The 274,742-nt window shown below is 46.2% G+C and overlaps 4 protein-coding genes and 3 non-coding genes across 7 annotated transcripts; 2 read left to right on the top strand and 5 right to left on the bottom strand.

Moving 5' to 3' along the window:
* Window positions 1–16,854: 16,854 nt before the first annotated feature.
* On the bottom strand, window positions 16,855–26,919 carry GRXCR2 (glutaredoxin and cysteine rich domain containing 2). The gene is made up of 3 exons (XM_038740654.1): window positions 26,539–26,919; window positions 21,734–21,961; window positions 16,855–17,037 (listed from the first exon to the last, which is right to left on the bottom strand). The coding sequence occupies exons 1-3, from the start codon at window positions 26,902–26,904 to the stop codon at window positions 16,855–16,857; spliced, it is 777 nt and encodes a 258-aa protein (XP_038596582.1). The 5' UTR covers window positions 26,905–26,919.
* Window positions 26,920–51,211: 24,292 nt separating this feature from the next.
* Window positions 51,212–51,349, bottom strand: LOC119920107. Its single transcript, XR_005447872.1, has one exon. It is a non-coding gene; the product is annotated as a small nucleolar RNA SNORA7 (small nucleolar RNA).
* Window positions 51,350–56,716: 5,367 nt separating this feature from the next.
* On the top strand, window positions 56,717–184,945 carry SH3RF2 (SH3 domain containing ring finger 2). Its single transcript, XM_038740708.1, has 11 exons — window positions 56,717–56,850; window positions 67,303–67,788; window positions 124,935–125,204; window positions 132,351–132,446; window positions 136,664–136,987; window positions 161,613–161,707; window positions 162,555–162,725; window positions 169,889–170,121; window positions 173,223–173,584; window positions 175,913–176,209; window positions 181,911–184,945. Exons 2-10 carry the CDS (start codon window positions 67,405–67,407, stop codon window positions 176,177–176,179), a joined length of 2,202 nt encoding a protein of 733 aa, XP_038596636.1. The 5' UTR covers window positions 56,717–56,850; window positions 67,303–67,404; the 3' UTR covers window positions 176,180–176,209; window positions 181,911–184,945.
* LOC119920499 lies at window positions 82,716–82,853 on the bottom strand. Its single transcript, XR_005448241.1, has one exon. It is a non-coding gene; the product is annotated as a small nucleolar RNA SNORA7 (small nucleolar RNA).
* On the top strand, window positions 85,340–85,477 carry LOC119920303. The gene has a single exon (XR_005448060.1). It is a non-coding gene; the product is annotated as a small nucleolar RNA SNORA7 (small nucleolar RNA).
* A 2,018-nt stretch (window positions 184,946–186,963) lies between the features above and the next one.
* On the bottom strand, window positions 186,964–193,767 carry PLAC8L1 (PLAC8 like 1). The gene is made up of 4 exons (XM_038740568.1): window positions 193,605–193,767; window positions 191,626–191,762; window positions 188,929–189,065; window positions 186,964–187,169 (listed from the first exon to the last, which is right to left on the bottom strand). The coding sequence occupies exons 1-4, from the start codon at window positions 193,733–193,735 to the stop codon at window positions 186,993–186,995; spliced, it is 582 nt and encodes a 193-aa protein (XP_038596496.1). The 5' UTR covers window positions 193,736–193,767; the 3' UTR covers window positions 186,964–186,992.
* A 5,377-nt stretch (window positions 193,768–199,144) lies between these two features.
* LARS1 (leucyl-tRNA synthetase 1) lies at window positions 199,145–274,143 on the bottom strand. The gene is made up of 32 exons (XM_038772969.1): window positions 274,064–274,143; window positions 261,854–261,972; window positions 258,411–258,507; window positions 256,551–256,631; window positions 255,539–255,676; window positions 253,010–253,171; window positions 252,100–252,212; window positions 249,846–249,909; window positions 246,164–246,231; window positions 240,950–241,175; window positions 239,877–239,964; window positions 239,418–239,494; window positions 238,829–238,882; window positions 237,731–237,871; window positions 236,001–236,078; window positions 233,976–234,061; window positions 233,558–233,623; window positions 233,377–233,459; window positions 232,851–232,989; window positions 232,172–232,384; window positions 228,514–228,571; window positions 225,423–225,486; window positions 224,204–224,387; window positions 222,538–222,628; window positions 220,089–220,229; window positions 217,912–218,052; window positions 217,621–217,731; window positions 213,214–213,324; window positions 208,532–208,636; window positions 206,909–207,004; window positions 204,469–204,601; window positions 199,145–199,517 (listed from the first exon to the last, which is right to left on the bottom strand). The coding sequence occupies exons 1-32, from the start codon at window positions 274,067–274,069 to the stop codon at window positions 199,312–199,314; spliced, it is 3,540 nt and encodes a 1,179-aa protein (XP_038628897.1). The 5' UTR covers window positions 274,070–274,143; the 3' UTR covers window positions 199,145–199,311.
* Between the last annotated feature and the right edge of the window lie 599 nt (window positions 274,144–274,742).

Here is a 274,742-nt window from a genome sequence, read left to right as displayed (position 1 = left end):
AGTGACGTCAGAGGGGGCGGAGAGTGACATAAGGGGGGCAAGGGGGCGGGGCAGGGGGGCGGAGAGTGGGGGAAGGGAGGGAAAGGGGGCCGGGGCAAGGAGTGGAGATGACGTAGGCGAGGAGGGGGCGGGGCAAGGGGCGGAGAGGGACGGAAGGGGAGAGCAGGGGACGGGGCAATGGCGAGCGTGACGTAAGCAGGGCAGGGGGCCAGGGGCGGGGCCAGGGGGCGGAGAGGGACGTGGGCGGGGCGAGGGGCGGGGCAATAGGCAGAGAGTGACGTAAGCGGGGCAGGGGGCGGGCGGCCCCAGTTGTGGCCCCTAGGTGTCGCCGACTTGGACTTCCCAAGCGCGTGGCACGGTGCCGTGCGCACCCTAAGCGCTCAATGAAAACGAATGAATGACGAATGAATGACGTAGGCGCGCCGGGGGCCGGACATGGCGGGGGGGGGGCGGGGGGAGGGGGCTGCCTCCCATTGACCCCGCCCCCCGCCGGGCGTCGGGCGGGAAGGGGGCCGCTTTTAAAAAAAAACTGTGGGCGATTGAAAACTTTATTGTTCCCCGAGCGAGGCGGACAGGCAGGCAGGCAGCCAGGCGGGCAGGAGGCCCTTTGGCCCCGCTGGGCCTCAGGCCTCGGGCCTGACAGGAAAACTTACAGGGAAAACCGGAACCGCCCCTAAATCTCGAAAAACCACACTTCATAACAATAATAGTGGTATTTCTGAGGCGCTTACTATGCGCCAAGCACTGTTCTAAGCGTACGAGGTGATCAGGTTGTCCCACGTGGAGCTCCCACTCTTAGACTCCATTTTCCAGATGAGGGAACTGAGGCCCAGAGAAGTGGGGTGACTTGCCCAAAGTCACGCAGCTGACAAGTGGCAGAGTCAGGATTAGTACCCATAATAATAATAATGGCATTTACTAAGTGCTTACTATGCACCACACACTGTTCTAAGCACTCGGGGATACAAGGTGATCACATTGTCCCATGTGGGGCTCACAGTCTTAGACTCCATTTTCCAGATGAGGGAACTGAGGCCCAGTGAAGTGAGGTGACTTGCCTAAAGTCACACAGCTGACAAGTGGCAGAGTCAGGATTAGAACTAATAATAATGATAATAATAATAATAATGGCATTTATTAAGCCCTTACTATGCGCCAAGCACTGTTCTAAGCACTCGGGAGGATACAAGGTGATCATGTTGTCCCACATGGGGCTCACAGTCTTAGACTCCATTTTCCAGATGAGGGAACTGAGGCACAGAGAAGTGAGGTGACTTGCCCAAAGTCACACAGCTGACAAGTGGCAGAGTCGGGATTAGAACCCGTAATAATGATAATGATGGCATTTATTACGCATTTACTATGCACCAAGCACTGTTCTAAGCACTCGGCGGGATACAAGGTGATCACGTTGTCCCACGTGGGGCTCACAGTCTTAGACTCCATTTTCCAGATGAGGGAACTGAGGCGCAGAGAAGTGAGGTGACTTGCCCAAAGTCACACAGCTGACAAGTGCCAGAGTCAGGATTAGAACCCGTAATAATAATAATAATAATAATGGCATTTACTAAGCACTTACTATGCACCAAGCACTGTTCTAAGCGCTCGGGGGGATACAAGGTGATCACATTGTCCCACGTGGGGCTCACAGTCTTAGACTCCATTTTCCAGATGAGGGAACTGAGGCCCAGAGAAGTGGGGTGACACTTGTACAAAGTCACACAGCTGACAAGTGGCAGAGTGAGGATTAGAACCCATAATAATAATAATAATAATAATAATAATGATGATAATGGCATTTACCAAGCGCTTACTATGCGCCCCGCACTGTTCTAAGCGCTCAGGGGGATACAAGGTGATCACGTTGTCCCACATGCGGCTCACAGTCTTAGACTCCATTTTCCAGATGGGGGAACTGAGGCCCAGAGAAGTGGGGTGACACTTGTCCAAAGTCACACAGCTGACAAGTGGCAGAGTCAGGATTAGAGCCCATAATAATAATGATAATGATGGCATTTATTAAGCGCTTACTATGCGCCAAGCACTGTTCTAAGCACTGGGGAGGATACAAGGTGATCACATTGTCCCACGTGGGGCTCACAGTCTTAGACTCCATTTTCCAGATGAGGGAACTGAGGCCCAGAGAAGTGGGGTGACTTGCCCAAAGTCACACAGCTGACAAGTGGCAGAGTCGGGATTGGAACCCATAATAATAATGATGATGATGATGGCATTTATTAAGCGCTTACTATGCGCCAAGCACTGTTCTAAGCACTGGGGAGGATTCAAGGTGATCACATTGTCCCACGTGGGGCTCACAGTCTTAGACTCCATTTTCCAGATGAGGGAACTGAGGCCCAGAGAAGTGGGGTGACATGCCCAAAGTCACACAGCTGACAAGTGGCAGAGTCAGGATTAGAACCCATAATCATAATAATGATGATGGCATTTATTAAGCGCTTACTATGCACCAAGCACTGTTCTAAGTGCTCGGGGGGTTACAAGGTGATCACATTGTCCCACATGGGGCTCACAGTCTTAGACTCCATTTTCCAGATGAGGGAACTGAGGCCCAGAGAAGTGGGGTGACACTTGTCCAAAGTCACACTGCTGACAAGTGGCAGAGTCAGGATTAGAACCCATAATAATAATAATAATGGCATTTACTAAGCGCTTACTATGCGCCACGCACTGTTCTAAGCACTCGGGGGGGATACAAGGTGATCAGGTTGTCCCACATGGGGCTCACAGTCTTAGACTCCATTTTCCAGATGAGGGAACTGAGGCCCAGAGAAGTGGGGTGACACTTGTCCAAAGTCACACAGCTGACAAGTGGCAGAGTCAGGATTAGAACCCATAATAATAATAATAATGGCATTTACTAAGCGCTTACTATGCACCACACACTGTTCTAAGCGCTCTGGGGGTTACAAGGTGATCACATCCCACATGGGGCTCACAATCTTAGACTCCATTTTCCAGATGAGGGAACTGAGGCCCAGAGAAGTGAGGTGACTTGCCCAAAGTCACACAGCTGACAAGTGGCAGAGTCAGGATTAGAACCCATAATAATAATAATAATAATTATTATAATTATAATAATAATTATTATTTTTATTATTATTATTATGGCATTTATTAAGCGCTTACTATGCACCAAGCACTGTTCTAAGCACTGGGGAGGATACAAGGTGATCACATTGTCCCACGTGGGGCTCACAGTCTTAGACTCCATTTTCCAGATGAGGGAACTGAGGCCCAGAGAAGTGAGGTGACTTGCCCAAAGTCACACAGCTGACAAGTGGCAGAGTCAGGATTAGAACTACTACTAATAATAATAATGGCATTTATTAAGCACTTACTACATGCCAAGCACTGTTCTAAATGCTGGGGAGGTTACGAGGTCATCAGGTTGTCCCACATGGGGCTCACAGTCTTCATCCCCATTTTACGGATCAGGGAACTGAGGCCCAGAAAAGTGAAGGGACTTGCCCAAAGTCACACAGCTGACAAGTGGACGAGTCAGGATTCGAACTCATGAACCCTGACTCCCAAGTCCGGGCTCTTGCCACTGAGCCACGGTGCTCACTTCTTCTCAGAAGTGAATAAAGGATGAATAAATGAAAAGTGAATAAATATTTATTTATTTATTTTACCTGTACATATCTATTCCATTTATTTTATTTTGTTAGTATGTTTGGTTTTGTTCTCTGTCTCCCCCTTTTAGACTGTGAGCCCACTGTTGGGTAGGGACTGTCTCTATATGTTGCCAACTTGTACTTCCCAAGCGCTTAGTACAGTGCTCTGCACACAGTAAGCGCTCAATAAATACGATCGATTGATTAAGGATGAACAAAGGGAGCAAATCAGGGTGACGCAGAAGGGAGTTGAAGGAGAGGGAAAGGGGGCTTAGTCAGAGAAGGCGTCTTGGAGGTGATGTGCCTTCAGTAAGGCTTTGAGTGGTGGGAAGAATAATTGTCAGATTTGAGGAGGTAAGACGTTCCAGGCCTGGTGACAGATTGGTGACAGGTTGAATATGTGGGTGGAAAGAGAGAGACGCTGTCACGGTAATGCCGCAATTATTATTGTTGTTACTATTGTTGTGGCTATTATCATTAGAGACTCAAGACTCAACAGTCCTTGGCCTTTAAATCTTACAATCTAAAGAGGCGGATCTCATGAGAGTACCGAGAGGCAAAGTTGGGATTGTAGCCCCGATTCTCTGCCACCCGCCCCGTGTCCTTTCCACTAGGCAGCACTGCTGCAGTAGTAACTTTCAATTTAGGAAGGTGTTTTCTTTTATCTTAGTGACCCCCTGCTCCCATTCCACGCCCAGGCTTCCTTCCCTTTCTTTGCCGCCCCTCATCTAGCCCTGGTGTGATCCCGACCCTCTGAGACTGACGAGGGTGGGCTGGTGGGTTTACTATCCTATTTATTTTGTTAATGATGTGCATTAAGCTTTTATTCTCTTTGTTCTGACAACTTGACATCTGTCCACATGTTTTGTTGTCCGTCTCCCCCTTCTAGACTGTGAGCCTGTTGTTGGGTGGGGACCGTCTCTTGATGTTGCCGACTTGTAGTTCCCAAGTGCTTAGTACAGTGCTCCGCACACGGTAAGCGCTCAGTAAATACGATTGAATGAATCATCGTCATCATCAATCGTATTTATTGAGCGCTTACTATGTGCAGAGCACTGTACTAAGCGCTTGGGAAGTACAAATTAATGAATGAATGAATGGGTGCCACAGGGGGAGTGGAGGAATAACTGACTGTGGGGTCGGTGGCTAGTTTGGAGTCAGGGAGGGAAGGGGCTTTAAGAGCAGGAAGGGTAAGAGAGGGTGTTGGGGAAGGATTATTTACCTCACGTGCTGCAAACGACATGAACGTCGCTTGCCCAAGAAATGCTTTCTTCCTGCCTGTTGTGGAAACTAACCCATCCACCACCAATCAATCAATCCATCAATCGTATTTATTGAGTGCTTACTGTGTGCAGAGCTCTGTACTAAGCGCTTGGGAAGTACAAGTTGGCACCACCACTTTGACGTTGGAGAAGCAGCGTGGCTCAGTGGAAAGAGCCCGGGCTTTGGAGTCAGAGGTCATGGGTTCAAATCCCGACTCCGCCAACTGTCAGCTGTGTGACTTCGGGCAAGTCACTTCACTCCTCTGGGCCTCAGTTACCTCATCTGTAAAATGGGGATTGAAGCTGTGAGCCCCTCCTGGGACAACCTGATCACCTTGGAACCTCCCCAGCGCTTAGAGCAGTGCTTTGCACATAGTAAGCGCTTAACAAATACCATCATTATTATTATTATTGTTGTTGGCAAGGGTCAGGATCACTGCAGGCATTTTCCCGGAAAGTTGAGCGCGATGGTCCGATTGAAAATAGTGGCATCGTGGATCGTCTAATAATATAATCACTGTGGTATCCATAAGGGCTTACTTTGCCCCAGGCACTGTAATAATAATAATAGCATTTATTAAGCGCTTACTATGTGCAAAGCACTGTACTAAGCGCTCGGGTAGATTCAAGATCATCTGCTGGGACACAGGGCTCACAGTCTTAGGAACGTCCTGACTATCAGCTTTAAGACTGATGAGCGATCCGTTCATCTTATATTTTGATTCGTAAAAGTCCACCTTCCATGAACAACAACTCCCCTCGGGGTGGACGAACAAAACTAAAAATGCTCACAAAAGCAGCAGCAGCCCCCGCGATAGCAATTAAAGGCATCCTTTTCTAAAAGTCATTATCATTACATGCTCCCCATTAGGGGAACGACCGATTGGGAAAAAAAAAATGCATTTTATGCTGGCCCTGAAGGTCAGCAGTTATTAAATGGCAGTTTGAGTCTACCAAATGCCCACCCTGTGGGTAATAATAAAGCTGGGGCATAGTGAATCACGGCCAGAGAAATATGAGTAAAATAAAGTGAGTTTGGAATTAGAAATATACATGCAATAAAGGGGGCTCTTGGATTTGCACACTTTATCTACTCCGCCCTCATCCCCAGGGCACTTATGTACCCCATTGTTGGGTAGGGACTGTCTCTATGTGTTGCCAATTTGTGCTTCCCAAGTGCTTAGTACAGTGCTCTGCACATAGTAAGTGCTCAATAAATGCGATTGATGATGATGATATATGAAATTTATTGATTTATGTTAATGTCTTCCTCCTTCTTTAAACTGAATCTTGTTGATGGCAAGGAACACGTCTACCCATTCTGCTGCATTGCTTTCTCCCAAGCACTTGTTACAGTGCTCTGCACACAGTGTGCACTCAATACTCTTCCACCCACTTGACCGGTCCATCTGGGCCGTCAAGGTGCGCGCGCTTATTCTATTTATTTTGTCAATGATGTGCGTCTAGCTTTATGTCAATTTATTCTGACGACTTGACACCCGTCCGCAAGTTTTGTTTCATCGTCTGCCTCCCCCTTCTAGACTGTGAGCCCGTTGTTGGGTAGGGACCGTCTCTAGATGTTGCCGACTTGTACTTCCCAAGCGCTTTGCACACAGTAAGCGCTCAATAAATATGACTGAGTGAATGAATGAATGAATGAATGAATAACCTGTCTCGGCCCGCAAAGTGTGCGGATGGCAGGCTGACTCTGGAGATGGTCCCCAATTTAGTTGCAAGAGGGAGAGAGGTAAAGAGGGAGAGAGGGCAAGGGAGAGGAAGATATATATCAGAAATCAACGAGCAACGTGGAGTAGGGGACCTGATCCTTCAGAGTCCTCCTCCCCTTCCAGAATCTGCTGAGTTCTTCCTCAACGACAATAATAATAATAATAATAATGTTGGCGTTTATTAAGTTTTCACTGTGCAAAGCACTGTTCTAAGCGCTGGGGAGGTTGCAAGATCAGGTTGTCCCACGGGGGGCTCACAGTCTTAATCCCCATTTTACAGAAGAGGTAACTGAGGCCCAGAGAGGTGAGGTGAGTTGCCCAAAGTCCCACAGCTGACAATCGGCAGAGCCGGGATTTGAACCCGTGACCCCTGACTCCAAAGCCCGTGCTCTTTCCACTGAGCCTACTGAGAGCTCACCTCCTCCAGAAGGCCTTCCCAGACTGAGTCCCTTCCTTCCTCTCCCCCTCCCCGCCGCCTTACCTCCTTCCCCACACCACCTGTATATATGTTTGTACGTATTTATTACTCCATTTTATTTGTACATATTTATTCTATTTATTTTATTTTGTTAATATGTTTTGTTTTGTTGTCTGTCTCCCCCTTCTAGACTGTAAGCCCGCTCTTGGGTAGGGACCGTCTCTTTATGATTTCAACTTGTACTTCCCAAGCGCTTAGTACAGTGCTCTGCACACAGTAAGCGCTCAATAAATACGATTGAATAGAAGCATTTATTAAGGGCTTCTGAACCAAGCATTGTGTTGTGCGCTTTTCTAGACCCAAAATAATCAGCGTGGACACAATCCCTGTCACTCAAGTCTTCTGGGGTGAGCATGCCTTTGACACCACTGATTTAGAGGGAAAAAGTATGTCCTGGAGTTGTTTTGGTGGAAGTGGTGATAGTTTGTACTGTACTACACACTCCGTAGCCTAACCTTCTGTGCCCAGTGAGAAGCAGCGTGGCTCAGTGGAAAGAGCACGGGGCTTGGGAGCCTGAGGTCATGGGTTCTAATTCCGACTCGGCCACTTGTCAGCTGTGACTTTAGGCGAGTCACTTAACTTCTCTGTGCCTTAAAATGGGGATTAAGAGTGTGAGCCTCAGGTGGGACAGGGACTGTGTCCAACCTGATTACCTCGTATCTACCCCGGCGCTTAGAACGGTGCTTGTCATATGGTAAGCGTTTAACAAATACCATTTTATTCTAGACTGTGAGCCCGTTGTTGGATAGGGATTGTCTCCATTTGTTGCCACATTGTACTTTCCAAGGACTTAATACAGTGCTCTGCACACAGTAAGTGCTCAATAAATACGTCTGAATGAATGAAACAGACACAAATATGATAAAAGTAGTAGTGGACAAATCACTTCACTTCTCTGGGCCTCAGCTACCTCATCTATAAAATGGGGATTAAGGCTGTGATCCCACGTGGGAGGTGGACTGTATTCAACCCGACTAGCTTGCATCTACCCCGGTGTTTAACACAGTTCCTGGCACATAATAAGTGCCTAACAAATATCATAAAAATCAAAAAGGAGTTGTATTCATTTATTGAGCTCCTACTAGATACAGCACATTAAAATCAACACAAACAGGGCAGGTCCCTGAGCCACAAGGAGTTTACGCTCTTACATAAAGAAGTATAAAGAAGCAGCGTGGCTCAGTGGAAAGAGCACGGGCTTTAGAGTCAGAGGTCGTGGGTTCAAATCTCAGCTCCACCACTTAGCTGTGTGACTTTGGGCAAGTCACTTCACTTCTCTGGGTCTCAGTTACCTCATCTGTAAAATGGGGATTAAAACTGTGAGCCCCCCGTGGGACAACCTGATCACCTCGTAACCTCCCCAGCACTTAGAACAGTACTTTGCACATAGTAAGTGCTTAAAACAGCCATTATTACTATTATTATTATTAAAATGTTTACAGAGAGTAGTCAGAAGAAATAATTGAATCGAAAATAGAATCAACGTGTACGCAAAAGAATTGAGGATTGGTGTGAATAGGTACATTAGTGCTAGAGGTGGCTGTCAGTCAGTATGACGGAGAGGGCTGGGAATCAATCTGGGAGAAGTTGAGATTTCAGGAAAGTTTTGAATATGGGGAAAGATATGGTCTGTCGGAGCTGGGGGAGGGAGGGAGTTCTAAGCCGGCGAAATACCCTGTGTGAGAAGATGGGGGAGAGTGAGTCGAGACTAAAGTACAATAATAATAATAAAAATAATTATATTTATCAAGTACTCACTATACACCAAACACTGGGATAGATACGAGGCCTTCCCAGACTGAGCCCCTTCCTTCCTCTCCCACTCGTCCCCCTCTCCATCCCCCTCATCTTCCCTCCTTCCCTTCCCCACAGCACCTGTATATATGTATATATGTTTGTACCTATTTATTACTCTATTTATTTATTTTACTTGTACATATCTATTCTATTTATTTTATTTTGTTATTACGTTTGGTTTTGTTCTCTGTCTCCCCCTTTTAGACTGGGAGCCCACATTTGGGTAGGGACCGTCTCTATGTGTTGCCAACTTGTACTTCCCAAGTGCTTAGTACAGTGCTCTGCACCCAGTAAGCACTCAATAAATATGATTGATTGATTGATTGATTGATTAGTACGGTGCTCTGCACATAGTAAGCGCTCAATAAATACAATTGATTGATTGATTGATTGATTGATTGATTGATTGATTGAGATAAGCAGATCAGACCCAATCCCCGTTCGGACAGGGGCTCACAGCCGAAGGGGGAGAGGGAACAGCTACTTAATCCCCATTTTACAGGTGAGGGAATGGAGGCACAGAGAAGATAAATGACTTGCCCGAGGTCACGCAGCATGCGGATGGCAAAGCCGGGATTAGAACCCAGGCTCCCGCTCTTTCCACTTGGACACCGCTTCTCGGTTAAAAGGTTAGCTTGAGAGAAAGGAAGAGAGCGAGTTAGGGAATAGAAGGGAGGAGAGAAAATAAGTAAGGCGCGGGAGGAGGTAATGGGGACCTTTAACACCAACAGTGAGGAATTTTTGCTGAACACAGAGAGGCCCAGGAAGTCAGGGGAAGGTTTTGAGGAGTGGAGAACATGTGGCAAGAGACATTTCAGGAAGATGATCCCTGAAACACTCGGTTGCCTGCGGTATCGACTGGAATGGGGGGAGAGTGTGGGTGGAAGGGAAAGGAACAGGGTGGTTGGAGGCCAGGAGACCAAGCGGTCTTTCTCTAGCTGACCGGAGCTTGTAACCCGGGGCCTGTGGCAGATCCAGGCGTTCACTCTCCTCCGTGACGGGCCGGAGGAGAGGGAGTCCCAAACAGCGGACCTGTCTTTGACCGGATGACACATTCTTAATAATAATAATAATAATAATGGCATTTATTAAGCGCTTACTATGTGCAAAGCACTGTTCTAAGCACTGGGGAGGTTCTTCCCCCTCCCGTGGGGAGGAAAGGTGAGAGGAAGGCGAAGATTACTGGTCAGTCGAGGACCTGAAGAAAAGAGGAAGACCCAGACCACGTGAGATTAGCTTCTCACTCATTCAATCGTATTTATTGAGCGCTTACTGTGTGCAGAACACTGTACTAAGCACTTGGGAAGTACAAGTTGGCAACACATAGAGACCATCAGTGGGCTCACAGCCGCCACTTGGGAAGAGCCAATCCATGACACCACCAATTCATCGAAAGTATTTATTGTGTATCCCTGGGTGCAGAGCATTGTACTAAGCACTTGGGAGAGATGAGGAGAGTTTGTAGGCATGCCCCTGGCCCTCAAGGAGCTTCCAGTCTAGCGGGTGGAAACAGCACTCCCTCCCATCGCAGAAATATTCAGTTCTCTAAATCCTCGCATAAGGAGCCTGGTCAAAAAGCCAAATGTGTTTTGTCTACAGTGTGGCTCAGTAGAAAGAGCCCGGGCTTTGGAGTCAGAGGTCATGGGTTCAAATCCCGGCTCCGCCAACTGTCAGCTGTGTGACTTTGGGCGAGTCACTTCACTTCTCTGGGCCTCAGTTACCTCTTCTGGAAAATGGGGATTAAAACTGTGAGCCCCCCGTGGGACAACCTGATCACCTTGTAACCTCCCCAGCGCTTAGAACAGTGCTTTGCACATAGTAAGCGCTTAACAAATATCATTATTATTATTATTATTATTATAAGTTACACTTTTTATTAAAAAAGGGGCACTAAAAAGTGAAACGATGGATTTTATTGACCATCCCAGCTTCTGTCAAGACTATAAATGTATCATATTTATTTTGTTTTTAATGGGATTTGTTATCATCATCATCAAATGCCATTGAGTCATTTCCTATGCTTAGCGATTTATGGGCATATTTTCTCCAGAACGTCCTGTCTTCTGTAGTGGTTCTGGTATGTATGTCTATAGAGTTTTCTCGGTAAAAAAATATAGAAATATAGAAGTGCTTCACCATTTCCTTCTTCTGCTTACTATATACGAAGCAGCACTTAAAACAGTGCTTGGCACATAGTAAGCGCTTAATAAATGCCATTATTATTATCCTAAGCACTGGGGTAGATACAAGCTAGTTAGCTTGGACTCTGTCCATGCCCTATATGGGGCTCGTAGTCTTAATCTCCATTTTACAGATGAGGTAACTGAGGCCCAGAGAAGTGAAGTGACTTACCCAAAGTCACACAGCAGAGTCCGGGCTTGGGAGTCAGAGGTCGTGTGTTCTAATCCCAGCTCTGCCACTAGCCAGCTGTGTGACTCTGGGCAAGTCTCTTCACTTCTCTGGGCCTCAGTTACCTCATCTGTAAAATGGGGATTAAGACTGTGAGCCCCAAGAGGGAGCCCGCTGTTGGGTAGGGACCGTCTCTATATATTGCCAACTTGTACTTCCCAAGCGCTTAGTACAGTGCTCTGCACACAGTAAGCGCTCAATAAACACGATTGAATGAATGAATGAATACCTCGTATCTTCCCCGGCGCTTAGAACAGTGCTTGGCACATAGTAAGCACTTAACAAATACCATTATTATTATTATTATTAAAATGAGGATTAAGACTGTGAGTCCCATGAGGGACAACCTGATTACCTTGTATCTACCCCAGTGCTTAGAACAGTGCTTGGCACATAGTAAGCACTTAACAAGTACCATTATTATCATTATTATTACTATTATTAAAATGGGGATTAAGACTGTGAGCCCCACGAGGGACAACCTGATTACCTTGTATCTACCCCAGCGCTTAGAACAGTGCTTAGCACATAGTAAGCACTTAACAAATACCATTATTATCATTATTATTATTATTATTAAAATGGGGATTAAGACTGTGAGCCCCACGAGGGACAACCTGATCACCTTGTATCTACCCCAGCGCTTAGAACAGTGCTTGGCACATAGTAAGCACTTAACAAATACCATTATTATTATTATTAAAATGGGGATTAAGACTGTGAGCCCCACGAGGGACAACCTGATTACCTTGTATCTACACCAGAGCTTAGGACAGTGCTTGGCACATAGTAAGCGCTTAACAAATGCCATCGTTATCATTAAGTGGCATTGTCAGGATTAGAACTCAGGTCCTCCTGATTCCCCAGGCTACTGCTCTACCCATTAGGCCACACTGCTTCTCATCTATTGGATCTCGTGTGTCAAAGATTTAGATTCTAGTCTGGGAATCGACTGCAAACAAGTGGTTAGGAACCGGAACTTGTCAGCATGGCTCAGTGGAAAGAGCCCGGGCTTGGGCGTCAGAGGTCATGGGTTCTAATCCCGGCTCTGCCGCTTGTCAGCTGTGTGACTTTGGGCAAGTCACTTCACTTCTCTGGGCCTCACTTACCTCATCAGGAAAATGGGGATGAAGACTGTGAGCCCCATGTGGGACAACCTGATTACCTTGTATCCCCCCAGCGCTTAGAGCAGTGCTTGGCACATAATAAGCACCCAACTAATGCCATCATCATTATTATTATTATTATTACTACAGTCAAAACACTTTGTCCTGAGTATATACCTATAATAGCACAAACCCCTACAATCACCGATTTCAGTTTTGAGTTCCATGGGTTAACTAAATCGTCTCTGAACACTACATCTTTCTAAATTATAGGCGTTCAAATATTTTTAAATGTGGTTATGTGGGAACTCATAGTGCCTTTAATTTCTTGACCAATAAACTCCATCTAAATGATCGGCATTTCACATGGTCTAAGATATTTCTTCACTGTTTCACAGGTTCTTCAACACTGTAATTGTATGCCATCATTATAACATTGACGTGATTCCATTCCCCTCTAACATAATTGCATGTATGTGCAGTCGTGATTATCCTGCTGAATTAGAAAATGAAGAACTGTAATAATGATGTTACAGAAACAACTTCTGTGATACCATTTGTGTGCGATTTACGTACAGTGCAGCGGCACTGACTATCTCAATTACACACTTATAGTTAGAGCAGCCATGGAAATAAATGGCAAACCTTGCCAACACAGCCTCAAAAGAAACGAAATGGAAAGAAAGATAATGAAACAGAGATCTCAGTAAAATACAGTCAGCAGGCCTAATGAGTGAATAAATATGCTTCCCTTTATCCTTCTATTTGAAGTCCTCATCTCCCTTCCCAAACAGACTCCATCTTCTAAATGTCCCATCGGAGCAGACAACATGACCATCCTCATCTCCTTTTTTTAATCGTTTAAAAAATTTGTTTAATTTAATTTGTTAAGCATTTACTACATACCAGGCATTGTACTAAGCGCTGGGGGTAAATAAAAGCTAATCAGGTTGGACACAAACCATGTTCCACGTGGGGCTCACAGTCTTAAATCCCCATTTTATAGATGAAGTAGCTGAGGCACAGGAAGTGACTTCCCCAAGGTCAACAGGAGATGAGTGTACATATTTACTATTCTATTTATTTTGTTAGTGATGTGCATCTAGCTTTATTTCTATTTGTTCTGATGACTTGACACCTGTCCACATGTTCTGTTTTGTGGTCTGTCTCCCCCTTCTAGACTGGGAGCCCGCTGTTGGATAGGGACTGTCTTGATGTGTTGCCAACCTGTACTTCCCAAGTGCTTAGTCCAGTGCTCTGCACACAGTAAGTGCTCAATAAATACAATTGATGATTGATGATGATGACAATAAGCGCTCAATAAATACGATTGAATAAATGAATGAATGAATGAACCCCGCCTGGTCCTTCTGACTCCGAGGCCTGGGCTCTATCCACTAGGCCATGCTGCTTTTTGTGCTTTTCCTTAAATACCATTGATTGATTGATTGATTGATTGAAGTTATAATGGGAGGATGGCTGAGAAGGAAGAGGAAAGGAGGAAAGTGGGACGGGATTGAGGAAACGGGAAGGTTGGAAGGGATTGAAAAAGAGGGGAGGGGTTTAGACTGTAAACTCATTGCAGCCAGAGAATGTGTCTGCTGACTCTGTTTTATTGTACTCTCCCATATCCTTATTGCAGTGCTGTGTACATAGTAAGAGCTCAACAAATACCACTGAATGATTGATTGGGTGAGAAAAAGAGAGAGGATAAGGTGGGAAAGTGGGAGAAAGAAAAGGGTGCAGTGCGTTTGGGGGAGGAAATCAAGCCCCCACAGACAATCTGAAAATGGGCCTGTCCTGCTCTGAAGTAATGCACTCTGCCGCCTTTAGAGTCTGTGTTTACGCTGCCTATATGGATATTACAAGCCCAACAGATGTAATAATCTAATGGCTGGGGAAAAAGCGGCCTCCTCTGTTTGCTTGCCTTATCTGTGAAACTCTTGTGTTCCCTGTTCCTAGTTGTAGCCCGCTAGGCATTCAGCATTTCTGCCTCTTCTACCTAATTAGAATTTCAATTTCACCAATAACAATTGGGGATACATTATAAGCACCGGGAGCCGCGTTCATCAAACGTTGGGCTTTCTGTTCCTTCGGCGCCGCATAATTTTCCGAAATAGCTCCCTCCCAGAAAACGGCTTCGGCCGGCTGCTACCTGAAGTGTGCGTCTATTTGTTCTCTACCGCAGGAGCAGAGCTGAGCTAAGTCAAATGAAATGCACATGTCACAGGGAGGAGGATCGGTTCCAAACGAGTTTCCAAACAGAGGGTGATCTGGAAATGGACGGGCCACTTAGACTCACGTGGAGTTTTCGCCAGTCTAGAGATGTCAGGGGAACATTTCCTTACCAGTCCAACAGAGGATTACAACCACAAGACCCCCTGCTAGTGAAAATAAACCAAGAGGAGGACTGTAAAAAAAAAAAATTCAACAAAGAATACGAGCCCTTCAGGGAATCCCTTGGAGAAGCAGTGAGGCCTAGGGCATGGGGCTGAGAGTCAGGAGAGCTAAATCCTCATCCCAGCGCTACTATTTGTCTGCAGCATGACCTTGGGCAAGTCACTGACCTTGTCTATTTATTTATTTATTTATTTATTTATTTATTTTATTTGTACATACCTATTCTATTTATTTTATTTTGTTAGTATGTTTGGTTTTGTTCTCTGTCTCCCCCTTTTAGACTGTGAGCCCACTGTTGGGTAGGGACTGTCTCTATATGTTGCCAATTTGTGCTTCCCAAGCATTTAGTACAGTGCTCTGCCCATAGTAAGCGCTCAATAAATACGATTGATCGATTGATTGATTGTCTGTGGCTCGGTTTCCTCATCTGGAAAGAGAGGAACAAAATACCTGTTCTCCCTCTTAGACTGGGAGCAGTTGAGTCTGATCTAATAATAATAACTGTGGTATTTGTTAAGCACTTACTATGTCCCAGGCTCTGTACTGAGTGCTGGGGTAGATACAGGCAAATCACACTGGGCTCACGGGCTTAATCCACATTTAATCCCCATTTTGCTATGTGGCAGATGGCAGAGCCGGGATGAAACCTCAGGTCCTTCTAATTCCCAGGCCCACGCTCTTTCCACTGGGCCACACTGCTTCTCTGATAGTACTGTATCTGCCCCAGCGCTTGGCACATAGTACGCACTCGACAAATATCACCGTTAATAGTAGTAGAAGTAGCAATAAGAACTACCATAATAATTGAGGTATTTATTAAGCACTTACTATGTGCCAGGCACTGTATGAATTTTGTTAATGATGTGCATCTAGCTTTACTTTTATTTATTCTGACGACTTGACAGATTTATTACTCTATTTTACTTGTACATAGTTACTATTCTATTTATTTTGTTAATGATGTGCATCTAGCTTTACTTCTATTTATTCTGATGACTTGACACCTGACCACATGTTTTGTTTTGTCTGTCTCCCCCTTCTAGACTGTGAGCCCGCTGTTGGGTAGGGACCGTCTCGATATGTTGCCAACTTGTACTTCCCAAGCACTTAGTACAGTGCTCTGCACACAGTAAGCGCTCAATAAATACAATCGATTGAATGAATGAAAGTGCTGGGGTAATAATAATAATAATAATGATGATGGTATTTATGTGCAAAGCACTGTTCTAAGCGCTGAGGAGGTTACAAGGTGATCAGGTTGCCCCACAGGGGGCTCACAGTCTTAATCTCCATTTTATAGATGAGGTAACTGAGGCACAGAGAAGTGAAGTGATGAGCTAATCAAACTGGACACAGTCCATGTCCCTCATGGGGCTCACAATCCTAATCTCCATTTTACAGGTGAGGTAACCGAGGCACAGAGGAGTTCAGTGACTTGCCCAAGGTCATACAGCAGAGAAGTGGCACAGCTGGGATTAGAAAACACATCCTTTTCACTCCCAGGCCCAACCACGCTCTAGCCACTGGGCAACACTGGTAGCAGTAGTACTAATATTAGTAGTAATGGTGTAATAATAAATAGGTGCTTAGTAATAGTACTAATATTAGTAGTAATGATGGTATCTGTTAAGTGCTTACTATGGGCCAAGCACTGTTCTAAGCCCTGGGGTAGATACAAGGTAATTAGGTTGTCCCACGTGGGGCTCACAGTCGTAATCCCCATTTTACAGATGAGGTCACTGTGGCCCAGAGAAGTGAAGTGACCAGCCCAAAGTCACACAGCTGACGAGCGGCGGGGCCGGGATTAGAACCCACCACCTCTGACTGCCAAGCCCGGGCTCTTTCCACTGAGCCACACCGCTTAGTAGTAATAACAGGAGGAGGAGGAGTCATTCTGTCTGCTAATTCCGTCGTATCGTATTATCCCAAGACGGTAGAACAGCGGTCTGCACGTCGTAAGCGCTCAATAAATATGATTGCTAGGAGAAGGAGGAGGATACCACCGCCATCAATAGCCAGCCTTGTTCGAGGTGCCGATTACTGGTTGCAGACCTGGCAAGGCTGAAGGCCTTCCTCATTGCACGCCGGGCAGCGCAGTGCTCGGTAGGACTCTTTGAAGCGGTTCGCCAACGTGGAGAACTTGCTTCCGTGGCACAAGGAGCAGGGCGCCCGGCCGGATCCTCGGCACCTGAAGCAGCTGTGCTGCGTGCCGTCCTCCCCCTGCAAACAAAAATCAGAACGGCTCGTCGCTCCACGGGAAAAGCGCTTAGTCCGCACCCATCGAAACGGCCCCTTCCAAAATTCCTAACAGAAAAACAGTTCCTTGTCCGAATACGTGCATCCCTTCTTATCTTTGAGACTAGGTCACCAGCGGCTTTGGGGACGGATAGCTCGGGTTGGTGGACTTCCCGAGCGCTTAGTATAGTGCACGGCCCTCAGGGGCACTCAGTAAATGCTACTGAGGATTCAGGAGAAGAATGTTACAGAATGGCTACGCTACTGAGTTCAACAGTTCTAGGATTCAGGAGAACTGCTCTATCAATCTACATGGAAAATTTTGCCTGCAAGGTGCATCGCTGGCAGAAATAATGAGGATGGTGGCATTTATTAAGCGCTTACTATGTGCAAAGCACCACTCTAAGCGCTGGGGAGGTTACAAGGTGATCAGGTTGTCCCCCGGGGGGCTCACGGTCTTAATCCCCAGTTTACAGATGAGGGAACTGAGGCCCAGAATAAGTGAAGTGACTTGCCCAAAGTCACACAGCTGACAATTGGCGGAGCCGGGATTTGAACCCATGACCTCTGACTCCAAAGCCCGGGCTCTTTCATTCGTTCATTCATTCATTCAATCGTATTTATTGAGCTCTTACTGTGTGCAGAGCACTGTACTAAGCGCTTGGGAAATACAAGTTGGCAACACATAGAGACGGTCCCTACCCAACAGCGGGCTCACAGTCTAGAAGGGGGAGACAGACAACAAAACAAAACATATTAACAAAATAAAATAAATAGAATAAATATGTAGAAATAAAATAAATAGAGTAATAATTACGTACAAACCCCCGCTGCTTCTCAGAAGTGGGATAGAACCCCCGTCCAGGACTCATTAATAGTAATAATGATAATGATAATAGTCTAGCGTGGCTCAATGGAAAGAGCACGTGCTGTAGAGTCAGAGGTTGTGGGTTCAAATCCCAGCTCCGCCACTTTCATTCATTCATTCAATCATATTTATTGAGTGCTTACTGTGTGCAGTGCACTGTACTAAGCGCTTGGGAAGTACAAGTTGGTAACATATAGAGACGGTCCCTACCCAACAGCGGGCTCACTTGTCAGCTGCGTGACTTTGGGCGAGTCACTTCACTTCTCTGTGCCTCAGTTCCCTCATCTGTTAAATGGGGATTAAGACTGTGAGCCCCCCGGGAGACAACCTGATCACCTTGTAACCTCCCCACCGCTTAGAACAGTGCTTTGCACATAGTAAGCGCTTAATAATGCCATTATCATTATTATTATTATTACTTGTGAAGCACTTACTCTGTGCCCAGCACTGTTCTAAGTGATGAGTTAGGTAAAGGTTAATCAGGTTGAACACAGTCCCTGTCCCACATGCGGCTCACAGCTTTAATCCCCATTTTACAGATGAAGTAACTAAGGCCCAGAGAAGTAAAGTGACTTGCCCAAGGTCACACAGCAGACATGTGGCGGAGCTGGGATTAAAACCTAGACCCTTCTCACTCCCAGGCCCGGGTTCTAGCCACTGTTCCCTGGCCCTTTCCCAGTGCTCAGCCATTGAGTTGTTATTTCAGTAGGAGGCACAGAAAATAGTATGTCCAGTTCCAATGCTATCTCATTGCAGGCAGGGAATATTTATTTATTCATTCAATCGTATTTATTGAGCGCTTACTGTGTGCATAGCACTGTATTAAGCGCTCAAGAAGTACAAGTTGGCAACGTATAGAGACGGCCCCCACCCAACAGCGGGCTCACAGTCTAGAAGGGGGAGACAGAGAACAAAACAAAACATATTACCAAAATAAAATAAATCGAATAGTAAATATGTACAAGTAAAATAAATAGAGTAATAAATCTGTACAAACATATATACAGGTGCCGTGGGGAGGGGAAGGAGGTAAGGCGGGGGGGATGGGGAGGGGAAGAGGGGGAGAGGAAGGAGGGGGCTCAGTCTGGGAAGGCCTCCTGGAGGAGGTGAGCTCCGTTGTATTGTACTCTCCCAGGTGTTTATAATAATAATAATGGCATTTATTAAGCGCTTACTATGTACAAAGCACTGTTCTAAGGGCTGGGGAGGTTACAAGGCAATCAGGCTGTCCCAAAGGAAGCTCACAGTATTAATCCCCATTTTACAGATGAGGGAACTGAGGCCCAGAGAAGTGAAGTAACTTACCCAAAGTCAAACAAATGACAAGTGGCGGAGCCACAGGGGGCTGTGCCAAGCACTGTTCTGAGCACTGGGGAAGATACAAGGTATTCATTCATTCATTCAATCGTGTTCATTGAGCGCTTACTGTGTGCAGAGCACTGTACTAAGCGCTTGGGCAGTACAAGTTGGCAACATATAGAGACGGTCCCTACCCAACAGCGGGCTCCCTCGTGGGGCTCACAGTCTTAATCCCCATTTTCCAGATGAGGAAACTGAGGCCCAGAGAAGTGAAGTGAAGCACTCAATAAATACCATTAATCATTCATTCATTCATTCAATCGTATTTATTGAGCGCTTACTGTGTGCAGAGCACTGTACTAATCAATGATTGATTGATTGATTGGGAAAAAAACAACACCCTGAAATTGGACCTAGTGGAGGTCAGAGTTAGGGCTGCCTTTCACAGGTTACATGAAGAGCTGGACTACAACATTTCTTCTCTTCCAATCAATCAATCAATTGATCAGTAGTATTTATTGAGTCCTCACTGTGTGCAGAGCACTGTACTAAGTGCTCAGGAGGGTACAATATAACACTATGACAGACACATTCCTTGCCCAAGATGAGCTCTTCCCTAAGAGAAAAAGATCAGATGTGTTCCAGTCAGTGGCACAGCTTTTGGGGTGGTGCCAAAATAGAGGATATAGGTTTGTCATCTCCACCTTCGATCTACACAATTTCAGACTACCAGAATTGGAATCAACCCATCGTATCTATCGAGCGCTTACAGCGTGCAGAACACTGTACTAAGCAATTGGGAGAGTGCAGTATAACAGGGTTGGTAGACATGTTCCCAGCCTAAAGTCTAGAGGGGGAGACAGACATAAATATAAATAGATAACTTAGGGAGTGTACCCAAGTGTTGTGGATTTATGAGTTGAGGAACTCTGGGGACAGAGAACGCTTTGGGAATTTCAGTAGCGTTAGAAGTGACCCATTTGGGGGAGGAATTGGTGAGTTTTTTGGGCATCCTTGGGCAACAGCAGGGAGACTGCAACAATGACCCCGACCATAATCAATATCATCATCAACTATACCGACTGAGCGTCTATTATGCGCCAGCCCTGCTGGGCACTGAGGGGGACTTGGAGAAGAGATGATCCGTCCCTGAAAAAAAGCTTTCATTCTCATGACTTGATCATGGATGAGAGGAACAGAGTTCTAATCCCGGGTCTGCCCCTTGTCTGCTGTGTGACCTCGGGCGAGTCACTTCACTTCTCTGGGCCTCCTTTCCCTCATCTGTAAAGTAGGGATTGAGACTGTGAGCCCCACGTGGGACTGTGAGCCCCTCGAAACTGCAAGCTCGCCCTTCTAGACTGTAAGCTCGTCGTGGGCAGGGAATGTGTCTGCTTATTGTTATACCGTACTCTGTGTGCTCCGCACACAGTAAGTGCTCAATAAACACAATTGAATGAATGAATGAATGAATGACTGTGTCCAATCTGATTATCTTGTTTCTACTCCAGCACTTAATACAGTGCCTGGCACCCACTAGACGGTTAACAAATACATTTTTTTTTTAAAAAAAGAGGTCCCAAATATAGAAAATGAGAAGAATTCAGGGAATCTGAGAAGCGAGGTGAGGTAAGAGGGGGCAAGATGATGGAGTGCTTTAAAGCCAATGGTGAGGAGTTTTTGTTTGATATTGAGGTAGATAATAATAATAATAATTATGACATTTATTAAGCTCTTACTATGTGCAAAGCACTGTTCTAAGCGCTGGGGAGGTTACAAGGTGATCAGGTTGTCCCCCGGGGGGCTCACAGTCTTAATCCCCATTTTACAGATGAGGGAACTGAGGCCCAGAGAAGTGAAGTGACTTGCCCAACGTCACACAGCTGACAAGTGGGGATTAGAACCCATGACCTCTGACTCCAAAGCCCATGCTCTTTCCAATGAGCCACACTGGAGTTAAAAAAAAGAGGTCCCAAATATAGAAAATGAGAAGAATTCAGGGAATCTGAGAAGCGAGGTGAGGTAAGAGGGGGCAAGATGATGGAGTGCTTTAAAGCCAATGGTGAGGAGTTTTTGTTTGACATCGAGGTAGATAATAATAATAATAATGATGGCATTTATTAAGCACTTACTATGTGCAAAGCACTGTTCTAAGCGCTGGGGAGGTTACAAGGTGATCAGGTTGTCCCACGGGGGGCTCACAGTCTTAATCCCCATTTTAAAGATGAGGGAACTGAGGCCCAGAGAAGTGAAGTGACTTGCCCAAAGTCACACAGCTGACAAGTGGGGATTAAAACCCACGACCTCTAACTCCAAAGCCCATGCTCTTTCCAATGCGCCACGCTGGAGTTTTTTGAGGAGCAGGGTGACATGTCCTGAATGCTTTTGTAGAAAAAATGATGCAGGCAGCAGAGTGAAGTGAGGACAGGAGACTGGGAGGTCAGCAAGGAGGCTGATGCAGTAATCCAGGTGGGATAGAGGGAAGAGCCAGCCCCATTTCCCCAGCGTAGGCCGTACCTGGATGTAATGGTTAAGGGAGGAGGGATTTTCCGTTTGGAGCAGGCACTTCTGGTTCTCCTCGCTGCATCCATCTGGCTTTCCCGGGCTCCTGTCTGACCAATCCTCAGCGTCCTCTCCCTTCTGCAGGATCTTTCTCATCAAGTCTCTCTTGCCCGTTGGAGCGCGGATGATTTTCAGGTTCTTCGTGTAGATGATGATCTTGCCGAAATCTAGAATGGCAGCGGGCTACCAAAAGAACAACATCAGTGCCCCAGCAGCACCAGACCACTGTCCGAGAAGGGAACAACAGAAGCAGCTTATTTGGCACGAGAAAATTGTAGAGCAGCAGAATTAAAAAAAAAAAACAGGTGGAGATATAGTAATAATAATAATAATGGTATTTGTTAAATGCTTACGATGCGCTAAACACTGTTGTAAGTGCTGGGGGGATACAAGGCAATCAGGTTGTCCCACGTGGGGCTCACAGTCTTAATCCCCATTTGACAGATGAGGGAACTGAGGCACAGAGAAGTTAAATGGCTTGCCCAAAGTCACACAGCTGACAATTGGCGGAGCCAAGATTTGAACCCATGACCTCTGACTCCAAAGCCTGTGCTCTTTCCACTGAGCCACACTACTTCTCTATTTCTTATTGCTCTATCAATTCATCAATCCATCGTATTTATTGAGCACTTACTGTGTGCAGAGCACTGTATTAAGCACTAGGAAGAGTACAATATAATAAAATGGGGGAGCACATTCCCTTCCCATGTCAAGCTTGACTCCCAAACTATGATCCTTTTTTCTACAGAGTCACAATTCCTTTTGAGAATCTTTTTTTATGGTATTTGTTAAGTACTGGGGTAGATACAAGGTAATTAGATTGGACACAGTCCCTGTCCCATACGGTGCTCACAGTCTTAATCCTCGTTTTACAGAAGAAGTAACTGAGGTACCGAGAAGTGACGCGACTTGCCCAAGGTCACACAGCAGACAAGTGGGAGAAGTGGGATTAGAATCCAGGTCCTCAGACTCCCAGGACCTTGTTCTTTCCAGTAGGTTATGCTGCTTCTCCTGTGACAGCAATCCAGGGAAAAGCAGTTGCTTTGGAAACAGGCACAAGTTTAAACTCTCCTTGCTTTTTGGCTCACAAAAGGTGGAATAACTTGTTTTCTCATTGCTGTCCTGACCAGAAAGGGGAGCAGGGGTAGTGGAGGAAAGATACTTCTGTTCTTTGGGGAACTGATACCTAATTTTGGAGCTAAAAGCTTGGATTTGGTCTTAGGGGATGTTTATCCAAGTGGAGTGAGTTCTTTGAATTTGTGCTGGCTCCAGAGATAATCCAGGGAGAGTGATAAATATGACATTAGTGAAATTCACTGGAACAGAACTCTGTTATGTTTGAAATTGTAATAAAGAAGCAGCGTGAATTAGTGGAAAGATCAAGAGGTTGGCAGTGAGGAGACCTGACTGTGCCACTCGCCTGCAGTGTGGCCTTAGCCAAGTCCCTTGACTTCTCTGGGCCTCAGTTTCAACCTCTGTAAAATGTAGACTCAGTGTGTGTCTACTCTCTCTCCCCTTTAGAATGTGAACCTCATGTGTGATGAAACTGTGAGTAATGTCCCCAGGGCTTGTCACGTAATACGTGTTTAACCAATGCTGTAGTTATTATTATCATTATTTTACTCCATAATATAAATGCCAATCTAAGAAAACCTTCCTTATTAGTAGTAGTAGTAGTGGTGAGGCATTTGTTAAGTGCTTACTAGGTGTCAGGACTGTTCAAAGCGCTGAGGTTGATACAAGCTAATCAGGTTGGACACAGCCCATGTCCCACACGGAGCTCACATCTAAATCCCCATTTTACACATGAGATAACTGACAGAGAAGTAAAATGACTTGTCTAAGGTCCCACAGCAGGCAAGTGGATCAGAACCCAGGTTCTTCTGACTCCCAGGCTCTATCTCCCTAGAATATATTGCTTCAATATTGCTCTTGGTCTTCTACGTTGCTCTTTGAAATAACCCATTTCAATTGTTCTTTTAAGTTGATTATTTAAAGAGCCTGTACATTAAAACCAGACTTTTTTAGGAAAGGGACTTCCGGATTCTATATCCCCTTGGAATGATTTTCATAGCTACCCTGAGCATGCCAAGAATAGTTACTGAAACCACAAAGGGGCTTTCTTAGTTTAGTTTCCACAAGCTCTTCTTGAGGGGTCTTGTAGTAGCTCTCTCTTCTTATCGTTTTATTTTTATAGTATTGTTTTTTTTATAGTATTCGTTAAGCACTTACACTGTTCCAGGCACTGCACTTAAGGGCTGGGGTAGATGGAAGCTAATCAGGTTGGACACAGTCTGTGTCCCAGGTGGGACTTACTGTCTTAATCCCCAAAATAAGACTGAGTGAATTGAACAGACGAGGTAACTGAGGCCCAGAGAAGTGAAATGACTTGAGCACTGCAGATAAGTGGCAAAGCCAGGATTAGAACCCAGGTCCTTCTGACTCCCAGGCAAGTTTTTTCTCCCAGTTGGATTCATCATTTTACAGTTTTAAGTGTGGCATCCGGACCTTGAGCTAACCTGTAGTATTTTTGAAGGTTCTGTTTCTCTGATGTTCTTTCCAGCTGGCAGTTAGTTTGAAAAAGGCAGTCTTTTGGGACAGCGGTAAAACGGAATAACCTCAGTCTATCCCTGGGCACCAAGCCAAGTGGAAAACATTAGATTTAATTTGTTGAACTAACAGATAGATGTTGAAATGCTGTTAAATATCATGACAAAAGTGATAATTATTGTAGTCTGTGTTAAGTGTTTACTACTTGTCAAGCAAATGATTCGGTGGTATTTATTGAGCACCCACTGTGTGCAAAGCACTGTACTAAGCTCTTGGAAGAGTACAGTCCAATAAAGAAGAAAATCAGATCAGACAGTCCCTGTCCCATAAGGGACACAGTGTACGAGGGAGGGAGAACAAGTATTTCACTTCCATTTTACACACTGCTTCATCCTAACATACGCCAAGGCGAGGAAAATTGTGGGATTTGGGTGCTCTTCTCGGCAGCTGGCATATCCCCTGGAGCCTGGAAAAATCCAATTATCCTTGGCAATGAGGGTAGGACTAGAGTGAATAATTGGACTTCTCGAATCATCCAAAATCTTTAACTTTAAAATTAGGGTCAACTTCCTTGCCAAATAAATTTTTCCCCAAGGGCAGCTAGCTGATACTAGAATGGTCTGACCCAGATTTCACTGACATTCTCCACTCCACCCAGCCTTTGATGGAGGTGCTATCTAGCTCAAAAGTCGGTGGGGGTTTTTGTTGTTGTTTTTAAGTGGTATTTGTTGAGTGCTTACTATGTGCCAGGCACCAATCTAAGCGCTCAAGCAGATATATGATAATCAGGTTCCAAATAGTCCCTGTCCTACATGGGGCTCACAGTCTTAATCCCCATTTTACAGATGAGGTAACCAAGACACAGAGAAGTTAAATGACTTGCCCAAAGTCACACAGCAGACAAGTGGTGCAGGTGAGCAGAAAAGTTGGATGAAAAGGAGTGGCAGCAGAGATCTGGATAATCCATAAATTGGATTATCCATTCCTGAGTCGTGAATGTAGAGTGGACTGAGTTGGGCATTATTAGCTGGGATAATGTGCTCAACCTCTTCTGTAATCCTCTAAAAGTAACCCTGCAGAGGACAAAACACACCTCCCAAACCCAAGGGAATCTGCCTGAACATGAACAGCAATATTTTTTTCCCCCTCGGTGGAAAGTGATGATCTACCTATGGGCTTTCAGTAGCTAGTCGAACAGCAGGTTAATATTTTTGTTCCCCTGCCAGATGTGGTTTGGGCTCAACTCATTCATCTTTTTTTTAAATCAATCGGTGGCATTTATTGAGCGCTTACTGTCTATACTAAGTGCTTGGGAGAGTACACTACAATAGAATTAGCAGTCAGGAACTGAATCTTCACTCAGTCTACATTTCTGATGTTTAGATAGCATTTGGAATAAGTAATGACCAGGAGCATTTTCAGAATGCCCATTTCTGGACAGTCAGCTCCAAGCGTGAGCCCTACGTGAGACACAAACTGCATCCACCCTGAACAGTCTGTATCTCCCCCAACTCTTAGTACAGTGACTGGCACATAGTAAGCACCTAACTGGCCCGGGAGTCGGAAGGACTTTGGTTCTAATCCCTGCTCCACCCTTTGTCCGCTGTGTGACCTTGGGTAAGTCACTTCACTTCTCTGTGCCTTAGTTACCACATCTGTAAAATAGTAATTGAAAGCTCATCGTGGGCAGGGAATGTGTCTGTTATATTGTACTCTCCCGAGCACTTAGTACAGTGCTCTGCACAAAGCAAGTGATCAATAAATATGATTGAATGAATGAATGAATAAATGACAGGGCCTGTGTCTAACCCGATTTGCTTGTATCCATCCCAGAACTTAGAACAGTACCAGGCACAAAGCAAGTGCTTAACAAATACCACAGTTATCATTATCATTATGAGAGGCAGCACAGGGGATAGCGCATGAACTTAGGAGTCGGAAGGTCAGGGGTTCTAATGCAGACCCCACCACTTGTCTGTTGTGTGACCCTGGGCAAGTCACTTCACTTCTCTGTGCCACAGTTACCTCATCTGTAAAATGGGGATGGAGACTGTGAGCCCCACATGGGACCGGGACTGTGTCCAACTCGATTTGTTTGTATCCATCCCCGGCGTTTATCGGAATACCTGGCACATAGTAAGCACTTAACAAATACCATTATTATTATTGTTGTTATTATTTTACAGTTCGGCTGCCCTCACTGTACTTACCCTGTGATCTCTAGCTGGGCAATCTCCGAGGTCGCTCGCCGGGAAATCGTGGAAGAGGGGATCGCGTCCCATCAGAGAATAAGAATCGCCTTCTCTGAACACGCTGATCCGCTGAGCCGTCAGTTTAGCGGACGAGTAAAGTCGGGGCTCGGGGACTGTTTCGGCCTCAGAAAAATCACCCGCCGGACCAAAGGACGGGCGGAGGCAGCAGCGGGGAGGCGAGTCGATGTGTGGGACATCCAGTTCCTGGCCATCTTCGAAGACTTGCTTCAGGACCCTGCCACTGGAAGAGGAGGAGATTTTGAATCTCACCTTCCGGGGCCTTGCCTCGCCCTTCTGGTTCAGTTGCTCCTCAAGAGGCTCCATCCGTTGAGAGTCTGGACTGTTGGATCCAGTGCGCACCTTAGCCGGTGAAACTCTGGGCTGACCTGGGGGGAAAGTCATTCCATCACCTCCCCCTTCTATGTATAATTCAGACTGAGGCTGGGATACTCTCGCGTTACAGTGAAACGGACACCCGTCCATTAAGCATTAATAGGCGGCCATGGAAAGGGCTATGGATACTGAGTCAAAGTGATGGAGACCAGATATTCTGGGCTTTCCTAAAGATGGGGCAGCTTCTATTCATGAGGAAAGGTTAACTCAGCATGGGAGGAAATCAACAGACTCATTAAACACAGCATTGATTCTATTCTGTTATGGTATTTGTGAAGTGCTTTCTGTGTGTGCAGCACTGTTCTAAGCGCTGGGATACCCGGCAGTTAATACTACTACTACTAATAATAATGATGGTATTTGTTAAGCGCTTACGATGTGCCGAGCACTGTTCTACGTGCTGGGATGGATACAAGGTGATCAGGTTGTCCCATGTGGAGCTCACAGTCTTAATTCCCATTTTATCAATGAGGTAACTGAGGCACAGAGAAGCTAAGTGACTTGCCCAAAGTCACACAGCTGACACATGGTGGAGGCAGGATTAGAACCCACGACCTCTGACTCCCAAGCCCAGGCTTTTTCCACTGAGCCATGCTGCTTCTGTTTGAACACAGTCTCCGTCCCACCCAAGGGCTCATAGTCTAGTTAGGAGAGGGAACAGGCAGAGAATCCCCATTTTGCAGCAAGGAAACTGAGGCACAGGGGAGTTAAGTGACTTGCCCAAGGTCACAGAACAAGCAGTTGGCAGAGCCAGGTTTAGAACCTGGAATTCCCACGCCCATGAACTCTCCATAAGGCCATGCTTGATTGAGCACTACCGTTAGCTAAACACTCTGTCTAGGCCCTTGGGGAGCTTAAAATGGCATAGTGGATAGCGTACAGGCCTGGGATTCAGAGGTCATGGATTCTAACCCCACCATCGCCATTTGTCTGCTATGTGATCTTGGGAAAGCCACTTCACATCTCTGGGCCTCAGTTCCCTCGTCTGTAAAATGGGGATTGAGCCTGTGAGCCCCGTGCAAGGCAGCGACTGTGTCCAGCCTGATTTGCTTGCATTCGCCCCAGTGCTTAGTACAGTACCTGGCACATAGTGGGCGCTTAACAGATACCATCATAATTATTATTCCACTGCTTAGAACAGTGCTTGGTACATAGTAGGCGTTTATGTATATATGTTTGGACATATTTATTACTCTATTCATTTATTTATTTTACTTGTACATATCTATTCTATTTCATTTTGTTAATATGTTTGGTTTTGTTCTCTGTCTCCCCCTTCTAGACTGTGAGCCCCCTGTTGGGTAGGGACTGTTTCTATATGTTGCCAACTTGTACTTCCCAAGCGCTTAGTACAGTGCTCTGCACACAGTAAGCACTCAATAAATCCGATTGATTGATTGACTGATTGATCATTATTATTATTCCAGTGCTTAGAACAGTGCTTGGTACACAGTAGGCGTTTAACAAATACCGTCATTATTATTCATTCATTCATTCAATCGTATTTATTGAGCGCTTACTGTGTGCAGAGCACTGTACTAAACACGGTATTATAAAAGCCAAGGAATGGACACACTACCAGCCTTCAAGGAGCTAACAATCTAGGCAGAAATAAAGGAAGGAGAGAATAGATCTAAATACTAGTCACAAGTGAATACATGTAAACAGACATGTATTGCACTTGGGTTTGCATCCTTTATTCACCCCTCCCTCAGTCCTGCACACTTATTTACATTTCCATAATTTGCAGAACATAAGGATTGACTCAAGACGGGAGAGGCCGAATCAATGGGAAATCCGTGCGGGTGCCACAGCCTGGCATAGCGGATAGAGAACGGACTTGGGAATCAGAAGGTCCATGGATTCTAATCCCAGCTCTGCCACTTATCGGCTGTGTGACCTTGGCCAAATCACTTCACTTCTCTCCGCCTCAGTGACCTCATCTGTAAAATGGGGATTGAGACTGTGAGCCCCATGTAGGAAAGGGACTGTGTCCAGCCCGATTTGCTTCTATCCACCCCAGCGCTTAGTACAGTGTCTGGCAAACAGTAAGCGCTTAAGCAATACCATCATAATTAGTATTATTAGAGCAGGGAGATGATGAGGACTTGATCCAGGGTGGTGGAAGAGGGAGTAGAGAGAAAGGGGCACAGCAGGAAATATTAAAGAGGAAGTTTCATCAGGATTTAGAGCCAGCCTATGAGGGATAAATGAGAGGGTGTGGTGGGAGTTGGGGGTGGGAGGGGAAATTAAAAGATAATGCTAAAGTTGGAGGCTTTAGGGGCAGGGAAGAGGGTAGTGATGCCACCAGTGATTATACTGTAATAATGATGGAATTCCCTCTCAGGGTCACACCTGGAGAGTTTCCAGTCTTGACTATGGGAGGGAGAGTCAAGCAGAGGCATATCCTAGCTTGGCTGCTGGCTAGCAAGTGGAAGGCAATTTGCTACAGGTCAAAACTCACCTGTGCTGGCAGCAGCGGCCCAGCTGGTCAAGGGTGTAGACTCAAGTTTACTGCATAGAAGGAGGCAATGGTAAACCAGGTCCATATTTTTGCCAAGAAAACTCTATGGATACACTGCCAGAACGATTGCAGATGGAGGGGGCGGGCGTTCTGCGAGAGATGTGTCCATGGCGTCGCTATGGGTTGAAGACAACGTGACAGCAAAAAATAAGATAATGATGGAATTTGTTAAGCCCTTACTATGTGCCGTGTACCATTCTAAACACCAGAGTAGACGCGAATAATCAGGCTACACACAGTACCGTTCCCTCACTGGGCTCAAACCTAACTGGTGGCAGAGAGGAGGGGGAAGAACAGGTACTGAATCCCCCTTTAGCAGGGAAGTTAAGTGACTTGTCCAAGGTCGCACCTTAGGCAAGCAGCAGAGCCGGGACTAGAACCCAGATTCTCTGCCTTTCAGGCCCCGAGGTCCTTCTACTAGGCCATGTTGCTTTCCTAAGACACGCTGGGAAAGTTAGCACGAAGAAAAGGGTTTGGTAGGGAAGAAGAGAAGTTCCACTTGGGGCCCTACTAAGTTTAAGGAAAGCAGGTTGAGCTGATAAAGATATCTCAAAGGAGGCGAAAAGGGGAGAGTGTATGGCAGGTGAGGGTAGGTCCATAGAAATATACAAAGCAAAGCAGACAGCCTAACTCCTGGGCCAAGGGGGGTTTTCAGGGGCCCAAGACCATTAGGTAAGTGGTCAAGTGGTTCACAGCTTTCCGCAAAGCTGGACTGTTTAAAGGGAATGCTTTAAGGAGGTTGGAAAGTTAATATCCCACCAAATGTGCCCTGTCCTTCCAATTACATGAGAAAGATTGCCCTTTTTCTTTCTGGAAAGCCAGAGGGCCACAGCTTCGGTATGCCCTGGATATTTGCCTTCCAATTTGCTAAAATCGTCATTAGAATCCATTAACCATGAACCCCAGCATCCCTTGTCCGCGACTTCCCTGATCTCAACGCTTTAGATTTTCATTTGGACTCTCATTTGTATATTCAATTATTTATTCTTCTATTTCACCCTGATCTAGCTCTACCCTGTTATGTCATCCAACACACATGATTTGTAAATAATTTTTGTCCGCCTTCTCCTCCATTACACTGTGTCCTTGAGGGCAGGGAACTTTTGTTTTGCTTCTGAAGTACTCTTCAAGTGAAGTGCTTTTGAAGTGCATAGTACAGCACTGGATACTCAGTAGGCACTCAATAAATAGCACCGATTGATAAGCAACACACTGTGGCTCAGTAGACAGAGCAACAGCCTGGGAGTCAGGAGGACCTGGGTTCGAGCCCTTCCTCCACTACATGTTTGCCGTGTGACCTTAGGCAAGGCATTTAACTTCTCTGTTCCTCAGTTCCCTCATCTGTAAAATGGGAATTAAAACTGTGAGCTTTATGTGGGACATGGGCTGTGTCCATTCTGATTAGCTTGTATCTACCCCGGCACTTAGTACAGTTCCTGGCACATAGTAAGTACTTAACAAATACCATTTGTTAAAAAAAAAAGGAGAAAGAAAGGCTCAAACTGACATGGGGCAAAGCACAACCACACAGTAAAAGACGATCCTCTTAAGTAGGTGAGGCTGATCAGATCTGGGTGTCCCACTCACACACCCATTAGTTATTGGCGGCATTCATTCATTCATTCAGTCATATTTATTGAGCGCTTACTGTGTGCAGAGCACTGTACTAAGCGCTTGGGAAGTACAAGTTGGCAACATCTAGAGGCGGTCCCTACCCAACAGTGGGCTCACAGTCTAGAATCATCATCATAATAATAATGATGGCATCTGGTAAGTACTTGCTATGTGCCAAGCATTGTTCTAAACACTGGGGTAGATATAAGGTAATCAGGTTGTCCCACATGGGGCTCACAGTCTTAATCCCCATTTTACAGATGAGGTAGCTGAGGCACAGAGAACTGAAATGACTTGCTCAAAGTCACACAGCTGATAAGTGGCAGAGCCGGGATTATTCATTCATTCATTCAATCGTATTTATTGAGCGCTTACTGTGTGCAGAGCACTGTACTAAGCACTTGGGAAGTACAAGTTGGTAGAACCCACGACCCATCGTCAAAGTTTATTTTCTTCAATTGGAATTTGTTAAGCGCTTCCTATGTGCCAGACACTGTACTAGTGTTGGAGAGGACCACGAGCTATACGGAAAGATGTGTCCCGTTCAATTCGCATTCCTAGCTCTTCTTCCTTCTCTTCCAGAAGGACATCTGTACCTTCCCCCATGTAGCTTGAAGATTCACCGGACCATCTCCGCGTTTCCATCGTGTGCCTGCCATTTCAGCCTTTGAAACTGGATGTCATTCCACTGCTTGTCTTCTTCTCCACCTGGAAGGAAAATGGGACTTTGAGAATCAGATGATCTCAGAAAATGGGTTCCCTTATGCTTATTAAAAAGACACCTTCATGGAAACTTGAAAAGGCCAACTCCGGGGACTGATTGTTGATGAATGACTAACAATTCATTTGGAGCCTGCGGGCTGACCGAGTTCGAGTCCCAGAGATGTTCCCTCAATTAATGTGGAGCTCCAATCGCCCACGAAGTTTAGTCCATTAACAAGTATCCACAAGAAATGGCTTTAATGGGTTCCTTTAAAAATCCTCGATGCGTTTTACACACATGAATGGGCAGGACGTGATTTTAATGACTGCTTTCTCCTCTTCTCCAAATACATGACTTCCATTAAATGAGATTTATGGGCTTCCAACCTAGATGGGAACTGAATTATGCTAAAAATGAACTCTGTAGGAGTTGTGTTAGGAAGTTATCATGGTTCCATGATAACTATTTGGTCATCTTTCTGGGCCCTATTGGTGTATACCTACTCATCTTATAAAGCAAGAGATGATTTCCTGCAAAATGACACACAGAGGAAAACACAGGCTGCAGTACTCATCATCAATGCTATTTCATCATCATCATGAATGGCATTTATCCTCCTCCTCATCATCAATGGTATTTACTGAGCACTTACTGTGTGCAGAGCACTGTACTAATCGCTTGGGAGAGTATAATACGACAGAGTTTGCAGACACGTTCCCAGTCTGCAACCAGCTTACAGTACCCACCCATACTGACGCTACAATAATGATAATAATTATGGTACTTGTTAAGTGCTTACAATGTGCCAAACACTGTCCTAAGAGCTGGGGGTAGATACAAGTTAATTAGGTTGGCCACAGTCCCTGTCCCCGATGGGGCTCACGGTCTTAGTCCCCATTTTACAGGTGAGGTAACTGAGGCCGAGAGCAGTGAAATGACTTGCCCAAGATCACAGAGCAGCCAAGCGGCAGAGCTGACGCTAGAACCCAGGTCCTTCTGAGTCCCAGTCCCCTGCTCTATCCACTGAACTACACCTACCAGTCATTTCACCCAGTGTGGCAACCTGTGTTTTCTGAATTGACTCACTTGGTCAGAAGGCCGCCTCTAGTTCCATCATCATCATCATCATCATCATCATCATCATCATCATCATAATAATAATAATAATAATATTTGTTAAGCGCTTACTATGCACCAGGCACTGTTCTAAGCACTGGGAGGATACAAGGTAATCAGGTTGCCCCAGGTGGGGTTCACAGTCTTAATCCCCATTTTCCAGATGAGGGAACTGAGGCACAGAGAAGTTAAGTGACTTGCTCAAAGCCATACAGCTGACAAGTGGTGGAGCCGGGATTAGAACCCATTACCTCCGACTCCCAATCCCGGGCTCTTCCCACTGAGCCATGCTTAATGAAATCCAGCATAATGGCAGAAGTGGGACCACTTTCAAAACCCAACTCGGGGTCCCAGTGTGTAGATCTGGATCCAGGTGCTTTACGGCTGAAATGGTTTGTCCATGTTCGTGCTTTCTACAAACCCCTTCAGAATTTATAGCCATTTAAATCACACTGCCCCATTGAGAAGCAGTGTGGCCTGGTGGATCCACCACTTGCCTGCCGTTTGACTTTGGGCCGGTCACTTAACTTCTCTGTGCCGAAGTTTCCTCATTCATTCACAATCGCATTTATTGAATGCTTACTGTGTGCAAAGCACTGCACTAAGTGCTTGGGAGAGGGCAATATAAAAATCAGCAGACTCATTCCCGGTCCACAATGCCTTCATCTGCTAAAATCGGAATTAAATAACTGTTCTCTGTTCTCTGTTAGCCCCTTCCTTCCTCTCCTTCCTCCTTCCTCCTCCTCCTCCTTCCTCCTTCCTCTTCCTTCCTCTCCCCCTCGTCCCCCTCTCCATCCCCCCATCTTACCTCCTTCCCTTCCCCACAGCACCTGTATATATGTATATATGGTTGCACATATTTATTACTCTATTTATTTATTTATTTATTTTACTTGTACATTTCTATCCTATTTATTTTATTTTGTTGGTATGTTTGGTTTTGTTCTCTGTCTCCCCCTTTTAGACTGTGAGCCCACTGTTGGGTAGGGACTGTCTCTATGTGTTGCCAATTTGTACTTCCCAAGCGCTTAGTACAGTGCTCTGCACATAGTAAGCGCTCAATAAATACGATTGATTGATTGATTGATTGATTGATTCTCTGTCTCCTGTAGTCTATGAGCCCTATGTGGGGCGGGAATTCTGTCCAACTTGTTTAACTTGTACTAAGTCCAGGGCTTTAGTGCAGTGTTTGACACATAGTAAGCTCTAAACAAATACTATAATTTATATATAATACTATATAATATCATTATTGCCACTGAAAATGTCTTTATATTTTGTGAAGATTTTACATCCCATGAGAATTTAAAATATTCAGCTCTGAGTCTAGCCTGATTCTATCCCTTTCCCATCCTCTACTGTTTCCCTGAGGGAAGATTGGCCAGAAGAAGGCTAGAAAAGATTGTATTGGCGAGAGGAAGCCACTCCACAGTGGTCTGCCCTATGTATGAAAAGAAATGAATTGTTCATCCCTGTCATAATCCAGAACCCATCCAGTTTCTCTCATACTCATTTCAGTGTAGAACTTGAACCCAGCCCCAGAAACTTCCAACATAAAAAGTAACCGAGAACTGGGCTAAGAGAGGTACAGAGGCAACAGCTGATTCAAAAGCAAAGGCAAATTCAGAATATTAAGAATGGTGCTTGCTACAATAAATGGTATCATAAATATATTCATAACTGCCCAGGTTTTCTATACACGTTATGTGATTTTGACTTTAATATACTTTGGTCTTTCTTAAGAGTGGAATTATTACATCAAACTCTCTGCTGCCATTTGCTGGACTTTATTTTTACATGTACTTTGGGATTTAGATACTTCGGTTATTGTTGTATCTTGAAGAGAAAAACATGCAATTATTGTGAAATGACTGCCCCGATTATCTTTACTCTAACCTGCTCTACCAATACATCAGCCCTAATCATGGAGAGGCTTATAAATAAAATATATAATTTCAAACTGTCCATATTCCACATTATGTTTGTGGAATATGGTCATGCTGTTGAGAATAGGAATTTTAAATCTGTATAAAATTCCTGTTCCAGTTTCAGATAGGAAAGTTGCAAGTAGATTATATATATGCAAATATATGTACATACATATACAATCTACTTCAAGCTTTCCTTTCTGAAACTGAGTATCAATCAATCCATCAATCATATGTATTGAGCATTTACTGTGTGCAGAGCACTGTGCTAAGTGCTTGGACGAGTACAATACAACAGAATTCATAGACATATTCCTTTCCCACAATGAGCTTACAGTCCAAAGGGGGAGACAGACATTAATATAAATAAATAATTTATAACATACAATTTATAGATGAGTATCTATAATTATCTTAGAGAAGCAGCGTGGCTCAGTGGAAAGAGCCCGGGCTTTGGAGTCAGAGGTCGTGGGTTCGAATCCCGGCTCCGCCACTTGTCAGTTGTGTGACTTTGGGCAAGTCACTTAACTTCTCTGGACCTCAGTTACCTCATCTGGAAAATGGGGATTAAGACTGTGAGCCCCCCGTGGGACAACCTGATCACCTTGTAACCTCCCCAGCGCTTAGAACAGTGCTTTGCACATAGTAAGTGCTTAATAAATGCTATCATCATTATTATTATTATTATCTCAGAATGTTATTAAGGTTACAGATTATTTGTAGCGAGGCTGTAGCCTGCTTCTACTACTGCTTCTAGTGTCTGCCTTGTAGGGATGCTCTGAAAATAAAATCACATCACTGATGCAAAAGCACCTTGGAAAAATTAAAGCATTACCCAAAAAGGCAGGAATTCCATTTATAAAGGAAGGGCTGGGTTGTTGTTTTTTTAACCTTGGGAAGCAAAACAGTTCATGAAATTCCCTTTAATGACCACAACATATCTAAATAACTGGACTGAGTGCTAGCATCTTTTCTCCTACAGTTTAACAACCAACTCTACTGGTGCAGGCCAAACTAAATTGTTGGAATGGAACTGAGTTGGACCAAGGCCAGTTACAGGTGGCTGGTTATGTCCAAGCGAGCACTCACAAGATACCCATCTGGGCACGGCTCCATGCTGGACGAGATAGAAATCAAGGTCAATAGAGTCGGCCCAGGCCTTCTGTGACCAGTCATCAGCTGGCTAAACCCAGATGATATTTCAGCTTGGTATGTGGACTTGTCCACACTTTTCCGCGGATGGCCACGGCAGGCTATTTTGCCTTGCAGTTGTTGATGGGATTATTTTTTTTCTCCTCACATTCCAGACTCCCGCAACTGTGATAAATGGAGGTAGTATTAACCCGAGGCAGTCCTCAAACGCATTTGTGAGATCGAAGCGAATAGGCTTCTCCGTGGTTAATCAGAATGGTTTGTTGTTTCCAAGATTCAAGCTCCTGCGAGCCCCGTGAGGGACAGGGAACATGACATATTCCCACCTCTGTATTTTCTCCCAGTCATCATTCAGTCATATTTATTAGTAATGATGATAATAATGATGATGGCATTTGTTAAGCGCTTATTATGTGCCAAGAACTGTTCTAAGCACTGGGGTAGATACAAGGTAATCAGGTTGTCCCACTTAAGACACTCTTAATACCCAATTTACAGATGAGGTAACTGAGGCCCAGAGAAGTGAAGGGACTCACCCAAAGTCACACATCTGATAAGTGGTGGAGCCGGGACTAGAACCCATGACTTCTGACTCCCAAGCCCGGGCTCTATCCACTAAGCCACGCTGCTTCCGTTTATTATTAGATTATTGCATTATAATTATTATATGATAATTACAATTTATTTTATTTATGTATTTATTGAGCTCTTACTGTGTGCACAGCACTGTAGTAAGTGCTTGGCAAAGTAAAGTAACAGTGTTCTGTTCTTAGTAAGCACTTAATAAACATCATTACTACTATTTTTCATCTCCAGGACAGAAAGGAGGGAGCGTGTCGACGATAGCTGAGTCAGAAAACCCCATCTGCTGCGTCCTAAACCCCATAGATTTCAAGCCACTGTCAGCAAAATAGAAAATGAAATTTCTTGTCAGGTATTCCTTGAAAACTCCCTAGCTGTATGCAAGGAGGAGCTGTGAGAAGCGTTTGTGGGAATGTGCTATGTGGACGGAATCTATTCAGTGAAACTTCGTTTGGGAACACAGGAACACAACTAATAGCATTCATTCATTCAATCATATATATTGAGTGTTTACTATGTGCAGAACACTGTACTAAGTACTTGGAAAGTACAATTCAGCAATAAAGAGAGACAATCCCTGCCCACACTCGGCTACCAGTCTAGAAAAGCCGAAAGAAACGGAGCCATCCTCTCTCTTTGTAGTGTCAGGAGGTGATATTTATGGGGTTTTTATAGTATTTGTTAAGCATTTACTATGTATCAAGCACTGTACTAAACTCTCAGGTGGACACCAGCTAATCAGATAGGACACAGTCCATGTCCTACTTGAGGCTCACGGTCATAATCCACATTTTACAGTTGAGGAAACTGAGGCACAGAGAAGTAAAGTGACTTGCCCAAGATCACACAGCAGACACGTGTTGGATCCGGGATTAGAACCCATATCCTTCTTACTCCCACATTCGTGTTCTATCCACTAGGCCCTGCTGCTTCTCAAAAGGAAATTACATTTATTGTTTGCATAGAGCTGTACTTACGGATGCAAATTCAGAGCTTATTTCTGTGGTTTTATCCATGAATGTGTTGAATTTGAATCGGGAAATACCATGGGATTGACTTCTCCAAAATCTCAAGGCAAAATTTATTTCTCAGTCACCTCCATGATGTCTACGTACTGCTTTTTCTTCAAACAGCTTTCCAATTTATCTGCTGCCTTCGAACTTCCGCCTATTGATCCAGTATTCACGCTTCTTTCATTTTTTTCCCCTTTCATTATCTCTCCCTTTCATTTAGAAGGTGAACCGATCAATAAGGTAAAGTTTTTCCCCTCCCAAAGACCGGTCGCTGAACTGTAAGGATTCGCAAAATCTTGATAGTTTTGCCCATTTTAACTCAAATTCGGTGTCATATGGCAGCTGGCCATTGTTGAGACTGATTCTGTCCATTTGAGTTCATTTTATCCCCAGCGTGCGGTGCCCGCATGCAGGATATCTGTCGAGTTTGTTTTAATAACGAGTTTCCGGAGGGAGAGTGCTTCCTGAGTTCGTCCCCTGAATAAATTGAAGTGGCACAAGTGAGTTGGAGGGGGGGAAAGCTCTAGAGATATTTCATCTTCTAGGGCTCCAAGGCAGGACAAGAATTGGCAACTAAAGGAATGTCAAGCCCTTTAATTGGGCCGAGAGGACACACGGGCAGGAGCTTCCCTAAGGGTTCTGGGAATCATCTGCCAAGGCAGAGCGCGGTCAGTCTGTCAGTCAGTCAGTCAATCGTATTTATTGAGCGCTTACTGTGTGCAGAGCACTGTACTAAGTGCAAGGGAAAGTACAATAAAACAATGAAACGGACACATTCCCTGCCCACAGTGAACTTACAGTCTAGAGAGAGAGAAAGACATTAATAGAAATAAATTACATCTACGGACTTAAGTGCTGTGGGGCTGGGAGGGGGGATGAATAAAAGGGGCAAGTCGGGGCAACGAAAAAGGTAGTTAATAATGACGGTATTTGTTAAGCGCTTACTATGTGCAAAGCACGGTTCTAAGCGCTTGGGGGGGATACAAGTTGATCAGGTTGTCCCACGTGGTGCTCACAGTCTTAATCCCCATTTTACAGATGAGGTAACTGAGGCACAGAGAAGTTAAGTGGCTTGCCCAAAGTCACATGGCTGACTAGTTAGCCACAACTACAGTCTCATCCCTTTCTCTAGCTTTCCCACTGCCTGGGAGGCTGGGAAGCTAGAGAGCTCCTCCCCCCGAAAGTCCTCCCAGCTGAATTCACAGCACCCTAGAATCACCCTAACGATTTCTCTCTCTTTTTTTTTAATGGTGTTTGTTAAGCTCTTTCTATGTGCCAGGCACCGTACTGACCACTGGGATAGATATAAGCTAATCGGGTTGGACACAGTCTGTGTCCCACGTGGGGCTAATAGTCTTAATCCCCACTTTGCAGATGAGGTAACCGAGGCACAGAGAAGTGACTTGCCCAAGGTCGCACAGCAAATGAGTGGAGGAGCCAGGATTAGAACTCAGGCCCTTCTGACTGTCAGGCCCATGCTCTATCCATGAGGCCACGCTGCTTCTCTCAGCACTTACTAATTCATACCTATCCTCTGCCCCTATTATGTTTGCACATTTACATGTTTATTCAATTATTTTTCCATTTATTTCATTACAAAATAGTTATTTATTTATTGCTTCCTGTTCTATTCAGTTTCTTTCTCTTGCTCCTGCTATTTTTTATTAATTTATGCCAATCTCCCTCATTACACTGTACCTTCCTTGAGGCCAGAAAATGCACATGTAGCTTCTGGGCCACTAATCCAAGTGCTTAGTACAGTGCTCTGCACTTAGGAGATGCTCAATAAATACCCCGAGCTCCACCGCTTCCCTGCTGTGGGACCTGGGAAACTCCCTTGGCCTTTCTGGGCTTCAACTTCCTCATCTGTAAAATAGGAATAAGAAAGACTGTGAGCCCCATGTAGGACAGGGACTGAATCTGATCTAAAAACCTCTAGACTGTAGGCTCATCGTGGGCAGGGAACACTCCTCTCCTGAGTACTTAATACAGTGCTCTGCACATAGTAAGTGCTCAAAAAATGCCATTGATTTACTGATTGATTGATTGTGTCTCTCCCAAGACTCAGCACAAAATAAGTGCTTAATAAAAGCCATAATAGTAATTATATTTATGTTACTATTATTATTATCATCATTGTCATTATTATTACTGGAATGCAGGCCTTTTGCCTTCTGGAAAGAGTCATTCCCAAGGGAGGTTTTCCTATTTATTTTATTGGTATTTGTTAAACACTTACTATATCAGTCAGTCAATCATATTTATTGAGCACTTACTGTGTGCACAGCACTGTACCTAGTCCTTGGGAAAGTACAATATAAAAATATAATAGACCCCCCCTCCCTGACAAAAAGAGTTCACTCTGTGCCAGACACTGTACTAAGCACTGGGGTAAATACAAGCTAATCAGGTTAGACACAGTTCAAGTCTCACGTGGGGTTCCCAGTCTTAATCCCCAGTTTACAGATGAGGTAACTGAAGCACAGAGAAGCTAAGTGATTTGTCCAAGGTCACACAGAAGATAAATGGCAGAGCTAGAATTAGAACCCAGGTCCTTTGGTTCCCAGGTCTGTGTTCTTTCCATCAGGCCACGTATTTCCCCTCAGTCCCTTAACTCTTCCTCTAAAATAAAGCTAACTAGTTTTAATAACCTTTTTTCCCTCCCCACCCCTCTTACTCTCTCTCTGTCTCTCTCTGTGTGACTTGGTCTCTGTCTGTCTGTCTGTCTGTCTGTCTTTCTCTCTCTCTCTCTATGTATATATATACAAGCACCATACTAAGTACTGGACTGTAATACATATATATATATATCTTTTTGTGTCTCCATCTCTCTCTCTTTCTCTCTCTGTCTCTCTCTCTTCCTCTCTCTCTCTCACAAACACACACACTCTCTCTTTCCACCTCAAACATGCTACCCTACCCCTGCTCTATCACCATCCTCCCAAGCCAATTCCCAGCATCTTCCACCTCCAATCTTCTGCATGACAGGTGGATCCAGATTCCTGCATCACCATTTTCATTATTATCATTACTGACATCACAATCTCCCAAGAATAACGTCCTGTAAAAGGCTCGGTGTTGGATGCTGCGGAGATAAAAGTTAAACCTGTCTAAAATGGTTGCCATGGGCATGAATACAGAGCCATGGAAGAGACCCTCAGTCAAAGAAGGGGATTAGAAGACTGGAAGGAGCTAGCGGATAGGTGGACGGGGATGATGATGATGAAGCACCCCAGCGGATGAGTCTCATTAGGAGATCAACTAATTAATCAATGGTATTTATTGAGTGCTTACTGTGTGCAGAGCACTGTACTAAGCATTTAGGAGAGTATGCATCAGCAGATGTGGTAGACATATTATCTCCCCATAATGAGTTTACAATCTAGAGTTTACATCACTCTCATTAGCAATCTGGTCTGAGTTACCTACCTACCTACCTATCACTGCATTTTACAGAGTGGGTGTCACTAAATTGTCTTCCACAGAAGAAAAAAAAGTTGCAAAACTGAAAGGCTCGGTTTTAGAATTTATGAGTCTCTGTGTGAATTCCAGAAGTTCACACTTAGTACAGGGGCCACTCATTCATTCATTCATTCATTCAATCTTATTTATCTACCGCTTACCATGTGCAGAGCACTGTACTAAGTACGTCGGAGAGCACAATGCAACAATAAACAGATACATTCTCTACCCACAACGAGCTTACAGTCTAGAGGGGAAAATAAAATGAAACCGAAGACATCACTATCATAGGAGAAGAGTAAAGAGTAGTGTGGCCACCCAGCAGAGGAACTTAGAACAGAATGAAAGGAGCTTGCTTTTGGCAAAGAGGATTGGGGGAGCCCCTGAAGGAGAGGGTTGGTGACTGATGTGTGAGGGAGTTGGGGAAAGCAAAGGGTTCCAAGGCCATCCTGTGGAAAAGTCTATCTTCAAAGAGTCTCGACCTTCCCAGAACACCTCTGCACATCAGTTCAACCATTTCACCCAAGAAGATAGTAAGGCTAAGGTCTTGTCAAAATCTACACCCCCTTTGCGAAAACCTCCCAACCCAAACCCTTGGCTCCCGAGGGTCTAGAAATGCAGTTGTGACCGGAAAACAACCACCACCCAGCAGGGTATGCAGGAAGATGAAGTTCTGGTGTTGAAAAGTCCAGTAAAAGGTAAAGAGAGTTTTACTGAGAAGCAACTGAGGAGCTACGGGAGGGCAGTTTGCGTAGAAGGAGGTCTGGGGAGGAAGATAGGGAATGATAGAAAAGGGAATGGGAGGGGGGCGGGGACACTGCTGCTGCAGTTTTTGTGCTTGGGCGTGCATGGAATACAGAGGGGGACTTGAAAAGAAGAATGACAGATCCACTCTTTGTGTGTCATTTAAGATGAGCAATAGAGATTCTCATATGCGCCCCCAAGACAAAGCTGTCATTAGATGGAGAATAATAAAAGTATTATTAACAGAAATGAGGCTCTGTGAAACCGCAACTTCAGTGGAAGGAGGAGGGAAGAAGTGGGGGTTTCTGAAATTCAGGGAGTGAGAGGTGAGGGGGTAGCCTGTTCATTCACAACTGCGGATGAGGCTCGGTATGTTTTTTCTACTACACTCTGGAGGGGCCAAAGGGCTCCTGATTGGCGGGTGACAGGGGCGTGAAGGGAAAGTACTCTCCATTTTGGCCAAGTGGAGATAAGCGCATGAAGGGACCTTGCAGTCTTGGTGAAATTATTTGAGAAACGAATTGATAGTAGGCTCTCCCTGCTGCTCATTTTAGAGGGAACCAGGAGAGGATCCCAGAATGCCTCAATAGGGGCCTGTAACAAGATGGCAGCCTAGGGGGAGAGCGGGAATAGCCGGGGAGCAGGAATGACGGTGGTTGACCTGTCGACACGACCCCGGAAGGGGAAAATGGTGAGTCGTTCCTCTCTGACCCCACCGGTGAGGGAGTCAGAGAGAAAGGATCCAGTCCTGGTGGAGAGAGGACCTCCAGGAGCTCCTTACTGTACCTCAATCCCTCCTATTTCACAGCCAACTTCTCACCTACATCCTGCCTCAGGCCTGGAATACCCTCCCTCTTCATATCCGACCCACAATCACTCTCCCCACCTTCAAATTCTTACTGAAGACACATCTCCCTCAGAAAGGCCATCCCTGACGAGGCCTTCATTTCCTCTTCTCACATTCCCTTCTGTATCACCCTTGCACTTAATAATAATAATAATAATAATAATATAATAATAGGATTTATTAAGCACTTACTGTGTGCAAAGCACTGTTCTAAGCACTGGGGAGGTTACAAGGTGATCAGGTTGTCCCACGGGGAGCTCACAGTCATAATCCCTATTTTACAGATGAGGTAACTGAGGCCCAGAGAAGTTAAGTGACTTGCCCAAAGTCACACAACTGACAAGTGGCGGAGCCGGGATTTGAACCCATGACCTCTGATTCCAAAGCCCGGGCTCTTTCCACTGAGCCACACTGCTTCTCTATTTGGATTTGCTCTATTCATTCACTCTTACCCCTCAGCCCCACAACACTTATATGCATATCCGTAATTTATTCATTTATTTATATTAATGTCTGTCTCCCCTTCTAGACTGCAAGCTTGACGTTGGCACCACAACACTTACGTACATACCTGTAATTTATCCATTTATTTATATTAATGTCCGTCTCCCCTTCTAGACTGCAAAATTATCATTGGCAGAGAATATGTCTACCTACTCTGTTATATTGTACTCTCTCAAATCTTTAGTACAGTGCTCTGAAGACAGAAAGTGCTCAATAAATATGATTGATGGATTAATTGATTCAATCATGACTGTGGAAAGCTCCTAGTCTGATCTGCTTGAATCCAAGGGAGATGTGGGACACGGGGCTATAAAATCAATAATTCTCGGGCAGATGGAGGGCTGGGGCTCAGCTTCCAGGTTATGAGAAGTAGTATGTCCAGTGGAAAAAGAATGGGCTGGGGAATCAGAGGACCTGGGTTCTTATCCGGGCTTTGCCATGGACCTGCTGTGTGACTTTGGGCACTTAACTTCTCTGTGCTTCAATCCTCTCATCTGCAAAATTGGGATCAATACCTGATCCCTCTCCTATTTTGGCTGTGAGCCCCATGTGGAACCTGATTATCTTGATTCTAGCCCAGCACTGAGTACAGTGCTTGGCACATAATGGTGTTTAACAAATATCATAATTTTGTTATTATTATTGTTATTAAGAATACTACCAGTAAAAATCATTGCAATATAGAACTTTCCACATGTACTCTCTGAACACTTTAGACCAACATGAGGTTTTAGTTGGAGGGTGCCCAAATTAATCTCGATGATTTACATTTGGAGGCACAATTACAGTCAACTGAAAAATCTCATAAATCCCACTGCTACTCTCCAAAGATCTCTACCAGGAAATTCTGGAACAACCCTGAAAGCAAAAATACCAGCCAAACGTTTCCTGACTTGCAATCATGAGCACTGAAGCTGGAGGGCTTTGAGCTCCTCACCCTGATGTCTTTGCATGTTGCCAAAGAGCAATTATTTCAGGATCTGAAAAATGTTCTCCTTGGACCGCGGTGCTTTCAGAAGGCCAGATGTTTCTGCTGGGGATGGCCCAATTTACCATTAGCCAGAGGCTCTCAAGGTTCACGCTGAAAAATAACTCAAAGATGTCTCTTGGTCGACACCTCTGAGGCTGATCTCACAACAAACCATTCCGTCTACACCTTTGAGGCCTAACTCACAACTATTCGGTCTTCGAGACCAATTTCACGCCCATTCACGCTCAATATCCCATTCCTGGGTGTTGACTGACTGATGTTTCTTCTCACAAAGAATCCCTTACTCGGGGCACTGAAATAGCCACCAAACAGCAGTGGACCTTCATCTCTCAGTAGTCCCGCTCCCCTCCTAGTTACTATCAATCCTGGTGAGGTGTGGCAGAGATTAATGATTCCACTCTGCAGCTTTTGTTCCCAAGGCTCCATTTTACTCCCACTTCCTCCCAAGAGGTCTTAGCGGCATAACCCCGGGCCCAGGACACTAAAATCATGTTTCTTGCCGCTCTGGAATCTTATTCCCTGCCCTAGTTGATGCAGTCAGCCCTCCCAAAAGGTTTCTGCTGGCATGAAACCTTTTTTTATGATGATATTTATTAAGCACTTCACTGTGGGGTAGATACAAGCTAATCAGTCCAGGTCCCGCAGGCGGCTCATAGTCTTAATCCCATTTGACAGATGAGGTAACTGAGGCACAGAAAGGGTCATGCAGCAGAGAAACGTGGTTTAGCGGAATGAGCACGGGAGTCAGAGGGCCTGGGTTCAAATCCCAGCTCCGCCACATGTCTGCTGTGTGACCCTGGGCAAGCCGCTTCACTTCTCTAGGAGAAGCAGCACGGCTCCGTGGAAAGAGCACGGGCTTTGGAGTCAGGGGTCATGGGTTCAAATCCCGGCTCCACCAATTGTCAGCTGTGTGACTTTGGGAAAGTCACTTAACTTCTCCAGGCCTCAGTTACCTCATCTGTAAAATGGGGATTAAGACTGTGAGCCCTCCTTGGGACAACCTGATCACCTTGTAACCTCCCCAGCGCTTAGAACAGTGCGTTGCACATAGTAAGCGTTTAATAAATGCCATCATTATTATTATTATTCTCTGTGCCTCAGTTCCCTCATCTGTAAAAGGGGGATCGAGACTGTTGCCAACTTGTATTTCCCAAGCGCTTAGTACAGTGCTCTGCACACAGTAAGCGCTCAATAAATACGATTGAATGAATGAATGAATGAAAGTGAGCCCCACGTGGAACAAGGACTGTGTCCAACCCAATTTGCTTGGATACCCTCTGGCGCTTAGCTCAGTGCCTGGCACATAGTAAGTGCTTAACAAATACCATAATTATTATTATTAGCTGGTACACGGCAGAGCAGGATTGGAATCCAGGTCCTTCTGAGTCCCAGGCCTGTGGTCTATCCACTAAGCTAAGCTGCTTCTCTCCTTTGCTGCTCCTCTTTGAAAGTCCACTCTTTCCGTCCATCACTGGTGATCAGGGAGGAAGCCTAATCCTCCCAGCCTCCGGAGTAACACTTGTTTATTTATCACTTACTGTGTGCAGAGGCTCTGTACTATGCGCTTGGGAGGCTAAAGTATAATGATAATTCATTCATTCAATCGTATTTATTGAGTGCTTACTATGTGCAGAGCACTGTACTAAATGCTTGGAAAGTACAACTCACCAACAGAGATGGTCCCTACCCAACAAAGGGCTCACAGAGAGCTTACTGTATGCACAGCACTGTACTAAGCGCTTGGAAAGTACAATTCGGCAACAGAGACAGTCCCTACCCAACAACGGGCTCCCAGTCGAAAAGAGTTCTAATCTTGACTCCCCTACATGTCTGCTGTGTGACCTTGGGCAAGTCACTTCGCTTCTCTAGGCCTCAGTTACCTCATCTAGAAAATGGGGATTAAGACTGTGAGCTCCGCTTGGGACAACCTGATAAACTTGTATCTCCCCAAGTGCTTAGAACAGTGCTTGGCACATAGTAAGCGTTTAACAAATACCATCATTATTATTATAATTAGAAGGGGGAGACAGACAGCAAAACAAAACAAGTAGATGGACATCAATAGCATCAAAATAGATAAATAGAATTATAGATCTATAAACAGTTATAGATATATACACAATAAATCTCACCACCGAGGGTGCAGCTTAGGACGGCTCATCCCGCGGGGCTTCCGGGCCGGGAAGAGGAAGCAGCGTGGCTTAGTGGAAAGAGCCCAGGCTTGGGAATCAGAGGTCATGGGTTCTAATCCCGGCTCCGCCACTTATCGGCTGTGTGACTTTGGGCAAGCCACTTCACTTCTCTGTGCCTCAGTTCCCTCATCTGTAAAATGGAGATGAAGACTGTGAGCCCCACCTGGGACAACCTGATGACCTTATATCTACCCCAGCGCTTAGAACAGTGCTTGGCACATAGTAAACACTTAACAAATACCATAATTTTTATTATTAAGAGAGAGCGGGAATAGCAGAAATCTCCTCTCTCACCCCATCCCCCTCAGCCACCCTGGGCCAGTCCTGCCCCATGTCGATTGGGATGCAACACCAGGAGGTAGGCCTCCGCATCAGACACATATAGTGGCACTCATTAAGCACTTGCTCTGTGCCAAACTTCCCAAGCAATTAGTACAGTGCTCTGCAGACAGTAAGCGCTCAATAAATACAATTGAATGAATGGATATAGGATAGTCAGATCAGATCTAGTCCCTGTCCCTCCCAGAGCTCACAGTTTAATGGCGAGGGAGACCACGCATTCCATCCCCATTTTAAAGGAAGTTGAGATGCAGCTTGCCCATAATAATAATAATGGCATTTATTAAGCGCTTACTATGTGCAAAGCACTGTTCTAAGCGCTGGGGAGGTTCCAAGGTGATCAGGTTGTCCCACAGGGGTTCACAGTCTTAATCCCCATTTTCCAGATGAGGGAACTGAGGCCCAGAGAAGTGAAGTGACTTGCCCAAAGTCACACAGCTGACAAGTGGCGGAGCCGGGATTTGAACCCATGACCTCTGACTCCAAAGCCCGGGCTCTTTCCACTGAGCCACGCTGCTTCTCGGCACACAGCGGGTGAATGGTAAAGCGGGGATTAGAACCCAAGTCTCTCAACTCCAAGGCCCACATCCTCTTTCCACTAGTCCACAAATCCTGCCTCTGCTTGTCTTTTTTCTCCTCAGAGGTGCTGTTTTGACCCACCATCTTGGGACCACTACCACCCACCCTGCCCCAGTGGTTCAGAGGCCAGGGTGGGATTGAGTGGGGGCCAGGGGCTGGAGGTTGGTCAGTCGGTTGATCATCATCATCAAATGTATTTATTGAGCGCTTACTATGTGCAGAGCACTGTACTAAGCGCTTGGGAAGTACAGTGCTTACTGTGTGCAGAGAACTGCACTGCGCTTGGGAGAGTACAGTATAACAATAAACGGACACAATCCCTGCCCGCAATGAGCTTTCAGACTAAAGAGAGCCTGACTGCCATTTCTGTGGGGCTGAGCACCAGGGCATTCATTCATTCATTCAGTCGCATTTATTGAGCGCTTACTGTGTGCGGATCACTGTACTAAGCGCTTGGGAAGTACAAGTTGGCAACATATAGAGACGGTCCCTACCCAACAGTGGGCTCACAGTCTAGAAGGGGGAGGCAGACAACAAAACATATTAACGAAATAAAATAAATAGAATAAACATGTACAAATAAAATAGAGTAATAACTACGTACGAACATATATACGGGTGCTGTGGGGAGGGGAAGGAGGTAAGGCGGGAGGGGGGGATCATCAGAGAAGCAGCGTGGCTCAGTGGAAAGAGCACGGGCTTTGGAGTCAGAGGTCATGTGTTCAAATCCCGACTCCGCCACATGTCTGCTGTGTGATCTTGGGCAAGTCACTTAACTTCTCTGGGCCTCAGTTACCCCATTTGTAAAATGGGGATTAAGACTGTGAGCCCCACGCGGGACAACCTGATCACCCTGTATCCTCCCCAGCGCTTAGAACAGTGCTTTGCACATAGTAAGCGCTTAATAAATGCCTATTATTGTTATTATTATTATTATTATCATCTGAGGCATCATCTGAGGGGGTGTAGAGACGGGACCTGCCGTGGAGTCTCAAACTCTGCTCTGAATTTCTGGTGCCGGGGTTAGGGTGCTGCCTTAATCTGCTTTCCCTCTTGTCCATCTCCCTGGATTACAGGGGAAATGTAGTTCCCCCAACTCCACCCATCCACCACCACCACCGTGGCCTAGTGAAAAGACCGCAGGCCGTGGAGTCAAGAGGAACTAGGTTCTAATTCCAGATCCACCACTCATCTGCTGTGTGACTTTGGGGCCCACTTGACGTCTCTGTGCCTCATTTCCCTCTTTGTAAAATGGGGATTAAAAATGGGGATTAGGACGAGGACACTTCCCTTCTAGACTGTGAGCCCACTGTTGGGTAGGGACTGTCTCTATATGTTGCCAACTTGGACTTCCCAAGCGCTTAGTACAGTGCTCTGCACACAGTAAGTGCACAATAAATACAATTGATTGATTGATTGATTGACTCTGTCCAATCTGGTTTGCTGGTCCATAGTGTGTGCTTAACAAATACCACAGTTATCATTAATATTATTCCCTCCGTCTTCTCCCCTCCCTCTTACTGAGCCCCGCTTCACCCGGCAACCAACTGGACCACCTCTTGGTGTTCTCTAACGAGGCAGCGGGCTCTCAGACCAGGAGACTCAGGTTCTGCCTGGAGAGGCGGCCAGCACCGCAGCATGGCGTGTGGTTGGAGCCCGGGCCTGGCAATCAGAAGGTCATGGGTTCTAATCCTGACTCTGCCACTTGTCCGCTAGGTGACCTTGGACAAGTCACTTCACTTCTCTGTGCCTCGGTTCCCTCAACGGCAAAGTGGGGATTGAGTCTGTGAGCCCCACGTGCGACAGGGACTATGTCTAGTTCAATTTGCTTGGATCCTCCCCAGCATTTAGTACAGTGCCTGGAACATAGTAAGCGCTTAACAAATACTATCACTATTATTATTATTAGTGGGCAATGGTGGGCAGAGACACCCTGCTGTGATAATTCATTCATACAATCATATTTATTGAGCGCTTACTGTGTGCGGAGCACTGTACTAAGCACTTGGGAAGTACAAGTTGGCAACATATAAATACGGTCCCTACCCAACAGCGGGCTCACAGTCTAGAAGGGGGAGCCAGACAACAAAACATATTAACAAAATAAAATAAATAGAATAAATATGTACAAGATAAATAGAGTAATGAATATGTACAAACATATATACAGGTGCTAGTATTCCAATCCAAAATGATATTCATTCATTCAATCGTATTTACTGAGCGCTTGCTGTGTTCAGAGCACTGTACTAAGCGCTTAGCACTGTACTAAGCACTTGACTTCTTGATCGTCAGGTAGTGGGAGAACAAGTCAAACCGAGCCATCACTTTTGTCCATCTGTCCACTGCTCCCGGACTCCAGCAGGGAAGGCTAATGATTCAGTGAGCGTGTCCTACTCCGCACTGGGATTTTTTAGAGCCTTCGCCAGAGGGGCTGGTGGGTTTGTTTGGGGGTGGGTGGGTAGGTGGATGGGTGGACGAGCTGCTGGCTTCGGAGCTGTAATTTGTCATTGTTGAGAACCGACAGCCGCTTTCTCTGCCGCCCAACTTCTAAAAATAGCTGACGTCCCAAAACTTCTGGGAGGAGAAGAGGAGCGGTGCATTTGTTCAACCATCACAAATATCAGCAGGTGTCTAATAGATTCCTAACTGATAGGGGGGCTGCTATAAAGTGGGCACAGGCTGGGGAATCAGAGGACCTGGGTCCCAATTATGCCTCAGACACCTGCTTGCCGTGCGACCTCGGGCAGGTCGCTGAACTTCTCTGGGACTCAGTTTCCTCATGATGCCTAAAACTGGAATTCAATACCTGTTGTCCCTCCTACTTAGACTGTGAGCCCCAGGGGCGGACAGGGGCCGTGACCTATCTAATGATCTCGTATCTACCCTAGCTCCTAGTGTTTGGCATTCATTCATTCAATCGTATTTAGTGAGCGCTTACTTTGTGCAGAGCACCGTACTAAGCGCTTGGGAAGTACAAGTTGGCAACACATAGAGACAGTCCGTACCCAACAGTGGGCTCACAGTCTAGAAGGGGGAGACAGAGAACAAAACAAAACAGATTAACAAAATAAAATAAATAGAATACGTACAAGTAAAATAGAGTAATAAATACATGCAAACATATATACATATATCCAGGTGCTGTGGGGAAGGGAAGGAGGCAAGGTGGGGGGGATGGAGAAGAGGAGGAGGGGGAGAGGAAGGAGGGGGCTCAGTCTGGGACTGAGTGAGCACTTAGTGAGCACTTAAATAGGTCTATGTATAGTTCTCACCTGTGTACTCTTTCCCAGTGCTCTGTACATTGCACAGGATTGTACTGAATCCCCATTTTACTGATGAGGAAATTGCGGCACAGAGAAGTTAAGTGGCTTACCCAAGGTCACACAGCAGGCAACTGGCAGAGCTGGCATTAGAACTCAGATCCTCTGACATCCGGGCCTGCGCTCTTTCCACTAGGCCATGCTGCTAAGTTCCTATGGGATAGTAAGGACACTCAGAAAGTTTCTTTGCAGAAATCTGCAAAACCTAGAGCGTGTCATTGGGAGGAACTTTAACCCCTTCTGTTGTTCCAGAACTGATCTGTCCCTATTCCAAGCCTCTAGAAATATGGACGCCACTTATCAGTTCCATGACTGGGCGGCCGGAGAGAGGTTGGATGTCTAAAATCAAAATACCAGACATAAGGAAGCAGCAAGGCCTACTGGAAAAGCGACAGGAATGGTAGTCTTATGCTGTCGAGTCATCTCCGACCCATAGCGACATTACGGACACACCTCTCCCAGATCACCCCGCTCTCCATCCGCAATCCTTCCGGTAGTGGATCTGTAGAGTTCTCTTGGTAAAAATACAGAAGTGGCTTACCTTTGCCTCCTTCTGCGCAGTAATCTAGAGCCTCCGCCCTCCACTCTCTCCCACGCTGCCGCTGCCCAGCACAGGGGAATTTTGACTTTTAGCAGATGGTCTTCCACTCGCTAGCCACTGCCCAAGCTAAGAATGGAATGGATAAGCCTCTGCTTGACTCTCCTTCCTGTAGTCAAGACTGATAAAGTACTGGAAACTCTCCAGGTGTGACTCTGAGATGGGGAGTCGAAAGAACCTGAGCTCTATCCTTATCTCCACAACTTGTCTGCTATGTGACCTAGAGAGAGCCACTTACCATCTCTGAATTTAGCTTCCTCATCTTGAAAATGGTAACTAAATACCTAGTCTCACTCCTTCTTAGACTGTGAGTCCCAAATTCATTCATTCATTCAATCGTATTTATTGAGCGCTTACTGTGTGCAGAGCACTGTACTAAGCGGTTGGGAAGTACAAGTTGGCAACATATAGAGACGGTCCCTACCCAACAACGGACTCACAGTCTAGAAGATGATGGCACTTGTTAAGCGCTTACTATGCGCGAAGCATGTTCTAAGCGCTGGGGGGATACAAGGTGATCAGGTTGTCCCACGTGGGGCTCACAGTCTTCATCCCCATTTTACAGATGAGGGAACTGAGGCTCAGAGAAGTGAAGTGACTTGCCCAAAGTCACACAGCTAAGTGGTGGAGCCAGGATTAGAACCCAAGACCTCTGACTCCCAAGCCTGGGCTCTTTCCATTGAGCCACTCTATGGGTCAGGGACTGCATAAGTATTATTACAAAGGCATCTGTTGCCTAATAAGAAGCTGACAGGGGACAATCTAACTGAAAATCCAACTGTCTCTTGTAAAACTGAGTGAATGGCCATATAACTCATCTGTAAAATGGAGATTAAGACTGAGCCCCACTTGGGACAACCTGATTACCTCGTATCTACCCTTAGCACTTAGAGAAGTGCTTGGTACATAGTAAGTGCTTGACAAATGCCATAATGATTATTATTATCATTACTCCATCACTTAACCCTCAATACTATCCCTTTTTTCTTTTTAATGGAAGCGCTTACTATGGCAATCAATTAATCATATTAATTGAGTGCTTACTGTGTACAGAGCACTGCAGTACAATTTACTAGAGTCAGCAGACATGTTCCCTGCCCCTAGAGAGCTTACTATGTGTCAAGCACTGGGGTAGATAGATAATCAAGTTGGACACAGTACCTCTCCCACACAGGGCTCATGGTCTAAATTGGAAGAAGGAGGATTTAATCCTCAGTTTACAGGTGAGGTAACTGAGGCACAGAAAAGTAAAGTGATATGCCCAAGGTCACTCAGCAGAAAAGTGGTGGAGCCAGGATTAGAACCCAGGTCCTCTGACCCCTAGGCCCATAAACTTTCCACTAGGCCATGCTGCTTCTCCCTGACACCCTGTGTCTACTTGCCAGTGGCCAGGTTTCACAGGTGAGTCAGTAAGGGGCATCCAGAGGGCCGGACTGGGGGAGAATTGTGAGAGAGTTGAGGGGTAAGGGGTGATTAGTGGAATAAACTGTGAGCTTATTGTGGGCAGGGATTGTTTCTCTTTATTTCTGTATTGTACTTTCCCAAGTGCTTAGTACAGTGCTCTGCACACAGTAATCGCTCAATAATGAATGATTACAAGACCCCATATAGGATAGATAATTAGGAAAGAATGTAAATTCTATATATTTTTCTCTTGAGGACCTTCCGAGGGGTGATTTTACGATGCTTATTTACAAGAACGGCTTCAAACACACTCTATGAGAACCAGGAACTCAACTACCAGCAGAAAGTAGGTCTAATAATGGTATGTGTTAAGCACTTCTTATGTGCCAAGCACTATACTAAGCACTGGGGTGGACACTGAGCCCCCTCCTTCCTTTCCCCCTCCTCCCCATCCCCCCAGCCTTACCTCCTTCACCTCCCCACAGCACCTGTATATAATAATAATAATAATAATAATAATAATAATATTGGTATTTGTTAAGCGCTTACTATGTGCAAAGCACTGTTCTAAGCGCTGGGGTAAATACAAGTTGATCAGGTTGTCCCACGTGAGGCTCACAGTCTTAATCCCCATTTTACAGATAGGGTAACTGAGGCACAGAGAAGTTAAGTGACTTGCCCAAAGTCACACAGCTGACAGTTGGCAGAGCCGGGGTTTGAACCCATGACCTCTGATTCCAAAGCCCGTGCTCTTTCCACTGAGCCACGCTGCTTCTCTTATATATATATATATACATATATATATATATACACATACATATGTATGTATATGTGTTTGAACATATTTATTACTCTATTTTGCTTGTACATATTTATTCTATATATTTTATTTTGTTAATATGTTTTGTTTTGTTGTCCATCTCCCCCTTCTAAACTGTGAGCCCGCTCTTGGGTAGGGACCGTCTCTGTATGTTGCCAACTTGTACTTCCCAAACACTTAGTACAGTGCTCTGCTCACAGTAAGTGCTCAATAAATACGATAGCATGAATGAATGAAAAAATAATTAGATTGGACGCAGTCCCTGCCCCACAGGGATTCGACAGCGTGAGTAGGAGGGAGAATAGGTTTTGAATCCCCATTTTAGAGACGAGGAACCTGAGGCCCAGAGAAGTGACTGAACCAAGGTGTCCCGCTGCGGACAAGCGGCGGAGCTGGGATTTGAACCCAGATCCTCTGATTCCCCAAACTGTACCCACTCTCCTGACTCCTAGCCATGAGGGTCCCTGGATGCCTGTGGAGGGAAACTGTCCCTCTGCAAAACTCGCTCCTCTTTTCCAGCTGCCCCTCTTTGGTCTCAGGGATTCCCCTCTTCTGCCAGCTCCTCTCTCCTTATAAGCGCAGAGGGGCAAGTTCAGACCAATTTGGGCTTGTCCGTTCTCTCTCCAGGAACTGGGTCCACACCTGTTTTTCCATTCCAGTGAAGCCAGTTGCCTGCTGGTAATGAGGCTGAGCTGGAATTGCCAGCTGGAGATGTAAGAATAATCATAATTACGGTACTTCTTAAGTCCTTACTGTGTGCCTGGCAATGTTCTAAGCACTGGGGTAGATACAAGCTCATCAGGTTGGACATAGTCCCTGTCCCAAGCTGAGCACACAGTCTTAATCCCTGTTTTTTTACAGATGAGGTAACTGAGGCACGGAGAAGTTAAGTGACTTGCCCAGGTCACACAGCAGATATGAGGTGGAGTCGGATTTAGAAGCCAGGCTCTATCCACTAAGCCATGCTGCTTCTCTAGCGGTTGTTAGATTGAACGTTAACTCCTGCACTCTAGGCCTGCAAACTGTTCCCAAAGCAGTGCACGCCCAAATACATACACACCCAACACAGAAACACACACACGCACACAAAACAAAGCAGGCTTTCTTGACAATGCTTCACCTCTTCACTGTATCCAGGCGCCTCAACCGCGGGTGCCTGACAGCTGGGAAAGAAGAGACAGGTTTTGTCCACCTTCATCTTTAAAACAGAAGCTTTTAAAAAACTATTGAGTTCCTGTTTATTTGACTTGAATGTATGCATTTTCCTCATTCCTATCAAATAGTCTTTGTTTTAAAAAGTGGTGTTGGTTAAGCGCTTAATAATAATAATTGTGCTATTTGTTAAGCGCTTACAATGAGCCAGGCACTGTTCTGAGCAAGATACAAGGTAATTGAGTTGGATGCAGTTCACATTTTAGGTTACCAGGACCCTAATACAGCGCTCTGCACACAGCAAAGGATCAATCAGTCAATCAAGCAGTCATTGATTTATTTATCCAGCATTTCCTGTGTGCAGAGCACTGTAATAATAATAATAATAATGGTATTTGTTAAGCTCTTACTATGTGCCAGGCACTCTGGTGTGGATACAAGCAAATCGGTTTGGACACAGTCCCTGTCTCTCGTTGGGTTCGCACTCTCAATCCCCATTTTACAGATGAGGTACCTGAGGCACAGAGAAGTGAAGTAACTCGCCCAAGATCACACAGCAGACAAGTAGCAGAGCCAGGACTCGAACCCATGACCTTCTGATTCCCATGCTGTGCTCTATCCACTATCCCGTGCTCCTTCAAGTACAGTCAGAGTTGTAGATGTAGTCTCTGTCCACAGGGAGTTTACAGTCTACAGGGGAGGTACAGATTAATGACAGATAATAACAATGACGCTTGAAAAGTGCATACTATGGGTTAAGCATTCTTCTAAGCACTGGGATAGATACAAGATCATCAGGCTGGACAGGCTGGACACTGACCCTGTCCCATCCGGAGCTCCCAGTCGAAATCCCAGATTTAACAGATGGGGTGACCGAGGTCCAGAGAAGCTAAATGACTTGCCCAAGGTCACACAGCAGACACGTGGTGGAGCTGGGATTAGAACCCAGGTCCTTCCCACTCCCAGGCCCACTGAGCCATGCTGCAGTCTAGTATTATTCTTTCATTCAGTCAGTCGCATTTATTGAGAGCTTACTGTGTACAGAGCACTGTACTCGGCGCTTGGGAGGTACAAGTTGGCAACATATAGAGACGGTCCCTACCCAACAATGGGCTCACAGTCTAGAATGAAGGTGTTTCCTGAGATGGGGTGAATATTAAAGTGTGTAAGTGCTCAATAATTAAGTGGGTAGGGACCTTCTCTATATGTTGCCTACTTGTACTTCCCAAGCGCTTAGTACAGTGCTCTGCACACAGTAAGTGCTCAATAAATACGAATGAATGAATGAATAATGATGATGATGATGATGATGAAGAGAATTATGACGATGATGACTTGTACTTCCCAAGCGCTTAGTACAGTGCTCTGCACACAGTAAGCGCTCAATAAATACGATTGAATGAATGAATGAATGTTGCTGACTGCAGCAGGCTTTCTTGAGGCTGGATCAGAATCCCAGCCCCTTCCCCTGGAGCCATCCCTGGTTCTGGGAAACTGAGGGAATACTCCAGTTGAGCTACCACTGCCTATACAGAATTTTCTTCCACTTCCACCTACATTCACAGCCCACTTCCTGGAAGTGCCTCTGAAATGCCAAATGCAGTTTTGTAGGAGGAAAAGGAGGACACAGCACAGAGCAAATAGCTTTCAAGATTCACTTTTAGAATTTTAGAAACAAACTGGCCAAGAAAAAGGCTTTGGAGAGATCTTACTTGTGACTTCGAAGGGATTCTCCATGTGCTGTTGAAATCCGATAGTAAGAGTTCATTGGTCACCTTGCCCTTGGACTCTAGGACTCTAGGCATTCTTCATCTTGTAAAGAGAATTTCTCCTGCTCCACTTCCTAATGACACTGTCTTTTGGTTGGAGAGCTTCCTAGGGATTTCACTCCTCACTCTCTCCCTCCCCGCCCCCTCTCCTCCCAGTTTCCCTGTTGGTTTGGATTTTGCTATGAAACTATTCCCGTTTGAGAGTAGGAGTAGACTCCTCAGTGAGCTCAGAGTCCGTTTCTAACCATCCAGTTTATTTGCAAATGTCCGCGCTAACCACATCACTTCAGACCGGAGTACCCTCTCCGCCTTTACCACGGCAAAGGTCACTGGCCGACCAAGTTAACCCTCTGCTGCTAAAGGGCTGGTCACCAGAAGCCAATGAAGCCCTGACGGAATAGACGATCTCAATGCCATTGATATTAGATGGCTTCAGCTCTGGAAGGCTGTCCAGTGGGGCATCAGGACGAGGAAGATACGGGAGCTGAGATGAACCTTGGTCTCTACTTAGACCACCTTGGGTATGTTTGGGGCTCCTGGGCCGGTCTCTGTGGACCATGAGTGAACTTTTAAAAAGCTTGGGGGAAGCGTTGGTCCTTGGGGAGGGACACCCCCAAATGTTGGGTGAAGGGGAAGGCTGGTCTTTCAGGAAGTAGGAAGTTTGGGGATTAGAAGAAGGGAAGGATGGGAATTGAGGACTGGTATTTACTGGGGACAAAGGTTGGGTGAGCACTATGTGGATGAGAGATACATTCCCATTCGTCCCCTCCCCTCCTGCCCATGGCAGCTCTTTTCCAATCCCCACTGGTTGCCAGAAGTGGCACTGGGGGTAGGTAGCAACTGTGGCCACAGCACGGATCCACCTGGGAAGGGCAACACATCATGGGCATGAACAGGGAAATTAGTAGCACTTGCAGAGATGAGGGACAGAAGTGTGGAGATCGCCCTTGGCCTAGTGGAAAGAGCACGGGCCTGGGCGTCAGAGGACCTGGGTTCTAATTCCGTCTCTGCCAGGTGTTTGCTGTTTAACCTTGGACAAGTCTCGTCGCTTCTCTGTGCCTCGGCTCTCCTCTTCTCCCTCCTACTTCAACCGTGAGGCCCATAAGGGCAGGAAATATGTCTGGCCTAATTAATTTGTATCTACCCTAGTACTAAGAACAGTTTTTGACATAGTGTAAGTGCTCAAAAACCATAAAAAAAAAGCATAAGTGGCACACCTGCCAGCCCTCTCCCCATCCCTCATTATTCCCTACCATTGGGGACCACTCATCCTCACACTGCCCAGGGGCAAGTGAGGCAAGATGGAATTACTGAATTGATAGCCAGGATCCTAAGATGACTTAAAGGGAGAGGAAGAGGAGGGAAGGAAGAGGCAGGTTTTGGATTGCACCAGAGTTGTCTTGGGGAATATTGTAAGTCAGTCACATTTTGAAATCCAGTAAGCACTCTGCAAATCCCATCGATTGACTGATGGGTTGAGTCACTGCTAATCCTCTGCCTTCTGCCAGTCAAGTCTCAGTTGCTGATGAATTCCCGATGAATTCAATCAATCACATTTATAGAACGCTTACCGTGTTCAGAGCACCGTCCTAAGAGCTTAGAAGAGTACAATACCACAGAGTTGGTAAACACGATCCCTGCACACAAAGAACTTACTAAGGAAATTCTCCTCCTCAAAAGTCACTGGCGGAAGGCACCATTAAATCTTAGTTTAGGGCAAGTCCATGTGAAAGCAAACAATTGGACTAAGCAATCGAGTAACTGCTGCTCCATAAATTTATCCAACAATGTGGAGTTGTAAAAGGCATCTCTTTCTCCTAAACGAATAAGGGAGTCAAGACCACATTTTTCCCAAGTCCCACCCCTGCAGAAATAGAGATCTATAGAGTGTTCAAGATGAGAGTGAGATGTATGTGTCAGCGGGACGACATGACCTAGTAGAAAGAGCCAGGACTCGGGTTTCTAGCCCTAGCTCGGCAGCTGGCCTGCTGTGCGACTTGGGGCAAGTCACTCAACCACTCTGTGGTTCGGTTTCCTCATCTGCAAAATGAGGAGGAAATACTTGCTCTCCTGCCTTCTTAGATGGTGTGCCCTATGTGAGACCCGGATGGTGTCTGGGACGGTGTCCCAGCACTTAGCACAATGTATGTGCTTTATAAATACAGTGCATTAAAATGTGACAATCTGTTAATCGTATTTACGGAGCAGTGGCTGTATTTGCTTAGGACAGTACAATATAACAATATAGCCGTCACGTTCCCTGCCCACAACAAGCTTACAGTCTAGAATGTGGTGTTTCCTCTCCCATCGCGTGCCCCCTTCCATGATGGAATTGGAGCAGAGGTGGGGGTGGGAGGAAGAGATTACACTTGTATCACCTTTGGTGAGATATTGGTGGGGGGGTGGCTGGAAAGGAGGTATTAGGTCACACTCTCGTCCCGTGCAGAAGAAAGGGAGGAGGCCGCTGAGGCATGGGATGGGAAGGGATGAAGGGGCCTTCTGCCAACAGTACAACCTCACCCTCCTTTGGGTTGAGTAAGCAACTGCCCAGCTGGATGGTGCTGATTTCTGCCCCTGGCAAAAAGATTTCTGGGCATGGATAAGTCCGTAAGGGTGCCCAGGACATCCCTGGACCTGCTGTGCCCAGGAAACCCACAGCAGGCATTAATAACCCCAAGAGCAGCTCCAAAAGGAGGGTTAATCAATCAATCAATGGTATTTATTGAACTCTAACTATATGCAGAGCACTGTACTAAGCGCTTAGGAGAGTACAATACAATAAGATTAACAGATATGTTCCCTGCCCATAGTGAGCTTACAGGTTGGAGGGGGAAACAGACATTAATGTGAATAAAGAAGTAATTTTAAATATATTATTTAAATGTATTTGCATAAGCGCTGTGGGGTTGGGGGTGGGTGAATATCAAAAGTCCAAAGGTCACATAGCCAAGTTCATAGACAACGCAAAAGGGACAGGGAGCCGGGGAAAAGAGGGCCTCATTGAGGAAGGCCTCTTGGAGGAGATGTGACCTTAACGTGAGAAGCAGCATGGCTTAGTGGAAAGAGCATGGGCTTGCGAGTCAGAGGACGTGGGTTCTAATTCCGCCTCGGCAATTTGTCTGCTGTGTGACCTTAGACAAGTCACTTAACTTCCTTGGGCCTCAGTTACCTCATCTGTAAAATGGGGATTAAGACTGTAAGCCCCACATGGGACGATCTGACAATCTTGTATCTACAGAAGCAGCAGGGCCCAGTGGAAAGAGCAGAGGCTTTGGGGTCTGAGGTCATGGGTTCAAATTCCGGCTCTGCTCTGACAGCTGTGTGACTTTGGGCAAGTCACTTCACTTCTCTGGGCCTCAGTTTTAGGGGAGCAGAGTGTGCAGGCTGGGCTACAGTAGGAGATCGGTGAGCTGATTGAGCATTTTAAAATCAATGATAAAGAATTTCTGTTTGATGCAGAGATGGATGGGCAGCCATTTGAGGTTCTTGAAGAGTGGGGAGACATGGACTGAATGTTTTTGTTGAAAAATGATCCGGTCAGAGGAGTGTAGTATGGACTGGAACGGGGAGAGACAGAAGGCAGAGAGGTCAGCGAGTAGGCTAATGCGGTAGTTAAGGAGGGATAGGATAAGTGCTTGGATCAGCATGGTAGCAGTTCGGAGGAAAGGAAAGGGCGGAATTTAGCAATATTGTAAAGGTAGAACCCACAGGATTTGGTGACAGTCCTGACAAGTTCTGACGAGTCTTTGAATTGGTAACACTGTCGGGAGGCGTTCAAAGCCCTTGGCTGAGCTCCTTCTCCATTACTGTCCAGCCAGACTCCTTTAGGGAGGAGGGGCAGGGATTCTCAGTCCTTTCCTAATGGTCACTGGTGGAGATGCCTGATTTCATCACCATCAATGGTATTTATTAAGCACTTAGCGCGTGCAGAGAGTGGAACTAAGATTTGCCCTGAATGCAGAGAGCAGGGCCTCCCGAAGGCCAGGATGTGCTCATGGGACCATCACTGTTCCTCTTCACCCTCCTGGTGGGCAGTTGGTCCAGGTCGAAAGGGAAAAATGCTCTCAGCCCAACTCCCCCCATCTCCCATTAAAATAACTTTGCAACACCCTGCTTTTTCAGGATGAACCACCCTGCAGTGGGGGTAGCTAAGGGGAAATTCCAAATTTCCACCATCTTCCTGCTTCCGGGATCAACTCATCTCTCCCCAGGGCCTGGGGTTATTTATGGCCACCCACCACACAGCCTTAGCTTCAGGTCCTGCTCTGCACAGATCCTGTATCTTCAGGGTCCTGCCTGGGTTTGTTCTGCTTCTGGGTTGGAGTCGGAGAGGAGGGATCCCTGATACGGAAGGGAGAGGAGGACGGCGTGATGATTGAAGGCAGTGGATGAAGCCTGGGGCTGGGCAAAGATGGGGTGTCTGGGAGGGAAGGGGATGAGCAGGAAAGGGAGAAGGAAAATAATAATAATGATGGCATTTGTTAAGTGCTTATGATGCATCAAGCACTGTTCTAATCACTAGCGTAGGTATGAGCTAATAATAACGATTATTATTATGGTACTTGTTAGGCACTTACTATGTTGTCAACTTGTACTTCCCAAGTGCTTAGTACAATGCTCTGCACCCAGTAAGCGCTCAATAAATACAATTGAATGAATGAATGAATGAATGAATATGTGCCAAGCACTGCTCTAAGCACTCTGGGGTGGATGCAAGTTAATCAGGTTGGACACAGTCCCTGTCCCATGTGGGGCTCACAGTCTTAATCCCCATTTTTCAGACAAGGTAATTGAGGCACAGAGAAGTGAAATGACTTGCCCAGGGTTACACAGCAGAACCGGAATTAGAACCCAGGTCCTTCTGACTGCCAGGCCATGCTTCTTCCCCAGTAGAAGGAGGAGAGGAAGGAACGGAGAAGTGGTAATGATAGAGTATAAGCTCCTTGAAAACAAGGATCATGTCTACCAACTATATTTTACGCTCCCAAGCACTTAGCTCTTGGAGGAAATGTGCTTTCAGTGAGGGTTTGAAGGTGGGGGAGAGCAACTGTCTATCAGATTTGAGGAGGGAGGGCCCCCCAGACCAGAGGCGGGACATGGGCGAGCGTTGGTGGAGAGATAGACGAGATCCATGTACAACGAAAAGCTTGTCATTAGAGGAGCAAAGTGTGCAGGCTGGAGAATAACGAGGTGAGGTGGGAGGGGTGAGGGTGATTGAGTTCTTTAAAGCCAATAATAATAATAATAATGGCATTTTATTAAGCACTTACTATGTGCAAAGCACTGTTCAAAGTGCTGGGGAGTTTACAAGGTGATCAGGTTGTCCCTCGGGGGGCTCACAGTCTTAATCCCCATTTTACAGATGAGGTAACTGAGGCATAAAGAAGTTAAGTGACTTGCCTAAAATCACACACCTGGCAATTGGCGGAGCCGGGGTTTGAACCCATGACCTCTGACTCCAAAGCCCAGGCTCTTTCCACTGAGCCATGCTGCTTCATGGCTCAGTGAAGCCCAAAGCCAGTGGTGAGGAGTTTCTGTTTGACGAGGAGGAAACCAAGGCTCTGCACGAAGTTAGCACTCAATAAATACCACTGACTGATTGATCAATACTAGTTGTTGTAGTAACAGCAGCAGTATTTATTGGGCACACACTGAGCACAATGGGCTGTACTATCCATTTGAGAAAGCGGAACAGGGACACTACATAGGTTTCCTGGGCCCACAAGGAATTTACATTCCAAGAGGGGAGACAGACACAGAAATATTTGTAAGTGATGATGATGATGATGGTATCTGTTAAGTTTTTTACTATGCATCAGTCGATTTCTAAGCGCTGGAGTAGTTACCGGTTGGACATAGTCCCTGTCCCACACGGGGCTCACAGTCTACGTAGGAGGGAGTAGGATTACTCCCCATTTTCCAGATGAGGAAATTGAAGCACAGGATCACCCATTTGTCTGCTGTGTGGCCATGGGTAAGTCGCTTCACTTCTCCGTGCCTCGGTTCCCTCATCTGGAAAATGGGGATTAAGACAGTGAACCCTATTGTGGGAAAGGGACTTTGTCCAGCCCGATTATCTTGCAATAATAATAATAATTATGGTTTTTGTTAAGCCTTTACTATGTACCAGGCACTGAATTAAACGCTGTGGTAGATACAAGCAAATCAGGTTGGACACAGTCCCTGTCCCACGTGGGGCTCACAGTCTCAATCCCAATTTTACGGATAAGGCAGCTGAGGCCCAGAGGAGTGAAGTGACTTGTCCAAGGTGACACAGCAGACAAGTGGCAGACCTGGGATTAGAACACATGACCTTCTGATTCCCACGCGGCAGAGCCGGGATTAGAACCCAGGTCCTCTGACTGCGAGGCCCAGGTTCTTTCCTCTTCTAGTCCAAGCTGCTCCCTTGGTGTCCAGAGGAGCCGCAGCAGCCAGAAAGATCAGCAAGGAGCCGGGGTCTGGTCTCAGAGGAACGTGCATCCAGGTGTTTTCCCTAAAGCCGGGACAAGCCAGGGACCCCGAGACGAACCCCTCCACCCAACGTACTCCCTTTACCACACAATCCACACAGCAACATCTTTAAGGGAACCAAGGGAGCCAGATGGAGAGACTCAGTCTCTCCTTTCAAAGCTCTGTCATTCAATCAGTCGATCAATCAATCGTATTTATTGAGCACTTACTGTGTGCAGAGCACTGTACTAAGTGCTGGGGAAGTACAAATTGGCAACATATAGAGACGGTCCCTACCCAACAGTGGGCTCACAGTCTAGAAGACTGTCCCTCCACACAAATAATTCAGAGCAGAATGACCAGAGGGATCCCGCTGATAGGGCTCTTCACCACCACCCCTGAGCCTTGGCAGAACTGATTGAATCAGTTGGGGTGGACATAATAATAATAACAACAACAACAACAATAATAATAATAATAATAATAATGGAATTTATTAAGCGCTTACTATGTGCAAAGTACTGTTCTAAACTCTGGGGAGATTACAAGGTGATCAGGTTGTCCCCCGGGGCCTCACAGTCTTAATCCCCATTTTTCAGATGAGGGAACTGAGGCCCAGAGAAGTTAAGTGACTTGCCCAAAGTCACACGGCTGACAATTGGTAGAGCTGGGATTTGAACCCATGACCTCTGACTCTGTCCAGTGAGCCACGCTGCTTCTCGGTGGAGACAGCAGCTTCTCATGCTCCTGCCCAAGGAGAAAGGAGGAGGTGGAAGAAGCAACCTGCAGTACCACCTTCTCCATTCCTTCTACCGTTCCTCCTCTTCTTCCTCCTCTCTGTTGCCCTATCCCTGTTAAAAGATGCCACTGAGGGAGCCCCCTCCCACCACCTTGGCCCAGAGTGAACGCCTAAGGAATCCAGGGGATGGAACAACATCCCAAATGTGACTGTCCCAACAATTTTGGTTCACCTACCCACCTTAGCCACCTTGACCTTTTCTCTTTCCCCTCCCCACTTTTCTCATGTTTATTTAATTTTTTTTGAATAGTATTTGTTTTGCACTTACTATGTGCCAAGAACTGTACTAAGCGCTGGGGTAGATACAGGCAAATCGTGTTGGGGTAGATACAAGCAAATCGGTTTGGACACAGTCCATGTCCCACATGGGGCTCACATGACTCAGTGGAAAGAGCCCGGGCTTTGGAGTCAGAGGTCATGGGTTCAAATCCCGGCTCCGCCAATTGTCAGCTGTGTGACTTCGGGCAAGTCACTTCACTTCTCTGGGCCTCAGTTACCTCAACTGTAAAATGGGGATTAAGACTGTGAGGCCTGCCTTGGGACAACCTGATCACCTTGTAACCTCCCCAGTGCTTAGAACAGTGCTTTGCATATAGTAAGTGCTTAATAAATGCTATCATTATTATTATAAGGTGACAGAGACAAAGAGAAGCAAAGTGACTCACCCAAGGTAACAAAGCAGGCAACTGGCAGGGCAGGGAGTAGAAGCCAGGTCCACCTGACCCCTGGGCCCATGATCTACCTACCAGGCCGCGCCGTGTCTGTGTGTGTGCACCTTCCCCTCCCTGTCTTTCCAGTTCTCTTTCTGGTGGTTCCCCCACTTCCCTTACACCCCTTTCCCTTTGGGCCCCGAGGAATCCGCTCATCCAACTCCCTCTCTGACAAGCTCATTATAACCGTCACGTCACAACCTGCCTAAGGCAGCCTCACGTCCTCAGGTGACGGCGTGCTTCTAATCACTTATTTAGTTCATCTGCTTATTGATCCTTCAAGACTGTGGAGGATGTCTAAGGCTCGGGTTCCAGCCCGTCACCCAGTGCTGACCTTAAATGCCCTTCAGGAAAGGGGAGAATCAACTCATTATTGTGGGGGTTAATAATGATTATCATATTCTGCTTTCAGAAAACATGACCCAAGCCTCCGAATGAATAGGATGAATGTGCTGTTTTGTTTACAGCATGGCTTCATGGACAGAGCATGGGCTTGGGAGCCACGAGACCTGGGTTCTAATCCCAGCCCCACCGCTTGCCCACCGTGTGACTTGTGAAGTTGCTTAACTTCTCTGTGCCTCAGTTTCCTCATCTATGCAATGGGGATTCATCATCAGTCGTATTTATTGCGCGCTTACTGTGAGCAGAGCACTGTACTAGGTGCTTGGGAAGTACAAATTGGCAACATAACAAATTGGCAACATAGTTCAATGCCTGTCCTCCCTCCTCCCTAGGCTCAATGTGGGGCAGGGACTTTGTGTGACCTGATTACCTTGTATTTATCTCCGCCATCAATTAATACAATGTTTTTCACCAAGTAAGTGCTTAACACATTCCCAAACTATTGGGCAAGTCACTTCACTTCTCTGTGCCTCAGTTACCTCATCTGTAAAATGGGGATTAAGACTGTGAGCCCCTGGGGGACAACCTGATCACCTTGTAACCTCCCCAGCTCTTAGAACAGTGTTTTGCACATAGTAAGCACTTAATAAATGCCATCATTATTGTTACTGAAAAGTTCATTATCTTCTCAAAGTTCCAAAAGAGAATCCAGTGCTCAACCTGATTTTCATCTAGTTGGGACCCAGATATTCTTCATTTACTCTTTGCCCCCCAATCTTGCGTCTCCCAGACTTCGTCCAACCGGACTAGCCTGTATCTACCCCCAGAGCTCAGAACAGGGCTTGAGGTATAATAGGTGCTTACTGAATACCATAGCACATGGAGAAACCCAGAGGTCACCTCTCTTTTAGAGAAGACACTGCCGACAGCAGAGACAACCCTTCCTCATCCGGCAACCTGCTGGAAAGCTGCAGTTTGGCAGCACAAGCGTTAACTGGGCAGAGCTAGTAAACTGATCCAGCTAAACCTGTCCCATACAGCAAGGCAGTTAAAGTTCTTCACAGGGCTGCAGTTTGAGAGAGGGAGAAAAGAAGGCAAGCTGTTATCTGCCGAGCAGCCCGGCTCTGGAAGGGCCTTGCTGAAGTCACAGGCACAAGGTCAGTGGTGTTTGCGAGAATGAACCAGCCCGACAGGGTTTCGGAAATCTTGGGGAAAGAGCCGGCTTCTGGGTTTAAGGACTGCCCCATTTTTCAGTGTCCCACAGCGAGGCATAGGTGACTAGGGCTGGACTGAACCTTGATGTTGCTGGTGGAGCCTTGAGCTACTCACCACCATAAAGGCTAGTTTTTTGGGTTTTTTTCTGGTATTTGTGAAGCGCTTGCTAAGTGCCAGACACATCTACTGAACACTGGAGTAGAGATAAGATAATCAGGTTGGACCCAGTCCATGTCCCACATGGCACGCACAGTCTTCAACCCCATTTTACAGTTGAGGAAACTGAGGCAGAGAGAAGTGAAGTGACTTGCCCAGGGTAACACAGCAGACTCGTGGTGGAGCTGGGATTAGAACCCAGGTTCTTCTCACTCCCAGGCCCGGGCTCTAACCACTTCTCCCCTTCTATATTGTAAGCTCATTGTGGGCTGGTAATGTGTCTGCTTATTGCTATGTTGTACTCACCCAAGCACTTAGTACAGTGCTTTGCACACAGTAAATGCTCAATAAATACAATTCACTGACTTACTAGTCCAAGCTGAGAAGGTCGAGAGGTGGTAGCGTGCCTTCCCCACATCGGGAGAGGGAGGAGTTCAAGTAATCTACCGATGTGTCTACCGACTCTATCGTGATTTCGTACTCTCACAAGAGCTTAGTACAGTGCTCTGCACACAGTAAGTGCTCAATAAATGTGATTGATCTATTGAGTGGTAGTCTGCCTTAGGATCAGGCTGGGACCGGCCTACACGGGCAAAACGCACACCTGTCTGCAGGGACCCGTGCTTGTCTTTGCAGGTCCCGGCTTGAATCCAGAATTCCTATCTGTTTCGGTTTCAATTAAAAACTGCTGTCAAAGTAGCTAAAGAGTCTGAGCTACACCGTCCCACTGTGACGGACAGAGCGTCCTGGAAGGCTGGACTCAGATCACCGTGGGTAAACGCACCAGGTCGGAGTCCAAAAGCCGGGGCCCCGAATCAGGGCCGGATTCCATCCGGAGACTAGCAGTGCTCCGTTTTGTAAGCGTCCTTGAGGCGGTCTCATCGTGACTCCAGACTTAGCACATAAAGAGAGAGAGGAACTAAACATGTCGGGAGTGGTAACGCCTTAAAGAAAAGAGACTGTCAAGTTATACTTTCACAAGCCGCGAGGCCCACAGCCCTCAGACCTCTGCTTTTCGGATTGACGCTGCAGGACTGAGAGGGAGCCGGATTCGATTCATAATCAGAGGCACCTAACTCGGGCTCCGAGGAATTCTGCGGCCCTCTGATTCCCGCTGCAGGCTGGAGACGGAACACGGTACCTGCTAGCTCTGAATCACAATGAGTCACTTGCAAGTTGGAAGCAGGAACAAAGTAGATGCTCGGAAATTGCCTTATGAGGCACCGGCTTGGCAATGTAGGTGGGATCCGTCTCAGAGCAGTCACATTTCTGCCTCTCTCTCTCTCTCTCCCTTCCGACAGGAAGGTTGCTCCGGGTGCGGAGCGCTGAAGAGCCGAGGGCTCCCGGGAGAAGTACCATGCGGGTCACCCCCGTCGGGCTCAAGGTTGGGGCACTGAAACGAAATGGATGATTTGGACCTGCTCTCTCTCCTGGAGTGCCCCGTGTGCTTGGAGAAGCTAGACGTCACCGCCAAAGTCCTGCCGTGCCAGCACACTTTCTGCCAGCCTTGCCTTCAGAGGATATTCAAAGCCCGGAAGGAGCTGAGGTGCCCGGAATGCCGGACCCTCGTCTTCTGCAGCATCGAGGAGCTCCCGGCCAACCTGCTCTTGGTCCGCCTGTTGGACGGGGTTCGGTCGGGACGGGGCACGGGACGGGTGGGCTCCTTCCGGAGGCCCAGGGCGCTGACCTCGCAGGACGGCGGCCGGAGAGGCGGAGCCGCTGACCCCAGGGCGGGACAGCCCAGCCCTTTCAGACTGGTCTCCAACTCCAGAGCCCACATGGAAGGGGTAAGAGCCGGCTTTTTGGGGGTTCCATCTCAATGCCGGTTGGCTGGTTAGTTGTTGGTAGCCCCGGCTGACAATAATAATAATGACGGCATTTGTTTAGCGCTTACTATGTGGCAAGCACTGTTCTAAGTGGTGGGGTAGATACAATAATAATAACAACAAAAATAATGGTACTTGTTAAGCACTTACTCCGTGCAGAGCACCGTTCTAAGCACTGGGGTAGTTACAAGTAAATCAGGTTGGACACAGTCCCTGTCCCTCATGGGGCTCACGTGCTTATCCCCATTTTACAGATGAGGTTGACTGAGGCACAGAGAAGCGAAGTGACTTGCCCAGGGTCACACAGCAGACATGTGGTGGAGCCGGGACTAGAACCCAGATCCTTCTGACTCCCAGGCTCTATCCACTAAGCCAAGCTGCTTCTCTACCAGTTAATCGGTTTGGACACTGTCACTGCCAAACGTGGGGCTCAAGGTCTTCATTCCCATTTTACAGACGAGGTCGCTGAGGCAAAGAGAAGTAAAGTGACTTGCCCAAGGCCTCACAGCAGACCAAGTGGTGGAGCCGGGATTAGAACCCAGGTCCTCCCAACTCCCAGGCCTGGGCTCTACCCAGTAGGCCGTGCTGCTTCTCTTCCCATTGCCAAAGTTCCCAGAGGGCAGGGATCACGCGTGCCCCTATTAACTCTATCGGACTTTCCCAAGCACTCAGTACAGTGCTCGGCATGCAGAAAGCGCTTAGCAAATACCATCGATTGGTTAACTGATACCATTCCGGCAATAAGGAATCACTGCCCCGGGCATAAACAATGATCGGTATTTCCCTCAGACATGGGAAAGTCTAACCCAGTTGTCTGTACTAGCTCTCCAAAAGTCTAATGTTATCGCACCCTCTGAGACCGGCTAGAAAATCTTCCTTGCTATGAGATATTCGGTCCTCCCTTGCCTTTCTGGCAGGATTAAGGGACTTTTTACTTCAGTGGATTGTGAAACAAACCCATAAACAGAGAAGCATCAAAATCAAACTACCCTCCCCCGTCCCTCCTCGGGAAAGTTTTGGGTTCGGGTTGAGCCCGGATTCGTCCTCATTCCCACTTCTAATCCTAGATACAGCTGAGCCAACGCTCTGCCAAAATCTCATTTATGCTCCCGAGCCGGCCGACCTGATCTAGATTGGGAGGGGAGAGACTACTGGAGGGGGTTGGCTGGTGATTTAATCAGACCTCGAGGATCAGGTGGAGCAGACGTGTATGCAAGCACAGCAGATATGCAAGCATTATGGGTTTACAAACTGCTCGCAGAAAAAAGGCGCCGCTTCATCTGCGTGGACAGTACACGTTGGTTATCTGTATCTCTGTACCCACATTTCAGTATAGGGATTCCTGCCTTCCCCACAAGCATTTGTGTTGACTCAATCAATCAATCAATGGCATTTGTCAAGTGCTTATTGTGTGTAGAGCACTGTACTAAGCACTTGACTCCCACTGTACCCCTGGGACAAATGACTCTCCGGGTCATTTTGAAAGGAGCTGGTCTTGGACAAAGATATGTCCCCTGATGGGACAACAGAATAGTCAGTGGCATTTATTGAACACTTACTATGTGCAGAACACTGTACTAAAGTGCCTGGGAGAATACAATAGAAGAACTGTGGATTTATCCATAACATAATATATAATTAAGATATTTATTTGTGCTTACTGGGGGTCAAACACTGCTAGGATAGTTGCAAGATAATCAGATCAGGCACAGTCTCTGTCCCACATTGGGTTCCCAATTTAAGAGAGCGGGTACCTGATTCCCATTTTACAGTTGAGGAAACTGAGGCTTAGAGAGGTTAAGCGACTTGCCCAAGGTCACCCAGAGAGCCAGTGGCAAAGTTCATTCATTCATTCAATCATATTTACTGAGCGCTTACTGTGTGCAGAGCACTGTAGTAAGCGCTTGGGAAATACAAGTCGCAACATATAGAGACGGTCCCTACCCAACAGTGGGCTCCCAGTCTAGAAGGGGGAGACAGAGAACAAAACAAAACATATTAACAAAATAAAATAAATAGAATAAATATGTACAAGTAAAATGAATAAATAGAGTAATAAGTTGGGACTAGAAGCTCCAATTTAAGAAGCAGCTTGGCCTGGTGGCTACATCATGGGCCTGAGAGTCAGGAGGACCTGGGTGCTAATCTCGGCTCCGCCACTTGTCTGCTGTGTGACCTTGGGCAAGTCAGTTGGCTTCTCTGTGCTTCAATTGCCTCATCTTTAAAATGGGGAGCCCCACGCATGCTAAACCTGATTAGCTTGTATCTACCCCAGCACCTAGAACAGTGCCTGGCACATAGTGAGCGCTTAACAAATACCATTAAAAAAAAAGGGCCAGGTCTCCTGACTCCAGTCCCCTGCTCTTTCTGGTGGACCCCGCTACCTTACTGATGACGAGGTCATCTCAGAAGTGCCCAAGGTGATGTGATACTCTCAGCTGGGTCCGACAGCAAGTCCGGAGAGTTTTACATGGTATCGAGAGGAAACATATTCATTCAGTCGCATTTATTGAGTGCTTACTGTGAGTAAAGCACTGTCCTAAGCTCTTGGGAGAGTACAATTCAACAATAAATGGATACATAAGTGTTATAGTAGAGCGGGCTGAGCACTGGGAGCAAACCAAAGGGAGTGAGTTTTCCAACAGCACGGTTCCTTCTGTCAGCAAGCTCGTGGCGAAAGAGCGAGGGTGGGGAAGTCTACCTTGACAAAGTCTTCATGCAAGGTACAGTCACTCCAGAATGCTCAAACTCATTATAATAATAATGATGGCATTTATTAAGCACTTACCATGTGCAAAGCACTGTTCTAAGTCCTGGGGAGGTTACAAGGTGATCAGGTTGTCCCACAGGGGGCTCACAGTCTTAATCCCCATTTTACAGATGAGGTAATTGAGGTACAGAGAAGTGAAGTGACTTGCCCAAAGTCACACAGCTGACAAGTGGCAGAGCCGGGACTTGAACCCATGACCCCTGACTCCAAAGCCCGGGATCTTTCCACTGAGCCATGCTGCTTCTCATTCACAACAATGTTCTTAGTAAGCACCAGCACATGGACTTGTAGAGAGGGCTTTCCCTCCAAAGAGCTGAAGTTGCTTTAATCTCCTCCTGTCTCTTCGCTTACCTTGAGGGGCCTGGAGCAGGGATGGGAATTGGGAAGAGGGGAGCAAGTCCAGGCGTGGCTTTGTGGGGGTTTGTGAGTAATAAGAATAATAATGGTAATTGTTAAATGCTTACTATGTGCCAGGCACTTTTCATTCATTCATTCATTCAATCGTATTTATTGAGTGCTTACTGTGTGCAGAGCACTGTACTAAACGCATGGGAAGTACAAGTTGGCAAGATATAGAGACGGTCCCTACCCAACAACAGGCTCACAGTCTAGAAGGGGGAGACAGACAACAAAACAAAACATGCGGACAAGTGTCAAGTCATCAGGATAGATAAAAGTAGAGCTAGATGCACATCATTGACAAAATAAATAGAATAGTAAATATGTACAAGTCAAATAGAGTAATAAATCTGTCCAAACATATATACAGGTGCTGTGGGGAGGGGAAGGAGGTAGGGCGGGGGAGAGGAAAGAGGGGGCTCAGTGTGGGAAGGCCTCCTGGAGGAGGTGAGCTCTCAGTGGGGCTTTGAAGGGAAGAAGTGAGCTAGCTTGACAGATGTGTAGAGGGAGGGCATTCCAGGCCACTGTTCTATGTGCTGGGGTAGGTATAAGATAATCAGGTCGGACACACAGTCTTAATCCCCATTTTACAGATGAAGGAACTGAGGCACAAAGAAGTGAAGCAACTTGCCCAAGATCACGGAGCAGACAAGTGACGGAGCTGAAACCCACGTCCTTTGGACTCCCAGTCCCGTACCTTATCCACTAGGCAACACTGCTTCTTTGTGAGGGTTCACACAGTCTAGACAGCGGCAAGACTTTCCTCCCATTCCTCCATCAGATCAATCAATCAATCAATCAGTGGTGTTTACTGAGCGCTTACTGTGTGTGTAGAGCACTGTACTAAGTGCTTGAGAGACTACAGTACAACAGAGTTGGCAGGCATGTTCCCTGCCCACAGCAAGCTTACAGTCTAGAGGTCAGGCAGGGGTTTTCCTCCTTCCTGGAAAAAAGGTGCTTTACCAGACCCAGGTTAGAGCTCCATCTCAACCCCAGCCTGGACTTGCCACCTTCCAAACCCCAGGAGACATCCCTGACAGCAAAAGATCAGGAATCAGGACAACTATGAGGCCTAGGGTGCCATTTATAATTTGTATCCTATCCCAGGGGAGTTCCTTTCTGGGGGATACCACCAGAGGGCTGGCAAAGTGATTTCAGGGCTTGGGAACGGGAATTGGGATGGGAATCAGGAAGAGGGGAGCAAGTCCTGAAGTGGTTTTGTGGGGGTTCCTGAGTAATAAGAATAATAATAATGGTAATTGTTAAATGTTCCTACCACTTATCTGCTGTGTGACCTTGAGCAAGTCATTTCACTTCTCTGGGCCTCAGTTACCTCATCTGCAAAATGGAGATCGAGACTGTGAGCCCCACATGGGACAGGGACCGTGTCCAACCCAATTTGCTTGTAGCCACCCCAGTGCTTATAACAGCTCCTGCCACATAGTAAGCATTTAATGAATATCATTATTAATATTATTACCAACTCTGTTCCATGGTACTCTCCCAAGCCCCTAGTACAGTGTTCTGCACACAGTAAGTGCTCAGTAAATACTATTGATTGATTCATTCATTGATTCATTCTCAGAGAAATGCATCCAGTGGCAGTGGGATCATCATTTTCCCTGAGCTCCCACCTTCCCTCTGGACAACCGATTGGACACAGGGAATCATGGTTTAGACTTCCGGCAACCCAGGGAATCCTTAGCTATTGTGTAAGATCCTCATTAGACCTTCATCTTCATGAGGGCAGAGACCATGGTGGTTGCTGATGATAACTGTGTTATGGATTAAGCGCTTACTAAGTACACTGGGGTAGAGGCGAGATAATCATGGGGGGCACAATCTCTGTCCTACTGGGGTTCACAGTCAAAGTAGGAGAGAGAACAGGCATTGAATCCCCATTCTACGGATGAGGAAACTGAGACCTAGAGAAGTTAAATGACTTGACCAAGATCACACAGAAAGGTGACTGGCAGAGCTGCGAGTAGAACCCAGGCCCTGCTCAGATCTTGCTTCTGTTACACTCTCCCAGGGGCCTGCACTATGCACTCAACAAGTACTCAATAAAATCCACCTATGGATTAGGGCCGCAATCCAGGGAGTCGAGATTCCCCAGCTCCAGTCCCGAGTGAAACTGAGCCGAGAAACTTCCACGTGTTTGTGTTTTCAATCCCCGAGAAGGGCAAAGGACTGGAATTTGTTTCACAGCATTTCTCCTCCTTGGATTCCCCACATTCCTCTTCGTTTCTCTCCCCGCCCCCTCTCCCTCACCTTCTACCTCTCAGTTTGGAGCAAGAACAAGCATGCTTCTGGCCCCGCGGCCGTCGTTCCTTTCCCACAGGACCCCCTTCCTTCCAAAAATTCCTACGGCAACGTGAGAAGCAGTGAGGCCTAGCAGAAAGAATGTGGGCCTGAGAGTCAGAGGACCTGGGTTCTAATTCCAGCTCCACCACTTACCTAACAATAATAATAGTAATTATGGCATTTGTTAAGCACTTACCATGTTCTAAGCGCTGGAGTAGATACAAGGTAATCAGGTTGGACACAGTCCATGTCCCACATGGGGCTCACCGTCTTGGTCTGCTCTATGACCATGGGCAAGTCACTTAATTTCTCTGGGCTTCAGTTTCCTCATCTGCAAAGTGGGGATTCGCTACCTGTTCTCACTCTTACTTAGACTGTGAGCCCCATGTGGGACCTGATTCATGTATTCAATCGTATTTATTGAGCGCTTACTGTGTGCAGAGCGCTGTATTAAGCGCTTGGGAAGTACAAGTCGGCAACACATAGAGACGGTCCCTACCCAACAACGGGCTCACAGTCTAGAAGGGGGAGACAGACAACAAAACATGTGGACAGGTGTCAAGTCATCAGAAAAAAATAGAATTAAAGCTAGACGCACACCATTAACAAAATAAACAGAATAGTAAATTTGTACAAGTAAAATAGAGTAATAAATCTGTACAAACATATATACAGGTGCTGTTGGGGGGGAAGGAGGTAGGGCGGGGGGGATGGGGAGGAGGAGAGGGAAAAGGGGGCTCAGTCTGGGAAGGCCTCTTGGAGGAGGTGAGCTCTCAGTAGGGCTTTGATGACCTTGGATCTACCCCAGAGCTTAGTACAGTTGTTGACACATAATAGGTGCTTAACAAATACCATTATTATTATCATTATTATTATTATTATTATTATTGTTGTTGTTGTTGTTGTTGTTGTTGTTGTTATTGTTAGTATAGTCTTAGTGCTTCTGGGAGACGGCAGTGTGTGGGTCACGCCAAAGATTGAGATTTTCCTGAAAATGGGCCAAAGCAATTCCAAGTCTCACTCCCGGTTCTACCACTGACTCTCTGAGAGACCGGAGAACCCAATCCCTCAACTCCTGTGCCTCAGTTTACCCAGCTATAAATGGGAGGAGATAATACTTGCCGCCTGCCTCCTTCCAGTACTAAACTTCACCACATACTTTGATTTCCTTAGAAGAAAGGTAACAAATAAATGCAAAGGGCTGTCATTACTATTATTTGGAGCTTGCCAGTCTGACCGGGGGCAAAACACTTCACTTCCCTGGGCCTCAATTTCCCAGTCTGTAAAATGGGGGAATAGACAACGCAAATAGAAAGGTGGTTGGAGACTTGGCTAATTCATGTTTGGGAAGCACTCCATGCCCTTAGATGAAAGGTGCCAGGAGGGCTATCATCACTGTGACTAGTATTATTTACCATTTATTGTTGCTGCCAGAGGCCTCTGGGCTTTCTACAAGCAAAGAGGAAGAATGGTCCTTGCAGGGGGATGCTAGGCACTGTGTTATTATCCCGTAGGATTCTGGGGTGAACTGAGAGAGAAAAATACACTCTAGGGGAGGAAATGCACCCCCTTAGGAAATGAAGCAGCTCTTCCAGGCACCATTTTCAATAACAGTAATAACAGTAATGATGGTATTTGTTAAGAACCGACCACGGGCAAGTACTGTGGAAAGGGCTGAGTTAGACACAAGATAATTAGGTGGAACAGTCCCTGGCCCACATGGGACTCACCATCTGGGGTAGAGAGAGAACCGGCATTTAATCTCAATTTTACAGATGAGGATACTGAGGTACAATGAGTTTAAGTGATTAGTCCCAATGTCCCATAGCAGGCAAGTGGCAGAGCCGGGATTAGAACCCACGTCTCCTGGTTCCCAGGCCTGTGCTCTTTCCACTGGGCCACGCTGCTTCTCCACAAACTCATCTCGACAAACACATGGGCTACAAACACACCTTCCAGGACACTGAATAACCACCCCGATCACTTCATGTTCATTCAATCGTATTGAATCGTATTCAATCACGTATCTTCCATAGGTGAGTAATTAAGACCAGGCAGCCGAATGATTGAAACTGGGGTGAACCCAGCCCCCCTCTCTGCTTTCCCTGCTTCCCCCACTTAGATTCCCCTGACAAGTCCACTTGGGCACTCCTCTCTCCCGTATCCCAAGCTAATTTTAGAATGCTGCTACCCTGTTGAGACATTCGCTGTGCCAACATCAACATGCAAAGCTAGAGGGCATGAGGCAGGTGGGAGAGGATCAGAGTGCCAACACGGATGAGATGATTCCTCCCACCCCCAAGGGAAGCACCTAGAATTTTAGACATAGAAAGCATTTTACTCACCTTGGTCTGCCATGAAATCAGGTCGATCAGTGCCTCACTATTGGCATCATCGGAAAGAGCCTGGGAAGCAGTGTGGGCTAGTGGATAGAGCATAGCTCCGAAAGTCAGAAGGACCTGGGTTCTAACACCAGTTCCACCACGTATCTGCGTGTGACAGACAGACATTTCCCTTCTCTGTGCTCAGTTACCTCATCTCTAAAGTGTGGATTAAGACTGTGAGTCCCGTGTGGGACAGGGACTGTGTCTAACATGATTAGCTTGTAACTACCCCAGCGCTTAGTACAGTGCCTGGCAGATAGTAAGCGCTTAACAAATGCCAGTTTTTGAAAAAGAGCAGGCCTCAGTCCCAAGCTGGCTGTCTCGTCAGGGTTAATGCTCATGGGCACACCTAATCGTTCCAGCCCAAGGTAGTGAAAAGCCATTGTGACACCACGTTCTCTTTCCCACAAGACCATTGTGTTAAACTCAGCTGGGATGAGACAGTGGCCAATATCCATAGGATACAGTCATCCTGCCAGGTTGACTGGTGGCATCAGAATCATTCCCACTGAACTGCTCCCCAGTGGTTCAGGTTTTCCAGATTGTGGTCTTCATTCTTCCCAGAGACATGGCTCAGGTGAAGGTATTTCTCAAGTCAGCAATCCAGCCTGAGAAGAAACATGCTGGAACGGATTCCCCTTCCTCCCTCTCTGATTTGCCTTGATGACTTCCTTGAATTGGCTTTAGGTTAGCTCGTCCCCTCCACACCCCCCAAGAAAATTCCTGTTTAACTCAGAGTCATCAACAGTTAGTAAGGGGCCTGTGGAAATTCTGGTTCCCGGTTGAGTCTTTGCCTTCAAATGATCCGTCAGCAGGATTCAGATTTGTGCTTCCTCACCCAAACGCCTGCTGACACAGGCCGCGGGGAGGACCGCCAGCCAAGCGTTATCTGCTTCTGAGAGAAAACTCATTAATTAACTTCACCTCCCTAAATGTCCTCTTTGGTGCACAGTAACAGCGAGGTTGACTGAGAGAGGTGCCATTTTTCAACTGATCTTCAGGAAGATTTCTTTCACCTCTCCTTTTCCCTTCCCTTCTGCCACATCCCGCTCCTGCCTTGAGTCCTTCCCAACGTCTGCGATCTGGAATCTTCCCCGCTCAGCACCGCACAGGCCAATCATTCCCTCCCTGATCTCAGCCAGAAACGCACCTGCTCCTCAGCCTCGAAGCCCCGCGTGCTTCTCACTGTGGGCAGAGCAGGCCGCGCCAACTGGCTGTGCAACTAAGGGAGGGGGAAGGGAATCGGGTCAGATGGTATGTCTGGGACTTATCGCTGGGCAGCCGCCCCAGGACGGCTCGGACCTTTCGCTCTGAGCTAAAATATCGCTCCCTGAAATAGCTCCATGAGATGGCCATTGGCGTGACGAAGGTTGTGTGGGGTCATACTAACCGGCACGTCCTCTGAGATGGGGAAGTGACGCAGGGGAAGAAGGCAGTGAGAAGCAGTGTGGCCTAGTGAAGAGGGCATGGGCTTGAGAGTCAGAAGGATCTGGGTTCTAATGAGAAGCAGCGTGACTCGGTGGAAAGAGCCCGGGCTTTGGAGTCAGAGGTCATGGGTTCAAATCCCGGCTCTGCCACTTAGCTGGGTGACTTTGGGCAAGTCACTTCACTTCCCTGTTACCTCACCTTTAAAATGGGGATTAAGACTGTGAGCCCCCCATGGGACAACCTGACCACCTTGTAACCTCCCCAGAGCTTAGAATGGTGCTTTGCACATAGTAAGCGCTTAATAAATGCCATTATTATTATTATTATTATTATGAATGCTGGCTCTGCCACTTGTCTGCTATGTGACCCAGGGCAAGTTGCTCACTGCACTTCACCTAGGTCTCAGGACCTCACTTGGAAAACGGAGATTAAGACTGAGAACCCCTTGTGGGGCGTGGACTGTGTCCAACCTGAATAGCTTGTACCTACCCCAGTGCTCAGTACAGTGCCTGGCACATAGTAAGTGCTTACCAAATGCCACAATTATTACAATTAATAATCATCATCATTTTGCCATCTGCTTGGCTGAAAGGTGGGGAGAGAGGGTGGTCAAGTTGCCTTGACCTTCTAAAAAAGAGGTAGAATTCAACATTTTCTACCATGAATAGTCCCAGCTCCACCTAGCTGTAAGCTCCTTGTGGGCAGAGAACGTGTCTAACAAGTATGCTATATTGTCCTCTCCCAAGCACTTAGTATGATGACGATGATGCTGATGGTATTTGTTAAGCGCTTACTATGTGCCAAGCACTGTTCTAAGCACTGGGGTAGATATAAGGTAAATAGGTTGCCCCACGTGGGGCTCACAGTCTCAATCCCCATTTTACAGATGAGGTAACTGAGGCACAGAGAAGTTACGTGACTTCCCCAAGGTCACACAGCAGTGATCTGCACACAGTAAGCACTCAATAAATGTCACTGACTGAGTGACCGATTGATCTGGCTGATGTGTTTCCAAAACCTCAAGGCTGCAACAATTTTCTCTGGTCTACCCTATTCGTACTGCCCCTACCTGTATACCTCAATTTCCTTCACCACCCCCCAGCCCAATTTTTATAATCCAACAGACAATTACCACTTCAAAGTCTTATTGAAGGCACATCTCCTCCAAGAAGCCTTCCCCAACTAAGTCCCACTTTTCCTCATCTCCCTCTCCTTCTGCATCGCCCTGACTTCCTCCCTTTGCTCTTCCCCTCTCCCAGCCCCACAGCACTTATGTACATATCTGTAAGTATATTTATTTGTATTGATGTCTGCCTCCCCCCTCTAGATTGTAAGCTAATGTGACTGTTTATTGTCATATTGTACTCTCCCAAGTGCTTAGTATAGTGCTCTGCACACAGTAAGTGCTCAATAAATACGATTGAATGAATGAATGAATCGATGCTGAGCCAGATTGTAAGCTCCTTGAGGTCAGGAAACCCGTGTCTTTCTTCTTTGTACTCTCCCCAAAGCTTAGGACAGGGCTTCCCTTTCAGTCAGTGCTCAGTAAATGCCACTGACTGATTAAATCCAAGCACTTCTGTGTCACAGACACTCTCAGCAGTTCCTCACAGACTCAGAGTGTGGTGAAAATAAATACAAAGAAGCAGAAGATATTAGGTTTCTCTAAGACTCACTGCCTTGGTCTCTGATTTACTTGAAGCTCTTGGGAACATCTTGGGAACGTAGGCCATTATTTATTTTCATGCTTTGGTAACAACCGCTATTATTAGGGCTATTATTAGTGTTGTTCTACAGGAGAGAAGTAGCATGGCTTAGTGGATAGACAATGAGCCTGGAAGTCAAAAGGACCTTGATTCTCTCACATTTGGGAACCTTAAACTCTCCCTTTCCTTTCCCTAATGCCTCTGTTTCTTTATCTAGTAAGAGGGTGTCCAAGGAACACAGTGAAATCACTGACAAGGAATCCAACTCAGTCACCATGTGGAGGATCAGAAGCAGCATGGCTTAGTGGAAAGAGCCCGGGCTTGGGAGTTGGAGGTCGTGGGTTCTAATCCCAGCTCTGCCACTTGTCAGCTGTGTGACCTTGGGCAAGTCACTTCACTTCTCTGGGCCTCAGTTACCTCATCTGTAAAATGGGGATTAAGACTGTGAGCCCCACGTGGGGCAACCCGATTACCTTGTATCTACCCCAGCTCTTAGAACAGTGCTTGGCACATAATAAGCACTTAACAAATACCAACCTTATCACACAGTAAGCACTCAATAAATATGATTGAATGAATGAATGAATGATTAACTCCACCAGACATGGCTTGCCTCCTGCACCCCAGAGGGTTACGGGGCTTGGAGGCCCGAGGTCTGTCATCACCAGAGTAGTGAGCCAATGCTCTTGCGTGTAGTTTTTCCATGGAAAGAGGGTGTCTGAGGGACCCAGTGATGGAGAATCAACTCCACCAGGGCTCAGGGCAGGTGTGAGAGGACACACACACACACAACACACACATGGCTTACCTCCTGCACCCCAGAAGAGTATAGGCCTTGGAGGCCTGAGGTGTGTCAACTTGGAGCAGTGTGCCTTAGTGAAAAGAGCACGGGCTTGGGAATCAGTGGTCATTGGTTCTAATCCCGGCTCCGCCACTTGACTGTTGTGTGACCTTGGGCAAGTCACTTAACTTCTCTGTGCCTCAGTTACCTCATCTGTAAAATGGGGATTAAGACTGTGAGCCCCACGTGAGGCAACCTGATTATACTGTGTCTACCCCAGTGCTTAGAACAGAGCCCACTGTTGGGTAGGGACCATCTCTATATGTTGCTAACTTGTACTTCCCAAGCCCTTAGTACAGTGCTCTGCACACAGTAAGCGCTCAATAAATACGATTGAATGAATGAATGAATGAATGCTTGGCACATAGTAAGTGCTTAACAAATGCCATCATTGTTATGTGGCTTTTCCATGGAAGAAAGGTTTTTCTGACAAGCCGATTCTTTCCATAAGCAAGGAGCTTCCCGAAGGAGGTGATGGGTTTGCTCGGCCTTCAGGATCCAGAGAGCATTTCCAACCCCCTTCGCCTCGAGTTTGACCAGGGCAGGGATTGGCCCGAGAGACGGGATGGAGAATGGTGCCCAGAAGGCCAGACAAGTCCGGGGACTTTGAGCATCGATTCTCCTTGCTCCATCTCTCCTCGGCTCCCTGTGGTCAGGGTTCAGGAGAGATCTGGTGGAGAAGGGGGTGTGGATGGGGTGGGAGAGAGTGTTTCCCCTATACCAGTGGAGCCCCTGAGGGGTATTGAGTTTGGGTCCAGGAACGGCTGGTAGTGTCATGGTTGGGGGTTGGCTGGGGTGTGCCAGGCTGGAAGCTGAGCAGAATTGACAACGCTCCCAATCACTCTCCACCTGTCCTGCCACCCCCGGCAGGGACTTTCCTGCAGCCTTGGAAGGGAACCCAAGAGAGTAGCTGAGCTGAGTTTCTACTCCCGGCTCTGCCACTTGCCTACTGTGTGACCTTGGACAAGTCACTTCACTTCTCTGATCTCAGTTACCTCACCTGTAAAAAGGGGATTAAGATTGTGAGCCCCATGTGGGATATGGACTGTGTCCAACCTGATTACTTTGCATCTACCCTGGCTCATAGTACAGTGCCTGGCATATAATAATAATAATAATGATAGTATTTATTTATTTATTTATTTAATGGCATTTGTTAGGCGCTTACTATGTGCAAAGCACTGTTCTAAGCGCTGGGAGGGGATACAAGGTGATGAGGTTGTCCCATGTCAGGCTCACAGTCTTAATCCCCATTTTACAGATGAGGGAACTGAAGCCCAGAGAAGTGAAGTGACTTGCCCAAAGCCACACAGCTGGCAATTGGCCGAGCTGGGATTTGAACCCATGACCTCTGACTCCAAAGCCCGGGCTCTTTCCACTGAGCCACGCTGCTTCTCTGGGATATAGTAAGCACTTAACAAATTCCATTAAAAAAAATTGAACTCGAGACTTGCACGCAGCTTCCTGCCAAATAATAATAATATTAAACCAGGACCTTGCTCTATCCTCTAGATCACAATGCTATCCATATGAGGTCACTGACAGAAAAATTCTAACCCTAGTAAATTGTAGTATTTGCTTAGCACTTACCATGTGCCAAGGACTGCAGTAATAGTTGGGGTAGACATAAGAAGAAGCAGCATGGTATAGTGGATAGGGCATGGGCCTGGAGTGAAAAGGCCCTGGGTTCTAATCCTGGCTCCGCCACAAATCTGCTGTGTGACCTTGGGTGAGTCACTTCACTTCTCTCTGCCTCAGTTCCCTCATCTGTAAAATAGAGATTGAGACCATGAGCCCCACGTGGGACAGGGACTGCATCCAACCCCATTTGTTTGTATTTGCCCCAGAGCTTAGTACAGTACTTGGTACATAGGAAGCGCTTAAAAAATATCATCATTATTATCATTATTATAAGATCATCGCATCAGATGCAGTCAGTACTAGGACCGGGATCTCTGACCCAAAGGCTTGGACCTCCCAGTCTTCCTGTCTCCCAGGCTCCACCAAGATCAACTACCGGGTTCACGGGCACAGTCCTGATGATGAAACCATTCTTCACAAACTTGTGAATCACGCCATTAAATAGCCAAGGCAGATAACGAGCACTACACTCAGCTAATCACAAAACCATCTAGGGGCAGAAATATCCCCGTAATGAGTCACTTTATTCCTCGGCATTTTGGTTGATGAGCGCGGCACTCTCCGAGGAGCAGATCGGGCTGAGGAAAAGGCATTCACCAATGGCTAACCCCAAGAATGCAGGAAATGTGGGTCCATTCATCGATAAAACACCTGCCTTAGTCCTCACCCAGGAATGTTTGTCTATAAGTGCTGGTTTGTAACTCAGCAAATTGAACCGAGGAAGACTGAATTCCAATATAAAGTTAACTTTTCTGACAAAAGTATCCGCTCACCAAATACTCATTGGTGCTCAGAACAGTGCTTGACACACAGTAAAAGCACTTAACAAATACCAGTAAGAAAAAGTACTAAAACAAATTTTCAAAGCCTCATCTTTAGCCCTCCTCTTGAAACGAAGGAAGTTCCTTAACTAACTTCTTAATTTGCAGCTGCCCAGCCCCAGATCCACCCTGGATCAGACCATCCAAAAGAGGAGAGGAGTAGGCATGAATTTTCTCTTCCCCTAAGAGCCCTGGAGATTCGACTAATGGATGTAACCACACAGGAGCATGTAATTGTGACCTAGTAATACTCCCATTCAATCAATTGATGGGTTTTTTATGGTACGTGCTAAGTGCTTACTATGTACTAGGCACTGATCTAAGGATCGGATCTTGTTTTGTGCTGTCGAGTCAACTCCAACCCGTAGCGATGCCATGGACACATCTCTCCCAAGCTCCATCTACAATCGTTCTGGTAGTGGATCCATAGAGTTTTCTTGGTAAAAATATGGAAGTGGTTTACCATTGTCTCCTTCTGCGCAGTAAACTCGAGTCTTCGCCCTTGACTCTTTCCAACGCTGCTGCTGCCCAACAAAGGGGAGTTTTAACTTGTAGCAGATTTCCTTCCATCATCAATCGTATTTATTGAGCGCTTACTGTGTGCAGAGCGCTTCCACTTGCTAGCCACTGTCCAAGCTAGGAATGGAATGGATATGCCTCTGCTTGACTCTCCCTCCCATAGCCGAGACTGGTAGAGGACTGGAAACTCTCCAGGTGCGACCCTGAGAGGGACAACGACTGGGTGGTTACAAGCTAATCAGGTTGGCCACAGTCCCTGTCCCTCATGGGCCTCACAGTCTTAATCCCCATTTTGCAGATGAGGTAACTGAGGCACCGAGAAGTTAAGTGACTCGCTCAGGATCACCCAGCAGACAAGTAGCGGAGCCAGGATTAGAACCCAGGTCCTTCTGACTCTGCTCTACCCACTAAGCCATGCTGCTTCTCATGAGCGCTCACTGTGTGCAGAGTACAGTATTAAGCACTAGGGAATGTGCAATACAAAAGAGGTGGAAAAGGCACTTCATTCATTCATTCATTCATTCATTCGTATTTATTGAGTGCTTACTGTGTGCAGAGCACTGTACTAAGCACTTGGGAAGTACAAGTTGGCAACTTATAGAGACGGTCCCTACCCAACGGCAGGCTCCCAGTCTAGAAGGGGGAGACAGACAACAAAACAAAACATATTAACGAAATAAAATTAATAGAATAGTAAGTATGTACAAGTAAAATAGAGGAATAAATCTGTACAAACATATATACAGGTGGTGTGGGGAGGGGAAGGAGGTAGGGCCGGGGGATGGAGAGGGGGAGAAGGGGGAGAGGAAGGAAGGGGCTCAGTGTGGGAAGGCCTCCTGGAGGAGGTGAGTTCTCAGTAGGGCTTTGAAGGGAGGAAGAGAGCTAGCTTGGCGGATGTGTGGAGGGAGGGCATTCCAGGCCAGGGGGAGGACGTGGGCTGGGGGTCGATGGCAGGACAGGTGAGAATGAGGCACGGTGAGGAGGTTAGCGGCGGCAGAGGAGCGGAGGGTGCAGGCTGGGCTGGAGAAGGAAAGAGGAGGTGAGGTAGGAGGGGGCGAGGTGATGGACAGCCTTGAAGCTGAGAGGGAGGAGCAATCCCTGTCCACAACAAGCTTACAGTCTACAGTCCCTAATGCGATCTGAGAAGTCTCACTAGCCATCCAGCTGGCCTTTCCAGGGAGAAAGTTGTGACCCCCCCCCCCTTCCCTTCCCTAGTTTTATCCCGAATCAATCAATCAATCAATGGTGCTTATTTATTGTTTGCAGAACTAAATCCTTGGGAAAGATACATTACCAGTCATACCATACTTCATGCTGCTGCCCGGATTATCTTTGTCCAGAAACGCTCTGGACATATTACTCCCCTCCTCAAAATCCTCCAATGGCTACCGATCAATCTGCGCATCAAGCAGAAACTCCTCACCCTGGGCTTCAAGGCTGTCCATCCCCTCGCCCCCTCCTACCTCACCTCCCTTCTCTCCTTCTACTGCCCAGCCCGCACCCTCCGCTCCTCCACCACTAATCTCCTCACTGTACCTCGCTCTCGCCTGTCCCGCCATCGACCCCCGGCCCACGTCATCCCCCGGGCCTGGAATGCCCTCCCTCTGCCCATCCGCCAAGCTAGCTCTCTTCCTCCCTTCAAGGCCCTGCTGAGAGCTCACCTCCTCCAGGAGGCCTTCCCAGACTGAGCCCCTTCTTTCCTCTCCCCCTCGTCCCCCTCTCCATCCCCCCATCTTACCTCCTTCCCTTCCCCACAGCACCTGTATATATGTATATATGGTTGTACATATTTATTACTCTATTTATTTATTTATTTATTTTACTTGTACATTTCTATCCTACTTATTTTATTTTGTTGGTATGTTTGGTTCTGTTCTCTGTCTCCCCCTTTTAGACTGTGAGCCCACTGTTGGGTAGGGACTGTCTCTATGTGATACCAATTTGTACTTCCCAAGTGCTTAGTACAGTGCTCTGCACATAGTAAGCGCTCAATAAATACGATTGATTGATTGATTGATACCGGTATTGATATTAGTTGATAAGATACTATGAGAAGCAGCATGGCCTAGTGACAAGAGCGTGGGCTTGGGATTCAGAGGATGTGGGTTCTAATCCCAGCTCCACCATTTCTCTGCTGTGTGACCTTGGACAAGTCACTTCTCTGTGCCTCAACTACCTCACCTGTAAAGTGGGGATTAAGACTGTGAGCCTCACTGTGGGACAGGGACTGTGCCTAACCTGATTACCTTGCATGTACCCCAGTGATTAGAACAGTGCTTGGCACATAGTAAGCACTTAAAAATACCATTATTATTATTATTATTATTATTATTCTAATTCCTAACTCATTTACATTGTACTCGTCCAAGCATTTAGAACAGTGCTCTGTACAGAGTAAGCATTCACCTCACCTTGTGAATCAATCCAACAATCAAATGTATTTACTGAACACGTACTGTGTGCAGAACACTGTACAGAGCGCTCGGGAGAGTACAATATAATAATACAACAGACACATTCCCTATGGGATAAATCAATAAATGCCATTGATTGATTGATACTATATAATAGAGTTAGTAGATGTGATCCTTTCCACGTGGAGCTTACGGTCTGTAGGAGGAGACAGACATTATAATGGATTAGAGTAAGGGGAAATAGTAGAGTATAATAAGAATATTTACTTAAGTACGGCTAATAATCCTCTCTCAGGGTCGCACCTGGAGAGTTTCCAGCACTCTACCAGTCTTAGCTATGGGAGGGAGAGTCAAGCAGAGGCATATCCATTCCATTCCTAGCTTGGGCAGTGGCTAGCGAGTGGAAGGAAATCTGCTACAAGTTAAAACTCCCCTGTGCTGGGCAGCAGCAGCATGGAAGAGAGTCAAGGGCAAAGACTCGAGTTTACTGCGCAGAAAGAGGCAGTGGTAAACCACTTCCGTATTTTTACCAAGAAAACTCTACGGATCCACTACCAGAATGATTGCAGTTGGAGAGCGGGGTGTTCTGGGACAGATGTGTCCAAGGTGTCGCTATGGGTCGGAAACCACTCGATGGCATAAGACAAGACAATTAATAATAATAAATGTGGTATTTGTTATGCACTTAATATGTGCCAAACACTGTTCTCAGTGCTGGGGTAGATACAAGCAAATCAGGGCCGACATCCTACACAGGGCTCACAGTCTTAATCCCCATTTTACAGATGAGGTAACTGAGGCACAGGGAAGTGAAGTTGGACTTGCCCAAGGTCCCAGAGCAGACATGTGGCAGAGCTGGCCCACGTCCTCTAACTCCCAGGCCTGTGCTCTTTCCACTAGGCCATGATGTTTCTGTGAGTACTGTGCGGCTGGGGGAAGTATCAAAGTGCACAAGGGATAAGCAGCCAAGCACGGAGTTGATACAGAGGGGAGGGTAAGGAAGGGGCTTTGTCTGGGAAGTCCTCTTGGAAGAGGTGTGATTTGGGGTGGGTTTTGAAGGTGGTGAGTGTGATGGCCCCCATAACTATCCTACATCCCTTGACCACTCCATCCCCTTCAGCCTCAGCCCCAAATAGTACACCATCAGCTAACCGTAATCAATTGCCAAGCGGCCTTGCGGCTGTGTCACCCTGCCCCACGTCCCTGGCACGGAGAGGGAGGCTCTTTTCTATTTCCCGACAAACACATCGCCCGAGCTCCTCCTCTCTGGGGGATGAATTGAGTTAGATTGTACTGAGTATTCAGGATAGATAAGATCCTCTCCTTGCCTGGGAGAAGTCCTGAAGAGACCAGTGCATGACTAACACTCCAGCTGGTGAGGGCAGGGAATTGGTCTGTTATACTGATATATTGTACTCTCTCCTAAGTGCTTAGCACAGTGCCCTGCATACGGTGAGCACTCAATAAATGTGACTGACTGACTGATCTGTTGTTGCTTACAGAGAAAGATCATCCCTGTAACACACGGATGGCTTAGTCAATTGCAACACCTGGCATTTTTGGCCTCCCGATCCTTCCTAAATCTTTTCATGCTAAATAATAATAATAATAATAATAATAATAATAGTGACAATATTTTACTATTTCTAATAATCATGTTAAACGGCCTTCTCCCTGTTCCCTAATTTGTAAGCCATTTATTCCCACCTGTTTTGCCTAGTACATTGTACGTACTTAAGGACAGGGACGGTGTCTCTTGTTCTGTTACATTTTCCCAAAGACTTAGTTCGGTGCATTGGCCTCCCAGTAGGTGCTCAAGAAATACAGTTGTTGCCCACCCTCAACCGCACAGCACTTATGTAGACATTGTTAAATTATATATTATCAATTGTTTATAATGTCTCTCTCCCTCACTAGACTGTAAGCTTTTTTAATGGTATTTGTCAAGCACTTACTATGTGGCAGGGACTATACTAAGCTCTGGGGTAAATGCAACCTAATTAGGTTGGACACAGTCCACGTCGAGCTTACAGTCTTAATCCCCATTTTTCAGATGAGATATCGGAGGCACTGAGAAGTCAAACGACTTGCCCAAGGTCACACAGCAGACAAGTGAGATATGTGGCAGAGCCAGGATCAGAACCCAGGTCTCTATGACTCCCGTGCCTATGATCTATCCACTGGGCCACACTGCTTCTAGTTGTGGGCAGGTAACATGACTGCCATATCTGTTGTATTCTCCCAAACTGATTTATTGATTGATTGACTGAAGCACAAGCCAGCCTCAAGGGAAATTCTACATTTGAAAGACCAAGAACTCATAACCCCTAACAGAGTAGTAAAGGCTAGAAATAGTAGATGCAACATTCATTTTGCACCACATTTTAATTACCCGAATTTCTGAACTGCAGAGGGTTTGGTATGTTAACTGACTGCTAATTAGCAACTTAATTACCGAAAACCCAAGAGCCGGATGCTGGAAAGACAGGATACGTTGAGGACCGAGCCGTGATTAGATGCGAAGTTAGAACAACACAACCCCCAGATGTGGTCGGCTGTCTGACGATGCTCTTATCTTTATGACATCAAACTTTTCAACCCCTTCTGCCTAGCCAGTTCAGGTCTCCTTAAAAAGGAGTGCAGACCTCCAAGACCATGTCCAAAACATCATCCCTCAGTGAGAACAGATGAGGAAAGTAAGAAATCTCTCAGCATCTGAGACATAGCTGAAACTGAGCTGACATCTGAGTTGAAAGTTAAGCCAAAATTGCTAGAAATGTTATTATTTAATTGGAAGTTCTTGTTTCCCCGAGTCTGGGCTCTACTAAACCTCCAGCATCCATGATGTAGGGAATAAAGACATTCCGAATAACCAGGACAATAAACAGGGACCTTAGGCAAGAGATGGGAGGATCAGTTTCTCTCGCCTATTTCTAAGGGGAGGAAACAAAGTGAAACGCGGCAGCCATCTCATCCTCCGGCTGGCCTGTCTGCCCCATCCCTCAGAGGTGGTAATACCTCGCGGCTAGTTGCTCCAGAGATTGGGGGGGATTAAGAGTGGGGAGAGGGAGGGAAAAGGGGACCCCTCGTTGCCGTCTAGTCTTCATTTGCAAGGGGAACGAGGCTGACGTGAAAAGAAAGCCCAAAGTCGCCTGCCTTCTTCTCATCTGGCTTCCCTGTTTTTATCCGATTAGGGGCGGAATTGCTCAACACCTAAAAGTATTTTAATTGGTTACCAAGGCGATGAGCCTGAATCAGGCAGTTAAGAGGCAGGAATAGAAGGCTGCAGAGTTACGCACAGGAGGCTTATTTACAGTGTGAACAAGCTCCAGGGTTGAGAGGCGGGAAGGCTGCAAAGCGAGGCCTGATGGACAGAACAAGAGTCTGGGAGCCAGGGGATCTGAGTTCTAGTCTTGGCTCCATCATTTGTCTGCTGCAGACCTTGGGCAACTTCTCTGTGCCTCAGTTGCCTCATTTGTAAAACGGGAATTACGACTGCGAGCCCCACGTGGGACACGGATTGTATCCAACCAGATTAGATGTATATACCCCAGTGCTTAGTACAGTGCCTGGCACACAATGAGTGCTTAACAGATAGTAGTAAAAAAACCCCTCCGTTTTGCTTCTTTTTATAAAGTGGGTTGTACCCCTCTCCAGAAGATTGTCATCCCCTCAAATTTCTCTTCCTCTTCCTCATTTCCAAGTATCAAATGAGTCAAATTTCCAAGGAAAAGTAAGAGAAGTCATCAAACTGCTCCTAAGAACAGTGGAGCAGAACTTTGGAGCTAACCGTCAATGGATTAATTCTGTAGTTTCCTGGATTAGCGGAGGGGCAGAGTGCAGGAGAGTAATCAGTATGAGATCCTTATACTCGATTGCTTCCCTACATGTAATTTATCTTAATGTCCAGCCCCCTCATTTGTCTACAAACTCCTCAAGGGCAGGGATTGTGCCTGCCAACACTATTGTACTCTCCAAAGTGCTTAATTCAGTGCTCAGCACCCAGTAAGCGCTCAATAAATACGAATGATGGGTTGATTGAAAGGCTGTCTCCAATTTTCCTTTCCCTTTTCTCCGGGCAAATCCAAAAAAAAAATCATCTGAAAGGGCTGGACCTGGACAGGAGAGACTGTGATTCATTGCCTCAATTTTAAGCTCTTCCTCTCTTCTCCTGCACAATCCTTTGGATTCCTTGGTCACAAAACGAAAGAATTTGCAATTACAAGGGTTTTCGTTTCCTGTTTTTCCTGCCCCAACTTAAACCGAGCCTGTAGTTTTGAAACACCCAGAGTGTTTGTCAGCCAAAACTTTGGTCTCATAGATCTTCCTCCTCCAAGACTAATGGAAGTCGGTGCGAGTCAGAACAGAAAATGTTCCTGCTTGGCTCCCTAGAGAAGATCCATCGCCTGCTGGAAACAGTTACGACCAATAAAGCAAGCAGCCGGAGGGCCTGCTATCTGGGCTGGACCCTGACCTCTCTGAGCCTCAGTATCCCCCTCTGAAAAATGAAAACAATATCACCTGCCTCCTCCCTACCGGCCGATGCTATAGAGGTTATGTGAGATCATTCAAATAGGAGGAACTTTCGAGCTCTAGAGGAAAGAAAAAGTATCACGACGCCCAAGTTATTTTTTCATTTTGGTCCTCTTTCGGCTGCCAAAGTTGACCGGCTCTCCTGACTCAGCGGGGAATAAATATCACCACCCTTCGTATAGTCAGAGTTGATGGAATTAGGCAGGGGCGGCTGCTGGGGTCATCACAGAATAGTTTCCTCTATCGGTGGTGGTCCCGGCAGCCCAGCCCAGTGGCTCTCTTAATGAGAAAAGGGCCATGGGGTGGGGAGGTGGGTTTAGGGTCCATGACTGCAGTCCAAGGGACCCCGTGTATTTCGGTCACAGAGATCTCTCGGACACACCCCTCCGCGGTTATTCGAAGCCCCCATTTGGCGGGACAAATCTATCATCGGTTCAAAAGAAGTTGCAGGAGTCATGAATTTCTCCCCAGCCCTGTTGAGATCTGACCCATTTACTGGTTCAGCCCAGGGGAATGTGTGCTCCTGTCATACATTCTGATGCAACTGAATTCTGGAGAACTGAAAAGATTTCAGCCGGGAATGTGCAGACCGGGAGTTTTTTTTCTACAGATCCCCTGGAGATTATAAACTCGCTGTGGGTGGGGAAATATGTCTACCAACACTACTCTCCCAAGCGCTCGGTACAGTGCTCTGCCCACTGTAAGCGCTCAATGAGAATGATTGATTGATTGATGAATTCATATAAGACCACATTCTCCTAAGGACCTTCTGATTGGCTCAGGAGCCTGTTTGATTGATAACTGCTGCCCAGAAGTGCAGAAAGTGGTTTGCTTCCTCCCTCAACTCCCCAATACCTGTGCTCCTTCCATCTCTAGGAACCCTAAAGGCTGTCTGAGACATGGTAGCAAAGCAAGGCTGGCAGCTGGAAGAAACCAAATTGTTCTCCACTTGTCAGGTGAATACGCTGACATAAGCCTTCTCAGGAAGGGCTGGGTCCTGAGAGAGGTTAGGGTGTTGTGCCTTAAGACGACAATCATCTTTTCTGCTCGGGGCAACTCCTGTTAGCTCTGCATTTAAAGTAAGGTGTGCCCCAGGCAGAGTCAAGAAGAAATGTTCCCCCAAAAACCCCTGTCCAGAAAACACTTCCAGATCCAGGCCTGATTTCCCTTTGCAACCAGGGGAGTTCCTCTGTGTCTAGCCCCTAAACACAAAGGAAATGTTTGCGTCAATCCAGACGTTCACACTATCAGTCAATCAGTGGTATTTACTGTGTGCAGAGCACTATATTAAGTGCTTGGGAAGGTACAGCACAGCCACACTGAGTTTACAGTCTAGAGGGAGGAGACAGCCCAGAATATGAATGAATAATTTATAAGATATAATTTATAGATACCTACCTAAGTGCTGTTGTGGGCAGGGACTGTGTCTGTTTATTGTTATATTGTACTTTTCCAAGCACTTGGTACGGTGCTGTGCACAGAGTTGAGAAGCAGCGTGGTTTAGTAGAAAGAGCACGGGCTTGGGAGTCAGAGGTCTTGGGTTCTAATCCTGGCTCTGCCACTTGTCTGCTGTGTGACCTTGGGCAAGTCACTTAACTTCTTTGTGCCTCACCTCATCTGTAAAATGGGGATTAAAAGTGTGAGCCCCACGTAGGACAACCTGATTACCCTGTAACTACCCCAGTGCTTAGAACAGTGCTTGGCACATAGTAATTGCTTAACAAATATCATCATTATTAGTAGTAGTAGTATGTGCTCAATAAAAGTGGCTCAGTGACAACAACCTGGGTTTGGGAGTCAGGGGTCATGGGTTCTAATCCCGACTCTGCCACTTGTCTGCTGTGTGACCTTGGGCAAGTCATTTCACTTCTCTGTGCCTCAGTTCCCTCATCTGGAAAATGAGGATTAAGACTGTGAGCCCCATATGGGACAACCAGAATATCTACCCTAGTGCTTAGAACAGTGCTTGACACATAGTAAGTGCTTAACAAATATCACCATTATAAAATACAATCGAATGAATAAATTAATGAAGTTGAGGGTAGGGGGAACATCAGATGCAGAAAAGTCACAGATCCAAGTGCACAGACAACGCCGAAGGGAGAGGGAGCCGGGGAAAAGAGGGTTTCATCAGGGAAGACCTCTTGGAGGAGATGTCATCTTAATGGCCTGTCATTTGAATTGAAGGCATGTATTCCTTCCCTGTGCGTTAAACAAGAATCAGCTTCAGTCTGTGTCCCCTTCCAGCCTTTCTAGAAAACATGACACAGAGACATGGAAACATTTCAGCTCCACGCATCCCCATGTTGTACTTTCCAAGCACTTACGGTAGCGCACTGCACACCGTAAACACTCAGTAAATGCAACTGAATGAATGAATAGCTTGTCTGACTGTGTATGTGTACATTGACCCAAGGTCTAGAGTTGCCACACCTCTAAGTAATCTCATTTTGAACCAATTCCCTGTTCTGAGCCTCCAGATACAATGGATGCCTCTAACACCCCGCCCCATCAGGAATACGGTGGCAGCAAGAGCAGACAAGCTTGTTTGGCTTTCCCTTGTCCAGGAAAGTACATTCCACACTCTGTGATGCCTGCTAGGAAAGCAATAACCCCGGCTCCCCTGCCCACCCGCAATGACCCATGGCCCCACAGGATAAAAAAGCTCCATACTGTAACTAGAAGATAAATTGTGTCGTTCCGCCGTTCACCTTGCCCTAACACTCGGGCAGCATTCTGCTCGACAGACATCTGGAATTCTGAGATAGGAAGCCCACAGGCGTCGAAAATATAAACAGCCATCAGCACTTAAGAAAATATTAGCAGGGTTACTGAAGAGGGCTAAGGCAGAACAATCTGGCAGGCTAAGAACCGGGAAAAAGAATTTTCAGTATCAGTGACAACCGGGAAGCAAAATTAAAACAACATTACTCCTAGACCTTACAGGCAAAGCCGTGGAATGGCAAGCCACAGTAAACAAAGGCCAGGCCACCGTTGGAAGTTTGATGTGAGTATTAAACTGGTGTTCAGGCTAACACTGACCCATTCATTCATTCAATCAATCAAATCAGCGCTTAGAACAGTGCTTTGCACATAGTAAGCGCTTAACAAATACCAGCATTATTATTATTATTATCAATCAATCGTATTTATTGAGTGCTTACTGCATGCAGAGCACTGTAGTAAGCACTTGGGAGAGTACACTATAACAATAAACAGACCCGTTCCCTGCCCACAACGAGCTGATTTCTACTCTCCTACAGCTATCACAACTCCAGGCATGGGTCCCTTGTGGTTCCCTCAAATGGTTTGTCAAATTTAGTAGACGGGTTTCCTCCTTTACCATCATCATCATCATCATCATCATCATCATCATCATCATCATCATCACCGTCATCATCAACAGCAGCACTTATTGGGCCCCTGCTGTTTGCAGAACACTATGCTAACAAGCAGGAGCATACACACACACACACACAACAGAAATAAAAGACACAGTCCCTGCTCCCGAGGAGTGTCTTAAACACAATGCAATTCCTCCAGGGAGAGCATTTGGGCACCCATTTTTGATGTTCACTCAGGGACTAGTTCCGGGACATCTACAGTTACCATCGACGATCATTTCTAAAATCCACTCTTTCCCCAGGTGAAATGCTCATTGCTCATTCAAGGACTAGTTCCAGGACATTTACAGAGAAATTATCTTCGATGATCATTTCTAAAAACCACTTTTCCCCAGGTGGAAATGCTCCATTTTTCCTTGTTTGAAAAATGACATCATTATGCTTTGTCTTCGTTACTGCCAAGACAAATGAATCTGAGCCCAAGGGAGGGGGACTCATGAATAAAAATCATCCTTACCATTCCTCATCTTCTTATTCTCTCCCAACACTGTGACACTCTCTCCTTCTCATTCATGCATTCATTCAATCGTATCTATTGCATGTTTACTAGGTGCAGAGCACTGCACTAAGTGCTTGGAAAGTGCAATGCGACAATGAACGGTGACCTCCCTGCCCACAAAAATCTCTTGGTTGTGGAGATGGAGGTGATTTCTGAGGCAGAGTCATGGTAATTGGAGGCAGGAGTCGGGACTTAATGACCTTGTGGGGCTGCCTTCCGGTCAGTGGTTAAGATGAAATTTCCGGGATGTGTTCTTCCCTCTTGAATATGCCTACTTCCTTACTGAGAGACTGCGTTATCTTGAACCACAAGCTAATCAGGTTTGTGGTTTAAAGCAAGCCATGTTGAAGGGAAGGAGTTCTATCAGGTATATTTTTACACTCCAACCATCCACAATCCCCTGGGGAGATTCAATTGGCTTTCATAAAGAGAGTAACAATGGTAAAACAACTCACTGCTGGGACTCTGAGAGAGTAATTACATGAAGTGGCAATCTCACTTTTGATGGTTTTGTTAGCCGTGACAAGGCTGGAGTTATCTACTCTGTGAAAAAAGAGGAAAACAACAAAAGTGGATGTGTTTTTCAACCATTTTTCCTTCCTTGGAAATGTATTTTCCCCATTTCTCAGACTGACTGTATTGGGAGAATTACACAGAGAGCTGTGAATCTGATCAACTGGTACAGTTAGTCACAAACTCACAATGTGCCAAACACTGAGCTAAGTGCTGGGATAGATACAAGATAATCAGATCTGACAGGGTCCTTGTCCCACAGCAGGTACACATTCTGAGAAGGAGAGTATCTTTCAAGCAATCAGTGGCATTTATTGAGCGCTTACTATGTGCAGAGTACTGTTCAAAGCACTTGGGAGAGTAAACTACTGCGGAATTAGCTCCCTTGGGAGCAGGGTCTATGGTCTATGTAAAATGCATACTGTAGGTATTGATTTTGTTATTTCTGGGAAGAAGTTCTTTAGGCTGGGAGTTTTCCTACTTATGTGAGTTCTATAGAATAATAATTCATCTAGGAGTTCCTTGACTGTCACCACACATCTCGGCCCATCTTTGTTTAGGGCAGGCAATGTAGCCAAACTTGAAATGGGCCTCGTTGGCTTTTTTTTTCTTCATTCAGAGTGGAATGATGCTGTGGAATTCACTATCCAAAAGGCAGTGTTTCTCAGCCAGGAGCCTGCTGGGCCAGATTAAATGGTTGTATCAACAGGGTGTAAACTCAATCAATCGATTTAACAGTCAATCGTTTTTATTGAGTGCTTACTGTATGCAGAGCCCTGTACTAAACTCTTGGAAGAGTACAGTACAAGAGAGCCGGCAGACCCATTCCCTGCCCACAGTGAGCTTACAGTTTAGAGGGAATTGAAGTCTTCCCAATCCTCTAACAGGCTGCTATTCAAAGATCAAATGTGCCCACACAAAAGCCTAGCCCACTAACTTTAAGCACCCTGGAATCAGGACGTAGAATATGAGAGCTCAGATCAGCCCTAAATCCTGGCTCAGCCAAAGCTAAATGTCATGCCTGGGCTGCCACTGATCCAGTCCGAAACTCAGACTTTCCCACCCTCCTGATACCATGGCTTGTGTTTGCACTTTTCTTGTTTGTTTGTTGTAAGTGGTATTTGTTTTGCTATTCCTCAAGCTGTTCTCAACGCAGATCGGACACAGCCCCTGTCCCACATGGGGCCTCACAGTCTGAGGGAAGGAGAATAGATATTTAATCCTCATTTTACAGATGAGGAATCTGAGGAACAGAGAAGTTAAGTGACTTGCTCAAAGTCAGGCAGAAAGCAACTGGCAGATCAGGATTAGAACCCAGTTCCTCTCTCTCCCAAGCCCGTGATCTTTCCACTAGACCATGCTGCTTCTTTCTGTTTTTCTGCTCTGTGAGGGCCTGTTAATTCCTCCAATTCAATGTTCTTTTTCCCTCCCCATCCTTTCCTCTCTCTGCAAAGTAGTAGCAGCCTCAGCAGCCAAAGTAGCAGCAGCATTAGCAGCAGCAGTTTTGGTAGTAGTAATAGTATGCATTGAGTGGAAGGTACAAAATTAAAAAGTGACACATTTCTTGTCCACAGTAGCTTACATTCTGTCAGAGAGACAAACATAAAACTTCCCACAACTAGAGGGGTCAAAATAAATAATTGAACGTGCAGTTGAATAAATTTATCTACAAGAGCGCTAAGAATGGGTATGAATGAGGACTTGGGCTCTAATATTGGCACCCACTTGCTTGCTGTGTGACCTTGGGCAAGTCACTTCACTTTTGGATTTCAGGATTATGATTTAAAACAAAGGCACGGGAGCCTGTTGGAATAGTGAGAGAATGATGGATATACTCTGCATACTGGTCCACGAGATCCTGGGATAGACACCATATATATTTTCAGAAAATGAGCAGAGAGGCGACCACTTATGATCATCATCAATAAAGGGGAAATTCCACATGTCGATTCCCTTAACAAAGCTAAATGCTGCTGTGTCTTGAGCTGCTTTAAGGTTGTGAAATTCCCCGGTCCCCCACAAGCAATAACCAGGAGAAACACAAGCTACTCAAGGATTTTCCCTGGGCCCAGCCTCCTCCGTATCAATCAATCCTATTTATTGAGTGCTAACTGTGTGCAGAACACTATACTAAGCACTTGGAAGAGTACAATATAAAAGAAGAAGGGACAAATTCCCTGCCCACAAAAAGCTTAACAGTCTGAAGGGGACATTAATGTATTACATTAAGACATTAATGTAAATAAATAAATTATGAAGATATACGTCAGTGCTCTGGGTCTGAGGGGGGGGATGACTAAAGGGAGCAAGTCAGGGTGATGCAGAAGGGAGTGGAAAAAAAGGAAAAGAGGGCTTAGTAAGGGAAGCTCTCTTGAAGGAGATGTGCCTTCAATAAGGCTTTGAAGCAGGGGGAGAGTAATTGTTGGATATGAAGACGAGGGTGTTCCAGGTCAGAGGCAAGATGTGGGCGAGAGGTTAGTGGCAAGATAGATGAGATTGAGGTCCAGTGAGTAGGTTGGCATTAGAAGAGAAAAGTATGTGGGCTGGGTTGTAGTAGGAGAGTAGTAAGGTGAGGTAAGAGGAGCAAGGTGATTGAGTGCCTTAAAGCTGATTTTAAGGAGTTTCCGTTTGATGTGGAGGTGGGTGAACAACCACTGGAGGTTTTTGAGGAGTGGGGAAACATGGCCTGAACATTTTAGTAGAAAAATGATCCTGGCAGCAGAGTGAAATATGGACTGGAGTGGGGAGAGACGTGGTCTTAGTATGTTTTGGAGACCAGAGGTCCATTCCTTTCCATTTTTTGACAAGACAATGTCACTGTCACTGCTGTTTGCATTGGCGCTTAGTACAGTACTCTGCACACAGTAAGTGCTCAATAAATACGACTGAATGAATTGGCCTTCTGGGCTTTCGCTCTTTGCAGGGTGGTTCAAGCTCAACAGCTTCAAGTCCGATGCTGTGCTCAGCTCTGATCTGCTCTGTCAGGCCCTGAGAGGAGAGGCAGTGTGGTCTAGTGGAAAGAACACAGACCTGGAAGTTAGAGGACCTGGTTTCTAACCCCGGCTCATCCACTTGCTTGCTGGGTGGCCTTGAACAAGTCAGTTAACTTTTCTGGGCCTCAGTTTCCTCAACTGCAAAATGAGTATTTAATATCTGTTCTCCTTCCTTCTTAGACTGTGAACCCCATGTGGGACAGGGGCTGCGTCTGATCTGATTGATAAGTATTTACCCCAATGCTTGGAACAGTGCTTGGCAGGTAGTAAGTGATAAACAAATACTACTTAAAAAAATAAAGGAAAAGGTTGCCTGGCTGCCTGAGCAAAATGGAAACAAGCCTCTCGAAACTCCAGTGATCTAATATCATGAGAGCAAACTTCACTAGAATAGGTGTTGTGGAGCCTGTGGTAAGCTGCAGTTGCAGTGAACGTTTGTCAGCTTTTTTCTACTTATCTCCCCCATTAGACTGTGGACTCTCTGAGGACAAATTCAATTCTACATTCCAAGCAACTAATACAGTGCTCTGTATGGAGCAAGTGCTCTGTAAACACTGTTTTTGATGATGATAGTGATGTAACTGGGTTAGAGTTTTGACTCTTCTGATCACAGCTGGGAACCAGGTTAGAGGGCCTGTTTGGGAACGTGGAGAATGATCAAGGTCGGCATCATTTCCTATTGGGTTTAGCCACTGTACTGAGCACCTGTTATATGCGGAACACTATACTGAAGGCCTATTGTATCCAGACCACAATACCGAACACCTACTATGTAAAGAGAGCAAAATTGAGAACCTCTAGTATGGAGAACACCATACTGAATCCCACTGTGTGAAGTCCTGAACTGAGTGTTGACAACATTCAGTGTTTATTATATACTATTTCCTGAGTGCTTACTGTTTAAAAACGATTGAAGCAGCATGGCCTAGTGGATAGAATATGGTCCCGGGAGGTCGGAAGGATGTGAGTTACAACCCTGATTCCGCCACTTTTTTATGGTATTTGTTAAGTGCTTACTATGTGCCAGGCGCTGTATTAAGCACTGAGGTAGATATAAGCCAGCCAGTTTGGACACAGTCCCTGCCCCACATGCGGCTCACAGTCTTAATCCCCATTTACAGATGAGATAAGTGAGGCACAGAGAAGTTAAGTGACTTGCCCAGGGTCAGAGACACATGGCAGAGCCGGGATTAGAACCCAGGTCCTTTTCACTCCCAGGTCTGTGCTCTATCCACTAAACAACGCTACTGCCACTGGGGAGAGACTCCTGAGTTTATAGTCACCCAGTGCCCACCAGTACCAGAAATAGGTGTTGTAACAGAAATGCCAAAAACCAGGCTCTTCTATCCCTCAGAAAAAGTGAGAAACCCTCGGGGTCTCCCCAGGTCCATAAAAGAAAAGGAAAAAAAAAAGAGAGAGGAGGATAGGAAGTTTTATTGTCCCATAAAAAATTACTGTGGCTTCTCCAAGTCCGTTTCTCAAAAGGCACAAGAGTCTTTTCAAACCCAGCATGTCTATTTCTTTTATGTTTTCAATCTGTAGTAAAAAGGCCAGGAGGTGCTGGGCAGAAGTGTCTGAGTGGGGAACTGGGAGCTATAGCTGCAGAAACTGGCCCAGGCTAGGGGGTGGAGATTATCCCTAATATTGTTCACACTGGAGCAGGAGTGACACCTTAAGGAATGAGAGAGAGAGAGAAAATCAATGACCTAATGATTCTGTTCCTGTTTCCCAAGGAGGTTCGGTCTCATCTAGTAAAGTGTGTGATGTGTGATGGAGTTTTCATGCCTTACACACCTCTAAACGTTACAAAAAAGGAAACAATTCACACAGACTTTAAAGAAGCAATAGTTGAGCGCTACTTAGTCTGATGATCATATTCTGCTGGGGCATTATGCATGTCATATGGAAAGCATGAATATCTGGGTCTCTTGTTTCTCCCATTTTTATAGTACTTGTTTAGTACCTCGAATTGGGCTTTCCCATTTCCAATGCAGTCTAGAAAAGTGAAACATGAGGTAAGAGAGATGATTTGAAAAGGGATATGAGTCAAATATGCAAAACAAAGAGACTGATAGAGGTGTATTTCCCAACAGATGCAAATGTGCTTTTAAATGATTTGGAAATCAACGGGTAGGAGTGTTTACCTACAGGTTTGGGGGACAGTGCCTTTTTAGACTCAACAATCTGTCCTTTCCTGCTCAACACTGCTGAAGAGTGAAGCCCAGTGCCGGGCACTCTCTGACTGTCCCAACCTAATGGCGAAGGAGTTGAGCTGAGGTCCTTACTGTTAGGGAGGATGATTGGGCACCTGTCATTTCAGCACCAGTCTGGCTACCAGACACAAGGGGAAGGAAACTGAATAGCTGACTGCCAAATGTGGGCCCCAAAGGCCACCAAAATAGAGGTCAACTTCGATGTCTCATCTGGAGCAGCGCAGAACTGCCACTTGTCTGCTGTGTGGCCTCGAGCAAGTCACTTAAATTCTCTGTGCCTCAGTTCCCTCATCTGTAAAACGCCAATTGCGACTGGGACGGGGAATGAGTCCAACCCGATTAGGTTGTATCTTCTCCATCACTTAGTACAGTGCCTGGCACGTAGTAAGTGCTTAACAAATGCCATTTAAAAAAAAAAGCAGTGGATGAGGGCCAGAGGAATTGGTACACTGAAAATAGTGCAAGTGTTTAGCTTACTGTTAAGCAACTTACTGTTGCCCAGCACAACAGGAAGGGAACAAGAAAAGGGAAGGAATGTCTGAAAGAGAAGATGCTCTTCAAAAACCTTAACGTATTCCATGTTTCAGAGGGTTTCAATGCTGCCGTACAGTAGAGATCAATCAATCAATCATTTGAATTATTGAGTGCTTACCACTTGCAGAACACTGTATTTAGCACTTGGGAGAGATAACAGAGTTGGTAGACAGGTTCCCTGCCCACAGGAAGCTAACAATCTAGAAGGGGAGACAAGACGTTAAAATAAATTACAGATACATACATAAGTGCTGTGGGTTTGAAGGTGAGATGAATTAAAGGCACAAATTCAAGTGCAAGAAGAACACAGAAGGAAGTCGGAGTAGGGACACTGTATTTAGCACTTGGGAGAGATAAAAGAGTTGGCAGACAGATTCCCTGCTCACAGGAAGCTTACACTCTAGAAGGGGAGACGTTAAAATAAATTACAGATATATACATAAGTGCTGTGGCTTTGAAGGTGAGATGAATAAAAGGTACAAATTCAAGTGCAAGAGGAACACAGAAGCAAGAGGGAGTGGGGGAAATGAAGGCTTAATGAGGGAAAGCCTCTAGGAGGAAATGTGATTTTAATAAGGTTTTGAAGGTGAGGAGTCTGGTGGTCTGTTGGATATGAAGTGGATTGGAGTTCCAGCTCAGAGACAGGATGTGGGTGAGGGACTGGTGACAAGATAGACCAGATCAAGGTTCACTGATTGTTTTTTTTTGTTTTTTGGGGTTTTTTTTTGTTTTTTAATGGCATTTATTAAGAGCTTACTATGTGCAAAGCATTGTTCTAATCACTGGGGAGGTTACAAGATAATCAGGTTGTCCCACGGGGTGAGGGGGGAGTGTTCATAGTCTTAATCCCCATTTTACAGATGAGGTAACTGAGGCCCAGAGAAGTTAAGTGACTTGCCCAAAGCCACGCAGCTGACAATTGGCAGAGCCAGTGTTTGAACCCATGACCTCTGACTCCAAAGCCCAGGCTCTTTCCACTGATCCACACTGTTGGGTTGACATAGGAGAGTGAAGTGTGTGTCCTGGGTTGTAGAGGAAATCAGAGAGGTCAGATAGGAGGGGACAAGGTGATTTAGTACTTTAAAATCAATGGTAAGGAGTGTCTGTTTGTTGCAGAGGTGGATGACTGGAGCTTTTTCAGGAGTGGGGAAACACGGACTGAATGTTTTTCTTAGAAAAATGACCCAGGCAGCAGAGTGAAGTATGGCCTGCAGTTAGAAAAGACAGGAAGGCAAAGAGATCAGCAAGGACATTGATGTGATAGTTACCACAGGGTAGGATAAGTGCTTGGATCAGCATAGTAGCAGTTTGGACGGAGAGGAAAGGGTGGATTTTAGCAATGCTTTGAAGGTGGAACTGACAGGATTTGTGAATTCAACGAGAGAGATGAGTCGAGAATGCCGAGGTTAAAGACTCGTGAGACAGGTTAGCTGATGGTGCTGTCTAGAGGGATGGGAAAATCATGGGGAGGACAGGGTTTGGGTGGGAAAATGAGGAGTTCTGCTTCGGTCATGTTAACTTTAAGCTGTCAGCAGGGCAACCAAGTAGACATCCAACAGAGGACCAAAGATGCTTTTTGGGCAAGGAAGAAGACAGTGAAGTGAACAAGGGCTTAATTGGTCAGTTCTGAGGAAGCCACTAACTGTCCAACATCAATCAATAAATGGTATTTATTGAGTGCTTACTGTGTGCAGAGCACTGTGCTAAGCTCTTGGGGGAGAACAATATAGCAGAGTTTTTAGACACATTCCCTGCTCACAACAAGTTTACAGTGTAGAGGAGGAGACAAATATTAATATAAATAAATCAATCACAAATATGGATATAAGTGTTGTGGGGTTGAAGGAAGGGTGAATAAAGGGTGCAAATCCAAGTTCAAGTATTAAGCCCTTGAACCTAATAATGATAATAATAATAATGGCATTTGTTAAGTGCTTACTATGTGCAAAGCACTGTTCTGAGTGCTGGGGAGATACAAGGTGATCAGGTTGTCCCACTTGGGGATCACGGTCTTAATCCCCATTTTACAGAAGAGATAACTGAGGCTCAGAGAAGTTAAGTGACTTGACCAAGGTCACACGGCAGACATGTGGTGAAGGCAGCATTAGAACCCATAACCTCTGAGTCTCAAGCCCGTGCTCTTGTCATTGAGCCACGCTGCTTCCCTAACTTACAAACTCAGTGTGCCAGAAAGAACAATAACATCACTATAAAAAGTTCCAAGCAATCAGAGATACTGTTTTTTAGTGACTACTGCGTGGAAAGCACTACGCTAAACCCTTGGTGTGTATGACAGATGCAATCCCCGCCTTCAAGCGACTGTACACTCCGGTTCTGGTTGACTCCCACTAGAATCATTCAGAACCAGACGGATCAAATGCTGACAGACAAGAAAAGAATCTTTGCTGATGCCGCTACAAAACGCAAGAGCATTATTTGCCCAGAATCCAATCACCCCGTCTTAAGTTCGCAGTTAAAATCATCATTGCTGGAACAATTGGATCTCTGAAGAACTCAGAAGCCCACGTGGAAGGGCCAATTTAGCCAAGAAATGTTTGCTAAGGAAACAGACGTGTGCTCTGAATCTCTAATACAACCCTGACATCGGAGCAGATGACGGTTATGATGTATTCCTTGCACAGATCTCCTCATCAGCAAGTAAGGCAAACTTGAAAGAAAGAAATAAAGGGTCATGGAAGAGATGCTCAAAATCTTGGCGTGATTTTTCTTCATGGTCTGAAGAAAAAACAAGGAATCAGGCGCTCTGCAAAACCATTCAGGAGGTGATTGAAAAATACCGAGATTGATTCTGAAAAGGTTGGCACGTTAGCAACAGGAAAGAAGGGGAGTTGGAAAAACATCAAAGGAGCAACAGAATCAAAACAGAATGTCCCGGCTGCACCGAAGCAAACGGAGAAAACAATTAATGGGGTCACGGTGGAAGAGGTACGAATGTAATTCTACAGCGGCTCCTGCTCACCCAAAGTCACAGTTTTTCACATTCAGCCAAGAGGGAAACTGGAACCGATCCCAGAAGTCACTTGGGAAGGGGTTGGATGCACCTTTCGACTCCTCCGCTGGGTTCTCAGCGAACAGATGGGTGGGAATGTAAGTCAACAACACTACCGAAGAAAAGACAAGGTTGTAACTCGAAGAGCAGGGGAGCGGCACATATGCCGGAGCATGTTCCACACAGAGCTATCAGGGGAGCATTCAAGTGTGAAAAATTCGTTGCAGGCTGCATATAGAGAGAAACAGAGAAGCTGCTTCTTATATATTGAGAAGCAGCATGGCTCAGTGGAAAGAGCCCGGGCTTTGGAGTCAGAGGTTATGGGTTCAAATCCCGGCTCTGCCAACTGTCAGCTGTGTGACTTTGGGCAAGTCACTTAACATCTCTGGGCCTGAGTTACCTCATCTGCAAAATGGGGATTAAGACTGTGAGCCCCCCATGGGACAACCTGACCACCTTGTAACCTCCCCAGTGCATAGATCAATGCTTTGCACATAGTAAGCGCTTATTATAAATGCCATTATCCTCCCCCTTCTAGACTGTGAGCCCGTTGTTGGATAGGGACCATCTCTATATGTTGCTAACTTGTACTTCCCAAACGCTTAGTACAGTGCTCTGTACACAGTAAGTGCTCAATAAATATGATTGAATGAATGAAAGAGAGAAGATGGTTGGTTGGATTGATGTAACTCAAGGTGGGGACCAGAGATGGGGACCGCTCGCTTGCCTGGCAAGTGAACCGGAAAAGACACGTGCTAGACAGGTCCGGTGACCCTTCTTTTAGGATAAACACTGGTGCAGTGCGCTGAGGTAGATTAAACTCCTGTGGCATCAAAGAGTGTCGGTGGAGGTAGGGAAGAGGAGTGAGGAGAGGGATTCATTCATTCAATCATATCTATTGAATGCTTACAGTGTGCAGAGCACTGTACTAAGTGCTTGGGAAAGTACAATACAACAATAAATAATGACATTCCCTGTCATAAAGAGCTCACAGTTTGGAGTGGGGGATACATACATGAATACAAATAAACAAAATGAAACATTGAGACAAACTAATCCTCCAGTTTCCATGGGATTTTCTCATAGCCTACTAGTTTTCCCTTTTAGTTCACTGTGGGCAGGGAGTGTGTCTGTTTATTGTTGTACTGTACTCTCCCAAGTGCTTAGTACAGTGCTTTGCACCCAGTAAATGCTCAGTAAATATGACTGAATCGAATTGAACTGTGCAAGCCACTATCACTACAATCAATTCCACCTCCCAGGTACTTAGTCCTGAGATGGGACTCCCATCCTTTGTTGTGGCTTCAGAACTCTGACCGCACCTGGGATTCCGGAATCATTGACAAGGTCGCCTCTCTATAACCCACCCCTCCCTGCCCATCCGGGACTTGCCAACCCTCTGCAGGGGCAAACATGGGCCTGGTCCCGCTTCTCCCAGCTCATTCACCATGTCTCGGCTCTATTTCGGGACTTTTATCCTTTCCTTTCGGGTGCTGGAACCTGATTTCCCAACACCCTCTCAACAGGAGAGCTCGAAACCCAGTATTCAGAATCCAGCTCCCAGAAACCAATATCGGGCCTATGAGTCAGAAGGACCTGGGTTCTAATCCCAGATCTGCTATATTCATTCAACCGTATTTACTTACTGTGTATGTCTGCTGCGTGACGTCGGGCAAGTCACTTAACTTCTCTGGGCCTCGGTTACCTCAACTGTAAAATGGGGATTAAAAGCGTGAGTCCCATGGGCGACAGGGACTGTGTCCATCCTGATAACCTTGTATCTACTCCAGTGCTTAAAGCAGTGCTTGGCACATAGTAAGTTCCAACAAGCATGAAATTTTTACTCATTACTATTAATTATTAATTACTGTTACTATTAAATATCACACACGGAGACTCCTTGGGGGGCGTGGAAGTTTTCTGTTACTTGAGTGGGCAGCTGCAAACAGCAGTGTTGTTGCTACTGTTTCTGCTATTACCGCTCCAGTCGCCTCTCTAATGATTCAGAGCCGAGTTGGAGGATTCTTTTGGAAAATCGGGCTTCTCCTCCAACAGTTGCCACGTCGGCCAAGCCCAGCCTCCGAAGTTGCGAGCCCTGGCACCGTGACTTCAATTTTAGGACAATCTGCTTCTTGGCCGGGAAACTCTGCCCTCCTGGAGCACAGAGGTCAGATAGAGTTTCCAACCCACAGATCCTCATGTTGACAGCTAAATAGGTCCAAGTTTCAGTCAGCAGACATGTACTGCAAGCCAGCTGTGGGCGCCGAACCAGACACTGTGGGAATTTTAAAGGAAGGAGATGGAGTCATCCTTGCGCTAAACCTCAGCAGGCCTAAAGTCACCATCATTCATTCATTCATTCAATCGTATTTTTTGAGGGCTTACTGTGTGCAGAGCACTGTACTAAGCGCTTGGGAAGTACAAGTCGGCAACCTATAGAGACGGTCCCTACCCAACAACGGGCTCACAGTCTAGAAGGGGGAGACAGACAGTAAAACAAAACATGTGGACAGGTGTCAAGTCATCAAAATAAAGAGAAAGAAAGCTAGATGCACATCGTTAACAAAATAAATAGAATAGTAAGTATGTACAAGTAAAATAAATAGAGTAATAAATCTGTTCAAACATATACAGGTGCTGTGGGGAGGGGAAGGAGGTAGGGCGGGGAGGATGGGGAGGAGGAGAGGAAAAAGGGGGCTCAGTCTGGAAAGGCCTCCTGGAGGAGGTGAGCTCTCGGTAGGGCTTTAAAGGGAGGAAGAGAGCGAGCTTGGTGGATGTGCGGAGGGAGGGCATTCCAGGACATGGGGAGGACTTGGGCCGGGGGTCGACGGCGGAACAGGCGAGAACGAGGTACAGTGAGGAGGTTAGCGGCAGAGGAGCAGAGGGTGCGGGATACAACACTAAGGGGAGTCTACTACTGTGAGCAGCCCCAGCGGGCATAGGGGCACTGTCTCAAGAGGAAAACAGGGGAGACTGACCATCCATACATGATAGAAAAATTAAAAGCAGAAGAAAGGAGAGGGAGAGACAAGGATTGGCTCACACGGGCTTGGTTAGTCTCCATGAAAACACTTAGTTGACTGAGCCGATTCATTTCCCACAACCGTCCACAGATGTATCAATCAATTAATCAATGGAATTTATCGAGTGCTTACTATGTGTAGGACACTGAACTAAATGTTTAGGAGAGTACACTGCAAGAGAATTAGTGGACGGGTTCCCTGTCTGTGACGAGCTTACAGTCTAATGATTTCCAACATTAATGTGAATAAATTGATGAGAAGCAGCATGGCTTAGTGGATAGAGCACGGGGCTGGGAGTCAGAAGGACCCGGGTTCTAATCCCAGCTCTGCCACGTGTCTGCTGTATGACCTTGGGCAAATCACTTCACTTCTCTGGGCCTCAGTTCCCATATGGTACAGTGGAAATTTAGACTGCGAGCCCCATGTGGGACAAGGACTGGGTCCGACCTGTTTAACTTGTATCTACCCTAGTACTTAGGACAGTGCTTGGCACATAGTAAGCTCTTAACAAGTATCATTAATAATAATGGCATTTATTAAGCGCTTACTATGTGCAAAGCACTGTTCTAAGCACTGGGGAGGTTACAAGGTGATCAGGTTGTTCCTTGGGGGGCTCACAGTCTTCATCCCCATTTTACAGATGAGGTAACTGAGGCCCGGAGAAGTGAAGTGACTTGCCCCAAGTCACATAGCTGACAATTGGCAGAGCTCGCATTTGAACCCATGACCTCTGACTCCAAAGCCTGAGCTCTTTCCATTGAGCCACGCTGCTTTTACCTATCCCAACACTTACTACTTTGCTTGGCAAATAGTAAATGCTTAACACATGCCAAAATTATTATTATTAGGGAGGATTACAGTTTAGAGGAACACCTTGTGGAGAGGGAACATATCCAGCAACTCTGTAGTATTGTACTCTCCCAAGAGCTTAGTACAGTGCTCTGCACACAGGATGCTTTCAATAAATAACATTGATTGATTGATTGAATGCATTTACATTTAGCACCTCTAGCGCTTGAATATCAGGGCTGGTTGAACTTAATGGTTATACCATGAGGTGGCTTAATCTGGGGATACTGAATCATTATCTGTCATGAGGTGATTATAACCTGGGGTAAAGTATCAAAACAATAACTGCTGTATACCCAGGTTATATGAATTTTGAGATAGCTGTTACCTGGGTGTTGCCTTGCACACAGATGGCACTCCGCAGTTGCCACTGATTGATTAGGGGCCCTGGAACCGAAAACTATTGACCTCAATAAAAGGAGGAAGACCAGATGGGTGAAATGGAAGGACGGAAATCATTTACAACAAGATGAATAACAAACGATGGCCCCAGATGTCGATCAGCAGAAGCCAGGAATTTGTAATCTCATCTAACTGACATTCTGGGCTGGGATCTAAATTAGCCAAGCCCAAATTAAAAGTGGAACAAGCAGAAGATATTTATCCGTGAACCGCCGCTGAACCCAGAAACCCATCCTAAAGGAATATGGGGAGAGGGTGGGGAGGGCTCTGATGTCCCACGGGCTCAACGTGATAACCTGAGGCTTTCAAAATGCCCCGGGGGAGAGAGAACTGCAGACTAAAAATAGCCCATTTTCCCGGGGCGAAAGCTTGGAAGAAATCAGGTCATGGGTCCAGACAAAATTCACTAAGCTCTGACTTCTCTGCTCACTCCTTCTGTGAGGAAAGCTTGGAAGAAATCAGGTCATGGGTCCAGACAAAATTCACTAAACTCCGACTTCTCTGCTCACTCCTTCTGTGAGGCTCTCCTGGAAATCTGTGATGTTGGGCACTATTAGCTTGTCTTCTCTTAGCCTTCTCTTAGCCAAGATATGGGGAATGGTGGGAAGGGGTCCGGGTGGCCAGGAAAATATTGGGTGAAACTGGTGTTGGTAGCCCGGGGATATTCTAGGAGAAAATGAAACACGTACTGGAGCCATCGACTCTCCCACACACTCAGCTCTTCCCATCCTATGGAACCTCGCTTCTCTCCCACGACAGCCCAGTCCAAACACTTCTCTCCTCTAACACCAACATACTTTCTGCACCTTGATCCCATCTCCCTCTCCATCAACCCCTTGGCTCATGTCCTCCCTCCTGCATGGAATTCCCTCCCCCTTCATAGTGAGCAGCTACCGCTCTTCCCAGCTTCAAAGCCCTACTAAAATCACATCTCCTCCATTAGGCTTTCCTTGACTTGCCTCTCAACTCCCTACATTATTCTTCTTCCCTTCTGCGTCACCTATGCACTTGGGTCCATCTCTGCTTGGCACTTTGATACACACCCCACCCCCGCATCCCTTATGTGTCATCCCTATATCCTTATATGTTGCTTCTTCCTCTCCTGGAAATTAATTTTAACATATCTCCCTCACTAGACTGTAAGGCCTGCCTATCAACTCTACTGAATTATACTCTCCCCAGTACTTAGTTCAGTGCATACAGTAAGTACTTAATAAATACCATTGAGTTGAGCCTAGACCTGGGAAACTCAGGAGTCAGGAGGATCAGATTCTAATCCCCGCTCTGCCACTACTAGCACTTAACCTCTCTGGGCCTCGGTTTACCCATCTGCAAAATTGGAATAAAGATACCTGTTCTCACTATCTCTTACTGATAGTGAGCTCCATGTGAAAAAGGAACCGTCTCCCATCTGATTACTTGGAATCTGCCCCAGTGCTCAGTGCAGCCTTTGACACCCTGTAAGAGATTGATAAATACCATAATCAATCAATCAATTAATCAAGTAGTTATTGAGTACTTACTATGTGCAGAGCACTGTACTGAGCATTTGGGAGAGGTCAGTACAACAGAATTACCAGACATGTTCCCTGCCCACGAGTTTACAGCCCTAGAGGGCCGTAGACTGTCTTCTATTGTATTATTCTATTCTATTACATAATAATAATAATAATAATAATAATAACAATAATATATACATTATAATAATATAATAATAATTCTATTGTATTGTTTATACAACAATAACAACAATAATCATTACAAATATAGCTTGATAGAGTTTTACTATAAGCCTACTTATTTATTCAATTGATCATCTATTTTCAAGCAATGGACTGTAGAATATTGCGTGGAAGTGGATAGAGGAGGTCTGGGAGTCGGAAGGACCTGGGTTCTAATCCTGCCTCCTCCACTTGTCTAGTGTGTGACCTTGGGAAAGTCCCTTCACTTCTCCAGGCCTCAGTTCCCTCATCCATAAAAGGGGGACTACAACTGAGAGCCTCATGTAGGACAAGGACCGTGTCCAACCTGTTTTGCTTGTATAATAATAATTATTATTATGGCATTTATTAATCGCTTACTGTGTGCAAAGCACTGTTGTCTCCCACCCCAGAGCTTAGAACAGTGCTTGGCACATAGTAAGTGCTTAACAAATGCCATGATATTAATGGCACAGTTGGAGTGTCGCCATCCGCCTCGCCCCCCTCTCCATCCCCCCCGATCTTACCTCCTTCCCTTCCCCACAGCACCTGTATATATGTATATATGTTTGTACATATTTGTTACTCTATTTATTTATTTATTTTACTTGTATATATCTATTCTATTTATTTTATTTTGTTAGTATGTTTGGTTTTGTTCTCTGTCTCCCCCTTTTAGACTGTGAGCCCACTGTTGGGTAGGGATCGTCTCTATATGTTGCCAACTTGTACTTCCCAAGTGCTTAGTACAGTGCTCTGCACACAGTAAGCGCTCAATAAATACGATTGATGATGCTGATGCTGATGATCCGCCAGCCAGAAAGAGATCATTTGAACTGTTTTCCTCTTTCAGTTGCTTCCCGTTTGGTGCTGTGGGAGGCTCAGGCTTGTGGAATGGGAGCCAGGGCTGAACAGAGGCCAATGACAGGAAAAATCTCCCCCTGACAGGCCAGAATGTCGATTTTTCTGTGTTTGGACTAGAATGCTGCTGGCCAATTAGGGAACTTTCTTCCAGCCGGATGCATCTGCCTGGGTGCCACATTGTCAGAAGGACAAGCAAGTGGGTTTGCCCTCAGAGGGCTGAGTATCACAGAGGGAGTTTTCCTTAACGTGAGGTCTCTTCCTGGTGTTCTAGGAGAGCCCGGTATACTGAGAATTCGTTCTCAGTTTCAGGGCTAGTCCTGATGCCTACTGGATAGAGCAGGGGCCTGGAAGTCTTTTGAAGGTTATGGATTCTAATCCCAGCTCCGACTTGTCTGCTATGTGGCCTTGGGTAAGTCACTTTGCTTCTCTGGGCCTCAGTTGCCTCATCTGTAAAATGGGGATTAAGACTGTGAACCCTATGTGGGATGGGGACTGCGTCCAACCCAATTTGCTTGTATCCATCCCAGCACTTAGTACAGTGCCTGACACATAGTAAGCACTTAACAAATTCCATATTTATTTGTGGAGGAGGATCTTACAATCTAGTGACCCTTGACCCTCAGTTTCATGAGTCTCTGAACAAAATGTTCCAATAACTGATCATCAAAAACCTTTATCAAAATCATCAAAAAAGCTGTTACCTTTAATCTCCTCCGCTACTGGCTTTTACAGGCTGCTAGAAGGTTGCCAATTTGGTCCTCAGTTTCGTGGATGCTCGAGAATTTCCTAGGATAGCTTCTTTTTCCCCTCTGGGTCCAGAACCCACCCTCTTGGCACCCAGTAGCCTCCCCTTCTTCTGGGCCAGATGACAGTCCATCTGACCAAGACTCACAAAAGTGAGTCTTCACTTTTGGCAGTAGCATGGCTGAGTGCCTAGAGCACAGGCCTGCGAGCCAGAAGGACCTGAGTTCTAATTCCAGCTCCACCACTTCTCTGCTGTGTGACCTGGGGCTAGTCGCTTCACTTCTCTGGGCCTCAGTTCCCTTATCTGTAAAATGGGGATTAAAATTGGGAGCTCCATGTGGGACAGGGACTGTGTCCAACCTGATGATCTTCTATCTACCCCAGCGATTACAATAGTGCCTGGCACATAGTAAGTGCTTAACAAACACCACAATTATTATTATTATTATAATCTTACTCAACAGGGATATATCTGGAACTTGGAAAAGATATCAACTTCAGACCCACTTGGATCCACTTGAAGGGGTTTCAGAAATTCATACCACATATCCATGCCTCTTCCCATCTCCTCCCAGAATTTTTTTGGCCTTAGCCAGACTACAGCCCAGTGTTCAAAATTTCCCCATCTCCTTATCAGGAAGGGATTGCCAGTTTGTCCAGCTTAAATCGTTATCCTAAAATCAACCCCAAGGTGTTTAAAAAGACAAAACATAGTAGAGAAAACGAGTCTGAGAGTCAAGAGACCCAGGCTTGAGTTCCAGCTCTGTCACAGGCCTGATGAATGACTAGGGCATGGCACTTCCCAGAGACTCAGTTTCCTCATCTTTAAAATGGAGATAAGATATCTGTTCTCCCTATGTCTTTGATTGTGACCCCTGTATGGAACCAAGACTGTAACTCATCTAATTATCTTGCCTATATCGCATGCTTAACACAACACTGGGCACTAGCTCTTAATAAATTTCATACTAACAATCAAGTCAACTCTCCATTACCTGCGGACCGATGGATATCATGAAGCAGGAGGGAGAACTACTATTTGATTGCCATTTTAAAAATCAGGAAAACTGAGGCACAGAGAAGTTATTACTGACTTGCCCAAGGTCACACAAGTGACAGAGTTAGGACACCTAAACCTGTGGTCTTTCCCCTAGGCCATGTTGAACTCTTATCATGTGGAAAGCACTATACTAAATGTTGGAAAAAATCACAAATGAGAATTAGACATGGTCCCTGGCTCTCAAGGGACTCACCAACTAATAATTGAAAAGATTTAATGATAAATTCCCTGAGGGCAGGGAACTTGTGTCTTGCTTCTGTTGTATCCATTCAGCTGCTTAGTACACTCAGTCGGAACTCAGTAGAATCCATTGATCGTTTGATCATTCATTCAATCGTACTTATTGAGGGCTTACTGTGTGCAGAGCACTGTACTAAACTCTTGGAACGATACAAACATAAATAAATTCCCTGCCCTCGATGAGCTTGCTGTCTAGAGGAACAGCGTGGACTGGTGGCAAGAGCCCGGGCTTGGGAATCAGAGGTTGTGGATTCTAATCCCGGTTCCGTCACTCGTCTGCTGCGTGACCAAGGGCAAGTCACTTCACTTCTCTAGGCTTCAGTTCCCTCATCTATAAAATGGGGATTATGACTGTGTCCACTTTGGTTAGCTTGTACCTACCCCAGTGCTTAACACAGTGCCTGGGACAGAGTAAGTCTTTAACAATAACCATTAAAAAAAATAAAAGAAGAAAAGCAGCTCTTTGCTCTATCAGCCCAGACCTCCCCCTTTCTTCCTTTGCTTGATTGGCCTCTTGGATGGTGCACAGACTAGGTGCAAGGGAAAGGAAACGATCTTCATGAGATCCATTCTTAGAGTCAGGCTGTGATGGGAAATGGGGATAAGATATCTGTTAAGATGCATTCATTTTGTGTTTTCTCCCCACCCCCGCAAGCGAACATTTAGGAGACATGGCGTGTTTTTATATAATTTCTCTAAAATCAGGATGGGCTTTTTTTTTTTTTACAGTTTCTCTAGAATCAGGATGGATGCGCTTTTTATAGTTTCTCTAAAAACAGGATGGGTGTGTTTTTTATGGTTTCTCTAGAAACAGGATGGGTGTGTTTTTTATAGTTTCTCTAGGAACATGCTAGGTGTGTGGTTTTATAGTTTCTCTAGAAACTGGGTGGGTGTGGATCTCTGTAGACAGGTCATTCCCAACTAAAAAGCTTTTAATTATAATAATAATTGTGGCAGATACTATGTTTACTATGTGCCAAGCACTGTTCTAAATGCTGGAATAGAAACAGTTCAAACAGATCAGGCCCTGTCCCTGTCTCACGGTGCTCATAGACTTAGGGGAGAGGGAACAGCTATTTAAACTCCATTTAACAGATGAAGAAACTGAGTCACAGAAAAGTCACGGAGCAGACAAACGGTGGAGCTGAGATTAGAACCCAGGTCCCTTGACTCTCAGGCCTGTGCTCTTTCCTCTTGGTCACGTTACCTCCCTAAAAATATAAATCAGGAGCTAGATTAGGGAACAAAGGTAGGTAGCTGAAGGTATATTGATTTTGGAAGAAGCATTGGCACCAAGTGCTACTTCCTTTAGGCACCAAATTCATCAAAGCTCCTCTGAAGAGAGAGGCCCAACGTAGAGTCATATTTCATCTTTCTTGGGCTTGGCAGCTAGAAACAAGGCTGGTTTGTGAATTAGCCATCTCCTTTCAGAGAATCTGGAGATTACTGCTTCAGATTTCATTCATTCATTCATTCAGTTGTATTTATTAAGTGCTTGCTGGGTGCAGAACACTGTGCTGAGCGCTTGGGAGAGCACAATACAACAGTAAATAGATACATTCCCTGCCCACAAGTTTACAGTCAAGGGTGGGGAGGCAGACATCAGTGCAAATAAATGAATTACAGAGTTGAGTAGGAAGGGCAGAGAACTCTACCAACTCTACTGTATTGGACTCTCCCAGGCTCCTAGGACTTGGCACAAAGTAGGTGCTCAGTGAATATTATTGGGTCTAGGCAACTGGATGGAGAATAGTAGCACAAAGCAGTGTGGCTCAGTGGAAAGAGCACGGGCTTTGGAGTCAGAGGTCATGGGTTCAAATCCCAGCTCTGCCAATTGTCAGCTGTGTGACTTTGGGCAAGTCACTTAACTTCTCTGGGCCTCGGTTACTTCATCTGTAAAATGGAGATTAAGATGGCGAGCCCCTTGTGGGACAACCTGATCACCTTGTAACCTCCCCAGTGCTTAGAACAGTGCTTTGCATATAGTAAGCGCTTAATAAATGCTATTATTATTATTATTATTATTATTATTACTATTTAATGAGCACTTACTGTGTGCAAAGCACTGTACTTAGTGCTTCGGAGAGTACAACAATAAACAGACATTCCCTGCTCACAGGGAGCTTACAGTCTAGGGGTTGTGGGGAGACAGGCATTAAGGTAATAAGTAAGTTACAGATATGTACATAAGTGCTATGGGGCCAGGAGGGGAGAAAAACAAAGGGAGAGAATAAAGGGAGCAAGTCAGGGTGACACAGAAGGGAGTGGGAGAAGGGGAAAGAGGGGCTTTAGTCAGGGAAGGCCTCCTGGAGGAAGTGTACCTTCAATAAGCCTTTGAACGGAGGTGGAGAGAGTAATTGTCTGTCAGATTTGAGGAGCGAGGTCGTTCCAAGCCATAGTCAGGATATGGGTGAGGGGTCAGTGGTGAGATAGGTGAGAGTTAGCATTAGAGGAGTGGAGTGTGCCAGCTGGGTTGTTGTAGGAGAGTAGTGAGGTGCAGTGAGAGAGGGCAAGGTGGCAGAGTGCTTTAAAGCCAACAGTGAGGAGTTTTTGTTTGATGTGGTGGTTGGGTGAGCAACCACTCGAGTTAATACAGTGCCTGGGACAGAGTAAGTGTTTAACAGTAACAGTAACAGTAACAGTAACAGTAATGAAAAGAATTAAAAGAAGAAAAGTGAAGAGACATGTCCTGAACGTTTTTGAAGAAAAATGATCCGACAGAGCAGAATGAATTATGGACCGAAGTGGGGAAGAACAGGAGGCAGGGAGGTCTGTAATGTATTTATTCATATTAATGTCTTTCTCCCCCTCTAGACTGTAAGCTCTTTGTGGGGAGGGAATATGTCTGTTAGATTGTTATATTGCATTCCCCCAAGCCCTTAGTACAGCGCTCTGCACACACTGAGTGCTCAATAAATGTGACTGACTGACTATTCATTCATTCAATCTCATTCATTCGTTCATTCAATCATATTTATTGAGCGCTTACTGTGTGCAGAGCACTATACTAAGCACTTGGGAAGTACAAGTTGGCAACACATAGAGACGGTCCCTACCCAACGACGGGCTCACAGTCTAGAAGGGGGTGGGGGGGCTATTAAATGCTCATTGTGTGTAAAGTACTGTAGGAAGCCCTGGGAGAGAATATGCAGGTGAAAATTAAATATGATCCCTGTCCCTCGGGGAGCTCACAATTTAAGAAGTGAGAAAGAGAGACTTGCAAGGACCTCAGGTGCTTTGAGCAGTCTGTTTGGTGAATCTCACACAGGTTTTCTCCAGACCCAAGGAAACTGTTGCTTCTCTGGCCCAGGAAAATGAAACGGATTAGCCAGCTTTGGGGGCCTTTATAGTCTTCTCAAAGCAGCAGCTCCCTGGTAGGTGGGTGCCTCAGAGAGAGGGTGCCTAGCTTAATTATTTGTAGGAATGTTTCAAACTTTCATTTGAAAAAAAAAGGATGGACAAGTTCAAACAAAGAATGAATCAAGGATTGAGAATCTTGGCTTCTTCGCCAGCTGTTTGACAAACACTTCCTGTTCACCTCCTCAGACTTAACTTTCTCCACTGCAGGGGGAGAGGAAAGATCAGACTTCTTGAACGTTAAAGGCTCCAATGACTCCAAGTGAAGTTTGTGTGGGGGTGGGCAGTAACACACACACACAAACCCTCTTAAATCAACCTGTGGTATTTATTGAGTGCTTATGCTGTGCAGAGCACTGTACTAAGCACTTGGGAGAGTACAATATTACAGAGCTGGTAGACACGATCCCTGCCCACATTGAATTTCCTGTCTAGTGGGTGGGAGTAACACCCTACCCCAATCACCTCTCCTCCCTCACACAAAACACACACATCCTCAAAGTGACACTAACTCACACACAACATACACAGCTTTAAAGTCGATGGGCAGTAAAACCCCTACCCACTCGCCTCATACCACAGCTCAGGTCCTCTGATGCCCAGGGCTGTGCTCTTTCCACTGGACCTTGCTGCCTCTTTGGATGTAAGTGGGAGCACTAACACACACACAGAGCATACATAACCTTAAAGTGGGTGGGCAGTAACACTCCCACCCACCCCCGACACACCGCAACACCTACACAACATACCCTGTAAGTGGATGGGCAGAAACACCCTCTCCCACCATGCACGTACTATACAAACGTATAATGTTTTTGAAGAAGAATGATCCGGGCAGCAGAATGAATTATGGACCCGAGTGGGGAGAGGCAGGAGGCAGGGAGGTCTGTAATGTATTTATTCATATTAATGTCTTTCTCCCCCTCTAGACTGTAAGCTCTTTGTGGGGAGGGAATATGCCTGTTAGACTGTTATATTGTACTCCCCCAAGCACTTAGTACAGCGCTCTGCACACATTGAGTGCTCAATAAATAAGCGCTTGGTACAGTGCAAGCGCTTAGTACAGTGCTCTGCACACAGTAAGTGCTCAATAAATGCGATTGATTGACTGACTGACTATTCATTCATTCATTCAATCGCATTTATTCATTCATTCATTCAATTGTATTTATTGAGCACTTACTGTGTGCAGAGCGCTGTACTAAGTGCTTGGAGGAGGACAGTATAACAGTCTAACAGACATATTCCCTCCCCACAAAGAGCTTATGGTCTAGAGGGGGAGAAAGACATTAATATGAATAAATACATTACAGACCTCCGTGCCTCCAGTCTCTCCCCATTCCGGTCCATAATTCATTCTGCTGCCCAGATCATTTTTCTTCAAAAACGTTCAGGACATGTCTCTTCACTTTTCTTCTTTTAATTTTTTTCACGGTTATTGTTAAATATTTACTCTGTCCCAGGTACTGTATTAACTCCAGTGGTTGCTCATCCACCACCACATCAAACAAAAACTCCTCACCATTGGCATATACAAAACCTTAAAGTGTGTGGGTAAGAACACACACCAAACACACATCAATCAATCAAATGGGTATGCAGTAACATCCCTGCATCACCCAAAGACAGACAGATCCTTTAAGTCACATATTTAGTGAGATTAGCCTTTTATAAGGTAAGATGTTCTATTTTATCAATCCAGTAATATAACTCTGCCCCTTTTAGCTCGTAAAAATAATAAGAGCTAGGATACTTGTTAAACACTTACTGTGGGCCAAGTAACTTTCTTACCCTTGGATAGATACAAGTCAATCATGTTGGACACAGTCCCTGCCCCTCATTGGGCTCACTCTCTTAATCCCTGTTTTACAGATGAGGTAACTGAGGCCCAGAGAAGTGAAGCTCAAGGTCACACAGCAGACGTGTGGCAGAGTTGGGATTAGAATAATAATAATAATAATGGTATTTGTTAAGCACTTACTATGTGCCAAGCACTAAGCACTGGGGGGGGGATACAAGGTGATCAGGTTGTCCCACGTGGGGCTCAAAGTCTTCATCCCCATTTTACAGGTGAGGGAACTGAGGCACAGGGAAGTTAAGTGACTTGCCCAGAGTCACCCAGCAGATAAGTGGCAGAGCCAGGATTAGAACCCATGACCTCTGACTCCCAAGCCCGTGATCTTTCCATTGAGCCATGCTGCTTCACCATGATGGCATTCAAGATATCCATTTCCCATTCATCTGTAGAAAGGGGTAGTGAAACTCATACGGCGCCAGGTGGAATGGAATGAATATCATTACACCACATCTCATGGCGGCCCTTCTGAATCCATGGGAACCTTTCCCATAAATCCCACACGTGTGTGTTCCCTCCCAAATCTCAAATCCTTCCCCAGCAATGGGGCTCAGAGACTCAGCAGCAACAGAAGCAGTGTGATCTTAGTGGATAGAGTACGGGCCTGAGGTCAGAAGGGCTTGGGTTCTAATTCTGGCTCCGCCACTTGTCGGCTGTGTGACTGTGGCCAAGTCCCTTCACGTCTCTATGCCTCAGTTTCCTCAGCCGTACAATGGGGATCAAGACTGTGAGCCCCCCGTGGGACACAGACTGTATCCCATCTGACTAGCTTGTATCTATTCCAGTGCTTAGTACGATGTCCGGCACATAGTAAGGACTTAATAAATACCACAGTTATAAACTGAGACGGAGAGAAGCTGGACATTGAAAATAAAAGTTCAGCACATAAAGTTGTCTGGTGCCATGAGTGTGGAAAACTGGGCCTGCTGGTATAAAAACAGTGCATTGCACATAGTAAGTGCTTAATAAATGTCATTATTATTATTATTATTAAGACCAGACAAATAGCCACTCTACTTCCCTCCCTTAAGAGTTTAGAGCTATCCCAGCCTGTATGAGAACTGCGATCTAGACATTCAATTCCCTTTCCCCAGAGCAGAGTCCTGCTGAAATCCTGTCTCAGCTTTTAGAGTTCCCACGCCCCACCTTGAAGGATACACATGTACCCATTTCTCCAGCGTAAAATCCCCCATGAAGGGAAACCGGAGCTGCAGTTTCTGCCACATGCCTACATACATGCTCGCAGGGGATCAAGTGGGTTTCTTTGACAGCAGAAAATGTTGGGCTTCAATGGCTCACGTTATCAGAGCAGCCTTTACTCACTATGCTCTTGCTAAGGCACATATTGAAAGCCTGAAGGCTTTTGGAACTAAGTTTATTTGGAAACAGGCCTCCCAAGCAAGACAGCTCTTTCTGCCACTTCTTCCTGGGTGCTTGACCACTGTCTCTGTCCCATCAAGCAGGTTCTGCTCCACATATGCCCTTCCTCTGTGCCCACCGCTCCTCAGAAAGCAGCAACGGGACGGGAAGAAACAGGGTGAGACAGGGCTCAATCAATCCATCCATCAACAACTCATATTTAATAATAATTATGGTATTTGTTAAGTGCTTACTATGTGCCAAGCACTATTCTAAGTGCTGGGGTAGATACAAGTTAAGCGGGTTGGACACAGTCCCTGTCCCACATGAGGCTCACACTCTAAATCCCCATTTTACTGATGAGACATCTGAGGCCCAAAGAAATGAAGGGACTTTCCCAAGGTCACACAGCTGACATGTGGCGGAGCCAGGATTAGAACCCACGTCCATCTGATTCTCAGGCCCGTGCTCTATCCACTAAGCCACGCTGCTTCAAAGCACTTTACTAAGCGCTTGGGAGAGTACGATGCAACAGAGTTGGTAGACACCGTCCCTGCCCATAGTTAGCTTACCGTCTAGAGGGGGAGACAGACAATAATATAAATAAATCAATAACGGTTATGTACTTAAGTGTTGTGGGGCTCAGAGAGGGGTGAATAAAGGGGACAAATCCAAGTGCAAGGGTGAGGACAAAGGGACTGGGAGAAGAGGAATGAGGATTTTGACGGGGAAGGACTCTTGGAAGAGATGTGCCTTCAATAAAGGCTTTGAAGGTGGGGAGAGTGATCATCTGCCAGATAGGAAAAGGGAGGGCATTCCAGGCCAGAGGCTGGATGTGTGCAAGGGGTTGGCGGTGAGATTGACGAGATAGAGGTCCAGTGAGTAGGTCGGCATTAGAGAAGAAAAGGACACGGGCTGGATTGTAAGAGGAGACACCATCTTCAGAAGGAGCGGGAGAGCCATCCCATTTCGTGGGGGAAAGCAGAGGAAGTGGAGCCATTTCAGCCTCTCATTTTCCCGCTCAGGGGCAAGGTTTTGGCCCCGTTTCCATTGGAGAAGCAGCGTGGCTTAGTGGAAAGAGCACGGGCTTTGGATTCAGAGGTCATGGGTTCAAATTCCGCTCTGCCACTTGTCAGCTGTGCGACAACTTCTCTGCGCCTCAGTTACCTCATCCGTAAAATGGGGATTAAGACCGTGAGCCCCCCGTGGGACAACCTGAGCACCTTGTAATCTCCCCAGCACTTAGAACAGTGCTTTGCACATAGTAAGCGCTTAATAAATGCTATCATTATTATTATTTCCAAAGCCCTCCATTTGGAGGGAACTTCTCATTCCCTAGTCTCCTCACCTAGTGGGACGCTCACCATGGCAGCTGGAAAAATCCTAGCAGAGCTGAGCTGCTCCACTGAGGGGTAGCTCCCTCTAAAAGGGAGAGATCTTTCCTTCCCACAGTATTCTTCCCCACCCACACACCACCTGCTAATCACCAAATATACCTGCCGCCCACCCAGCTCCCTTTGAAATGAGCAGCGAGAGGAGGGGCTTCATTCCCATGGGGCCTTGTTACCGCTCTGTCTTACATTTCCAGCTCCTGGTTTCTGTGTCCGTGCTGGGAGCCCATCTGAGAGGTTATGCTGACTTGATTAAGAGATGAGAGCATCTGGAAGCAGCCCTGGGAGAAAGAGGAAAGAGATGGAAGAGGGGAGAGAGCAGTTAGGCTGCTGGGAAACAGCCATTTTTCTCCCTGCGTTCCTTGGCCACTCCCAGAGGAGATCTTCAGATAGTGATAATGATAACAATGATGATAATAAAAATGATTGTGGTATTTGTTAAGTGCTTTCTACTTGTCAAGCACTGGTCTAAGCACTGAGGTAGATACAAGATAATTGGGTCAGATACAGTCCCTGTCCCACGTGAGGCTCACAGTCTTAATCCCCATTTTACAGATGAGGTAACTGAGAAGTTAAGTGACTGAGACTAACCCAGACTGAACCCCCTACTTCCTCTCCCCCTCATTCCCCTCCCCACAGCACCTGTATATACGTTTGTACAGATTTATTACTCTATTTATTTTACTTATACATATTTACTATTCTATTTATTTTATTTTGTTACTATGTTTTGTTTTGTTGTCTGTCTCCCCCTTCTAGACTGTGAGCCCGCTGTTGGTCAGGGACCGTCTCTATATGTTGCCAACTTGTCCTTCCCAAGCGCTCAGTACAGTGCTCTGCACACAGTAAGCGCTCAGTAAATACGAATGAATGAATGAATGAATGAAGTGATTTGTCCAAGAAGGAGGGAGAAGAGGTATTGAGTTCCCATTTTACTGTTGAGGAAACTGAGGCCCAGAGAAGTGAAGTGACTTGCCCAAGGTCAAACAGCAGGCAAATGGTGGAGTCAGGATTAGAACTCAGGTCCCCCTGACTCCCAGAGCTGTGCTCTATCCACTAGGCCATACTGCTTCACCTAGAAGCACAAAGAAATGGTAGCAGGATGGAGGTTGACTACTCGGAATCCACACATCTTTGACTGACTGAATAGACGGGCTCTTCCATCTCCCACACATTTCAAAATAATGAATCAAATGCTCCTAATGAAGTGCTGATTATGTATCAAGCACTGTTCTAAAATTGGGGGTAGGTATAATACAACCAGAATAGACAGAGGCCCTGTGTGACATGAGGCTCACTGCCTAAGGAGGGGGGTGAACAGGTATTTAAATCCTCATTGTACAGAATGAAAAAACGGAGGCAAGATCACTCAGCAGGCAAGTGGCAGAGTCGAGATTAAGCGCTTCCTATGTGCAAAGCACTGTTAAGCGCTGGCGAGATTACAAGGTGATCAGGTTGTCCCACGAGGGGCTCACGGTCTTAAGCCCCATTTTACAGATGAGGTCACTGAGGCCCAGAGAAGTGAAGTGACTTGTCCAAAATCATACAGCTGACAAGTGGCGGAGCCAGGATTTGAACCCATGACCTCTGACTCCCAAGCCCGGGCTCTTTCCACTGAGCCACGCTGTTTGTTTCTCTCTTGGATTTGAAGCAATGTCCCACTTTTCTTTCCAAGACTGCCCAGAGAACAGATTCTAAAAGCCGCTATTCGTGAAGGACGTCGGGAAGGCAATTTGGGAAGAGAGCATCTGTATCGCCCACCAATCATGGCCGGGGAAAATGGTTAAAAACAACCCTCTGGGGAAAATGTGATTTAGGGCTTAGAACCACATTCCCAGGAGAGAACAGTTTGGAGCTGGAGTGGAATCAGCCATCTGAAACTCCTCAGCTCCTGACTTGGATGTGAACGGGATTTTTGAATTGAATAATTCATGCTAATATGTTTCTCAGCCAGGAGTGCAAGCCGCCTGCCCTCTAGAAACATTTCTGTTGCAAAGCTTAGTGCAAAACAAAGTTTGAAATGAAAATACATGTTTGGCCGCTTCAGTTTTGCAAGAGACTTTATCTTCAGCCTGAGGGGGGTAAAGAAAACGTTCCTGCTGGGATAAATATAGGACTTTGAGTAATCAGGGAGGGGCTACCAGAAATTAAGATAAAACAGATGAAAAAGACTTTCACACTAAAAATAGTTTCAGTAATTGGTTTCACGTGGCCGTGTCTGGGGGAGGAGGGGAGGAGGAGGCAGCTGGAACTCTACATGTCTCCACTATTCTCTCTCTCCCTCGGGGGATGAGAACATTCAGGCGTTTTCAAGACTCCTGGGTGTTTTGTGGGATTGAAGCTGGGGCATTCAGAAATGACTGCAGCCAGAGTCATTTCTCCAGTGATGTCCACTCCCTGGGGACTGTGGGGGGTCAGGGCCCATTCCAGAGGTGAGGATGGTGGATATGATCCACTTTAAGGGGGCGAGAGGGGTAGCATCCACTCCAAGAGGGTGATGTGGATTATCTCCAGGGGTTCCAGCTGTTAGAAGAAGCTGAGGTTCCTGCCCTCAACTTTTTTTTTGTTATTTTGAGTGGGTTGTTGGGTTTTTTTTGTATTTGTCAAGTGTTTACTGTGTGCCAAGCACTGTACTAACAGTTGGAGTAGATACAGTCTACTTTAGTCAAAGCTCGACTGAGAGCTCACCTCCTCCAGAAGGCCTTCACAGACTGAGCCTGTTTTTTCCTCTCCTCCTCCCCTCCCCATCACCCCCCGGCCCTAGCTCCTTCCCCTCCCCACAGCACTTGTATATATTTGTATATATTTTTACTGTATTTATTTTACTTGTACGTATTTACTACTCTATTTTATTAATAATGTGCTTATAGCTATAATTCTATTTATTCTGACGGTTTTGACACCTGTCTCATGTTTTGTTTTATTTTGTTGTCTGTCTACCCCTTCTAGACTGTGAGCCCATAGTTGGGTAGGGACCGTCTCTATATGTTGCCCACTTGTACTTCCCAAGCGCTTAGTACAGTGCTCAATAAGCACGATTGAATGAATGAATGAATGAATGAATACAGTCCTTGATCCCCAGTTTACAGAAGAGGAAACTGAGACACAGAGAAGTGAAGTGACTGGCCCAAGATCACAAAGCAGACAAGTGGCAGAGCCGAATTTGTTGGGCCCAACTCCTAACATCCCCCTTCCCAGGCCTCCGCTGAAACCCGATTGAAGACTGACAGAGTGGGGTTTCCTAACGCTCATCTCTCTTCCTCCTTTCCTCTCTCATCATCATCATCAATCGTATTTATTAAGCGCTTACTGTGTGCAGAGCACTGTACTAAGCGCTTGGGAAGTACAAGAAGTAAAATGAATAGAGTAATAAATATGTACAAACATATATACATATATACAGGTGATTACATTTAAAAAGAAGAATGGTTTGAAAAGAAGAAAGAAGAAAGGAAGAATGATTACATTTAAAATTACTCTCAAAATGAAGTGGTCTCCTGGGGAAGGGTTTTTGGGCAAGGATCTCGGCAGGTGCGGGAGGGTTTTTCTGAGCTTTAGGGGGGTGCCAGCCGAGCGCTTTGATTAGGCTGGACCGAGGTTCAGAGGCCCACAGAGCTGGAGGTATTGAAGGCCCATCTTTTCAGCTCTCAGGCTCTGCACAAAGGCCAGTGGGAACAGAGCCTTTCCGACCACTGAGTCACAGGCGAAGCCACCCCAGAGTCTGCTCTGGTGCTTGAGGGTAGGAGGATGGGCTTTCATGAAAACTCTCCCTTCTCACCCCCTGATAAGCTCTGGAGGGACAAGGGAGAGGGGTGGGGAGAAATAGAGAGAGGAGGGAGGAAGGGATTCGTTCATTCATCCACTCATTCAATTGCATTTGTGGAGCACTTACTGTGTGCAAAGCACTGAACTAAGTGTTTGGGAGAGTACAATATAACAATAAACAGACACATTCCCTGCCCACAGAGAGTTTACAGTCTAGAGGAAGAGAAGGAGAGAGGGGAAGGGAGAGGGAGAGAGGGATGAAGGAATGATAATAACAATAATTATGATATCTGTTAAGTGCTTACTATGTGCCAGGTACTGTACTAAGAGCTGAAGTAAATCCAAGTTTATCAGGCTGGACACATCCCTGTTCCACATGCGGCTCACAGTCTTAATCCCCATTTTACAGATGAGGGAACTGACTCAAAGAATAATAAATACCAAATCGTGAACCCTATGTGGGACAAGGACCGTGCTTGACCTGCTTATCTTGGATCTATCCCAACACTTAGTTCAGTGTTTAGCACTTAGTAAGTTCTTTAAAAAAATTGTAGTTATCATTACTGCCACTAATTGATCAATCTCTATTTTTCAAGTGGACTACGGGAATGGATCATGCCTTCCACCTCTGATCTCCCAAGCCCTTAATTGCATTTGATCAACCAATCAATCAATCAGTGGTATTTACAAGTTAAGTTGGACGCGGTCCCTGTCCTGCATGGGGGCTCACAGTCTCAAGTGAGAGGGACAACAGGTATTGAATCCCCATTTTACAGTTGAGGAAACTGAGGAACAGAAAGTTAAGTGACTCTCCCAAGGTCACACAGCAAACAATAGGCAGAGCAATCGGCCGAGCGGGGATTAGTACCCAGGTTCTCTGACTCCTACGCCCATGCTCTCTCTCCACTAGGCCTCAACTCCGACCCCTCACTCAGCCCTCACTCATTATTATTATTCCTAGATCTTCAAAGCTGCATGGCTTGGGTTCTTGTCAAGGCTCTGCCACATGTCTGCTGTGTGACTTTGGGCAAATCGCTTCACTTCTCTGGGCCTCAGTTACCTCATCTGTAAAATGGGAATTGAGACTGTGAGCCCCATGTGAGAAGAAGAGAAGCAGCTTGGCTCAGTGGAAAGCGCACGGGTTTTGAAGTCAGAGTTTGGGTTCAAATCCCAGCTCCGCCAACTACCAACTGTGTGACTTTGGGCAAGTCACTTAGCTTCTCTGTGCCTCAGTTCCCTCATCTGGAAAATGGGGATTAAGACTGTGAGCCCCACATGGGACAACCTGATCACCTTGTATCCTCCCCAGCGCTTAGAACAGTGCTTTGCACATAGTAAGTGCTTAACAAATGCCGTCATTATTATTGCATGAGACAAGGACTGTGTCCAACCTGATTAACTCATATCTACCCCAATGCTTTGAACAGTGCTTGGCACATAGTAAGTGCTTAATAAGTACCAGCATTATTACTATTATTTCAAAGGACATCAGCTATGCTCCCGCTCCCCGCTCCCCATCTGAGCCTCAAACAGGCCCCAGACCAACGAGGTGTCGATGTGACCCCCTTTCAGGTGCCCCGTGCCAAAGCTCTCTGCAACTATCGAGGGCAGCACCCCAGTGACCTGCGGTTCAACAAGGGCGACATCATCATCCTGAGACGGCAACTGGACGAGAATTGGTACGAAGGCGAGGTCAACGGGACCGGGGGGACTTTTCCAGCCAGCTCCGTCCAGATCATCAAGCAACTGCCCCAGCCTCCCCCTCTCTGCCGAGCGCTTTACAACTTCGATCTGAGGGAGCGGGGCAAAGCCGAGAGTGAGGGCTGCCTGACGTTTCTCAAGGTAAGACCTGTCTCCCCATCCCCCCTCCCTACCTCCTTCCCCTCCCCACAGCACCTGTATACATGTTTGTACAGATTTACTACTCTATTTATTTAACTTGTACATATTTACTATTCTATTTATTTTGTCAGTGATATGCATCTAGCTTTACTTCTATTTATTCTGACAACTTGACACCTGACCACATGTTTTGCTTTATTGTGTCTCCCCCTTCTAGACTGTAAGCCCGTTGTTGGGTAGGGACCGTCTCTATATGTTGCCAACTTGTACTTCCCAAGCACTTAGTACAGTGCTCTGCACACAGTAAGCGCTTAATAAATACGATTGAATGAATGAATGAATGCTAGGACTGTGCTTGCTCTACTCACTCCATCTGGCCCTTCCAGACCATAAGCGCTCTGTGGACACAGAACGTGTCCACCAACTCTGTTATACTATCCCAAGAGCTTACTATAGTGCTCTGCACAAAGCAAGCACTCAATAAATACAATTGATTGATCTATTAATTGATTCGCTAGGTTAGCCAGTTAGAGGCTTGAGGGGAAAAAAGTCTGGGCCTAAGGAGAAGTCACTGGGCTTTTTTTTATGGTATTTGTTAAGCACTTACTATGTGAAAAGCACTGTTCTAAGCGCTGGAGGCCCGTCACACTGATTCTACCCAGGTTGGCAACAGGGTTTGACCTTTTTCACAGATTCTGCCCTCGGCCAACTGGGCCAAGCAAGGTTCCTTTCCAAATCAATCTCTTCTGAACTTGGCCTTCTCTGCAGGGAAGCACACTTGGGAGGGCGGTTGGGTGGTAGGGGTGGGAACTGTTTGAAGAGTTTTTTTCTTCAAATTCCAAAGTCAATTCCTGGGAGTTTTCCCATGGAACTGCCACCGCCCATGAAGAATCCGTCTGGCGAAACTTTGAGAATCAACTCTAAATTTTAAACAACTATGCCTTCCCCCCGGCCCCATGATTGGCACCAATCAGGGAAAAAAGAGGGCATGTTCTGCCCCCAAAGTGACAATCTATCATGGCCTGGCCTGAAATATCTGGCTCATTTAGGCCAATAGAACTTTCTGGGCCTCAGTTATTTGGATCATTTGTAGGAGAAAATCTAAACACAGCTTCACTCCCCCGCACCCTATCCCTGTGATTTAGGTATTATTATTGTCAAACGACATCGAGTCGTTTCCAATTCATGGATCTATTTTCTCCAGAACATACTGTCTTCTGCTATAATCTGTAACCTTTCTAACTGTTCTTCTGTTATCGCAGTTAGGGATTCTACCCATCTAGCTGCTAGTCTGTTTAGGTGACAGGTAGGGGTGGATTAATATCATTCCCATTTCACAGAGGCAAAAACTGATACCCAGAGAAATTAAGTGATTTGTTCAAGGCCATCCAGAGTCCAAAGCCACCCAGAGTACCACTTGTATTGAAGTGCACATTGTCTCCACCCCTGATTTGCCACTTGGACCCTGTGGTCAAATATAATAATAATAATAACAATGGTATTTATTAAGTGCTTACTATGTGCCAAGGACTGTTCTAAGCCCTGAGGTAGATACAGGGGTAATCAGGTTGTCCCACATGGGGCTCACAGTTTTAATCCCCATTTTACAGATGAGGTAACTGAGGCACAGAGAAGTTAAGTGACTTGTCAAAGGTCACACAGCAGGCAAGTGTGAGCCTATTGTTGGGTAGGGACCGACTCTATATGTTGTCAACTTGTACTTCCCAAGCACTTAGTACAGTGCTCTGCATACAGTAAGCGCTCAATAAATACGATTGAATGAATGAATGAATGAATGAATGAATGAAAGTGGCAGAGGCGGAATTAGAACCCACATCCTCTGACTTCCAAGCCCGCACGCTTTCCACTAAGCCACGCAAGACACTCCCACAATACCTGGCAGTTTGCTATCCAAACTCAGCTCCGTTGAGACAGTTCAGGCTGGTGTTTATTATCCCTTAAGGGAAATGTTTGTGGGGAGAGATGTAAACTTTTCCTTTGAACAGCAGATCTGCTGAGGTGGGACATCTTGCCAAAAAGCCGGTCTCTTCAGGCGCAGGAATCATTGAGGAAAAATCCCCATGTGTTGTTTTTTTGTTGAGTTTTTTTTTTCCCTGGAGGCATCCCGCCCAGACCTCTAGGGCATAAATTGTTTGAAAAGGGGCCAGAAAAGAAGCAGAGAGCAGGGCTTCAGTTTAACTCGGGGGTGTCCCAGTTGGAGAGCCAAAGACATCATCTGGACAGAGTTCAAAATCAAGGCATCCAGGGGCAGCCTCCCATTCTAACTGAGGGATGAGCTCTGCAGCCTGATGCTTCTCCTCGCTGCATCTGGTGCTGTTTGCTACCGCAACATCCGTGGCCCCATCCCTCTCCAAAGGAGAATTTTAGATCCCCAGGAATAATACTAGAGCCTCTGTCGGCAAACAGGTTTTTATTCCTCAAAGCCCCTCCTGGGTTTCAGGCCATCTGGTTTTGTTTTCTTTCTGGCTTTGTTGTCTTTGTTATTCAGCTTACTCATTCTACAGAGCGGGTTTGCTTGAGAAGAGGAGGGCTGTTTTCTTCATGGCCCACATAGGAAGCAATATGAGGCCTGGTGGGGAGACATTGGGCCTGGGATCCGGGAGACCTGGGTTCTGCCACTTGTCTGCTGTGTGATCGTGGACAAGTCACTTCACTTCTCTGTGCCTCAGTTCCCTCATCTGCAAAATGGGGATTCTTTTGTTTTTAATGGTATTTGTTAAGCAGTTACGACATGCTAAGCATTGTTTCTCAGCCCTGAGGTAGATACAAGGTAATCAGGTTGGATCCAGTCTATTTCCCACTTGGGGCTCACAATTGTAATTCCCATTTTAGAGATGAGGTAGTTGAGGCACAGAGAAGTGAAGTGACTTAGCCAAGATGATCCAGCAGACGAGTGGTGGAACCGGGATTAATCCTCTGACTTCCGGGCTGGTGCTCTGTCCATTAGACCACGCTGCTTCTCAGAGTCACTGAACTTTACACTGAAGTCCTGTTTACCCTGAGCCTTCCAGCTCCTTAATAATAATAATAATAATAATAATAATAATAATGGCATTTATTAAGCACTTACTATGTGCAAAGCACTGTTCTAAGTGTTGGGGAGGTTACAAGGTGATCAGGTTGTCCCACAGAGGGCTGACAGTTTTAATCCCCATTTTACAGATGAGGTAACTGAGGCACAGAGAAGTTAAGTGTGACTTGCCCAAAATCACACAGTTGACAATTGGCAGAGCTGGGATTCAAACCCCTGACCTCTGACGCCAAAGCCCATGCTCTTTCCACTGAGCCGTGCTCCTTCTAAATCTCCTTTCTACCCATCTTATCCAGTCCAAAAAAAGAGAGCAAGTAAGGTGACACAGAAGGGACCTGAAGAAAAGGATAAGAGGGCTTAGTCAGAAAAAGCCTCTTGGAGGAGATATGCCTTCGAATAGACTTTGAAGTGGGGGAGAATAATTGTCTTTTGGATATGAGGAGGGAGGGCGTTCCAGGCTAGAGGAAAGATGTGGGATAGAGGGCGAGAAAGATGAGATAAAGGTACAGTGAGAAGGTTAGCATTAGAGGACCTCAGTGTGTCTACCAACTCTGTTATTTTGTACTTTCCCAAGGGCTCTGGACAGTGCTCTGCACACAGTAAGTGCTCAATAAATGCCATTGATTGATTGATTGATCAAAAGTAGGGTGACTAGCAATCTCCCTCAGAAAAACTGGCCCCTGGGATGCACTCGACTTCACCCACAATAGCCCGGAGCACACAGCAGAGTGAGAAGTTGCCATTCTAGACTGTGAGCCCCCTTCTAGACTGTGAGCCCGTTGTTGGGTAGGGATTGTCTCTATCTGTTGCCGAATTGTACTTTCCAAGCACTTAGCACAGTGCTCCGCACACAGTAAGTGCTCAATAAATAAAATTGAATTAATGAATATGGATGCCATTTTGTAGAAGTTCACCCAATTCCTCCGCCAGACTCCAGGGTACCCTGCCCTCCTCCAGTTGCTCCAGAGTCATCACATTCCCCTCCCAATTCCCTCTGAATACAGCCATCACGTCTGGACAACCAAATACGGTGGGAGGAGCCACGGTGGTGAGAGATTTAAAACAGGACATAGAGTCACACAGGGCAGGAGACAGGCTAGTTAAAAGTCGATTGCCAGGTATAAAAAGGATCAACAGCCACCCAAACAGCCAAGTCCCCCTTCCCCTTCCCCTTGATTCTCCCGCTCTCCCCCTGCAGACAAAATGAGAATGAGGTTAAAAGGGCCTTTCTGTCTCTTGCAAGAAACATATTTCGTGCATCGTCATCCATGATTTAAGTAGTGCAAGGAGATGCTTCAACAAAGTGAGAATGAGGCTAAAATGGCCTTTCTGTCTCTTGCAAGAAACATATTTCGTGCATCATCATCCATGATTTAAGTAGTGTAAGGAGATGCTTCAGCTTAAAATGTCTCGAGCTATGAAGACCGGTACTTAAAACATTTCTATATCTGCACCTTGTTTCAGCTTTCCAACACGTCGGTTCCAGTTTCACAACACTAATAATAATAACTGTGGTATTTGTTAAGCGCTTACTGTGTGCCAAGCACTGGGATAGATACAAGCTCGTCAGGTCCCACGTGGGGCTCACAGTCTGTGAAGGAGGGCTTCCACTGACACTAACTCCAGGGACAGGGCAGAGAGGGATGAGCAGGAGCTGCAGGGAATGAGAAAATAACTTGTAAGATCAAGATAATAATAATGATGGTATTTGTTAAGCGCTTACTATGTGCCGAGCACTGTTCTAAACACTGTCACTGTTCTAAGATAGAGGGAGAAAAGGGGAGGAAAGTTAAAGGAGGGTTGGGATGGGGACTGATAGGGTGCAGAGTGGCAGAGGTTGGGCCAGGGTCAGACTCAATGTAAATATGCTAATTATATTACTATATATCTAATGATATACATTGCTATAAGACATCTCTAATTGACTCAGTACACAATTCTGGGAAATCTGTCTAAAAATAAGGAATCCGACCTACGTTGAGGAATCTATCCCCAATTCATCGGAACTAACTTATTCCACTGAACAAATCGGTTCCAAGTTGCAACATTTGGATTTCAGACATGGTTCACAGGAACCCACCGAGGCCTACGTCCAAAGGCTGCCTACATTTTAAGCATGCTAAAAGGCTTTTCCCCAGGCCCAATGCATGGATTTTCCCATACATCCAGGAGCAGAAATTCTATCCCAGAATGCAGAATATTCCACTGGCTAAATTTAGGCTTTAGTGCATTTATTCTCCAAACTTTCAAATTCATTCGGAGAAATCAAAACTTGAGTTATTTCCCCCAGGTTTTTGTACTTTTTTTTTTTTGCAGAGTGTTTTGAGTAGATCAAATAAAAGAGTATTAAACACTCATAATAGCTCACTGGAGCTTAGTGCCTCAGACTGTGAGTTTCGTTTGGAAGAGGATTTTTATTCCAACGTCAATAGAAACTAATTTTGCCCCTGAGTTTTTGAGACACTTCAAATCTTATAGCATCAGTGTACTTCACACTATGAGATATGGGTTTACATGACTTTCCTGGCATTTGAGTAGCAATCTAAGGGCGTCTCCGCTGAGGCATCTAAAATGGGTCATTTTGTGGTTGAATTGCAAAAGTTACAGTTATTTTCAAGATGAAGGGTCACTGAGAAGGAGATAACCATCTTTCAAAATATTCAATCCCTTCCTACATACACTGGGCCTTATTTGGGAAGCATCATCAGCATGGCTTCTTGCACAGAGCTCTGGTCTAGGAGTCAAAAGGACCTGGGTTCTCATCCTTGCTCAGCCATTTTTCTGCTGTGTGACCTTGGGCAAGTCACTTGTTTTCTCTGTGCCTCAGTTCCCTCATCTGGAAAATAATAATAATAATGATGGTATTTGTTAAGCGCTTACTACGTGCAAAGCACTGTTCTAAGCGCTGGGGAGGTTACAAGTTGATCAGGTTGTCCCACGGAGGGCTCACAGTCTTAACCCCCATTTTACAGATGAGGGAACTGAGACACAGAAGTTAAGTCACACAGCTGACAAGAGGTGGAGCCGGGATTTGAACCCATGACCTCTGACTCCAAAGCCTGTGCTCTTTCCACTGAGCCATGCTGCTTCTCTTAAGGACGCTGCTGAGGAAAATGAGGATTAAGACTGTAAGCCCTAAAAGGGACAGGGACTACCCCCAACCCAATTACTTTATATCTACCCCAAAGCTTAGTTCAGTGCCTGGCACATAGTAAGTGCTTAAAAAATACTATTATTATTATTATCTTTATTGTCATTATTATTATCATTACCACATGTGCCAGGGATGGTAATAAGCCCTTGGGTAGAGACATGATTATCAGCTTGGACACAGTCCCTGTCCCAACAGGGCTCACAGTCTAAGTAGGAGGGAGTAGGATTTAATCCTCATTTTACAGATGAGGGAACAGAGGCACATAGAGGTGAAGTGACTTGCCTAAGGTCACACAGCAGACAAGTGGCAGAGTCAGGATTAGAACTCAGGTCCTTGGCTTGCAGGCCCGTGGTATTTCAAGTATATGGGTGTATTAGGGGTATTTCAGGTATCACAGTTATACCGGGGGTACTTCAGATATACAGGGATATTGGGGATATTTCAGATATACAGATGACCTGGAGGTATTTGCAGTATATAGGTAGACTGGGGAGGATATTTCTTAAATATGAAGTTCATTCTCAACGATTTCCCTGTGGAGAAAGTTTCTTCTCTGGAACTTTCTGTGAAGGGCAGCTTTTCCCCAGGAATAAGCTGTGAATTTAGAAGGGGACCGCAGGAAGCCGGATGTGTCCTTCCCCCTTCCTCTCCCCTCCCTGTTCTTATCTGCCCACCACGGGCAGGAAGGTCAGTGGGCTGTGCCAGAGCCAACCTACTCCCTGGGTGCTGATTTGCTGGAAGTTCCAACCAAACCAGGCCGTCAGGCAGGATCAATCAATCTATCAATCAATCAGTGGCATATATTGAGTGCTTATGGGGCGCAGAGCACTGTACTAAGTGCTCAGGAAAATACAATGCAGCAGAGTTGGTCGGTGTGATGTCTGCCCACAAGGAGCTTCCAGTCGACAGGATTCCGACAGCAACCCCGTCTCTCTTTCAGGATGATATCATCACGGTGATCAGTCGAGTTGATGAGAACTGGGCCGAGGGCAAGCTCGGGGATAAAGTGGGCATCTTCCCCATCCTGTTTGTGGAGGTGAGTGCCAGCCCCAGTGCAGCAGATTGCTGGACTGCCAGCCAAGGCCCCCGGACCTCCTTCCTCCGGAGGAGATGGAGCTTTGAGAGTCTCTGCTTGTTGTGGGATGAATTGGAGGCAGGGTATGATGGGTAGCTATTCGCTCCCTGGAGTATTGGACTGGTCTCAATCAACTAATCAATTAATTGTATCTATTGACTGCTTACTATGTGCAGAGCACTGTACTAAGCACTTGGGAAGAGTACAGTACAATAGAATTAGCAGACACGTTCCCCGCCCCTAGCAAGCTGTTACTCTTCTGTGGGTATCTTGTCTTTCTTTTTTTTTATAATGGAATTTGTTAAGCACTTACTATGTACCAGGCACTGTACTAAGCTCTGGGGTAGATACAAGCAAATCAGGTTGGACTCAGTCCCTGTCCCATATGGGACTCACAGTCTAAATCCCCATTTTACAGAGGAGGTGACTGAGGCACAGAGAACCGAAGTGACTTACCCAAGGTCATACAGCAGACAAGTGGCCGAGCCAAGATTAGAACCCAGGTCCTGCTGATTCCCAGGCCCGTGCTTCATCCATCAGCCAAGCCACCTCTGGTAGCCATATATGCAGCTCCAGCTTGAAGGGGAGTGTTCCAAGAGTGAAATGTCAGTTTTCATTAGGGTATGAGCAGAGAAAAAATACCCACCTCCTCATCATCAATAGTATTTATTGAGCGCTATGTGCAGAGCACTGTACTAAGCGCTTGGGAGAGGACAATACAACAGAGTTGGTAAACACGTTCCCTGCCCACTCTCAGGTTCCTTACAGTGTCATCGCTTTATGCTGAATGCACACGCAGCATTCTGAATGACACTATTATGTTACATTGCATGCAAACACAATGTTCTGCATGACATCATTATGTTATACAGCATGCGTAAGCAGTATAAAATCATGAAACCATGTGGAGATCTGTTTGGCCTCTCAAACAAAGTGTTTTTCCAGTACACCCCTGTCTCATCCTATTCGCTTCAGGTAATAATAGTATTAACTGTGGTATTTGTTAAGGGTTATTGGAGTATATGCAACACTCTCAGATCTGACACAATCCCTGTCCCACATAGAGCTCATCAACTAAGAGGAAAAGGGGAACAGGCATTTAATCCTCATTTTACCAGTGGGGAAACTAACTCACAGAGAAGTGAAATGACTTATTTAAGGTCACACAGCAGGCAAGTCATGGAGCCCGCATTAGAACCCAATCCTAATCCTATTTGACTCCCAATCCTGTGCTCTTTCTACTAAGTTACACAGTTTCCAAAGTCACTGGGTTCCCATCCCAGGTCCCTGTTTACCTGGAAGCCACTTTCGACAAGTGTGTGCTTTTCTATTATTAAGTGCTGCCCCAACTGATAATATTAATAATAATTGTGGTATTTGTTAAGCACTTACTAAGTGTCAAGCACAGGGGAAGATACAAGATAAGCAGATACCACGAGTGGCTCACAGTCTGAGTAGGAAGGAGAGCAGATATTGGCTCCCCATTTTGCAGATTAGGGAATGGAGGAACAGAGACTTTAAGTGACTTCCCTGAGGTTACACAGCAAAGTGGCCAAGTCTGAATTAGAACCCAGATCCTCTGACCCCCCAGGCCCTGGCTCTTTCCACTAGGCCACACTGCTTCTCTAATGGGGCCTTGGAGTTAACTGCCCCACTTGCTTACTGTTTGAAACCTGTCCTGATCTCTACCCCTAAGTAGACATACCCAGGACACTGATTATGACAGATATTTAAGGTGTCACACATAATGCTGATTTCATTGATGTCGACCGTTTTGCTCGCCCTTGGAAATCAAAAGGATGCCCAAGATTTCTGCAGAAATTGGAAGAGTGACACTAGATGTCACCCCTTTACCAGCCCCCTGAACTTTCTCACCTGGGGGTTTCCTGGGTTGGTATCATTTTGGACATTTCCATACCCCACGCTTTCTAGTGCATCAACAATTAAAAGAACACTAAAATAAAAACAACCCTCATTTGTTCTCATAAATGACAAGATAGATTCACTGTTAATTTTGTAGTTGCTTCATCGTGAGACTAATTAAAAAATTACTAAAAACTAAAATGTTCTAAATTAAGACTTCAATTTGATTCCAGTCATTATTGAGCTAAAACGAGAATGTGCTTGAAAACCATAAATATACTTTGAAATACCCAGGCCATGTCAAGTAATTAAAACTAGCTATTTATTTTCTGAGCTGGTGAACTGTCTTTTGAGAAATATGATTATGGTATTTATTAAGCACTTGCTATGGGACAGGCACTTTGGAGAAGCACTAGACACAAGATAATCAGAGTGGATGGAGTCCCCTGTTCCAATCAATTTATCAATCAATGGTATTTATTGAGCTCTTACTGTGTACAGAGCACTGTACTAAGTGCTTGGGAGACTACAATACAACAGAGATGGTAGACACACTCCCTGCCCACATGTGTCTTGCAATCAGAGAACGGGGAAAACCAGGGATCTCATTCCCATTTTACAGAGAGGATAAATGCCTTGTCCAAGAGCCAAGCTAGGATTAGAAGACGTCTCTCCTGCCTCCCAGTCTTACGCTTTTTCTCCTAAACCAGAGAAGCAGCGTGGCTTAGTGGAAAAAGCAAGGGCTTGGGAGTCAGAGGGCGTGGGTTCTAATCCCGGCTCCGCCACTTGTCAGCTGTGTGACTTTGGGCAAGTCACTTCACTTCTCTGTGCCTCAGTGACATCACCTGTAAAATGGGGATTAAGACCGTGAGCCCCACATGGGACAACCTGGTTACCTTGTATCTCCCCCAGGGCTTAGAACCGTGCTTTGCACATTGAAAGCGCTTAGCAAATACCATCATTAGTATTATTACTAAACCACTCTGCCCTTTTTAGAAAAAAAATTGCAATTTGATTTTTTTGTACTTGACCTGGGTAGAAGCTGAGAAGACAAATACATGAGTTTATGCACCTCCCTGCCCGCTCTATCAGGAAGTTATGGGCAGGAGCCAACGAGGAGTTGATTCTGAAGCAGTATGGCATAGTGGATAGAGCACGGACCTCTGAGTCAGAAGGTCATGGATTCTAATCCCCGGTCCTCCACTTGTCTGCCAGGTGGCCTTGGGCAAATCATTTCACTTCTCTATGCCTCAGTTACCTCATTTGTATAATGGGGATTGAGACTTTGAGCCCCTCGTGGGGCAGGGACTGTGTCCAGCCCTATTTGCTTGTATCCGCCCTGGTGCTAAGTACAGCACAAAAGCAAAAACCACAATTATCATTATCATTATTGTTGCCGTTCAGTCCACGAGTGAGCAAAAACCTCCAGATTTCCTATCCTCTTAAAACCCTGTTCATTCATTTAGGATTCATGTTATGTGCCCTGGCTCTGACGTGGCATCTAGCATTAAAGACAGATGTAGGCACCGCCCTCAGAAACCGAAGGAACTGGCCAGGCTGAACCCCTGGTCTGGACAGAATCCTAACAACGGAGGATTTACTAAAACCACACCTCTTCTCTAACCTTTGGCTGAAAGCACCCGGTGACACTGGCCCTTAAGAAAATGGCCAGGTCTGCATGGGACAAATCAAGCATTAGGAAGAAAACTTATATGGGGATCAGTGGCCCAAAGGCTATCCTAATTGCTAGCCAATGTTCAGGGGTTGTGATGTGGGAACTTTATGTTACAATTCAGAGTGAAAAGATGGAAAAGCATCAGACTGTGGCTGTGGAAGGAAGGTTTTGTTTTCTATGTGATTCTATCCTAAGAGCCCTTCAGGGCCGAGGTCTTTCACGCCTTCTTAGAATGCGCTGTCATGTGTGACACTGTGACTCCTATGGTTTTCTGGTTATCTACCCCAGAGCTTGGTGCATAGTAAGGGCTTAAGAAATGCCATGATTACTGTCATTATTATTTTCACTCAGAGAACCACAATCTGCCCTCGGTCGTTCTAGGTAGCGATGGAAGGTAAGTAAAATCACGTTCCCAGGGTTTTGTGGGGAAAAGGTCATAATCCAGATTCCAGGAGAAATGTGGATGGGTTAATAATGTGTTTACTTCAGGTAGTTCCCCAAAGCTGAACTTTCTTGCCCGTGCCAATTGGGGAGAAGCACAAAAACCAGATCAACTGAGCTAACTCTGGTGGGGGGGCCTCCCTTTATTTCCTCGGAGGCAAATAAGAGAGAAACTTCTCACAGGATTCTCTTTTCCCAGCCAAACTTTACTGCAAGACACCTGCTGGAGAAAGGCAAAAGCCCCCAAGCTTTCCACACAAAGAGCATGTCCCTACGGCATTCTTCTCCCAGAGCCAAAGTCGTGGAATCGCCAACTTTCTGTGGCATTGTGGAGCCAAGGAGGAAGAGCCCCAGGCAATTCTCCATCACCACAGCCTTAAACACCCTCAACAGGATGGTCCATTCGCCCCCGGGACGCCACTCTGTGGAAATCAGTTCGCCTGTGCTCATCAGTTCCAGTAACCCATCTGTGACAGCCCAAAATGGAGACAGGGTGGACTTCACAAATAGTCTTCCGGGTCAGGTAAGGACATTTCTCCGCCCTTGAACTCTGCTTTGGAGATGTTTTGCACAGTGCCCCAGATGTTGCTTGTCGCTGTTTAATATCGGTCGTGTGCCCCCCTCCACCCTCAAGGTGCCAGCCCCTTGCCTTCAAAATAGTTCAGTCTGCGGCCACAGGGCATCTACCACACTCACAGGATAACCATGGTTTCTTTGTGTAATTGGCTGGAGCTCTTTGGTTTGGATTTGTGCTTCCAATTCTGTCCTTTTCCAATCTGTCAGACTCAGCAGGAATATCTCGGGAGAAGAGAATGCTAGATGGAGGTTCGGGAGAGAAGCAGTGTGGGCTAGTGGAAAGAACATGAGTCTGGAAGTTAGAGGACCTGTGTTCCAATCTCAGATCTGCCTCTTGCCTTCTGTGTGACCATAGACAAGTCAATTCACTTCTCTGTGCCTCAGTTTCCTCATTTTTAAAATGGGGATTCAATTCTTGTTCTCCCTCCAACTTGGGCTCTGAGCTCCATGTGGGGCAGGGACTGCGTCCACCTGATTATCTTGTAGCTAGCCCAGCTCTTACAACAGTGCTTGGCACACAGTAAGTTTGGTCTTATGCTGTCGAGTTGTCATCAACCCATAGCGACGCCATGGACACATCTCTCTCAGAACGCCCCACCTCCATCTCCAATTATTCTGGTAGTGGGTCCAAAGAGTTTTATTGGTAAAAATACAGAAGTGGCTTACCATTGCCTCCATCCACACAGTAAACCTGAGTCGCCCTTGACTCTCTCCCATTCCGCTGCTGCCCAGCAAAGGGGAGTTTTGACTTGTAGCAGATTGCCGGAAGATTCACTAGCCACTGCCCAAGCTAGGAATGGAAATGCCTCCGCTTGACTCTCCCTCCCGTAGTCGAGACTGGTAGAGTACTGGAAACTCTCCAGGTGCGACCCTGAGGGGGGACATAGTAAGTACCTAAAAAAAATCATTATTACGATCAATCAACGGTATTTATTGAGTGCTTGCTATGTGCAGAGCACTGTACTAAGCACTTGGGAGAGTACACTATAGCAGAGTTAGCAGATATGTTCCCTGCCCACAATGAGTTATTACTGTCATTATTATTATTATAATTATTATCTCTCCCTTATTCACAATCAGGGAAGGCTCCCTGCAGGAGACAGACTCCCTGAAGGAGGGGAAGGAGAGGGTTAAAGAGAGAAGATGGAGCAGGATAAAATTACAGATATACTGGGTAGAAAGCCAAGACTGGTTTTCTCCCCTGGAAAGAGGGAGCAGGAGGGGAGACAGGAGAAAGTGATCCTGATGGTAGGTATATGCAGGACCCTTGCAGAAATCAATCAATCAAGCATATTTATTGAGCGCTTACTGTATGCAGAGCGCCATACTAAGCGTTCGAGAGTCTACAGAGAAGCAGCATGGCTCAGTGGAAAGAGCCCGAGATTGGGAGTCAGAGGTCATGGGTTCTAATCCCAGCTCCGCCACTTATCGGCTGTGTGACTTTGGGCAAGTCACTTAACTTCTCTATGCCTCAGTTACCTCATCTGTAAAATAGGGATTAAGATTGTGAGCCCAATGTGGGACAATCTGATCACCTTGTATGCCCCCAGTGCTTAGAACAGTGCTTTGCACATAGTAAGCGCTTAACAAATACCATCATTATTTTTATCATTACAATATAACAATGTAACAGAGTCAGTAGATGTATTCCCAGCCCACAACAAATTTACATCTAGAGGGGGAAATGAATTATGGATATGTTCGTAAGTGAGGGGCTGAGGGAGGGGTGAATAAAAGGAAGCAAATCCAAGTGTAAGGGTAATGTAGAAGGGAGTGGAAGAAGAGGAAATGAGGACTTAGGGAAGGCCTCTTGGAGGAGATGTGCCTTCGGTAAAGCCTTGAAGGTGAGGAGAGTGATCATCCGTTGGCTATGAAAACATGAAGAAAACAAGAGCAGTCCTGCCGCTGTGGCTGAAGCTGAGCTAGGGCAGAGGGTTTGGCTCAAAAGGTGCTTTGGAGGAAGTAAAGAGCAGAGCCTGCCGCAGAGTCATTAGTGGATTGTGTGCTGGGTACACTGCACTAGGAAGCACATTTTTAGCAGTGCAGGTAGAGACTTGAAAGACCAGAGCTTGGTGGGGACTGGTTTTTTAAGAAGTAATAAATCCTGTTTTTAAACATGAATCTGTATCTTGGGATTAGGCAGCTTAATTGAGCTCTTAATCCTTTTTTAACAAGTCAAGGAGGAGGAGAAAGTTAAAAGTCCCTTTAAGATCTGAATGCTGTGAAACTGGGGGGAATACACATGCAGGCACACACATACATGCCCACATAGGCACACATTCTCACGCATACCACGCACACACACACAAACACACACACACACACACGTGCGTACACACTTGATCTGCATAGGCACACATAATTATAATGATGGTATTTGTTAAGCGCTTACTGTGTGCAAAGCACTGTTCTAAGCACTGGGGAGTTTGCAAGGTTATCAGGTTGTCCCCCCGGGGGGCTCACGGTTTCAATCCCCATTTTCCAGATGAGGTAACTGAGGCCCAGAGAAGTTAAGTGACTTGCCCAAAGTCACACAGCTGACAGTTGGCAGAGCCGGGATTTGAACCCATGACCTCTGACTCTTTCCACTGAGCCACGCTGCTTCTCCACATCCACATCCACATTTCTCTCTTTCTCTCTTTCTCTTTCCCCTGCACCCATTGTGAAATTGAAAGTTCTTCCACTTGAGTCACAGGAGGGAGTCGTGGTGAGTCATTCAGTCAGGGAGAAACATGCCCGATGAAGCCTTAGATGAAACTTTTTTCATTAGGGCGACTCGAGAAAAAAAAAGACTAATCCCACTCTTAGAAGTAGCAGTCGTAGTAGTAGCAGCATTAATAGTAGCAGTACTAGTAGCAGTAGTGATAGTAGTAACTGTAATAATAATAATAATAATGATGGTATTTGTTAAGCGTTTACTATGTGCCAAGCACTGTTCTAAGTGCTGACGTTGTTCTAGTAATAGTACCCCTCCCTCAGCCCCACAGAACTTATGTGCAGCACTGTAATATATTTATTTATATTAATGTCTGTCTCCTCTAGACTATAAGCTAATTGCTGACAGGAAGCATGTTTACTATCCCAGTACAGTGCTTGGCACAGAGTTAATGCTCAATAAATACCACTGATTGATTGACTGATAGTTATAGTAGTTAGCAATGGTATTTACTGAAAGTCTGCTGAGCAGACTGTACTAAACATTTGAGAAAGTACAACACATTCCCCATCCATGAGAAGCTTATGTTTTAAACTTTGGCAGAAATTCCCTAGTGCTTTAAAGTAGAGCTTTAGTTTCCAAAGAATTTCCCCGAGGCAAAGAAAGAGCCTCTTCCCTGTTAGACTTCAAAATCCTGCTTTCTAAGGGTTTGTTTCATCTCTGAGAATTTTGCCAGATTGGGAAACTGCTGGATTCAGAGTTTACCAAAGCCCACCAGTGCATCACCTGATTGAAAGAATTCCCACCCGGAGGAAGTCACCCCCTTAATGTGGAAACTTGGGGTCCCCACCCTCTACGTCGTGAATTGAGTCTTACAAATGTGCGCCTGACTGGTGGCGGAACATGTTTCCCATCTTTCCACACCAGTGATTGTAGTGAAATGCCATTTGTAATAAACACTTATGTGGGCCAGTGCATTGTGCTAAGCTCTGGGTTGAAAAAAAAGTAACTTTCCATTCATTCATTCAATCACATTTATTGAATGCTTGCTGTGTGCAGAGCACTATACTAAGCACTTGGAAGAGTACAATACAACAATAAATAGGCACATTCCCTTCCCACAACGAGCTTACATTCTGTTGGGGGGGGGGAGGGGGGAGACATTCAGTCACGCATTCATTCAATCATATTTATTAAGCGCTTACTAAGTGCAGAGTACTATACTACGCGCTTGAAAAGTACAATTCGGCAATAAAGAGAGACAATCCCTGCCCACACCGGGTTTACAGTCTAGAAGGGGGGACAGCAATACAAATAAATACATTACTTGTGGATATTGTCATAAGTGCTGTGGGGCTAGGAGGGGGTGGGGGAAGAGCAAAGGGAGAAAGTTGTTTGTTAATGGCATTTATTGAGCGCTTACTATGTGCAAAGCACTGTTCTAAGTGCTGGGGAGGTTACAAGGTGATGAGGTTGTCCCACGGGGGGCTCACAGTCTTAATCCCCATTTTACAGATGAGGTAACTGAGGCACGGAGAAGTGAAGTGACTTGCCCAAAGTCACCCAGCTGACAATTGGCGGAGCCGGGATTTGAACCCATGACCTCTGACTCCAAAGCCCGGGCTCTTTTCACTGAGCCACGCTGCTTCTCTAAAGTCCGGGCCATGCAGAAGGGAGTGAGAGATGAGGAAATGGGGAACATATTTCTAGGAGGCCTTCTTGGAGGAGATGTGCCTTCAGTAAGGCTTTGAAGGGGGGAGAGTAATTTTCTGTTGGATTTGAGGAGGGAGGTTATTCCAGGACAGAGGCAGGATGTACACCAGGGGTTGGTGGCTAGATAGGTGAGATGGAGGCCCAGTGAGAAGGTTAGCACTAGAGGAGCGAAGTACGTGGGTTGGGTTATAGAATGAGTTAGAATGAGAGAAGCGATGTGATATAGGAGGAGGCAGGGTGGTGGAGGACTTTAAAGCCAATAATGAAGAGTTTTAGTCTGATGCAGAGGTGGGTGGGCAACCACTGGAGTTTTTTGAGGAGAGGGGCTAACGTGACCTGAACGTTTCTGTAGAAAAATGATCCGGGCAGCAGATTGAACTATGGACTGGAGCGGGGAGAGACAGGAGGCTAGGAGATCAGCAAGGAGGCTGATGCAGTAATCCAGGAGGGGTAGAATGAGTGACTGTATTAATGCGGTAGCAGTTTGGACGGAGAGGAAAGGGTGGATTTTAACTATGTTGTGAAGGTGGGACCGATAGGATTTAGTGACCGACTGAATATGTGGGTTGAATGACAGAGAGGAGTCAAGGATAAGGACAAGGTTACGGGCTTGTGAGACAGGAAGAATGGTGGTGCCATCTACAGTGATGGAAAAGTCAGGAGGAGGACAGGGTTTGGGTGGAAAGATAAGGAGTTCTGTTTTGGACATGTTAAATTTGAGACATCGGGAGAACATCCAACTAGAGATGTCTTGAAGGCAGGAGGAAACGTGAGACTGGGGAGAGGGAGAGAGATCAGGACTAGAGACGTAGATTTGGGTATCATCCCCATAGAGGTGGTAATTGAAGCCACAAGAGCGAATGAGTTCTCCCAGGGCATGGGTGTAGATGGAGAACAGAAGGGGACCCAGAACTGAACCTTGCAGGACCCCCACAGTTAGGGGGTGGGAGGCAGAGGAGGAGCCTGCAAAGGAGACTGAGAATGAATGGCCAGAGAGATGAGGAGAACCAGGAGAGGACAGAGTCAGTGAAGCCAAGGCTGGGTAACGTTTCCAGGAGGAGGGGGCGGTTTACAGTGTCGAAGACAGCTTCTACAGTGAGAAGTTGAGGAGGTTGCCATCCCTGTTCCACGTGGGGCTCACGATCTAAGAGCTCGAGAGAGCAAACAACTTAACACTCCTATTAGTGGATGAGGAACCCGAGTCACAGAGAGGTTAAGTGACTTGCCGCACCGCAGGCCAGCGGTAGAGCTGGAACTAGAGCCGATTCCTCCTGGTACAATGCAGACTGCCAGGCTAAGAGCCTGACTGCCATCATCAGAGAAGCAGCATGGTCTAGTGGTTAGAGCATTAGCTGGGAGTCAGAAGGACCTCGGTTTTAGCCCCAACTCCACCTGTAGTCTGCTGGGTGATCCTGGGCAAGTCACTTCCCTTCTTTGTGCCTCAGTTAACTCATCCATAAAATGGGGATTAAGACTGGGAGCGCTTTGAGGGAAAGTGATTGTGTCCAACCCGATTATCTCGTATCAACCCCACCACTTATAACAGTGCCTGGCACATAGTAAGCACTTAACAGATACCACAATTATTATTATTATTATTAGGAAAATCTGCATTTCATTCATTCATTTATTCAATCGCATTTATTGAGTGCTTACTGTGTGCAGAGCACTGTACTAAGCGCTTGGAAAGTACAATTCAGCAATAAAAAGGGACAAATCCCTGCCCATGCCAGCCTTACAGTCTAGAAGCCAGCATCTCTGGAGATTACAGCCTAGCAGTGAGGGGGGTAGGTTAGGTCGGTCCAGAGGCCTTTTGGCAAGAAGGACCAGGTATTTCCCAGGATACCACGTCCATTACTGCCAACGCTTCCCCAGTAGGAAGCTCAGAACAACTTTAAATACAATTGATTGAATGAATGAAGATGGGGATTAAAACTGTGAGCCCCCCGGGGGACAACCTGATCACCTTGTAAACTCCCCAGCGCTTAGAACAGTGCTTTGCACATAGTAAGCACTTAACAAATACCATTATAAATAATACTATTATTTAGTATGAGCTGACAGGAGCCAAGTCCTGGCCAAGCCGAGCCCACGGAGTGATGACCCGACCAGGCCAGGCTTGTTCTGGCATATGTCATGGATAGAGTGGCCCATGGCGACACAAAGTAGCAGCCACTGGCAAAAACCTACATGCTTACATTGGCTTAGTTGGGTGGTAATAATCATAGTAATGATTAGTAACAATAATTATTATGTACTTGTTCAGCGCTTAGTGTGTGCCGAGCACTGTTCTGAGCACTGGGGTAGATACATGGTAATCAAATCGGACATAATCCCAGTCCCCCACAGGGCTCACACTCCTACCCCCATTTTCCAGATGAGATAACTGAGGCCCAGAGAAGTGAAGTGACTTGCCCAAGGTCACGCAGAAGACATGTGGAGGAGCCGGGATTAGAATCCAGGTCTTTCTGATTCCCAGGCCTATGTTCTGTCACCAAGCCATGCTGCTTCTTTCTTAGATCTCCTCATTCCTAAAGACCATCAGTCCTTGGGAGACCATGGCCCAGCCAGCCCAAGGATTCAGGCCAGAGGAGGCAGCGTGTGAGTTTCTCTCTTGGGCATCCATCATCCTTGTGGGGGATGAACCCATTGAAACCCTTGACTATCCCTTTCCCATCCTGAATTTTCCCTCTGGTGACCCATCATGGACTGCTCACGTCTACATAAAGGAAAACCAACTCAGGCATTATCAGGGATGACGGGAAGTGCACATCCTCGATCTAATATTCATTCATTCAATCGTATTTATTGAGCGCTTACTGTTTGCAGAGCACTGTACTAAGCGCATATAGCTCGGTTCTCATCCTCAGTTTTCCGCCCCAGCACCTAAACTGCTGTCCTCCAACAGAGTCACTCCTATCAGTCAGAGCGCTTACCTCATCTCTTGAACAACAAACTGGAAAGACAACTTGCAATAATATTGGTGCTTGTTAAACACTTACTGTGTGCCAAGCACCGAAGTGGAAACAGTATAATTGGATCAAACACAGTCCCCACCCCTTGGTTTAAGAGGGAGAAAGAGAATGATATTTTAATCCCCATTTTACAGAAGAGGAAACAAAGTGGGTAAGTGGCTTGCCCAAGGTCGCACAGCGGGTAGTGGCGGAGCCAGGATTAGAACACAGGTCTCCACCCAGGTCCATACTCTTTCCACTAAGTCATGCCGCTTCCCTAGATACTCATGTATCTCTCTCCCTCTGGAGGGGGTCATTCATTCATTCTTTCATTCATTCAATTGTATTTATTGAGCACTTACTGTGTGCAGACCACTGTACTAAGTGCTTGGGAAGTACAAGTTGGCAACATATAGAGACGGTCCCTAACCAACTGTGGGCTCACAGTCTAGAAGGGGGAGACAGAGAACAACACAAAACATATTAATAAAATAAATAGAATAAACATGTACAAATAAAATAAATAAATAAATAAATAGAGTAATAAATACGTACAAACATTTATACATATATACAGGTGCTGTGGGGAGGGGAAGGAGGTAAGGCGGAGGGGATGGGGAGGGGGAGAAGGGGGAGAGGAAGGAGGGGGCTCAGTGCGGGAAGGCCTCCTGAAGGAGGTGAGCTCTCAGTAGGGCCTTGAGGGAGGAAGAGAGCTAGCTTGGCGAATGTGGGGAGGGAGGGAATTCCAGGCCAGGGGGATGACGTGGGCCGGGGGTCGACGGCGGGACAGTGGAGAACGAGGCACGGTGAGGACATTAGCGGCAGAGGAGCGGAGGGTGCGGGCTGGGCTGGAGAAGGAGAGAAGGGAGGTGAGGTAGGAGGGGGTGAGGTGATGGACAGCCTTGAAGTCAAGGGTGAGGAGTTTTTGCCTGATGGGTCCCTTTTTCACGGAATTTGTTAAGCACTTACTAAATGCCAGGCACTCTACTAAAGCACTGGGGTAGATACAATTTAATTAGGCTAGACACAGTCCCTGTCCCACATGGGGCTCACAGTCTTAATCCCCATTTTCAGATGAGGTAACTAAGCACGGGGAAGTTAAGTGACTTGCTCCAGTTCCCACAGCAGACCGGCGGAGGATCAGGGATTAGAACTCAGGTCCTTCTGACTCCCTCCCTTTGACTACACATGGAAGGAGACTTCTGTAAGCGTTACCCTGCTGGACTCTATCCCTACCCGGGGCAACCACTGGGACCCTTGGCCAACGACATGTGCCACCCCTGAACACACAAATCCATTCCAGAATAATCTCTACAAACCCGAGTACACAAAATAGGCAAGCAAGGACGCCAGAAGATCCCTGCACAATGAGAAGCAACGTGGTTCAGTGGAAAGAGCTCGGGCTTTGGAGTCAGAGGTCATGGGTTCGAATCCCGGCTCCGCCTCATGTCTGCCGTGTGACCTTGGGCAAGTCATTTAACTTCTCTGAGCCTTGGTTACCTCATTTTGTAAAATGGGGATGAAGACTGTGAGCCCCCTGTGGGACAACCTGAGCATCTTGTAATCTTCCCCAGCGCTTATAACAGTGCTTTGCACATAGTAAGCGCTTAATAAGTGCCATTATTATTATTATTATTACCTGAAACCGTACCCCTTCAGAGGTCACACACTTACAGTTACCGGCCTATGTATTCCCATGCGTTTACACGTGCCCGCCTCTGGCGTGCCAGGGAAAGGGGGCTCCAGGAGGACTTCAGGCATTCCCTTTATGCCAGGGTAAGAGCTTGCCCCTTAGAGGTCTGGGGAAACAAAAGAAATAATTTTATGATGGAAAGGGTTAATGAGAAAAGTTTGCAGAACCTCTTTCCCTGAAGAACAAGCATTGCGGCCTAGTGGCTAGCGCCTGGGCCTGGGAGCCAAAGGCCCTGGGTTCTAATCCCAGCTCTGCCGCTTGCCTGCTGTATGACCTTGGGCAAGTCACTTCACTTCTCTGTGCCCCTGTTACCTCACCTGTTGAACGAGGATTAAGACCGTGAGCTCCATGTGAGATACGGGCTGGGTCCAATCTGATTAGCTTGCTTCAACCCCAGCACTTGGTACATCGCCTGGCACAGAGTAAGTGCTTAAAGAATACCATTATCATTATTATTTTTAGTAGTAGTAGCAGTAGCCCCTCTCAGGGTCGCACCTGGAGAATTTCCAGTATTCTAAAAGTCTCAACTATGGGAGGGAGAGTAGAGCAGAGGCCTACCCATTCCATTCCTAGCTTGGGCAATGGCTAGTGAGTGGAATGCAATCTACTACAATAAATACCATCATTATTATTATTACTACAAGTCAAAACTCCTCTGTGCTGGGCAGCAGCAGCAGCATGGGAGAGAGTCAAGAGCCAAGACTCAGGTTTACTGTGTGGAAGAAGTAAGCGCTCAATAAATACGATTAAATGAATGAATGAAAGAAGGCAATGGTAAACTACTTCTGTATTTTTAATAATAATAATAAATAATAATGGCATTTATTAAGCGCTTACTATGTGCAAAGCACTGTTCTAAGCGCTGGGGAGATTACAAGGTGATCAGGTTGTCCCACGGGGGCTCACAGTCTTAATCCCCATTTTACAAATGAGGTAACAGGCCCAGAGAAGTTAATGACGATGATGATGATAGTATTTGTTAAGCGCTTACTATGTGCCAAGCACTGTTCTAAGCACTGGGGTAGATACAAGGTTAAGAGGTTGTCCCACATGGGGCTCACAGTCTTAAACCCCATTTTACAGATGAGGGAACTCAGGCACAGAGAAGCTAAGTGACTTGCCCAAGGTCACACAGCAGACAAGTGGCTGAGCTGGGATTAGAACCCATGACCTCTGACTCGCAAGCTCGAGCTCTTTCCACTAAGCCAAACTGCTTCTCTAAAAAGTCACATAACTGTGAATTGTCAATTGTCACACAGCTGACAATTGGCAGAGCCAGGATTTGAACCCATGACCTCTGACTCCAAAGCCCGGGCTCTTTCCACTGAGCCATGCTGCTAAACTCTATGGATACACTACCAGAACGACTGCAGATGGAAGTGGGGCGTTCTGGGAGAGATGTGTTCATGTCGTCATTATGGGTCAGAGATGATTCGACAGCGTAAAACAAAGACAAGTAGTAGTAGTAGTAATAGTAGTAGTAGTAGTAGTAGTAGTAGTAGTAGTAGTAGTAGTAGTAGTAGTAGTTGTTGTTGTTGTTGTTGTTGTTGTTGTTGTTGTTGTTGTTGTTGTTTCTAGTATTCTCCCCTGAGGACTTAGGATGCAGATGAGAAGACAGACATCAGTATGAATCAACCAACCAATTAATAGTATTTATTGAGCACTTACTGTGTGCAGAGCACTGAACTAAGCTAAGAGAGCACAATACAACAGAATTAATAGACCCATTCCCTGCCCATAACAAGCTTTTCACTCTGCAAAACACTAAGCTGGAGGCTAGCACATTTCGGTCTGAGAGACTGCCATCCCAGCTCACCCACTTAGCTTGCTGTGTGGCCTTGGGTAAGACAGTTAACCTCTCTGGGCTTTAGTTTTCCTCGTGTGAAAGATGGGGATAATAATATTTACCCAACAAGGGTTATCGTGTATATTAATTAGCTAATATTCATAACGCACTTTGAAGATAGTACAGAATGTGTTGTCATTAATTATATTGTCATTACTTTGAATCATTAAGCTTTCGGACTCCATCATGACCCAGCTCTGCCGTTATTATGCTTTTAATCATCAACATAATAGATCTGGTGGCGGCCCCTCAGGTGGGTTGAACTCTGAATCTAGCTGGCTGGCATTGCCAGTAGAAGAACCGGACTTTAATCAGAGAAGGAGCATGGCCTAGTGGAAAGAGCACAGGCCTGGAATTCAGAAGGACCTGGGTTCTAATCCCAGCTCCGCCACTTGTCTCCCGTGTGACCTTAAGCAAGTCACTTCACTTCTCTGTGCGTCAGTTCCCTGATCTGTAAAATGGGGATTAAGACTGGGAGCCCATGTGGGACAGGGACTGTGTCCAATGTGACTAGCTTATATCTACCCCAGCAGTGTCTGGCATAGAGTAAACACTTAAGAGATACCTTAGAGAAGCAGTGTGGCTTAGTGGAAAGATCACGGGCTTTGGAGTCAGAGGTCATGGGTTCGAATCCCGGCTCCGCCACATGTCTGCTGTGTGACCGTGGGCAAGCCACTTCACTTCTCTGAGCCTCAGTTATCTCATCTGTAAAATGGGGATTAAGATTGTGAGCCCCATGAGGGACAACCTGATCACCCCAGTGCTTAGAACAGTGCTTTGCACACAGTAAGCGCTTAACAAATACTATCATCATCAGCATCATCGTCATTAACTTCTCTGGGCCTGTTACCTCATCTGTAAAATGGGGATTAAGACTGTGAGCCCCCCGTGGGACAACCTGATCACCTTGTAATCTCCCCAGCGCTTAGAACAGTGCTTTGCACATAGTAAGCACTGAGCAAATGCCATTATTATTATTATTATTATTTTTAAAAAACCAAGGTATCCTCACAAAAGCTCAGTCTTCAGCAGAGCTTAGGCTCTCAGGTGTACGTGGGCAGAGCTGGGAGTTCCCCACGGAATCCCACGCTGAATTTAGCCCCGAGATAGGACCGAGTGGTGAACCCGGCTCGAACGCATGGTTCCAGACATAAACATCCAGCCTGGTACGACCCCTCAGGCCTGGTTTTTCAAGTCAGGAAGACCTCGTTCAGTTGACGGGGAGGAATAAACCAGGGAATGCGGGTGCTAGGCCAGATGTTACAGGAAATGAACCACGTGAACCTCTCTGTGCATGGGGAGGGTTCCAGCTGATTCATTTTTATTACTCTTGGGTAGACACCAGAAAGCCCATCAGGGGCAATTGCCAGAGCTTCTGCCATCAAGGTTGATGCGGCTTCCGGACAGGCCCAGGTTGGGTAGCTTCTATAACCTTTCTTCAGGGGTGGAAAGAAGGCTCAGAGAGGAGGACCAGACTAGGTGATGCAGAGCAGGCATGGGGCTCGGGGAGAGCTTGGACTTAGAAGGGTTAGGGATGGAAGGAAGAGAGGGAGGAAAGTTGAGAGAATTGACACTGAAGAAGGGAGGAAGAAATGGAAAGAGGGAGGGAGGAAAGGAACAAAGGAGGGAGATGATGAGTGGGCCCTAGAATTCATTCATTCATTCAATCGTATTAATTGAAAGCTTACCATGTGCAGAGCACTGTACAAAGCACTTGGGAGAGTACATTATAACAAGAAACAGACACATTCTCTGCCCACAGTCAGTTTAATAATAAAAATAATAATGGTATTTGTTTACACTGAAGAGGGGGAGACAGACATTAATATAAATATATGACAGATAAGTGCTGTGGGGCTTGGAGGGAGGGTGAATGAAAGGAGCAAGTCACAGTGAGGGTGAAAAAGAGGAAAGGAGGACTTAGTCAGAGAAGGCCTCTTGGAGGAGATGTGCCTTCAATAAGTCTTTGAAGGGAGGGAGAGCAATTGTCTGTGAAACAGCGTGGCTCAATGGACAGAGCACGGGCTTTGGCGTCAAGAGGTCATGGGTTGGAATCCCGGCTCTGCCATTTGTCAGCTGTGTGACTTTGGGCAAGTCACTTAACTTCTCTGTGCCTCAGTTCCCTCATCTGTAAAATGGGGATGAAGACTGTGAGCCCGCTGTGGGACAACCTGATCACCTTGTAACCTCCCCAGTGCTTAGAACAGTGCTTTGCACATAGTAAGCGCTTAATAAATGCCATCATTATCTGAGGAGGGAAGGTGTTCCAGGCCAGAGGCAGGACATGGGCAGGGGGTCAGCGCTGGAATAGACAAGATTGAGGCACAGTGAGATGGTTGGCATTAGAATCAATTTTGGGGTGAGAGCAGAGGGGAAAACTCTCCTTGAGTCCACTATAAAGGTCCCCACTTGTAATCCTGACTAGGGCTTCATAAAGAAGTCAGAGTTCTCTCCCTCAGGCCTCAGTCAGTCAATCAATCAATCAATCCATCAATCGTGTTTATTGAGCGCTTCTTAAGTACTAAGCGCTTGGGAAGTACAAGTTGGCAACATATAGAGACAGTCCCTACCCAACAGTGGGCTCACAGTCAATCAATCAAACAATCAATGGTACCTATTGAGCTCCTCCTGAGTCAAAAGCACGGGAAAAGCACGATGGAGAGTTTACAATCTGGAGGACTGTAACTGATTGTAAACTGGATGAGTTTACACTCGAGTGGGACAGGAGAAACTAAAAGCCAGATGCCCAGACCCCCATACCCTGCTCAACACAATCTGAGCTCCCCACCCACAAAACCCTTTAAAAAAAAAAATCTCCCGACCCTTACATAACTGACATAATTTTCCTCTGAGGGAGTTGGCCTACCGCACAGGGTCACATGAAAGCTCTAAAGAAAATGGGGGCTGGGCAAAGTCTCTGTTTACCAAGGAGTTATCCTGATATCCTGCCTAAAACTGTCCCAATGATGTCATCCTCTCTGCACCCCCACCGCCCTCTCCAAGCCACCCAGCTCTTTCCAGAGCCAAGCGAATTCCACTCCCTGCCAGGGTCCCTTGTATGGATGACGGGGGCTTTGCTGTTAATCTTCCTGGAGAGTGGGAATTGGGCAACCTCTCAAAGGCAACAGAGAGCCTCGGGGGGCTGGAAATCCTTTTCCCGTTTCGGCCACGACTTGTCCCCAGCTCACCCTCCCCATATGGAGACAGAGAGTCGGGAGAGAGCTGTGGGGCTGGGAAAGCTGGTCTCTGGTCTTTGGTGATCTATTTTCATGTCTATCACCCCCTGTAGATGGTAAGCTTGTTGTGGGCAGGGAATTTGTTTGTTATAGTATACTCTCCCAAGTGCTTAGTACAGCGCTCGGCACACAGTAAGCACTCACCGATTGAAAGAATGAATAAATGAATGAAAAGTCCTTGTGGGCAGGGATTGTACCTTCCCAAACACTTTGTACAGTCCTCTGCATAGAGTAAACACTCTATATCATTGATTGGTTGATTGATTGATCAGTAAGAGAAAAGTTGAGTAGCCCTCAGGACAAGAGTCCCGAGGAGTTCGTTAATTTTTAGAGATGACTGATGGGTTTGTTGTTAAGAGCATACTATGTGCCAGGCACTGTGAGAAGCAACATAGCCTAGTGATTTGCCCAAAGTCACACAGCTGACAAATGGCGGAGCCGGGATTAAAACCGTGTCTAGCCTGATGATGTTCTGTTTACCTCGGTGCTTAGTACAGTGTTTGACATAAGGTAAACACTTAACAAGTGCCCCAATTAGAAGGATTAGTAAATGTTCTCCTATCGTTATAAGACTGTTCTGAGCAACACAATCCACCCACAATCCACAAGCAGACAAGGATTGAAAGAAATGATAGTGAGTGTAGTTGTCCCCGGCCTCTACTTCGGCCTTACTAAACTGGACTGTACACAACTTTGTGTTCCCTTGTATTTTTGCTACTTTCAGGAATTAATACTATAAGACAGCACTGAGTGACCAGGATGTAAAGCATTCCGCTAGAGGTAAATATTATAATACAGAACTATGAATGGAGAAATGCCCATCATGATGGAATTATGATGTTCTATTTACCTCAGTGGTTAGTACAGTGTTTGACATAAGGTAAACACTTAATGAGTGCCCCAATTAGAAGGATTAGTAAATGTTCTTCCCTCGTAATAAGACTGTTCTGGGCAACACAATCCACCAGCAGACAAGGATTGGAAGAAATGATAGTGAGTGTGGGTGTCCCTGGCTTCTACTTTGGCCTTACTAAATTGGACTGTGTACAACTTTGTGTTCCCTTGTATTTACACTACTTTTCAGGAATTAATACTATAAGATACCACTGAGTGACCAGGATGTAAAGCATTCTGCTAGAGGTAGATATTATAACATAGAATTCTGAATGGAGAAATGTCCATCATGATGGAATCTTCTACCCAAACACCCCCTGATCCATTAATCCCCACTGGTTCGGCGTTACTATTGTACATATTTACTATTCTATTTATTTTGTTAATGATCTAGCTTTACTTCTATTTATACTGGTGACTTGACACCTGTCCACATGTTTTGTTTTGTGGTCTGTCTCCCCCTTCTAGACTGTGAGCCCGTTGTTGGGTAGGGACCGTCTCTACATGTTGCCAACTTGTACTTCCCAAGCGCTTAGTACAGTGCTCTGCACACAGTAGGCGCTCAATAAATACAATTGAAAGAAAGAACGCATACTATAACATGACTTTCCCGTCAATCAATCAGTGCCATTTATTGAGGGCTTACTGTGTACAGGGCACTGTACTAGGTGCTTAAGTACCATAACACAAGGTTCTGACGTGCTTTGTTTTGTGGTCCGTCTCTCCCTTCTAGACTGTGAGCCCGTTGTTGGGTAGGGATCGTCTCTATATATGTTGCCGACTTGTACTTCCCAAGTGCTTAGTACAGTGCTCTGCACACAGTAAGCACTCAATAAATATGATTGAATGAATGAATGAGGAAAGTAGCTCTGCTTTAGGGAAAAAGCAGAGGGTAAAAGACCTCTTGACCTGTGCATTCCCCCATCCTTGTCTTAATTCCAGCTCTGAAAGATGGTGTTTCCGGGAGTGACACCAGGCAGCCCCTGGACTGACAGGCATAATAATAATAATAATAATAATAATAATAATAATAATGGTATTTGTTAAGTGCTTACTATGTGCAAAGCACTGTTCTAAGCGCTGGGGAGGTTACAAGGTAATCAGGTTGTCCCACGGGGGACTCACAGTTTTAATCCTCATTTTACAGATGAGGTAACTGAGGCACAGAGAAGTGGTTACTTGCCCAAAGTCACACAGCTGACAGTTGGCAGAGCCGGGATTTGAACCCAAGACCTCTGACTCCAAAGCCCAGGCTCTTTCCACTGAGCCATGCTGCTTCTCAACATCTCAACATCCCCCTTTGCCGGGCAAGATAAATTAGCTGGCTCTCCCAGCATTTGCCTCCGAGAGCCAGGAAACCCGATCGGCTGTCTGTCCTGGCTTACGGGCACAACTGTCAGACCCGGCCGGGGAAGGGGAGGCAAGGGAAGGCCCCGGGAAGCCGTTTGGGGGTGATGACGCTGGTCAGACCTCACATCTTCCAAGGAGGAAGGAAAAAAAAATAGACCGGATCTGATTCTCCATGAAAAGCATCCCAGAGGCATGGACGGACATTGCCCCCTCCCAGAAAGGACGGCACCTAGGGAGAATAGTATAACAATTATGGTATTTGTTAAGTGCTTACTATGTGCCAGGCACTGTACTGATCACTGGGGTGATTACAAGCAAATTGGGTTGGACACAGTCCCTGTCCCCCATGGGGCTCACAGTCTCAATCCTCAATCATGTGGGACAACCTGATCTCCTTGTACCCCTCCCAGCGCTTAGAACAGTGCTTGGCACATAGTAAGCGCTTAACAAATACCATCATGAGAAGCAGCATGGCTCAGTGGAAAAGAGCACGGGCTTTGGAGTCAGAGGTCATGGGTTCTAATACTGGCTCCGCCACTTATCGGCTGTGTGACTTTGGACAAGTCACTTAACTTCTCTGTGCCTCAATTACCTCATCTATAAAATGGGGATGAAGACTGTGATCCCCACGTGGGACAACCTGATCACCTTGTAACCTCCCCAGCACTTAGAACGGTGCTTTGCACATAGCACGCACTTAATAAATGCCATCATTATTATTATTATTATTAAGTGACTTCCCTAAGGTCACACAGCAGACAAGTGGAGGAGCCAGAATTAGGACCCAGGTCCTTCTGAGTCCCAGGCCCATGCTCTATCCACTACGCTATGCTGCTTCTCGGTACCCATTGCCAACGCACCTGGGGTCATCTGGCCACCTTGGCAGAGTTTGAGGAAGCGGCATTAGTTCAACCATCTCGGGGAGATGGGGTGAGGTGTGACAGTCGACCCGCAATCCCAGAGCAGAGAGGTAGCTTGCCTGGCGACCCGCGCGAATTGGGGGTAAAAGCAAGGCTGGAACGCAGGCCTCCCTCTCCCCAAGAAGCCACCCCACCCCCGGGAAGGCTCAGCTGGGAAGCTACACCCAAGGTCCGTGTTTCTCCGGAACCCAGACACAACAAACCCAGTCAACGACATATCTGACCTCAAGGCTGATGAAATCGCAAGAGAGAAGAATACAGCCGTTTCACGCTCCCGAGCCACCAGGGAGGGAACGCAAGTGAGATCGAGCCGGGATGGGTGGGTGGATCCCCGTTGGCCGTTCCAGTTGGCACCACTAACAATCCGGACTGGCTTGGCGGGCTCCACCTCTTGAGCCTGGGCTAGTCCTCCGGGCCCTTGGAAAGAGCACGGGGCTGGAAGTCAGGAGACCTGGGTTCGGAATCCCAGCTCTGCCACTTTGCCTACTGATCTTGGTCGTCATTTCAATTCTCCATGCCTCAGCTTCCCCATCTGTACAGTGGGGGTTAGAGACAAGGTTTCCCCTCTTACTTAGTCTGTGGGACAGGGACTGTGCCCCACTCGATGTTCTTGGCACATAGTGAGTGCTGAACGACTACCACAATTCTCAATATTATTATTACTGCTATTATTATGGTTATTATTATTACCTGTGGGCTGTCCTCGGGGGTTTGGGTCCAGACCAGAGTGGACCTCAGAGCCACAATCCAAACCAATTTGCTTCCATTCTCCCCAGCACTTACTACAGTGCCTGGCACTTAGCATTTAACAAATATTACATTATTATTATTTCCTGTGGGCTGTCCTGGGAGTGTGTGGACCCCAGAGGCACAGTCCAGCCCGATTTACTTGCATTCACCTCAGCACTTAGTATAGTGCCTGGCACATAGTAGGCATTTAACAAATATAATAATAATAATTGTTATTATTATTATTATTATTATAATTTCCTGTGGGCTGTCCTGGGAGTGTGTGGACCCCAGAGGCACAGTCAAACCCGATTTACTTGCATTCACCTCAGCACTTAGTATAGTGCCTGACACATAGTAGGCATTTAACAAATATAATAATAATTATTATTGTTATTATTATTATTATTATTTCCTGTGGGCTGTCCTGGGAGTGTGTGGACCCCAGAGGTACAGTCCAACCTGATTTGCTTGCATTCACCTCAGCACTTAGTATAGTGCCTGGCACATAGTAAGCATTTAACAAATATAATAATTATTATTATTGTTATTATTATTATTTCCTGTGGGCAGTCCTGGGAGTGTGTGGACCCCAGAGGCACAGTCCAACCCGATTTACTTGCATTCAGCTCAGCACTTAGTATAGTGCCTGGCACATAGTAAGCATTTAACAAATATAATAATTATTATTATTGTTATTATTATTATTTCCTGTGGGCTGTCCTGGGAGTGTGTGGACCCCAGAGGCACAGTCCAACCCGATTTACTTGCATTCAGCTCAGCACTTAGTATAGTTCCTGGCACATAGTAGGCATTTAACAAATATAATAATAATTATTATTGTTATTATTATTATTATTATTATTATTATTATTATTATTTCCTGTGGGCTGTCCTGGGAGTGCATGGACCCCAGAGGCACAGTCCAACCCGATTTGCTTGCATTCACCTCAGCAGTTAGTATAGTGCCTGGCACATAGTAAGCATTTAACAAATATAATAATTATTATTATTGTTATTATTATTGTTGTTATTATTATTATTATTTCCTGTGGGCTGTCCTGGGAGTGTGTGGACCCCAGAGGCACAGTCCAACCCGATTTGCTTGCATTCACCCCAGCGCTTAGTATAGTGCCTGGCACACAGTAAGCATTTAACCAATATTATTATCATTATCATTATTATTTCCTGTGGGCTGTCCTGGAGGTGATGGTGGGTCCAGCCCAGAATGGACCCCAGAGGCACAGTCCAATTGTGGATTAGTCCACTACCCTGGTCCCAATTTAGACTGTGATGACCCACTGAGTTGGCAATCCACCAAGTGGGGCAGATGTAACAATCGCTGAAACCCTTCACCTAATTTAACGTCTCCAGCCTCCTGGGATCGGGCACCTTCTAATGAGGACTTTCTGTCCCCTACATCATCATCATCAATCGCATTTATTGAGTGCTTACTGTGTGCAGAGCACTGTACTAAGCACTTGGGAAGTACAAGTTGGCAACATATAGAGACAGTCCCTACCCAACAGTGGGCTCACAGTCTAAAAGGGGGAGACAGAGAACAAAACCAAACATACTAACAAAATAAAATAAATAGAATAGATATGTACAAGTAAAATAAATAAATAGAGTAACAAATATGTACAAACATATATACATATATACAGTCCCCTGGGGAGAAGGAGTTGCCCTGTGAAGCCCAATGTCACTGGAGAACAGTTTCCTGGGGAAAAACACAGGTCTGCTCAATCACTGGGGGATTCAGCAGATTGATGTGACCAAAAGCCTCCTCCTTTGACTGTTAGGGCAGGGTATAAGGAGGAAAATCTCTAGGTGCAATGACTCTCTATTATTCAGGAGGTGGATTATTCAAGTGCTTCCTGCTGCTCCTCCAGAGAGTGAAACTGGGGAAGGTGAGGAGGATTTAAACTGAAGTTGAAAGGACCGTGGGGATTATCCATGTATTAATGGTGGATCCCTGACCCCATGACCAAAAACAGTTGGGTGGAGGTGGCCTTCCACTAAACCTCCAGGGTTTCTCTCCTCTGTCTCTAACTTTCCTCATTTCCTGGCCCTCCCAGATAAGTGCTCAAACCTCCAGTCTGACCTGCTACAATCATCCTCCCTCTCCCCTCTTCTTTTTCTTCTTTCCTTCCCATTTCCACTCCTTCACCCTTGCTTTGCTCTTCCAAGCAAAACATTTTTAAAAGAGGGAGAAAGGAAGCCAAAGAGGGGAAGAGAAATTGAGACCGCAAGAGAGAGGATTCTTGGTGCTCCCCCTGGAGACAGAGTACTTTAGATTGTAAACTCCTTGAGGGCAGGGAAGATGGATGTTATTTCTGTTGTACTCTCCCAGGCTGATGCGAAGGACTCAGCAGATGCTCAATAAGCACTGTCGATGAGACTGCTGGGCCAGGTAATAGTAATAATAATAACAATAATAATAATAATAATAATAGCAGTATTTGCCATGCACCGTACTAAGCACTGGGATAGATATGAGATAATCAGGTCTGAAACAGTCTGTCCTAAATGGGGCGCACAGTCTAAATAGGAAAAAGAACAGGTTATTGAACCCAAGGTGGGCTATTTTGGATTGCCTCAGCAGTCACGCATCACGCATCACGCATGGCCTTTAGAACGGGAAGCACCATGGCCTTGTGGCTAGAGCACAGGCTTGAGAGTCAGAGGACATGAGTCCTAATTCCTGCCCCACCACTTCGTCTGCTGTGTGACCGTGGGCAAGTCGCTTCACATCTCTGGGCCTCAGTTACCTCATCTGTAAAATGGCAAATAAGATTCTGAGCTTCATGTGGAACAGGGGCTGTGTCCAACCTAATTACCTTGTATCTACCCCCCAATTTAGAACAGTGCTTGGCATATAGTGCTTAACAAATACTATAATTATTATTATTGTTAGGATAAAAGAAAGAGCAGCCTAGCAATCTCTCCTCTTGCCAGCCTAGCCAGCTGCAGGATTCGGGACAAGATGGTTGTGAATGGTCATCCCATCTAGACTGTAAGCTCGTTATGGGCAGGGAATGTGTTTGTAATATTGTTTTATGGTACTCTCCCAAGAGCTTAGTACAGTGTTCTGCACACAGTGAGTGCTCAGTAAATACAACTGATTGATTGATTGGTTTTTCCAATGAGCACTAAACTAGGAGTAGCAGGAACCCTCAATCAGAAATCATTGGTCCTTATGAATTCCAGGCTTTGGCCCCTCTGAAAGAAAGACTGTTGTGGAAAAGACCATTCGAAAGGTTTAGGGAAAATGGGCCGACCCTCTGATGGCTTCAGGAAACAACCCAACGGTTTCAGAAGGAGCCCCCTGCCCTGCCAAGAACTCCCCGGGGCAAGTCAAATCAGTCAAGCAGTCAATCAGTAGTATTTCATCATCATCATCAATGGTTTTTACGGAGCACTTACTATATGCAGAGCATTGTACTATGCTCTTGGGAGAGTACAATTCAACAGAGCTGGTAGACATGCTCCCTGCCCACATTGAGCTTACAGTCTAGGGGGACGAGCTTATGACATGACTAGTGTACTAAGTGCTTAGAAGAGAACAGTAGAGGTAGAATGCCCAGTACCAACCCCCACAGTAGGTGTTAAATAGCGACTGTGGGCCACAGAGACTTCAGGGTCTTCCCTTTACCAAAGGGACCTGTCTCCAGACTGTGAGCCAGACATAGTCTCCCTCAGATAAATCCACCCAGGGATGGAGCAGGGGGACTCCAGAGCAGGTGACCCCAGATTTGGGCACAACAACATGACCACTTTTGACTGGGTTTAATCCCTGGGATAGAAACAGACATTGCCAAGCAGAAGGCACTCGGCCATCTGTTACTCATTCACTTCTACTTCATACCTTGTGCCCCTTTTTCTCCCTTTCCCCCTTCTTTCCCTGTCCTTTCTCCCTTTCCTTTTCCTTCTCTGTCGCTGTCTCTCTTACCATTTCCTTTTCTTTCTCATTCCTTCTCTCCCTTATTTTCTTTCTCTCATCTTCCTCTCTCTTCCCCTCTCCTTTTTTTGAAACTTTAAAGGTATTTCTTAAGCACTTACTGTGTTTCAAGCACCATTCTAAGCACTGGAGTAGATATAAAGATGGACAGAGTCCCTGTCCCGCATAAGGCTCCCGATCTAAGTCTTTCTTTCCCACTCTTCATCTTCTCTCCCACCTTGCCAGTCTCCCTCTCTCTCCCACACAAGTTGGTTTCTGCATGCAATTTAAACCACCCCATTCAGAAGCCCCCAGGCTTCCTTCAGGCTGTTTCGGGTCCCAAGTATCTCCTCCCGAGGCCTAGCCAGATGGCCGAGAGGCTGAGCATGAAGAGAACGGACACCTGAGGGACGGATGTGCATTCTCTGCCCTTCCACAGTTCCCTGGTCTGAAGGAAATGAGCTTAGATTCTGGATCGGGAGGATTCGAGGCTCAAACACACCCTCTGAAAGTCATAGGTGCTAAATGAGGTTCATCCTGTTTAATCAGTTTTCCAATAATCTCTGCAAACATGAGATTAGTCACCCATTTAATGAGGCCATTCCTTGGCCTGGCCCCAGAATGCGCCAGGCACTCCTCTCACCCGCCTCCACACGGCAGAGCTGGGGCAGCTTCCCCTGAAGCCTGACGCCTTCTGTTTTCCTGTCGCGTTGAGGGAGCTGCTTTAATGGCCCTGAGATGAAAACCCTGGGACACCTTTCATGCTTGACCAGCAGGGCTTGCCAGATGAGTGAAATGGCCATTGTTGGGGCCAGAAAATCCCCTCAGCACCCTAAACGCTCAACCTGGCTACCTCCATCAAAGCACTGTTCTAAGTGCTGGGGAGGTTACAAGGTGATCAGGATGTCCCACGGGGAGCTCACAGTCTTAATCCCCATTTTACAGATGAGGGAACTGAGGCCTAGAGAAGTTAAGTGACTTGCCCAAGGTCACACAGCTGACAAGTGGTGGAGCTGGGATTAGAACCCATGAGCTCCCCAGCCCATGCTCTTTCCACTGAGCCACGCTGATGGGCACCGCAGGACTTGGGGGTCCTCCCCATCCATTCCCCCCGACCCTCACGGGGACAGACCAAGCCAACGTCGTCAGGGCTTCATCCTGCTCGATCTTCTTAGGAGCTGAGCCAACTCCAGGGATCGCAGGGGGCCAGAGCTGCCACCCTTTGCTGGGATTTATCGAGCACTTATTCCGCAGGGTTGCAGGCTCTTCTCCCCTCCCTCTCCTCTTTCCTCCCTGGGGGTGACCATCAGGACAGGCCCCAGAGTAGAAAGGGGAGCCGACCCCCCCAGGCAGCTGCTGTCAATGAGGTGGACTCCCCAGTCAATCAGGAGACGTGAATGAGAATTTCATCCCGCCCCACCACCTTTCTGCCTAACTATGGATCACAGCAGAGGGTGTCCAGTGAATCCCCCTGACCTTACCTGGCTGAGGAGCCTTGTTTCGTTAGTGCCGATCAGAAACAGGCTAATTGTGAGCTCTTTCATAAGGTGTATCCCAGCCAGGTGTATCCATGGGGAGAAGAGAAAATTGTTTCCCACTTGACTATTTCAGTCCTTCTCTTCTCCATTGGGATCATCAGCCAGGTTTCCTTTAATCCCAGTTTTGGTGGAGAGCTGGGGGCTGGGAGCAAAGAGCAAGGGGAAACAGAGTCAAACAGCATTGCCTAGTGGAGACCTGGGTTCTAATGCCAGCCCCACTCCCTCTCTACTGGGTGACCTTGGGCCCTTAACTTCATGCGCTTAGTACAGTGCTCTACACACAGTAAGCTCTCAATAAATACGATTGAATGAATGAATGAACTTCTCTGGGTCTCAGTTTCCTCATTTGCAAAACATTGATTCAGTACCTGTTTTCTCCCCCCCCTTAGACGATGAGGCCCACGTGGGAAAGGAACTGTATCCAATCCAACTGCATCATATCTTCCTGAGTCCTGAATACAGTGCTCAGCACATAGCGCTTAACAAGTACCACAGTTCTCATTTATTGTGTGGACAGGCCATTATGGACAGGGAACATGTCTGCTAATTCTCTTGTATCGTACTCTCCCAAGCGCTTAGAACAGTGCTCTGCACATAATAGCGTGGCTCAGTGGAAAAAGCAGGGGCTTTGGAGTCCGAGGTCATGGGTTCAAATCCAAGCTCCCCACTTATCAGCTGTGTGACTTTGGGTGAGTCACTTCACTTCTCTGGGCCTCAGGTGCCTCATCTGTAAAATAGGGATTAAGACTGTGATCCCCCTGTGGGACAACCCGATCACTTTGTAACCTCCCCAGTGCTTAGAAGAGTGCTTGGCACATACTAAGCACTCAATAAATGCCATTATTATTATTATTATTATTATTGTAGTAAGCGCTCAATAAATACCATCTACGGATTGATCGACAGCAGCTACCGGGAACCTGTCGAGGCCCTATCTCAGTGGGAAACAATGAACCGGACTCCCCTCGCAGCCCACCCTAGATTCCCCGCTGACCATTCCACTCCCACACCAGAGTGTCCCTGGGGTGGCCCTCCAGCTGGGTCCATGGGGGGGTCCCAGACCAGCCCTCACCCTGTTCTCCCCTGTTGTTCTCTGACAGGTCGGCACTACATACTACTCCACCTCCGGACCCCTGGGACCCTCTTCAGCAATTGTCACCCTCCCCTATTCCCAGCAACACATATCGGCTAACATGTGAGTAGGTCGCGGAGGCCAAGTGTCTCAGGAGGCCCTCCCCAAAGAGAACTGCTAAGGTCATCTCAACCATCCCCTACCCCCATGCTGAACAGAGCCATCCAGGGCAGATCATCACCTCCACCTTTTCTTAGGGATTTTCAGGGCAGGATTTAGGTCAGTCTCCCTTGGAGACCCGGATCGGCGGGGCTGTAGTGGGGAGGAAATCGTGGAGATCAAACTCCCTTACCTCCTGGAACGGGTAGGAGGCAAAAACCCACAGCGGACGCTTAGGAACCGTCAGAGGTGGGTTGTAAAGAGCTGTCTTGCCCCACTCACCCCGTCAGCTGTTCACAATGCCCAGTTTGGGGCCTCCTGGAATCCTGAAAAATCTTGATTTGGCGGACTCCACCTCCAGTGATGGTTGCTCCCAGCTTCTGAAAAATATAGGTTCTTGCGGGACCAACCTAGCACCTGTTCATTGCTCCCCAGCTCCCCTACACAAAAGTCAATATTGTGGCTTATAACACAAGTTCCCGGCTAATCTTTTAGATCCCTGCTAATCTTTTATCTCCCCACTCTATTTCCCACTCTATTGCAGCACCCATGCATTCAGCCCGCTAAGCAATCATCTACCACTCCCCATCTTCCTGGTCTTATGTCCATATCTTTTAGATTCTGTTGTTTCCCCCTACTTGTGATTTACTTTGGTGTCCATCTCCCCTACCCCCCGCCCCCCTAGATTGTAAACTCCTTGAGGGAAGGGACTACTAACTGTATTATATCCTCCCAAGTGCTTAGTCCAGTGCTTTGCACAGAGTAAGCGCTGGATAAATCCCAGCAAAGGATGGATCCTGTGTGTCCCCAGGTACGTGGCCCTGCACTCCTTCTCGGCCCATGGCCCGGATGAGCTGGATCTGCAGAAAGGAGAAGGGATCCGTGTTCTAGGAAAGTACCATGAGGGCTGGCTCAAGGGTGTGTCCTTGGTCACTGGGAGAATCGGGATCTTCCCTCAAAACTACGTCGTCCCTCTTTTCAGGTTCGTTTGCTTCCGGAGGAATTTCCATGACCGGGGAAAGGGGAGAGAGGATGTGGTGGTGGCCCTTCGTCTTCTGGGAGTTGAAACGTACTGATGGAGGCATGGGGGTCTTGGCCACCTCTCCCATTAATGGCGGAAACAAGGGGTGGTCTTTACCTCTCAATGTCCAGGGACAAGGGGGCAGCCCAGGCTAGCTATACCTAATAATATAATAATAATGGTATTTGTTAAGCGCTTATTATATGCCCAACACTGTTCTGAGTGCTGGAGTAGATGCAAAGTAATCAGGTTGGACACATCCCTGTCCCACATGGGGCTCACAGCCTTAGTCCCCATTTTCCAGGTGAGGTACCTGAAGCCCAGAGAGGTGAAGTGACTCACCCGAGGTCACACAGCAGACAAGTGGGATTAGAACCCCAGGCCCGTGTTGTCTCTCACTAGGCCACGCTGCTTCTCACCCCCTATGCTATGCGACCTGCCCTGAAAGGTGCTGCCACTGTCTACATTTACTAACCCAGCTCCCAGCTCTTTGCTCAGGGTAGCCACCGGTGCAGGGGGAGCCCACTCCACAACCTCCTCTTCCGGAAACGCCTCAACCCACTGGTGCTGGAGGGCACCCAGGAGGTCACTGGACTTCTCCACTGGGAGCCCACATCAAGCCCTCAGGAGGAACCCCACTGTCTATGGCGTCAGCTGACACCCCAGATGGGGATATCCTCCCCTCACCACTTATGTTTACATCCATAATTTATTTATAATAATAATAATAATAATAATAATAATAATAATGGCATTTATTAAGCGCTTACTATGTGCAAAGCACTGTTCTAAGCGCTGGATAATAATAATGGCATTTATTAAGTGCTTACTATGTGTAAGGCACTGTTCTAAGCTCTGGGGAGGTTACATGGTGATCAGGTTGTCCCACCGGGGGCTCACAATCTTAATCCCCATTTTACGGATGAGGTAACTGAGGCCCAAAGTCACACAGCTGACAATTGGTGGAGCCAGGATTTGAACCCCTGACCTCTGGCTCCAAAGCCCGGGCTCTTTCCACTGAGCCACGCTGCGTCTGTCTCCCCATTTAGACTCTGTGTGGGCAGAGAATGTTTCTGCTCTATTGTTATATTGTACTCTCCCAAGTGCTTAGTACAATGCTCTGCACACAGTAATCACTCAATAAATATGACTAATTGATTTATTGATTGACTAATGAGCCATCGGGCCTGGGCGAGAGAGTGTGACTGGCTCAGGACAAGCCATGACCACTATTTCCAAAACAACTCCAGGGCAATTCCTGCCAACAATGGAACATGCCTAGGCCCTCTTAACCATTAGTGTCTGAACAATGTAAAGGGACAGAAAAGGGGCCCTATAATAATAATAATAATAATAATGGCATTTATTAAGCGCTTACTATGTGCAAAGCACTGTTCTAAGCACTGGGGAGGTTACAAGGTGATCAGGTTGTCCCATGGGGGGCTCACAGTCTTAATCCCCATTTTCCAGATGAGGGAACTGAGGCACAGGGAAGTTAAGTGACTTGCCCAAAGTCACACAGCTGACAATTGGCAGAGCCAGAATTTGAACCCATGAACTCTGACTCCAAAGCCCGGGCTCTTTCCACTGAGCCACGCTGCTTCTCCATATTGTACTCTCCGAAGAGCTTAGTACAATGCTCTGCACACAGTAATCACTCAATAAATATGACTAATTGATTGATTGATTGACTGATGAGCCATCGGGCCTGGGCGAGAGAGTGTGATTGGTTCAGGGCAAGCCACCACCACTATTTCCGAAACAACTCCAGGGCAATTCCTGCCAACAATGGAACATGCCTAGGCCCTCTTAACCATTAGTGTCTGAACAATGTAAAGGGACAGAAAAGGGGCCCTATAGTAATAATAATAATAATGGCATTTATTAAGCACTCACTATGTGCAAAGCACTGTTCTAAGCACTGGGGAGGTTACAAGGTGATCAGGTTGTCCCATGGGGGGCTCACAGTCTTAATCCCCATTTTACAGATGAGGTAACTGAGGCCCAGAGAAGTTAAGTGACTTGCCCAAAGTCATACAGCTGACAATTGGCAGAGCCGGAATTTGAACCCATGAACTCTGACTCCAAAGCCCGGGCTCTTTCCACTGAACCACGCTGCTTCTCCATATTGTACTCTCCCAAGAGCTTAGTACAATGCTCTGCACGCAGTAATCACTCAATAAATATGACTAATTGATTGATTGATTGACTGATGAGCCATCGGGCCTGGGCGAGAGAGTGTGATTGGTTCAGGGCAAGCCACCACCACTATTTCCGAAACAACTCCAGAGCAATTCCTGCCAACAATGGAACATGCCTAGGCCCTCTTAACCATTAGTGTCTGAACAATGTAAAGGGACAGAAAAGGGACCCTATGATAATAATAATAATAATAATGGCATTTATTAAGTGCTTACTATGTGCAAAGCACTGTTCTAAGCACTGGGGAGGTTACAAGGTGACCAGGTTGTCCCACGGGGGGCTTACAGTCTTAATCCCCATTTTCCAGATGAGGGAACTGAGGCACAGAGAAGTTAAGTGACTTGCCCAGAGTCACACAGCTGACAATTGGCAGAGCTGTGATTTGAACCCATGACCTCTGACTCCAAAGCCCGGGCTCTTTCCAGTGAGCCACGCTGCTTCTCTAAGCCCTATTATATTTCCACGAGTTAAGTGTTCAAGAGATTCTCGGTATGTCACGGATGGATCTTGCCATCGGCAGCAGCTGTGTGTCACTCACAATCACACTAGCAGCAGCAGTGCGACACTCACAATCGCACCATCAGAGATGTCACCTTCGAACCAACACTGGGTGAGACGTTTTTGACCTCTCCAAGAGGTCGACGTCCGCTGGTTGCCGGGAGCAGGCTGGATTCTAGTCAGCAAGAAAGTTGCCCATCAATGCCCTAGTGGGTAGAGCACGGGCCTGGCACGTCATGGGTTCGAATCCTGACTCCGCCACTTGTCTGCTAAGGCAAATCACTTAACTTCTCTGTGCCTCAGTTCCCTCATCTGTAAAATAGGGTTTAAGACTGTGAGCCCTATGTGGGACGGGGACTGTGTCCAAACTGATTATCTTGTATCTACCCCAGTGCTTAGAACAGTGCCTGGCACATAGTAAGTGCTTAACAAATGCCATAATTATTGTTATCTGGTCTGTGGAAGGGTCTGCCACGGTCGCAGTGCACGTGAGCGTGGCCAAGGTGATCTGGGCACCTATCCCCGGCTGCTCTCTGGGTTATAGCTGAGCCTGCTGTTCTCCAGCTGCGATAAAGCCGCTGCCCAAACTAAGCCGTCCCAGCTTCGGTCCCTGATGCAATCTCTGGCTCTCAGAGAGAAAGGGCAGACTCCACCCTGAACAACACATTACGCAGAAGCACCCCCGGCAGTGCCCTCGAACTCTCGACGACAAAGCCGTTAAGCCGATGAAGCATCGAGAACCCGGACTGGGTCAAGGCTAGGTCAGGTTCAGTTATACATTGTCATCTCTCTTCCTCTCCCATCTCCCTCCTTCTCTGATCTCCTTCCTCACGCGGCCGGACTCGCTGGGGGTCTCTGGACCTTTAAGATCCAAGGTATCGCAGGACAAGATCTCCTGGGTTCTCACTGGCTCTCAATCAATCAATGGTATTTACTGAGCACTTAGAGTGCTCAATAAATACGATTGATTGATTGATTGATTAGAGTGGGCAGAGAACTGTGCTAAGCGCTTGGGAGAATGAAATATAACAGAGTGGACTGAGGCCGGATCCCTAAGCCGCTGGGACAGGTGAAGGATTCAGTACTTTGGGATTCAGTGACTTTGGGCAAGTCACTTAACTTCTCTGGGCCTCAGTTACCTCATCTGTAAAATGGGGATTAAGACTGTGAGCCCCATGTGGGACAGCCTGATCACCTTGTAACCTCCCCAGCGCTTAGCCTGCTGTTGGTTAGGGACCGTCTCTATATGTTGCCAACTTGTACTTCCCAAGCGCTTAGTACAGTGCTCTGCACACAGTAAGCGCTCAATAAATATGATTGAATGAACGAATGAATGCTTGGAACATAGTAAGCACTTAACAAATACCAACATTATAATAATAATAATTATTATTATTATTACCGGTGGGTTTAGCAGCCCCCAGATCCACAGGGGTGACCAATTTGACTGCCCCAAGACCGTTTTGGAATCAGTGGCATTTGAAACTACACCAGCCTGGGTCTGGCTGACTCCCTCCCGACTCTCCCCTGGAAGGGGCTTCTGTGAGGGCCACTGGGGGGACCCGGGTTGGAATCGTAGGCCGGACACCCTTCCCTCCTGTACCCTTGAGCAGGTGACATCTCCTTGTCCTTGGCACCTGGAAAAAGAGGAGGATAAAAACCTTCTTGTACAGGGGCTTATTTAATACAGTTTGGCCAAGTGCTTGGATGGCAAAACCGAAAAAGTGCTAGCTAAGTGCTGAGCATTAGGAAAACGAAGTGACTCGCCGAAGGACACGGATGGGAACCGGTGTCAGAGCTGGGCTGGGGACTCGGATTTCCCTTGGCATCCTGCCTGGCCCTGAGCTTAGGCGATGAGACCACACCTAAGAGCCACATCAACGTTTGGCCAAGGGAGGGCTGGTCGGTCCGGCCCAAGGCGCTCCGTTCCTCGTCCTGGGGCTAATTCTCCTTCAATCTATCAATCAACAGTGATTGAGCTCTTACTGTTAGCAAAAAACCATACTAAGCATTTGGGAGACTGCAATACAACAGAGTTGGTTAGACAGTTTGGTGCCCTTCCCTTCACTTTCCAATCCAAATCCCTCCACGGATTACTAGAATGCTACTTAACTTCTCTGGGCCTCAGTTGCCTCATCTGTACAATGGGGATTAAGACTGGGAGTCCCGTGTTGGGCAGGGACTGTGTCCAACCTGATTAGCTTGTATCTTCCTCAGTGTTTAGAACAGCGCTTGTCACGTGGTAAGCACTTGACAAATATTTTTATTATAATTATTACAGCAGGCCCGGCACAGAAAGGAGCCTGCCTCCTTGATTCCCTGGCAGGTGGGGGATTGAACAGTCCAGCGTGTCAGGGGACACAGGATTGTTGGAGTCTTGGGCAGGGGTAGGTGAGAGCCTGTGGCTCTTCTCAAGAAGAAGATAATAATAATAATGGCATTTATTAAGCGCTTACTATGTGCAAAGCACTGTTCTAAGTGCTGGGGAGGTTACACGTAGAAAGAAATGTTTGCTCCTGTCTCAGAGAGCAGCAGAACCCCAGCAAAGGGGGGGAACCGGGGAAAGACTCAGATTTCTCCTTCCAGGAGGCTCAGCATGCAGGACTGAGATCCCTGATCATTAGGGATGATATCTGGGTTATTACAAACCACTGACAATCAACAAATAACCATTCCCACATAAGAGGGCCGGGAGACCGAAGTGAGATCACGTGACCGTTCGACGGTGAGCCTGGAGCCAGTCCGGGCTGGGCTTCTCCCTCTGTCCCTCTCCCAAGAGCAGGAAGGAGGCTCTGAGGAGTAGTCGTGCAGTCCCCCAGACCTCTAAGCATCTGCCAAGGCCCATCCCATTCTTGCAGAGATCTCGACTGAGCTGCTTTGGAGAGAGCCCAGTCCTCCTGGCTTCACCAGTGCTGTTGTTTGAGCACCAGAGGAGATTCTAGACTGTGAGCCCACTGTTGGGTAGGGACCGTCTCTATACGTTGCCAACTTGTACTTCCCAAGCGCTTAGTACAGTGCTCTGCACACAGTAAGCGCTCAATAAATACGATTGATTGACTAATTAATTCCAGAGATGCCAGGCAGCAGCTGAAGGGCCCGGGGAAGTCTGAGACCATTCCAGTCAGCTGCTGGATGGGCCCGGGGACGATGACTTTGCGCCCGTTGTTGGGTGGGGCCTGTCTCTATATGTTGCCGACTTGTACTTCTCCAGCGCTTAGCACAGTGTTCTGCACACAGTAAGCGCTCAATAAAAACGATTGATTGAATGATGACAATTCCCTAATGAACAGTTGGACGGAGGAGAGGATTTCAAATTCTCTCCTTGCCAATGAATTGCTGAGCTGCAATGGTCTAACAGTGTCTGCCCAGTACAGCAAATGGGCACAGTGAGCGGGCGCTGTGAGTGGGCAGTGTGAACGCGCGTTGTGAATGGGCATTGCGTACTGGCTGGGAACACAGGGGAGGCCTCACTCGCTCCCAGCCACGTCATTGCAATTCTCCCACAGCTACATTATTTTCCCGAAAGGGGCATCCCCAGCTCCTCATCTTGGCCGGTCCCTTCCACTCTCACACCCTTCTGGTGAGTGTCAGGAAAGACTACCCAGCTAGGCGTTGCTTTGGGACCTAGTTAGGTTGTGCTTTGGACAATCAATCAATCAATCAATCAATCGTATTTATTGAGCGCTTACTGTGTGCAGAGCACTGTACTAAGACAAGTTGGCAACATATAGAGACAGTCCCTACCCAACAGTGGGCTCACAGTCTAGAAGGGGGAGACAGAGAACAAAACCAAACATACTAACAAAATAAAGTAAATAAGTCCACGTTGTGGCTAGGCTATGCCGTGGACACCAGCTAAGCACTGTGGACGCTGACTTGGCCACACTGTGGACACTGGCTAGTCCCTGCTGCGGATCCTGGCTAGGCCACACCGTGGACAGTGATAAGGCTGTTCCGTGGACATGGACTTAGGCCGCCCTGAAATCTTGGCTGCACGAGAAGCAGCACGGCTCCGTGGAAAGAGCAGTCAGAGGTCGTGGGTTCTATTCCGGGCTCCGCCAGATGTCTGCTGGGTGTCCTTGGGCAAGTCACTTCACTTCTCTGAGCTTCAGTTACTTCATCTGTAAAATGGGGATTAAGACTGGGAGCCCCAAGTGGGACAACCTGATCACTTTGTATCCCTCCTGGTGCTTAGAACAGTGCATCACACATACTAAGCACTTAACAAATGCCATCATTATTATTATCATTAGCATTATGAATGGGCAGGATGGGTCTGGGTGTGGAAACAGTGGATGAAGTAGAAAACCCCCCTGAAGAGTTTAAAGTTTAGTTATGGGGAGTGGGGGTGGACCCAATGGACTCAGTTTTATTTCCCTAACCTCCTCTTTTCTGTCTTGAAAAACATAAATGGACGAAACTAGGAAGACGTCTAGCTTTTCCGATTCCAGAACGCCCACCCTCTATGCCACCTGGACATTATCTGCCTCGTCAGCTTCATCCCAGGGCAGCATCTCGGACGGTGGCCCCAGGCAGAGCAGGGCCCCAAAGTCCATCTTGGTGCCCACCGCTGTGGTGACACCGGTGAGAAGCATGACGGGGCCCAGAACGCCAACACAGATGTCCTTAAGGAGAGGGCGCAGCAGCATGAGGAAGAGTAAGTACGACGGAGCAGAGCTGTTGATACCATCATTACTAGGGTGGTCTTATATCCAGTCTCGCCCAGATTTCTTTTAGACTGATTTCTTTTAGACTGTGAGCCCACTGTTGGGTAGGGACTGTCTCTATATGTTGCCAATTTGTACTTCCCAAGCTCTTAGTACAGTGCTCTGCACATAGTAAGCGCTCAATAAATACGAGTGATGATGATGATGACGATTTCTTTGAGCCCGGGCTTTGGAGTCAGAGGTCATGGGTTCGAATACCGGCTCCGCCAATTGTCAGCTGCGTGACTTTGGGCAAGTCACTTCACTTCTCTGGGCCACAGTTCCCTCATCTGTAAAATGGGGATTAAGACTGTCAGCCCACTGTGGGACAACCTGATCACCTTGTAACCTCCCCAGAGCTTAGAACAGTGCTTTGCACATAGTAAGCACTTAATAAATGCCATCATTATTATTATTCGAGCTTAGCTCCAAGCGGAGCCACTGTAATCGCCACCCGTCAGCAGCCTCTTTCTCTCCGTCCTCCTCCTCCTCTTCCTGCCGCTGCTGTCTGGAGGCCAGAGGTAGAGCCACCATTTTGGCTCCATCTCTGATTCATTCATTCAATCGTATTTATTGAGCACTTATTGTGTGCAGAGCACTGTACTAAGCGCTTGGGAAGTACAAGTTGGCAAGATATAGAGACGGTCCCTACCCAACAGCGGGCTCACAGTCTAGAAGGGGGGGACAGACAACAAAACAAAACGTATTAACAAAATAAAATAAATAGAATAAATATGCACAAATAAAATAAATAAATGGAGCAATAAATACATACAAACATATATACATATATACAGGTGCTGTGGGGAGGGGAAGGAGGCTCCCTAGAGCAGGGCGATATGGACTAGTTATGTCTAAACGCTACGATGGAGGGGAGGGAGGAGAGGGCAAGGAAGTTGGGGGACTCAGCCCCCTGGAGAACAATTCCCAGGGGCAATCGCCATCTGACACCCCATTAAAGAATCAGTTTGGCCTAGTGGAAAGAGCATGAGCTTGGGAGTCAGAGGACATGGGTTCTAATCCGAACTCTGCCATTTGTCCGCTCTGTGACCTTGGGTAAGTCACTTGACTTCTCTGTGCTTCAGTTACCTTATCTGTAAATTGGGGATTAAGACTCTGAGCCCCAAGTGGGACAGCAACTGTGTCCAACCTCGTATCTTCAGCGCTTAGAATAGTGCATGGCACATAGCAAGTGCTTAACAAATACCATCATCATTATTATCATTATTATTATTATCTACCCCAGCATTTAAAGAAGGGCCTGGCACACAGTAAATACTTAACAAATACCATAATTATTATAGAGCCAATTGTGCTTACTCTTGGATGGTGATCAGGTGCAAAGTCTGACCTATCTGTGATGGCTACATGCCTGGAGGCCCCAATCCTAAGATTTTGTCCCTTCTTTGGCCCTGGAAAACTTGGTTCCTGCCTGAAGGAGGAAGGAAGCCCAAGTTCTGCTTGGGACAACACAGCAGTTTCCCATTCAGATACTGGTTTAGGATTGGGATGTGCTGGCTCAGCCCTTCAGAGAGAATCCCTGCCACGTCCCAGCCACTTCCCAACATCCTCCTGCTTCCAAACATGAAGGGTCAGGGAAGGCTTGGATGATCCTGGACATAGAACAGTGCTTTGCACATAGTAAGTGCTTAATAAATGCCATTATTAGTATTGCTGGAGGTGAAAGTGGGATGGGTGGGGGGGAATGCAGAAGAACTTTGAGAAATGATTTTCAGTTTCCTCTGCTACTGGTCTCTAGGCCTGGGGATTTGGAAAGGGTCCGGCAGAAAAAAGCGGGGAAGAGCTTCTGCCAACGCTAAGTGCACCTGCTGAGCCTCTGAGAAAGTTGTTCCCGCACCAGGATGAGGTTTTTCTTTTTTTAAAATGCTTTTTTTTAGTGTTTTTTTAGTGTTTGTTAAGCAGTTACTATGTGCCAAGCACTGTTCTAAGTACTGAAGTAGATAATAATAATAATGGTATTTGTTAAGCACTTCCTATGTGCCAAGCACTGTTCTAAGCGTTGGGGTAGATACAAGGTAATCAGGTTGTCCCACGTGGGGCTTACAGTATTAATCCCCATTTGACAGATGAGGTAGCTGAGGCACAGAGAAGTTCAGTTTTTATTTTTTTTTTAGTGTTTTTTTTTAGTTTGTTAAGCAGTTACTATGTGCCAAGCACTGTTCTAAGTACTGAAGTAGATAATAATAATAATAATAATGGTATTTGTTAAGCACTTCCTATGTGCCAAGCACTGTTCTAAGCATTGGGGTAGATACAAGGTAATCAGGTTGTTCCACGCAGGGCTCACAGTATTAATCCCCATTTGACAGATGAGGTAACAGGCACAGAGAAGTTCAGTTTTTATTTTTTTTTAATGGTGTTTGTTGAGTGCTTTCTATGCATGGGAACCGTTCTAAGCGCTGAAGTAGATACAAGGTAATCAAGTTGGGCACAGTCCCCGTCCCACACAGGGGCTCACGGTCTTAATCCTCATTTGAAAGGTGAGGTAACTGAGGCTCAGAGAGGTGAAGTGACTTGCCCAAGGTCACACAGCAGACAAATGGTGAAACTGGGATTAGAACCCAGGTGCTTCTGGTGAAACCGGGATTAGAACCCAGGTGCTTCTGGCTGCTAGAGAAGCAGTGTGCCTCAGTGGAAAGAGCACGGGCTTTGGAGTCAGAGGTCACAGGTTCAAATCCCAGATCCGCCACTTGTCAGCTGTGTGACTTTGGGCAGGTCACTTAACATCTCTGGGCCTCAGTTCCCTCATCTGTAAAATGGGGATTAAGACTGTGAGCCCCCCATGGGACAACCTTATCACCTTGTAATCAGCACTTAGAACAGTGCGTTGCACATAGTAAGTGCTTAATAAATGTCATTATGATTATTATTATTATTATTTCCAGGCCTGTGCTTTAACCACTAGGCCATTAAGTGATCTTCCCAAGGTCAAACAGCAGACAAGTGGCAGAGCTGGAATTAGAAGCCAGGTCCTTCTTGAGAATGGGAAGTCCCGCGGTGTCCCTGACATGAGTTGTGATTCTCCCCCCAGCCGAGTCGCTGCCAAGATCCACCCAGCCCTCCATGTCTGTGAGCCAAGTGTCCGGCTCCCTGCGACGCCAGCCCACGGTGCTCGTGAGGCCCCAGCAGTGCCAGCCGTACCAGCCGCACCCGTCCTCGCCGGGCCCCTGCCTCTCGATGGCCGAGGCCGGCCCCAGGCTGGCACTACCCGGCGAGCTGGTGGCCGGGCTCCTGGCCAGAGGCCCCGAGAGCCGGACCCACTCCGCTGCCAATTCGCTGATCCTGGAAGCCAGAGGGTCTCCGGTCAAGAGCGAGCCCCCCACAAAGCCCCCTGCCTCGGCGCCGCCCTCCATCCTGGTGAAACCGGACAACTCCAGAAACAGCAGCGAGAAGGTAGGTGCCGCAGAAACTGTCCCCTGGCGAATCCCTTCGCTGCGGTATTTAGAAAGCCTTTACTGGGTGCCGAACCCTGTACTAAGCGCTGGGGTAGGTACGAGGTGGTCAGGTCCACGAGATAATCTGTGCCAGATGAAGCTCGGTCTAAAAGGGAGAGGGAGCCTCCCCACTTCATGGATGAAGAAATGGAGGCCCAGAGAGAGTTGCCCAAAATCATGCAGCGGGCCAGAGACAGAGCTGGGATTAAAATCCTAGCCCTCTGACTTCAAGCCCCTAATGAACTTTCCCCTAGATCACGCTGTTCCCTAGTGTTGCTGGATGTTCTACTTCATTTGTTGCCAAATTCTACTTTCCAATCGCTTAGTACAGTGCTCTGCACCCAGTAAGCGCTCAATAAATACGACTGAATGAATGAATCCTTGGCGGGACCCACTATTCACCCACTGTTCCGATTTTTCTCATTTTATTTCCCATGCATCCCTGGGAGGTGGGTGGCAACAACCTGTCTGGGCGGGCTGCGGGGAACGGACTGGCTGATGGGTCCGAGCTCTGCTCGGGGTCACATTTGGTGGTCCAAAGTTGGATCGTGGAAGAGTAGGGTGGGAGAAAGCGAGAATAAAATGGCAGCCAACGCCCATTGGGACGACACCATCATTCCTCGGCTCAAGGTCTGAAAAAGGCAGTGGAATCCAGCTTGAGCCATTGCAAGTGTGGGATAAAGACCACAGTAGCTCCCTGGAGCAATAGCAGCACAATTCAAAGTGACCTGGGCAACCAGGAGGCCGTGTTGGGGGGCTCGGCACAACTAAGATAATCACTCTCTCCTGCTTCAAAGCTTTATTGAAGGCACATCTCCTCCAAGAGGCCTTCCTGGACTAAGCCCTCCTTTCCTCTTCTCCCTCTACCTTCTGTGTCACCCTGATTTGCTCCCTTCATTCATTCCCCCAGTCCTATTAATGTCCATCTCCCCCTCTAGACTGTCAACTTGCTGTGGGCAGAGAATGTGACTGTTTATTGTTGCATTGTACTTCTGTACAGTGCTCTGCATACAGTAAGCGCTCAATAAATACGATTGCATGGATGAATTAATGAACTAATATCCGGGTCCAGCCCAAAACTACTCAGCCCAACTCCTGCTTTTCTTCTGACCGGGCTTAACTGAACCGGAGCTGACTCCATTGGAGCAGACTAGGGGAGCACTTTCCCACACTCACCTCTTGCATGCTCCGTGGAAATCCCGCAAATACTCCATTGCCTTCAGCTGGTTGAGAAGCTACCGAACAAGCGCAAGTGTGTCCCTGTGCGCTTGCCAATTCCCGTTCCCCCGGGACAGACTGGTAGCAGGCCCCAGTTGCCCCCCCTTAATCAGTGGTAGCTTTTGAGCACCTTCTAAGGGCAGAGCACTGATTAAACAGGGGGAAGAATGGAGCAGAAGCAGGCCATCAAGGAGCTTACAATCTACAGGGGGAGAGAGACAAAAAACTTTCAGTCAGTCAGAGTCAAAGGTTATGGGTTGAATTCCAGCTCTGCCACTTTTCAGCTATGTGACCTTAGGCAAGCCACTTAACTTCTCTGTGCCTCTGTTACCTCATCTGTAAAACGGGGATAAAGACTGTGACCCCCACATGGGACAACCTGATCACCCCCAGCACTGAGAACAGTGCTTTGCATATAGTAAGCGCTTAACAAATACCATCATCATCATTATTATTATTATTGAGCACTTAATGTGTGCAGAACACTGTCCTAAGCACTGGGGAGAGTACACTATACCAATATATCAGACGTATTCCCTGCCCACAACGAGCTTACTGCCTAGAGGGGGACACAGACGTTAATAGAAATAAATAAATTACAGATATGTAAATAAGTGCTGTGGGGCTGGGAGGGAGTGGGAGAAGAGGAAAAGAGGGCTTAGTGAGGGAAGGCCTCTTGGAGGAGATGTGCCTTTAATAAGGTTTTGAAGTGGGGGAGAGTATTTTTCTGTCGGATATGAGGAAGGAGGGCGTTTCGGACCAGAAGCAGGAAATAGGTCAGAGGTTGGCAGTGAGATAGATGAGATGGAGGAACAGTGTTTCACGATGGGTTTCACAAATAGTGGGACCCTGAGTGAAACAGTGGGACCCTGAGCATTTGTCCAGACCCGGGAAAGACGTGATTCCTCTCTGGGTTGACTGGCCATTGCCCAGGGGACCCGAGAAGGCCGGACAGAGCCAGGCTGTGCAGGGCTCCACCACCAGGCTCAGACGCAGCCAGAGACAACTTCAACACGCCTCCCCTCGCTGCGCCCAACTCATCGCTCTTCCTTCTCTCTCTTTCTTGCAGCAGGTGAAAACGGTGAGATTCCAGAACTACAGCCCTCCACCCCCGAAACAGTCCAGCTCCCTCAGCAAGCTGGACCTGCCCGCCTCCCCCGAGGCCTCCCAGCAAGAGCCCGGCCTGTCAACCCCAGAGATGACCACTCTGTTTGTTCACCGAGGGGGCACCCACTACGGCCAGCACACGGAGCCCAGGAGGAAACCCACGTACGCGAAGGCAGCGGCCCTCACCCTCCCCACCCCGGTCATCCAGCCCATCTTCCCCGGCAAATAAATCCGCCCCCGCTTTCGGAAGCCAAAAAAGGTGAGTTACCTGAGCTGCGAGTCACCCTGGCCGAGCGTGGCCTGCCTGCCCTGAGGCCGGGTGGTCACTCTGGTGGCCCAGTGGGTGAATCAGTCTTGAGAGAGGAAGGGTGAGCTACCGGCCAGAACTGGAGAAGAGGGACTTGCTTCCAGCACAGCCACCTCGTGTGCGTTGGGACCCCAGAGGTCCGTCCAGGAGAGCAGAAGTCCCGAGTTTCCATCTGGTCAAGGGGATCCACGGAAAGCCCTGGGGTGGCTGAAAGGGAAGCGGCTTTTCCCTTAGCCCCAGCCCTGAGGGCGCAGGCTGAAAAGGCACAGTCCTCGCTGGCCAGAGCTTAGCCTCTGAAGGAGGAGAGGGGGCCAAAGCAGTTAGTCTGGGGGCATTTTGCCAGTCAATCAACGGGGGACACAGAGTGCAATGAAGAGGCATGGCTTAGTTTCACTCATTCAGCTGCATTTACTGAGCGCTTACTGTGTGCAGAGCACTGTACTAAGTGCTTGGGAAGTCCAAGTTGGCAACATATACAGTCCCTACCCAACAATGAGCTCACAGTCTAGAAGGGGCTTAGTGGATAGAGCACAGGTCTGGGAATCAGAAGGACCTGGATTCTAATCCTGCCTCTGCCTCTTGTCTGCCGTGTGACCTCGGACAAGTCACTTCACTTCTCTGGGCCTGTTACCTCATCTGTAAAATGGAGATTAAAACTGTGAGCCCCGTGTGGGACAGAGACTGTGCCCAATCCGATTAGCTTGTATCTACCCCAGCCCTTAGAACAGTGCTTGACATATAGTAAGCGATTAACAAGTACCATTATTATTATTATTATTACTATTACACTGAAGCACTGTGAAAACCAAAGACGGGACTAGGCCTGAGGGGAGTGGGTAAGAACGAGAGCTCACAGGGGAAGGAGAGTTCTGGGGGAATTATTTTCAGCCCTAAATCCAGTCCAGATGTAGGGAGAAATTTGTTTCTCTTAGAAGGTGGGAGCGTAGCTGTGATGCCATACACTGGGGACAGGAAATTAGGATCCTGAAGAGAACTTTCTGGTTCTCTCAGAGCCAATATAATCATAATGATAATAGCAATAATAATCATGATAATAATAACTGTGGTATTTGTTAAGGCCATACTAGTCTTTAGGGCTGGAGTAGATACAATGCAAGCACATCAGACACAGTTCCTGTCCCTCATTTGGCTTAGTCTAGGGGAGGGGGGAGGCCAGGCCTTTCCTCTCCATTTTAACAGATGAGGAAACTGAGGCACAGAGCAGATGAATGACTTGCCCGAGGTCATACAGCAGGTAAGCGGTGGGGCCGGATTAGAACTTGGATCCTCTCAGTCCTACGCTCTTTCCACAAGCCCAGACTGCGTCTACATGCTGCAATATCACACATGTACACGCACATCTCTACACTCACCACATTAACTGTATCTTCAACCTCCAATCTAAATGTTATGGAAGTTGGCCATTTGGATTCCTTCCTTTCTTCCTTCCTCTCTCCTCTCCTCAGTTCCCTCTGTAGGAGGTTGGGTGGGATAAGCAGGGCACAGACCTGGGTATGGAGCTGGGAATGCTGAGCCTGAAGTCCATCCCCACTTCAGGCACAGTGGGCTTCCTGGAGGGAGAGGGGTCAGAGGAGGTGAAGGAAGATGGCATGGCCAGTGCAAACAGAGAGACTTTTCCTGGGTACGGGCTGGCATGGGAAGAGGAAGGCCTAAAGGTGGGAGGAGGAAGCCTTGGGGGGAGAGGAGGAGGAGGAGGAGGAGGAGGAGGAGGAGGAGGAAGAAGTGGATGAGAAGGGAGAAGAGAAGAGGAGGAAAAGACAGAAACACAACACATTCACTGGACTGCAGGAGCGAGTGAGCGAGAGAGAGAGAAAGAGAAGCAGCATGGCCTAGTGGGGAGAGTATGAGCTTGGGAGTCAGAAGGACCTTGGTTCTGATCCCAGCTCTGCCACTTATCTGCTGTGTGACCTTGGGCAAGTCACAACACTTCTCTACGCCTCAGTTACCTCATCCATAAAATGGGGATTAAGACTGGGAACCCTATGCGGGACAGGGACTGTGTCCAACCCATCTGCCCCAGGACTTAATACAGTGTCTAGCACATAATAAGCATTTAACAAATACCATAAAAAAGTGATATATGTAACCACAGACAGGCCGGTGGCCTTGTAAATTAGGGTGAGGTAGCAAAATATGGTACATTGAAGGGTTGGAGGCTTAATATGAATGAACTCCAGTTTTAATTATTATTATTCAACATTTACTAGCCCCATACTCTGAACACTTCATGCAATTGATGCAGAACCTAGAATTAGGCTCAATTCCGGGCTTTGGACCTACAGTCTAAATTAGCTGAGGCCTGGCAGGTTCTCTGATGAAAAATGCCATGACAGTTCAAACTGCCTTTGCCTTTTGGAGACCCAAACCTAGCAAACTTTTCTCTTTTTTTTTGTTTTTATATGGTACTTGCTAAGCACTTACTCTGTGCCAGGCACTGTACTAAGTGCTGGGGTACGTATAAAATGATCAGGTTGTCCCACATGGGGCTCACAGTGAGGGGGAGGATTTAATCCCCATTTTAAAGATGAGGAGGCAGGGGCCCAGAGAAATGAAGTGACCTGCCCAAGGTCACAGAGCAGACAAGCGGCAGAGTCAGGATTAGAACCCAGATCCTCTGACTCCTTGGGTCATGTACTTTCCAGTAGGCCACCCAGCTTTCCTTTCTGCAGCCTGCATGGAAGCAACTCTCGTGGGGCAACCTGCATGGTTGTCAAACACGGGTGGGGGGCTGAAATGGGGGTGAGGGAAGCAGCGTGGCTCAGTGGAAAGAGCCCGGGCTTTGGAGTCAGAGGTCATGGGTTCAAATCCCGGGTCCGCCACTTGTCAGCTGTGTGACTGTACCTGTATATATGTATATCACCTGTATATATGTATATATGTTTGTACTTATTTATTACTCTATTTTATTTTGTTAATATGTTTTGTTTTGTTGTCTGTCTCTCCCTTCTAGACTGTGAGCCCGCTGTTGGGTAGGGACTGTCTCTAGATGTTGCCAACTTGGACTTCCCAAGCGCTTAGTACAGTGCTCTGCACACAAGAAGCACTCAATAAATACGATTGAATGAATGAATGAATGAATGAATGACTTTGGGCAAGTTACTTCACTTCTCTGGGCCTCAGTTACCTCATCTGTAAAATGGGGATTAAGATTGTGAGCCCCACACGGGACAACCTGATCACCTTGTAACCTCCCCAGAGCTTAAAACAGTGCTTGGCACATAGTAAGCCCTTAATAAATGTCATTATTATTATTATTATTAATCATTCTAGTCTTGGCAACATTCAGATCACAGGGGCATTTGGCCACCAAAACTGCCCTCTAGTTGGGACCCACCCACAGCCCTACAACCATTTTTGCCCAAGACAGAGCCTCCTGCCACGAGTGGGAGATGAGTCTGGAGGTTGTACTGGGGTTGTGACAATAACCCACAGTGCAACGAGAAAGTAGACAGGCCACCTCATCCCCACCCATTCCCTTCCCACTGTGCACAAACACTTTTTTATGGTATTTGTTAAGTGCTTACTCTGTGCCAGGCACTGTACTAAGTGCTGGGGTAGATACGAGCTAATCAGGTTGGACTCAGCCCCACATAGGGCTCACAGTCTTAAGCCCCATTTTACGGATGAGGGAACTGGAGCACAGAGAAGCACAACAAACATTTGTACTTCCCAAGCGCTTAGTCCAGTGCTCTACACACAGTAAGCGCTCAATAAATCCGATTGAATGAATGAATGAATGTGGCTCCAGGAGGCCTTCCCAGACTGAGCCCCCCTTTTCCTCTGCCTCTCCCGCCATTCCCCATTGCCCCCACACTTTACCTCTGCTCTACCCCCTCCCCCACCCCACAGCACTGGTGCATATTTGTACATATTTATTATTCCATTTATTTTACTAACAATGTGTACATATCTATAATTCCATTTTGTTGCTATTGAGGCCTGTCTGCTTGTTCTGTTGTCTATCTCCCCCTTCTAGACCGTGAGCCTGTTGTTGGGTAGCGCTTGTACTTTCCAAGCGCTTAAAACAGTGCTCTGCACACCGTAAGCGCTCAATATAGACGATTGAATGAATGAATGAATGAAGGTGGCAGAGCAGGGATTAGAACCCAGATCCTTCAGACTCCCAAGCCCGTGTTCTTATCCACTAAGTCCCCTCTCCCAGGTGCCCCCATGGGCAGATGGTAAATGTCACGGGCAGCCACCGTTCAGAAGACTAACAAGCTTCTGTAGTGGATCATCATCACATAGAGGCACTGTGAACACCAAGATCACTCACCTCAGACAATCTGCATTTCCTTGTACCCCATCTCCCGGTGGGCCTGATTCTCATTCCCTCATTCTCTCTCCCTCTCTCTTTCACATTCTCCTTCATCCACACCTTCTCTCTCCTCTCATGCTCCAACATTTTGTCCTCTCTGATTCTTTCCCTTTCCCTTCTCCCTCTCCCATCATTCTCACACATTCCCCGTTCTGTCCTCTGTCTCATACTTTCCCTCTTTTTCTTCCTCTCCGTTTCTCCCTCCCTTTTCTCTTATTCACACATTCCCCCATTCTGTCCCCCCGATTCTTTCTTTCTTTCCCTCCCTCTTCTTCTTCCTCCATTTCCTTATTTAAGATGGATCATTGCTGCTGTCCAGATGTGAGGCGTTAGAGTAAGATCATTTCAGAGCCCAAATTTGGAGTCCGAAGATCTCTCTGTGGGAATAAAAATCCCACCTATATTTTAGGATGAAAGGAAGTTCGGGGAACACTCCACAGGGTTCTCTGGTCCAGTTCACGCATTTCTTTTGGAATAATAATAGTAATAATGTCATTTATTATAATGGTAATAATAATAATTATTATATTATAATATTTATAATTACTATATATAATATATAAATACAATATATTATAATTATATTATAATAGTAATAATGGCATTTATTAAGCGCTTACTATGTGCAAAGCACTGTTCTAAGCGATGGGAGGTTACAAGGTGATCAGGTTGTCCCACGGGGGGCTCACAGTCTTCGTCCCCATTTTACAGATGAGGGAACTGAGGCACAGAGAAGTTAAGTGATTTGCCCAAAGTCACACAGCTGACAATTGGCAGAGCCAGGATTTGAACCCATGACCTCTGACTCCAAAGCCCGGGCTCTTTCCACTGAGCCATGCTGCTTCTCTTGGAAGATCCCACTATCCCCATCTCTGGCAAGGGAGAAAGAGAAGACAATGGAGGGGGCAACAGGGCTATGTCTCAGTCCAACCCTGCCCTAAAAAAAACTACAATGGCAGAAATTTCAAGTGCCCATGAGATCAGGGCACGGAAGAAATCCGGGCCAAATTTCTAAACAAAATCAGAATGCAACTTAAAAAAAATTGAAGTCCAATGTCCTTCTTTTATTTCATTTTCACTTACCGGCCACGAGTTGATGTTCTTCTTTTCTTTTATCCTGTGACAACAAAGCAGAAGGCCGAGCTGAGCTGACAGATAAGAAGGGTGCAGGGAACCATGGGCTTTGTGGATGGGGCCTAGCAGATTTTTTCGGTGGGAGCAGGTTAGGGTTTGAATTGTTGCCAGCTAATGATTTTTGAAAATAATTTGTAAGCCTGCCTCGTACTGACTCAAAGCTTTTCTTTCCTCTTGAAGGGTATCTGCCTTCTTCCAATGGCGGACTAGTGAATGGCAAGAAGCCCGAGAAGAAAAGCGCTCAGCTGGAGTGGATAGTGGCCAGAGGAGACAGCAGGCGGGACAAGGGACCTTGCGATGCTGCAGGATGGCAAGAGATGATGGTGAATCCAGGGGAGCAGATTATTAATAATAATAATAATAGAGATTCTAGAGGAGATTCGGTGTTCCACAGAAGTGGGAACCACAAGGAAGAGGTCCCGTTTTGACGCCCACCAGCTCCACTTCTGATGCCAAACCAACATCCCTGCGTTTGCTCTTCCTGCACTCTGCCATTGAGGAAGGGGTTGAGGCTCAACCCATCCCCCCAGCTCAGATTAAGAACTATCCAAGAACCACCCTAATGCTCCATTTCGGGAATTTGAGTCTGACACAAAGAGACGAAGGTCATTTTTATCCTGCCAACTCATCAGCCTGTCCTTCCTTCCAGAAACAACATGGGAGACTTTCAGGGACCCGGGCTGGCTCTGCCAACTGTCCCTCGTCGTTGGAATGCCCCCCCTGTTTTACCCCTCAGGGTGACCACATTCCAGGTCTGTGCCGCCTCCCCACCATGGACGCCCCAGGCCCTGTTCCTTAGCCACACGCCCTTTCACTCTACAGCCCTCCATCCCACTTCCCTATCCTCCCTTTCCATCCGGCCCCACTCGCGGGTCCAGTCTCCCTCTCCCCTGATCTCCCAGGCCTCGGAGGTCTCCCACTTTGGAGAACTGGAGGCTGCGGGCCTTGGGGGAGGAGGTCCGCCCAACACCATGGGAAATCCTGCCAGTTGAGATTCAGAGGGCGAGAGCAGGCATGGTCACAAGGAGAGAACGTAACCTGGAAGCGAGCCCTGGGACCGATGGTTGAAATTGGGGCAAAAGAGGAGAGACCCAGCAGGGAGGCGTAGCCCTCATTCCAGTCATTACTCCTACTCTGATCTTCCCTCCACAGAATCATCTCAAAGGATGAGTGGATTTTCACCCAAATCTCCTTAGCTTGACGTCCCCTTCCAGTGGAGGCTAGAAAGCAGGAAACACTTGAAGAGAGGAGGAGGAGGAAAAGGAAAAGGAGGAGGAGAAGGAGTAAAAAGAGGAAGAGAAAGCGGTCTGTGACTCTCCAGGAGTGATCAGTCACTGAATAATTCAGAGTTTGAGGTTCCCCCTGGGTAATGGTGAAAACATCATTTAGCTCCTTTTCCCTCAGGTGTTTGGCAGCCTCTCACCGCAGTTGAGGAGCCCTGCCAATCAGTGTCCGGCTGGACAGTGTAAAGGCAGCCCGGGGAGGGGCAGAGGGCTCGTATTCCAGATCCCAAGTAGTCAGCGGCAGCACCTGGAAGGAAGGCTAAGGCGTCTGGGACCCAGAGCCACCTGGCCATTCCTTACACGACGGTGCCATTTCCCAGCTCAACCACAGGGCTGTGGGGAGGAATGCTTGAAAGCGTTGTTTCCTCTCACAGATGTGGTACTGTGAGTTTTCTTGGCTCTGCTGGGGAAAAAAAAAATGGTTTCACAGGTTCTATTCTCGCTCCCCAAAAATTTAATTTAAAAAAATACTGAAAATAACAAAACACCAAGTCTATCTGGTCCTCCAGCAGTCCGGCAAATAGATACACCGCGGGCTGTCTCCTCGGCCCCCCGGCATCCTCTTCCCAACTTCCACCCAGGAGAGTGGTCAGTGGGTCCAGGGCTGGGGCTGGAGTTCAGCCAAAGGCAGCTGAGATGTCCAGGGCAAACAGCTTGCGTCTCTGTGTTTCAGAGAGCTGGGCTTGATTCCTCTTTTTCTAGTACTGCTTTCAAGGAGGGCCAACAAAAGGAAAAGAGAAAGAGGAAAGGAAAAAAATATCTCCTCACAGACGATTAGTTTGGGCCCAACCAGTAGCAACATAACTCAGCAACATCCAAAATTTAGTAGTAACTGGACCTCTGCTCTACTCTGGACTTGTAAGAAGCCTTGGGTTTTTGAGTAAGCAGAGCAGACAGCAAGTTAACATGTATATGTGTAATGTTTGTAAAAAGGGGGTCATGGATCACATTGTGGATTCATGTGTAAATACTAAGATTTGGAATAAAAAAGAGACTTTCGGAGGGAAGGTGTTATGACACAAATGCAGTGGACAGTTTGAAAACACTCACCCAAATATCCTTTCGTACCTTAGCTGTTCAAAAGAGATTGCTAGTCTCTCAAGACCGTGATAGAGGATCTCATTTATCAGGGCTCTCAACTTTGGGCATTGGACCCTTAGTGGATTGAACAAATGTCATGCTTTTACGGGTCTTCAGTGGATCTTCACTTGGACACAGACAACTATAAAACAGACCCTCCGGTTGCTTTAAAAACAGCTAAATTGTATATCTATCTCTATACAGCTAGACAAATAGCTTTATATAGACAGAGGAAGAGAATGAGTGAGAGAAATTTTGCGACATATCCCAGTTTGAACTTGTCATGTCCCGATTTGCCTGCTGCATCAGCCTCTTCGTTGAGCTCCCTCTCTCCAGGCTGTCCCCTCTCCAGTCCATACCTCACTCTGGTGCCTAGATCATTTTTCTAAAATGTCATTCTGCACACATCTCCCCATTTCTCAAAACCCTCCAGTGGCTATCCGTTCCTCTTGCATCTAACCACGGCTTTTAAAGCACTGATCACCCCTCTTCCTGCTACTTAGCTCCTCTCTTCTCCCACAACCCCCCAGCTCACACTGTTCCTCGGAAGAAATGCTTCTTACTGTGCCTCCTTCCCACCCATCCTACTGGCGATCTCTAGCTCCCGTCCTGATTTTTAGATTGGCTGGGACTCCCTCTTCACCTCCAAATCTGACAGATCACAGCTCTCCCCATCTTCAAAACCAATCTGAAAACCACATCTTCTCTAGAAGGAGGCCTTCCTCAAATCTCCCCACCTTTATTTCCTGCAACTTCCACTTCCGACTCTGTGCCACCAACTCACCTAAATAGAAGCAGTGTGGCCTAGTGGAAAGAGCAGAGTTTGGGGAGTCAGAGGACCTGGGTTCCAATCCTGGCTCTCCCTCTTACATGCTGTGTGACCTTGGACAAGCCACTTATCTCTGTGCCTCAGGTTCCTCATCTGCAAAATGGGGAGCTAATACCTGTTCTCCCTCATACTTGGACTGTGAGCTCCATGTGAGATCAAATTATCTTGTTTCTACCCCAGTCCTTAGTACAGTGATTGGCACATAGTAAGCGCTTAACAAATACCACAATTACTATTATTATCTTCAGGAAGAAAAAGAAGCCACCCCCGATTCATCTTCCTTCAAAGCCGACAAGCTTTGTGTTTTGGAATCAATCGGTGGTATTTTGGGAGCACTTACTGTGTGCAAAGCACTGTATCAAGCACTTGGGAGAGTTCAGTACAGTGGAATCGGTAGACACAATCCCTGACCACAAGAAACTGACAGTCTAGAGGAGGAGCGACAAAGCACCTGTGTTCTCTGATAATGTACAGGTCTGTGACGTCCCAAGTGCTTGAAGGGTCTTGCATTCCAATGCTTGGGACTGCGGACCCTAATGAAATGGTAGGTTTGTTCATTACTGCACAGTTTTAGGAAAGAACTTCCTTCCCTGCTCCAGTTTGGGATGCCCTAGCTGTTCCGGAGAAAACAGTGTACCAAAATATCTGTCTGTCAAGACGGTGGGGTCAGTGAAACTAAGATGGAGGCAACTGCCTAGTCTCTGGTGCCAAAAATGTACATTATTCCATACTGCAAGCTTGCGCGGCCACGGAATCTGTCTCAGCATGAAACAATAAAACAAGGTTTATTTTCATTTAATCCTGCTCAACTAGGTGTCTGGTACTTATGTAGGATTTGTGTTGTGTGAACGGACCCATCTTCCTTTGGGTCAAACACTTTCCACTGATGCCTCTGCTGGGATTGGCCTCTCCCTCTCTGTGGGAAATCTGGGACAGCCTTCTGTGGGAAAGGGATCGGGGGTCAGGAGGGAATGGTGGAATGGAGTGGGAGGTGTGGATCAAGGACCGATTTGCCACCACCCAAATGCTTTGGGTCAGTGTCGAGGCAGAACCAAACGCCCGCTCATTACCCTCTGTGAAACTCCTGTGAAAGGCAAGCAGGTTTGGGTGCATTTTTAATAGAAATCATTTGTTTCCCGAAGTACAGGGAAAATCCAACACTAAGAGCCTTCTAACTTCTAGACTGCGAGCCCGTTGTTGGGTAGGGACCGTCCCTATATGTTGCCGACTTGTACTTCCCAAGCGCGTAGTACAGTGCTCTGCACAAAGTAAGCGCTCAATAAATACGATTGAATGAATAATATTTCCGGTGACAAAGCCGGGCAGGCAAATTACCATTAGGGAAGTCGCACATTGCTAGCCTCACCTCCGCCCACTCAAGCTGGTTGAAGGAGAGGCAGTGAATCTGGGAACTTTCTATTTATTTCAACCAGACACTGACACATCCAATGAGCCCCCTGGCCCGAGGTCATCTCTATTGTACTTGAGTTACACTATTCCCGGGTCCAACCCCTTTTCCACCCCTCTCAGGACTCTGCCTCAACGCCGGCACCAGGATGCTTCGAGTAACGGAATTTCAGAGGTTTTTTCACGGTAACTGTTAAGCGCTTACTACGTGCCAGGCACTAAGTGCTGGGATAGATACAAGTTAATCAGGCTGGACACAGTCCCCATCCCACACGGGGCTCCCAGTTGTAATTCCCATTTTATAGATGAGGTAACCGAGGTTCAGAGAAGTGAAGTGACTTGCCCAAGGTCACACAGCAGACAAGCGGCAGAGCTGGGATTAGGACCTAGATCCTCTCGAGCTCTTCGCACTCGGCCGGCCGTGCTGCTTCTCTGTTGATTTCCTCTGGCCAGCTGCCACCCTGCCCCTCAAGGTCAGATGAGAGGGGGAAACGGTGGGAAAACTCTTCCAACACAAAGGAGCTACGCCCAAGCTGGGTTGAAAAAAAAATGTATCCTTCATGCCAATTTGCAGATAAAAGTGGAAAAAGGTGGGAACACCCTTCCAACCCAAAGGAGCTACACACAGGCTGTGTTGAAAAAAGATCTCTTTAATGCCCATTCTCAGAGGGCCTCAGAGGTGGCCCAGTTGCAGCTCCTGCGGTGACTCTTTTTTAAATGCTGGGTGAAGCAGACTTCGTACAGCTTGGGGCCCGCCCTTGAGGTCAGCTCGCGGGCCATTTGGCAGACAGCGAAAGGCCAGCAGCAATGCACGACCATCCAGTCTTCGCACAACGTTCCCTAGGGCGACATAGATGGCATCGGCCCAGCTGGCACAAGCATACCCAGTCCCAACGCCCAGATGGATGCTGCACAACAGCGGTGGCGGTGACAGTGACTTTGGATTACCCCGTCCCCTCCATATGCACTCCCAGGGAAATAATATCCACTCCGGTCCGAGGTCCGTCGCTCTGGGGAAGGTGGCTAGGGGCAAACACATTTCCCTGATTTAAAACCCTGGCCGAATTTCCTTGGGGCCAGAAGAAAATGCCTTCCTCAGACTATTTCTGGCCAAAACCGTGGAGCCTAAGACCGTGTTGAGAACTCGGTCACAGCAAGTGATCAGTAAATAGCGTGAAAAGCAGCGTGCTCTAGTGGATAGAGCAGGGGCCTGAGAGTCGAAAGGAGCTGGGTTCTAATCCAGACTCTGCCACTTGTCGGCTTTTTGACCTTGGACACTTCATTGCATTTCTCTGGGCCTCAATTTCCTCATCAGCAACATGGGGATTGAGACCGTGAGCCCAATGTGGGACAGGAACTGTGTACAACCTGATTATCTTGTATCAGGTGCTTAGTAGAGTGCCTTCATACACAGTGAGAGCATAACTAATACCATAAAAAAAAAAAATCACTGATTAAGAGTGACTGGGTCAGGTCTTGGCCTTCCAGCCAGGACTCCGGCCTTCACGATTGCAACTTTCCTGTTAGAGAAGCTTGCCGCTACAGTCCAGGACCATCAAAATGTATCTGTAAAAAAAAATTTTAGAAAGCTTTCTGGCTCCCCTGGATCCTGCCCTCCTTCAAAATAAAAAGGTAATAATACTAATTATGGCATTTGTTAGGCATTTACTATGTGCCAGGAACAATACTATACTATCTATACTATAAATACTATACTATTCTATAGTACTATACTATACAGAAGCAGCGTGGCTCAATGGAAAGAGCACGGGTTAGGGAGTCAGAGGTCGTGGGTTCTAATCCCAGCTCTGCCATGTCTGCTGTGTGACCCTGGGCAAGTCACTTAACTTCTCTGATCCTCAGTTACTTCATCTGTAAAATGGGGATGAAGACTGTGAGCCCCACGTGGGACAACCTAATCATCTCATATCTCCCCAGCGCTTAGAACAGTGCTTTGCACATAGGAAGTGCTTAACAAATGTCATTATTATTATTATTATTATTATTATTATATAATACTATACTATACTCAGAGAAGCAGTGTGGTTCAGTGGAAAGAGCACGGGCTTGGGGGTTTGAGGTCATGGGTCCAAATCCCGGCTCCACCACTTGTCAGCTGTGTGACCTTGGGCAAGTCACTGAACTTCCCTGGGCCTCAGTTCCCTCATCTGTAAAATGGGGGCTAAGACTGTGAGCCCCACGTGGGACAACCTGATCACCTTGTATCCCCCCCAGCGCTTAGAACAGTGCTTGGCACATAGTAAGTGCTTAACAAATACCACCATTATTATTATTATTATTATTATACTAGACTTCACGACTGTGAGCCTGTTGTTGGGCAGGGATTGCCTCTATTGGTACTGTCCAAGTGCTTAGTACAGTGCTCTGCACACAGTAAGAGCTCAATAAATACGATGGAATGAATGAAATACGAAGCGCTGGGACAGATACAAGCACATCGGGTTGGACACAATCCCTGTCCCACATGGGGCTCAAAGTCATCCCCATTTTCCAAATGAGGCAACTGAGGCCCAGAAAAGTGAAGTGAAGGTATTGACGACCCTCACCTTTAAAACACAAAGAGAAAGCATGTACTTACTTTTATTTTGTGCCTCTCCCTGGTGCCAACTCTTAACGCGAGGGTGGAACCCGGCAGCAATGGCCAGCACAAACATTCTCCATAATGCCGAGCGAGGTCACACTCCAGACAGAGGAGACAGCACAGACCACAGAAACCTGTCAGGGCCCACCAGGACGACAGAAGCAGTTGTCCCAGGTAAACCCAGAGGGAGATTATTTCCCAATAAATCGCTGCCGTTGTCTGAGGTAAACGCAGAGTGAGATTATTTCCCAATAAATCGCTCCGGGCCGGAACAAGCCGAGGCACCCATCACTCCCCCGCCGCCCCGAAATGGGGGCAGAGAATAGGAGACCAAGTCCAAAATCTATCGTCTTAAAATTGCCTGCCCAGATAACCCTGAATATCATTTCACCCTTCTTCGTTTGGTTAACTATTGGCAGAGTCCAATTCCAAACTGCTCTCCTAGCATGGCTTAATGCAATTTGCAATTTCATTCATTCATTCAATAGCATTTATCGAGTGCTTACTACGAATAATAATAATAATGATGGTATTTATTAAGCGCTTACTATGTGCAAAGCACTGTTCTAAGCGCTGGGGAGGTTACAAGGTGATCAGGTTGTCCCACGGGGGGCTCACAGTTTTCATCCCCATTTTACGGATGAGGCAACTGAGGCACAGAGAAGTTAAGTGACTTGCCCAGAGTCACACAGCTGACAATTGGCAGAGCCGGGGTGCAAAGCACTGTACTGAGCATTTGGAAGAGTACAATTTAACAGACAAGGAGAAGCAGCGTGGCTTAGTGGAAAGAGCACAGGCTTGAGTGCTAGCGGATGTGGGTTCTAATCCAGGCTCTGCCACCTGTGTGCTGTGTGACCTTGGGCGAGACACTTAACTTCTCTGCGCCTCAGTTACCTCATCTGTAAAATGGGAATCCATGTGGGATTCATTCAATCGTATTTATTGATCGCTTACTGTGTGCAGAGCAGATTACCCTGTATCTACCCCAGCGCTTAAAACAGTCCTTGGCACATAGTAAGCGGGTAAGCCCACTGTTGGGTAGGGACCGTCTCTATATGTTGCCAACTTGTACTTCCCAAGCGCTTAGTACAGTGCTCTGCACACAGTAGGCGCTCAATAAATACAATTGATTGATTGATTAACAAATGTTATTATTATTATTCCCTGCCCACAATGAACTTAAAGTCTAGAGGGTGCGTGAGACTACTCATATTGATAAATAAATGACAGATTTACATAAGTGCTGTGGGGCTGGGAGAGGGGAAGAACAAAGGGAGCAAGTCAGGGTGACACAGAAGGGAGTGGGAGAAGAGAAATGGAAGGCTTAGTCAGGGAAGGCCTCTCGGAGGAGGTGGGCCTTCAATAAGTCTTTGAAGAGGGGAGAGTAATTGTCTGTCGGATTTGAGGAGGGAGGGCATTCCAGACCGGAGGTGGGACATGGGAGATGGATCGGCAGTGAGATAGACGAGCTCGAGGCCCGATGAGAAGGTTAGTATTAGAAGAGCAAAGTGTGCAGAATGAGTTCTAGTACAAGAATAGCAAAGTGAGGTCAAAGGGGGCAAGGTGATTGAAAGGCAAGTTAATCCCCCTAATTGCAAGCTTCACGAGGGCAAGGACTGTGTCTCTTTGTTCTCTCCAAAGCTCCTAGCATAATGTTCAACACTCCGCGAGGGTTAAGTCAACACTAAGGAATGATTCACTGTTGACGGCACTACCATCCTTCCCGTCTCACAAGCCCGCAACCTTGGTGTCATCCTCGACTCCGCTCTCTCATTCACCCCTCACATCCAAGCCATCACCAAAACCTGCCGGTCTCAGCTCCGCAACATTGCCAAGATCCGCCCTTTCCTCTCCATCCAAACCGCTACCCTGCTCGTTCAAGCTCTCATCCTATCCCGTCTGGACTATTGCATCAGCCTCCTCTCTGATCTCCCATCCTTGTGTCTTTCCCCACTTCAATCCACACTTCACGCCACTGCCCGGATTGTCTTTGTCCAGAAACGCTCTGGGCATGTTACTCCCCTCCTCAAAAATCTCCAGTGGCTACCAATCAATCTGCGCATCAGGCAGAAACTCCTCACCCTGGGCTTCAAGGCTGTCCATCCCCTCACCCCCTCCTACCTCACCTCCCTTCTCTCTGTCTCCAGCCCACCCCACACCCTCTGCTCCTCTGCCGCTAATCTCCTCACCGTACCTCGTTCTCGCCTGTCCCGCCGACGACCCCCGGTCCACATCATCCCCCTGGCCTGGAATGCCCCCTCTCCCCACATCCGCCAAGCTAGCTCTCTTCCTTCCTTCAAGGCCCTGCTGAGAGCTCACCTCCTCCAGGAGGCCTTCCCAGACTGAGCCCCCTCCTTCCTCTCTCCCCCTCCATCCCCCCGTCTTACCTCCTTCCCTTCCCCACAGCACCTGTATATATGTATATATGTTTGTACATATTCATTACTCTATTTTACTTGTACATATCTATTCTATTTATTTTATTTTGTTAATATGTTTGGTTTTGTTCTCTGTCTTCCCCTTCTAGACTGTGAGCCCACTGTTGGGTAGGGACCGTCTCTATATGTTGCCAACTTGTCCTTCCCAAGCGCTTAGTACAGTGCTGTGCACACAGTAAGCGCTCAATAAATACGATTGATTGATTGATTGATACAGACGCAGAACTTGTTAAGCGGGGAAACATGACATTCTTACAGATTTGCTTGTCTCTGCAGACCCCAAAGAGGCCAGAGTTCCAGTTCCCGCCGGATCGGGTGAGGGTGGCAATGAGGGGCTGGCGGCTCTCCCCTCTGGAAGGCTGAGTCACCACAGGCTCCCCGAGATCCTGGATCCTGGGGATCAGAGAGCAAGACAGGGTCAGAAGGAAGCGCTTAGTACAGTGCTCTGCACACAGTAAGCACTCAATAAATACGGCTGAATGGATGGATGAACGGCTGATCCTGCAGGCTTGGGTTGGCCACCGGGATAACTTCCGCAACCCAGCCCTTGTCTCTTTATTCCTGACCCCAGTGAGACTGGAAGACGGCAAAATGGATTCTATTTTTTTAATAGTATTTGTTGAGCGCTTACTACGTGCCAGGCAACCTAGTAAGGTTGGACACGGTCCTTGTCCACCTCCTACATGGGGCTCACAGTCTAAAGCAGCGTGGCTTAGTGGAAAGAGCCCGGGTTTAGGAGGCAGAAGTCAGGGGTTCTAATCCCGGCTCTGCCACTTGTCAGCTGTGTGACTTTGGGCAAGTCACTTCACTTCTCGGTGCCTCAGTTCTCTCATCTGTAAAATGGGCATTAAGACTGTGAGCCCCATGTGGGACAACCTGATCACCTTGTATCTACCCCAGAGTTTAGAACAGTGATTTGCACATAGTAAGCGCATATCAAATACCAACATTATTATTATTAAATCATGGGTTCTAATCCCGGCTCTGCCACTTGTCAGCTGTGTGGCTTTGGGCAAGTCACTTCACTTCTCGGTGCCTCAGTTCCCTCATCTGTAAAACGGGGATTAAGACTGTGAGCCCCATGTGGGACAACCTGATTACCCTGTGTCCTCCCCCGGTGCTTAGAACTGTGCTCAGCACACAGTAAGTGGAGATATCAGCATGGCTCGGTGGAAATAGCATGGGCTTGGGAGCCAGAGGTCATGGGTTCTAATTCTGGCTCTGCCACTTGTCAGCTGTGCAACTTTGGGCAAGTCACTTAACTTCTCTGGGCCTCAGTGACCTCATCTGTAAAATTAGGATTAAGACTGTGGGCCCAATGTGGGACATCCTGATTACCTTGTATCCCCCAGTGCTTAGAACAGTGCTTGGCACATAGTAAGCGCTTAACAAATGCCATCATTATTATCATTATTATTATTAAGCACTTAAATACCATTATTATTATTATTATTGTTATTATTAACCTGCACTTTACAGATAAGGTCACTGAGGCCCAGAGAAGTGAAGTGACTTGCTCAAGGTCACACAGCAGACAAGCGGCTGAGCCGGGATGAGAATCCAGACTCTCCAGGATTTCAGACTCTCCTGAAGATGGAGTCCCTCGGATAGACTTGAACCGATCGGAGCACATGGGCAGGACTCAAAATTCAGCATTTACAGTGAAGAGCTTTTGACTCCCACCACACTCATCCCAAAATTCTTTCTTTCCCACCAACCAGACCCTTGGTGACCAGTCAGTCCCCCACCCCCCTGCGGCCCATTCCCACATGCAGGCAGGATCTTTCCTCCTAACAGGCAGGGCCTTTCTTTCCCCAGCTCTACTGGCAGCAGCATTCACTCATTCATTCAATTCATTCAATCATATTTATTGAGCGCTTACTGTGTGCAGAGCACTGTATTAAGCGCTTGGGAAGTACAAGTTGGCAACATCTAGAGACGGTCCCTACCCAACAGTGGGCTCACAGTCTAGAAGGGGGAGACAGGGAACAAAACAAAACATATTAACAAAATAAAATAATTAGAATATGTACAAATAAAATAGAGTAATAAATCCGTACAAACAGATATACATGTGCTGTGGGGAGGGGAAGGAGGTAAGGCGGGGGGGATGGGGAGGGGGAGGAGGGGGAGAGGAAGGAGGGGGCTCAGTCTGGGAAGGCTTCCTGGAGGAGCAGCAGATTTCCTGAGCCCTAGGAGAAGGCAGCATTGATTTTTTTTTCCCAACAAACTCACTTGCCCCCTTGGCCAGGAAGGCCTAGATTTTCATCTTCAGGCGGGACAAGTGAAAGCATCAGTGGTGAGGGGCTGTCACGCCGAGGGCGGCCAGCTGCCCTCTTGGAGAACGGACACCCCAAAATACTCATTCAAGGAAAGAATCAGTCCTTTTTGCTTTTCCCTTGGTGGACAGCAGACTGCCCCTGACTGGACTCAGATCCCGAAGAACAATTAGCACAATAGCATTCTGGAACATGAAGTCACAAGCAAGAGACTCCTGGAATCCTGGAGCTGGTAGAAACCTCATGAGGTCAACAGGTCCAGCCCCCGTCTCTGGGGGTAAAAGACTAGCGTCCCCAGGACAAGGAGGGTGGTCCTTTTCTAACAAAATGACCATCTGGATGGAAACTTTTCAGCCTCCCTGGTAGCCCATTCCAGCACTGATCATACTCAAAGCCAAGACTTCGATCTGTTTCGTCTTCTCCCGTTTCCTCTTGTTTGCTCAGAACACCCTCACTTAAAAACCTGTTGAGGAATTGAAAACAGTCATTAGATCCATCCCTATCTCACTCCCATCCCAACCCCGCTCACCTCCACAGCCTCCAGAGCATAAGCTTTGGAGTCAGAAGTCATGGATTCAAATCCCTGCTCTGCCAATTGTCAGCTGTGTGACCTTGGGTAAGTCACTTCAATCAATCAATCGTATTTATTGAGCGCTTACTGGAAGTACAAGTTGGCAACATATAGAGACAGTCCCTACCCAACAGTGGGCTCACAGTCTTCACGTCTCCTGGCCCCAGTTACCTCGTCTGTAAAATGGGGATTAAGACTGCGAGCCGCCTGTGGGACAACCTGATCACCTTGTAACTTCCCCAGCGCTTAGAACAGTGCTTAAGAAATGCCATCATTATTAGTATTATTATTACTCTCTAAGCCAAACAACCCTAATTCAGACTCCTCTTCTCCCGGGATGTATCTTCCCGTAATCATTTCTGTCCCGCATCTCTGGGCCAAGTCAAGTTTCTCTTCATCCGTCGTGGGCCAGTGCTGGACGCAGCATTTTAATACGCTGGGCAGCCGGGACAGTGATTCCTGCATCAGGCAGCAAACCCCTTACGTGTGGGGGGAGCAACAGATTGAGCCCAATTCCCCACACCAACCACGGGCTTCAGATTTCTTGGGTCACTGAGGCCTGGCCAGCCTCAGAACCGCCCGTCAAGAAATAGCGGGGTCATCTCGGCTCCCTACCATGGCAAAGAAATCTCCCAGGGCCGGCTCAGATTTCACTAGCTACCTAGGTTTCAGGCTTCACTGTTTTAAAACGATTGTACCAGAGCCACAGGTAGGAGCGAACAACAAATAAGCATTTACCAATAGCAAGCACTGTTCTAAGCACTGAAGAAAATACAAGCTAATCAGGTCGGACACAGTCCCTGTCCCATTTAATAATAATAATGGCATTTATTAAGCGCTTACTATGTGCAGAGCACCGTTCTAAGCGCTGGATAATGATGGTATTCGTTAAGCACTTACTATGTGCCAAACACCGGAGGGATACAAGGTAATCAGGTTGTCCCACGTGGGGCTCACAGTCTTACTCCCCATTTTCCAGATGAGGGAACTGAAGCAAGGAGAAGTGAAGTGACTTGTCCAAATCACACTGCTGACAAGTGGTGGAGGTGGGATTAGAACCCGTGACCTCTGGCTCCCAAGCCCGGGCCCTTTCCACCCAGTCTTAATCCCCATTTTACAGATGAGGGAACTGAAGCAAAGAGAAGTGACTTGCCTAAGATCACACAGCGGACAAGTGGCGGAGGCGGGATTGGAACCCAGATCCCTCCTAGTTTTAGGCCCATGTTCTACCCAAAAGGCCCAAAAGTCTGTATTCAGACTGCCATGACCCTTCCGCTCCCAGGATCCTGATTTGAGGCAGGTGCCCCTTTGGCTCCATGGATAAAGTGTCTTCCACTGTAGCTGCCACCAAATATAATTCAAGGTTCCATTTTCGGACCGTTCACCGGAAATGAAAGTTTTGAGAAATAAAACTATTTTGCCCCACCTCCGAGACAAAATTTTCATACTATTCTACTTTCACGATCATCCTTCCAGAACATCACTTGGCACAGGTCTCTGCGCTCCACAGAATTCTCCAGTGACTCTTCTAGACTGTGAGCCCACTGTTGAGTAGGGACTGTCTCTATATGTTGCCAACTTGTACTTGCCAAGCGCTTAGTACAGTGCTCTGCACACAGTAAGTGCTCAATAAATACGATTGAATGGATTGAATGAATGAATTTCCTTCCGCACCAACCAGAATCACCTTACTTCAAGGCTCTCCAATAGGTCTTCCCTATCTTACACAGCTGTTCTCTTCACCCACTTTTCCCCAGCTAATAATAATAATAATGGCATTTATTAAGCGCTTACTAGGTGCAAAGCACTATTATGATACTATTGGTATAGTGTGTACTATTGGTATTGGTACACTAATGTGAGGCAGTGTGGCTTGGGCGCCAAAAGCCATGGGTTCTAATCCTGGCTCTGTCACTTGTCCGTTGTGTGACTTTGGGCAAGTCACTTAACTTCTCTGGGCCTCAGTTCCCTCATCTCTAAAATGGGGATTAGGACTGTGAGCCCCTCGTGGGACAACCTGATTACCTCGTATCTCCCCCAGTGCTTAGAACAGTGCTTGGCACATAGTAAGCGCTTAACAAATGCCATTATTATTATTTGTCAAGCGCTATGTACCAAGTGGTTGGCCACAGTCCCTGTCCCACATCCCCATTTTACAGATGAGGTAACCGAGGCATAGAGAAGTGACTCACCCAAGGTCACACAGCAGACATATGGCAGAGCTGGGATTAGAACCCACGTCCTCTGACTCTCAGGGCCGGGCTCTATCCACTAGGCCACAATCACCCCTTTAATGTTACCCCACTCTCAACTGATCCTTTGTTCACGTTGTTCCACCGGAAACTACCGGTCCTTCCCCTTTCCCTAAATCTGCCAGACCAAAGCCCTCCGCATCTCCAAAGTCTTCCCAGAACCCTTCTGGGATTCTGGAATCTCTCTACCCCAGGAACCCTTTCCCTATTGAACCCCATGTCAACACAGAGGCTTCCTGTATGCGCACGCGCATTTTATCTCCAACCACAGGACTTATCTACGTGTGCATATTCAATTATTTATTCAACTACAGCACCCTGCTATCTATCCATCCATGCTTTATCTTCTGCTCCAACCTATTAATTCAATCATTTTTATTGAGTGCTTACTCTATGTAGAGCCCTGTACTAAGCGCTTGGGAGAGTACAATGTGCTTAGAACAGTGCTTAGCACATAGCAAGCACATAATAAATGCTATTATTATTATTATTATTACAAGGCAATAAAGACACATTCCTGCCTACGTTTGGCTCCCCCATCACCTTGAGGGTCTTATTCATCTAAGCGCTTAGGACAATACTTGGCATTATTAGGTGCTCATCAATACCACTGATCAACCCACTGATTGGTTTACTCAAAGCACGACCTCCTCCAGGAGGCCTTCCCAGACTGAGCCCCTTCCTTCCTCTCCGCCTTGTCCCCCTCTCCATCCCCCTCATCTTACCTCCTTCCCTTCCCCACAGCACCTGTATATATGTATATATGTTTCTACATATTTATTACTCTATTTTAATTGTACATATCTGTTCTATTTATTTTATTTTGTTAGTATGTTTGGTTTTGTTCTCTGTCTCCCCCTTTTAGACTGTGAGCCCACTGTTGGGTAGGGACTGTCTCTATATGTTGCCAACTTGTACTTCCCAAGCACTTAGTACAGTGCTCTGCACACAGTAAGTGCTCAATAAATACAATTGATGATGATGATGATGATGACCTTAGCTGTGGGCAGCTTTCAAATATTTTCTGGCACAGAAAGTAAAATTTGCTACCCAGGTTTAACACCTACCTTTATGAGAGAAGCAGCGTGGCTGAGTGGAAAGAGACCGGGCTTGGGAGTCAAGAGGTCACGGGTTCTAATCCCGGCTCTGCCGCTTGTCGGCTGTGTGACCTTGGGCAAGTCACTTGACTTCTCTGGGCCTCAGTGACCTCATCTGTAAAATGGGGATTAAGACTGTGAGCGCCACGTGGGACAACCTGATAATCTTGTATTCTCCCCAGCGCTTAGAACAGTGCTTTGTACATAGTAAGCGCTTTAATAAATGCCATTATTATTATTATTATTACTAGAACACAACCCGGGGTCAATAAATATTTGGTAAATAAGGACTTCTGAAGCAAACTTCCTTTACAAATCCCAAATCTAGTGAAGACCTGTGACTAAACGAAATAAATGATCACGAAGTGATTGGCTTGGTTTAGAAAAAAATCCGGGCTGTAGCGTCCACGAATGTAATGAAGTTAAAGACCCATTTTGGCCAGTGGCCACTGAAATTTGGATCCGCCCGGTTCACAACCGAAACCATCTCGGCATCCCGATTTTGCTTTCAAGTTGGGAACAATATGGATGGAGAAGAAAAACAGTACCTAGTTGCATCCTTGCTGCAGGCACTTGGCAAGGCTCTCGCCGATCACATTCAAATCACATTTGCTTTGTTATGAGGTCCTGCTACCTTGAGATTCCGCAAAACTAGAGGCTTCAAAAAACACATCCGTTTTTTTGCCCCTAGGCCCGTTTTTTTAGAAGTACATCAGATCACAACCAAAGCTGCCCAAATCCCTTGTCTCCAATTCTGTAATTTCATGTAACAGGAGAAGCAGTGCGGCTCGGTGGAAAAAGGTCGGGCTTTGGAGCCCGAGGTCATGGGTTCAAATCCCAGCTCCACCGATTGTCAGCTGTGTGACTTTGGGCAAGTCACTTATTATTATTACTATTACCCCCCCCACTCTCCTCTCTCATTTTGGCTGCTGCTTCCTGCCCGCTGTGCATTTCACCCCATCTCCTTGATCTGCAGCCTCTGAAGGCAGGTGCCACCGATTTTAGAATAACAGCGGCAGCAATGATGTCCCTGGAAGGCCCCAAGGCTCCTGGAACTGTAGGAAAAGATAAACAGAAATGAATTTATAGAGCATTACGGGGGAATAGGAGGGGACAGACTCAAAGCAGGGTGTGGTTTTACATAGCTGGACGGGAAAGCGGCCGTGAACGTAACTCGAGGTTCTCAGGGCAGCAAATTTATCACTCTGAAAAGCTCAAAGAATCTGCCCCTCCCATCAGCGTCTCTCCTCCTTTCCCCGAGGGCTGGGGAGTTCGTCTGGGGACTTGGGGGGTCAGTTAAGCTTGAAACCCCTCACGCCACCCTGGGCTGGTGGACCAGTAAGCCACCCCTCCACGGGGGATGAATCCAGGCTCTCGAAGAGGGATTCTCGCAAAGGAATCCTTGCCTCGCCTCCCATCCCCGCCGAGGGAGTCAAGGCCAGACCGGACCCCGCCGAACTCACGGGCTGTTTCTGCCCCCCCAACGCGATACGGATAATCCCCGGTTAAGGAGTTTCCCGGCCAAAGCTGGCGACGATTTGCAATACCAAACTACAGAGCAGATGATGGCTTTCAAGAGCCAAACAAAAAAAATACACTTTATTACGTCCGGGTTTCAAAAACGGTCGAGGCGGCATCACGTGCACGTTTCGGTGTTTAGGAATTGCCCGTCTCTCGGTCCGCTCTGGGGTTCTCCCGAATCCGATCGGCCAAGCCGAACGGCATTCCGGGTCCGTATGCCCTTTAATTCACTAGATAGATGATGGTGTCGCCGACGTCGGCCCTCAGCCCGTTCTCCGTGAGGTGGATTTTCTTGTTGGCCAGGTCCACGTGGAAAACGGCTTGCTCGGAAATTGCAGTCTTGTTCAGGTCTTCTTTTCCCAGGACGGGCACGCGTCGTGGGCCCAGAACGGGGTCGTCGTATCGCATCAGTTTCACTTTGGAGAGGTCTACGGGGGAAGTGATGGGCAACGTGAGCTCCCAAGGTCACCGACTTACCTGGGACTGCTTCCGCTTTAACTCCCTCTCTCTGCGCGGATCGTTAAATCATTCATTTATTCAACCGTATTTATTGAGCGCTTAACTGTGCGCCGAGCACTGGACTAAGCGCTTGGGAAGTACAAAGCGGCAACGTACAGAGACGGTCCCTACCCAACAGCGGGCTCACAGTCTAGAAGGGGGAGACAGACAATAAAACAAAACAAGCAGACAAAACAAAACGGCACTTAGTACAGTGCTCTGTACACAGTAAGCGCTCACTAAATACGACTGAATGAATGAAAAGTAGGGTTGGTTGGTCGGCTCCTGCTTCTCACGTGGGAGCACACTTGGAAGCTGAAATTTTCAGGGGGAAAGGAAGATGCAAGCTAGAGGTAAGCCAGGAATGGGGATTTGGCTCCTCACCGACTCCCTCACTTGATGTTGGAGTGACCCGCAACATTGACAGGCTGCATGTGTATATATATTTGTATGTGTATATATATATATAAAATGGCATTTATTAAGTGCTTACTATGTGCAAAGCACTGTTCTAAGCACTGGGGGAGATACAAGGTGATCAGGTTGTCCCACGGGGGACTCAGTCTTCATCCCCATTTTCCAGATGAGGGAACCGAGGCCCAGAGAAGTGAAGTGACTTGCCCAAAGTCACACAGCTGACAAGTGGCAGGGCCAGGATTTGAACCCATGACCTCTGACTCCAAAGCCCGGACTCTTTTCACTGAGCCACGGTGCTTCACACTGGCTGCAAGAAAACCCCACTGGGAGTGCTGCAAACCAAACCAGGGGACTGAATTTATGTGGAACCCAAAAGCGATCCCCCAATTCTAGTAAATCCCTCAGCTCTGGCAACCCCAACTCCCTCCTACCAATCATTCATTCATTCAATCGTATTTATTGAGCGCTTCCTGTGTGCAGAGCACTGTACTGCGCACTTATAATACTGGCATTTTTTTATTAAGCGCTTACTATGTGCAAAGCACTGTTCTAAGCGCTGGGGACGTTACAAGGTGATCAGGTTGTCCCAAGGAGGCTCATTCATTCATTCATTCATTCAATTGTATTTATTGAGCGCTTACTGTGTGTACAGCACTGTACTAAGCGCTTGGAAAGTACAAGCTGGCAACATATAGAGACAATCCCTACCCAACAGTGGGCTCACTGGCTAGAAGGGGGAGACAGACAACAAAACATATAAACAAAATAAAATAAATAGAATAAATAGGTACAAATAAAATAGAGTAATAAAATCATTCATTCATTCAATCATATTTATTGAGCACTTACTGTGTGCAGAGCACTGTACTAAGCGCTTGGGAAGTACAAGTTGGCAACACATAGAGACGGTCCCTATCCAACAGTGGGCTCACAGTCTAGAAGGGGGAGACAGACAACAAAACAAAACATATGGCTCAGTGGAACAGAGCCCGGGCTTTGGAGTCAGAGGTCATGGGTTCAAATCCCCGCTCTGCCAATTATCAGCTGTGTGACTTTGGGCAAGTCACTTGACTTGTCTGTGCCTCAGTTCCCTCATCTGTAAAAATGGGGATGAAGACTGTGAGCCCCCCGGGGGACAACCTGACCATCTTGTAACCTCCCCAGTGCTTAGAACAGTGCTTTGCACAAGCGTTTAATAAATGCCATCATTATTATTATTATTATATTAACAAAATCAAATAAATAGAATAAATATGTACAAATAAAATAAATAGAGCAATAAGTATGTACAAACATACGTATCTACGGGTGCTGTGGGGATGGGAAGGAGGTAAGGCGGGGGGGATGAGGAGGGCTCACAGTCTTAATCCCCATTTTACAGATAAGGGAACTGAGGCCCAGAGAAGTGAAGCGACTTGCCCAAAGTCACACGGCTGACAAGTGGCGGGGCCGGCATTAGAACCCATGACCTGTGACTCCAAAGCCCGGGCTCTTTCCATGGAGCCACGCTGCTGCTCTAATTCAACCCATCATTCAAACATACTGAGGGCCCACTGTTGGGTAGGGGCCGTCTCTATATGTTGCCAACCTGTACTTCCCAAGCGCTTAGTACAGTGCTCTGCACACAGTAAGCGCTCAATAAATACGACTGAATGAATGGTCTGACCAACGGTCAACTCATTGGCCACAAGTCACGGGATGGAACTCGGTTTAACAGTGACATCTGTTGGCAACGGAAAAACCATAGAACTGCAAGGATGTGGGGCACAGAGTAAGGTGAAAAAGAACTAATAATAATAATAATTAGTATGCCACTTTAATGCAATATTACTATAATGCTACAGTATTAGCATTATGCTCTATGCTGCTGGAGAAGCAGCGTGGCTTAGTGGAAAGCCTTCTAGATTGTGAGCCCGCTGTTGGGTAGGGACCGTCTCTAGATGTTGCCAATTTGCACTTCCCAAGCGCTTAGTACAGTGCTCTGCACACAGTAAGCGCTCAATAAATATGATTCAATGAATGAATGAATGGCCTTCCCAGACTGAGCCCCCTCCTTCCTCTCCCTTCTCCCCCTCCCCACCTCCTTCCCCTCCCCACAGCATCTGTATATATGTATATATGTTTGTACACATTTATTACTCTATTTATTTTATTTGGACATATTTATTCTATTTATTTTATATTGTTAATATGTTTTGTTTTGTTCTCTGTCTCCCCCTTCTAGACTGTGAGCCCACTGTCGGGTAGGGACCGTCTCTAGATGTTGCCAACTTGTACTTCCCAAGCGCTTAGTGCTGTGCTCTGCACACAGTAAGCCTCAATAAATATGACTGAATGAATGAATGAATGAATGAATGAAAAAGAACTAATAATAATTAGTATGCCACTTTAATGCTACATTACTATAATGCTACAGTATTAGCATTATGCTCTATGCTGCTGGAGAAGCAGCATGGCTTAGTGGAAAAGCCTTCTAGACTGTGAGCCCGCTGTTGGGTAGGGACCATCTCTAGATGTTGTCAACTTGGACTTCCCAAGCACTTAGGACAGTGCTCTGCACACAGTAAGCGCTCAATAAATACAATTGAATGAATGAATGAATGAATGAATGAAAGGGCACGGGTTTGGGAGTCAAGAGGTCATGGGCTCTAATCCCAGCTCCACCACTTAATAATAGTAATGGCATTTGTTAAGCACTTACTATGTGCAAAGCACTGTTCTAAGCGCTGGGGGGATACAAGGTCATCAGGTTGTCCCATGTGGGGCTCACAGTCAATCCCCATTTGACAGATGAGGGAACTGAGGCACAGAGAAGTGAAGTGACTTGCCCAAAGTCACACAGCTGACAATTGGTGGAGCTGGGATTTGAACCCATGACCTCAGACTCCAAAGCCCGGGCTCTTTCCACTGAGCCACGCTGCTTCTCTAAAGTCTCAAGTGACCTTATCTGTAAAACGTGGGTTAATAACAACAATAATAATAATGGCATTTGTTAAGTGCTTAATAATAATAATAATGGCATTTATTAAGCGCTTACTATGTGCAAAGCACCGTTCTAAGCTCTGGGGAGGTTACACAGCTCTAAAAAATATGTTTTCCTCTTTCTGTACTGCTCTTCTGGCTGGAATACCTCATGAGTCCCTGCTCAGTACTTGTTACTTCCTTGTAACCTCCCCAGCTCTTAGAACACTGCTTTGCACATAGTAAGCACTTAATAAATGCCATCATTATGATGATTATTATTATTATTACTAACCAAGGGCCCTGGAGGGTAGCAGTGTAGGCACCGAGGTGGCTTCTTCTGTGCCTCTGTGACAATGCACCCGATAACAGTCCTTTGACAGTGGAAATAACAGTACTGTTTTCTTTGCCTTTCCACGGGGAGTAGGAGACCATCTCCCCTCTCTCTGCTTGGTTATGCTCCGGGGTTTGTACCCTGATCTCTCGGCCCCTTCACCTGATAATGAACTTTTCTTGGAGGTGGCGGAAAACGGGTGCTGTTTTACCAACTGCTATTTGTGGCTTAGTACAGTGCTCTGCACACAGTAAGCGCTCAATATATACGACTGAATGAATCAATGAATACAGATGCAAGAAGGAACCAGGCAGGGGAAGAGGGAGCATACGGGAAGTTACAGGATTAGTTAAACAGGAACCTAAAACCTAGGTTACTTAGGCTCAGAGAAGACTGTCTCTGGCCTGGAATGCCCTCCCTCCTCAATTTGGACAGGCAATTACTTCCCCAACCCTTCCAAGCCTTACTGAAGGCCCATCTCCTCCAAGAGGCCTTCCCTGACTAAGCCCTCCTTTCCTCTTCTCCCTCTCCTTTCTGTGTCGCCCAGACTTTCTCCCTTTATTCATCCCCGCCCCATCCCAGCCCCTCAGCACTTATGAACATATCTGTAATTTATTGATTTATATTAATGCCTGTCTCCCTCTCTAATAATAATAAGGAGGGCATTTATTAAGCGCTTACTTACTACGTGCAAAGCACTGTCCTAAGCACTGGGGAGGATACAAGGTGATCAGGTTGTCCCACGGGGGGCTCGCAGTCTTAATCCCCATTTTACAGATGAGGGAACTGAGGCCCAGAGAAGTTAAGCGACTTGCCCAAAGTCACACAGCTGACAACTGGCGGAGCTGACTGTAGGCTCACTGTGGGCTGGGAATGTTATACTGTACTCTCCCAAGCGCTTAATACAGTACTCTGCACACAATAGGCGCTCAATAAATATGACTTCCTATGTAAGAAAAAAAAAAACAATTTTTTAAACCACTTCTTAGACATATTTGCTGTTTCACCCATGGTACACCTACATTGGGTGCTTCCGAAAAGCCCTTTATTGGGCCTGATCTCCGGCCCCTCCCGGGAAACATAAACGGCTCTTTCCTTTACCGGGCGATCCTGAAGCCTGTCCACTGTCGGGAATGATGATAGCTGTGTCTGTGAAGCCAGCAATTTACCTTTGATCCCTCGGTTCATCTTCATCAGGCGCCTGATTAGCGCATCTCTGCCATCTCCTTGCCTCACCTCGACTGTGGCAGAGAAGTGTCCAGTGGAAGGCTGGGGGTTCACCAAAAGCAAAGACACCCCAGGCTGGAATGAAGGAAACGGCAGGGTGAATAACCGAGCTGCGCCACAAACACCGCAAACACAAAAGCGACAGGGACAGCACCTCTGGGCTCGGGGCACGAGGAGGAGGAACCATTTCGCTTCAGAAACAGAGGCCTTGCCCACCGTTCCACTGAACTATGGATTTTTGTGGACCCTCAGAGGGCCAGAAAGTTCAGGCTTCAGATGGCAGTGTACAGTGTGACCTCGAAAGCAGCAGCAGAGGAGATCACAAATCATACGGAGTTCGAAGCTTTTGGGGGGGAAAAGTCCACCTTTGAAAATCTTGCCAAACGGAATCGAATGGGGTCAGGACTGGAGACCTGGTTAGGCTGAAGTCTGAAAAACCCCATATCTGATCCAGAGCTCAAGGAATAGGGCGTTCAAAGTGCCTGAAAATGATTTTGGCTCATCCGATGCCCTACAGCCTCCACCTGAGGGGTCTCAGGTTTGCAGTCTGTTGACTTCTGACAAGCAGATTGAGCCGAGACCTCTCCTTTGTATCCCAAGGCACACCTGGAAATCTCTAGTGTTCCCATGATCTGGTCGTTCAGAGCTTCATTCAATGGGTCATCTTCATCATAATTATTTACTATGTGTCAAGCACCGTCCTAAGCACTGGAGTAGATACAAGCTAAAGAGGTTGGACGCAGTCTCTGTCGCACGTAGGGCTCACAGTCTTGGAGGAGCAGCGTGGCTTAGTGGAAACAGCATGGGCTTTGGAGCCAGAGGTCATGGGTTCAAATCCCGACTGCCAATTGTCGACAGCTGTGTGACTTTGGGCAAGTCACTTCACTTCTCTGTGCCTTGGTTCCCTCATCTGGAAAATGGGGATTAAGACTGTGAGCCCCCCGTCGGACAGCTTCATCACCTTGTAACCTCCCCAGCGCTTAGAACAGTGTCTTGCACATAGTAAGCGCTTAATAAATGCCATAAAAAAAACTTTAAAAATCCCCATTTTACAGATGAGGTAACTGTGGCATGGAGAAATTAAATGACTTGCCCAAGGTCACACAGCAAGTAAGTGGCGGAGCCAGTATCAGGACCCAGGTCCTTCTGATTCCCAGGGCCATAGCCAATCCACCAGGCCATGCTTCTTCCCTAAGCATGGAGAATGTGTATTTTCATTTTGGCTCTGGTTCAGCATAAACTCAGCTGGTGAAACTCAGCTGGGCCTTTTCGCCGGGACTCAGTGTCTAAAAAAACATTATTCAGCCATGCAGTTAGGCAGGCCCAACCAAATCCCAGACCTCATTGCCGGGAGGCTGTCTGCGGCCATTGGAGAGCAGCAGGCAAGGAGGAAGAGCACTGAAGCCAAGGACTGAGTCTGACCTGCCGGCACTATGGTGTTGGTTGGTATTTTTGAGTAGCAGCCCCGGTAATGAGCTGTTGGGTAGGGACCGTCTCTATATGTTGCCAACTTGTACTTCCCAAGCGCTTAGTACAGTGCTCTGCACAGAGTAAGCGCTCAATAAATACGATTGATTGAATGAATGAATGAATGGGCGGGGGCTTCTTAAGGCATTTTCGCAGCACCTCTGCTCCCCACCAACCTCAAACCAGTCATCTACTGAGGAGTCTCAGTGGGCTAGAAATTTCCCTGCTTTTAAATGGACCACTCTTCACAGACCCTGGAGTGCCATTTTTGATTCTACTAAAGCCACTGAAATAGAGCAATCAGAGACGTGATTCAGTCATGACAGTAATTAGGAGAAAGTTTTTTTTTTTTTTTTGGAAGGGGGGTGAGGGCATCTTTGAATATACTTTTCTTTCAGTGAATAACTTGAAGGTTTTCAATTCAATACGGTGAAAGGGGTAGGATTGACAGTTTGGAAAAGTCCCAACACAGCAGGTAGACAGGTGGTTCCATCCATTCAGTCGACCGGATGCTTCCGCTCCCCTTGCACTGGTCAAGTGATCGATCTCACATGCCTAAAGGCCTCACTCAGTTTACTTGAGTGTTTGATGTTAACACCTTGACTGCCCCTACAGAAGTTTCCTGCCCAACCAAGTTTAAATTGTGTTCATCAATTTGGTACCCTTCAGTGATCACTCATCCTCTGGGTGATCCTGCCAGCAACCGGCTTACAAACCGTCAGTCTGTTAGTAGATAAGGGCAAATCTCCGACCCCACATACGCACCCCTTCGGTTTCAGTTCCCCAGAAAATATCCCTACATCTAACCTCATGAACGTAATGTACTTTCCTGAAAATCCTTGTCGGCTAATCCCTTTTTGAGTCAAGGGCTAAATTTCCAAACGTCACCTCCCATCTGAGATTCCCTCCACTTACTTCTGTTCTGAACACGTTCAGAGGTTTCCCAGGGCAGCACTCCTCTTTGATTTTATCCTCCGCTTCGGAGGAAGACTTGATTTCAATATGATCCAGCTAAGTACAGGAAGAAAAAAGTGACGTCATTATCAGTATCACTTAACCTGAGCCTTATCCCATCTTATTCCCCCACTTGAGGAGAAAATACAGATGGACCAAAACAGAATGCAGTGCGGGCAATTTTACATTCTTCTTCGTATAAATGTTGTGAAGTCTGCACTCAATTATTGCCTAACACGCATCCCTGGCTTTCTCGTGTTATGGTTATTTATGCAGATTTGTTTACCACTATCTATAATGAAACCTGTCACCCACCCACAAGACCGGGGGGGGGGGGGGGGGGGGGGGGGGAACTGTTGCTTTAAAAGTTGTTTGGAACTAACAGCTGAAGACGGCGACACTGGAACCATAAACTTCATGGAATAATTTAAGTCAGCAATAGGGTAGACAATTAGTTTTTCTGCACAGGACACATCATTGTGCTCTAATGGACAGGTCTGGGAGTGAGGGGACAGGGGTTCTAATCCCGGCTCCGCCACTTGTCTGCTGTGTGTCCTTAGGCAAGCCGTTTAACTTCTCTGTGCCTCGTCTGTAAAATGGGGATTTTGAGCTCCATGGGGACAACCTGATTATCTTGTATCCACCCCAGTGCTTAGAACAGTGCTCAACACATAGTAAGCACTTAATAAATGCCATAATTATTATTATTTAGAAGTACCTACGTTCTAACCCTGGCTCTGCCAATGGTTTCTTGTGTGATCTTGGGCAAATCACTTAACTTCTCTGTGCCTCAGTTACCTCATCTGTACAATGGGGGATTAAGACTGCAAACCTCACATGGGATACGGACTCTGTCCAACCCAACTGGCTTGTATTTACCCCAGCGCTCAGGTCAGTGCCTGGTACATCGTGAGCACTTAACCATTACCATTTAAAAAGAAAAAAAGGCTCCTCTTGGGTCAGAACGGCAGTCAAGGAAAACAAGCATTTGTGCCACAGTGTACATGCCAGTCAAATGACAGCAGATATTTGAATTATTATACTAATAATTGTGGTACTTGTTCATTCATTCAATCGTATTTATTGAGCACTTACTGTGTGCAGAGCACTGTACTAAGCACTTGGGAAGTACAAGTTGGCAACATATAGAGCCAACAACAGGCTCACGTGCTGGGGCAGATTCGAGATAATCAGGTTGGACCTAGACCCTGTCCCGCATGGGATTCAGAGTCCACGAAGGAGAGAGTAAGATTTAATCCTCATTTTTCAGGCGAGGACCAAGAGAAGTGAAGTGACTTGCACAAGGTCACGCGGCAGCCAAGTGGCAGAGCTGGGGTTAGAGCCCGGGTCCTCTGAGTCCCAGGCCCGCGCTCTTTCTGCTATGCCATTCTACTTCAAGAATCGAGCGGGATGATTTTGCTTTCAATCCCTGCCTTGCCTTTTTCTTTACATTTCTTAGATGAATTAAATGGACTCCACTTGGCAAGGGAAGCTGATTAGACAGTCACTAGAAATCAGAAGGCACATTCCGTGGCAGTCTTTCGGCTCCGAGCTGATCAAGATAACCTTGCTGAGCTCTCTCACCTCGAGGGAATTGGTGAGGTACACGATGTTCTCCATGAGCACTGCCTGCTCATCGAATTCCAGCTCTAGATCCAGAACTCGGGGTCCTGTCTTCTCCAGATTTTCCTGATACCCAAAAGCAAAGAGAAAGAGGACAAAAAAAATTCCAATTTTTCAATGTCACAGTGAGAAGACTGAAACAAAGCTTTTCCCTCAACTCGAGGGTGTCAAATTCAAATTGGAAAAGAAATTAGGGCCGTGCTTTTGATGATAAAATCCTATGCAATTTTTAAATTGTGGGCTGTCTCTCTGGCATCCTGCTGAACCCCCCAAAATTGAACCGCTTGTCCTAAGAAAAGGCAATTTCATTCTTGGCTTCCTTTAGCCTCAGCGGTTAAGTACAGTACAAATCAGAAACAGGATACCTAGCAAAAAATGTTCAAAGGGAGCTCTGAAGTGTCAACAAACCTGAGGGGCTTGGGGGCCTATGTGGACAAGAGATTCTCTCTGAGTTACTAGATCACCTCGCTATTCTCCTACTACCAGCCAGCCGGCACACTTTGCTCCTCTAATGCCACCCTTCTCAATGTACCTCAATCTTGTCTATCTCACTGCCGACATCTCCTGCTCTTCCAGCCTCTGGTCTGGAACGCCCTCCCTCCTCATATGCGACAGACAGTGACTCTCCCCACCAACTTCAAAGCCATACTGAAGGCACATCTCCTCCAAGAGATCTCCTCCTCCTCCTCCAGCCTTCCCTAAGCCCCCATTCCTCTTTTCCCACTCCCTTCTGCATCTCCCTGACTTGCTCCCTTTATCCATCCCCCAGGCCCCAGCCCCACGGCACTTATGTAAATATCTGTAATCTTTCCATTTATATTGGCATCTGTCTCTCCCGTAGACTGGGAGCTCATTGTGGGCAGGGATTGTGTCCTGTTGTTATATTGTAATAATAATGATGATGGTATTATATATGTATATATGTTTGTATGTATTACTCTATTTATTTTACTTGTACATATCTATTCTATTTATTTTGTTTTGTTAATATGTTTTGTTTGGTTCTCTGTCTCCCCCTTTTAGACTGTGAGCCCACTGCTGGGTAGGGACTGTCTCTGTGTGTTGCCGACTTGTACTTCCCAAGCGCTTAGTACACTGCTCTGCACACAGTAAGCGCTCAATAAATACGATTGATTGATTGACTGATGGTATTTGTTAAGCACTTACTATGTGCAAATCACTGTTCTAAGCGCTGGGGAGGTTACAAGGTGATCAGGTTGTCCCATGGGGGGCTCACAGTCTTAATCCCCACTTTACAGATGAGGTAACTGAGGCCCAGAGAAGTTAAGTGACTTTTTTTAAAACAGCATTTATTAAGCGCTTACTGTACATATGTATATATATTTGTGCATATTTATTACTCTATTTTATTTGTACATATTTATTCTATTTATTTTATTTTATTAATATGTTTTGTTTTGTTCTCTGTCTCCCCCTTCTAGACTGTGAGCCCACTGTTGGGTAGGGACTGTCTCTATATGTTGCCAACTTGTACTTCCCAAGTGCTTAGTACACTGCTCTGCACACAGTAAGTGCTCAATAAATACGATTGAATGAATAAATGAAAGCACTGTTCTAAGCGCTGGGGAGGTTACAAAGTGATCAGGTTGTCCCCACGGGGGGCTCACAATCTTAATCCCCATTTTACAGATGAGAGAAAGGAGGCCCAGAGAAGTGAAGTGACTTGCCCAAAGTCACACAGCTGGTAGTTGGCAGAGCCAGGATTTGAACCCATGACCTCTGACTCCAAAGCCCGGGCTCTTTCCACTGAGCCACGCTGCCCCAAGTGCTTAGTACAGTGCTCTGCATACAGTAAGTGCTCAATAAATATGACTGAATAAATGAATGAATGAACAGAGAAGGAATGGGCTGTTAGCTGACTCAATCCTAATCAGGAGGGTGGCCCAGGAGGGCAGTTACTGTGTAATTACAGAAAAGATCCTAACTCTACTGTTGGAGAGAGAACATTTGGGCAGGAGGGATCATGGCTCTGACACAAAAATGGCATCTCTTAGGGTCTTAGGCCCTTAGGAGTCTCAGACAGACCAGCACGTCACTAGTTCTAGCTAGGCTGGAGGTTGGAAACCCGAGCTAGAGAGGAGATCTTCAACGAGATAAAGTAAATATGATGCCCACATTGCTTAACTCGATGCCAAACTGAAACTAAATCTCCAATAGCAGAACGATGACTTCTTAGTGTCAATGCTGAAAATTCTACATTGCTGGGGAGTTATGAGAGCTATATGCACTGCTCAGAGTATTAGAATCCATGTCCAATTTCACTCACGGCTCCTTAAAAAAGAGATGAAGAAACTGAAGATCATCCAGAGAAGAGCACGGATACAGTGAAGGTCAATAGATCTGCTGTCTTCTTCACTTTAGGTTGAAAATCTCCTAAGGACAGGGTTCGTGACTAAAACATCTTTCATAAATATGCCTGGGCATCTGGTGCAAAGCACTTTTATAATGTAGGGGTTATATTCTGGATGAAGCCCAAGACAGGGAACACTCACATATGTAAGCCTCGATTAATACCCCGCCAAATACATGGATATTCCTTCCACTATTCATATTGTGCTCTATCTAGAGCACAAAACATATTAAATGTCTAACATATTTTGTTTAAAATAGACAAAATATCTAAATAGGTAAATTTATTAGAATAATTTACTCTGTTCTATGATAGGAACGCGGTGACAGAAAAAAATTCCCTAAGAGCTCTCTATCCAAAATGCATAGTAAGCTTATGGAAGAAGTCAGTGTTCTCTAGAAACAGGTGTGCTAAAAGTACTGGAGTCTGAGACGTTCGTGAAACATTAGAGGATCTGAAGCCCTCAGGGAATATGTCTGCTAAATTGTTATTGTGTGCTCTCCCAAGAGTTTAGTACTGACAGAAGAGGCAAATGGGTATTTAAGCGCTTATTTTGTGTCAAACACTGTTCTAAGCACTGGGGTAGATATAAATGAATCAGGTTGGACATTGTCCGTGTCTCGCATGAACCTCACAGTGCTAGATAGGAGGGAGAACAGGTATTGAATCCTCACTTTACAGTTGAGGAAACTGAGGCACAAGGTCACACAGCAAGCAATTGGCTGAGCCAGGATTAGAACCCAGATCCACTGACCCCCGTGCCCCTGCCAATTCTCAACAGGAAGGAAGCTGCTCCTGTAGTCACTGAGGACCGGCCAAGAGGGAATGGCTTTAAAACAAGAGCTTATTTGGGTTGGTTAGAAGGAAGAACTTGTTATCGATAGAATCAAGTGAATAAAATACTGGAATAGTCCATCAGAGGGTGGGGGTAGGTGTCTCGAAAATCTCAGATCTCTGAAAATAGAATAAACACCCATCTGTCTGGATGGTTTTAGTCATTCACTCTGCTGGAAATGGAAGGGCCGGATGAAATGGTCTCTCTTCTGGCCAGCTCTCGGAGGGGCGAGCCCTTGGAGAAGCTTGGAAAACTCAGCAGCCCCCAGAGCCTCCTGGCATTTGACTTTTCATTCTCCAAAGGATCTTTGCCATTCCCTGAGGAATGGCACTGTCGACGTATAAAATACTGGGGCAACCAGGGGACACAATTGGTAACTTTTGGGAGCCAAGAAGATATTGAACTGTCTGAGTGCTGAAATTGAGATCAACTCCTGCGGTTGCGGGGCAAAACCAACCGCAACCAATAAACCGTTTTTCTTAATTCACCTGGAGAGGGAGTCTGGCCTTGGATGATTTAAATTTGTTTTCTGAGTTATAGCTGACTGCCTAAAACATACTGGCATCTTTTTTGAAAGTGAATTTCTGTCACAGTCCCATGAACCTGCCAGTTTTACTTCTGATGTTCATGACTTTTAGTTTAAGACTCCACGTTCTGAGTGTTTATTTTGCTTGATAATGCCACGTGAGGAAGCGGTTGGCTAATCGCTTTTCTATCCAAACTTGCAGATCACTTGAGGAATTCTGCAGAGAAAGAGCACGGGCTTTGGAGTCAGAGGTTAGGGGTTCAAATCCCGGCTCCACCGACTGTCAGCTGTTTGACTGTGGGCAAGTCACTTCACTTCTCTGTGCCTCAGTTACCTCATCTGTAAAATGGGGATTAAGACTGTGAGCCCTCCGTGGGACAACCTTATCACCTTGTAACCTCCCCAGCGCTTAAAACAGTGCTTTGCACATAGTAAGCGCTTAATAAATGCCATCATTATTACTATTATTATTATTTACCACTTCAATCAGCGTTTTCATTACATTGTCAGAAGGAAGGAAGGAACGTGACAGCAGCAATGCGTGTACAGTTGCTAAAGGGAAGGATTCCTGACAAAGTGATGGGTTCTAAAATTTTCAAGACGATGCCCCTTCTTTAGTGGGGTTTAGGGCCTTTGTTGAGACACGGCATTTGTTCAATCAGACCCCCGTTAGTGGCTCGAAGGTCTTCCCTTCATGAATTGGCCATCTATGTGGTTGGGACTTGCAACTTCATCTTTCAAGTCAAGAGAGGAAACCTCCACTGGGGGTGGGAAGTGGGATTGGGTTGGGGGAGGGTGTAGATGGGGAGAGAGTCCGATAAATGGACTCTGGCGAACCTGATGACACAGTTTTCACAACCTGCATTTTCACTGACCTTCTTCGTCACCCTTCACGTCGGTAGGGTTCTTACCTTTATCGTGGCCACAAACGGCATCACCTTCTTCATGTACTTTTTCAGCTCTGGCATGGCACCCAGTTCAGTGGCGATCACCTTGTTATCTGGAAGTTTTCCTTCGTTGGCCTGTATCGTTACAGAATATGTAAAAAAAACCCTGCAGTATTAGTGAGGTTGAAGAGAACGATGCCAAATACTTAGCATGTGCCTAATACACATCTAACTCCAACCTCCCCCAGGCTAATATGAAAATGCTCTTCTTCATTTCTACCTGAGCAAACCAAAACCCTGGGTTTGGCTCTAGGAGGTTTCGTTTCGCTCAAATCGCTCAGATCACTTCAAAAAACAGACGGAAGCCAGCTTCTCTCTGTAGCTGGTTGTGTGTAAGGTCTGAATTTGACTTCGAGTCAAGCTCGAGATTTATGTTGATTCTTTCAGACAAATGGAGTTTCCTTAAAAATCACAGCCACATCGTCCCCTGCCAATGCGGTTCATATGTGTTGCTCGGCTGCTTGAGTGGGGGCTTGGCTGGGAGGGGATACCGTGTTTGGAATTCATTCACTTCATCTGTAGCTAAGAGCCTTTTTACACAACATTTCCCCTCCTAATCAAGCTAAACAGATTAATTATCTTCAAACTCCCAATGCCGGAGTTCGGGAAGGGAAAGAGAGGAGCCAAGGGGGCTCTGCCTCTCATTTTCATATTGCAATTGAGGAGGGTTCAGCTCAGCTGAACAGCGACACAATTCCTTCCAACAACGAGCTAATTACTCTTGTTCCTGTACTGAACAGCAGTTGCCCTAAAAAAAGCAAAATCACTGTTTTTCCTCACTCGTTAATGTGTTTGGATTGAAATATATATCTGCAAGCAAAGCGGAAAGGTACTGTAACAATAAATAATAATTGAGATATTTGTTAAGTGCTTTCTATGAGCCAAGCAGTGCACTAAATGCTGAGAGATTCAGGATAATCAAGTCGCACATGGAACACACAATCTATTGGTATTTATTGAGCACTTACTGTGTGCACAGCACTGTACTAAGCGTTTGGGGGTGTAAAATATAAGCAGTTTGACGCATTCTCTGCCCACAACGTGTTTATAGTCTACAGGAGAATACGATGTCCAAGTAGGAGGGGCAATAGGTATTTAATCTCCATTTTACAGATGGGGGAACTAAGCCCAGAGAGGTGAAGTGACTTGCTCAATGTTAACCAGCAGATAATCAGTCAGTGGTATTTCCTGAGCGCTTATTACATACAGAGCACTGTACTAAGCGCTTGGGAGAAGATGAGTGGCAAAGCTGGAATGAGAGGCCAGGTTCTCTAACTCTCAGGTCTGTGCTCTTTCCACTAGGCTCGACTTCCAGGAATTCTTGGAGCCGCGTGGCTCAGTGGCAAGAGCCGGGCTTGGGGCTCAGAGATTGTGGGTTCTAATCCTAACTCTGCCACTTGTCTGCTGTGTGACCTTGGGCAACTCACTTAACTTCTCTGTGCCTCAGTTACCTCATCTGGAAAATGGGGATTAAGACTGTGAGCCCCACGTGGGACAACCTGATTACCTTGTATTCACTCCCGTGACTTAGAACTGTGCTTGGCACATAGTAAGCGCTTAACAAATACCATCATCATCATCAATCGTATTTATTGAGCACTTACTGTGTGCAGAGCACTGTACTAAGTGCTTGGGAAGAACAAGTTGGCAACATATAGAGACAGCCCTACCCAACAGTGGGCTCACAGTCTAAAAGGGGGAGACAAAGAACAAAACCAAACATACTAACAAAATAAAATAGAATAGATATGTACAAGTAAAATAAATAAATATAAATAAATATTATTATTCTTCCCTTCAAAAAGTGTTATGTTCTAAACACAGAGGGCCTCAAAACTGGTGTATCACAGTTTCTACAATAGCCATTTGCTTCTGTGTTGTCCTGTGAGTGAAATTTAAGTACTTCCGGCTCCATTCTAATCTAGTTTTCCAGAAATTTAAAATAAGAAACAAGGAAAAAAGTCTTGGGTCAATTGAATTGTATTGTAAGGAGCCAGCACCAAGATTGCTTTGATTTTTCTACAAGTCCTGGAACAAATCAACCTATCTTTATTAAGAAAGGGTTAGAGGAACAGAGATTTATGCCTTTTGTGTCTTTGGAACAGCATTAGTGTATAATTAGAGATGCTCAGAATTTTACAGAAACCTAAGGCAGTGGGTATTCAAGAGGCATGGGCTAAAACAAACACACACACACACACAGATTTTTTTCTCTAAACCACAAATATAAATAGGTACATATTTGCAATTTGTTTATTTATATTTATGTCCCTCTCCATCTCTAGACTGTAAGCAGGGAGTGTGGACAAGGAATGTCTGTTATATTGTGCTCTCCCAAGTGCTTAGTACAGTGCTCTGCACACAGTAAGCACTCAATAAATAGGATTGACTGACTGCTAAATAGGCAATGAAGGTCGCTTACTTCATTGGTTATTTACACATTCAACGGAAGGTTGGTCAACCGCACGATAAATTTCCCCAGGGAGCATAAAATACACCTGCCCTCCACTCCGCGTCAAACTTCTTCGACCAATTTGCATCTTTTTACCCTAAAGCTTTACAAATTAAACCCTGAAAGTGAAAAGCCAATAAAGTTGTGGAAAACGTAAGCTAAAAATTTCCTTTTTAAACTAGTTTCTGCCATCACATGGCTCATTCTGGTCATTTCCATATCATAATCACACTAATTTTGCTATTTACTCCATGTCAAGCACTGTACTAAGTGCTGGGGTATATACAAGATAAACAGATTGGATACAGTCCCTGTCCCAGATGGGATTCAGAGTCTAAGGGGGAGGGAGGACATGTACTTCATCCCCATTTTACTGAAGAGGAAACTGAGGCACACAGAAGTTAAATCATTTACCCCAAGGACACATACTAGGCATGGGGCAGAGGTGGAATTTAGCACCAAGGTCTGACTCCTGATTTTGCACGCTTTCCGCTAGGCAACATTTCCTACTCCAACTCTGTAGTGTCTTTGCTTTGTTTTAATACACCTCTGTATTTTTGCGCCTGCAATTAATTGGGCTAATGAACTCAGCACAAAAAACCAAATGTACACAACACTAACCCCATCAACAACATTTTGCCCCCGCTCCTATTGTGGAGGGAGAAAACACACTACGAAGTTTTTCCCCATGAACATCTAGACTCGAGCTCAAGTATTAAAGTTTCCTTTTGTTTCCATTTCAATTGAAATGGAAGGAATTTGAATTGAACTGCCACACTTAATAGCTATTTATCAGAAAGAATAAAACTCTCTCTCGAGTCCTCTATTCTGTAAGGCAATTACAGAAGTAAGCACATCTATAAAATGCCCATTGTGTGCACCCAAGACCGTACTTTCCAATCCTCCAGATGTAAGGCTGAAAGGCTGCTATATTAGTTTTCCACGTTCAAGTCACAACAAAGAACTCGAAGATTAATTTTTCTTCATTTCAAAATAGCATGTTTTGAAAAAAAACTGAAAGAACATCCTTTAGCACTTAGCTGTATTTTTATACAAAAATTTTCCATGTGACAAGACATTTTAGAGAATAAGCCCAATGTGGGGCCGGGATCGGGTCTGACCGGATTAACTTGTACCTACCCCAATGGTTAGAAGAGTGCCTGGCACATAGAAGGTGCTTAACAAATGCCATAAAAATAACATAATAATAGCAGTAATACTTCTACCTAATAACGCTACACTATCACCCACTAGAGCTACCAATGTCCATTTCCCCTCAAAAAAAACCCAAAACCTAAACGGATGTATACTAAACCTCCTCCCTACCTAAAACCAACCAAAGAGAATAGTAATAGTTTGGCATTTAGTGAGAGCATCTACCGGGTACAATGCATCCCAGCTCCACCCTGTCTCAGTTGTGTGACTCTGGGTAAGTCGCTTCACTTCCCCAGGCCTCAGTTACCTCATACGTAAAATGGGGGTTACGACTGTGAGTCCCACGTGGGACAGGGACTGCGTCCAACCCAATTTGCTTGCATCCACCCCAGCGCTTGGTACAGTGCCTGGCATGGAGTGAGTGCTTAATAAATACCATAATTATTTATTATTATAGTATTATTATAATAATAATTATTATTATTGTACTGAACTGCTTGGGAAAGTCCAACGGAAGCACAAGACTCATTCTCTGGCCACCAACTGGTTTTGTTCTCTGTCTCCCCCTTTTAGACTGTGAGCCCACTGTTGGGTAGGGACTGTCTCTATATGTTGCCAACTTGTACTTCCCAAGCGCTTAGTACAGTGCTCTGCACACAGTAAGCGCTCAATAAATACGACTGATGATGAGGATGATGATGGTGGAGGAGACAGACATACAAACACGCTCCAGAGGGGAAAGGGGAACAGCCAGAGAGCGTCACCTCAAAATGGCGGCGCAGGACCAACAGGGTGACGTGTTGCCACGGTGGATAGTTCTTGGCCACGTAAACGGTGCAGTGGGAAGGCTTCTGGGGCGGCTGCTTGTCAGTCTTCTGCGGATTTGTCCAAGAGGGGGGAAAAAAACCATCATCAGTTACAGTTTACCTTATTCAAACAGAAATATCCAGCCACCTCCCCCAGCCCCTCGCTCTTCTACAAATCAAAATGAAAGTCCTCGGCAGATGGTGGCAAAGGGACGGAGGTTTCCCACGAAACGTTTCAGACGACTTCACCTTTCCTTTCACCGGCAGCATGTAGTTCTTGAGGCGCAACCGCAGGTCGTGAGCCACCTCCATGAGGTACTGGGACGAGCGGATCAAGACTTCATCCACGGGGCCCGCCGCGGGCCATGTGGCTTTCATGATTGAGGTCGGCTTTTGGTGCAAAGAGGAAGGACAGCCGGTGAGTTGAAGCCACCCGACTCCTCTGGACTGGAAGCGCGTTGCGGGTGGGGAATGTGTCTGTTTCATTGTACTCGTCCAACCGCTTAGTACAGTGCTCTGCACGCAATAAGTGCTCAAAAAACACGACTGACCAACCGCCAGAGACTAGTGAAGCTTATGATGAAGACCTTTCACCCCTACTCTCCATCACCCCAACTCCCTCCCTCTGTTCTACCCCTTCCCCGTCCCACAGCACTTGTGTCTATTGGTACATACTTATTAACCTATTTATTTTATTAATGATATGTATCTATCTATAATTCTATTTATCTATTTTGATGCCTGTCTACTTGTTTTGTTGTCTGTCTCCCCCTTCTAGACTGTGAGCCTGTTGTTGGGTAGGGACTGTCTCCATCTGTTGCCGAATTGTACTTTCCAAGCGCTTAGTACAGTGCTCTACACACAGTAAGCGCTCAATAAATACAACTGAAAGAATGAATGAATGAGCTTTTATGTATCCCAACCCTCTTCTCGATCCCAGATCGAACATGCTCTAGAACTGATTTACTGAAGGCTCACTGGCACGCCTCACTAACATCTGTCGGTGCAATGGCATCAATGCCCACATGCGGAAGCATATTCTTTTTAAAAAATGCACTCATCATTACATAAATTAGGTGCATCATTATTTTCATCATACTGATTCACCCACTTCCAAATGTAAGCCGAGCTGGTAGGTTTGTTTTAGGAACTCAAACATGGCCCCAGGGTGACGAGTCGCGATTTTGGCAAAAACCCTCCCTAACGACCTCGGTGAGTTTGAATCTCCTCCTCTAGAATGTGAGCTCGTTGTGGGCAGGGAATGTGTTTGTTGTTGTAGTGTAGTCTCCCAAGTGCTTAGTGATAATAATAATTATGGTACTTGTTAAGCCCTTACTATGTGCCAAGCAATGTTCTAAGCGCTGGATTACAGTGTTCTGCACACAGTAAGCACTTATTAAATATGACAATGAATGAAAGAGTATCGCTGAAAAACATTTCAGAACCCGACATGAAAAAAGATTCAAAACGGAACCATCTTAAAGCCCCAAACCCTTCTTTGCCAGTCCTGTAAAAGGGAGTGAACTTATTCTCCCCAAAGCAGTGCCAATTAATACCCCTGCAGGGGTAGCCCTATTCGTGTCACTAGTTTCTTCGTAAAAACAGGATGGAGGCGAACAGAATTAGAAAGGTGTAGGACATGTTCAAATGAACCAAAAATACATACTTTATCCTTCGATCACTAGTTTCTTCGTAAAAATGGGACAGAGGCAAACAGAATTAGCGTGGCTCAGTGGAAAGACCACGGGCTTTGGAGTCAGAGGTCATGGGTTCAAATCCCGGCTCCACCAATTGTCAGCTGGGTGACTTTGGGCAAGTCACTTCACTTCCCTGTGCCTCAGTTACCTCATCCATAAAAGGGGGATTAGGACTGTGAGCCCCATGTGGGACAACCTGATCACTTTGTAACCTCCCCAGCGCTTAGAACAGTGCTTTGCACATAGTAAGCGCTTAATAAATGTCATTTTAAAAAAAAATTAGAAAGGTGTAGGACGTGTTCAAATGAATCAAAAATATATACTTTATCCTTCCAGTCAATCCTATTGATTGAGCGCTTATTGTGTGCAATTCATTCATGCATTTGACCGTATTTATTGAGCGCTTACTGGGTGCAAAGCACTGTACTAAGCGCTTGGGAGAGGACAACGATAAACAGACACATTCCCTGCCCACGATGAGCTTGTACCCCCGATAAGCAAAGATTACCCACTTCCTCACCGAAACACTTCACAGGCCTGACACAGTCTGGAGTAGCCCTACTGGAGCCTTCCGTATTCCCCAAAGGAGCCCGTTTACACCGCAATCTCCTTAGCGCTTAGTACAGTGCTTTGCACACGGTAAGCGCTCAAGAAATACCGTCGATTGGCTCTGCGGGGATTGCTGGCAGTGGTCAAGTTAGAAAATAGTCGCTGGCGGGGTCCCGTTACCTTTCCAAGGAGGGCCCAGATGTGCTCACACAAATGAGGACAGATGGGACACAAAAGGAGTGTCTGAGCTTCAATGAACTGGAACACCAGATCTCCGTGCATCCCCTCTATTGCCAATTCGCGGTATTTGTCTTTTGCTGCCTGAAAAACCAGGAAGATCATTTAGCATTCCAGCTGCCAGAAGAATAGTTCTTTACCATAATTCTTTAAAAAAAAATGACCATTTCTTTCCAACTTCCATAAATTTTTTAACTCCCCTAAAGTACATTATTAAATAGGTTCCATTGCATTTTAACAACCTCCAAGTAAATGCATATAAATCTAGGCCAATGGGGCATTACAGTTTTATACTGTGATGACACTTGAGACAAATAAAATGAAAAGACATTTAAGAGTTCAGATATAAAAGTCAGAGATAATTGTTACTCTTTACTAGGCCCTTCTGTTTCAAATGCATATAGGGAAGATATTACTAAATACTAACAACTAAGAAAAAAGGCAATAAACAAGACGTAGCATTATGCTCAATCCTTGATCTAAGTAATCGCATCCTCGAAAGCCAAAGCCGAGTCAACCACATAAAAAGTGGTATTTATGGAAGGATGTTTCAAATGAAGCAATATCTGGTCTTCAGACACAATAACCAAGCAAAGGGGGATGCTGACACCTCATGGAAAATTTGGCAAGATGTTGGATTTCAAAGAAATCAAGAAGAGTACAGGGCTCAAGTGCTTCGTAGGGTGCTTTGCACACAGTGAGTGTTCAATAAATACGATTGAATGAAAGAGCAACAATAATAATAAAAATCGTGGCATTTGTTACGAGGTGCCAAGCATTGTTCTAAGCTACAACATACGAGACAAACAGGTCAGACGCAATTCCTGCCCCACTTGGGGCTCACAGTCTAAGAGGAAGGGAGAACAAGTATTTAGCTCTATTTTACATTTGAGCAAACTGAGCCACAGACAAGTTTAGTGACTTGTCCAAGGTCACACAAGGGGCAAGTAGTGGAGCCCAGGTTTAGAACTCAGGTCTCCTGACTCTTTCCACTAGGCCATGCTGCTTCTCTACAGGAAAAAGAACTTGGATTCTGCCTTCAACTTTCCATTATTAATCAATCAATCAATCGTATTTATTGAGCGCTTACTGTGTGCAGAGCACTGTACTAAGTGCTTGGGAAGTACAAGTTGGCAACATATAGAGACAGTCCCTACCCAACAGTGGGCTCACAGTCTAGAAGGGGGAGACAGAGAACAAAACCAAACATATTAACAAAATAAAATAAATAGAACAGATACGTACAAGTAAAATAGAGTAATATTAGCAGCGTGGCTCAGTGGAAAGAGCCCGGGCTTGGGAGTTAGAGGTCACAGGTTCAAATCCCAGCTCTGCCAATTGTCAGCTGTGTGACTTTGGACAAGTCACTTCACTAGGCCTCAGTTCCCTCATCTGTAAAATGGGGATTAAGACTGTGAGCCCCATGTGGGACAACCTGATCACCTTGAAACCTCCCCAGTGCTTAGAACAGTGTTTGGCACGTAGTAAGCGCTTAATAAATGACATCATTATTATTGTTATTATTATTAGAAATTATTAGAAATATTCTCCAGGAAAGGGTGCCTAACTTTTAAGAGTTCGATTCTTCTACTTCTCTCTTAAAGGCTGCTTACTGAATAGACTGTGAGCCCACTGTTGGGTAGGGACTGTCTCTATATGTTGCCAACTTGTACTTCCCAAGCGCTTAATACAGTGCTCTGCACACAGTAAGTGCTCAATAAATACGATTGATTGATTGATTACTGAATGATAATGGCAGTGATCACTGTGATATTTGTTAAGTGCTTCCTATGTACCAAACACTGTAGTAAGCGTTGGGGTGGATACAAGATCATCAGGTCCCACTTGGGGCTCACAGTCTAAATAGGAAGGAGAACAGGTATTGAATGCCCAATTTTGCAGATAAGGGGACTGAGGCACTGAGAAGTTAAGTGACTAACCCAAGATCACACAGCAGACAGATGAGGGAGCGGAATTAGAACCCAGGCCCTCTGATTCTCAGGGCCGCGCTCTTTCCAGTAAGCCACTGCTTCTGTCAGTCACGGCAATCAGTATCACTGCAAAGTCCTCCTGGCTTTCTCTCAATGGCCTGCTGACAAGCTGTTCTATTCTAACTCTTCGCGTGCTCTATTTTTTCTGGGGTTGTCACCCCAAGAGTTCACTTACTACCCTAGTGACTTTGGCCCAGCTACATTTACACCAGAGAGAGACCGATACTTTGTTGTAATTCACTGAGTAGCTTTTATATGCAGTCCTTGCTCTTTTCTTCTAGCTCTTTCAAGCCGTCATTCCATGGGTCCCAGAAAAAAAGAGGGTAAAAGGTAATGGATGAGAAATATGTCCCCGGCCCATTGGGCACGCATTTAGTTCTCTAAAACAGTACAGAACGTACCTGAAACTCAAAAAATCCGGTTTTCAGGGCTTCTTTGAACATCATTTTCTCATAGTTCTGATCGGTCCTTATGATGCCTAAATTCATTTCACTAGGAACGGGAAAACAAGTCTTCAGGAGTTCAAGAAACCCAAAAGCGACGCGAGCAGAAAACGACGGTTTGCTAAGCTGCAGTGACCTATGTGTCCGAAACAGCTTTGGATGCTAGCTTTGGCTCAACGACGTTCTCCGCTCCCACCCCCCCGTCTGCATTTGCCAGGCGGCTGGACCGGCCCCGCTGCCTGTCCTTGGGCAAGTCACTTCACTTCTCTGTACCTCGGTTAACTCATCTGTAAAATGGGGATTACGACTGTGAGCCCAACCTGATTATCTTGTATCCACCCAGTGCTTGGAACAGTGCCTGACATACAGTAAGTGCATAACAAATATCACAATTAATATTATCATTATTATTATTCTAATCCCGGCTCCGTCTCTTGTCCTTGTGTGAGCTTGGGCAAGTCACGTCACTTCTCTGGGCCTCAGTTCCCTCATCTGAAATATGGGGATTAACACTGCGAGTCTCATGTGGGACAGGGATTGTGTCCAGCCCAATTTGCTTGTATTCACTCCAGTGCTCAGTACAGTGGAACACAGTAAGCGATTAACAAATACCATAATTATTGCAAATTATTCTTATTCAAAGCCTGGGGAGGCCACCTCGGTTTGTAAACGGGGACTCTTGTGCCTGGAATGCTGAGGAAACGGAGAACTCAGCACGTTGGAGAACTGTTAGCTGCTTAACACTGTTATCTCGGATTGCTGACTTGGTCAGTTAAGCAATCAATCAATCATATTTATCGAGCGCTTACTGTGTGCAGAGAACTGTACTAAGCGCTTGAGCACTGTACTAAGCGCTTAAGTTCTCACTAGGTGCTAAACACTGGATTGGGTACAAGATGATCAGACTGGACGCAGTCCCTGTCCCACGTGAGGCTCATCTTCTAAGAGTAAGGGAGCACAGCTATCACCCTTATTTTACAGATGAGGAAACTGAGGCCCAGAGAGGTTAAATGAATTGCCCATGGTCATACGGCAGGCCAGGGGCTGAACTGGGATTAGAATCTGGGTCTCCTAAATTCCTAGCTCATGTCCTTAACCCCTGGGCCACGCAGCTTCCCGATTCACTGTTCTTTTTAGTTCAATGTTATTGAAATAAAATACCCCATTTACACCAAATAAAATAAAATAAAATACCCCATTTCTCAGGTGGTAAGGAGGACAGGGTCTATAGTTGTCTCCCATCTATTTTCCTTGGACTTACCCTAGTTTTTAGCACAGTGATTTTTAGCACATAGGAGCTTAATCATCATCATCAACCGTATTTATTGAGCGCTTACTATGTGCAGAGCACTGTACTAAGCGCTTGGGAAGTACAAATAAACTCCATTACTAGTCCTGCTCCTTCTTCCAACCCTTTCCGAGTTCCCTACGATTCTGACTTTTACCTCTTGGGAGTTTGGTCTGGCCCTACTTAGGGTTTGGGCCGTCCTGAAAGTAGGACACTGTTCCCAATTGTGCAGTGCTTCCCGTACAACCCCGGCAAGTTTGGCGGAAAGCAGATCTTCGGAAACCACAGCGGAATAAAGAAATGCACGATGAAGGGGCAGCCCGTCCCCCCGGTTACCTAGCAAAGACCCGATCATTGAATGTTCTGGCGGGTCCGCTTCGAAGGCTGTCCCGGTTGGCCATCATTTCTTTTACCCACTCGACCCAGGTGTAGAGGCGGAGAATGCCAGCGTCTGCCATGGCTTCCACAAAATTGGCATCTTCGACGGTGTCACCCGCGTCGGCGAGGGCTAGGCGCATGCCTGGCAGAAGGAGAAGCGCCCTGGGTTAAAATGAAGAGCCCGGGATCTGGTAATATATGCACTGAAGTGCTGTCGCTGGGGACACGGACAAATCCTCTAGACTGTGAGCTCGGTGTGGGCAAGGTATGTGTCTATTGTTATAGTGTACTTTCCTGAGTGCTTAGTACAGTGCTTTGCACACAGTAAGCACTCAATAAATGTGACTGAATGAATAAATGAACCTCCAATCTAAAAGTCCCACCAGGTTTGCACAGAGCAGCCTCCCCTTCCCACTGAGGCTGAGGGAGTTGAAGAGTTCCTGAGGGCGTTTATTAAGCGCTTACTATGCGCAAAGCACTGTTCTAAGCACTGGGGAGGTTACAAAGTGATCAAGTTGTCCCACGGGGGGCTCACAGTCTTCATCCTCATTTTCCAGATGAGGTAACTGAGGCCCAGAGAAGTGAAGTTGCTTGCCCAAAGTCACACAGCTGACACGTGGCAGAGCCGGGATTTGAACCCATGACCTCTGACTCCAAAGCCTGGGCTCTTTCCACTGAGCCACGCTGCTTCTCTAAAGTCTCAAGCTTCTCAAACCTAAACGAAAGTATAAAATTATGGCATTGAAGAAAAAAGTAACTGAGAGAAGTGGTGTGGCCTAGTGGAAAGGACATGGGCCTGGGAATCAGAAGACCTGGATTCTAATCCCAGCTCCTCCGTTTGTTTTCTGTGTGGGCAAATGACTTCACTTCTCTGTGCCTCAGTTTCCTCATCTATAAAACAGGAAATAAAACTGTGAGCCTCAGGTGGGACAGGGACCGACCCAATTATCTCGTACCTACCCCAGGGCTTAGTACAGTACCTGGCACATAGTTAAGCGCCTGACAAATACCATAAAAATATATATAAATGAAGCAGAGTGATCATCTTTACACATGTGCATTGCAGCCCAGCGCAGGAAAGAAGTGAAATTAACTTGCAACGCTGAGGCAAAATCAGCCCTTAGAAAAAATGGATTTAATCATTTTAGCAGGTGAAAAATGAACAATCTATACTCACCATCGGCAGAAAATTTGTCAATAGCTTGAGAGAGGGTGAGAAAGTTGCCAGTGGATTTCGACATCTGCAAAAGAAAGTGGGGAGAAACGCCTTTATTAGTGGAATAACCAGAGCCATATACCCACCAAACATTTCCTCTACCCCATCCTTACCAACCCCCGGTTCAAAGCTTCATCTTCTCCCAGTTAAATTTCCCTAACATCCTCCTTTACTCATCTCCCTGCTTCAGGCTTTTTCCCCTCTGTAGTCTACCCTACATGGGGCTGTAAGATTCATATTGCAAAAATGCCAATCGGAACACATCTCATCGCAAGGGCTTCTCAGGGCTTTTCATTCCTTCTCTTAAAAAACTAAAACTCCTAGTCCTCAGCATCAAGGCTCTCCATCAACTAGCTCCCTCTTTCCTCTCTGTGCTGTTCTTCCGCTACGATCCAACTCATGATCTCTGCTCTGCCCAAGGAACCAAGCAAAAACTACAACTTCCTAGGGAGTCTCCCATCTCCAAGCCCAAAACTCACACTGTTTCCTTTGCCCGGAATGCTCTTCTACTTTGGCTGCAACAAACCACATCTGTCACCCGGTTCCAAGAAGGCCCTCCTTCAGGCAATTCCTGACATCCTTCATTTTCCGGGTACTGCCACTTTAGTACCCATGTAGAGACTTATTGATTTGATTAGTTCCTTGCATGCTTGCACTTGGGTCTGTGACCTTTGAGTACTTGATATTTTCCCCATCCTCAACCCCCCAGCATTTATGTACTTACCTTTAAAATAATCTATTAGAAATTATTCATTTATATTAAGGTCTGTCTCCCCCTTCAGCCTTCTAAGTGCTTGTTATACGTAGCAAAATTGCTTGCTAACCCTGTTGTATTGTACTCTGTGCTTGTTATATGTAGCAAAATTGCTTGCTAACCCTGTTGTATTGTACTCTCCCAAGCACTTCATACAGTGCTCAACACAGAGTAAATGCTCAATAAACACCAGTGATTGACTGACCGCATTTTTTATCATTCATACCTAATCACTGATTCATTCATATTTACTGAGCGCTTACTGTGTACAGAGCACTGTACTAAGCGTTTAGGAAGTTACCTATTGTATATTTTGGCAATGTGCTCGTCTCTCCCATTCGATTATAAGCTACTTAAGGACGGGCACCCTGTTTTTTCCATCTATTGACTGCTTCTCAATCAATGTCATATTTATTGAGCAGTTATTGATCCCCCTCCTTCCTCTCCCCCTCTTCCCCCCTCCACCGCCCCCGCCTTCCCTCCTTCCCTTCCCCACAGCACCTGTATACATGTATATATGTTTGTACATATTTATTACTCTATTTATTTATTTATTTTACTTGTACATAGCTATTCTATTTAATTTTGTTAAGTTTTGTTTCGTTCTCCGTCTTCCCCTTCTAGGCTGTGAGCCCACTGTTGGGTAGGGACCGTCTCTATGTGTTGCCAACTTGTACTTCCCAAGCGCTTAGTACAGTGCTCTGCACACAATAAGTGCTCAATAAATACGATTGATTGATTGATTGATTTACTATGTGCAGGGCACTGTTCTAAGCACTTAGGAGAGAACAACACAACAATATACCAGACACGTTTCCCACCCACAACGAACTTACTGTCTAGAAGGGAAGACAGACATTAGTATAAATAAACTAAGGATATGTACATAAGTGCCTGTGGGGCTGGGGAAAGGGATGATGAAGAAAGGGGGCAGGTCAATGAAACAAAAAAAAGAGAGTGGGAAAAGAGGAAATGAGGGTTTAGGGAAGGCCTCGTGGAAGAATCAGTAGGGCTTGGAAGGTGGGGAGAGTAATTGTCTGTCAGATACGAAAAGGGAGGATGTTCCAGGCCAGAGGCAGGATGTGGGCAAGAGGTTGGAGGCGCAATAAAAGAGACAGCGGTACCTACCGTGAGCAAGTTGGAATTAGAGGGGTGAAGAGTGTGGACTGCGTCGCAGCAGAAGACTAGCAAAGTGAGTTAGGAGGGGGCCAGGTGATTGAATGCTTTAAAGCTGATGATAAGGAGCTTCTGTTTCATCGGAGAAGCAGCGTGGCTCACTGGAAAGAGCACGAGCTTGGGAGTCAGAGGTCATGGGTTTGAATCCTGACCCTGCCACTTGTCAGCTGTGTGACTTGGGGCAAGTCACTCCACTTCTCTGGGCCTCAGTTCCCTCATCTGGAAAATGGAGGTGAAGATTGTGAGCCCCACGTGGGACAACCTGGTTACCTCGTCTCTCCCGCAGCGCTTAGAACAGTTCTTGGTACACAGTAAGCGCTTAACAAATGCCATCCTTACTTTTATTATTACGCAGAGGTGGATGGGCAATCACTGGAGGTTCTTGAGAAGTGGGGAAACATGGCCTAACCATTTTTTGTAGAAAAATGATCCAGGCAGCAGAGTGAAGTTGGGATTGGAGTGGGGTGAGACGGGAGGCAGGGAAGTCAGCAAGGAGGGTGATTACAGTAATCAAGGTGGGACAGGGTAAATGCTGGGATTAACATGGTAGCAGTTTGGATGGAGAGGAAAGGACGGGTTTTAACGATCTTGTGAAGGTTGAATCGACAGGATTTAGTGCTCCGTGCACAGTAGACGGTTAATATGTGCTGCTGAAGATAATGGTGGTAGGGAAGCCTGGAGTGATGGGCTGAGCCCAGGTCTGGAAATCAGGAGTCCTGGGTTCGACTGCTGCCCATTTCTTATGCGAACTGGGGAATCATGTAACCTCTCTGGAACTCCAATTCCTCTTCTGTAAAATCAAGGATAAAACCTTGATCTTTGACTGTAAGGGGATGTTGTGAAATTAAAATGAGATTTTTTTTTATGGCACTTGTTAAGAGCTTACTATGTGCCATGCACTGTACTAAGTGCAGGGGTAGATACAAGCTAATTAGGTTGGACACAGTCCTTGTCCCAGACGGGCCTCACAAGCCTAATTCCCCTTTTACAGATGGGGCACAGGGAAGTGAAGTGCCTGGCCCTATCTACGAGGCCACGCTGCTTCTTAATTACGACGGAAAGTGCAGTGGAACACAAAATGGCAATACGATGTTGAAAGAGTAACGGCGAAATGAACTGTACCTTCTCAGAATTCAGGAGGAGGTGTCCGTTGGCTCTCACAGCTATCGGCCATTTGTCACTGCATTTAAGACACATTTGAAAATTGGAAAATGACTTTCAAAATCGGAGAGAACATCACCGTTTCGGGTGGAAATCTTGGGGGGAGAAAAACTAAGCTTCAAGGATGTCAACAACAGCTGTCACCCATCCAACAACTGTCCAATTCCACCTGAAGTACAATTAAAACAATTCTGAGATGACGGAGGGAGAGCAGTCCATTTGGCGCAGTCTTGAGCCGGACTACTCGTTAGCCTTAAGCTTGGGGAACGGATCCTGCTCTGTTGTACGGAAGCAGTGTGGCCAAGTGGAAAAAGCATGGCCTGGGAGACCGAAGACCTGGGTTTTCATGCCGGTGCCACCATCTGCCTCTTGGACAACCTTGGGAAAGTTCCTTAATTTCTTTGTGCCTCCGTTTCCTCAGCTGTAAAAACGGGAATTCAATCCCCGTTCTCCCTCCTCCTTAGACTGGGAGCCTTATCAGGGACGGGGACTGTGTCCAACATCATCATCATCAATCGTATTTATTGAGCACTTACTGTGTGCAGAGCACTGTACTAAGTGCTGGGGAAGTACAAGTTGGCAACATATAGAGACAGTCCCTACCCAACAGTGGGCTCACAACATAATTAACTTGTATCTACTCCAGCGCTTAGTCCAGTGCTTGGCATACTAAGCACTTAAATATCATTATTATTGACAATAACGGTGATGATGATAATATTGACAACAATAATAATGATGATGGTAATGAGAAGCAGCGTGGCTCAGTGGAAAGAGCAGGGGCTTTGGAGTCAGAGGTCTTGAGTTCAAATCCCGACCCCGCCACTTGTCAGCTGTGTGACTTTGGGCAAGTCACTTAACTGCTCTGTGCCTCTGTTACCTCATCTGGAAAATGGGGATTAAGACTGTGAGCCCCCAGTGGGACAACCTGATCACCTTGTAACCTCCCCAGTGCTTAGAACAGTGCTTTGCACATAGTAAGTGCTTAATAAATGCCACCATTATTAATGATGAGGATACTACTAATAATAATAATAATAATGATAATCCAGCAATTAGTACAGTGCTTGGTACATAGGAACTGCTTAACAAATACTATAATTATTATTATAAATTGCATGGGAGTTTCATGGTTTGCCCAACTTAGCTCTTAGGGAAGCAGCGTGGCTCAATGGAAAGAGCACAGGCTTGGGAGTCAGAGGGTCATGGGTTCAAATGCCGGCTCCACCAATTGTCAGCTGTGCGACCTTAGGCAAGTCACTTATCTGTGCCTCAGTTACCTCATCTGTAAAATGGGGATTAAGACTGTGAGCCCCATGTGGGACAACCTGATCACCTTGTATCCCCTCCAGTGCTCAGAAGAGTGCTTCATACATAGCAAGCACTTAACAAATGCCATCATTATTATTATAACCGTACAGATATAACCGCACTGCTCTGGGAGGACAGGATAACATGTTTTACTTTGTTGTCTGTCTCCCCACTTCTAGACTGTGAGCCCGTTGTTGGGTAGGGATTGTCTCTATCTGTTGCCGACTTGTACTTCCCAAGCGCTTAGTACAGTGCTCTGCACACAGTAAGCGCTCAATAAATACGATTGAATGAATGAATGAACACCACCAAGATAATCACCAGGCCCCATTCTCACTCTTCTCAACGCTGGGGGAACATCTCCCCTGAAAAATAAGCCTGATATTGGCATGTACTTGCTGGGACCTTAGTGGCTGGCTTCCTGAATGCTGTGCTCTAGGTTAGGAAAAGAGAATTAACTACTCTTTTGTTAAAAGAATTCAATGATGGTGCTGTCGTTCATCCACGTCTCAAACTCCAATCACTTTGAAAATAGGCAATGCACAATCTTCCACCCTTTCTCTGACTTGCTAATAACTCCCTCTGGCTCTTACGCTCGCAGATCCAAAAGAGTAATCACAAAGGGCCGCAGAGACAAAAAGCATCGTGGCCCTAAACCCTACCAATATTTGACAGCGAAGGAATTTGTTGAAATTTGGGGAACCTAGTTATTTAATAATTTAAGCAGAATTAACTACAAAAATGAAGCTTCCTGGCACAGAGCATACTCTTTTGCTTCCATATTAAAACTTCCCAGTTTCTTTTTAGATAAGAGACTTAAGAAGAAATGGTTTCCTTTGCTCAGGTGTGAAATTTCCAATGTTCCACGAAGGCTGTCTTTGCAGATAACTGGGTTGAAAAATATTTAAAAAGCAATAAAAACTATCAAATGTCCAAAACCAACGTAGAAATTTTATACACAAGGTGGAATACTGAACTAGTCTGATAGCCTTAGCAAACAAAACAGAGGTGAAGAAATGCAATGTTTCCTCCTGGAGACCTCCCCTCCTGTAACCTTAATCAACTGACTCTTGATCGCTACAGATTCATCGTATCTATTCAATTGTATTTATCGAGCGCTTACTGTGTGGGAAGTACAAGTCGGCTACAGATAGAGACAGTCCCTACCCAACAACGGGCTCCCACCTTCGGAAGGCATGAAACCATAACACTGACTATTTGTCGTCATTTCAGATCCCTGGACATCTTTTATACCTGATGGGGTGTGAACACCAATGCCTGGGACACATCACAAATGGGGCACACATATCCCGCTGACCTATATTTTCCCTAGTTTCATATGAACCCAGGACTCTTCAGTATGTGCCCCAAATAATAACTGTGGCATTTGTTAAGTGCTTACTATGTGCCAGACACTAAGTGCTGTGGTAAATTCAAGCAAATCGGGTTGGACACAAGTCCAGTCTCTTAGGTTGAATCCCCATTTTTCAAGTGAGGAATTGAGGCAAAGAGAGGCTAAGTGACCTGTCCAAGGTCACACAAGCAGACAAGTGGCAGAGTCAGGATTAGAACCCAGGTCCTTGTGATTCCCAAGCCCATGCTCTATCCACTAGGCCGTGCTGCTTCCCCAAACTACCACGTTACCCTCCTAGAGAGCTCCAGGCTACAAACAAGATGGGCATAGGAAAGTGATGATGATGATGATGGCATTTGTTAAGCGCTTACTATGTGCCAAGCACCGTTCTTGTGATGAAAATGATGAGGCACTCAACTTTCAACAGGCAATAATGCTTCTGCCTATTTATTGATTAAATAATAATGGCATTTGTTAAGTGCTTACTATGTATCGAGCACCATTCTAAGTGCCGTAGATTCAAGATAATCAAGTTGGACACGACCCCTGTCTCACATGGGTCTCACAGTCTTAACCCTCATATTACAGATGAGGTGACGGGGGTCCGGAGAAGTGAAGTAACTTGCCCAAGGTCACGCAGAAGACAAGTGGTTGAGCCAGGATCAGAATCCAGCTCCTTCTAACTCCCATGCCCGTGCTCTCACACCACGCTACTTCCCCAAAATATCATGTTACCCTCCTAGAGACCTCCATGCTACAAACAAGATGGTGACAGGCTCTCAACTTTCAATGGGCAATAATGTTTCTGCCTCTTATCACCATGAAGACGAGTTCCCGCCCTCCAGTTAACATTGACGCTTGGCTGGAGCAATGTCAAGCAGGCCACGATGAGGAAAACCTAGGTCCCTTCTTCCCGTCCCACTGCCGTGACTCGGCTTCTACGTCAGTCCTCACCTCTCTTCGGGCCACATGGCCACGTGGTTGTAGAGGTAGTACGACAGGTGGTTGGGAACGAGATCCTTGCCCGATACTCGCAGATCCACGGGATACCAGGATTCAAACTCCTGCTTCAATCGGTCTAGCTTTCCTCTTGGAATCTGGGTCTTGGGGAAAGGAGCTTGCTTGAAGAAAATATAATCCCACACTTCCTTTGTCATTTGCTCAGCCCTGAATGGAAAGAAGCAGGTTCTCCGTAAAGAGGGTTAGCGGAGAAGAGCTACATTTGAAGCAATTTTGGGTGCCGAGGGACATCATGAAGCAGAAGGTCCAGTTGTCGGGAAATGAACCAATCTTGATTCTAATGGAGACGTGAGTCTTTATTTCAAGGCCGAGTTGGTGGCAAATAGTGGCAATGAGGATACTACTGCAAAGGTTTTATTCCCAGCAGCGTGCCTGCCCCACTGATGCCTGTGAGTGGTCTGTTTCTGCCTCTTACTCCAATAACACAAAGCCACCACTTGAACAAGATTCTGCCAAAGAGTACATCCCAGACACACTGATACCCACATCAGAGGAACAAAAAGAGCTCAGATTTTACAATGCAAATCAAAGGAACAGTGGAACAATCCCCGCAGCTCTGACTCGTAAAATCAGAACCTGAGCCTCTTCCCTCCTTTCCTGCTCTCGAACCAACCTGATGCCAAGAGGAGATTCTCCTTGTCCACGCAAGTGACCCCCTTGCAGCAAGTGTGCGACCGTATAAAATGCCATGTAAATAGTGGAGTCGGAGAGAGATTCGATGAGCCACTGCTCGTCCCAAGGCAAACGGGTACCTGCAGAGAGAGAGGATGGAAAAAACCCATCGATAACTCCGTCGGCGATCTTACGCGGAGAGCTGAAGGGCTCCGGACTGGGAGGATGGAATTTCCAACTCTACGTATGAAGACACCGCCCTCAGGATTTAATTTGAAAAAGAAACCCCTCACTGGGTAAAATGGCACGGATAAACGATTGGGCACTTTGTTAACCGAACCAAAGCAGAGGGCCCAAGTTGGGGGGGACGGTACCTCAGCGGGGGCTACCGGATGGTGGACCCACTGTGTCCAGCACCAGACCCCCTTGGGCTCCTCCCTGTGATTCAGAAGGGCAAGTGCTGGGAGACTAGGCAGGAAAGCTGTTGCACATGGTATCTGCCTTGCTGACATAATCCTTTCACCTACCTAAACCGTAAGTTCTGGAGCAGGCGTGTTCTTGTAGCCAAGCTAGGGTGGCTTCAAAATTCCTCCGAGTCTCGTCACAGAATCTGAAGCGAGAAGACCATGAGTGTCTCTTTTTCCTTCCTTGGGTGCATGCACTCTTTCCATCCCTCCCTTCCCCCGTCCCCACTCTCCCATCACTTACGTCTCCAAATCCCTCAAGCACTGGGATGTCTGCTTCTTCCAGCATTCCTCTCCATAATCTAAGTACCTGGAAGTGAGCAGATTGATTTCATCATCAGCGGCAGCAGCAGCAATGGTAAGTATTGAGTGCGTACAATGCGCAGAGCACTGTACTAAGCTCCCGGGAGAGTACGGTACAAGCGCCGGTAGACACGCTCCCTGCCCATAATGAGCTTACAGTCTAGAGGGGGAGACAAACGTTAATACATATGATTTATAATAAATCATTCAAAGCTACGTACATCAGTGCTGTGGGGGCGACTATCAAATGCCCAGAGGTCACAGATCCAAGTGCACAGATGATTTGAAGGGTAAAAGTCAGACAAGTGATTGGCCAAGTGACCAGTAGAGATCCCTCCACCCTGTAGAAACACACTCACCACTGATCGCACAGAGCCACGACACATTCGTCCGCAGATCTAGAGATCACTTGTTTCTCGGGCTCCATGTAGATCAGTGCTTCACCCTAGGATTAAAGGAGGATGTGCAGTTATGCGCAATACACGGTATCTCTGCCTGAGAGAGAATAAAATCCATCTTGACAAAAAGTACGGCGGCTGAGTGGAAAGGGCACAGGAGGAGGAGTCAGAAGACCTGGGTTCTAAACCCACCTCTGCCACTTGCCCGCTATGTGACCTTGGGCAAGTCGTTTCACTTCTCTGCGCCTCAGTTTCCTCAACAGCAAAATGAGGATTCAACACCTGGACTGTGAGCCCCACATGCTACGGGGGCTGTGTCCTGCCTGATTAACGTGTATCTACCCCAGCTCTTAGAACGGTGCTTGACACATAGTAAGTGCTTATCTTGCCATTTTTTTTAAAAAAGGCACTACCTGACAGTCACCAGACTTCCTTTACGTTATCTTCCACGAGTTGGTGAAAAAAGAATTATCCGTCCCTTTGAGGCAATCGCTTGTCTTTCCACCCCCCGTGTGCCGGAAAAAACTGCAGTCTGCAATTGAGAGGACAAGCTGCTTGCTCACTTTTCCACCTCTGAAAAATTTTCCTTTCTCAGGTAGGAGTAGAACTAAGGTAACCATCTCAGACTGAACAAGTTGGCAGATTGTGGGGTTTTTTGCTACTGCTGAGATACTTCGAGACCCTCCAGGCTCTCAGGACTAAAGAATTTTCATCTAAGTTGACTCTTCATACACGAATGGGAGAGAGAAAATACAAGAAGTGAAACGCACAGAGCCATATCGAACAAAGCTTAATGTAAATAAATCAGTACGGCAGGTCATAGAGCAGACCATGAGAAAAATTTATTTCACAAGGACCGTGACATTTGTTATAAAGTTTGTACATTAGAAAACCAGATTGAATATTCTTTTTCAGGGCTGAACAACCTCGTTCTGAAACTGACAAATGTTTTCTGCTCGCTGCCTGGATCACCACATGGGATCAGATTTAAGTCCAGCTATGCACAGACCACTAATGGATAGCCTACTGGGCACAGAGCAATAATAGTAATAATAATAATGGTACTGATAAGTGCTTACTATGTGCCAAGCACTGTTCTAAGCGCTGAGGTAGACATAAGTAGCAGCGTGGCTCAGTGGAAAGAGCACGGGCTTTGGAGTCAGAGGTCATGGGTTCGAATCCCAACTCCGCCACATGTCTGCTGTGTGACCTTGGGCAAGTCACTTAGCTTCTCTGAGCCTCAGTTACCTCATCTGTAAAATGGGGATTAAGACTGTGAGCCCCACGTGGGACAACTTGATCACCTTGTATCCCGCCAGCGCTTAGAACAGTGCTGTGCACAGAGTAAGCGCTTAACAAATGCCATTATTATTATTATAAGTTCATCAGGTTGGCCACAGTCACTGTCCCACATGGGGCTCACACTCATATCCCCATTTTACAGATGAGGTAACTGAGGCCCAGAGAAGTGAAGTGACTTGCCCCAGGTCACAAAGCAGAGAAGTGACGGAGCTGGGATTAGAACCCACTGCTTCACTGAACTGAGAGTTCCCTTTGTCAGAGCACCAGTCAGAATGCACTGTACTGAGCTCTTTCTGTGTGCACAGCCCCAGACTGGGCAATCACCGTGCGCACAGCACAACAGTTGACATCTGGGGGAGAATTTACAAAGAAACGATGGAGACAAACGGACTTATAGTGCCAAATATTATAAGGTTCGCAGAATGCAACATCCTGTGAATGGTGGAAGTAAACCTACTTGTACCTATATAAATGTCACTAAACAATGTGAGCAACAGCACTTCAGATTCAGATCATTCAAACTGCTGAGTGAAATATTTTTCCCTTCCAAAATACAACTTCCATGTCACTCTACACTGCTTCTAGAATGCTATTTTCAAAGTGCTTCTGTTAAAGCCAATCTTTAGAGGGTGATTTAGCAGTTACCCTGCTGAAACAAGCCCCAGAGGATAACCTCTCACTTACATTGTCAACCATCTTCTTCTGAATAGTCTTCTTGACATCTTGAACCTTCTGCCCTTTGAATCCATCCACCAGCATTACCTAAGGGGATAGGGAAAAAGATGGGCTATGTTGGTTTTATAAGAAGAATAAAAACCACCAATGTTCTGTCTGGTGGGTTCTGAACTTCCGTATCAAAAATCAGAAGTAGGAACTACAATTTCCTCTGATAAAATTGATCTAGAGAATCTAGAGATCTAGAGAATGATCTAGAGAATCAGAAATAGAGAAGCAGCGTGGCTCAGTGGAAAGAGCACGGGCTTTGGAGTCAGAGGTCATGGGTTCAAATCCCAGCTCTGCCAATTGTCAGCTGTGTGACTTTGGGCAAGTCACTTAACTTCTCTGGGCCTCAGTTGCCTCATCTATAAAATGGGGATTAAGACTGTGAGCCCCCCGTGGGACAACCTGCTCACCTTGTAACCTCCCCAGCGCTTAGAACAGTGCTTTGCACACAGTAAGCGCTTAATAAATGCCATCATTATTATTATTATTATCTACATCCACCAACAGATACACTCCATATGAGATTAAGAAAAGCACACTGCAACTGTTTTATGTGGAACTCTTGGGATGGCTTGGGTGTCCTGGGTTGGAATAATGACCGATGAGCTGGAAACTCTGGGATTGGATAAGCACAGAAAGAAGTAGGAAATGCATTTGGTCAGGATGCCCTGGGTTTCTCCCAATTATAAAAAAAAGTCTGCCATGAGCGAGATAGGCCTCTTGCAGGCAGGACCTAACTGGGCTGCGAACTTGGATTCCAAGAACGTGGCCAACAGACTTAGGAAACGTGAAGTCATACGAGACAAAGCCAGAAGGAAGACAGAAGAAGCAATTCAAATAATTTTCTAGTCCTTCTCCAGGAAACATCAAAGGCTAAACCTGGTAGGCAATTGAGGGAATCCTGTCTAGCCCTTAAAGGACAGAGGATTCAAGCTGGACTGATAGCTCCCACTAAAGAACAAAACTACTTTTTCTAAAGGCTTCTTAAAACATTTCAGATATTTAATTTTAATTTTCCCATATGGCGCCTACGATTTTCTTAACCTTATCATCCATCCCCAATCAAACGCAAACAAATGAATGACAGCATCGGGCTTTTCCTTTCAAGACATCCCCTCGATCCCAATTGTTCTCCTGCATCTCCACCCCAATTCCTTATCCCAAATTCCCAGCATATCTTTTAGTTCCAGAGAATCCAAAAAGCATAGCTGGGCACCACTGACAAACATATAATCACCCCCTTATCACTTCACAATCGACAAGATAGTGAATAAAATAACATCTTAGAATGAACTATCCTTGAAATACAGTATCTCCTCCACTGTTGGGAAGACCTCGTGATGGTTCAAATATCGCCATGTTCGAAGTACGCAATCAGTAAATGTTTGGTAGCGGTGATGAGGATGATGAATGGGAGTTCACTATAAATGACTTAGAAATTTTTTTTTAGTGGTGCACAAGATTGCGGGCTTACTAGGACTGAAAAAAAAAAATTAGCCTAATTTCTAAGTCAAGAAGCAGAGAATGGTGGAAATAAGATGACCCTATGGGTAATTCCCAAGAATGCACACGCTTTCGTGTCAACATTTTAACCATTTCACCTTTTGGTCTTCTTTAAACTAAGTGTAATTATGATGCTACCATTCATGGAGAAAACTCACCCCATGGAAAGCCAATATAGTATTACTTACACCTTCATAAAATCCTTTCAGATAGACCCTCTCCTTGGCCTCTGCGAGTTTTTCTCGGTCATTCTGGCTCTGGATTTTCAGTTCATCACAAATAGTTGGAGCAGGGAGGCTTCCAAGTTCTGGGATTTCAATGATTGGTATCTGGAAAAGAAAGCAGGGGTAAACCTTGCTCATATTATCATATGGGCAAGCTTCATATAGACTCGGACTTTCTGGGGAAAAATGAAATATTCAATGTATTACTGAGTGCTCTGAGTGTACTGAGTATGAAAAATTCCAGTGGTATTTACTGAGTGTTCTCTTTGTACATAATATTATGTGACAAAGGACTGTTTTGGCTGCCTCCCTTTCCCTGAAGTGGAGCCATTCTAGTTGGGGTTTTTTGGTGGGTTTTTTTTACTTCAAATTTATCTGGCTTTGTCTAGTCTATGTGGCAAGTTAATTCCCAGATCTGGAGCAGCGAGAGAAAATAATCCCAATAATCACCCGGGCTTGGTGCAGAAATATGCATATAAGCCTAAGAAAATCATTACAAGACTGGGAGAAAATACTTCAGAAAGTAACAATAGAAACTATAACTTTTAGCAGAAAAGATGGGATTGTTGATTTATCAGAAGGATTTCTAGCTTTCATCATGATATTGTCTACTGAGAATTCAAAATCTCTCGTGCAGAGACCCAACTGAGTAGTCGAAAAAGTACAAAATAAATGTGTTTATGAGGTTCTTACAAATAAAGCATTCATAAATAATGTGGCAAATTTCTTCTTTTTACGTCAAAGAACAGGTGTCCAGGTAAAGTGATTTATGCAAATCGTATACACAAGTGCTAAGAACAGTGCTTGGCACATTGTAAGCGCTTAACAAATACCACTGAAAAAAAAATGTCACTTCAGAATCACAAGCGTCAAGTGCTAAAATATTTATTTCCTGAGTTTCTCCCCTGCACTGGATTCATTTGATTTTCATTCCTCTTTAAATCCCAACAAGTGTCACAAAAACAAATAAAAGGGAACCTCTATGCAAGCCTCCCTCTCTTCCACAGACTCTCCCGCCTTCCTTCATTCCCGGTTCAAAGAGAAATATTTCAGACTGCTTACCGGCTCAAAAGGCAGGACCATTTCATCTTTGATTCCATACTTCCCTCTAAAAGCCTATAAGTGAAGATATGAACATCTGATAAACACTTTACTATTTCAGAGCCCTTTATGATTTATTCTTTACTTGACACCCTGAATGGAGTAGAGGAGGTTAAATTAATAGGCCTTTTTTTATTAAAAAACTGTTTCTGGCTCTGTTTACAACATAGAAACAAACTAAAAAGAGTCATGGAATGGCTCACAAAGCCTTTCACAACCTCTAAGGCCCAATCAATGTAAATACAGCTGGCCTTAACAGTACATTGAACATTCTGAATGAAATAAAACAAAATCAAACCAAAAATACGACTATGAAATGCATGCTTTCAACTCAAAATGAAAGGTCGGGAAGTTCTTCTTTCATTCTATCACTAATACAAACCACTATAAAGCACTACAAACATCAAGGCGCAGGTTACAAAATAAATCGGTGGGAACTTCCGTTGTGTGGCTCAAAACAAATAGGGGGGCTGTTTCGATTTCAATTCCCTTACTTCAGTGGTTCAGTGACAAACAAATGAGAACTTGGTAAATTCGATGCAACACAAACCTGCTTCTTCTTTAAGTCTCTCAATGCAGCAATATCATCAGGCGAATCAGAGGGGACACTTGTGACTACCCCAGTGCCTTAGGGAAAAAAACAAAGCAATAATAACTAAGAACGATGGTACAAGTGACATTTGGGTTTATCTGAATGCCCCCTAATAAGAATAATAATAATAATAATGATAATAATGGCATTTGTTAAGCGCTTACTACTTGCAAAGCACTGTTCTAAGCACTGGGGGGATACAAAGTGATCAGGTTGTCCCACGTGGGGCTCACAGTCTTAATCCCCGTTTTACAGATGAGGGAACTGAGGCTCAGAGAAGTGAAGTGACTTGCCCAAGGTCACACAGCAGACATGTGGCGGAGCCGGGATTCGAACCCCTAACCTCTGACTCCACAGCCCATGCTCTTTCCACTGAGCCACGCTGCTTCTCTAAAGATCTAAAGATGTACTCTTTACCTTTGTCCTCTTTAATTGTGAGCATCGGCAGAGCGTAGATCACTTGGTATGATGTTAAAGGAGCCGACAAGTTTGCCCCAAGAATTTCCTGACAAAGAGAAATACGTGATGTGAAAAGAGGAGAAACCACTGATGATGGTGAAAATTTTTAAAAAACATTGCATGACTCCACTTCCAATTTAGGGCAAAATGGCATTAACTGTACTTCAGCTATTTTCTTCTGCCATGCAGACTTTGAGATGATTAGGTTATCACTTCATTTTCAGAACTGAATCGGAAAAATGAATCTCCGTTAAAAAAAAATCCCAGCTACCTCACTTAAAATGTTTTCTAAATTTGATATTCACTTTTCATGTTTGTGGACAAATTGTGGGAAGATTTCATCCATAATGCTCTTCCTTTCTTTTCTTTCTGAAAGAAAAATAAACCTGCCCAATTAGTTACAAGTTACTCTTTTTTCCTATGACCAACTTTGAAGAGCAAAACTGTAAACTTCACATAATCGGTGCCAAGTGACTTATTATTTGGGTCACTAAAGCACGACTCAACAATTCTGGCCTCATGGCCTTCTCGTCCTCCTTTCCTGGAGCTACTACTGATTTGACCAATACGGCTCAAATCATGTAATAATAATAATAATTATGGTACTTGTTAAGCCTTTACTATGTGCCTCGTACTGTTCTAAGCATGGGGGAAGATGCAAGATAATTGGGTCAGACACAGCCTCTGTCCAACAGTTTTACAGATGAGGTTACTGAGGCACAGTTGCCCAAAGTCACACAGCAGGCACGTGGCAGAGCAGGAATTAGAAACCAGGTCCTTCTGATTCCAGGGCCCATGATCTATCCACTAGCTACTTAAGATTGCTTGTTACTTCCCTTCCCATCCTGCCAAAGACAAGAGGCTATTCTTCATAAAATTTTGGTTGGCTGAGAAGACAGGAATATGGTTGACGGAGCAGTTAAATCTCTTGAAAAGAGGACTGGGAATTACTAAGACCGTTTCCTCAAACTTCAGAGCCTGGCAATTCCCCATGCCATGTTAAAACCCCAGGCAAATCAATCCATACTCACCTCTCCCATTAGCTCTTTAACCACAGGTACCACCCCATTGTCTTTGGTAAAACCCTGGTAAGACATGTTCCTGGCAGCTCTCTGGGTACAGATGAAGATATCACCGTTCGCGGTCTCAAATCCAATATACTTCATATCTGGGCGCACCCAACAGTTCGTCTGTCCAAACATGGTCTCGGGTCTGAGAGTTGCAGCCACCAAGAAAATATTCTTCCCTTTCAGGCCACTAGGACAAAGAAAAACATTAAAGTCGACATTTATTGTGGATTTTAAAATGAAAGCAGGGGGAAGACTCAGAGAGCGGGAAGCAGCGTAGCCCAGTGGAAAGATAACGGGCCCGGGAGTCAGAGGGCATGGGTTCAAATCCCAGCTCCACCATTTGTCTGCTGTGTGACCCTGGGCAGGTCACTTCACTTCTCTGGGCCTCAGTTACCTCATCTGTAAATTGGGGATTAAGGCTGTGAGCTCCATGTGGGTCAGGGACCGTGCCCAACCTGATTACCTTGTATCTACCTCAGGGCTTGGCACACAGTAAGTCCTTTACAAATACTACAATTATTATTATCATTATTAGACAGGGACGAAACCAAAAATATGAACTGACCCCACTCCCAGGAGGGAAGTGGTTCCAGGGATTGTTGGAGGAGTCCAGGAGACACGTGAGGAAAACCATGATGGTAGATTACGCTGCCCATCCAACTGGGAAGCTGGTGGATTGGAAATTTGCAAAACAAAACAAAAAAACAAAACCAAAACCATGCAAATGCTTCTACATGAATGCTACAAGATTGAAAAGTAAAATGGGTAGACTGGAAGGCTTGGCGGCCAGTGAGTGAGGACTTTAATGGACTTGACATCTCTGTGATGGCTCAGTGGAAAGAGTCTGGGCTTTGGAGTCAGGTCGTGGGTTCAAATCCCGGCTCCGCCACTTGTCAGCTGTGTGACTTTGGACAAGTCATTTAACTTCTCTGGGCCTCAGTTCCCTCATCTGTAAAATGGGGATGAAGACTGTGAGCCCCACGTGGGACAACCTGATTACCCTGTATCTACCCCAGTGCTTAGAACAGTGCTTGGCACACAGTAAGCGCTTAACAAACATCAACATTATTATTTGGTGAAGAGGAGCAAATCGGTGGGATATAGTTCCAAAAGGCTATGCACTCTATCCAAAAGACTAAGATGGCAGCACAGAAGGGGCTGTGACACGTGCGAGGGACAACGTACACAGAATGACACTGGAAATCTTAGATATAAAGAGAACCGTGGAATTGCTTTTGATCGGACCCTGAAACAAACCAACAAGACATCACTTAAAGAGGCTTCTACAATCTACCAACTCAGAAGGAGAAGAGGGACTGGGAAATGATCGATGAGAATGGAGAAGTTGAAAATCCACCTCCCGTGGATTGGCTGGATACCTCATCAGGGTGACAAGTGAAGGAGAGGTTTTTGGACAAGATAAATAACCGCATTCCGGGACAGCTAATCTTAGAGCCAACAAATAAAGGTATATCATACTAAATCGAATCTGCAGTCCGTGGCCAGGATCTGTGGAGGAAGTTCAGTCGGGATCTGCCCCAACTCGGGTTTTTCGCTTCACTTTTTGAGTAGAGTGAGATGGCAGAATTAGGGGCTGTTTGATAGGTCTGATAGAACAAGAAATGGTATTGGAAGAAATGGCTGCATGCACAAGCGCGGTATCAGACATAAGATAAGTACTAAGAACCAAGAACACACCCCCTTGTTACAGCAGTAACTCTGAGAAGCCCCTGGGAGTGTCTGCACTAAGTCTGTTCTGGCCCTATCTGTGGAGAGCCTTTCTGCAACAGTGATTGCCATTTGATCATTTTTAACATCCTTTCTGCGGGGGACAGGTCTCTGAAATGCCAACACGGAGGTACTGACTTTTTAGGAAAGAAAACATATGAAAAAAATTCAGGCAGCAGGAAAAAGCTGGCAAGTGTAAGTGTAAAAGGGAGTAACATTAAATGGCTAGAGATGTTAAAAAGAACACCACCACACATTTAAAGGTCCAGATAAAATATGTCTAACACAATTTAGAAAGAAAAAAAAACAAACCAGGTGACCAAACAGAAACCTCGCATGGTTTGCTGGCAGGTTAAAAGGGATCACCAGAAGGGGAAAAGAAAAAATCACCCACTCAAATAAAGGAACGCTCACCCAAGTGAGAACAGGAAAGCTAATAAAGAATGGCAGATCAGGACTCAGGCAACAAATTAGGAGGGCCACAGGTGAAGAACACTGTGGAATGTATGAGTCTGAATATTAGCAAGTGCAAAAAACAGCACTGATATAAAAATATTCCAAACTCAAATACACATCACTGGTCATGGCTTAGAAAAGCAATCTCTTGAGTCATTGCTGATTGCTCTTTTAATTCCTTGAGCCGAAGTGCCACTGTAGCCCAAAAGGACAAAAAAAACGCTGCGAATCATCAGGAAGGTGGAACGTCCCTAAACATTAAAATCAGTGTCAAAACGGGCAACCATCAAGTTTCTTCTAGGTATTTGTTGCCACACTAGGAGGTAGAACATTGGGCCGGGTGGACTACTGGTCTGAATCCGTAATGATATTTTCTTATGTCCTTACCCACATTCATATGACTTTGTCAAAACAAACTGGTTTAGGAATTTCCTGTGCTGCTTATCCAATTCCAAACTCTGCAGACTAAACCTTGGCCTGAGTTAAATCCTTAAAAGTCAGAGCAGGCAAAACAAGAGTTCGACAACCTATCCTGGGGGGAAATACTCCACACTCCTCTCCTGAAGTCTTCCTGCTTTAACTAGGGAAAAAGAGATAATGTACTGCCTTCCGCCCAGAGTTAAACTTTCCATATACACACTTTTTGGTGAGAGTCAGAAAAGTTTAGGACATCTGAGAAGGCCATGGAGGGCACCACCGTGGAAGTAGGGAAGCAGTGTTGCCTAATGGACAGAGCACGGGCCTGGGTATCAGAAGGACCTGGGTTCTAACCCTGGCTCTGTCACCTTGGGCAAGTCACTTCACTTCTCTGGGCCTCAGTTACCTCATCTGTAAAAGGAGGATTAAGGCTGTGAGTTTCTCGTGGGAAGGGGACTGTTCATCCTGATTTGCTGTATCTATCCCAGAATGTAGCACAGTGCCTGGCACATAGTAAACGGTCAATAAATACCATAAAAAAAACCAGAGATAATGAATCCCACACACTCTCTAACCCCATCTCTGCCGCGTCCCCACTATGGACCTTCTGGATTATGCATCCAGCTTCTAGCACATAGGCCACTGCAGTGCCTTTAACGTGATTTCTAGACTGTGAGCCCGTTGTTGGGTAGAGACCGTCTCTATATGTTGCCAACTTGTACTTCCCAAGCGCTTAGTACAGTGCTCTGCACACAGTAAGCGCTCAATAAATATGACTGAATGAATGATTTTCCTTTCCCTGATATAAATGTGTCCTGGCTATGCCAGCACCTGTTTACCTGAGATTCAACAAAGTGGCTTAACAGAACAATCTCTACAACAGCAGGTTGGTGACGCGTTTTATTTTTTTTCCTCAAGTGTTTCCTCAATTTTTCCTCAAGTTTCCTATGTTTTACTTAGGAGAATGAAACACTAAGGCTGTATCTCCACTGCAGAGTCAAGGCATTACGACAAAATATTCTAACGCGAGATTTTCGACCAGGGTGACAAGTACAGTGAAGGTTCTTCAAAAGACGGAACGTATAATCGACCTCACTCAATTAGCGGTTTGGTCTTTTTAAAGGATGCATAAAACTGAATTCCCTCCAACTTTTAGTACTGGTATTATCTGGGGAGAAAATTTGAAAAACCATCTTCTCAAAATCCTAAACGAAGAAAATTTCAGCCAATTAATAGTTAAGATATGAGTTTCCATTACTTTGACAGGAGTTTATATTCCCTGCTTCCTTTATACATAAGAAACTGTGTGGCCTACTAGAAAGAAGCAGTGCGGCTAAGTGGAAAGAGCCCGGGCTTCGGAGTCAAAGGTCATGGGTTCAAACCCCGGCTCCGCCAATTGTCAGCTGTGTGACTTTGGGCAAGTCACTCAACTTCTCTGGGCCTGTTACCTCATCTGTAAAATGGGGATGAAGACTGTGAGCCCCCCGTGGGACAACCTGATTGCCTTGTGTCCTCCCCAGCACTTAGAACAGTGCTTTGCACAGAGTAAGCACCTAATAAACGCTATCATTATTATTATTGCTTTGCACATAATAAGCGCTTAATTAGTGCTATTATTATTATTATTATTATTATTAAAGAGCATGGGCCCGGGAGTCAAAGGTCCTGGGTTTTAATCCAGCTCCACCACTTACTGCTGTGTGACCTTGGGCAAGTCACTTCTTTGTACCTCAGTTACCTCATCTGAAAAAATGGGGGTTAAGAATGTGAGCCCTTTGTGGGACAGGGACTGGTATCCAACCTGATTATCTTGTATCTACCCCACTGCTTAGTACAGTTCCTGGCATACAGTAAGCACTTAAATACCATAAAAAACATGATTTTGTATGTAATCACCATTTAATTTCTAAAATGCCTTTCAGAAAGTTGAGTGATAAATGACAAACTTTATAAAAAATATCACAATTGCACACAACAAAGGAAGAGAAGCACAAAGGAAGTAAAGAACAAAGGCACTAAGAGGAAAAAAAAAGGAGCAGCAGAGAGCAAGCCACAACACACTGGGATTGGCAGGGGCTGCCAGCTTTCCTGGAGCCTGGGCCACGTCCCTGCTTGGGAGGAGTCGTTGTAGCTCAAATCCCGCCAAGAGTTCTCGGGTGACAGCAGGAAGTGGAAGGGCAATGGCTAACGTGGCTGCTGATGCTCAGGATGAGCTAATTCAGATGGGCCTTAACGTGCCCCCATTTTCAGTCCCCAGTAAGCTGAATTCTTCCCTCGTGGTTCTGAGCGATGTGACGGCAGGCTCTGTAGAAGGGCACCCCACCCCGAAATGAGGCACACCTAAGGTTCACACACTAGAATGTGTTCGGTCACACACCAAAACCGCGTAATGGTCACAAGTCCAAGAGTTTGAAAGCTCTCTCATCCTACTGGATCTACCTAGACAGACTCGAACCCAGGTTCTGGAAAACTGGGTTCACGGGATTAAATGAGTGGCCAACTAGAATGAAAGTATGCCTAATTATTGTGCTGCTGCAAATCCTTAAAAGGAAAGAATACTTTTCATGTACTTACCTCAATTTGGAGGGATAGGGTTCCATCACTTTCATTTTTATTAAAGTGTATTCCTGGGGCCCAACTCCCTACACAAAAACACCGAGAGAAAGGAGAATTCACATTAAATCACATTTATTCCATTCCAGTCCCATAACTCAAACCCCTCACATATTCCACTTTCCTAACAGGACATAATGTAAAATCATCATGACAACCCGGTTATGTCTGACGACCGGGAGAATTATCAGAGCTAATCAAGACTCCCTAGTCTTTAAACGATTCTCTTGTGAAACCTTACACTTTGGAAGTCACACCAGGACCAGAGACCGCTTGGAAAAGTGACTCTGGAGTTGGTCACCTTGTAAAAAAAAAAATCAATGAATAATAATGAGTGCCATCCAACATCAGATGAATAAAATAACAATAATAATCATGGCATTTGTTAAGCGCTTACTGTGTGCCAAGCACTCTTCTAAGCACTGGGGGTGATACAAGGTGATCAGGTTGTCCCACGTGGGACTGACCGTCTCCATTCCCATTTTACAGATGAGGTAACTGAGGCACAGAGAAGTTAAGTGACTTGCCCACGGTCACAGAGCAGACAAGTGGCGGGGCCAGGATTAGAACCCACGTCCTCTGACTCCCAAGCCTGGGCTCTTTCCACTAAGCCACGCCAGTCCTGCATAGTGACCTAAGCACAAGGACTGACTTTGTTCGGCTCCAGTCCTGCCGCTGATTTGTTGTGGTGATGATGATGATGGCATCTGTTAAGCGCTTACTACGTGCAAAGCACTGTTCTAAGCGCCGGGGGTGGGGATACAAGGTGATCAGGGTGTCCCAAGTGGGGCTCACAGTCTTAATCCCCATTTTACAGATGAGGTACCTGAGGCTCAGAGAAGTGAAGTGACTTGCCCAAGGTCACGCGGCAGACATGTGGCGGAGCATGTCGTGGGCACGTGGTTTAACCTTATGTACGATGCCATTTCCTCATCTCAAAAAAGTGGGCATGATACCGGTGACAAGTCTTCGAGGAATGCCCCAGGAACTGAGGTGCTACTAGCGATTATAAAGCGCTTTCAAAATAAAGCACTGAGCGCTACTGTGTGTGAAGCCGGCAGGCCTAGTGCAGTGACTAAGAGGTTGCACTGCAATGTTTTTGCAGCTACAGGCAAATCCTCCCCTCGTTGTCCCTCCTTTGGTATCTGAGCAACCAGGTCAACCAGAGGAGGAAGGTGTGTTAAAAGGATCAGAAGCTGCTACCACTTTCCCCAACTTAGCCACTCGCCTTTTTTTTTTTACGGTATTTGTAAAGCGCTTAGTATGTGCAGGCACTGCATTCACTCATTCATTCAATTGCATTTATTGAGTGCTTACTGTGTGCAGAGCACTGTACTAAGCGCTTGGAAAGTACAATTCAGCATCAGACAGAGACAATTCCTACCCAACAGCGGGCTCACAGTCGAGGAAAGGGAGACAGACAAGAAAACAGAACAGGCAGACAGGCATCAATAGCATCAAAAATAGATAAATAGAATTATAGATATATACACATCATTAATAAAATAGAGTAATAGGTACAAATATACACTGTACTAAGCGCTGGGGTAAGTACAAGCTAATCAGGCTGGAGACAGTCCCACTTGGGGTTCACAGTCTTAGTCCCCGTTTTACAGATGAGGAGATTGAGGCCCAGAAACGTTCAGTAACTTGCCCAAGATTACCCGGCAGTCAAGTTACATAGCCGGGATTAGAACCCAGGTCCTTCTGACTCCAAGCGCCTAGGAGAGTACAATACTCTTCTAAGACACTTTTCCTGCCCCCACTGACCTATCCCCACCACCCCCTTTTAGTTTCCCCTAATCTCTCTCTCATTTGTACAACCTCTCACACCTTCCCACTTCAATCCAGGTTACTATGCAACACAACTTTTAAGGGTAAAACAGTCTTAAGAAACTGGCATTTGCCTGATGGTTAGTCCTTTTTTTGCAAAGAGTATAGTAAAACCAGGGTTTATGATCAGACTCAACAGCTTTTACAAAGTATGTTTTGTGTGTGAAGCACTTGATTTAGGTGCTTGAGGAACATGCAAAACAAGTAACAGAAGTGAGGTAATCCCTGCCCCCAAGGAGTTTACAATCTAATGGGAGAGAGAAGCCAGCACATACTGATGAAGCAGCATGGCATAATGGATAGATCACTGGGCCTGGAAATCAGGGGGTTATGGGTTCTAATCTTGGCTTTGTCACTTGTCTGCTGGATGGCCCTGGGCAAGTCATTTAACTTCCCTGTGCCTCAGTTACCTCATCTGGAAATGGGGATTGAGACTGTGAGCCCCAGACTGCATCCCACCTGATTTGTTTGTATCCACCCCAGCACTTAGTACAGTGTTTGGCACGCAGCACTTAAATACCATAATTGTTATTATTATCATTATGAAGAGTTGAGACAGAAAAGATATGAGATTACTGACCTCATTCGCTCCCACGGCTTCAACTATCATCTCTACGCTGATGACACCCAGATCTACATCTCTGCCCCTGCTCTCTCCCCCTCCCTCCAGGCTCGCATCTCCTCCTGCCTTCAGGACATCTCCATCTGGATGTCCGCCCGCCACCTAAAGCTCAACATGTCGAAGACTGAGCTCCTTGTCTTCCCTCCCAAACCTTGTCCTCTCCCTGACTTTCCCATCTCTGTTGACGGCACTACCATCCTTCCCGTCTCACAAGCCCGCAACCTTGGTGTCATCCTCGACTCCGCTCTCTCATTCACCCCTCACATCCAAGCCGTCACCAAAACCTGCCGGTCTCAGCTCCGCAACATTGCCAAGATCCGCCCTTTCCTCTCCATCCAAACCGCTACCCTGCTAATTCAAGCTCTCATCCTATCCCGTCTGGACTACTGCACTAGCCTTCTCTCTGATCTCCCATCCTCGTGTCTCTCTCCACTTCAATCCATACTTCATGCTGCTGCCCGGATTATCTTTGTCCAGAAACGCTCTGGACATATTACTCCCCTCCTCAAAAACCTCCAATGGCTACCGATCAATCTGCGCATCAAGCAGAAACTCCTCACCCTGGGCTTCAAGGCTGTCCATCCCCTCGCCCCCTCCTACCTCACCTCCCTTCTCTCCTTCTACTGCCCAGCCCGCACCCTCCGATCCTCCACCACTAATCTCCTCACTGTACCTCGCTCTCGCCTGTCCCGCCATCGACCCCCGGCCCACGTCATCCCCCGGGCCTGGAATGCCCTCCCTCTGCCCATCCGCCGCGCTAGCTCTCTTCCTCCCTTCAAGGCCCTGCTGAGAGCTCACCTCCTCCAGGAGGCCTTCCCAGACTGAGCCCCTTCTTTCCTCTCCCCCTCGTCCCCCTCTCCATCCCCCCGTCTTACCTCCTTCCCTTCCCCACAGCACCTGTATATATGTATATATGGTTGTACATATTTATTACTCTATTTATTTATTTATTTATTTATTTTACTTGTACATTTCTATCCTACTTATTTTATTTTGTTGGTATGTTTGGTTCTGTTCTCTGTCTCCCCCTTTTAGACTGTGAGCCCACTGTTGGGTAGGGGCTGTCTCTATGTGATGCCAATTTGTACTTCCCAAGCGCTTAGTACAGTGCTCTGCACATAGTAAGCGCTCAATAAATACGATTGATTGATTAATTGGAAAATATAAAGGGATTATAACTGTGATTACCTCGCCAGTTTGTCTGTCGTGATCCATACACGGCTGCCCATCTTTTGGAGAATAAATTGTATACCTAGAAAACATGTGGGACACTCTTTTAAACAATCAGACCTCACCAATCATGATGGCAATGTTCCCAAAAATTGATCAGCAAATTCACAGTTGCCAAGCAATCAGAACAATGAGAAAGACAAGTTGTGATCCCAGAGCATTTTGGAGACCATCAAATAACATGGTGCTCAAACTAATTTTGTGCTGATTAATTTTATTTGAACCGATACTCTTCAGAGAACTTATATATGTGGGGACCGACTTACTGAAGAACTGATATTGTCTTGAGCAATGCTGAGTAGCGGTAGTAATAGTATAGTAATAGTAATAGTGGTACTAGAGAAGTAGTGCGGTTTAGTGGAAAGAGAACGGGCTTGGGAATCAGAGGTCGTGGGCTCTCATCCCGGCTCTGCCACTTGTCAGCTGTGTGGCTTTGGGGAAGTCACTTAACTTCTCTGTGCCCCAGTGACCTCATCTGTAAAATGGGGATTAAGACTGTGAGCCCCACGTGGGACAACCTGATAACCTGGTATCTATTCCAGGGCTTAGAACAGTGCTTGGCACATAGAAAGCACTTAACAAATACCATCATCATTATTATTCTTATTATTTTTGGAGGATCCATTGGGTACTCCATGCTGTACTAAGTACCGAGAAAAACTTTAACAAAAGTGGTGCATTCCTTGCCTACAAAGAGTCTCCATTTTAACAGACAGACGCAAAATTATTTATATTACCTACAACCAAAGGCAATCAGATGTATAACTGAGGACAAATCAATATGGGTATAAATAACTATATGTGCTGGAAGTGGCTGATGCACTGATAAAGCTAAAGGGGTTGGAAATTAATTGGAAAAGGCTTACTGGAGGAAGCAGGACTTCATGAGGGCTTGGTATAGGATGAGAGCTTTGACCTGATGGATTTTGGGGTGGAGGGAGGAAGTTCTCGGCTGGGGAGCGGTGTGAGGCAACGGGATAAAGTTGAGAGAGTCGAGAACGAGGTACGGTCCTAAGGTTGCTCTGGGAGGAATAAAGCGAGCAAGCTAGGGAGAGCAGATAAATAGGAGAGGAACATTTGCTGGAGAGCCCTGAAGCTGACTGTGAGTTTGTGCTTGATGCGGAAGGACACGGGAAGCCAATGGAGAGTTTTGAAGAGCGGACCGATCCGGTGCGGCAACACGGCAGTTAGTTGGAAGAGGAGGACGGTGGAGTGGGGAAACTGGCAAGGAGACTGATAGGATAGTCTACCAGTAGAATAGGAGAAGCAGCGTGGCTCAGTGGAAAGAGCCCGGGCTTTGGAGTCAGAGGTCATGGGTTTAAATCCCGCTCCGCCAACTGTCAGCTGTGTGACTCTGGGCAAGTCACTTCACTTCTCTGTGCCTCAGATACCTCATCTGTTAAATGAGGATTAAGACTGTGAGCCCCGCGTGGGACAACCTGATCACCTTGTAACCTCCCCAGTGCTTAGAACAGTGCTTTGCACATAGTAAGCCCTTAACAAATGCCATTATTATTATTATTAAGTAACGTGGCCTAGTGGATAGAGTACGGACTCAAAGTCACTAGGGACTGGGTTCTAATCCCGGCTCCGCCGCTTGTCCATTGTGCGACCTTGGGCGAGTTACTTAACTTCTCTGGGCCTTAATTTCTTCGTCTGTAAAATGGGGCTTCCAAACCTTTTCTCCTTAGGCTGTGAGGCCCATATGTGTCCGATAAGATTACCCCAAGGGCTTAGGACATAGTTAAGTGTTTAACAGACACCACAATTACTAAAGCCTTGTGAGCACAGATGAGCTCTCCAAGGAAGAGAGAGTGAAGCAAGAAGAGTAGGGAACCAGAACAGAGTCTTGCAGAACAACCACAGTAAAAGGACGGGAGGCTGAGGAGGAGCTGGCGAATAAAATTTAGAAGAGACAATAAGAAAGGTAGGCAGAGAGCTGCATGGGGAGGAACTAGTGTTGTAATACACCAGCGCTGTGCTGGAAGGCTACCATTATGGGAAAATAATATTTCTGCACTTCCAAACTAGAAATAACCAAGGCGTTGTGCCAGGAAACACAAATTGGTACTCACTGGGGTAACCACCTAAAATCTTGATGGATAAGTCTGCAGTCGGCAAGGTCCACCAGTCTTCAAGGGATTCTAATCACAAAATATTTCCATAAAAACTTTAAACAACATATCACTTTGGTGAGAAGCGGCAAACTCACCTCTTCCCAAATTTGATTTTGTTTCTTTCTCTCAGGGTCAAAAATTGCCACCTAACAAAGGAGTCATAGAAGGGATTAACATCAGTAGTGATGAAAGAACGACGCCAGTCTACCTGGAGAGCAAGGAGGGAAAACAAAAACATTTTAAATGCACAATATCCCTTTAACACTACATTTACAAACCAACCCTTCTATTTCACTCTACTGATTTTCAATTTCATAACCTAGAAAAACTCCATCTTCAAAAAGTCTGCAAGAAAAGCTCGGGTCATTATTTCTGAGTCTCTTTCTGCATCCAAGGGTTAGCGTGTTCTAAGTGTTGCCTCAAAACGCAACTTCACTTACGGGGAACCGTACCAAATCATACTGAGAATAGACGATTCAGCCTATTTTGATTTAGGGGGACAGAAGGACACCAATCAACTCTCCACTCCAATGGTACACACTGAAAGACTCCCACCCTCAGAAAAGCACCCAATTACCCATTATGCTATCTAGTTACTTGAAATATTATTCCTCTCTCGCAAAAAAGTAAACTTCCACTAATGGGGATATTGTTCCCAAGGGAAATGAATGGTTGTCCCACTTTATGCCACCACACTGACATCAATATTTTCTTCACTCATGGCAGTGGGTCTAGAGTGGGAAGCAACACGGCTTAGTGGATGGAGCACGGGCCTGGGTTCTACTCCCGGCTCCGCCACTTGTCCGCTGTGTGGCCTTGGGCAAGTCACTTTGCTTCTCTGAGCCTCAGTTTTACCTCATCTGCAAAATGGGGATTAAGACCCCATGCGGGACAGGAATTGTGTCCAACCCGATTTGCTTGTATCCACCCCAGCACCTAGTACAGTGCCTGAAACATAGTAAGTGCTTAACAAATACCGTAATTGTTATTATTATTAAAAAGTACCTTCAACCCCATGCCTTTCAGATCTTGAATAGCCAGTGGTGGAAAGTAATCGAGCCAGTGTTCCGCCTCTGAAAATTTGACGATCTCTTCATCCGTTAGGCCAAGAGATCTCATGATTCCCCATTGGTACTTGGAAGATCCAGCTTTGGCAGCTGCTTTACTCTAAAACCAACAAGCAAAGATGAAGATAAACATAAATGCCAACAATATAACAGCAAAACAAGTCTACTGAATAGTCTTCTCTTTAAGCTCATGACCAAATTAATTGATTTCCACTGATTTCGAGACTGTGAGCCCGTTGTTGGGTAGGGACCGTTTCTATATGTTGCCAACCTGTACTTCCCAAGTGCTTACTACAGTGCTCTGCACACAATAAGCGCTCAATAAATATGATTGAATGAATGAATGACTGCTACTAAGTCAAACTCAATGCTTGACAATGAGAGCCTTGAAGTCTAGGAAGTCAGACACAATGAGCTGAGGGTAAAATGTAGCCACATCTCATCAACCCAATTTCAACCCTTTCCAATGCCTTGGTAGATCCCACTGTATTTTGAGAACTAATTTCTTCAAGTTCTTCCCACTGTCAAAAGCAGCTGAACAGGAAATGTTCCCATAAATGACTTCCCTTACTCGAGGCCAATGAACAGTATCCATCTCAATAGAACCGGAGTAACTTAATGGACACCTTCTACAGACATGACTCGGTGAATGATTTGCAAGAAAAAAGAACTTCTATATTCAAAAAACGGTATACATTTTTAGCAAGCGCTTCTCAGATGCAACCCTCCCAGCGCAGCCATCCGAACCTAATTATCACTTAAATAAGTACTGGGACCACAGCATAATGCTTCTATGCCACATTTATTTTAAATATGAAGCCCTACTTTATACTAGCATCCCAAAGGAAAGTACTGTTGGCTCAAAATATTAGTGTAATGGTAGGTGGGCTACCTATCTAGAGCACAGTCCTGGGAGTCAAGAGGTCCTGCGTTCTAAACCCAGCTCTGCCACTTGTCTGCTGTATGACCTTGGACAAGTCACTTCACTTCTCCGTGCCTCAGTTACCTCATCTGTAAAATGGGGATTAAGACTGCAAGCCCCATGTGGGACATGGACTGTGTCCAACCTGATTAGTTTGTATCTACTGTATGCTTGTTATGGGCAGAGAAGGTAACTGCTAATTTTGCTGTATTGTACTCTCCCAAGAACTTACTACAGTGCTCTGCACATAGCAACTGCTCAATAAATACCGTGGTTCGATCTACTCCAGCGCTTAGTACAGTGCTTTATAAATTCCATTACAAAGATCAATTTAACAATGATAGAAACACAAGAAGATAATAGCTAGATGCCCTAATGCCAAAGAATGTTTTCACAGATGATGCTGACCAGGTCTGCTCTGGGCAAACCAAAAACTGGCTGAAACATTTTTACAGAAGACACGTCTTAAGAGCTTAAACAAACAAGAACCCTTTGGCCAACTACCTAAAAGACGATTTGCTTCTTAGTCCCTTTGGACAATTCCGCACTGAGGGATGGAAAATCCTTAGGTTGTGGTCATGCCAACAGGACACTGCCCTTTAAACCTGAGAAGCAGCAGGGCCTAGTGGAAAGAGCACGGGCCCGGGGGTCGGATGACCTGGGTTCTAATCCCATCTCTGCCTGCTGTGTGCGAGCCACTTCTCTGTGCCTCGGTTCCCTCATCTGCAAAATGGAGATTCAATATCTGTCCTCCCTCCTTACTTTGTGAGCCCCATGTGGGACCTGATTCTCCAGTATCTACCCCTGTGCTCAGTACAGTGGTTGGCACAGACTAAGCGCTTAATGAATACCACCATTATTACTACACCCCTGTGCCTGCCTCCTGATTGGTCTGCCCAGTTGACAGCTACTGCTTGGGGGTCAGGGGATGGAGGCTGAAAGATCTGTGCTGTTCCCCGACACCCTATTTCCAACCTGTCTAGACTCAAGACTGCCCTGAAACCCCTGAAGAAAGAAGTGAAGGGTGGAACAGCCCCAACTGCCAAAACTGGTAAAACACGCTGCCATGCAGATTACTGGGGCAGGCTCTGACGCAGAATCGGTGGCACACAGCTACAAAAACATTAGTCTTGGCTGTGCCGGACGATTCCCGACATTAGCTTGTCACTCCCCGTTCAGTTTACCCCAGGCCTTTTTTGCCCAAACAAAACACTTACACTGAGCGAGGAAAAACCAATAAAACCATGGTCAGCCTAACAGCTCACTGAGGGCCAGGCAGGGCGCCTTTCCCTTCACCCCAGCCCCACCACCATTTTTCATTCACGTGACAGGGGCCAACCACGGGGGCATTCCCTCCGACCTTTTCTTCGCCACCTCGATACCAACCAACGGCCCCAGCCAGGCAAATAAGCCTGGAGCCAGATGGGTAATTTGAAAATGTTTTGGCTGGTTATTTTCAGTCTCAATCTTCTACTTAATTCCCTGAGCCATAAATAAATGCACCACTTATACCACGCAGCGTCTATAAGCCTAGGTTCCGTTTACCTTCTTCCCTTTTGCTTTGTCTTTGATAATCACGTCGTCTTTTTTAAGAGCGGCTTCCTCCTCCTCCTCCTCTTCATCGGGGAATTCAGGGGGGCAACCGTAGAGCTCCATTTCCCTTTTCAATTTATCAGCACATGCCTACAAACACACGTAACAACTGCAATCCATCACCACTGATGCTCAGAACTTGGATTCAGAAATAATTACTAGATTTTTTAAAAGATCAATACGCATCGCAATTTTTTTGGTCTTAGAAAAAAGTCCTTTTAGGAATATTTTCATTCTGATGGCCTTTTCATTTTTTTTTGCCAACGCTGAGGAAATTTAAGTGGCTCCAGAAAAATCAGATAGCACAAGGTAAATGACTAGGCCTTCGACTTGAATAACCAGCTCGTCTAAAACTTTCTAATCTGATCCTTGTGCGCTGGCATGCTGCCTCCTCAGAAATGATTGCCAATTTATATTGCTGACAGGGTTGGAGAAGCAGTTCTCAAAATATAAGAAGTCTATCCTAGAGTTACTTCTAAGTTTAAAGTCAGTCATTCACATTAATATGTAGTGTAGCGAACTGCTTGAGGCTTTAAAGCACAATCTATTTTCTTTTAATGATTTCTGTTAGTATCGCCTAACTTTATCAGTGACATAAATGAATTGGTGAAAATACACCCAAATGAACAGGCATAACAACTTGCTTACAGGCTGATAGGCTCTCTTTGAACAGCATCCCCCGTCCCCCAAATAAAGGTTTTAAGTTTCCCCTATAAGAAATAATACAATTGAGTCTATGTTTCTCTAGACTGTAAGCTTGTTGTGGGCAGGGAACATGTCGACCGATTCTCCTGTACCGTACTCTCCCAAGTGTTTAGTATAGTGCTCTGCTCTTGTTAAGTGCTCCATAAATACCATTGATTAATTGTTTCAATATAGTGTAGCAGTAATTAAGCCCAAATTTTACACTGAATTGGAATTAGCTGAATAAAAATCCCTTAGCTAACAGCAGACACAATCTTACCTTAATAGGCATTCCCGTACAGTGTAGGCCAAAGGGGAACAAGCACCGTTTTCCTTTTAACTTCTGATAGCCTACCGCAAACTATGGGAAGAAAATTACATTTCAAAACATTAGAAATCCCTAACGACGAAAGCCAAAATCGGAACGCTCCATCGAGAAGGCTGATTTGTCTTCCCTTTCATCTTTCTTACCAAAAAAACAGTTGCATTTTTTAATAGGCATTATCAAGCACCATGTGAATCTCAATAGCGGTTGAAATCTATTGCCGATGCAAACTGCTCCCAGAAAATGGGAGTCCAACAAAAAGATAAGGCACAGAAAGTCAGTTTTTAATCAAACCAGACCTAACATTTAAAACGGAGGTTCCGAGCTTCCCAACTTGGAAACTTATGCTATGCCGATGCCAACTGCTCCCAGAAAATGGGAGTCCAACAAAAAGATAAGGCATAGAAAGTCGGTTTTTAATCAAACCAGACCTAACATTTAAAACGGAGGTTCCGAGCTTCCCAACTTGGAAACTTTCACTATGCCGATGCAAACTGCTCCCAGAAAATGGGAGTCCAACAAAACGATAAGGCACAGAAAGTCGGTTTTGAATCAAACCAGACCTAACATTTAAAATGGAGGTTCCGAGCTTCCCAACTTGGAAACTTACGCTATTTAAATGTCATCAAAACTGTACTGGAAAAGACCCCCCACTGCCACATGCGCCGATTCCATGGGGTTGAGGGGAGCCATCACCCCAGAGGAGTGGCTCTGAAGGGGCGAGACTACTAGCTTCACACCCCGCACCCCCAGTTTTGGGAGCAGGGAAGGAAGTTGTGGTTAACTCAACCGCCCTATGGAGTCAGCAAGAGGGCAGAAGCAGAGCCAAGATATGGACTCCATTTCTTGGGCCCTGCCGTAAGCCTTGCCCCCACTTCAGCCTCAACCCCTGCAAGGTTTCCCTTGCCCTCCGCCACCCCAGGGAGGCATCTCATTTGGGTGGAGTGTGACTCTGTGCTTTCTTCATCTACAAGTTTGATAAATGAACCATTAAACACAGGATGAAATTCAACCGGGGCGAAAGGCTAAGCAAGGGGGCTACAAGTATACATTGAGTATTAGATGACTCAAGTGTATTATGTCTGGTTTATATTCATTCATTCATTCCCAGACTGAGCCCCCTCCTTTCTCTCCCCCTCCTCCCCCTCCCCCCCACCTCACTTCCTTCCCCTCCCCACAGCACCTGTATATGTTTGTACAGATTTATTACTCTATTTTATTTGTACATATTTATTCTATTCATTTTATTTTTGTTAATATGTTTTGTTTTGTTCTCTGTCTCCCCCTTCTAGACTGTGAGCCCACTGTTGGGTAGGGACCGTCTCTATATGTTGCCAACTTGTACTTCCCAAGCGCTTAGTACAGTGCTCTGCACACAGTAAGCGCTCAATAAATACGACTGAATGAATGAATGAATCCCCACTTGACAGATGAAGTACCTTAAGTGGCTTGCCTAAGGTCACACAGCTGACAAGTGGCAGAGCAGGGATTTGAACCCGTGACCGCTGACTCCCAAACCTGTGCTCTTTCCACTGAGCCACGCTGCTTCTCTTCACTTCCCCTGCCTTCATATTCTCCTCTATGCTTCATTCTTTCTCTTTTATCATCCCCTTTCTCCCTCTCTCTCCCTTTTTCCCCACCTTCTTTCCCTCTACGTCTTCCCTTCTCATCCGTCTTATCCCCCCTTCCTCTCCCCATCTTGCCCCCCTCCCACAAAGCCCTGACCCTAGTGCGCTGCCCAGATTCACCCCCCACATCCAAAACGCGAGGTGGGCTCCCCCAACCACTATCACTCTGGCAGAAAGGAACTCTTACCTCACATTTAGATAATGAAAATGTGTGCCCCAAGTGAAGCCGTCCATTCATGTAGGGATATGGGAAAGTGACAAAGTACTTTCCCTTGCTGTGAAGACTATTAGAAAAAGAGCATAAAGAAAAACGAATAGCTTTAAAGTTCGTTTGATAATGAGAGGAAAACATCTTCATATCGTTCACTTCATTTATTTCCAGTACTCCAAAGGATGTGTTGAACCGGGTTCACAGCCACAGGATGAAAAATGCCTATAGAACTGAACACTGCCCTTGGGTTTCATGAAAGAGCAAGGTATTGAACAAAGCAACTAAAAAAGTGAAAGTCAAAAAATTAACATACATGAACACATCTAGGCAAAAAAGATAGGCTTATTCCTAGTTGCATTAAAAAAATCAGCAGAGAGCTTCACCTACAATAGGATATGTGTACAGTTTTAAAAAAAGATACATTAAGAGTTTTGCTAATAAAATAAGGCTTCTTCTAAATGGGCCACTGCATTTAAACCAAGCAGAAGTACTTTAAATAACAATTCACATTTTCCAAAATTAAACTGAAGGGAATTTAATTTTACAAAGATGCTTTCCCTAGCCTGATTCTCCCAAAGTCTAAGTTTACTCCCTGGTATTAAGAGGGGCAATTTGATTGGAACCATAACTCTTTCAGGCTACTAGACAATACTGCATACACTAATGCCATGCACTAAACAATCCCCAAATTATTTGAAAAAGTCACAGCTCTCCCCCACGTGCCCAATGTAAAATCATTTACATATGTTTTTTGGGGGTTTTTCTATAATAATAATAATAATAATGTTGGCATTTGTTAAGCACTTACTATGTGCAAAGCACTGTTCTAAGCACTGGGGAGGTAACAAGGTGATCAGGTTGTCCCCTGGGGGGCTCACGGTCTTAATCCCCATTTTCCAGATGAGGTAACTGAGGCACAGAGAAGTGACTTGCCCAAAGTCACACAGCTGACATTGGTGGAACTGGGGTTTAAACCCATGACCTCTGACTCCAAAGCCCGTGCTCTTTCCATTGAGCCACTCTGCTTCTCTATGGTACTTGTTATGTGCTTATTTTGTTAAAGGAACTCTTCTAAGCACTGGAGTAGATAAGAATAATAACTGTGGTATTTGTTAAGCGTTTACTATGTGCCAAGCCCTGTACTAAACACTGGAGCGGATACAAGCTAATCAAGTTGGACACAGTCCCTGTCCCACGTGGGGCTCACGGTCTTAATCCCCATTTTACAGATGAGGTAACCGAGGAACAGAGAAGTGAAGTAACTTGCCCAAGGTCATGCAGCAATCAAGTGGCGGAGCTGGGATTAGAGCCCAGGTCTTTCTGACTCCCAGGACCGTGGTCTATCCATTGGGCCACACTGCTTCTATTTTTAAGTAAAGATGCCCACGGAGGCATCATTGGGATGACGCCATTAGCTTTGTCTCCCCGACATTTGGGGCTGGTCTGCCTGACTCTCAGAGCCAAAAAGGGGCCAGACAAGAGTCAAGATGATGGCTCTGCTCCTTGCCCTGATGGCAAGGTGAGGGACCCGGCTTGGCCTTTGGACCTGTGGGGGCAAACGACCCGTTCACCACTCCCCATTCCGCCCCTCCAAGCACACTCTCACGACTGCAGCCATCAACAAAAAACTACCTAGGGATTCAGAGGGTAGGGGGCAGAAGGCGGGGGGAAGCACCAGCCGGAGGATACAGGCAGCCTGGACTAGAGAATGAACTAAGCAGTGACAGAGGGGGAGACTGTGGCCACTTTTCTGGTTCTTCCTCATCCCGATCTGCCCACTTCGTGCCCAAGTCAGAATGGTTTAAGGGTCCAGCGCCACAGGAGATGACCTACAGTTATAGCACTGGGCCACTTCCACAGTAGCCTAAAAGGCAGAAGGGCTCCTCTCTGTGGGAACTGGACAAAGGGGAGAGAGAAATTATGGATTTGTGGCCAGGTATGTCCATGAACCCCCTCTCGGGTTCACATCTGGAGAGTTTCCAGTACTTTACCAGTCATGGCTACGGGAGGGAGAGTCGATCAGAGATCAGAGGCACACCCACTCCATTCTTACTTTGGCCATTGACTAGAAAGTGGAAGGGAATCTGCTACAAGTCAAATCTCACCTGTGCGGCAATGACTAGCAAGTGGAAAATACCCTGTTACAAGTCAAGTCTCCCCTGAGCCGGGCTTCAGTGGCATTGGAGAGAGTCGAGGTGGAGCCTCAAGTTTTTACTGCGCGGAAGAAGGCAATGGTAAACCACTTCTGTATTTTGATCAAGAAAACCAGACAAGCAGCGTGGCTCGGCGGAAAGAGCCCGGGCTTTGGAGTCAGAGGTCATGGGTTCGAATCCCGGCTCCGTCACATGCCTGCTGTGTGATCTCGGGCAAGTCGCTTAACTTCTCTGAGCCTCTGTTGCCTCATCTGTAAAATGGGGATTAAGACTGTGAGCCCCACCTGGGACAACCTGATCACCTTGTATCCCACCCCAGCACTCAGAACAGTGGTTTGCACATAGTAAGCACTTAACAAATGCCATTATTATTATTATTATTATTAAAACTCTATGGATACACTACCAGAATGCCTGCATTACGGAGGTGGGGCGTTCTGGGAGAGATGTGTCCACGGAGTCGCTCTGGGTCAGAAGCGACTCGACAGTACAAAACAAGACAATGCCCAGGACAGCCTTAAAGTGCCACCTCTACTCTTCACCTGGGTCACCCAAGCCCAGCCTGTCAGCAAGGACCACAAAAGTAGCAGTAGAGGAAGAGAAGCACGGATGAGTTCCTCTACCTTACTCTTCCTACCTCTCCCTATTCCCTCTTCCCATTTTCTTTCCTTTGCTTTCCCTTTCTCTCCTTCCCTTCATTTCTCCCCTCCCCTCTCAGGTTCCACCCCAAAAGTCCTGCTCCCAGAATGCCCCAGTACCAAATTTTCCCCCAAGTTTAAACTGACAGGCGACAACTCTGGTTTTAAAAAAAAAAAAATGCGAAAAACTCACAGATCTTAACGTACGGCAGAATAAACATTAACATCTTCAGTTTAGTAAATTCTCAAACTCCTAATATATAGCTTTCTAAGAAAGGTGTGACTCAAATATTGAAGAACCAAAAAGAACCGCATTTTGGGATGTCGTGGTTACTAGGAATGTGAAGTACTGCTTGCTATTCTAAAATAATTCCAAGTTGAAATCTCTCTCCGCCAGGTACGTATTTAAATATCAAAAGCCTTTGGAATATCAGTTGGTTTAGGAGTTCCACACTGGGACACCGCTTGGTCAAACAGATCCTGAACTGGCTGCCTCATAGAGGCTCAGAATCCTCTCTCTGTGTCCGACATACATTTCTACTTTACCCCAGCCCTCTCACTCCCTTTATAGGAAGGTCTCGGTGGAATTTAGTGACTCTAGTAACATCCTTGAATAGCAATTTCTTACCTGGCCTGGCTTCCCGAATCAGGTGCATCGACTTCAAATTCTTTGTCAGTGTCCCATTTCTGTTGGATTTCTTTTTCAATTTTCTTCAGAAAGTCTACTTTGGCCGTCCCCTTTCGTTCCTATTGAACAAAGAGGAGACAGGTGAGCGCGTCATTCATAGCAGATCTACAGAGAATCAGAGAGGTAATTGTTCTGATCGCTGGAACGTCAGGCTTTCCAAATTAATCCTGCAGTTAGGAGCAGCAAGATAAAAAGAGACAATGCTACGCGCTACACTTCTACCTCAAAGGGATGGTGTGATGACTCACAAAGTCTACAAAACCCCTTAACCTTGGAAAAAGGTGGAACAAATTCAACGAGACCACTGTCACCTAAAGACCTTTGCCTTTACTGATAATTGCCATTCATAAAATCTACTTAGAATTCAACTCCGAAAGAGAACGGACATAGGAGTCTGAGGACCTGGGTTCTAATCCCAGCTCTGCCACTTGTCTGCTGTGTGACCCTGGGCAAGTCACTTAACCTCTCTGGGCCTTGGTTACTTCAGCTGTAAAATGGGGGCTAAGACTGTGAGGCCCATGTGGGACAGGGTCTGTGTCCAACCTAATTAGCGTGAATCTACCCTAGCGCTTAGTACGGTGCCTGGCACTTAGTGAACACTTAAATACCACTAAAAAAAAACCCTGCATCTTTGAAATATAAGACAATGCTTAGTCTTGTGATATCAGGCAGAAGTATCCTGAGCTAGTAGAAAAAGCACAAATTGGGGAATCAGAAGACCTGGTTTCTAATCCCACTCTGCCACTTGTCTGCTGTATGACCTTGGGGAAATCACTTCTCTCTGCCTCAGCTTCCTCATCTATAAAATGGGAATTGAATACCTACTTTCCCTCCCCTCAGCGCTCAGCATAGCGCTTGGTACATAGTAAGCGCTTAAACACCATAATTATTCTTATCGTAGTGAAGGTAACAAATCCTCCATTCATCCAGGGCACACAGAAATTTAAGGTGGCAGGCCATTTAACTTAAAATGCTATGATCTCTGATGAGAGAAGCAGTGTGGTCCAGGGGATAAAGCGCGGGCTGGAAGTCAGAAGGCCCTGGGTTCTAATCCGGACTCTGCCACGTTTCTGCTCTGTGACCTTGGGCAAGTCAACTTCTGGGCAAGTCACTTCTCTGTGCCTCAGTTCCCTCAGCTGCAAAATGGAGATTAAGACTGTGAGCCCTATGTGGGGAAAAAGGGACTGGGTCCAACACAATCATTTTGTAGCTACCCCAGTGCTTACAATAGTGCCTGGCCCATAGTAAGCGCTTAAATACCACAAGTATTATATTATTATTAGGCCACAATGGCTGGGTCTCCCTTAAAGGCCTGCTCCTTTAAGGTAAAGTGAAATACACGCTGCCCTTACATTTCAATCGTATTTATTGAGCGCTTACTGTGTGCAGAGCACTGTACTAAGCACTTACATTTGTGGTGGGGGCGGAGATCTAAGGATGTGGGACACCAATATTAGAACAATGAAGGGGCCATCCCCTTGATTATGTTGCCAGCCATCTCCTTTGCTTATTTCGTCAGCATTTAATAAATTGTTTTGAGAATGCTCTTGTTTTCTGAAACTTGTATTTGCAGATAGTTATCCTCAAGGGATATTATGAAGGATCATTGTGTTTTTTTTCCTTTCAAACAACAATCAGGGCTACTGAAACCATTACCAAAGCTGCCACTGCCTTTAAGACATTCAATCAACAATCTCCCTCCCACTTATATTCATTCACTCACACACTCTATCACACACTCTCTCTCTCTCTCCCACCTTTACACACAACCCACCTCAAGTCTCCCCACATTCAGAGCTTTGCTGAAATGACACCTCCTCTAGGGAGCCTTCCTTGATTCATTTCTCGTCTCCCCAGAATAATCATAACAGTAACAATTACGGCACCTGTTAAGCGCTTACTGCATGCCAAGCATCGGGGTAGATGCAAAACAATCAGATCACACACTGTTGCCACCCTACATGGGGCTCTCAGTCTAAGGACGAAGGAGAACAGATATTTAATCCCCATCTGACAGGTGAGGAAACTGTGGGCAGAGGAGTTAGGTGACTTGCCCAGGGTCACACAGCAGGCAAATGGCAGAGCTGGGCTTAGAACCCAGGCCCTAGCCACCAGGTCTGTGTTCTTTCCACTTCATTAATAATAATAATAATGATGGCATTTGTTAAGCACTTACTATGTGCAGTGCACTGTTCTAAGTGCTGGAGGTAACTGAGGCCCAGAGAAGTAAAGTGACTTGCCCAGAGTCACACAGCTGGCAAGCGGCAGAGCCAGGATTTGAACCCATGACCACTGACTCCTTAGCCTGTGCTCTTCCCACTGAGCCACACTGCTTCTCTAGACAGCCACTCCAACATTTCTAGGCCACCTAAGCACTTGTGTATTTCCAATCTCCGGTACTGCTTATGGACTTATCTTACACACTCTATTACATAAGCACTGATTCACGTTGTCCTTCTTCCTCCTACCTGTAATTTAATATTTTGTATTTTTCTTCCCCGTTAGACTGTAAACACCTTGAGGACAGAGATCAGATCTGCTATTCTACCCTCCCAAGCACTTAGTAGAGTGCTTTACACACAGTAAGTGCTTAATAAATATCATTAATTGCTATCTATTGTACATAATTCTGAACCACTATTCATCACATTCAATCCCTTCTACTAGACTGTAAGTCTCACGTACGATATGGGCTGTATCTAATCAGTTTACCTTGAATTTATTCCAGCACTTGGCACATAAATCCCATACCACTGTCAACTGCAGAGAAGGACAGACGAATAAATATCCATCTCTCTTCATTCTCATTGTTCCAAGTTGGCTGTTTAGAAGAGTCACAGTCTGGGTTTCCCTCCCCAGCCCTGAATTTCTTCCGACATCTCCGTCACAGCTAATAGCACCTCTCTCCTCCCAGATGCCCTCCTTAATGGCTTTGGAGCCCGTTAGATAGAAAGATCTGCACTCGATGGGGTCTCAATATTGTTAACAATGATCTTTTGAAACAATGACTTTTTTCCCCTCATCCCTTCCTCTCCCCACATCAAGTTTGGTCGATTTTTTCTCAGTAGGATTTTTCAGAGCCACTTTTCATTCAGTCATTCAATCGTATTTACTGAGCGCTTACTGTGTGCAGAGCAGTGTACTAAGCGCTTGGGAAGTACAAGTTAGCAACATATTCATTCAATCGTACTTATTGAGCACTTACTGCGCGCAGAGCACTGTAGTAAGCACTTGGGGAGTACAAGTTGGCAACATATAGAGACGGTCCCTACCCAACAATGGACTCAGTCTAGAAGGGGGAGACAGACAACAAAACTAAACATGTGGACAGGTGTCAAGCCATCAGAATAAATAGAAATAAAGCTAGATGCACATCATTAAGAAAATAAATAGAATAGTAAATATGTACAGGTAAAACAGAGTAATAAATCTGTACAAACATGCATACAGGTGCTGTGGGGAGGGGAAGGAGGTAGGGCGGGGGGGGATGGGGAGGAGGAGAGGAAAAAGGGGGCTCAGTCTGGGAAGGCTTCCTGGAGGAGGTGAGCTCTCAGTTGGGCTTTGAAGGGAGGAAGAGAGCTAGTTTGGCGGATGTGGGGAGGGAGGGCATTCCGGGCCGGGGGAGGATGTGGGCCAGGGGTCAAAGACGGGACAGGCGAGAACGAGGTACAGTGAGGAGGTTAGAGGTGGCGGAGGGTGCGGGCTGGGCTGGCGAAGGAGAGAAGGGAGGTGAGGTAGGAGGGGGCGAGGTGATGGACAGCCTTGAAGCCGAGAGGGAGGAGTTTTTGCTTATTCCTCTCCATTCCCACAGTCTCCGATCTAACCACCTCCCACTTGGAACACCTGCTACGTTCCTCCCCTCCAGCCCCTCTCCTCCTCCAATCCATCAACGCAGCAGTCGGTAACAATCACCAGCTGTAAGTGCATCCGAATTTTGTCATCTTTTCTCCAAAAGCCCAAAGTGGCCCCCAGTTACAGCTCACCTCAGAAGTAAAATTTAAGACGATAAGCTGCAAGTTCCCCCCCACCAACTGTCCTCGACTTCCATTGTGAGCTCGCTGTGGGCAGGGACTGTGTCTGTTGTTGTATAGCACTCTTCCTAGCGCTTAGTGCTTTGGCCGCAGTAAGCGCTCACTAAATACAACTGAATGAATGCACGCTCTCCACTCCAATCTAGCAAAGATTGCTTACAGTTCCATAACTCTCCCAACTCCTTGCCAATGCCCATTAAATCTATCTTAAATGTCCTTTGACCTACAATCTTGCCCGAACCAAGTCCCATTCCTCCTCTTAAACTCTCCTTAAAACTCACTTCTTAGACAGAGTCTTTTTTGGATTAATCCACCTAGCTCTGTCACTCCCCGACCTACTGAATGCCAAATCCCGTGTTACAAACATGCCACAACACCACACAACCAGGGGACAGCCTATGTTGCTGAACGCCTCCCCCCTCACAAATGCCCAACTGACCCCAACAAGCCGGCCGAGGTACACTGGTTCCTGGGACGAGTCGGTAACCGAAACTGTTCATTCATTCAGTCGTATTTATTGAGCGCTTACTGTGCGCAGAGCACTGTACTAAGCGCTTGGGAAGCGCTTGTTGTCGAGCTGCAGGGGCAACTTCATTTAGAAATGGATGATGCAGAGGTAAATGAGTTCGCCGCGTCTTATTCACGGGCTCTGCTATCCAGTGAGCACTTATTGGACTTTGCCATCTTAATGCCTCACTGCAAGTTGTGGGTTTATATGAGCAGATAAATCAATTTTCGAGAAAGCAGATGAATTTACCCATGTAACTGAAGATGACGACTTTAATGCGGTGTAATTTGTAGACTCGGCAGAGGGGTTCAGAAGGCGCTTACTAAGCGTTTTACAAAGAAAAGAGCATTTATTGAAGCACTTACTATTCATTCAATCGTATTTATTGAGCGCTTTCTGTGTGCAGAGCACTGTACTAAGCGCTTGGGAAGTACAAGTTGGCAACATACAGATACGGTCCCTACCCAACAGCAGGCTAGTATAATCCAAGCCCTGTGGTAGAGAAGCAGTGTGGCCTAGTAGATAGACCACGGGCCTGGGGGTCAGTAGGACCTGGGTTCTAATCCCAGCTCTGCCACTCATCTGCTGGGTGACCTTGGGCAAGTCACTTCACTTCTCTGTGCCTCAGTTAACCTCATCTGTAAAATGGAGATTAAGACTGTGAGCCCTACGTGGGACTAGGACTTTGTCCAACCTGATCAACTTCTATCTTCCGCAGCACTTAATACAGTGCCTAGCATGTAGTAAGCACTTAGAAATTACCATAATTTTATTTTTAAGAAGCACTGGGGCAGACACAAAACACAAAATAATTTTCTCTGTCAGTCATAATTTCAGAGGTAAGGAAAGCGGGGGCAGGTAAGTGGCAGAGCTGGGAGTTCAACCTGGGCCTCCTGATCCTCAACCTCCACACAATCGAAACACTACCAGTCACCAGAACCGGCATGCTAGTGCAAAGACTTGTCCTAATTCAACTCCTCATTTACCTTACACTGTGACATCATCCTCTGAATTACTAGTAGAGTGACATTTATCATTTCAGCGTGCAAGATAATTTCGTATCAGTCCTGCCGCAACACAATTTTTCCATTACGAACTTTAAGCAGAACATTATTAGGGAAAACTCATCTAAAAAAAATAGTCTGAAGTCAGCACACTGCGGTTCCGGGGGAAAAACATGTTTGTGACGAGTATGTGGTATCACACACAGCAGCTCCGACATTCCACATCTTTCTTTACGCAGGGTTTTGCAAGAATGCCCAGGAAAACTGGATATACTTTCTCACTAGTTCTGGAACAGATCCTAATTCCTAACATATAAGTCTACGGGAGAATGTATTTCATGATACAATAAGCTTTTCAAGGAACAAAACGTGGCTCGGTGGGAAGAGCACGAGCTTGGGAGTCGGAGGTCATGGGTTCTAATCCCACTCCGCCACTTGTCAGCTGAGTGACTTTGGGCAAGTCACTTCACTTCTCTGTGCCTCAGTTACCTCATCTGTAAAATGGGGATTAAGACTGTGAGCCCCACGTGGGACAACCTGGTCACCCTGTATCCCCCAGCGCTTACAACAGTGCTTTGCACATAGTAAGCGCTTAACAAATACCATTATTATTATTTGAATCGCGGATTACACCTCTACTTCTACGTGTTCCTCTGAGACTCTGCAGGAAAGGGCAGAGCAAGAGCTGTTCTGGGTGAGCAATAATAATAATAATGATAGTATCTGTTAAGTGCTTACAATGTGCCATTCATTCATTCAATCATATTTATTGAGTGTTTACCGTGTGCACAGCACTGTACTAAGCGCTTGGGAAGTACAAGTTGGCAACATATAGAGACGGTCCCTACCCAACAGTGGGCTCACACTCTAGAAGGGGGAGACAGAGAACAAAACAAACCATATTAATAAAATAAAATAAACAGAATAAATATGTACAAATAAAATAAATAAACAGAGTAATAAATCAATCAATCAGTGGTGTTTACTGAGGGCTTATTGTTTGGAGAGCACTTTATTATATGCTTTGGGGAGTACAACAGAGTAACAGAAGTTAGAGAAGCAGTGTGGCTCAATGGAAAGAGCACGGGCTTTGGAGTCAGAGGTCGTGGGTTCAAATCCCGGCTCCGCCAATCGTCAGCTGGGTGACTTTGGGCAAGTCACTTAACTTCTCTGGGCCTCAGTTACCTCATCTGTAAAATGGGGATTAAGACTGAGCCCCCTGTGGGACAACCTGATCACCTTGTAACCTCCCCAGCGCTTAGAACAGTGTGCTGCACATAGTAAGTGCTTAATAAATGCCATCATTATTATTATTATTATTATTATTATTAATAGAGTAAGTCGACATGGATCCTGCTCTCAAGGAGCACACAATCTTGTGGACCAGATGTGTTGTTCACCAGGAGCAGATAATGTTCTATCATTGTATCCTGAGCGTGCTTGTGTGAGAGCTTCATAAAGCTCTTAGGGTGAATAAAAAGGATTTGTGCACAGCTACTGGATCTATTTCGATACATAAAATTACCCAGGAATTATATGAGAAAAATGAAGGTACGGGGGGGGGGGGGGGAGAGACTTCTAAGAGTCCTGGGCTCCCCGTGGGCTGTTGAATATGCCGCTAACCCACAGCAGAGCAGGAAGTGACTACTCAGAAGGTCCACTGTTCTAAGCGCTGGTGTAGATACAAGGTAATCAGGTTGTCCCATGTGGGGCTCACAGTCTTAATCCCCATTTTACAGATGAGGGAACTGAGGCACAGAGAAGCTAAGCGACTTGCCCGAAGTCACACAGCTGATAAGTGGCGGAGCCAGGATTAGAACCCACAACCTCTAACTCCCAAGCCCGTGCTCTTTCCACTAAGCCACGTAGGCGAGAGCGTCACTTCCTAAGGAGTGGGGTGCCGCTAGATAAGGAAACTCTTAAGCTCACTGTGAGAAGGAAACAGGTCTATCAACTCTGTTATATCGTACTTTCCCAAGTGCTTAGTGCTGTGCCCACAGTAAAAGCTGAATAAATACCACTGACTGACTGACTGATTGGAGAAAGCCACAAATATGTACTATTTTTCACTGGTAGTCAAACGTACCAAATCATTAAACTGAATCCGAATCCCGTGGTAATAATAATAATAATGATGATGGCATTTATTAAGCACTTACTATGTGCAAAGCACTGTTCAAGTTATAAGGTGATCAGGTTGTCCCATGGGGGCTCACAGTTTCAATCCCCATTTTACAGATGAGGGAACTGAGGCCCATAGACGTGAAGTGACTTGCCCAAAGTCACATAGCTGACAACTGGCGGAGCCGGGATTTGAACCCACGACCTCTGACTCCAAAGCCCGGGCTATTTCCACTGAGCCACGCTGCTTCTCTAAGAATTTGCAAGCTGACATCTACGAAGCAGTGTCGAACAAACTTACTAAACTTTCCAAGTCTCACAGCACTGTGAAGGCAAGAGTTCCACCAAAGGATTTCTGTACACGACTGTCACTCAATTAATTGTCAATCCGAGCTTTCAGTTAAGTGCTTCATACTTGATCCTGGCCCAACTTGAAGGCTCAAAAAAAGGAGCTTAGTATCAAAGTTACTGAAGTCACTGATAATTTCAAATAATTTTGTCCCAGACGTGGGTCCACTGAGAAAACTCATCCGAGGCAAGCCTAAAAGAAAGGCAATAGCTCCACCGATCTAAAATGAGATTTCTCATCTTCCATATAAGTCCATCATCATCATCAATCATATTTATTGAACGCTTACTGTGTGCAGAGCACTGTACTAAGTGCTTGGGAAGTACATGTTGGCAACATATACAGACAGTCCCTACCCAACAGAGGGCTCACAGTCTAAAAGGGGGAGACAGAGAACAAAACCAAACATACTAATAAAATAAAATAAGTAGAATAGATACGTTAAAACCCCTTTGGAGCCGCTTTGCAGCAGGAGCTAACTACAAAAGCTGCTTTTCATGTCCCTCCTCCAAAAGCAACTAAATCATCATCATCATCAATCGTATTTATTGAGCGCTTACTGTGTGCAGAGCACTGTACTAAGCGCTTGGGAAGTACAAATTGGCAACATATAGAGACAGTCCCTACCCAACAGTGGGCTCACAGTCTAAAAGGGGGAGACAGAGAACAAAACCAAACATACTAACAAAATAAAATAAATAGAATAGATATGTTCTATTCTATTCTAGAAATCAATACAATGGCTATTGTTCCCAACAATTCATAGTGGAAAGAGCCCGGGCTTTGGAGTCAGAGGTCATGGGTTCAAATCCCGGCTCCACCAATTGTCAGCTGGGTGACTTTGGGCAAGTCACTTCACTTCTCTGTGCCTCAGTTACCTCATCTGTAAAATGGGGATTAAGATTGTATGCCTCTCGTGGGACAACCTGATCACCTTGTAACCTCCCCAGCGCTTAGAACAGTGCTTTGTACATAGTAAGCGCTTAATAAATGCCATTATTATTATTATTATTATATATCCTGGGCAGAGGAAATCAGTAAGACCAGTTCAACTACATAATAATTATTATGTACTACAGGTATATGTAACTACAGGTTACATATATAACTACAGGTATATGATCCATAAAGCATTGCTAAAACTGATAGTATCCTTTAATCCCATCTACCACAGTAGTAAACAGCTTTCTGTCTTTTCCCAGGTACCATATAAGAAGCAGCATGGCTCGGTGGAAAGAGCACAGGCTTTGGAGTCAGAGGTCATGAGTTCAAATCCCGACTCCGCCAACTGTCAGCTGTGTGACTTTGGGCAAGTAAATTCACTTTCCTGTGCCTCAGTTACCTCATCTGTAAAAATGGGGATTAAGACTGTGAGCCCCCCGTGGGACAACCTGATCACCTTGTAACCTCCCCAGTGCTTAGAACAGTGCTTTGCACATAGTAAGCGCTTAATAAATGCTATTATTATTATTATTATTATATAAGGCAGTATCAGAACAATAAAGGCAGTGTCAGAACACTTTTCAGGCTGTATAGTCGCTTAGCACTCATTTGTCACACACAAGAATTTCATGTTTTGACATCCAAATTTCTTTAGTGTTTTTTCTTATTTGGAACACTTTATAAGATAAGGTTATACGTAAGTTATTTTAATAGGAAAAAGATCATTTTAAAATAAAATATGTAAATTGAAAGGGGTTAGAGCACTGGCTGCTAAATACCCTGTACAAAGGGGTGTGTTCAAGGGATGTAGGGATAAGAAAATATTTTGTTTTTGACGTGGTAACTACGTGTAAAATGCTCTCAAAGATGCTTCTGTGCCAATGACGCCCCACAAAATTATTCTGCAAAAGCCTACCAGGAGATAAATTTTCTCTACCAGGAGACATCTTTTCTTCCTGGATAGAGGCGGTAAATTTTTTTTTTTTAAGGGAACTCGGAGTGCAAAAAACCACTCTGAGCACAGGCTTGCACGGGGCAACCTGATGTAGGTCTCTCAACAAAATAGTCGGAAAATATCTCCAACCCCAACATTCTGCAGCATTCACGCTGGAAAAGGGGTCACGGCAATGGGATGATAACCATATTAACAACTGTAGTGTTTGCTTAGCGCTTATATGCCCAGCACTGTACTAAGCGCTAGGAGAGGTCTAAGAATCGGGTCAGTCAATAGTATTTACTGAGTGCTTACTGTGTGCAGAGCACTGTAATAACAATGATAGCATTTATTAAGCGCTTACTATGTGCAAAGCACTGTTCTAAGTGCTGGGGAGGTTACAAGGTGATCAGGTTGTCCCACGGGGAGCTCACAGTCTTAGACTCTAGTAAGCACTTAACAAACACCATCACGACTACTGAATGAACAGATTGAAACAAGGCCTCGTCAAGTGGTAATTAATAATAATAATGATGGCATTTATTAAGCGCTTAGTATGTGCAAAGCACTGTTCTAAACGCTGGGGAGGTTACAAGGTGATCAGGTTGTCCCACGGGGGGCTCACAGTCTTAAACTCTAGTAAGCGCTTAACAAATACCATCATGACTACTGAACGAACAGATTGAAAGGAGGCCTCGTCACGTGGTAATAATAATAATCATGATGGCATTTATTAAGCGCTTACTATGTGCAAAGCACTGTTCTAAGCGCTGGGGAGGTTACAAGGTGATCAGGTTGTCCCACAGGGGGCTCACAGTCTTAGACTCTAGTAAGCGCTTAACAAACAGCATCATTACTACTGAACGAACAGATTGAAAGGAGACCTCGTCACATGGTAATAATAATAATAATGATGGCATTTATTAAGTGCTTAGTATGTGCAAAGCACTGTTCTAAATGCTGGGGAGGTTACAAGGTGATCAGGTTATCCCACAGGGGGCTCACAGTCTTAATCCCCATTTTCCAGATGAGGTAACTGAGGCCCAGAGAAGTGAGGAGACTTGCCCCAAGTCACACAGCTGACAAGTGGCAGAGTCAGGATTAGAACCCATAATAATAATAATGGCATTTATTAAGCGCTTACTATGCACCAAGCACTGTTCTAAGCCCTGGGGAAGATACAAGGTGATCAGGCTGTCCCACGTGGGGCTCCCAGTCTTCATCCCCATTTTCCAGATGAGGGAACTGAGGCCCAGAGAAGTGAGGTGACTTGCCCCAAGTCACACAGCTGACAAGTGGCAGAGTCAGGATTAGAACCCATAATAATAATAATAATAATAATAATGGCATTTATTAAGCACTTACTTTGCACCAAGCACTGTTCTAAGCGCTGGGGAGGATACAAGGTGATCAAGTTGTCCCATGGGGGGCTCACAGTCTTAAAGGCTCCATTTTCCAGATGAGGCAACTGAGGCCCAGAGAACAATAATAATAATAATAATGGCATTCATTAAGTGCTTACTATGTGCAAAGCACTATTCTAAGCACTGGGGAGGATACAAGGTGATCAGGTTGTCCCATGGGGGGTTCACAGTCTTAATCCCCATTTTACAGATGAGGGAACGGAGGCATAGAGAAGTTAAGTCACACAGCTGACAAGTGGCAGAGTCAGGATTAGAACCCATAATAATAATGGTATTTGTTAAGCGCTGTGCGCCAAGCACTGTTCTAAGCGCTGGGGAGGACACAGGGTGATCAGGTTGTCCTACGTGGGGCACACAGTCTTATTCCCCATTTTACAGATGAGGTAACTGAGGCCCAGAGAAGTGACTTGCCCAGAATCACCCAGCTGACAGTTGGAAGGGTAGGAATTTGAACTCATGACCTCGGGCTCTTTCCACTGATCAATGAATGAATCGTATTTATTGAGCGCTTCCTGTGTGCAGAGCACTGTACTAAGCGCTTGGGAAGTCCAAGTTGGCAACATCTAGAGACGGTCCCTACCCAACAGTGGGCTCACCGTCTAGAAGGGGGAGACAGACATCATCATCAATCATCAATCGTATTTATTCAGCGTTTACTGTGTGCAAAGCACTGTACTAAGCGCTTGGGAAGTACAAGTTGGCAACATATAGAGACAGTCCCTACCCAAAAGTGGGCTCACAGTCTAAACAGACGGACAAAAGAGCAAAACATATTAACAAAATAAAATAAATAAATAGAGTAAAATGATCCACGTTTTAGGGCATCCCCGGACTCACCGCCATCGCCCCGCTGGCCAGCCCGGTGGCCACCCCGAAGGAGGCCTTAACAGGGGCGGAGTAAGCAGGCCCGGGTGAAGGCCGCGCGCGGGGCCTGCCGGGAAATGTAGTCCTCCTGCCCGCGGAACGCCACGCCCCCGATGGGCGCGTGGACTACATTTCCCAGAAGGCACCGCGCCCCGAGGCCCTGAGGAGAAAGAGATCGGCGTGGCCACGCGGCCGCGGGGCGAGACTACGATTCCCGTGATGCCTTTCGGGAGGGCCTCGCCTGGCCCTTCAGGCCCAAGGGGCTAGTTCATTCATTCAGTCGTATTTATTGAGCGCTTACTGTGTACTAAGCGCTTGGGAAGTCCAAGTTGACATGTAGAGACGGTCCCTACCCAACATTCATTCATTCAGTCGTATTTATTGAGTGCTTACCGTGTGCGGAGCACTGGACTAAGCGCTTGGGAAGTACAAGTTGGCAATATATAGAGACGGTCCCTCTCTCCCTCTCAATCGTATTTATTGAGCACATACTGTGTGCAGAGCACTGTACTAAGCGCTTGGGAAGTCCAAATTGGTGACATCTAGAGACGGTCCCTACGCAGCATGCATTCATTCAATCGTATTTATTGAGCGCTTCCTGTGTGCAGAGCACTGGACTAAGCGCTTGGGAAGTACAAGTTGGCAACATCTA

This window comes from Tachyglossus aculeatus, chromosome X1 (assembly GCF_015852505.1).
Source record: "Tachyglossus aculeatus isolate mTacAcu1 chromosome X1, mTacAcu1.pri, whole genome shotgun sequence".
Classification (NCBI taxonomy): Eukaryota; Metazoa; Chordata; class Mammalia; order Monotremata; family Tachyglossidae; genus Tachyglossus; species Tachyglossus aculeatus.
The sequence above is the reverse complement of the archived record's forward strand: the minus strand, read 5'-3'. Positions and strand labels throughout refer to the sequence as shown.

What these genes read in the sequence shown, in the direction of transcription:
- GRXCR2 (XM_038740654.1), bottom strand. Translation starts at nt 26,904, where the DNA reads ATGGAGCCTCTTGAGGAGCAACTGAACCAGAAGGGCGAGGCAAGGCCC. An exon ending in GCCCAGCTAGAGATCACAGG is followed by an intron (nt 21,962 to 26,538) that starts GTAAGTACAGTG and finishes TTCTTTTGGTAG; the next exon opens with CCCGCTGCCATTCTAGATTT. An exon ending in CCCTTAACCATTACATCCAG is followed by an intron (nt 17,038 to 21,733) that starts GTACGGCCTACG and finishes TTTTGTTTGCAG; the next exon opens with GGGGAGGACGGCACGCAGCA.
- SH3RF2 (XM_038740708.1), top strand. Translation starts at nt 67,405, where the DNA reads ATGGATGATTTGGACCTGCTCTCTCTCCTGGAGTGCCCCGTGTGCTTG. An exon ending in TACGTCGTCCCTCTTTTCAG is followed by an intron (nt 162,726 to 169,888) that starts GTTCGTTTGCTT and finishes GGACGAAACTAG; the next exon opens with GAAGACGTCTAGCTTTTCCG. An exon ending in CCAGAAACAGCAGCGAGAAG is followed by an intron (nt 173,585 to 175,912) that starts GTAGGTGCCGCA and finishes TCTTTCTTGCAG; the next exon opens with CAGGTGAAAACGGTGAGATT.
- PLAC8L1 (XM_038740568.1), bottom strand. Translation starts at nt 193,735, where the DNA reads ATGAGTATTTTGGGGTGTCCGTTCTCCAAGAGGGCAGCTGGCCGCCCT. An exon ending in CTTCCTGGCCAAGGGGGCAA is followed by an intron (nt 191,763 to 193,604) that starts GTGAGTTTGTTG and finishes TCTGATCCCCAG; the next exon opens with GATCCAGGATCTCGGGGAGC. An exon ending in GGGAGAGGCACAAAATAAAA is followed by an intron (nt 187,170 to 188,928) that starts GTAAGTACATGC and finishes ATGTCGCCCTAG; the next exon opens with GGAACGTTGTGCGAAGACTG.
- LARS1 (XM_038772969.1), bottom strand. An exon ending in TTAAAGAGCTAATGGGAGAG is followed by an intron (nt 239,965 to 240,949) that starts GTGAGTATGGAT and finishes TCTCTTTGTCAG; the next exon opens with GAAATTCTTGGGGCAAACTT. An exon ending in CCGGATTTTTTGAGTTTCAG is followed by an intron (nt 220,230 to 222,537) that starts GTACGTTCTGTA and finishes CTGGTTTTTCAG; the next exon opens with GCAGCAAAAGACAAATACCG.